This window comes from Chlorocebus sabaeus, chromosome 20 (assembly GCF_047675955.1).
Source record: "Chlorocebus sabaeus isolate Y175 chromosome 20, mChlSab1.0.hap1, whole genome shotgun sequence".
Lineage (NCBI taxonomy): Eukaryota > Metazoa > Chordata > Mammalia > Primates > Cercopithecidae > Chlorocebus > Chlorocebus sabaeus.
In genome coordinates, this window is record NC_132923.1 from 19,911,013 (window position 1) to 20,124,663 (window position 213,651).

General features: G+C 44.4%; 3 protein-coding genes, 1 long non-coding RNA gene and 1 pseudogene across 8 annotated transcripts; 4 read left to right on the forward strand and 1 right to left on the reverse strand.

Moving 5' to 3' along the window:
• Positions 1–5,758: 5,758 nt before the first annotated feature.
• Positions 5,759–19,840, reverse strand: LINC02868 (long intergenic non-protein coding RNA 2868). Its single transcript, XR_005240240.1, has 4 exons — positions 19,755–19,840; positions 19,103–19,199; positions 6,364–6,418; positions 5,759–5,905 (listed from the first exon to the last, which is right to left on the reverse strand). It is a non-coding gene; the product is annotated as a long intergenic non-protein coding RNA 2868 (long non-coding RNA).
• Positions 19,841–47,302: 27,462 nt separating this feature from the next.
• On the forward strand, positions 47,303–141,536 carry IGSF3 (immunoglobulin superfamily member 3). Of its 3 annotated transcripts, none has more exons than XM_037998045.2 (12): positions 47,303–47,535; positions 48,205–48,872; positions 99,016–99,393; positions 101,264–101,674; positions 107,465–107,854; positions 109,242–109,301; positions 111,767–112,168; positions 115,378–115,782; positions 126,773–127,183; positions 130,815–131,222; positions 135,932–136,420; positions 138,410–141,536. In XM_037998045.2, the coding sequence occupies exons 2-12, from the start codon at positions 48,830–48,832 to the stop codon at positions 138,658–138,660; spliced, it is 3,648 nt and encodes a 1,215-aa protein (XP_037853973.2). In that variant the 5' UTR covers positions 47,303–47,535; positions 48,205–48,829; the 3' UTR covers positions 138,661–141,536. The 3 variants fall into 3 exon arrangements, with proteins under 3 accessions (XP_037853973.2, XP_007975620.2, XP_037853974.2); XM_037998046.2 differs by lacking the exon at positions 47,303–47,535 and adding an exon at positions 47,662–47,800; XM_007977429.3 differs by lacking the exon at positions 109,242–109,301 and having other exon boundaries at positions 47,307–47,535.
• A 3,585-nt stretch (positions 141,537–145,121) lies between these two features.
• CD58 (CD58 molecule) lies at positions 145,122–201,392 on the forward strand. Of its 3 annotated transcripts, none has more exons than XM_007977434.3 (6): positions 145,122–145,266; positions 170,521–170,814; positions 178,999–179,262; positions 193,257–193,334; positions 196,001–196,052; positions 201,081–201,392. In XM_007977434.3, exons 1-6 carry the CDS (start codon positions 145,197–145,199, stop codon positions 201,088–201,090), a joined length of 768 nt encoding a protein of 255 aa, XP_007975625.1. In that variant the 5' UTR covers positions 145,122–145,196; the 3' UTR covers positions 201,091–201,392. The 3 variants fall into 3 exon arrangements, with proteins under 3 accessions (XP_007975625.1, XP_007975628.1, XP_007975627.1); XM_007977436.2 differs by lacking the exon at positions 196,001–196,052 and adding an exon at positions 196,300–196,336 and having other exon boundaries at positions 145,124–145,266; XM_007977437.3 differs by lacking the exon at positions 196,001–196,052 and having other exon boundaries at positions 145,123–145,266.
• On the forward strand, positions 180,579–182,157 carry LOC103224140 (nucleosome assembly protein 1-like 4 pseudogene; annotated as a pseudogene).
• Positions 183,968–184,304, forward strand: LOC119624310 (large ribosomal subunit protein eL39). Its single transcript, XM_037998047.2, has one exon. It carries the CDS (start codon positions 184,053–184,055, stop codon positions 184,206–184,208), a length of 156 nt encoding a protein of 51 aa, XP_037853975.1. The 5' UTR covers positions 183,968–184,052; the 3' UTR covers positions 184,209–184,304.
• Positions 201,393–213,651: the final 12,259 nt, after the last annotated feature.

Sequence of the window (213,651 nt, forward strand, 5' to 3'; positions counted from 1 at the left end):
CCAGTGCTATGGCACCAGTTTTGCTCACTACAGTCCCACAAAGATCATTGATAGAACTAAGCAACACATTTGCAAGATCTCTTAGCACCCAAGGGTAAAATGTTTTCGGGCCAAGAAACTTGACACCACCTCCAATTGCATGAAGCTCTTTTACATTCCTTTAACTACTTTTTTATCCTGGACCCTATCATTGTCATTAAGAACCATATGAGTAGAATCTGGAAGAAACTGCCATTCAAACCAGCATTAATTTTTGTTCAGAAAGAAGATGGTCAATTACTCAGGGTTCTCCAGAGGGACAGAACCAATAGGATACATATATATAGGATACATATACATATGTGTGTATGTACACATGCATCCTATACATATATATAGGATTGTATACGTTGTGTATATACACACATATATACATGTATCCTATTAGTTCTGTCCCTCTGGAGAACCTTGAGTAATTGTATACATGTGTGTGTATATATATATGAGTTTATTAGGGAGAATTGGCTCACGCAATTACTAAGGCAAAGTCCCACAATAGGGCTTGCAAGCTGGGGAATGAGAAAAACCGGTAGTGTGTCTCAGTCCAAGCCCTAAGCCTCAAAACCGGGAAAGCTGACAGTGCAGCTCCCAGTCTGAGACTGAAGGGCTGAGAGCACCCCAGAGGCCACTGGTACAAGTCCCAGAGTGCAAAAGCTGAATAACCTGGAGTCAGATGCCCAAAGGCAGAAGGAGAAAAGACGGCCTGCTCTGGAAGAGAGAGAGAAAGAGAAAGCCCCAGCAAGCTGCGTGCCCCTTCTGCCTGCTTTCTTCTGCCTGCTTTGTTCTGCCGTGCTGGCAGCCGACCAGACAGTGCCCATCCACAGTAAAGGCGGGTCTTCCTCTCCCAGTCCACTGACTCATATGTCAGTCTTCTCTAGAAACACCCTCACAGACACACCCAGAAAAAGTGCTTCACCAGCCATCTAGGCATCCCTCAATCCCATCAAATCGACACCTAATATTAACCATCACAGAATTCATCTGGACAGTCAGCCCTTGGGTCACACTTCATGGGTCTTTTTGTTACATACGTATGCCTGGAACAAGTGCCCAGTGTGCTCTTTGGAACAATTATAAAGTCATCATTATTCTGGATGATGATTTTAGGTTTGGATGATAAACGTTTTGTTTTGGTCGTGTATGTTTTTGAATATGGTCAAGCCTGAGCTAAGTCTCTATAATTTTCTTGCTTTCCAGGAAGGAGTGAAATATTTCTTAACTCGGTAGGAATGTAGTGAATTACAGTGTTTGCTTATCCTTGCAGAGTGGAGAATGTTTTTTGCCAGAGCAATTGTTTGCAAGAGCGGCCAGCCCAGAGGACTACAGAAGGACATTCAGGCAGAATATTCACCTCTCCCTAGAAGACAGTCTATGAAAGAGAACTAAGTGTGTTCAATGGACAGTTTCTGCTCTTCAAGTGGCATTATTGAAGTATAATGACCCCAAAGCCCTTGAGACTATTGTGTTCTGATGGGACTGTTGTACTGGGTGCCACAGGATGAGATCATAGGCCTGGAGTGAGGGCCGGGTTTCCTGGGGGAATAGATGTCCCATCATTGGTCACCAGGGAGGAGCAGGTGTTGGGTAGGAAATAAGTGCAGGGAGGCAGCCTGAGAATCCCTTCCCCTTTCTGGGTCTTGGGAGGGGTGGGGCTGGGATTCCAGGCAGAGTAGACCTGATTTGAGGGCACTTAGACTGCGTGCAGTTGTGCTGGCTCATGCCACATGACAGGATAGGAGCCCTGTAGGAAGACAGTGCAGCTTTGTCCAACAGACTGCGGCCAAACTGTGCACCCTGCTGGGGGCTGCCCTTGCTGGGAGAAAGGCATGTCTTTTTTTCAACACAAAGGTACCACCTACTAACCAAACCCTTACCTGAGAAGGACCTGCCCACCAACTGGGATCTCTGTCTTCTAAGGTATCTGCCTGCCTTGCGGGTGGGGAGAGGGGACACATTTTTCTATTTTTTTCAGCCCAGAGAAGCTTTTTCTGCCCACAAAGACATCTTCTGCATGCCAAGCCATCAGACTGCTTAAGGTGGGTACCTTTTCGTCACTGGGCATTTCCAAATCTGAGTCTGAGGATCCTGAAATTCACAACATCTTTTAAGTGTTGTTAGTTATTCTCTGCCTTGTTCTTTCTTTCACTTTTTAAAAAGTAAAATAGAGATAGCATCTCGCTATGTTGCCCAGGCTGGTCTCGAACTCCCAGGTTCGAGCAATCCTCTCCCCTTGTTTTCCCAAAGTGTTGGGATTACAGGCATGAACCACCTTGCCCAGCCCTTTCTTTCACTTTTGATTGTTTATTAAACACTTGTTAGAAGTCAGAGATTTACTGAGCTCCTACTGTCTACCAAAAACTGTTCTAGACCTTGGGGTTACATAGGTGGAGGTGTGGGTGGGATGCAAAAATTCCTGCACTTGTGCAGCTGGTATATTAGAAAGAGGATTGTGCTCTGGGGACTCAGGGGATGCTGTGTCCTGTGCTTAGGATGGAAGGCAAAGGGAAACCCAGCATCCCTCATCCCAGGTGGTGGCAGCAGCAGAGCTGGCTAGCTATGCCCTGCAAAGGGTCCGTCTCCTGAGTGTCATTAGCATCAGGGGATGATTTGGGGTGGTGAACAAGCATTCACAGCCTGTCACCCTGGGGGAATCTCAGAAATATCTGAGGAACCCTTTGCAAGGGCTAAATTCTGTGGGGGGTATTTAATGGGTGTGTGAAGTCTGCTCAGAGCAATTCTATATGGCTTTGGTTCCCTCTAACCAGCACTAATTCTGCCCTTTCCAGTCTGAAGATGGGTCTTCCTGACTGAGAATTGGGAAGTAAAGTACAATTTGAGGAGTTCTGCCTGTTTTGTTTTGAGACAGAGTCTCGCTCTGTTGCCCAGGCTGGAGTGCAGTGGCGTGATCTCGGCTCACTGCAACCTCCGTCTCCCAGATTCAAGCAATTCTCCTGCCTCAGCCTCCTGAGTAGCTGGGACTACAGGCGTACATCACCACACCCAGCTAATTTTTTTGTATTTTTAGTAGAGAAAGGATTTTGCTGTGTTGGCCAGGCTGGTCTTGAACTCCTGACCTAAGGTGATCCACCTGCCTCAACCTCCCAAAATGCTGGGATTACAGCAGTGAGCCACCACACACAGCCCGAGTTCTGCCTTCTTGCTATCATCTGTTAACAAAATACAGTTAGCCCCAGTTAGCCTCCCTTTCCTCTTGAGCTGTCTTCTCATTGAGAGTCTCTTTTCCGAACACGTCTGAACCCTGCTTTCAGAATGGGTTCTGCCTGAGCCCCGGATGCCACCAACTTTGCAAAAGATGGCTCCTCTCAGGGTCCCTGTCACTTCCACTTCTGCAGCGCATGACCCCTGTGCTTAGGTGCAGGGTAGCAGTCCCTCTCATTTCTTTCTTTAAACTATGAAAGACGAAATTGTCAACATGAGGAGAATTTATAAGACACCCAGGGTCTAGGAGAAGGAAATTTCCAGCTATCCCCACTCAATCTTGCCTCTGTGCCAGCGTTGTCAAATGTGTCATCAGAAGGCCTGCTCATGCCTTTGAGCCCCGAGGGCAGAGTCACCCGCTTGTGGACAAGCAGGAAGAAAAGCCACAGCTCCACAGCTCAGCAGACAGCCATCTGGTGAAATTCTATGCGCATCTTTGTGTCGGTTGGCTCCTGCCCCTTGTCCATCCACCACAGCAGACCCCTTCTGGTTTCTAGCCTCTGTTCCTAGGTCCTCCCTCTACCTGTGTCTGCCCACTTTTACAACTCTCTTTCTAGATTTGACTCACTTGTGTCACCTGGTTTCTGCTCTTTGATTGACCTTGAACCCATATTTGTCTACTCCTGAGTCAATCAATTTTGCTTCCAATCCCTGTGCCCAGACATGCCCACTCCTGGAACTGCCTACCAGGGTCAGCCAGTTGCTGCTGCCTGGCTCTTGGCTTTCTATGCCTCCAGCCCCTGATTCTGCCTGCCAGTGAGCTGCACGTGGCTCTCTGCCCCAACCCAGCATGTGCACTGTGATTCTCAGGAGCGTGGCTTCCAGGCCTTACATCTGGCTGCACAACCTCGTGTGCAGGCCACAGTCCCCCTTCCCTCTCTCTCCTTATCTTCTCCATTACTCTCTCTACTCATGGTTTGTGGATTTTCATGCAGGAGCTCTCACCTTCCATGGTCTCCTCCACTCCACTACCTCCCAGGTCTGTCTTTTGAGAAAGGAATGCTGTTCCATTGCTGCCATCCCACCTCCCTGGGCTCAGAGAACCAGCACAGTCACATGGGCTTTCCTGAGCTGTGATCTCAAGGTCACTTGTTTCAGTACCACCTCTGTAGACACCCAAGACTGCAAAGTTTTATTCTCCCTGGTTATTTTATTTCCTGTGAATTACTGGAGATTTCCTCCATTCTTCTTGTGGTTTCTATTTCTTTTCTTTTATCAGGCTCTAAAATTTTGCTGCCGTAGCCAGTGCATTGTTTTGTACATTCTTGGTTTTAAAAAAATGACAGAAATTCAATTCTAATAAGCACCAATGATAGAGAGGATTTGTGGGCTCCTGTAACCAAAACAAGAAGGGCAGAAACAGGGTTGGACATCAGTGGCCACTAGAGCCAGAAGCTGGAGGCTCTCGGGACACTCTCTCCTCACCCTTTTTTCCTGCTTGCTGCAGGCAGCTCTATGCTCTCCGGCTGGCTTTCCTCTCAGTGCTGGAGGCAGGGATGCCAGCAGTTCCCATCTCACATGTTCCCAGCTTTGCATCCAACAGGGCAGGGTTTGCTTCTTGGTTCAAAACACCTTTGAAAGCACCCGGTTAGGCCAAGCGCAGTGGCTCACTCCTGTAATCCCAGCACTTTGGGAGGCAGAGGTGGGCGGGTCACCTGAGGTGGAGACTTCGAGACCAGCTTGACCAACATGGAGAAATCCCGTCTCTACTAAAAATACAAAATTAGCCAGGCGTAGTGGTGCATGCCTGTGATCCCAGCTACTCGGGAGATTAAGACAGGAGAATCGCTTGAACCCAGGAGGCAGAGGTTGCAGTGAGTTGAGGTTGCACCATTGCACTCCAGCCTGGGCAACAAGAGCAAAACTCCATCTGAAGAAAAAAAAAGAAAAGAAAAGAAAAGAAAAGAAAAGAAAAAGGAAGGAAGGAAGGAAGGAAGGAGAAAGCAAGCAAGCAAGCACCTGGTTAATATCTTGGAGTATTAGGTCATCTCACAGTCCAAGGGAAAATGAGAGAAGCCCTTATAGAGCCTCATCATTGGGGGGATGTTCCTAAGTGAAAGGATATCCGTGCCAGAAAGAACGGGTCTTGGCAGATAATAAACGTCCACTGCAGACCAAGATGAAATACATCCTAGCTCTGACCATCCCTCATCTCTTCCCCTCTAAGCACTCTTCCCCAAGTTAGGAGACGTCTTCTATTCCAGAAGTCTTTCTGTTTGGCAACTTGGTTATGGAGAATGTGACCCCAGTATACTAAGTTTTCTTGGGTAAAATGTGGAAGGAATATATATTGACAACAATGGTGGTGAAAAGAAAGAGGGAGAGGAGGATCAGATTACACTGTAGTTTTCACACGCAGCTCAGCAGATCTACACCAAGTCTCTAGCAATATTTTCATTGACATAAGCTAACTCAAGCACATCTTTGGGCTTTCATTGTAACTTTGAGTGGATACGTGTTATAGAGACAGGTGGTTAGTGCTAGAGCACTAGTTTCAGATGCAGCAGAACACCCTTCATTTATCACAAAGAAAATAGTATGAACTTTAATATGTAGAACAGATCAGACCATATGTGCTGTAATTGAAGTTTCCCTTCTGCTACCCTCCACAGGAATCTGAGCTCCACAGAACTCAATGAAAAAGCAACTGTAACAGAAGAGATACATAAGTTATATTCTCTGTTTACTTTGTTTATGTTTATGTCTGAATTTACTTTGAAACACTTCAGCATTGGCAGTGTGATTTGCTTGTATATGTTATTTAGATGTAATCTGCACCCAAGGGATGATCACTTGCTGTAATTGGGACTGCGTACTCCAGGGATGGTTAGTTAATATTTACCAAAGTAGCAGACAACACAGAAAATGAGAGCCAAGTGAAAGGGGAAACCCCTTATAAAATCATCAGATCTTGTGAGACGTATTTACTACCACGAGAACAGTATGGGGGAACCGCCCCATGATTCAATTATCTCCCACCAGGTCCCTCCCACAATATGTAGGAATTATGGGAGCTGCAATTCAAGATGAGGTTTGGGTGGGGACACAGCCAAACCATATCACCCGATAACAAGGTTAAGAAGGGGGAAGAGCCAATATCCTCACCTACTCAAGGTTGGATCCAAATTTGTGGGGCCTGAGACTTACATACCTTCAGGGTCTTCTCTGAAAAAGATGTATTAAAAATTATAAATACAAAATTAGCGATGAAAATGAATACAGAATGAGAAAAAATTGACTTCAATTTTTTTTTTTTTTTTTTTTTTTTTTTGAGATGGAGTCTCACTTTGTCTCCCAGGCTGGAGTGCAGTGGCGCGATCTCAGCTCACTGCAACCTCTGCCTCCAGGGTTCAAGCGATTCGCCTGCCTTAGCCTCCCGAGTAGCTGGAATTACAGGCATGCACCACCATGCCTGGATAATTTTTGTATTTTTAGTAGAGACGGGGTTTCACCATGTTGGTGGCTGATCTTGAACTCCTGACCTCAGGTGATTCACCTGCTGTGCCCTCCCAAAGTGCTGGGATTACAGGCATGAGCCACCATGCCCGGCCAATGACTTCAAATCTTGAAAAGTTTACAAATACCACAAAAATCCCCCAAATAACATAATATTTCTATTAATTAATGGTTGATATGGCTGTGTAATGTATTTTCTTACTTTTTTGCTGCATCCTCCTTGCTGGCCTCTTCACGTCACCACCATGTTGTAATAGTTTCTACAGAGAGAATAAAATAATTCAGTGCTTCCTCTAACTTGGTTGATCAAAATTTTTTCCATGTTAATTTTTAAGATTCATAAAACATGCAACTTCAATAGACAAGTTCACTCTTTGTAGTTCTTCCACAAGGTTGTGCACTATAAACAGAAAAATTCTGATGAATTTAGTTTTGCATAATATCTTCACAAAAGAAAACATCATGGAATGTTTATAATTGTATACACTGCATATAAAGCACACTCCTGACAGAATGTCCTTTACTAGAAATGGATGAGAACAGAATCCTCCACTTAGAATTGTTTATGTCTTGATGGAAAGACACTTCCAGAGATTAGTTTCTGGCTTCGCACAATTAAAACCTTGTTTCTTCCCCTCTCCCTGTAAGGATCCAGTGCTGGGTACCATAGCATAGGTTCATGTTCATAGGTGCTCTGGTTCCGTATCTTCCTGTTATATCACTCGGTAAATTTGCCCCGTGGGTGGTAATAATATTCCTGCACAGGACAGCTAGGAATAAGTTAACTATACATGGAAATGTCTGCAAACCACATAAATACCTCCCACTAAACCGCAGCTAAATGTATCACCAACTCAACTTTCCTTAACTAGATCCCCAAAATGCTTATGGTCACTCCCCACCACCTGAAAGGGGAGACTGGCTGAAACAAATTCATAATGGAAAGAGAGAGTGCCTTATTCCATTGTGGTTCAAATCTGTCCTTGGCAAAATTTATAAAACCATCTACCATGTAAACAGATGGCTGGGGACCCTCCCAGGGCCTTGGAAGTGGTCCATCACATGAGAGCTCTGATATTTAGCTTCGTTTGTTTCGTAATACAATGCCTCTCCACCAAACTATAGAGGGTCACCAATATTTACCTTGGGAACAGCCAGTTGAATTAGGTGGGTTTGCAACAAAGGGAATAAATGAAAGACAGGTTTTTTCTATTTATAAGCTTCTGCTTATAATCATCAGCAAAACAGTCACACATAAAATAACTGCCAAAAACTTAACAAAACTACATGGTCAAAAGTGCAATTTAATGTAGTAGAAACGAAGTACAAATTACAACAAAGGGCAGGTGAATAAAGAGGGTGAATGGATTAATCATAGGAGGTTTTCTGGAAAAGGTGAGTTTGAAATAGCTTTTGTATGGAGTGAGGCATAGAAAGAAAGGGGAAAATGCATTTGAGGAAGGCCTGAAAGGTCTAAATACACTGAAGAACATCAAATTGTATACAGGGATCAGCTGAAAATTGACTGGAAACGAGTGTTCATGAAAAACAGCATAAAATTAAATTTTAATAAGACTGTTTATGGTCAGAACGAAGTAACTAGTGCACATCTAGTCCACCAAGTGTCAGCAACTAGAAAATTAAACAAAAATATTAATATCTGAAATAGTTATTTTCGGTTATTGAACAACAGGCATTTCAGGCATGAGATCTCAGGGAGAAGAGAAACAAGTGAGGTGAGCCCTACCATAGCCCTAGCCTTTTATTTCAATGCATTTTCTGGACCAGTTGCAGGAAAGGGGAATTCAGAGTATGGCAGTCTCATTGACTCAAAAAGTCAGAGACTGGAGTTCAGGAAGGCTGAGGCATCTGGATGGAACTTGTGAGACACAGTAGCAGAATGAAAGAGCAACACAGAGTAAGTTCCAGAAATCTGCAGAGGATCCTCTTGAATCTTTGGCTAAATAATAAAATGCACATGTTTAAGGTGAAACTCCATAAACCCTGGGAAATAATAATGATAAGGAAAGATAAATTACGGGGAACTATAAACTGAGCAACTACCAGAGCTTGCACAGGGCTGGGAGATATTTGAGTTCAGCTCAGCCAGAATGGAAAGACCTCATTGAGTACTTGCTGCATTCAGGTGAAATCCTGGAAAGAGTATGTCTTACTAGTAGGGCTAAACTAGTCCTAGAGCAAAAGATACTCTAGACTCTTTCTAAAAAAGCCTCAAAGGGATAAAGCTGATCTGAAATTAATTTAATCTATTGCAAGAGCAAAAATCAATAATTTGTAAAGAAACACAAGAAAGTTTAGGCTAACAATGGAATGTTCGCAATAGCCAGAATCCAGTCAAAATTATTAGACATGCCATAAACAAGAAATGTAACCCATAATGAAAGGGAAAATCAGACAATAGAAGCAGATCTAGAAATGAAAAAGATGGAATTAGCAAACAAGGGCGTTAAAACAACGATTATAGATTTATTCAAGCAATTAAGGGAAAACACGAACATAATAAATAAGTAAATGGAAATCATTAAAAGAAACAGGCCAGGCACAGTGGCTCATGCCTGTAATCCCAGAACTTTGGGAGGCTGAGGCAGGTGGATCACCTGAGAGGTCAGGCGTTCAAGACCAGCCTGGCCAATATAGTAAAACCCCGTCTCTACTAAAAATAGAAAAAAATAGCCAGGCGTGGTGGCGGGCACCTATAATCCCAACTACTTGGGAGACTGAGGCAGAAGAATCGCTTGAACCTGGGAGGCAGAGGTTGCAGTGAGCCAAGATCACACCATTGCACTCCGGCCTGGGCAACAAGAGTGAAACTCCATCTCAAAAAACAAAAACAAAAACAAAAACAAAAAACAGAAAAAGAAACAAATCAGCCATCTAAAGCTAAAAAACACCCCAATATCTAAAACAAAAAGCCCATTAGGCAGATTTAAAGGCAGATTCTACATTATAGAAGAAAACAATTAATAAAAGATGTATTATATCAACCCTAGAACAAACTATTAAAAAAGTTATAGCTAATAAGACAATAGTGAAAATAAAATGAAATAATAAATTTTTTAATTCAAAAGAAGGGAGAGAGAAAGGAAAACAAAACCAAAGAAAAAATGAAACCAATAAGTCAATAGTTAACTGATTTAACACAGCCACATTAAGAATTGTATTACGTAAAAATGGACCAAAATCATCTATTAAGAGATACCGTTATACTTGGTAGAAAAGTATAATAGGACCAAAATCATCTATTAAAAGATACTATTATACCTGGTAGAAAAGCAACATCCAACTATTTGTTTTTTACAAGGCTTAGTTTTTTAATACAAAGATACATATAGGTAAAAGTTAAAGAACAGAAGAAGATATACCAGGCAAATATTAATTATAAAGCTAGAGTGGCTACTTTGATATCAGACAAAGTAGACTTCATGATAAGAAATATTTCCAGATTAAGGGCCGGGCGCGGTGGCTCAAGCCTGTAATCCCAGCACTTTGGGAGGCCGAGGCGGGTGGATCACGAGGTCAGGAGATCGAGACCATCCTGGCTAACATGGTGAAACCCCGTCTCTACTAAAAATACAAAAAACTAGCCGGGCGTGGTGGCGGGCGCCTGTAGTCCCAGCTACTCGGAGGCTGAGGCAGGAGAATGGCGTAAACCCGGGAGGCGGAGCTTGTAGTGAGCCGAGATAGTGCCACTGCACTCCAGCCTGGGTGACACAGCGAGACTCCGTCTCAAAAAAAAAAAAAAAAAAAAAAAGAAATATTTCCAGATTAAAGGGAAATATTTCATCATAAAAAAGGGTCAATTGATCAAGAATATTTACAATAGTCAATGTATGTGCACCTAATAACAAAGTTTGAAAATACACAAAGAAAAAACTGACAGAACTGAAAGAAAAACCACACAAATACAAAAGTATAGTCTGAGATTTTTAATACCCCTCTCTCAGTAGTTGATAGAACAAAAGGGCACAAAAGTTAGAAAGTATATGGAGGTCTTGAACAACACCATCAATCAATCAAACTTAATTGATATTTATGGAATACTCCACACAGCCAACTATGAAACACACACTCCTTGTAAGTGAAAATAGAACATTTATCTTAGAGGACACAGAGGGCACATAATTGGCCATAAAATACGTTTCAATAAATTTAAAGATATTCAAACCCTATACAGAGTATGTTCTCTGACCAGACCACAATGGAACTACATTAAAAAACAAGAAGAAAAAAATCTACAAAATTCACAAATATTTGAAAATTAAACAATGAACTTTAAAATAACCTATGGATAAGGCCAGAAAATATTTTGGGAAATTAGAAAATGCATTGAACTAAATAGATTGGATAGAGATAGATAGATAGATAGATAGATAGATAGATAGATAGATAGATAGAAAGAAATATGTGGATACAGTTAAAGAGGTACCTAGACAGAAATTAACAACTTTAATGCTTACATTAGAAGAAAAAAAGTTTAAAAATCAATGCTCTAAGCTTCTACCTTATGAAACTAGAAAAAACCAGCAAAATAAACTTCAAATAAATAGAAGAAAGGAAATAATAAACATAAAAAAGGAAATCAGTACAACAGAAAATATGCAAATAGCAAAGAAAACTGATAAATCCAAACGTTCATTCTTTGAAAAAAAATTCATTGAAGAAAATAAACTTTTAGTGGGCAAAGGATATGAACAGACACTTCTTAAAAGAAGACATTTATGTGGCAAAAAAAAAAAAATATTAAAAAAAGCTCAACATCACTGATCATTAGAGAAATGCAAATCAAAACCACAATGTGATACCATCTCATGCCAGTCAGAATGGTGATTATTAAAAAGTCAAGAAACAATAGATGCTGGTGAGGCTGTGGAGAAATAGGAGTGCTTTTACACTGTTGGGAATGCAAATTACTTAAAACATTGTGGAAGACAGTGTGACAATTCCTGAAGGATCTAGAACCATTTGACCCAGCAATCCCATTACTGGGTATATACCCAAAGGAATACAAATCATTCTACTATAAAGACACATGTACACATGTTTATTGCAGCACTATTTACAACAGCAAAGATATGGAACCAACCAACCCAAATGCCCATCAGTGATAGACTGGATAAAGAAAATGTGGTACATATACACTATGGAATACTATGCAGCGATAAAAAGGAATGAGATTAATGTCCTTTGCAGGGACATGGATGAAACTGGAAGCCATCATCCTCAGTAAAACTAACACAGGAACAGAAAAGCAAACACCACACGTTCTCACTCATAAGTGGGAGTTGAACAATGAGAACACATGGACACAGGAAGGAGAACAACACTCACCAGGGCCAGTCAGGGGGATGGGGGGCAAGGGGAGGGAGAGCATTAGGACAAATAGCTTATGCATAAGGGGCTTAAAACCTAGATGACGGGTTGATAGGTGAAGCAAACCACCCTGGTACACATATACCTATGTAGCAAACCTACACGTTCTGCATTTGTATCCCAGAACTTAAAGTAAAATTTAGAAAATTTAAAAAAAGAAAGTAAAAACTATCTTCTGCTTTTTGTAGTCCCTCCCCCACCACACTCCCAACACTATGACAGTCAATTCCAAGCTAATGTTTGATGAACGAAAAAAATCCTCAAAATAAGCTTTGTTTTCCATTAAAGAGAAAACAAATCCCTAAAAATAAAAAATAAACTTCTACCAGCAAGACAGATAAAGAATAAAAAAGGAAAAACACAAAAATAAATATTAATAATAATAGAAGGGACAGCATTATAAGTCTTATATACATTAAAAAATAAAAAGGGGATATTATGAACCACTTACGCCAACCAATTAAAAAGTTTAGTTGAAATGGATAATTCCTTTGAAAACATGAATAACTCAAATTGACACAAGAAGAAATAGAAAATCTCATCAATTCTATGTTAAGCCTAAATAAATTGGATTTATAACTTAAACTCTTCTGACAAAGTGGACTCTGGGCCTAGATAGATTAAATAATGAATTCTATCAAACATCTAAAAAGGAAATAATATCAGTTTTAAGCAAAATCTTTCAGAAAATAGAGGGGGAAGAAATACTTTCCAACTCATTATATGAGGTCGCCATTATTCTAACAACAAAACCAGACAAAGACATTAAAAGAAAATTATAGTCTAATTCCTTATGAACATAGCATAGATAAAAAATTCTTAACAAACTATTAGCAACTAGAATCCAGAAATATAATTAAAATGATAATACATCATGACTGAATGGAGTTTATTCCAGGCATGCAAGGTTATTTAACATTTGAAAATCAATCATTGTCATTCATCACATTAACAGAATAAAAAAGAAAAATCCTATGATAATTTACAACAATGCAGAAAAATCATCTGATGAAATTCAGTGCCTTGTTACGATTTTTAAAACTCAGTAAACTAGGAATAAAAGACAACTATCTTAACCTAATAAAGGAATCAGTGAAAAACCTGAGCAAATACTGTAAATCAATATTGAAAGACTCAACATTTTCCCATTAATATTGAGATCCAGGCAAGAATGTTTGTTTTTTCTCTTCTATTCAACATTATATTGGTGTCCCACCAGTAAAATAAGACCTAAAAAATAAAATAAAATCTTATAGATTGGAAAAACAGAAGTTAAACTTTTTTTATTCACATAGTACACAATTTTCTTTTATTTTCTTTTCTTCTTTTAGTTAATAGACATGGGGTCTTGCTGTGTTGCCCAAGTTGGTCTCAAACTCGTGGCCTCAAGCAATCCTCCCACCTCAGCCTCCCAAAGTGCTAAGATTACAGGCATGAGCCACCATGCTCAGTCATGTACATAATTTTCTATCTAGAAAATACTAACAAGTCTACCCTGAATGGCTACTACGTTAATAAGTGAATCTAGTTAGGTTGTAGAAGACAAAGTTAACAGAAAAAATCAATTGTATTTCTGTATTCAAGCAACAAATAAGTGAGACATTAAAATATAAAACATCATTTACAATAGCATCAGAAATAGATAATATTTTGGAATTAATTTAACCAAGCATGTATAGAACCTATGCTAAAAACTACAAAAAAACTACTGAAAGAAATTAAAGACCTTTGGAAAATAGAGAGACATACCAGTTTGTGAATTGGAAAACTCAATAGTGTTATGCTGTCAATTCTCCTCACATTGATCTACAGATTACATGCAACCCCAATCAAAATCCCAGCAGGCATTTTTTCTTTAAGCAATTTTTATACTGAACCTAAAATTTGTAAAAAATGAAAATAACGTATGTTAGCCAAAACAATTTTGAAAAAGAAGTTCAAAACTGAAGGACTTTATTTGATATCAAGACTTACTTTAAAGCTACAGTAATCAATGTGCAATGTATTGCCTCTGGCTGCTTCCTCATTATGATGGTAGAGTTGAGTAGTTATAACAGGGACCATATGGCCCAGAAGGCCTAAAATCCTATCTGGCCTTTTACAGAAAGAGTTTGCTGACCTCTATCATAGATGATACTCATATGTAAGACACTGCTATCTATAATTCCTGGCCTACCAGGTATTATTCCACCACTTTCTCTGTTATTCATTATAGCATATTAAAGTGCAGATAAGGGAAAAGAATTTTAGAAATAATCTTTAATCCCTTCGAATTTATTTAAAATCAAAATTGTTCATAGATTTTGGCACTTTATAGTTAATAATACGTTATTTGCAACATCCCTTACAACTGTGTACAAAGCCATAGTGGAAAACCAGTCCTACCAGGATGAAGATAATTACACATTAAATTTGTATTGTGTGTAAATATGCATAGGAGGCATTGTAAGCATTATTTGACCCATTTTTTAAATGAGGAGGCTGACTGGCAAATGCATCTATTAGAGCCTGCAGAAAGTGAGGAAGGCATGGTTAGGAAAAACAGACCTACTGGACAGTGGAATTAATAGGTTGAAATTGGTAACAGATTGGACATAGGTAATGAAGACAAGAAAGTATTGGAAAAGTAATTTTGAGAGTTGTTGTGAATCTGGGTTTCTAGACAGGGTTGCCATTGACCTGGTAGGAAAATTGTGAAAAAACATTTATTCCGCCACTGAGAGCAGATTGATTATGAGTTCCCTTTCTAATTGCTTAAAGTGGTGCTTTCCAAATTAATGGACTTACTAAGTACCTGGTCATCTTGTTAGAATGCAGATTCTGATTCAGCAGTTTTGGGATAAGGCCCAAGATTCTGCGTTTCCAATCAGCTTCCAGGTAATTCTCATGTGACTGGTTCAGGAACCACACTTTTTTAGAAAGGCATTAAATGTGACTAAAGGAAATCCAAGTGTAGATTTCTTCTGGAAGGTAAGAGGAGGGTGCTGACGGGGAATACTGTTTATGCAGTTGGAAAGAAGCTATCTATTTGTCTTCTCTAGAGGCAAGATACAAAACTAAGGGCCTGTAATCTTGAGGAGATTCTCAGTGCAGAGAAGAGAAGGCTCTAGAACAATCAAGGAGACAGAATAAAAGCCATCAGAAAAATAGAAAAACCAGGAGCATTTAGTGTCATTAGGGAATCCTATGGAATACTGAATGTCAAGGAGTCAGTCAATGAATTCCAACATGAAACTCAGTCATCACAGCATCTTTTCTGGCCCCCTTTCTTTGCCTTCTTTGGTCTTTTTTCCAGCTCTCTCTAGAATGTAGTAGATGCTTACTGGATTGTCTGTCCAAAGCTTCCCCACTCCATTTTTTTTTTTTTTTTTTTTTTTTTTTTGGGAAAGCCACCCATCATCAACATGACTACTGTAAGAGCTGCCATGTTTTTATATGACTCTCTGTCCTCTTCCTACAGTTGATTGGTCCAGGCATGGACACCTGATCCCAGCTCAACCAATCATAAATTTCTTCTCTGGGATTATTCAAAATAGGATTCTACAGAGACAAAAGTTGTCAGGTGCAAAACAGTCTTTATAATAGGAAAAGTCGTTAGGCACAAAATCTACTAGTCCTAATATGCAGCCATGTTAGGAGCCAGCACAGAGAAAAAGTAAAGACAGGTGATGGAAGACAGTCCTAGTAGCATTCCAGTTTTTGTTCCAACTGTTCCCGAGCCCAACTACTTTCGTTCCTTTCCCATGATTTGGTTATTCAATGTTCCCTTCAGTGACCCAGAAAATTCCCCCTATTGCCTAAGTGAGTTTGAGTCACTTCCAACAGAATCCTGACTAATACATGGCAAACATTATCCCCACTCATTTTGTCTTATACAGCATCTTCCTTTGGGTCCCTGCACGCTGTTGACTGCAGCTTTCCCAGGTTTTTCCTTAGAATGACACCAGGCCAAAACCAGCTGCTGGGCAAGGACCATAAACCCCAGTGCTGGTCTTGGTGGATGTTAATGGGTCACTGAACACCAATGTACCAAGTTGATGTGTTCATGGCAACAGCCAAAAAGAGCCCACAAAAGTCTAATCTTTGGCACACTGGGGGCTTCACTGGCAGATTGTTAAGACCCTGGGGGCAAAACTTAATTTGCATAAGTATTTGCAATGCACAATTACCTTTTTATTCATTTAGACTAAATTAAATTCATTTTGGAATCTCCAAAGTTATTGCTGTTGACTTCTCTCCCCTTACTTCACGTTCTAGGTATATTTCCCCAAAACCGAAAGCCATTTTCATCTCTAGTTTTCTGGATGCCTCAGATCCCAGGTGAGGTTTTATCCCGCCACAGTTCTTTAAGATTAGCAAAATAAATTAACTCCTTAACTGCTGGGAAATTTAAACAACAAAAAAACTGCTGTTTTGCAAAAATGCGAATATTATTAGTATTCCCTACTCTCTTCCTTACTCCCAACACACACACACACACACACACACAGAGGCACGCACACAGGCCTGGCTGCACTCGAGAAGCCCATTCCCACCACCCCTTCTGCAGACAGAAATGCTGGCATTCGTAAGCTGTCACACTGAGGAAGACAGCAGCTGTGTTATTCCATGATTTATAGAACAGATTTGCATTTCCTTGCCTTTGAAGCTTGCCTATAATCTGCCACATAAATATTTGAAAGACAGGATGGTGGAAACAGACCTAAGCAGCTTAATCGAACACTTGGCAGGTAGAGGACTCGGGCTGGTGTACATTTCAAACACCCCCATTGCCCCGAGGCCTCTTGGTGTGTGTATGCAAAATTGAAATTCAATGTTTAAACCCAAACCTACAGTCACAATTCCACTTGAAGAAAAAGTCAGAAGAATGCCCCTCTGAAAGGAGGTTTTGTTTCGTCTGGTCTCCTGAGGCAAAAGCCCAGTAGTCTTCCTTAAATTCTGCTCCAGGAAGCAGGAAGCAGGGAGCATAAGTGTCTCAGCCACTCCAGAAGCCCCAGGTGTGCTCATGCAGGGACAGGAGCTCTGCCTTGCCTCACAGAGGCCCTGAGGCCACAGAGAGGCACTTTCATCAGGGAGCAGGCACATTCCTGTCCTGGAGACCAGTCATAGCTCTGGCTGCTCCACAGAACCAGGATTCCCTGGTAGAGGATCAGGCAAACCTTCAATTTTCCATGCATCCACCTTTGTGCAGCTTTTCACAAAATATGGTATGGAGAACACTTTCTGGAGTTCGTGTTAAATGGCCACAGTCACAGTGCTTTTCTTTTTTTTTTTTTTTTTTTTTTTTTTTTTTTTGAGACAGAGTCTCGCTCTGTCGCCCAGGCTGCGCTTTGTTGCCCAGGCTGGAGTGCAGTGGCACGATCTTGGTTCAATGCAAGCTCCGCCTCCCGGCTTCAAGCCGTTCTCCTGCCTCAGCCTCCTGAGTAGCTGGGACTACAGGCACCCACCACCACTCCCGGCTAATTTTTTTTTTTTTTTTTTTTTTAGTAGAGATGGGGTTTCACCATGTTAGGCAGGATGGTCTTGATCTCCTGACCTCATGATCTGCCCGCCTCGGCCTCCCAAAGTGCTGGGATTACAGGCGTGAGCCACCATGCCTGGCCAACAGTCACAGTGCTTTTTAGCCCATTATAAGCTATAAGTCCTGCAGGAAAAATAACAATCTAAGTTGATTTATCCTAATTATTTAAGTGGAAAATATGCACTTTTATTTTTGCAGTAGTTCTATTAATATACTACTGGAGAATTAAAAAACCGAAAATTGGCTAGGTGCAGTGACTCACGCCTGTAATCCCAGCACTTTGGGAGGCTGAGGCGGGCAGATCACCTGAGGTCAGAAGTTCGAGACCAGCCTGACCAACACGGAGAAACCCCGTCTCCACTAAAAATAGAAAATTAACTGGGCATGGTGGCAGGCACCTGTAATCCCAGCTACTTGGGAGGCTGAGGCAGTAGAATTGCTTGAATCCAGGAGGCAGAGGTTGCGGTGAGCTGAGATTGTGCCATCGCACTGCAGCCTGGGCAACAGGAGTGAAACTCTGTCTCAAAAAAAAAAAGGAAAATTATGTCCTAATCTGATTCAATAAATATGTGTCGATGCCCCATATGTGATCAAGGAGGCTAGCCACAACGGTGTCTTCACACTCAAGACAGCCCAAGAATGCCACTCATGGCCTAGGCATCTTATCAGAAGTTCTATGAGGTAGAGGGTGGGCAGGGGAACAGAAAGAAGAGGTTTTTGAATGTAAAGGACCTTTTATAAAATTCAAAAGCAACAAGGGCAGAAGGCACAGTGAATGGAGACCATGTTCCTCATGCCATGAGGTCCATGTTCTTAGTCCAACCACTTCACCTCTCTGGGCCTCTGTTTTCTCATCTGCAAAATGAAGCAGTTGACCTAATAACGTCCAAAGTTTCTTTCATACTGATATTCTGTAGCAGGCTGGGGCTAAATTTAGATTTAGGTTTGTCCAAATGATGGAATGACCTCTTTTCCCACCCTTCCCAGATTCTACCTGGATTCTGGAGCTCCAGGGAAAGAACCCCGCTGTGTCCACAACTGGGGTCCCTGGTGCCTGCAGAACTTAGGACAGGGAGTGGGGGAGGTGGGGTGGTTAGGGACAACACCCAAACACGGACTCCTTAAGAGAAAGTTCAACCTTAAGAAGAAAGGAATCCATCCCAGGCAGCAGCACAGTTGCAAGTCAGAGGAAGCTGTGGTTCCGGGTCTTGGGTGGTGGTCTCTACTCTTATCAGCCACCCTGAAGTCAAGCAGACATCTGGGGTGTCTCACCAATCTCCCAGCCCCTAGAATGCCAAACAAGCATGCTCGGAGGCCCTATAATATTATCACATGGGGGTCAGGGAGCTACTCTCCTTCAATACTTCCAAGCAAACTGCCTAGAGCCAAAAGTCCAGGAAGACTAAACACTCTGCAGATTTGAGTGAGAAATCCCCAGGGACTTCCATAGACACTGAGAGTCTCAGAAACACCTACCAGGTTGGTTTCCCGAGGCAGTGAGCCAGGGAAGGAGCACTGATGGTGATGTTACCTCACTTGGATGCTCCATGAGTCTACACGAGTTTCACAAAAGCTTCAAAGGAAAACAAGATATCAAATGAATCCATTAACAACATTGGGGGGAAAAGGCTACCTGGAAGAGGGACAAAAAGGGACCAGTTTCTAGAGGAAGCCTAGGGAAGATGCCTGATGTCACTGCTGACAGAGGAAGCAGGAGGACTCAGTGCTCTCTGGACTGACCAGGCTGTGATGGGTGTGGCAGGCCAGAACTGGGCAGGATCATTAAAACCCTTGGAGAGGTTTTCACTGCAGGAAAGAAGAGCTACCAGGCCTGGAGGAGAGTAAGACTGGGAACCCAGGCTGCCAGTGAACTTATGCCCACCCAAAAACTCAGTGGCAGAAAAGTGGTAGGGATGAGGACACCAAACTGAGAATTACAGTCTCTGCCTCCTCAGCCCTGGCAGAGCTGCCATACATGGCAGCAGGACCGTCCTGCCTCCAGGTGAAATAGGAGCCACTGGGATCACCCGCCACGCTGCAGGAGCTCTGAGATGTACAGAACCGTGGGGAAGGGATATCAACACACATAAAGTAGTTCCATCCTTGTCTTATATCTGTCTTTTTATACCTCCGCAGATGTGGGCAAGAAAATTGCTACATAAATTGGACACTGCCCAAAGAAGCCTTTAACGCCATTCCTGGGTTCTTTGTCAAAACCATGGTGGCTTTTCCTGTCTTCACAGAGCTGAGCCCATTGTTCTGTGGTCCCTGCAGCGGTGCCTCTGACCTGGGTGGAGCTGCAAGTCTGGGCAGGAGAGGCTTGGGAAGCTAGAGTTGTTGCTGATGATCTGTTTTCAGCTTGGGGCAGGAGCCAGGCTGGGTGCCAGAAGCAACGTTTGATCAGTCATTAGGCACAGACTTTGCTCCAGCCACATAGCCACCTCATTGCTGCCTTGGGGCCTTGGCGCTTGCTGTTGGCTCTGCTTGGAGTCTTCTCTCTTGATCTGCCCCGGACTTGTTGCTCCCTACTTCATCAGATGTTACCTTCTCAGAAGGACCTTCCACGTCCACCTCCAGTGCAGGCCCTGTTCACAGTCTGTCCACTGCTCTGCTGATTTCTTTATGACAGTTACGGCACTCTACAAGGATCTTGTTAATTTGTTTACATGGCCACCGTCTCTTTCCTTACTGGAACATCTAGAACATTAGCTCCACCAGGGTCACCCGAAGGCTCCCAGGGTGACCCACACAGACCAGACCCCAGCCTGCACCCCAGGAGGCTCCTGTTCCCCACATACACAGAGCTCACCTCGGCCTTACCTCGTAGATGAGGAAGACTTTGGCGCCCACATAAATGCCCATGTGTGTCACGACCCAGACAGCGGTGTTCATGCCTGCGAGAGGTCAGGGCAAGCCTGTCAGTCCCATGCTGAGATGCGAGGCCCTGGAGGCCTCCTCACCTCAGAGGGTGAAGCGGGGAGGCCTGAACACCCTCTCCATCTCAAAGCGCAGGGGGTGAGGGGAAGGCCTGGCAGGGGAGGGATCTTGTCTCTCTTGTTCTCTACTGTCCACAACCTACAGCACAATGCTGGGTATATAATAGATAATATCTGTTGAATGAATAAATGCACACAGCAGCAAGCTGTGTGGCTGCTTATCCAACATAACTGTATCCCCGCGCTTCTCCCTTTCTAACATAACTCCAGTCTGCTTGGCAACATGTCCTATTCATGACCACGTGTTTGCCCTAAGCTGTTCATAGCATTCTCTTTCCCTGTGCTAATAACTGGTTTTTCTAAAGGACCCATGACTTAGTTCTGACCAAAACCATGAGCAGAAATCTACCAGGTAGGGCCGGGGGTTCTAAAAGAGGTTTTCCCCTTTATAAAAAAAAAAGCAGCCACTGTCATATTATCTGGATTGGATCTGCTTAGTACAGCTGTGCCTTACTTCTTGCTCTGAGGAGAGTTACCGTGAAGAAAAATGCAACCTGATGAAGATAGCTAAGGTGGGAGTTGGAAGAAACTGGGTCTTCTATGACATTACTGAAGAAATAAATTAACCATCTCTGGAGCTTGCATATCTCTGGATCTCTTGCTATGGGGCATAATAAATTTTCTTATTATTAAGCCATTGCGAATTGCATCTTTTGTTACTTACAGCCAAAGGCATTTGAATGATAGAGACTATGGTATACACTGTCCCTTAGTCCTGGTGGCTGCCACTGCCCTGTAGAATAGAGCCATGACTTTTATCCACCAGGTATACTGTAGGTAAACATGAGTTAATGAATTAGTTTTTTCTTTACTTCATTCATATACCCAACAAACTTCATTGAAAACTTATGTGTACAGGCACTACACTAGGAAGAGTGATCAGAAAGGCAAGCTGCCAACCCCGAGGAAGCTCAGAGCTCAGTGGGAGGAAGACTTTTCAACAGAGAGTGACAATCTAGCATGGACACACTACAGCAGAGGCATGCAGAGGTGCCACAGCAGCGGCGGAGAGCAGCAGGCACATGGCGTGAAAGAGGACAGGCAGGAGGGTAGCTAAGTTGCTTTCACAAGAGGTTGTGTCTGATCTAGTCTTGAATGAAAAGCAGGAGATGCCCAGGAGGACCAGCTGGCTAAGAGTCTCTCAGGAAGAGGGAACAAAAATATCCCACATCGGAGAGTAGGCAAGACCACTTTTCACGATGGGCCAGGCACGGTGCTAAGAGATTACATAGATATTGCGCCCTCAGATCCTTAACAATATGCACTCAAGGTAAATACAGTTATCCCGTGTTATAATATGGAAACCGAGGCTTCAAAGGGTCAAGGAACTTGTCCAAGGTCACACAACCAGGAAGTGGCAGAGCCAGGCTTTGAACCTAGATATTCCAGAGCCCACATTCTGTTTACCACCCTAGCACTCCTCCTACACTAGTGGACCCTGTTAGGGAAGCATCATCTGTAGGGCAACCTAGTGTCCTGCCTGTAAAAGAGAGCACACCTCCATGGGCAGGCGAGAGAAGAGACTGAGCACACGGGCAGGAAAAGGTGTACTCTGAGAGGGGTAGTGGTTAGGTGGGTGGGCAATAGAGAGAGCAGGCAGAAAAGAGAGAATGTGGGTGGCCTGAAAACACCCGTTTCTCTTCTAGTCTGTTTATTTTAACTTGAATGGCTTTACTCAGGGTCGCCATCTTCTAACCTTTCCCCTTCAAATCACTCTTACAGTTAAATTATCCTGAAAATTTACCAGCCCACAAATTTTTGTTAACCAGCCTGCCACAAATATTATACAGATGGCAGAATAAATAAAATTCATTGGTAGTTACAGCTAGCCTCCCTGAAATGGTAACTGGCCCCGGGCCCACAGGGACTCAGCTTTGAGAAGACTGCCTTAAATAATGAACAGGCAGATGAAACAAACAGTCAGTCTCTGGGCACTGCACGGCACTGCAAGTTGGCACCCCAGGTCCTGCAGACACCCTCGGTTTGCAGGCTGTCTTTTTCATGAAACAAGGGGGGTATGGCAGACACCCATCATCATCATAAAATAATGGCACCAGCTAATTTCCTGAGGCTTCAAGCTCAGCAGGGAAGGATATAATATTGCAAGCCAGCAGAAGCCAAGCAAGTGGTGATACAGTAGTTCTGTTTTACATTACATTAAATGTTACTATTTCTGAAGGGAATATCTGCAGAGCACTGGTGTAACCCATAGCAACCAGCTAATAAATTGTAACTTACACTGGCTCAGCTTATTGTAGGGGTGGAGAACAGCAAGAAAGAAAGACAAAAAAAAAAAAAAAAAAAAAAGGCAAATGCTGGCAAAAATGCCACATTTTTTCCCTCTTACTACGTCCTCTACACACACACACACACACACACGCATAAACACATGCGCGCGCGCACACACACACACAGCACAAATACAGGCTGCATCAGCATTCTCTAGCAAAATTACTTAAGGTGAAGTGGGACAATTAGCTGCCAGGATTTTAGAATTCCTGACCTTCCTGTTGATCTATATATACAATGTCTCTTTTAAAGCTCAGAAGTCGTACTTTAAATGTTTCCAACACTGGGCCCTGCCCTCTATGAGGGTGACCCTTGGCATCATTTTGCAGCCTGTATTGAGGATGACAGTCGCCTGCATCCAACCTGCACGTGGTACTAAGCCTAAGCCATTTAGTTCACCGTTTTTCCTTCTGTCTACAAATAGCTCATGCCTAATTGCCCCCATACTTCAAATTCACAGCAGGCTGGTGAGCCTGGCTCTCTGCTACACTGAGCCTACTCTTTGACCTCAACCACATAGATTCCTTCCATCCATTAATTCCTGTTCCCTGAGCCCTTCAGTCTTTTACACATTCAATCAGTCTCTGTGAAGTGTGGGCATTGGTTGTGTATTTACAGGGAATTATTCATGGGGCACTTTGTGGCCTTCAGACAGTATGTTCGTCTATTTGGGTTGACTGAACGTGCACACCCACTGTCTGTCCATGTGAATAGTGCTCAACTTAATAAAAGTGCTCTGTATCCTGAAATGCCCACCACTTAACCAACAAGGGGGAAGTGACCAGCACTCAGAGCACCTGAGTAAGTGTTACTGGGCATCTTCCTTCTGTCTAGCCATCTCTGAACTGTGTACAGAAGAGAAGAGCCAGGGAGTTCATCAAGACTCAGACAACAGGGGATCTTCCCGTCTCTTCCCCTAGGACACAAGTGAGGGACTTAGAATCAATCACCCATGATCAAGAACCATTTCGGGCATTTGCTAGCTGAGTGTCATTTGGCAAAATCATTTTACTTCTGGGGACTTCATTTCCTCACCTGCAATGCGAGAACATTGAGAGTATCAGGACGCATTTGGCTGCAGGAAACAGAAAACCCAACTCACAGTGCTTTAAAAGGGAGAGAAATAGAGTTTCTCATGTGATAGTGGATAGGGCAGGGTGGAGCCTCAGTTTCTACTTCTCTATGCTTCTCTTTTCAGCTGGTTCCTTTCAACCCCATGTTCTCTACCCCAGAGCTTGTCTTACCGCTGCAGTGACACTGTTTGGGAAAAGATTGCCTGTTGGTCTCCCCACCTAGATCTGATCCCTTCATTCATTTATGAAAGCCCTGGCTTCTGGACCAGTGGCTGGCATGTGGTCTGGATGAATGGATGGGTGAATGAGCGAGTGAATGATTCTAAGCAATCTTACTTCTTGGACAATGAAAAGGGAATTTGGGGCAAATCAAAAGCTGCAACATGTGCAAAAATGCTCTATAAACTGTAAAATGCTACAAGACATTAGGAAATGTTATGGTTATTAACGATTACAATCATGAATCTTCATGCTATAAGAGCAGCCTCCTGGAGGCTGGTGTCAGCCATAACCACACCATAGTGGGGTTTTTGATGAGACAATGGAAGAAAGATGGTTTTTGCAGGAAAAGTAGATGACTTTTGCCCCCTAAAAACAGTTTTAACATCCACAGTGTGACTATTAATGAAAAAAGTCAAAAGGTGTCTTTACAATGGAGAGATGTGATGGATATCTCCTTAACCAAATAACTGAGCATCATAAACATGAAGGACCTCCTGATATGTGCAGCAGGAAGCACACAGTGTCACCTGCAGAGTGTTCTTGCCTCAAACATTTAGCCTAAATATCATCATGAGGAAACCATCAGCAAAATCTAGATTGTGGGATGTTCAACAAGACAAGTGAACTCTAATAATGCCAAAGTTGGTCGGGCATGGTGGCTCATGCCTGTAATCCTAGCACTTTGGGAGGCTGAGGCAGGAGTATGGCTTGAGCTCAGGAGTTCAAGACCAGCCTGGGCAACATAATGAGACCCTGTCTCTAGAGAAAACAAAGAAATTAGCTGGGCATGGTGGTGTGGGCCTGCGGTCCCAGCTATTCGGGAGGCTGAGGTGGGAGAACGGCTTGAGTTCAGGAGGTCAAGGCTGCAGCACACTCCGGCCTTAACAACAGGGTGATACCCTGTCTCAAAATTAAATTAAATTAAATTAAATTAAAATACATGCCAGTATCCTTAACACAAAATAAGTAGTAAATAGAGGCAGGAAGCTTCTTTTAGATTAAGGGAAACTAAGAAGATATAAAAATCAGTTTTCAATGAGTAAAGTTGAATGGATCCTGGATTATTAAAATACTATAAAATAGATATTTTTAGATAGCTGGACTATATATCAAAGAATGCTATTGTGTCAATGTTAAATTATTTTAGTGTGATCATATTTTAGGAGTATGTTATTTTTATTTATTTATTTATTTATTTTGAGACAGAGTCTCACTCTGTCGCCCAGAGTGCAGTGGTGTGATCTCAGCTCACTTCAACCTCCGCCTCCCAGGCTGAAGTGATTCTCCTGCCTTAGACTCCTGAGTAGCTGGGATTACAGGCATGCACCACGATACCTGGCTAATTTTTGTATTTTTAGTAGAGATGGGGTTTCACCATGTTGCCCAGGCTGGTCTCGAACTCTTGACCTCAAATGATCCACCTACCTCAGCCTCTCAAAGTACTGGGATTACAGGCGTGAGCCACCGGGCCTGACCTTGTTTTGCTTTTTGAGACAGTCTTGCTCTGTCTCCCAGGCTGGAGTGCAGTGGTGTGATCTTGGCTCACTGCAACTTCCACCTCCTGGGTTCAAGCGATTCTCCTGCCTCAGCCTCCTGAGTAGCTGGGATTACAGGTGCCCAATACAATGACCAGCTAGTAATTTCTGTATTTTTAGTAGAGACGGGGTTCTACCATGTTGGCCAGGCTGGTCTTGAACGCCTGACCTCAAGTGTTCCATCTTCTGCCTCAGCCTCCCAAAGTCCTGGGATTACAGGTGTGAGCCACCGTGCCCAGCCTGCATTTGTTTTTCGACTTCTACCTAGGCCAAATTGGGGAGCCTAGGATAACATATCAGAGTACACATATTTGTCAGGATTGCAAGTTTCTTTCAAAAACATTAACTGGTCCCCTGCTGTGTGTTCCTACTGTGTCTCCTCCATCTCCCCCTTTCCTTCTCTCTCCCAGTCTTCTTTTCTCTCTTCACTGTCTTCCCACCAGTTATCTCAAACGCCCCTGCATTTAAATGACCGTTGTCCCTGCCTCCAGCCCTGCATATCCTAGATAAGACGTCCTTTGAGCAGAAGGAAGGAGAAGAAATGCTGGTTAATTCTTCCCCATCATGTGAACATCACACACACACACACACACACACACACACACACACACACACACCTGAGGCTTGGACTAAAAAGGACAGATTAAAGTTAAGCTTTAGTGGATCAAGTCCACATCAGAGGCAGTCTTTGGGACAGGGTCCCAAGTGGCTCTGAATTATGAAAGGCTGGTTCTGGCCCTGGCTGATAAAATGCAGAGCAGACCAAGCCTGGGATGCTAGGCCATCTGGCAGAGTTTCCAGACAGGGCAGGTCCTTGCTGCTTCCTGTCCCTGGGGCTGGATGTGGCTAGCAGGACCTACCAGCCATTGATAAGTGGCCCTTCGCCCCTTGGAGTGTCCAGTCCTGATTGTGCTCATCTCCAGATGCACACACGTTTGCGGTATTTGGCCATCTTGTGAATTTATTCCTCAAGTATTTACTCCTCTAATACAATCCTTGCTCCCCAGGCAGGGGCAGACTTTTCCATAGGCAGAATGGGGAGGGGAGCATGGTGATAAGGAAGACTTTGGGACCCCATCCTACTGCACGCTGCCTGAAGTTTAGAACGGGCATGTCTTAGGCACACAACACTTTTAGGGGTCTAGAAAAAGGTTTTACTTTGTTTTAATGTCAGAATAAAAATAATAAACTTTTGGAGGTCAAAGATGATAGTCTTCCTTATACCAAAGTAGTCATAAAATGTAATCTTTAGAATTTTTTATGGTGAAAGTTCTGCTCACTCCTCCTACTTCCCCGGACACAGTGCCTAGGGCCGAAGAAGATCATGTGGCCCTGGGGACAGGTTGTTGGCTCTACTTCCCCAAACCCAGGGTGGCTAGAACCTCAGCCCCAGGAAAAAAATGAAGACCAGATGCCTCAGGACCTTTGTCCACGTCCCTTTACTCTGCTTGTGGCACCTTCTCCAGCTTCTCTCCCATGAAACAAGACAAATAAGGACAATGTGATGAGTTCTTCACAAAGCCAAATTCATACCAATTCAAGAACGCTTCATTTTTGCCTGTTATTATGTCCATTTTATTTCTTCTTCTTTTTTTTTTTTTGTATGAAAATGTCCTTTCTTCTATAAAAGTATAATAGCGGATGATATTCTCAATAAACATTATTTCACAAATGTAAAAGTTGATAACCTTTTCCTGGTCCTGACAACCGCTACCCCTAATTCCACAGACAATTTGCTGCTCTATGAAACCCCACAGTCTGAGAAGCACTGGTTTAGATACTTTGAGTTTATCTTCAAGGCTTACCTCTCACAGGTGTGTAAAGCTAGCAGGTTGGGAGGCCGACCCAGGAGGTCACTTGAGCCCAGGAGTTTTGAGGTTACAGTGAGCTATGATCGCACTACTGCACTCTAACCTGAGTGACAGAGTGAGACACTGCCTCTCAGAATAAAAAAAAAAAAAAAACTTACCTCTTATGACATCCTTTCTGAAGCCCTCTCTAACCCCAGAGCTCTGGAGGACCCTGTATCACTTCCACCTTAATACTCACTTTCTGTTTGCTCGTTAGCATTTCTCGGCTCTCTCCCCTCCTAGACATCTCTGGAAGACAGAACTGTACCTTACTTCTTCGTGTCTCCTCTCCTTAGCATGGTGCCTGCCACACAGTAGCTGCTCAATCAATCTTTGTTGAATGAATAAATATACTAATTCCCAGAAAAATTAAGTTAATGGATAGAGTATCTTCAGCTTTTAGTTTTCTCTCTCTACATTTTTATTAAATTGTTGGCACCTGTTATTCCTTGTCCACTGGCCAGTGCTAGCAGATGACAGAAAGAATTAGTAAGTAACAAATGAATATTAATGGACCCAGACATCGCCGACAGTGCTTAGTTTGACAGCTTTTTTCTATGGACAGGTGTTTGGGCTCATGGTTGTGGTTTTATATTATGTGATAGTATCTGTAAGTTTAAATAAATTTAACTTTTTTTTTTCCTCGAGACAGTCTTACTCTGTCACCCCGGCTGCAGTGCAGTGGCACAATCTCAGCTCACTGCAACCTCTGCCTCCCAGGTTCAAGCAATTCTCCTGCCTGAGCCTCCCAAGTGGCTGGGATTATAGGCACGTGCCATCACGCCCAGCTAATTTTTGTATTCTTAGTAGAGACAGGGTTTCACCACGTTGTCCAGGCTGGTCTCAAACTCTTGACCTCACAATCTGCTAGCCTCGGCCTCCCAGACTGCTGGGATTACAGGCGTGAGCCACCGCGCCTGGCCCAAATTTAACATTTTTAAGCAACTTAAGCAAAAAGTAGCTAAATATGTAATTTTGTGCTAATTCATAGGCAGTATTTTGAACTTACATATATCAGTATTTCATGGTGTTCTACAAAGGGTACCATCACTGATTGGAGGAGTCCCACTGTATGAAAATGTTGAAGGTCTGGGTGTGGTGGCTCAGGCCTGTAATCTCAGCACTTTGGGAGGCCAAGGTGGGAGGATTGCTGGAGCCCAGGAGTTCAAGACCAGCCTGGGTAATATGACAAGCCCTTGTCTTGACCAAAAAAATAAATTAAAAGAAAATTAGCCAAAAGAAAATTAGCCAAATGTGGTAGAATGCATCTGTAATCCCAGATACTCGGGAGGCTGAGGTGGGAGGATCGCCTGACCTGAGATCGAGGCTGCAGTGTGCTATGATTTGCACCACTGCACTCCAGCATGGGCGACAGAGCAAGACCGTGTCTCCAAGAAAAAAAAAAAAGTGTTGGAGACTAGAGAAATAGTACTGTCCTGGTGCAAATTTGAACTCTGGGGGAAGATTTTAATTGGAATGAGGGCTCTCTGAAGCTCCAGGGAGCCTAAATGAAGTGGGTGGGACACAGAGAAAAGGGCTGAAAAGGCTTGCCTGAGGCCAAGGCAGATTCTCTGTCTTGATGCTGCCTCTCATTGCTTGGGTCTGAGAATGTAATTCTCTCTTGTTTATTCTTGCCGAGGCTTTAGATGTGTTCATGTTAAACATCTGCATATACTGAGGGTGTGGCAAATGACTAAAAGAATTAGTTATTATTGGATAAAAAAGAAATGCCTTCAGTCCCCCTGCTAAAGATTACTCTTCCCAGATTCAGCTCTGACCATGTTACTTTCCTATTTAAAAAAAACAAAAGAAGTCTCTAGGGGCTGCCATTTCCAACCTAAGCAAACCCACATTTCTTGGCCTACCATTTAAGGCTTCTCAAATCCTGACCCAATGTAACTTTCCAACATTATTTTCATTACCCCCCTCCACACTCTGTAAGTCAGCCAAACCAATCTTACCACGGAGTTTTCCAGACCAGTCCACTTTCTTGCCTGTATGTTTATTATTACTGCTGTTCCCTCCTTCTTTTCTTTCTTCTCTTTTTTTTTGGAGACAGAGTCTCCGTCACCTAGGCTGGAGCGCAGTGGCACGATCTCAGCTCACTGCAACCTCCACCTCCCAGATTCAAGTGATTCTCGTGCCTCAGCCTCCTTAGTAGCTGGGATTACAGGTGCACCACCACACCTGGCTAATTTTTGTGGTTTTAGTAGAGACGGGGTTTCACCATGTTGGCCAAGCTGATCTTGAACTCCTGGCCTCAAGTGATTCACCCACGTCAGCCTCCCAAAATGCTGGGATTACAGGCATGAGCCACCGTGCCAGGCCTACTGTTCCCTATTTTCTAGTCCTTACTTCCTTGATTGACACTACCCCAGCTTCTCCAAATGGATGTTTTCACCATCTTCTTTGACTTCCTATATCTCTTTCAAGGCACTAAACATATTCTGCTTTCTAGAATAGTAATTTTAATATTCTTATTATCCCAGTTTACAATGCACACACATATATATTTGTCATAAGATATTCATGGTGAGGAAGTTTTATACTTCTGTGTCTAATACTGTGCCTGGTACATTGTTCTCATTGTATCTATATTGCACTGAATTGAATTTGTGTTCTCAATGGTCCCAAGCTGAATTCTGTATCTATTTTACTAATGATCTATGTATCACAATTCTTCCCACTGTAAATCACAGACGAACCAACAAGAAAAGGCATAGTCGACAAGGAAAATTATAACAATATTTCACATATTAAGAAGGCTGGGCTGGGCGCGGTGGCTCACGCCTGTAATCCCAGCACTTTAGGAGGCCGAGGCCGGCGGATCATGAGGTTGGGAGATCGAGACCATCCTGGCTAACACAGTGAAACTCCGTCTCTACTAAAAATACAAAAAATTAGCCGGGCGTGGTGGCGGGCGCCTGTAGTCCCAGCTACTCAAGAGGCTGAGGCAGGAGAATGGCATGAACCCAGGAGGCAAAGCTTGCAGTGAGCCAAGATAGTGCCACTGCACTCCAGCCTGGGCAATAGAGCAAGACTCTGTCTCAAAAAAAAAAAAAAAAAAGAAGTCTGGAGACAGGGAGGCTCCAGGATTGAATTCAGTGGTTCGGGGACTCATTACAGAACTGCCTTCTTCAGCCTGTGGGCCACCCTTCGTACTGGTAACATGTGACTGCTGCAGATCCAGTTTCAACACACAGAGCAAAGGAAAGAAACAGAAGAAACATTCCTTCCGTGATTCTCTTGTTATCAGAAAGGAAAATATTTTCTAAGAGACTACCAGCAGATGTCCTGTCACATATTGTTGGTCAGAATTGTAACACATGTTTGTACCTAAAAGAATTGCTGGCCAAGGAAATAAAACTATCTTGATTGGCCCACACTAACCAAGATGAACAGCCTTGGTCAGGGAAAAGACTCAGATTCCCTCAAGCACATGACCACCACATATCTGAACAAAAGAGAAAGTAAGAAATGACTTTGTTTAGGCATGATAGTGCCAGCCAAGATCTCTCTACATTACAGGCTATATCAAGCCTGGGCCGTCAGAACAGGGGTCTTGAGCTCCTGGATGTAATGAGTAAGTTGGGAGCCCTTGCCTCCTACAAGAAGATAATAACAACGGATACTGTTCATTTCTAGATGAGAATTTCTTACCTTCTTTCTCCTCAACGTTCCAACAACCCCAACAACCCTCCCCCATCCTCAAGCTCAGCCAATGACCTTGCTGAGAAAACATAAGCAAAGAAGTTTTATGTTCTTCTACCTACGTGTGACCACCAACTTATGTCAGTGCCCACATATTCTGCCTTTCCTCTCACATTATGTAAGATTCATCCTTGCTCCCAGTTAAAGCCAATGCCTTCAACGGGTCCCATTCCCACTCATCTACTCAAGGATATCATCCAGCAAATCTTTTTTTCTCTATTCTTCATCACTTGATTTTCCTCTCTCTACTAGATCTTTCATATCTATAAATAATATGCTCTCAATCTTAAAACCTGTCTCTTAACTGCAGATCCTTTTACCACTATGGACCCATTTCCCCATTTTTCTTTATATGAGAATTCCTTAAAAGGGTTATCTATAGCCTTGGCTTTAATTCTTCTCCTCTCATTCTTTAACTCCTCCTAAGCAGGCTTCCACACTTCGCACTCTAGTAAAATTGTTTCTCTCAATGTAACCAAAGACGTGCCTTGACTAAATTCAATGATTAATTCTCAGTCCTCATCTTAGTTGATTAGGTAGCAGTATCCAACACAATTGCTTCCTCATTTCTCCTAGAGACACATTCTGTACTTGGTTTTCAGGACACCAAACATGCCTGGTTTTCCTTCTGTTGCACTGACTGGTCCTTTATCACTTTTGGGGATTCCTCTTCCTTTCTAAACGTTATGGTTCCCCAAGGCTCAGTCCTTAAACTTCTCTACCTTTACTCACTTCCTTGCTGTTTTTATCAGTCTCATGACTTTATCATCTATATGCTCATTAATTCCTGAATTGTGTTTTCAGCCTGGACATGTTCCCTGGATTCTAGACTCAGGCATCCAACAGCCTACTTGAAATCCTAATTTGAATGTGCACAAGGCATCTCAAATTTAACATGATTGTACCAGTTATATATTGCTACATAATTAAACTCTGAAGTTTAGTGGCAATTTAGGCTGAGCTCAGCTAGGTGGTTCTTCTGTTCTTGCCTTGGGTCATTCACGTGACTGAAGTCTTTTGGAGATTTACTGGATGGTTTAAGATGTCCTTGCTTACGTGTCTGGATATTAGTTGAGCCTATTGACCAGGGCATTTTGGCTGTCCTCCATATGTTTCTTCAGTAGAATTCCTTTTAAGGCCAAGGCAGCATTCTAAGAGGGCAAGTCTCAGTATATAAGGCCCAGTACATGACTCACTGGGGGCTATTAAGGTAATAATCTCTCACAATGTCCAAAACATAATTCATAACATCTACCACCTGCTCCATCTCATCCACCCCCAGATTTGCTCCACTTACAATTTTCCTCATCTTAGCAAATAGCCATTGCATCCTTTCCATTGCTCAGGCCAAAAACCTCAGAGACATTTTTGAACTCCTCTCTTGTTTTCACAATTCCTGTTAAATCCATCATCAAAGTCTGACAGCTCTTCTTTAAAAATTATATCCTGAATCCAACCCCTTATCACCACCTCCTTCTCTACTACCTAGTCCAAGCCACCACCATCTTTCACCTGGCTTATTGCACTGACCTTTAATTGGTTTCCCTACTGACACTCTTGATCCCCCATAGCCTACTTGCAGCACAGCAGCCAGAGCAATCCTCTTAAAATGTGAATCAGATTCTATCATTCCTCTCCTTAAAACTCCCCAGAGTTTTCAATGGCTAACAAGTTCCTACATGATTGCACTCCCTGCTGCACCTCCCCTCCTGCGTGCATGCACCATTGCCTTTCCTGCCCCACTTCCTACTACTGTCCCTCCCCCACTGAGCTCCAGCCCACCAACCTCCTAGATATTTCTCAATCATGCTGGGTGTACTCCTGGCTCAGAACCTTGGAACTTGCAGTTCCCTCTGCCCAGAATGCTCTTCCCTTCAACATTTGCATGCTTGGCTCTTTCACCTCCTTTAGGTCTTTAATCAAAAAATCACATTTGCCGGGAGTCTGTGCTGCTCTATTTAAAACTGCAACCCCTCTTCTCCTAGCACTCCTTTATCCCCTTTCTGGCTTTATTTTTCTCCTTTCACTTTTGATCATCTGATGAGCTATATATTTTATTTATTTACTTGTTTATTGTCTGTCTCCCCCTGCTAGAATGTTAACTCCATGAGGGCAAGATTTTCTTCTTGTCTCTTTTGTTCACTCAGCACCTGGAATAGAGCCTGGCATGTAGTAGGTGTATAATTCACTGAGCATTTACTATGTGCTATGTATTTCACCTAGTGTGTTATTCCTGCATTCCTCACACTAACCCCAATATCTACAATATGGGGAAAAAGCACTATGATATCTCCTTATATAAAGCAGGTGCTATTATCTTCATTTTGCCAATGAGGAAACCAAGGCTGGCTATGTCACCCAGGCTGGAGTGCAGTGGCACCATCATAGCTCACTGAAGCCTTGACTTCCTGGCCTCAAGCCATCCAAGTAGCCAGGAGACAGGCACATGCCACCACGCAGGACTAATTTTAAATTTTTGGGGAGATGAGTTCTCACTATGTTGCTGAGGCTGGTCTTGAACTCTTGAGCTCAAGGGATTCTCTTGCCTCGGCCTCCCAAAGTGCTAGAATTACAGTCATGAGGCACCACACCCTGCCTGAACTCTAAACTAGTAAGCTGAACTATCATTTGCCTTTTTTGATGTTATCTTATGCCCCAGAGACAGGGCTGGTGGCTCTGTGGCCTTCTAATCGGCATCTTTGTGTGATGTGACTTCTGACTGCCTTTCTGTGACTCCATTGCTGACCCGAGTCAACAGTTATAAAAGAAAAGGAGGAGATGGAGGAGGAAAAGGAAGGGGAAGAGATAGAGAAGAAAGAACTAGAAGAGAAAGATGGAAGAGGTGGTGGGGTGATGGGGTCAGGAACCATCAGCTGCCTCTCAGTCTATGGTACAGTACTGGACTGCACAGCCAGTACTCAGGGAAGGGGGATTCTGTGTGCCCCACTCCATGTCCCCAGCTCACAGCACTCCTTTCAAATCCCACTATTATGTCTGTCCTTTTATTCTCTCATGCTAAAGACTGGATTCCCAGGCAGAAAACAAGCTTTTTAATAAGCAGCAGTTTCTGAACTTTCGGAAGAAATCTAACTCCATCCCAGCTCCACTTCCAGGTGGCTTTGCTCCTTCCCTTCCCCCACAGCTGGCCTCAGGCAAGATTAGGTCACACTCAGATCTGGGGTGGGGCTCAGAAAGGGCTGCAAACCCCCACCCCTACACAGGCTGAAATGGCTCTGTGGTGGGTGAGGATGAAAGGGAACCACTGAATGGCATCTGGTGGCCAGAAGCAGGCTGGGGGAACCACTGCTGAGTCTCACAAGTCGGCCATTGTTGCAATGGAGGCTACTTTGGTTCTGTGGCTGAAGCATACACACACACACATGTTTAAAGAAAAAAAAATTGTTTTTAAACAGTCTAGGACCAAGACAGATGGCTGTGGCTGATAGTTTCTGGAGAAAAATAGCAATTCCTGTGTTTGGGTTATCATATGGTAGGTCACAAAGAAAAGGGGCTTTGTTCTATGATTGGTTTCTCTAGTCAATTAAATGTTTAATATCGGCCACGAGGTTCCTGCTGTTTAAGTAGAGATACTTCAGATAAATTTCACAGATGTGTATGGATGCTTAATTTAAAGTTCTCTCTTTGTTCTTTCTTTCTCTCTTCTGTTCTTTCCTTCTTTCTACTCCCTTTATTTTCCTCTTTCTTCCCCTTATTCTCCTTTATTTTTTTTCTCTCTCTCTCTTTTCTCTCTCTCTCCCTTGTTCTCTCTTCTCTCCTCTTTCTCTCTTCCTTCTTTCTTTTTCCTTTCTTTCCCTTCTGGTCCTCCCTTTATTCCTTCCTTTTCCCAATTTTTCTTCTCTGGTTCATCGTCTCTCCTCCCAGCTGTCTCATTTTTATGTTCCTCTGTACTTCTTCTTCTATAAATAGCATATTACAAGTGAGGGGAAAAGGGAGAAGATGCGGGGGTCATGGACGATAGTAGAAATTACACGAGTATGAAAGATGAGTGTTAACATCCACATGTGATAATTTGTGCTGTGAACTTAAGGTACATCTGTAGGCTCCTAAATACAGTCAGCATCACCCAAACTGGGAGGAAATGCTGCTTTAGGGTAAGTCCCAAGGGCTGGGCATGGGATTTGTGGGTGGCACAAAAGAGGGTAATCAGTAACTAAGGCTCTTGGGTACAAGTAGCTACAAAACTTTTGAACTCTTACTTTTTATGTGAACCATCCATCTAAAGCAGCTAGGGAGAGAGGCACATGCCATGGCCAGTGTCACCCAAATGAAAGCTCATGAAATACCCCCAACGCTGGTTGCTACAGCTTTCCTCTAGGGGCTGGAGGTCTGCTCTGTGAGCTTGAGTGTATAGTCTGGTGTATTTATTCATTTAACGACTCCTTTATCCATTCCATAAAGATTTAGTTGAGACTAGGTGCAATGGCTTATGCTTATCATCCCAACTCTTTGGGAGGCCAAGGTGAGAGGATTGCTTGAGTCCAGGAGTTCAAGACCAGCCCTAACAACATAGTGAGACCCTATCTCTACAAAAATATTTAAAAATTAACTGGGTTTTGTGGTGCATACCTGTAGTCTCAGCTACTTGGGAGGCTGAGGTGGGAGGATCATTTGAGCCCAGGAGGTTGAGGCAGCAGTGAGCCGAGATCACACCCCATGTCCAATCCAATCCACTTCACTCCACTCCTGGGTAACAGAGCGAGACCCTGTCTCCAAAAACAAAAAAAAAAACTTTAGTTGAGTGCCTGCTATGTGCCAGGCATAGTATAGGGAGCAGAAGACATAGTCATATCAGGCAGCCTCTGACCTCAAGAAACTCAGTAGGTAAAACATACATGAAAAAAAAATCTAAGTAAAAAATAACCTAAGTGGAAAAGTGCTACCTTAGAGGAAGGTCTCTACTAAACACAGAGCTTTCATAGATGATTAACTCAATTCTGGACGGACAGGAGGAGGGATACTTCTCAGAGAAACTCATGCTTTGGTTGTTCCTACAAGAAGGGTGGGAGTTTGCCAAGTTGATGGGCAGCAAAAGGAGGAAGGGCATACTGGCAAACTACCTAGCACACGCAAAGGCATGTCCAGGAAGCCATAGATAACTGGTAAGAGCAGGATATAGTAGGATCAAAAGCGTAGGGAAAATGGAGAAAGATCAAGGGGGGTTGGAAGGCCCTTTAACCCATTCTAAGGAGTTTGTACCTTCTTTAAGCAATTGGCAGCCCCAGAAGTGTCACCTCTATACTTTAGAAAGATGCATACTTTAGAATGACAGATGGGCAGGGATTGAGATCATCACCTGGGAGATAGGTGGGAGACTATGGCAATAGTCTAGAGAGAGGTGATGAAGGCTTGATCTAGGGCAAAAGCCATGAAAATAGAAAGAAACAGACAGCTTCCAAAGAAGTTAAGGAGGTAGAATTGCTAGTCCCTGGTCACTAATTGAATATGGAAGTGAGAAGTCTAAAATTAATCCAAAGGCTCTGGCTTATGTGATTGAGTGAAAAGTGGTATCATCAACTAAGATGGGAAATTGAGGAAAAAAATAGTTTAGAGGGGCAAATAATGAGCTGAGTTTGGGGCATGTTCAGTAGAAGGTCTGGTGACATTGAGGTGGAACATTTCAAAAGGCAGTTGGCTCGATACGTGCAAAACACAGAAAAAACAACTGGGTTGAAAATGCCAATTAAAGAGCTGTCTACTGAGAGAGAGAAGGAAAAACCATGTGGGTTGGGGGAGAATGGTGTCATACAGAAAGCACATGGAGGTGAAGAGCTATGCCGAGCTTTTTCTCACACCCCATGTCTAGTTCAATTCACTGTATATTCTGAATTCGTTTCCCACCACCTCCATCATCACCACCTTACTCTAAGCCTCCATCATCTCTCACTTGGACCATTCAATAACCTATTAATGCCGGGCGCGGTGGCTCAAGCCTGTAATCCCAGCACTTTGGGAGGCCAAGACGGGCGGATCACGAGGTCAGGAGATCGAGACCATCCTGGCTAACACGGTGAAACCCCATCTCTACTAAAAAATACAAAAAACTAGCCGGGCGTGGTGGCGGCGCCTGTAGTCCCCGCTACTCGGGAGGCTGAGGCAGGAGAATGGCTTAAACCCGGGAGGCGGAGCTTGCAGTGAGCTGAGATCCGGCCTCTGCACTCCAGCCCGGGTGACAGAGCAAGACTCCGTCTCAAAAAAACAAACAAACAAACAAACAAACAAACAAAAAAACCTATTAATTGGTTTCCTTCCTTCTATTTTTGCTTCCTTACAGTCTATTTTCTATACAAAAGCCAAACTGACTTTTATAAAATTAAGTAAATTAAGTTATACCACTTCACGGCTCCAAGGCGTCAAATGGCTTCCTTTGACACAGAGACTAAAACCTAAAATCCCTTAAGACTCACATGATCTGACCTTCACCTTCACCTTCCTCTCTGACCTCACCTACCACCTCTTACTCTTGCTCCCTCTGCTCCTGCCAGAGAATTTCTATCTTTTTAGCATGCCAAGCTTATTCCTGCCCCAGGGCCTTTGTACTTGCTATCCTCTTGGCCTGGAATGTTCTTGCCTCAGATCTTAATACGATTTTGAATTTCTGCACAAATTTTCAAGTCTGAATTTTATTTCTTTGAAGAGGCAGCCTCTGAACTCAAGAAACAAGCAAGCCTAGTTGTTTTATTGGCTGCACTGGATAATTTCAGTATCTCAGGGTTTTGTGGGCCTTCCTGGTTATACCTGGCTACATGCTGGAAATTCCATTTTGGAATAATTTGAAGCTTAGAGTGATAGGGTTTTCCTCTTGATTCTGCCAGGTACCTGGCACTCCTCCTTGTCTGGAACCACTTTAACCCAAGTTCTAGGCTCAAGATCTCTTGTACTATCCAGGTGACTTGAAGTCAGGTTACAAGTCTGAGTAAGAGCTGGTTTATTTCTTCTTCACATTTACCCAGAAGATGCAGCTCCTAAGGGGCCCCAGCTTCAAGTACAGAGTCCCCATCTTCTTCCTAGGCTTTGAGGTTTGTTCCCCTTGCCTTATGAGGTCAAAAGACAGCTTTTGCAGATATTTATTCCAATTCATAGATGTCCTCATGGCAACAGTGGCTTTCAGTGATGGTCCTCCTCTTCTACTTTTTGCCTGGCAATTCCTCACCACTAATAACTATTTTTCACATTATTTAAATTTTGTCCAGTTTTTTTAGTTGATCTCAGTGGGAACATTGGTACAAATGTCCTAGTCTGATATTAAAAGCAGAAGTCAGCTGGGCGCAGTGGCTCATGCCTGTAATCCCAGCACTTTGGGAGGCTGAGGTGGGTGGATCACAAGGTCAGGCGTTTGAGACCAGCCTGGCCAACATAGTAAAACCCTGTCTCTACTAAAAATACAAAATATTAGCTGGGCGTGGTGGTGGGCACCTGTAATCCCAGCTACTGGGGAGGCTGAGGTGGGAGAATCACTTGAACCTGGGAGGCAGAGGTTGCAGTGAGCCGAGATCGCGCCACTGCACTCCAACCTGGGCGACCGTGTGAGACTCTGTCTCAAAAAAAAAAAAAAAAAAAGCAAGAGTCCTCCTTCTCTCAGATCTTCCATGATTCTTTCTTTCATTCAGATCTCTGTGTAAGTATTATTTCTTCAGAGATGCCATTCTGACCACCCCATCACAAACAGCCACCTCTAAAATTAGCCAGGTGTGGTGGTGAGAGCCTGTAGTCCCAGTTACTTGGGAAGCTAAGGCAGGAGGATCACTCGAGCCCAGGAGTTCCAGGCTGCAGTGAACTATGATTGCGCCACTGCATTCCAGCCTGGGTAGCAAAGTAAGACCCTAGCTTTAAAAAAACAAAAACAAAAAACACCCCAGCCACCTCCATTCCTATGATCTCTGTTTCATTTTGCTTCATAGCATTTATCACATCTGCAATTGATTGCATATTTGTTTGCTTACTTGTTTATTGTCTTTCCAACTAGAACTTATTCATTCAACAAATATTTGTTGATCACATCCTATGTACTAGGCATTATTCTAGGCATTGGACCTACACTACAGAACAAGGCAGACCAGATTCCAGCCCACAGGCAGCTTACATACCCAGGGGAAGAGGGACCACAAACGGAGAAACTAATAAAGAATGTAAACTCATGAGGATTGGAAACTTACCTGCTTTCTTTACCATCCTTGGGCATAGAACAGTGCTTTATGTTAACTGAATTTATTTTTTTAAAGTTTTTGTCCTGGTGTTATTTTTCAGTATTATTGAATCCCTGGTATTTCGACTGTACTATTGGTATACTGCTTTTCTCCCTCTGAAATATGTGGCATTTCAAGCATGTTAAGGGTTAAACACACTTGCATGTCAGCCTGGAAATATAATCACCATTTATTATATTACTGTTATGGGAAAATATGTTCTGAGTTCCAAATAATTAACTTCCAAGTGAACTTTTGGAAACTGACAGCCAAATTCATATATATTTGGGTGAGATTTGCCAATGTCTTTGCACTCTTTTACAGGGAGAGGCAACGTGCCAGCCAGATCAGGCCAGACAGGCCTGGCGACTAGTAGGGTAACAGATGTCTCAGAAAAAACACCCCATCTAGAAGGCTCCATTCTGCTACAATCTCATGGTTGTTTGGATTCTTAGAATCTCAGATCTATGGTGACACACTTTTCCCTGTGCAAGGACAGACGCTCTGTGATCAAACTAACATCTTTCCTTTGGAGAGGCCAAGCCAAATTCTTACGAGTCCTCCACCTGGACCACAGCATGGTTGAAAGTGGCAGCCAGCCCAGGCAGACAGCCCAGCTGCCCTGGGACGCTGAGAGAGAGAGATATTGGGGGTCAGCCAATCTAATTCAGAAAAGCTACTCCAACGCAACAAGCGTCATGGCTTTCAGCCTGCCCACAGGTTTGGGTTCTTTAAATTCTTTAGCAAAGGGAGGGAGCCCATACAGGGAAGAGCACTGGCCAAGAGCCAGAGCTAGATGTAAGGAGACATAGATCCAAGGCTATTGGATTAAGAAAAAAATCAGGATTTGGTGAGATTTTGGAAAAGACGAATGGAGAGTCATTAAATGCTCAAGCATTGGGACTGGGAAAGATCGGGAGCCTGTTGACCATGGTGAGGACTAAGTTCAGAATGGAATATTGGTAGAAGAGAGGAGCTCCTCTGATTCTTTTTATCTGGGGTCAAGTTATGTAGTTGAGGGAATTCTCAATCCCAATAAAAAATGAACTTGGACAGAGGGGATGGGATCATGAATCTGAAAATCTGTCACAAAATGTTGACCTGAAAGACCCCTTTTAAAAGTCTTCTTAGACTAGACTCAGAAATATGTTCAGAAATAAGATCTTCTAAGTGGGGCCTGGGAATCTGCACTTTAAATGCTTTGGGAGTAACTCATGCACAGCCAGTTTGGGACTTTCTCACTAGTGTAATCAACCTTTTTTTTTTTTTGAGACAGAGTTTCTCTCTTGTCACCCAGGCTGTAGTGCGATGGCGCAATCTCAGCTCACTGCAACCTCCACCTCCTGGGTTCAAGTGATTCTCCTGCCTCAACCTCCCAAGTAGCTGGGATTGCAGTTGCATGCCACCATGCTCAGCTAATGTTTTGTATTTTTAGTAGAGACAGGGTTTCACCATGTTGATCAGGCTGGTCTAGAACTTCTGACCTCAGGTGATCCGCCCGCCTCAGCCTTCCAAAGTGCTCGGATTACAGGCGTGAGCCACTGTGCCTGGTCATTATCCTCATTTTACAGCAGAAACTTGGGTCCAGAGAGGTCAAAACACAGCATAAGCAGCAGACCCTGAACTGGGAGCTAGAATTTCTGACTCCTGGTTTCCTGCTCCTTAGACCATGTAAAGTACATGATTCATGAAGAGAATAGCTAATGAACACTGAGAACTAAATACCAGGCATTTTGCTAAGTTCTGTCCATATATCAACTCATTTAATCGTGCCAGCCTCCCTTTGAGGGCAGGTGGTATTTGTTATTCCCTTTTACAAATGAGGAACCTAGAGTAAGAGAGGTTAAGTAACTTGACCGGAGTTAGGTGTCAATAAGTGCAGATCTGGGACACAAGCCCAGGCATTTGTCTTCAGATTCGCTCTTCACCGTCAGCCAAGAAAATAAGCTAACACAGCACAGGAGTTTTGTGAAGAAAGGAGAACGTCAGCTGAATACAATTGTGTTTCCCCCTCTGGGATATAGTAGTCTTCGAAGCTCCATGGGGGAGCAAATCCAGACCCTTCTCTAACACTAGATGGTGAATCTCAGGTTCTGAACACCCACCTGTGGGTAAAGCCTTTGGGGACTACCCACTTGCTACCCTGATCTCAAGATCCTATAGTCACTTCTCTCTCTCTCTTTTATTTTTAAAAGACAGATGGTGGGGGCTGGGCGCGGTGACTCACACCTGTTATCCCAGCACATTGGGAGGCTGAGGTGGGTGGATCACAAGGTCAGGAGTTCGAGACCAGCCCGACCAATACGGTGAAACCCCGTCTCTACTAAAAACACACAAAAAAATTAGCCAGGCATGGTGGTGCACACGTGTAACCCCAGCTATTCAGGAGGCTGAGACAGGAGAATCGCTTCAACCTGGAGACTGCAGTGAGCTGAGATCGTACCACTGGACTCTAGCCTGGGTGACGGAGTGAGACGCTGTCTCAAAAAAAAAAAGACAGATGGTGTCCTGTGTAAATGATTCCTAGTCTTCGGCTCTGGGGATCCTTGCCTGTGTAGGAGGGTAATCACCCAGAGGAAAGCTGGCTCTAGGAAGAATTGTTGAGTGGGACACTTTTAGCTCCAACTTGGCTATTCTGTGAGGTGGGGAGGTTTTGTTCTTTTCATGTGGCATTTTGAAGTACATTAAGAACAATTAACATCAGTTGCTTGTGAGTACACAGTATCAGGCTATCCTTAGACAAAATGCCTTGGCTTCAATCTTCTTTCAAGTGATGAAGGATAACTTGGCTAACACTCTTCATTTCTTTCCCCTTAAAACATGTAACTCTATGCCATTTGTGGTTTTATATTAGCCTTTTGGTTATAGCTATGGTAGGTCTAGAAACCTCAAACTGATATAACCACTTGGCCCTATCTTATCCACGAAAAAAATTTGTGTGCCCCCCCCACAGTGTTTAATTAGTTAATTAATTAGTTAATTTATTTGCCCTCTCAACCCAGCTTTTCCTCACTCTAGGAAGAACTAGAAAGAGAGGGATTAATTTATTTTTGAAACACTAGTTTCCAATGAGCAAAATTAAGAATAATTTTTTCTAAAAATGTGGATTTCCTGATTCTCTTAAAAAGCAGGAAAACCAGGTAACACCACACCTTCCTCACCAGCAGCAACACTTTGCCGAAGCTGTGCGTGCTCTTTCAGGCTGTGCTCTGGGGGCATAGGCCCCAGTACTCCCTGGCACTGTGCTTCAGCTTGGCTTCTGCAGGCTTCTGCATTTAACTCCCTGATGGACAAGATCAAGGAGTCTTCCAAAATGTCCAAAATAAACACCTGATTCCAGGCCAGTCCAGTAGAGGTTTCAAAATTCAAATGCAGAATGTTTTGAAGCAAGCTGGAATGTTCAGACTGGGCATCAGATATTGCTGACTGGGAACTTCTGTGCACTCCTCTCCTTTGACATCTCTCCTTCCCTTAGGACTCCTTCCAATTCATTTCTCTTTCTCTCTTTCTTTCTTTCTTTCTCTCTCTCTCTCCACTCCTCTCCTTTGACATCTCTCCTTCCCTTAGGACTCTTTCTAATTCACTTTTCTCTCTTTCTCTCCCTTCCTTCCTTCCTTCCTTCCTTCCTTCCTTCCTTCCTTCCTTCCTTCCTTTCTTCCTTCCTTCCTTCCTTTCTTTCTTTCTTTCTTTCTTTCTTTCTTTCTTTCTTTCTTTCTTTCTTTCTTTCTTTCCACTGCTCTCCTTTGACATCTCTCCTTCCCTTAGGACTCTTTCGAATTCATTTCTCTCTCTTTCTCTCTTTCTTTCTCTTTCTTTCTTTCTTTCTTTCTTTCTTTCTTTCTTTCTTTCTTTCTTTCTTTCTTTCCTTCCTTCCTTCCTTCTTTCTTTCTTATCTTTCTTTCTTTTTCTTTCTTTCCTTTTGTGCACTCCTCTCCTTTGACATCTCTCCTTCCCTTAGGACTCTTTCCAATTCATTTCCCTCCCTTCCTTCCTTCCTTCCTTCCTTCCTTCCTTCCTTCCTTCCTTCCTTCCTTCCTTCCTTCCTTCCTTCCTTCCTTCCTTTTTCTTTCTTTCTTTCTCTCTCTCTCTCTCTGTGCACTCCTCTCCTTTGACATCTCTCTTTCCCTTAGGACTCTTTCCAATTCATTTCTCTCTCTCTCTCTCTCTCTCCGCCCCTTCCCTTCCTTCTTTCTCTTTTCTTTCTTTTTTTTTCTTTTTTATGAGACAGAGTTTCTCTCTTGTTGTCCAGGCTGGAGTGCAATGGCACAATCTTGGCTCACTGCAACCTCTGCCTCCTGGGTTCAAGAGATTCTCCTGCCTCAGCCTCCTGAGTAGCTGGGATTACAGGCATGTACCACCATGGCTGGCTAAGTTTTTGTATTTTTAGTAGAGACAGGGTTTCTCCATGTTGGTCAGGCTGGTCTTTAACTCCCGACCTCAGGTGATCTGCCCGCCTCGGCCACCCAAAGTGCTGGGATTACAGGGGTGAGCCACCGTGCCCAGACTCCAATTCACTTCTCTGCCTGCTGATGAGTTCCTGAAGGGGCCACCATCACGTCACTATTCAGGACTTATTTCATTTAATCATTTGTATGTCTGGAGGGCAGAGGCATTCTTTTTTTTTTTTTTTTTTGGAGACGGAGTCTCGCTCTGTCACCCAGGCTGGAGTGCAGTGGCCGGATCTCAGCTCACTGCAAGCTCCGCCTCCCGGGTTTTCGCCATTCTCCTGCCTCAGCCTCCCGAGTAGCTGGGACTATAGGCGCCCGCCACCTCGCCCGGCTATTTTTTTTGTATTTTTTAGTAGAGACGGGGTTTCACTGTGTTAGCCAGGATGGTCTCGATCTCCTGACCTCGTGATCCACCCGTCTCGGCCTCCCAAAGTGCTGGGATTACAGGCTTGAGCCACCGCGCCCGGCCGGCATTCTTTTAAATTATACTTTTCTCTCCCCATCCAACACTTTGCACAGTTCTTTGCATATCCATAAATGTGGAAATTAGAAAAAATGCCATACTGGGAATCAGTCATAACACATCTGGTGGTGATGGAAGTCAAGGGTTGAAAGATTATCCAGAAGGATGCAAGGGGCCAAGGAGTATGAAAATGGGCAGATTGAGATTGAAAGAACGAGTAATAGAGAAGGGATAACTGAGTATAGGGGTTCAAGGATGAAGGCCTAGGCAGAGGCCTCAGAAAGTGCAGTCTTGGGAAGAGTTAGAGCACCTTGGTGGGGTCAGAGAGTTCCAAAGCAGGCTGAGATGGACCTTCTGAAAGATTCCTTGACTCTTCTCTTTTTCTCCCCCTCCATATTCAATTCTTTAGAGAATTTCATTGACTTTGCTTTCTAAATGCTTCCAGACTCCACCCACTTCCACGACCTGCATCAGCACCACCCTAGTTTAAGCCATGATCATCTCTCACCTGCGCAATGGAAAGAACCTCCCATTCAGTGTCCCTTGTCCACTCCTACCACCTGATGCTCTATTCTTACCCAGCAGCCAGAGTGACCCAAGCTCCTCAGGTTTGAAGGTCCTACTAGATTTGGCCTCTTTGACCTCTCTGATCACACTCCTCCTTCTCCTTCTCTTTTATGCCGTTTCAGACACACTAACGCACCTTTAATTTTCTGAGCATGTTACGGGGCTTTGCACTTGCTGTTCCCTGTGCTTGGAATGTTCTGCCTCCAGAAATCTCCAGCGCTCACACGCTCCCTGTACTCAGGTCTCTGCTCAAATGTCACTTCCTCTGAGAGGTCTTTTCCGACCACCTCACCTAGAAAAGAGTCCTTCTTCCCACTGTAACCCCCAAACATACACACTATTTCTTTTCTTTTCTGTTTTTTGTTTGTTTGTTTGTTTTGGAGATACTCTCGCTCTGTTGCCCAGGCTGGACCGCAGTGGTGTGATCTCAGCTCGCTGCAACCTCTGCCTCCCAGGTTCAAGCAATTCTCATGCCTCAGCCTCCCAAGTAGCTGGGACCACAGGTGTGGGCCACCACGGCTGGCTAATTTTGTATTTTTTGTAGAGACAGGGTTTTGCCATGTTGACCAGGCTGGTCTCGAACTCCTGACCTCAAGTCATCCATCTGCCTTGGCCTTGCAAGGTGCTGGGATTACAGGCATGAGCCACTGTGCCTGACCACACATTTCTTTACTCCACTTCTCTTCAGAACATGTTACATTGTATTATATACTTGTTTCATTGTCTGTGTTTCCCACTAGAATGTATGCTTCACCAGAGCAGAGACTTTTCTTGACACATAGTAGGTGCTCAATAAATAAATGAAGGAGTCTAGCAGATGGGAACTGAGAACTGCCAGAGTCATGGGTGTCTCTGGGAAAGAGGTAATAATTAACGCACAGGGAAAGATTCCTGGCAGGGCACAGTGGCTCATGCCTGTAATCTCAGAACTTTGGGAGGCTGAAGTGGGCAGATCACCAGGTCAGGAGTTCAAGACCAGGCTGGCCAACATGGTGAAACACCATCTCTACTAAAAGTACAAAAATTAGCCGGGTGTGGTGGTGCACGCCTGTAGTCCCAGTGACTTGGGAGGCTGAGGCGGGAGAATCACTTGATCCTGGGAGGCAGAGGGTGCAGTGAGCCAAGATTGCACCACTGCATTCCAGCCTGGGTGACAGAGTGAGAACCTGTCTCTTAAAATAAAATGAAAAATAAAACATATATCTGATAATCATAGTCCCTTACTCAACACCTTCAGTAACTTCCTTATGGTCCCAACCCCTTAATACACCATACAATGCCCTCTAGCTTCTGGCACCCGATTTCTTCTCAGCTCATTTCTTGTCACTTCTCCCCTACAGTCAAGTTTGGGTCCAGCAGAGCGTCCTGGTCCTCTAACCGGGCTCCTTTCTTGGCCCGCAGAGGTGCTGTTTCTTCAGTCTGCGATTCCTTACCTCCCCTCTGTCTCCTCTGCTGCTGCCTTCTGCTCCTTGGCATTCAACCGAGTTTTCCTTTCCTCTGAGAAGCCTGGGACCTACCCGGACCAAAGCTTCCTCCTCCTCGCCCCTCACCCAAAAACACAGGGTTGGGGTCTGCATTTTCTTCCTCAGCACTGTACTTTTCTTGTCATGTCTATTTTATGGTCTGTGTCCCCACTAGACTGCAAGTTCCATGAGGGCAGGGCGGTCTATTCTGCTTTGGTCGCCTCGTGACGGTGTCTACCCAGCAGGTTGTGCGTGTTGGGTAAGTAGTGAGGGAATGAAAAAGCACTTGCTTTACAGGGCGGTTGGTCATAAAATAATAATAGCTTATATTTACTGACCACTTATGATGTATCAGGCACCATTCTAAATGTTTTACAAGTATGTCACAGACTTCTCACATAACCTTCTTAAGTAGGGGTTATTTCTTCCACAGAACAGATGGGGAAATTGAGGCACAGAGAGGTTAAGTAACTTGGCCAAGGGCCACAGCTAGGAAGTGGAAGAACCGGCTTTAGAACCCAGGCTGTTTCTAGAGTCCAAATTCTATCCAAGAGTGAAGTGCAATATGGGGTTCCACTGCATGAATAGATTCAAGTCTCCAGCAAAGGGCTTTGTTTTTGTTTCCAGGAGAAAGGACGAGCTTCAGTGCCGCGGGTTTCCCAGGTTATGGGTCGCCGGCTGGGCTTTGGGAAGGGCCTGTACATCTCGTAGGCGGCCCCGGAGTCTGGGTGTGAAGCCCTGATTAACTTTGCGGGCTCCTCGGCCCACACGCCAGCGCTGCCCAGGTCCTCCGGTGGCCCCGGCCACTCGCGTGCCCCCTCCAGGCCCGGGGCCCGGACTCGCGTCTCCGGGGGCGGGGCCGGGGGCGGGACCGGGCCGCTCTCCGTGGCCGCCGCCCTGGCCCCGCGCTAGCCTAGCCGAGTGCAGCGGGCCGGGCTGGAGCTGGAGGGGCGGGGACTCGGGAGGGGCCGCAGCGCGGCTGCTGGTGCCGTTGCGGGAGAAGAGGAAGCGGCGCGTCCCCTGAGGCGTGCGCCCGGACGGACCAACGGACGGACGGACGCGCGCGGAGGGAGAGGGCCACGGGCGAGGTCAGGCTCGGCGGGGGCGCGGGCAGCGCCCGGAGAGGGCTGCAGCGAGGGGAGCCGGGGGGCCCCGGAGAGGGAGGTGGGGAGGGGGCAGTGGGGAGTGGGGAGCGGGCCCGCGCCGGCTCCGCTCGGGGTCGGGCCCGAGACCCCTCCCCTGGCTGGGCGGGCACGCGGCGAGCGCGCTCCGGCAGCGGAAAGCGGAGCCCCGGACTCCCTTCTTCCCCGGTCTCTTTTCTTTACAATCAGCGAGAAATAAACACCCTGGAAGGTAAAACAATAGCGGGGCCACCTGGGACGCGTCGCGCGCAGAGCTCCCACGGTTGGGGCGGGGGCCGGGAGTCGCGGCCCCACCGCGGAGCCCCTTCCCGATTTGCCCTGGCGGAGGGTGGGGCTACCTGCGGCGCCCGGACTCGGTAGGAGGTGACGGGAATTCCCAGGAGTGAAGCATTTGGTGAAAGTATTTCAGGAACAATCGGGCTTCCCACTGTTGCCCTGCTCTGGGCAGGGAAACTGAGGCGGAGGGAAAGATAGCGACTTGCCCAAGGTCAGAATGCAGAGGTTGACTGTCCTGGTCCAGGAACCGGACCCAGGTGTCCGGACCAGCTCAGCGCTCAGCCCCAGTGGGTTTTGCAGTCTTGCCTTTGATAAAAATCTCTGTTGTGTTTGTTTTAGAAATCTGCTGGCGCTGGGGGACCGCTTCAGGGCTGCCGAAAGCCAACTTGCTTCGTGTGCCCTAGGCAGGCGTGGGGCAGGTGGCGCCTCCGTGACCTACCACCATGGATGGAAATGGACTTTTTGGTGAAGAAACCCAAACGGTTGATGTCAGGCAGGGTGATTTGGCCGTCAAAGGTTTTGACGAAACCTGCCTTGTTCTCTTTGGGGAATCTGAATGAGGGAGATCACAGACACCTTCACTGGGAAGCCAAGGACATTTCTGTATAATCAGTGGATGAAAGGATTTTCTCAGACTCTTTTTTCCCTGATCCTGGAGGATTAATCCACTACAGTCTACAATTTCAGTGGAAACTGCAAGGCACACGATGCGGCAGGAGCCGGGAGCGCCTTCGGAATTGTTGTGGACCCTTCCTGTGGCATAGGGGAGTTTTCATACTTGCCTCCACTCCTCCCCTTCCCCCCAACTCCCTCCTTCTGATCTCTTTAATCTGTTCCCATTTTCCGAGTTAAGTTCTATTTCCAAAACTGTTCTCTGGAGCTATAAGTGGATTGCCAGAAATGAGAGATTAGGAGCTGGAAGAAGAGGAAGCGCCTTGTGTTGTGTCTCCTGGAGGCTGCCGACATGAAGCGCTTTTTCCTGGTGCTGAGCTGTCTGGCTGTGCTGGGTAAGTGGCTCTGCTTATCAATGCAATCGATGTGAAAGTTTAACCTGCTCTTGGTTCTTGTCATTTCTTGTGGTTCTTTTTCATCAACACTAGGCTTTGGGGGACACCGGGAGGTGGTCGGTGTGTGTCACAGGTTGGAGTAGAGTATGAAGAGGCCCGTTTCTGATCCAGGAGCAGCGGCGGAATATCATTTGTTGTCTTTAAGAAGGAACATTTGCTGTTCTTAAAGTGTCTGTCTTGGGCCCTGGGGTGAGGTCCTGCATCTGCACATCTGTGGTTCAGGGACTTCATATGGCTGCTGGGCTGCTGTCTGGTAGCATGACAAACATGGATGCTCTGGTGTTGTCACTTCTTTGTTGGGCTGCGTTGATTCCTAACTGGGAGTGGGAACATAATTCCCCTCTGTCTCGAAAGTTGGTTTGGGTGATAATGATGGTGCCTTTTTTGAGGTGGAAATGGGAGCGAATGGGATGGGAGTTGAAGGGATGCTTTGCCTACCTGAGTGGTCTGTAGGCTAAAAATGTGAGGGCACTAGTCCTGTGTCTCCTCACCAAGGAAGCTTAGATCATAGTTCCGGGAGAAAGAGAGCCTGAAGAAAAGGAAGCTGCCTGGTAGAGGAGGTTTTAGGATTGGCTTTTGTGCTCCCACAAATCAGAATGCTTGGAGTGGGAAGAAGAAACTATGGCCCTGGGTGAACCTTTGACACCTCTGTTAAGGATCCCCACCCCAGTGAGGAGGCCCCTCTGCTCATAAATTGCCTGTTCTTTTTATGCCAATGAGCACTGTCTTCAGCGTGTTATCTTAGAACACATCTCAGGTCTAGGATAAACTTCATCGCTGGGATTTGGTGCCATTCTCTTTCCCCATCTCAGACCTCATCCATAAGCACACCCCCTGCCCTCTGTAAGGCTCCGTCCTCTGCATTCAGAAGGGATTGTGATTGTTGCCTACAGGGTTCACATCTCCAAATCTAGGTGTCTTGCACGTAACTTACGGTGATCTGTTGGCAGTGGAGATTGCTTCCATACATTGTCTATACCCTTGAAGTAGTTAACAGGTGTGTGGGAAGAGAATGGACTTTAGAATTAGGGGACCTGAGTTCCTATCCCAGCTTCACCATGATTGACATCTGAATATCAATAAGACAGAAACAATAAACAAGGGAAGGTGTGACAATTCAAGGATATAAGGTGTCCTAAATGCCTTGACTGCCTTAAATAATGTCTGAAACTCGTAATAGATGTGTTCAATCAGTGGTTCTCAAACTCTCGTGTGCATGTTGGAATCACTGGGAGAGCTTTTAAAAATTCTGATTTCAGGCAGCAACCCCAGATCAGTGAAACCAAACTCGGTTGGTGGGGTGGGACCCAGGTCTCAGCCTTTGAGCTCTCTCAGGTAATTCCATGCATGGTTCACTTAGAGAACCAGTGGGTGAGTTCATTTGTGCCAGTGCCCTACCACATGCTGACACCCGACCGGCAGTGAGTTTAGTTAGTTTTCTGTTCAGCTGTGGGCTAGGATACAGGCAGTGTCTCCCTGTCACCTCTATGCTCAGGCAGAGTCAAGAGGCAGGGAGCCCTCCATTTGCCAGTCTCTTCATATTGGATCTGTATTTGTTGTACTGTATGTATCATTCGCTTAGTGTCTGGGTTTAAATCAGCAATTAGTGATTCATGTGGATTCAACAGGACACAAACAAGGAAAGCCCTTGGGGAGATTTGGATGTGGGATGGGATGTGTGGCTAAGGCGGGAAAGAGGGCTGAGTGGCAGGGTGGGGCCCAGGGCAGGAGAAGTAGCCATCAATGGGAAAACAAGGCAATGTGACATTTATGCCTTTTGTTTCTTCTGGCTGCTCAAGAAATGTAAGGCTGCATGCTGGTCCCCTGCTGTTCACTCTCTGGGCCACTCTGTGGAGTGGAGCTCGGGCCCTGGCACCTGGCAGATGCTGTCATTTTCCCTCCACCCTCACCTTCATGTGTAAACAGGTGCCATGGAGGAAAATGAGCATCAAGGTGGCTTTAAAGGGGCACAGTGGCAGATGCCTAGATGCAGGCTAACGTGGGAAGGTTTGGAACTGTAGGCATGCATGTGGATCTTTGCCTGATTTGGAGCCCCACTGGTGGAACGTCATCTTTCTCTTCACCTGATGGCTGTCAGTACAGTAGGAAGGAGGCCTGGCTACTACTTTCCTAATCTGGGAGAGGTAGAAGGCGTTTCGGGAGGGAACAAAACCCATGTTGGGGTCTTATTTCCTGCTTGCAGTCTGCTGTGGTCTGGTTCATGTGTCAGCATTCTTGCTGTGCAATGTGAATTAATGTGTAGTATGAATTTAAAACAGCAAAGAATTCTAAGGTTTTAAGCCCATGTAGGTCACATGCCTGGAATAAAATTTTGTTTATAAAAGTTGGATAAGGCTAAGTGCTCTGAAAGTGAGACTGATGCAGGTGCCAGCCTCTAGAAATGGCAATTTTGGTTAGAAAACCCCGGACAGTATGTGAGGGGGTACACAGGGTAAATCTCGGAGACACTTTCATCTCCCTCAATATCATAGACCTGTGCTTTTCTGCACCCGTCCTTTGCCAGTGTCTGGGATTGGAATCAGATTCCTCTTTTTCTGTCTCTTGGGACACTGATTCCTGCTTATGTCTTTGTCCAACCGTTTGTCTTTGTACCTACCCCCTTGACCTCTGTGTGTTGTTTCCTTCTGTCCTAACCCTAGGTGCCTCACCCAGCAAGGGTTGCGGTGGCAGTGCATGGCCCTGCCACCACAACCCTTGGTTCCAATTACAAAGCCACTTAAGCCTGGTCCCGGTTGAGTCATGAGGGTAGTAACGTCTCTACTTGAGGACAGATGTAGCCAGAGGGGCAGAAGATTAGAGAGAGAATGCAGGCTGATGCAGTGGTAGGAAGGGAAGGGTAACTGGAAATGTGCCTCTGTCTGGGAGCAGCCTGCATGAGTGACAATGACATGGGAAGATGACAGCAATGTGGGAAAGAGAGCATAGGATTTGTGTCTGCAAGAACAGGAAGAAAAATTCTCAGGAAAGATGAATATAAGCTTTAGACACATACAGCATGCTTTGATTTTGTGTAGCCATGAAGAGTTATACCTCCCAGACCAGTGCTGATGTTGCAAACAAGATTAAATAGCTTTAAAAGTGTTAGCAATGAAAAATGTAGGCGATTGGGACATCTGAGAACCTGTAGATGGCAAATGATCATTTGTGTTCTGCTCCAGAGGGAGAGAAGTTGATTTGTAGAGTTTGGGAAGTCTCTTCTTTGAATAAGGTAAGGCCGAGGAAGCCATGTCTTACTTCCCAGTTAGTTAGAAAAGGTTTCTTAAGGGAGAGGCCAGAGGGTGGTTCTGAAAGGGATTGAAAGAAACTTTGAAGTACTGATGGGTGTGACCTCAGAGACAGGGCTGGAGTGATCAAAGGCAGAAAAGAAAGAGGAGGCAAAGAAAAGTGAGATGGTTTGGAACAATCAGGAGAAGAGTTCTGAAAGAAGGAGATGAGGATTGTGATTTATGGATGAACAAACACCACTGTCCTAATAGTTGTCCCAGAGGTAGTACACTTCCGTTTCCTGGGGACCATTTGACAAGGGTGCAGGAGAAGGAAATTCTTGTCAGGAGGACTTTGCCTACTAGGATGCCTTTCAACTGTGAGAATCACTGAGCTACCTCCAAGTACCCAGGGCTGTGTTAAGATGTTGCCATCTTCTACAGTTTTCATGGCAGCAAGACTGCTGGTACTTCCATAATGGCAGTAATACCAGCTCTCCTAACTCTAACCCTTACTGTGACCCAAGCCCTATATCATCATTCAGTCTTCAAAACAACCCTGCAAGATAGATACCTTGCGTTATCACATTTTTTTTTTTTTTTTTTTTTTTTTGAGACGGAGTCTCGCTTTGTCGCCCAGGCTGGAGTGCAGTGGCGCGATCTTGGCTCACTGCAAGCTCCGTTTCCCGGATTCATGCCATTCTCCTGCCTCAGCCTCCCGAGTAGCTGGGACTGCAGGTGCCTGCCACCACACCTAGCTAATTTTTTGTGTATTTTTAGTAGAGACGGGGTTTCACCATGTTAGCCAGGATGGTCTTGATCTCCTTGACCTCGTGATCCGCCTGCCTCGGCCTCCAAAGTGCTGGGATTACAGGCGTGAGTCACCACACCTGGCTGCATTATCACATTTTTATAGATGGGGAGATTGAAACTTAGGGAGGTTAAGTAACTTGCCCAAGCTGGGCATGGTGGCTCATGCCTGTAACCCCAGCACTTTGGGAGGCTGTTGGATCACTTGAGGTCAGGAGTTTGAGACCAGCCTGGCCAACATGGTGAAACCCTGTCTTTACTAAAAATACAAAAATTGACGGGGCATGGTGACACATGCCTGTAATCCCAGCTACTTGGGAGGCTGAGGCAGGAGAATCACTTGAACCCAGAATGTGGAGGTTGCGGTGAGCCGAGATCACGCCATTGCACTCCAGCCTGGGCAATGAGAGCAAAACTCTGTCTCAAAAAAAAAAAAAAAAAAAAAAGTGACTTGCCTAAGATAGATTGCTGACAGTGGTAGGGCCCCGAGCTCCTGCTGTCTTTCTCCATGTACATGCTCTCTATTCCCAAGATGATTTCATGGTCTAGGATGACTTCTAGCCCCAGCCATCAGGAAGGAAGAAAAGGCTAGTGAAGGGTAGGACCTCTCAATGTAAAGATACTTCCTGGAAGTTATATACATCACTTCCACTAACATTCTCATTGGCTAGAACCTAGTCATGTGACCATACTTAGTTGCAAAGAAGGCAGAAAATATGCTTATCCTGAGGATCCATGTGTCCTAAGAAGAACTTGGGATTCTATGACTGTAGGGAAAGGAGAGAACAGATTCTGGGGGACAGCTGCCCGTCTCTGCCATAGTCACAAAGCTAAAAAGTGGCAGAGTAGGGTTTTGAAGCCAGAACCATTTGGTTCCAAATTCTGTGTTCTTTCATCTAATAAGCTATTCCCTTTGAGTCTGAAGCCGAGCCTCTGGCCTCTAAGAAGGCTTGTTAAGAAGGCATGAGTTTGATGAATCAACATTTGTTTCGTAGAAAGCAATCTAAATCAGCATATAATTAAACACTACATGTGGTGGTTTTATCAGTGAGTATTAAAATGTTTATAGAGTACTTATGTGCCACTGTGCTAAACACTTTACATAGCATGACCTTCTGTATAAAGTTCTTAAAGACCATCTCTGTCATGTTCATTACTGTAGCCCCAGAACTCAGCCTTGTGCCTTGCAAAGTAAGCAGGTGTTCAGTTATTTTCTTTTTTATTTTTTTGAGATGGAGTCTCACACTGTTGCCCAGGCTGGAGTGCAGTGGCACGATCTCAGCTCACTGTAACCTCCGCCTTCTGGGTTCATGCGATTCTCCTGCCTCAGCCTCCCGAGTAGCTGGGATTACAGGCACACACCATGACACTCGGCTAATTTTTTGTATTTTTAGTAGAGATGGGGCTTCACTATGTTGGCCAGACTGGTCTCGAACTCCTAACCTTGTGATCTGCCTGCCTTGGCCTCCCAAAATGCTGGGATTACAGGCATGAGCCACCACGCCTGGCCTGGTTAATTTTTTGATGAGTGAATGGTTTCACAAGGTAGGTGTTGTTTCTGTGTTGGCTTTCTTGATCAAGATAAGGAAATTCAAGACACTTTTCCCTTGAACACAATTATGTTCAAAGGAAAAGAGCTGGAATTTGGCAGAATCTGAATTTGAATTCACATTTGTCTGATTGTAGAGCTTAACCTTTTTTGTGTCATGGATCCATTTGGCAGTCTAGTGAAGCCTATAGACCCCTTCTGAGCATAACATTTTAAAATGCATATGTGGCCGGGTGTGGTGGCTCACGCCTGTAATCCCAGCACTTTGGGAGGCCAAGGTGGGCGGATCACCTGAGGTCAGGAGTTTGAGACCAGCCTGGCTAATTAGCTGGGCGTGGCGGCGCCCGCGTGTAATCCCAGCTACTCGGGAGGCTGAGGCAGGAGAATCCCTAGAATCTGGAGGTTGCCATGAGCTGAGATTGCGCCACTGCACTGCAGCCTGGGCCACAGAGCAAGACTCTGTCTCAAAAAAAAAAAAAAAAAAAGCTTACATAGGCCAGGTGTAGTGGCTCACTCCTGTAATCCTAGCACTTTGTGAGGCAGAAGCAGGGAGATCACTTGAGCTAAAGAGTTCAAAACCAGCCTAGGCAACATAGTGAGACCCCCATCTCTACAGTCTCCTACAGAGTTCAAAGTGAAGTTCAGTGTAGGTGGCTGTTGTTGGGGAAGACACTCAGGAAGAGGACATGGGCTGAGTGTTTGGAAATGGTCAGGATTTGGATGGGGAGGCCATTCTACTCCCAATGAAGTCCTGACTGATGCAAAGGCCTCAGCGGGCCTTTTACAGACTGGAGAAATGACTGTCAGTGGTTTTAAGGACCAGTTTAGGTGGGGTGATGCTGGACACAGAAAATTGGTTTAAATTATAATGAGTTTGGGATTAGGCTTAAAGTAAGTCCCAGAGCCCAGGCCACTGCTGCTTAGCCCAGGCCTGGGAAATGAAGGAAGCTGTCTCGGTTGCTGACCTCTCGTGGTCCCTGGCTTCGGGTGTGCAGTGCATCCTTAGTTATGACTCCTTGATTAATATTTTTAGCTTCTGGCCAGGCATGGTGGCTCATGCTGATAATCCTAGCACTTTGGGAGGCTGAGGCAGGAGGATCACTTGATCTCAGGAGTTTAAGACCAGCCTGGGCAATATAATAAGACCTCATCTTACTAAAAATCAAAAACATTAGCCGGGCATGGTGGTACAGACCTGTAGTCACAGCTGCTTTGGAAGTTGAGGTGGGAAGAATTAGTTGAGCCCAGAAGGTTGAGGCTGCAGTGAACTGTGATTGCATTACTGCACTCTAGCCTGGGTGGCCCCCATCTCGCGCACACAAAAAAGAGCGAGATCCCATCTCAGAAGAAAAAAAAAAAAATGGAGTTCCTCATTTGCCATGAGTGGACACCTGCTTCTTTACTGCTCGAAGTGAACACAGCTATTCCTTGTAAAGGGTTGGTTTTTACTTTAAGGAAATTTAGAACACCTGTGTGTGAATGCCCCCTGATTTTTAAAGAAATGAGTGGTTGCATCAAAATCAAGCTTGTATTTGTGGAAAATCACATGTTGCCAAATTCTCTCATCAAGAACCCTTTATTAACTGACTAATTGTGGGCCATGGTGGCAGGCACTTAACAAAGACCATGGCAGCAGACCTCCCTTAACTGGAACCCTCAGTTAAGTGGGATTTTGTTTTTATTTTTGAACTCCACCTTCAGAAGGGCAAAAATCACAAGATGTGGTAGCAAGGGTTTTTTCTTGAAATTAGCTTCCAAGCAGCCATCAGCTCAGTCTCTCTGTCTTCCGCAACTGTAATTATAGTAGCAGAAGAGAACGGTGAGCCTGGGGCACTGCAAGATCCTAAATCAAAGATTAAGTCATATTAACTCTACCCTGGCTGGAAAGTGGTCAGATGTATTTTAAAAAGCTTTATAATAGGCTTTATAATAACAAGAGTTGAAGCAAAGTTTCCACCTAACCCTGTAATTAAATTCACCAGAAGACCCCATTTCCCATTTTCCAGACAACCAAGGCTTTGCCAAACACCACCCGTCCCTGCCCTCTATGAGAAGTCATCCAAGGCCAGCAATGAAACAAACAGTCAATCAATTTGCAAATGGACAGGAAGACAGTGACAGGATGTGTTCACTGAGGCTAGGTGTCTACCGGAGGAGAGAGGCCAGGCAAGTCTGTTCTTGTTTTCAATTTAGCAGGAGGAGTGAAGGGGAGGCCAGAGTAACTCCTGAGTGGTCAATCTGGAAAGGCCTTTTGGAAGGGCTGGAATTTTAGGCATTTTTCTTAAGTAATAGGAGAGTGACGTCCTGTTGGAATTGTAGGGTAGAGGATATTCTGGGCATCTGTAAAGGGGTGGAGAAGCCTGAATGTCCTGCGATGGGAACCCTAAGGGTGTAGGTTTGTAAAAATTGATGCAGTCGGCCGGGCGCGGTGGCTAACGTCTGTAATCCCAGCACTTTGGGAGGCTGAGGCGGGTGGATCACAAGGTCAGGAGATCGAGACGATGGTGAAACCCCGTCTCTACTAAAAATACAAAAATTAGCCGGGCGTGGTGGCGGGTGCCTGTAGTCCCAGCTTCTCGGGAGGCTGAGGCAGGAGAATGGCGTGAATCTGGGAGGTGGAGCTTGCAGTGAGCCGAGTCCGCACCACTGCACTCCAGCCTGGGAGACACAGCGAGACTCCGTCTCAAAAAAAAAAAAAAAAAAAAAAAAAATTGGTGCTGTCAGTTGCCATGAGGACTGGGTATTTGGGCTAGAGACTGGTGGGCGACAAGTCAGAAAGCTGTGAGTAGATATCCTGGAAGACCACCGAGAGGAGGAGCCAGGGATGGCACTGGACATTTCTGAAGGTGGGGGGCCCACAGGTCGAAGTGAAGCGGGGCCTGTTTCTGTACTAAAGCAAGAGCTTCTGTATATACATCAAAACATAATCAGGCCAGGCGCGGTGGCTCACGCCTGTAATTCCAGCACTTTGGGAGGCCAAGATGGGTGGATCGCCTGAGGTCAAGAGTTCAAGACCAGCCTGACCAACATGGTGAAACCCCATCTCTACTAAAAACACAAAAAATTAGCCAGGCATGGTAGTGGGTGCATGTAATCCTAGCTACTTGGGAGGCTGAGGCAGGAGAATCTCTTGAACCTGGGAGGTGGAGTTTGCAGTGAGCTGAGATTGCACCATTGCACTCCAGCCAGGGCAACAAAAGCCAAAAAATTAAAAAAAAAAAACTCCATCTCAAAAAAAAAACCCATAATCAGAGCAAAACCATTCTAACAAAACTGTGAACTCAGAGAAATTAGTGATGCCTGCTTCCCGTCAACTTTCAGGTGTCGAGGCCTTCTCTCTATTAAAACAGAAAAAATCTGGTACCAGTTGTGTGTTCTTTCTTTGATGTGGTGCAGCTTACCCAGGCTTGCCTTAAGTTGGTGCTATTTTTGTGTATTTAATTCTGTTTTTGCATGTGACCCATTGTCTGATGCTTCAGAATGCAGTCTGCTGCCTCTTTTTGATAGCAACTCTGAGAACATTGTCTTTGCTCTCAGCAGAGCACTGGGTACACCTGTGTCATCGCGGGTGCCATGGCATGAGGCAGGCTTCCCACTTCACTTCTCAAGGACCCATTTTATTAACTCTCCTTCCCCCAGGAGCTCCGTATTTTGAAATCTTTTGTTTCGCAGACAATTAGGGAGTAATTAAACCTTTTTTCCCACATGATAACCAGTGGGATCATTCACACTTGATATAGTCCAGTTCTAAAGCAAAATTAGTCTGGTGGTCTGGGTTGTGGATGACCAAAGCACATATGTGTTTGACCCATTAGGTCCCTTAGCCCTGTGGTTAGGGAAAATGGGGTTATTGTTAGGTGATTTTGAAATCTCTAAGGTGATCAGTTTCCCAACCCCATGTGCTGCTTTGGGCCTCAGGAACCTTGGATAACCTGGATGGTGTTTGTCCACTACTTGTTTGCATTGGTGACCTTGACTGACCTTGCCAAGTAGCACTTTTCAGCAGGGAGAGGGAAGGAGATGCAGAGTTGAGCAGCCATCATTTGCTGCGGGTCAGATCACACCTACCCTATCCCAGCCAGGTACGATCTATTCCTTTTAAAAAAGACTTTCAGAGAATGAAATTTTACAGTCTTTTTTGTATAACGCCCCCAAAAGAAAATCTTGATTTTCACTTAAGATTTGATTTGAAGTAAGTCATGATTTAGAACAGCAGATAAAATGCATTAGGGTAAAGTATTATGTAAACGTAAGGTGAAGAGATACTGGTTTCTACTTCAGGAGGTAGCTTATATTTGTTTGCTTTAATTTTTTTTTTTTTTTTTTGAGATGGAGTCTCGCTCTGTTACCCAGGCTGGAGTGTAGTGGCACAATCTTGGCTCACTGCAACCTCCGCCTCCCGGGTTTAAGTGATTCTCCTGCCTTAGCCTCCCGAGTAGCTGGGATTACAGGCACCCGCCACCATGCCCAGCTAATTTTTGTATTTTTAGTAGAGATGGAGTTTCACCATGTTGGCCAATCAGGCTGCTCTCGAACTCCTGACCTCAGGTGATCTGCTGCCCCAGTCTCCCAAAGTGCTGGGATTACAGGCGTGAGCCACTGCGCCTGGCCTAATTTTTGAATTTTAATTTTTTGATGGAGGTAACAGTGACTATAATTCTAAGAATGTAGAAAGTGAAATGTGAACGTTCCCCTCCTTGTCCATGCCCCTTATTGACTTTGATGTAGATTCTTTATAGTTCGGTATATATTCTTCCAGACCCTTTTCTATGTATATACTCACAAAAATATATTTTTTCTGACATAAATGGAATCATGCAGAACATATTGTTCAACAACTTGATTTTAAAGGAATGATTTACTTCACTATTTTTTCAGGCTTAATTTTATGGCTATATCAGAACTGATTTGGTTTTTTTTTTTTTTTTTTTTGAGACAGAGTCTTGCTCTGTGCCCCAGGCTGGAGTGCAGTGGCGCAATCTCGGCTCACTGCAAGCTCCGCCCCCCCGGGTTCACGCCATTCTCCTGCCTCAGCCTCCCGAGTAACTGGGACTACAGGCGCCCGCCACCTCGCCCGGCTAATTTTCTTGTATTTTTTAGTAGAGACGAAACCACCGTGTTAGCCAGGATGGTCTCGATCTCCTGACCTCGTGATCCACCCGTCTCGGCCTCCCAAAGTGCTGGGATTACAGGCTTGAGCCACCGCGCCCGGCCTGATTTGGTTATTTTATAGCTGGTTGAAGCTGTAATTTGTGAAATCATTGGGAAGTAGTGAGCCTCCTTCAATAACTGTTTAACAATAACTTTGCTGTATCAGGAGAGCAAGTCATAATAAAAATATTACCCTTAAATTTTAATGTATTTAGTGAGAATAATTGACTTGTTTATTCTGCATATTGTCTTCAAAAACACATAAATTCAGCAAATTAAGCACTTTCATATTTTGACTATTTTCCTATAATTTTAAAATTATGTTAAATTAAAATGAAGCCTATTTGAAACCTGTTAAGATGACAACCATAAATACTTAGTTTGTGTCTGATTCATTTAAGCGTTCTTGTTTGTTCATGGACCAGAAAAAATGTTTTCCTGTGTTTTCAGTTCCCAAGTGGCTCCTCCAGCTAGAATGAACTGGACCCGAGTAGCCTTTAAGGTTGCTGGCTACGGGCTCAGCATTTAAGACTTTAACCCAAAGGAAGAGAATTTTTTTCTCAAGCCCTGCAGCAACAGTTATTGCTGTAAAACGATTATCATTTCAAAGTATTGGGTTACTTCTCATGTTCACGGGAATGACTTTCTTTAAAACCTCTGGGGGCAAGAGCAGTTTCTTGGATGGCTCACCTTTAGACCTGATTTTTAAAATAGTTGCTCTTTTGGAGAGATGGCTGTGGGATTCATGTGTCATATAATCATCCCTTCTTAAACATCAGCGTTTGACTTTCTACCCCTTGTCCTGAGACCTCTGGGGGTAGCCCCTGTTCTAGTAGAATCTACTTCTAATACTTTCCTATGAAGGCTTTCCCAAGAAGCTCGTTCAACAAATAACCGAGTGCCTGCTACAAGCACTCATTGTTCTGTTATCTCCAGTGCCACAGAATTCAAAGTTAACATCATGACTAACATTTTAAGTAGTCACCTGATATGTATTTTTAATCTTTAATAAATAGAAGGATTAATTAAATACACTGTGACTCTGGGGAACTCTTTTTTATTCCTAAGGTACATCTTTTTTCTTGCCACTACTTAACCTCTTTTCTTCCTGTTTTGTTCTCAGCTCTTCTTTACAGCCATGAGTTACCAATGCCCTGTGCCACCATGAAGAGGGGGTATCTGTAGGAGTAAGATCATGAATAGCAGTGATGAGGGGAGAGCGAGGAAAAGGTGGGGGGGGGGGGGTTTGAGGAGGCCAAAGGGCAAACTTCTTTTCTTGAAAATACACAAATATCCCAAGTCCTGGGTGTGTGGAATGTCTTTATTACTGCTGGGGATGTTGCCTGTCTGTGGGAATTGGGAATTTCACACCTAGCCTGAATTTCTAGGAAGCCCGAACAAAAGAGAAGTAGAAATAGAGAAATCACATACTTCCCACCAGAGAGGAGACACCATCCATACCGTGCTTTCTTCAGAGGAGCCTCGTATGGGGGGTGGTGAGGATAAGGCCGATCCATCTTGCCCACCTCATACTCTGCCTCCTGCAGTGTGGCCTCCCTGAGGGCGCCCTGGCAAGGGAGGATATGGGGACATAGCCCAGGGCCTCATCACTGTGGCTCTTACAAATTCCCAGACGCTGCTGTAGCAGCTCAATGAGGGGCAGGCTCTTCCAAGTCTGTTCCTTGCCAGATGCCCTCTCCCAACCTGGGGTTAACCCTAAACAGGCATTAATCTGTACTTTTCTGAGAGTCACTGGTGACCTCCCGGGTAGCCAAGAGCTTCCCCCTTCCCTGTGAGCCCTCTGAGACTGCAGGTCCCAGATGGTTGTAAATTCTGCCTAGTGGAAATCACCAGGGCTCCAAAGCAGGCGCCTGCTGCCCTCGGGAGCCTCTGTGCAGGGCCATTCTTCTCCCTACAAGCAGCACTTCTCGGAGACCTTTCCGGTTTTCCTCTTCAGGTTTGTTTGGCAGTGGTTTGGTGTTGGTTTGGAGATGGTGGTGTGTTGGGAATTCTGCTTCACAGATGGACACGTTTGTTAGGGTGAGGAACGATGGTGCAGATAGATTCATTCCGGGCTTACCCCAAGCTAGGTAACCCTTTATGACATTGTTTAGAGATGATTTGCTGAACGGTTTCATAATGCCTTCTGATGTTTCAGTACAAAAAAATAGCTTGCTGAACAACGTTGTAATTTGTCTTCTGATATTTCATTACAAAGAAGCAAGAGCACATTCTGAGCACCCTGCCCAGCGCGAAATGTCGGAGCAGGTGATTGGCTCCAGCTCTGCGTTTTGGCACCTCTCTTTCTAGGCGTCCCTCTGAACTGTGTACTTCTAGAAGGGAGCAACAAGATAGAGAACTAATATGCCTCTAGGCCTGAGTTCATTTTGGAAGAATCTTTGTAGATTTCATGCCCAATCCTCTTATTTTAAAGGTGAATTGTCCTGGAGGGAAAAAAAGACCATGGTGACAGAGGGTGGAAGGAGTACTGGAAAACGCCCCTAACAGGAGCCGATAAAGAGACTCTGGGGCACGTCATCTTTGTTTTAATTAAAACGTTATGCAATACAAACATTCGCCTTCCCACTCTTCCCCCTACCACAGAGGAGCTGTAATTTCCCATATTTGGAATCTGGGGATAGCTGGGCCTCATTTGAAGATAAGGCCAGATTCAGTTTCTGATTTGGGGGAAAGTAAGTAACTGAGAGAGCCTCGAGGACCGTGGTATTTATGGTGAATATATCAGAACTATATGTGCCTCCTTGTCATCATTTATTCAACACCCCTGATGTCCTAGAGCTGGTGCTATGCCCATCAGTAATCTGACTCTTGTTTTCTTCTGCATATTTTCCCTTTTGCAAATGTATAGGCATTCAGCTTTAATCAAGTAGGCTTTTTACTCTGTGATCTGTAACGGGGATGACTGAAGTCATGTGGAGGATTTTAAGAAACTAATCTCTTAAGACATTCAGAGCATAATCTTCCCTAGCCCGTGATCATCCTGCCTGCATCCGAGAGATTTGTGAGGCTCTGCAAAGGAGGCTGGATGGGAACTTTGGCATCCTTTGGAGAGACCGGGTGTCTTCCTTGCTGGTGACAGGTTTTTGTTTGCTTTTGGCATGGGGACAGGGCCTGCTGTTCATTTACCATGTCAAGAGAGTTCAAGATGCCCCATGAATGTGACCAGTGTGTTACTAAATCTCCATACGGGTACAGAGACCAATGGCAGGCCAAACATGAAGACACTGTCTAGGCTCATTGATGTTTATGCAGTTTGTGTCCAGGGCTGGTTCTCAGGGAGATACTGCAAAATAGATAAGAGAGGACTGCTGGTCAGTGGTATTCACTGACATTTTTCCTTGAATGATACCAGGTTAATCAAAAGATAAGGATCAAAAATTTTGTTGTGCTCTGCTTATAATTTGAATGTGACTTCATATATGTGTCATCTGTTGGACTAAATTGGATTGCAGTTGCTCTTCAAATTGTCATTCCTTTATTTTCTATTTCTCCCTACCTCCTGATGTTAGCTCAGGTTCCTGCTACCAAGGTGTCTTGCAAAAGTATTTAGTGACTATTACTCCAAGTGAAGCCTTTGATACTTTCTCTTAATATGATGGTTAAATCTCTAACAGTGTAGACTAATGAGGAAGATTAGTTTGAATTAGTAAAATGTCTGAATTACCAAATATTTTCAAGAACTTCACTGTTATTACTTTTAAGTAAATACTGTAACTCAAACTAGGCTAACAGAATGCCTAATAAAGATCCTTAGGGGATCCTGCTTTAGGAGAGAAATAAGAATGATTTGCAATTAGCGTACCAATTGTTCATGTGAATGGAATTTCTGAAATACTAGACTGAGCTTGAAAACCATTTGTTCTCTTAAGTATTTTAAATAGTCCCTATGAAACCCCTGTGCATGCTGGTAGTTGTTTATATGCTGTATAGAGACCTGTTTCGTGAAGACCTACCTCAACCTTATCATCAGTATCAGAAATTCCAAGTTAGTGACGTCCAGGATCCTTGCCTTCCAGGATTAGATTATATCCCTCTGCCAAATGCTTCCGTAGCACATGCAATTGTCTGCTGTAACACAATCAATACATTTAACAAGTATATGATGTATTCTGCTATATGCTTGGCCAGTGTGTGAAATGGAGGAGACAACCCTCATCTTTGTGTAATTTATAGGCTAGCAAAGAAGTCAGGCAGTAAACAAATAAATGCATTTATAATTAATTACAATCCTGAAGTTAGATTATACTTTTGTGAGTAATGGTTTAATAAACTAGATTTTAAGTTCCATTAGGACAGGGGTTACTGCTTTGTTGTTTGTCATGGTGTCCCAAATCCTTCCTTAGCCTACTGTCTGGCATAGAGTAAATATTAAGTTGAGCTTTATTGCCATTTTGATAGGTCAGAAACAGTCGAATGTCAATAATGTCACGTAGTTCAACCTAATAGTTGCTCAGTCAATATGTATTGAATGTTGAATGCATGTTGTAATCAATGATCCTACGGTAGGCTGCATTTAACACAGTTTTCTCCAGCCGAATAAATGCTAGCTATGGTATTTGAAAAGGAATTCTAAAACTTCAAACAGCTAAAACTGGTGATCTGTGATATAGACTGTGGGACTGGATATCTGTGAGACTGGAGTGCCTTTTGGCCGGTATATTTTTTATGCAGTTCTTGGTACATTTCCCAACCTCAGGTGGGAACACGTGTATTTGGGTCTGGAGTGCTTGTCAGTAGCCCAAAGAACCTGGGAAGAGTATGCTGGAAAGCTGAGATGGAAGGCAGGGATAGGCGCTGTTTGGTCTGAAGAAGAAAGAGAGAGGAAAGAGATATTGGCATAGCCGAAGAAGCCTTCCCTTTAAGCCCGAGTGTAGGGAGACTTGCTTTTCCAGACCAGAGCTCATGAGATCATGCACTCATTCCACAGATTTGTGTGAGCCCGTGATGGGTTCAGTTATGGCTAGGCGTGGGCGTTCCTTATTGTGAGCTTCCTTTTTGTGCCTGGAACTTCTGTCTGAAGGGTTGTGGGATGGACTGTAGACCACTGGTCCTCAGAGGCAAGGGTTGAACTGAGGAGAAGGCCCCAGCTGGATCCTGCTGGGAGAAGCCCAGCACTCTGGCCTGGGGCCTGCTCCCTATCTGTGGAACTGGGAGTTGGGCCCAGGCTAGGGCTTAGATCAGAGCTTCCCAAACCTTCTCTGTTAAGAACGTTTTTGCATCTGTTTGGATTTCATGGCTCTTTTTCCATTTTCTGTGCACACATGTCCAATTGTACCACCCTATTATAATGCACACTCTTTTCTCACACCCACAGGATAATTTGTAGTTCCACAGCTATTTGTTGAGCATCCTTATCTGCCAGCACAGGATGGGGGTGGCAAGTGAGGGGAAACACAGATATGTGGTATTAGTCCTTGCCTGTGGTAGACGGGATTGGTTACCTACAGCGGCTCTTCTTTTCTCTTCCTGCTGGCAGGACCCAGTTGGGTTGGATGCCACACCTCTCCCACATGCCACTCAAGGGAAGGTGACCCTGCCTCCAGCTCTAGGGTACATGCTGATTGAGCAGAACTCCTCCTGGAGACCCGTAGTTTAGACATGGGCATGTGACATGGTTTTGGCCACTGAGGTATGAGAAGTCTGCTGGGAGATTCTGGGAAAGATGTTTTTCATTGTAAAAGGAAATGCAGAAGGGACAGCTTCTTTCACTAGATTCTTGGACGTGAAGCAGCTGTCCTGTTGCAATGAGGAAAGCAGGTTTGTTGAGGGCAGCAGAGGGGAAGAGATGGGAAAAACCAGGATCCCTGAGGGGCCAAGCCCCTGAAGACCGAACAGTCCAACCTCCATACATTTTGTCCTCACTGTTTAAGCTAGTTGAGTTGGAATTTTCTACTACTTATAGTTGAAGGCAACCTATATTAGACACTCCCTCAAAGGAGCATGAAATAGGATTTCTTCTTGTACCATTCAGATTATCATCAAAAAGCACATTACTCAGCGACAGAGCTTAGCCTTGTGGTAACGCAGAAAGGAGAGAGGAAAGCATGTTGGTAGGAAAGAGTTGAGTGAGGAGATTGTATTTTAAGTGGATCCTGAGGTAGGATTAGGATTTGTGTGGGAGGAGCAGAAGGGCGTTCTGGGGAAAGGAATGGCGGCATGAGCAAACCTGTGAAGACAGGAATGGATGTGGCACTGCCAAAAAACAGGGAGATTATGTCCTGACTAATTCCACGGACAGATTCTAGAGCACCTCAAATTGCGAGGTGATTTATATGGTGACACGTGACATATGCAGCAGGAAAAGTATTACAGGCTCATGAACAGGGGAGAAAGGAATGAAATTGGGCCTTGGGAAGAAGGATAAGGATTAAGTAGCTGGGTACCAGGTTCATTGGAAGGGAAAGAAAGTAAAAGGCTAGTGACGAGTTCAGGCTACTGGAATAATTCACATTTGAGTTGATAGCAGTGCGGAGAGGGAGTGAAGCTGTCAAAGGAAGATTTTAAGTGAATAAATTAATTGGCGAAGAAGGATAAGAGGGATATCTAGGAGAGGAAGATGGAAGAGGAATATTTTAGGAAGATGCTGTTTGCTTTTTGCCACTGTGGCTTTGGGGTAATGAGGAAAGATCTAAGTAACAAGGCATTGAATTCATTTGAAAATAAGGCTAGACTTTGGGAATGAGAGGCCAAGGCTTAAGAGGATGTGGTGGAGGCAACTCACTAGATATGCACATACTCCAAATTTTCCAGCCTCCCTCACAGTTCAGTTGGGGCCATGTGACTAGTGTTAGCCAATGAAGTGGGAGAGGAAGGAACCAGGGAAGAGCCATGTATTCCTCCATTGATTCCTTCCATGCCACAGCAGCCTTGGGCCAGGGCCAAATGGTGTGGCTGCCAAGATGGGGAGGGCTGTCCTTCCAGGACCAGACTTTGATGGTTCCTGCTCAGCTGGGAAATCCTGGTAGAAGCAAGATCTGAAGCTTTGTAACAGGTGGCAATGCTGACAGCTATTTGTGTTGGGTCTGGGTGGTATGTGGTCTTCAGGGTACAGTTGTCCACCTTCTCCTGACTTGATTTGCTCAGGGGTCTGCAGTGAATGGGCTGGAGCTTGCTGGCTGACTCATTCTACCTCTAGGGCTCTCAGTGTTTCTAGGGGCAGGTTTACATTTTTGCTGTCCAGGGAAGGGGATCCTTGTTCATGAGCTGTGCTAGCGAGATGGCTGCTCTCTCCACAGGCACTAGAATGCCAGGTGCCTTGTGGAGGGGAATGTTTGGGTGGCTGGAGTCCAGTGGTGACCAGGTGGAGTGTCTCAATTATCTGGCTAAACATGGAGCTTCAGGAAGAAGTTCCAGATCTCCAGACCTGTATAGGAATAAGGTGCAAATCCCATCTTTCAAACCTTTCCCCCTCTCAGAAGAGTCAAAATGTGCCTTTTCTGCAAGGCTCAGCAGTCTGGAGCTAGGTAGGCACTTTGCACACGCTTTGTTACAGTGTTGTATCAAACTCGCCTGGCTGAATCATGGTGTTTTCCTAAGGGCAAAGGGCCCCATGAGTGCTGGGAGGCCTTTGGCATCTGGTTTTCGTCAGGCAGCAAGTAAAAGTGCAGATGGTGGGTCTGATCTCGCTTTAAACAAAGCAGAGTTAAGACACGTGGGAAAGGCATTTGAGAGGCACCTCCTGCTCTGTGTGTGATCTCCTGTGCATCCTGTTTCTCCTCTAGCTGAACACCTCAAGTCCTAATACCCAGAGGGAAACCCTTCAGACTTGGGAGACAGCGGGCATTGCTGGCACTGGCCTCTCTGGAGCTTTTCTTGATGAGTTTGAAAGTTTAAAGACAGCAGTGGCACTGTTTCTCTGTTGAATGGAGAGTTGACATTCTTATTTTTCCTTCCCCTTCTGCAAAACTGGGGTGTCATCAGTGCTTGTTGCTGTTGTTGTGTTCTTGGGCAGCTACTCTTTTTTTTTTTTTTGAGAGGGAGTCTTGCTGTGTTGCCCAGGCTGGAGTGCAGTGACCGGATCTCAGCTCATTGCAACCCTGCCTCCTGGGTTCAAGCTATTCTCCTGCCTCAGCCTCCTGAGTAACTGGGATTATAGGCATGTGCCACCATGCTCTGCTAATTTTTGTATTTTTAGTAGAGATGGGGTTTCACCATGTTGGCCAGGCTGGTTTTGAACTGCTGACCTCAGGTGATCTGCCTGCCTCGGCCTCCCAAAGTGCTGGGATTACAGGCGTGAGCCACCGTGCCCAGTCAGCCGCTCTTATTTTACACACTGCTTCTGGCTGATAGGCCTACAAGGTCTAAGCTTAATCGCAGGAAAAGTGCTACCCAAGTGGTCTGTCAGCCGGCCTTTAGTTTGTTTGTCTCGTTCCGGTCATCCTTGCCTCTGTCCACCCAGACAACATCCAATCAACATCTGTTATGGAGCCAGCAGTATGATTTTGCAGGTTACTTTTCTAAGCTCTCATTTCCTTATCTGTAAAATAATAGGAAATACTCATTAGGGTGATTCTAAGAGTTAAATGGAACCATCTGAGGAAAGCACTTAGCATCGGTCTGGCACATAGTAAGTGCCCAGTAAATGGTGGTTGTCATTGTTGAGCAGAGCCAGGGGTTGCCACCCTGGTCAGCTGATTGGCTGTAGACATGGGGTGACCATTTGGAGCTGGGATTCAGGCCACACTCAGCACACAGTTGTGAGCCATAAAGGCGCGACCTTTGGACCCTATTGTCACCTCCCTTGGAATATCTTGGTGTTCCTGTTTCAGTCTGATAAGGCCATTGTAGCTGGGTTCTAGGAATCTGAGCGCGGAGCACTCACGCCAGCCTCAGACATCGCTGTCAAGGGCATCGGCAGCTGTGAGGTGATTCCTCAGCCTGTCGTTTGGGCATTGCTGCCAGGGTCTCTCCTGAACTTCAGCCTCATCTTTTTTGTCACCTGCCGTACCTTTGCCTCTAAGTGTCCCCCAGCATTTAAACATTTTTATTGCTGCCCTCTCCATCCGTGCCAGTGCCTCTCTCTGCCAGTTCCACCGTTCTCTCGCCTGCTCTTTAGGATTTTCTTTGTTTCGCCTCCTTGCCTGGTGCTTTCAGAGAGCAGCGCTGACGTCATCCCAGGAACCGTGCTGCGTCTGAGGGAAGAACCTGCATTAGCCGCTTAAGTGTGAGGTGCTGGAAGAGTACCTCCCTGGAGGTGTCCTGGGGAAAGTGAGTGATTGCTCACCGGGTGGTGAGCCAGGGGCAGGGTTTGCGGAGACATCTGCATTAGCAAGTTAGCACCACTTGAAACACAGGCATCTAACAGGCAAGGACGTGCTCTTCAGCTACCAGGCTGTCCTGGCTGGAGCCGGTGGCCACAGACCTGAGGGACCCAGGCTTTGTTCCCTTAGCTGCCTTTGTTGTCTCAGTGTAGCTCTCTCTACCTTCCTCTGTATTTCACCGCTGACAGCTCACTCGATTCTCCCTCTGGCAATCTTAGTTACCTGTGAATACTCTTGAACGCCATCTTCTGCCTTCTCAATGAATTAAGGAGATTCTCTCCTTGACTATTTGTGAGCCAAAACCTAACCTTCTCTTGACTGATGAGTATTAATATATTGTGCTGAGAGGAACTTTTGGAGTAGAATTAGACATCAAAAAGAACGGGCACAATTAGTTTCCAAGCCTTTTAAGGTTCCTGGAAGTCTTCTGAATCCATCCTTTTTTTGTGGACCCACCCCAATTCTCCATCTTCCTCCTAAAAATAACGATAATGGCATTTCACCAGAAGCCGGACAAAAGAATGCTCTGTCTGTTTCGCCTGTGGGAAGTGACAGGGACTGCTGAAACTTGTGTTCTGTGTCACAGAGCCAAGGGTTCACACAGTGCAGAAACAAATCACAGTGTGTCGTGAAGGAGACTTTTTCTGTCTCTGGCCCCACTCTGTATTTGAGTCCAAATGTGGAGGGAGATGCTGCAGTTGTGGGAAGGCACTTCTATGACCCCTCATTAAGGTAGAGGAAATGAGAGGCCTGAGGCCACAGTCAGGCTGGCCTTTTGCAAAATGGTCAAGTCAGCAGCAATTTGCCCCTGGCTCCCACTTTGTGCCCCACCCGCCAACTCCTGCTACCTCCCATCCCCACTCCCAGCGCAGTCGCGTCCATGGCTTCCAGGGCCCCACCAGGCTGCCCTCCCTGTCTGACTGTGGTCAGCCACTGTCCTGGTTCTCCCCAGCATTTCAGTACTTTCCTGAGTCCTCCTGCTGGTCCTTGACTTGGCTGGTTGGAAGGTGTGTGGATCATTAGAGCCACTTACTCACACTGAGGAAAGAAAACAGAAGTGGATATTTGGGGAAGCCCCACATGTTGCTGGCTGTGTGTGTTCACTCACATTTTCTGATTTCATCCCTACAGTTCCCTGCCCGGGGAGTGTTATGCAGCCACCTGTACAAATGAAGCAGTGGAGACCCAGCAGGCTTATGTGATTTCTCCAAGTCATAGCCAGCATGGGCCACTACTTTGAGCTCTAGATAAGGAAAAGGAACCTAGTGTTTTAAAGATCTGCTTCATTGTGGTACAATTTGCTTGCATATAACGGAATTCACCAATTTAAAATATGTAGTTCTTTGCTGACAAACATGAGCAGCCACATAACCACTACCGCAATCAAATATGGACCACGCCTCTGTCCCCAAAAACTTCCCTCATGCCTCCTTGCTACCAGCCCCTCCCCCGCCTCCAGGCCCCAGCCTCAGGGGACCTGAATTCTGCCACTACAGTTTTGCACTGTCCAGAATGTGATGCACATGGCATCCTACAGTGTGTAGCCCTTTGGATCTGGCTTCTCTCGCTCAGCACAGTGCTTTTGAGATCCCTCCATGTTCTTGTGTGTATCTAGTTCATGCCTTTTTATTGCTGAGTAGTGTTCTGTTTTATGGATATACCACATTTTGTTCATCTCTTCACCAGCTGATGGGCATTTGGGTTGTTTCCAGTTTGGGGCTACTATGAATACAGCTATCAGGATGCGTACAAGTCTTTGTGTGGACACAGGTGTATTTCTCTTGGGTAAATACTTAGGAGTGGGATTGCTGGGTCATTTGGTAACTTTGAAAGAAACTACCAGACTGTTTTCCAAAGTGGCTGCACCATTCCGCCTCCCTACCAGCCCTGTATGAAGGGGACTGGGTACTTTTGATGCCTAATCTAGGTTCTTTTCCCTATACCTAGATGCGAATTGCTGACTGTCACATTCACATGCCTTGAGCCTGTCCTTTTCACAGAAATTTCTTGGGAAGTCTGACCATTTGGAGCCAGTTGCTGGTGGAGAGGTTTCCTGAGGAGGTCCTTTCATCACACAGGCCGCCTCCTCTGATGGCTGATCGCCACACACACCCTCCTTTGCTGTCCATCCTCTCTGCCGTCTCCTTGGTTCATAAGTAAGATTCACCTGTCGGTGACGTGGGACCCACTTGCAGCCCGTGGACACTGGAACAATCCATTCTGTGCAGTTCACTTCCTGGCTTTCACGGCACCTACTATGCTGGCTCCTGGCCAGAGATGAAGTTAGAGTTGTCCTGTCCCAAATGAACCTGCATGCAGAAGCCACTGGGGCAGTGGGGACACTGCCTCAGCATCATTGCGGCTGCCAGAGGCTGATGGCTGCTGCACAGGGCTGTGTGGAGCGGCTGCTGTTATATGGCGCATCTCCGGTCTGGAACTCACTGCTCAGGGCTCTCCTTAACAAGCGGCCAAAGGACTGCAGTTTTCTGCGTTGCTTTCTTGTCAGGTCCCTAATGTTTTGAAAGAGCCAAAACCAGACAGGGGTGCTATCAGGTTACAGTTCTGCTCTGCTGTGGTGTTTCTGTGAAATGGAGAGAAGGATTTTGAGGAATGTGTGGTTGGGTTTACTTTTGTCTTTATTTGTGGGCACATTTCCTGAGTGGGGACCATGGATAATTAGGTGTTCTTTGGTGTAGGGGCCCAGATGGACAACGTGGGACCCCTTTCTAAGGGATTGTTGTCACAGAGTGAGAGGGCTGAGCACAAGTTTTTCCTGCAGCATGTGTGCTGGGAGCAGCCCCTCCAAATTGGTGCATGTGTTTGGGGAGGGCAGAGACCTGGGCATAGTCTGGCTGGCAGACTCACCTGCTGGGCTGAAAAGAGTCCTGACCTTGCAACTAGAAGCTCTGCTTTCTTGTCCTTTCCCTGTTTCCTGCTAACTTTATGACCTTTCATCAGTCACCTGACCTTTCTGGACTTCAGCGTCCTCACTGTAGAATAGAAACAATGATCCCTGTTTCACAGGGATTGGAGGATCTGCCGCACGTCACAGCCCTTTACACACCTGTGACAACACAAGATGTGCCCGTAGACACCTTTCTGAGCATGGGTGTGGCAGGAGGCCAAGCTCACACCCAAGAAGCCACCTGCCCTTCTGCTCCTTATCCTTGTCAGTCGCTGTGCCTGCATCCCCAGGAGGACCTCATGGGGCTGGGAGGGACTGGGACAGGCTGGCCACAGGCTGGCCTCAGAGCACCAGGCATTGAGACCTCTTGCTAGCTTCAGGCTGACAGTAATAAATGTACAAAAGAGGACAGAGCTGCTGAGGAGCAGCTGGGAGTCCAGACACAAAGGACTGTCAGAGGAGTGAGTCAGGGCCTCTGAAGGTCATTTGAGAAGTGTCCGCCCTGAATTACTGACCTGCGGTGGCGTGAATGGAGAAGTAGCTGGGTTGCCAGCCCTTCTGCCCCAATGGGGCAGTTCCATTGGGTGGATCTTTAGAAGAGAGGTGGTGTGGGAGGAGTAAGAGCACTGATTTGGGAATCAGAGACCTGGGTTCTTCAAGCCACTTTGTCCAGGACTAGCTGCGTGTCCTTGGACAGGTTGACTGTGGTTTCCTTTTCTGTGAAATGATCGACTCCAGAACTGTTGATACCTGTCACATTGTGTTTGGGAAACGAGGCTCAACAGCCCAGCCTGCACCATGACCCTGGGGCCTCTCCCCCATCCCCCTGCGCCTTTCGGACTGAGAAGTGCAGGCGCAGATAGAGCTTTGCAGCCTCTGTTGTTCCTGGATGGTAGAGCCCTGTGGTTAATGAATAATTGCTTTAGCGGCAGAGGTGAGGGGAGTATTACAAGTGAAGATGGGTGGGACAGGGAGGCTCCAGGTGGTGAAATATTTTCAGGCCACAGTGTGCAGAGGAACCTGACCATGACTCAGCTAAGCAGTGGGCTCACTGGCCCCTGCTGACATCTGCTACTACTGTGTGCTCCCAAGGCCCAGCGAGCAGCAGCGGTGATTGATGATACCACAGCACATCGGAGGAGCTTGTATCCCAGGGCGGCGCTGCACCTACTGCCAGCCAAGCCCTTCGGTGTAGGACACCGGTCCACCAGCCTCGGCGTGCCCAGTTCCAACCATCAGTTTTAATTCTTGTGAGGCTTTTCTTTTTCACATTCAGTTATCCTGTTGGACCAATCTGCTGCTTCCCACCAGTATGACAGTTTTTAGCTCCTTTCCAGGCCAAATTTTGCTCTGACCCAAGTCCCACTGTTTGTTTCTTTCATGTGTATCTTTTACATTCTGGGAGCTCTGATCGACTCCCAGTGCCTGAGCCCCTTCCCCTAAGCATGGGGACTCCCGCCTTAGGCCCTCCCTGTTCCAGCTGCTGGGAGGCATCCAGAATTCTAATGTTATTCATCGTAATTGCAGTTTCACTACAAAGCATATGGTTTGACCTGTTATCCTTACTAAGTCATCTCAGACTTTAGGGAAAAAATACCCACTTAAGGATGATTTTTTTACCAAAATATTTTGTGTTTTTTTCCTAATAAGAGGTAATTCATGCACATTTTAAAAATAAAAAATCAGATGTGAGGTGTGTGAAAAAAAATGAAATGTTCTATATTTCAAAGTAAAACTTTGACAAAAACTTCAGTGATTTTTTTAATGGTGATTATAATATCAATAATACTTTTGAAATCTGATATTGGGCTGGGGCACAGTGGCTGATGCTTGTAATCCTAGCAATTTGAGAGGCTGAGGTGGGAGGATCACTGGAGCCCAGGAGTTCGAGACCCTGTCTCTCCAAAAAAAAAAAAAAAAAAAAAGCTCAGGAGTTTGAAACTGCAGTGAGCTACTGTTATACCCCTGCACTGCAGCCTGGGTTACAGAGTCAGATGCTGTCTCAAAAAAAAAAAAAAGAAAGAAATCTGATAACACTTTATTAGGTGCTGCAGGATTGTAAAGGATCATCAGACACACAAATTTGATGATTAAATAATGTTCCTAAGTCTTCTGACTGAAATAATAACACAATGCAAAATCTCTTTTCCTAGCTTCCCTTCCTGGTCTTCCTTTTGTCCTCTCTTCTTGCCAGCTCTGCTCTCTGCCAGTTCTGAACGGCTGTCTGCTGTAGTGATCAGTGCTCTTCTTTGGATGTTCTTTGCTACAGATGCTTTATGACATTTCCTTCTTTTATTTATTTATTTTTTTCTTTTCTTTTATTTCTTCTTCCTTTTTTTTTTTTTTTTTTGACAGAGTCTTGCTCTGTTGCCCAGGCTAGAATGCAGTGGCATGATCTTGGCTCACTGCAACCTCTGCCTCCTGGGTCCAAGCGATTCTCATGCCTCAGCCTCCTCAGTAGCTGGGATTACAGGTGCACACCACCATACCTGGCTACTTTTTTTGTTGTATTTTTAATAGAGATGGGGTTTCCCCATGTTGACAAGCTGGTCTTGAATTCCTGGCCTCAAGTGGTCCTCTGCCTCAGCCTTTCAAAGTGCTGGAATTACAGGCGTGAGCCACCATGTCCCATTCTTCTTTTAATTTTATATTGTGAAAAATTTCAAATACCTCCCAAAGTGGAGAGAGCAGGATAATTAACCCCCATACACTCACCACCTAGTTCCAACAGTTATCAGCTCACGTCCAATCTTATCTGTACCGTCACTCCCGTACCCTCCCTGTAGAATTTTCAAGAAAATTCAGGGAACACCTGGTGTATTCTCATGTGTTAATGAAAACTCTTGTTGATTAAGCTGCACTTATTAGTAATTTATTTAACCATTTAAAATTAATTTTCGGATTACCAAGAAGGCACCATTTCATCCTCATGAAATGAAAAGTGTAATAGTCAAATAGTACCAAGGTTGACAAAGACATCAAAGAATAGGAACACTTAAACACTGATCTTGGCAATGTAAATTGGTGCACTGATGTTGCAGAACAATTTGGGCAATGCCTAGTGTGGTTGAAGATACCCTTGGATGAATATTTACAAGAATATTTATTGCAATGAAAAGTTGAAAACCACTTAAGTTTATCAGTAGGAAAATGAATAAATTGTGCTATAGATAATGATTATTCAGACAGTGGACCATGGTATAAGGCAGTTGAAATGAATGCCCTAGAGTGACATATGTCAACAAGGATTACCCTCAAAAATGTTTTGTCAATAAAAAAAGATGCAAAAGGGTGTGTACAGTGTGTTGCCATTTTAAACAGTTTTAAAGCATGCAAAAACTCTTTATATTGTTTATGGCTACATACATAGGTAGTCAGAGCATAAAAATGTGCAAGAGTAATAAATAGCAAATTCAGGATGTTGTCATTTCTGGGATGGGTGGAATAGTGGGGCTTGAAAGGGGGTGAAATAGGGATTGAAGCACAGCCTGTAATGCTTTCTTTCTTGAAAGGAAAATAAAAAAAACTAAACCAGGTGTGGCAAAATGTTAGGATTTGACAAATCCTGGATGTGCACAGGCATTTGTTATACATGTGTCTGTGTGAGTGGTTCCTTATTCAGAAATGAAAAATCTGTATAATTGTCCATCTTCTGATAAACTTGCAATGGCTGCTGTTGTCACATGATGTCATTTTCTTGACTGGAGCTAAGAAACTTGGCATTTTTTGTTATTTAATCCTGAGAAAATGCATATTTTCTTTTTTCTTTCTCTTTTTCTTTTTTTTTTTTTGAGATGGAGTTGCGCTGTTACTCAGGGTGAAGTGCAGTGGTGCCATCTCGGCTCATTGCAACCTCTGTTCCTGTGTAAGGGTTCAAGCGATTCTCCTGCCTCAGCCTCCTGAGTAGCTGGGATTACAGGCGCCCGCCACCATGTTCAGCTAATTTTTGTGTTTTCAATAGAGACGGGGTTTCACCGTGTTGGCCAGGCTGGTCTTAAACTCCTGACCTCAAGTAATTCGCCCAACTCAGCCTCCCAAAGAAAATGCATATTTTCTTTGGCATCTTATGATGGTAGATCATGGAGCTCCTTAAACTTAATGGATTCCTAGAGGCCAGCAACTCCAGGTATTTTCCAGACACTTATATGAATAGCTAGAAAAAGCCAAGTAATGAAGCTCTGATTCTTTGACTTGCTTTGACTTAACAAGCTTAGGGAAGAAGCAGTGACACTGTATTTTCTTTCTTTTTGAGAGAAGGTAAGAACAGCTTGAAAGGAGAAGGCAGAGGAGGATCCCTTCTTGCCTCTGTGTAGACTGATCATAGATGCAGCTTCCTTCTGTCATCTGCAGGTGGTTGGGACCTGTCTCCACACCTGTGGTTTGCTCAGGAGTAGGGAGGACAGGCCTGAGAGGAAAAAAGACTTGAGCTGGGCTTTGCAAAGGCACAGTAGAATTTAGGTAGATAATGAGGACTGGTTGAATAGATGTGTCATGGAATTAAGGGTCTATCTTTAGCAAGACACAAACCCTTTAAGACCTGGTCTTGCCTGTCCCTGTTCACTTCTTAGTACCCATCTCTATCCACCCTCCCATTCCAGCCAGACCCTGTATTGGCCCTATCAGTGAGCTCACCTTTGCCCTCTGGCCTTGGCTTTGCGCGTGCCTTGACTTCTCACATGGAAGGGAATAAGTGCCTATGCCTCACCTGTCCCTGTGCTGCCTGCCAGGCTCCTGCATACTCCCAGACTCTGATTGTGGCAATCTCCTGAGGAATGCCCTCCTGATTTTCCAGGCTGACCACCCTTCCATAGCACCTCGTACAGTTAGCACCCTTCCATAGCACCTCGTACTGCTTTGTTCTTAATTCTATGCTTGTCTTCCTACCTGTGACTTTTTTACTGGGCAGTGGCGCAACTGGAATGGTTCAGCATGCATGCAGACTTTGCACATGACCCTGGACAGATACTTAACCTTTGGGTGCCACACTCATCTGCAGATGCGGATGGAATGGTACCCACCTCCTGTTGTAGTTGTGAGGGTTAAACATTGTAACACATATAAAGCAGTTAGGAGAGGGCCTGGCAAGACTCTGCTGTAGGAGTTAGCTGGTCCTTTTGTTGTCCCCATTTCTTCCCTTTCTCTTCTTTTTTCTTTTCCATCTTGTTTTTAGCTCACCAACACAAGAGATGGAAAACAATGTAAGCAAAACCTTTAGGTGTGAATGACTTGTGGTCGACTTGGGGAAAATGGCAAAATCCAGTAAGACGTACCGGGGATGTTTGGAGGGAATGGTGGGCATCAGATTGGGTAGGTGGGGTGGGGCCAGACTTTTGAAGCCTTGGATACCAAGATGCGGAGTTTGGACTTAATGTGATTGGCAAAGTGGAATCACTGGCCATTGTTTATCTGGTGAGAAACTGTTGTGGGAGACCTGTATGGCAGTAGTTTACTGAGTGGACTGGCAAGGGTAGGGAAAAGAGTGGCAGTAGGAAACTAACTTTAAAATATGCTGAAGACCTTTAATATTGAAGAGTAGCGTGGCTGGATTAGGCAGGTGACAAGTGGCAGTGACTCAGGAGAGATTCTAGAGAGAGAGGAGCAGGACAACACCTGGCTTGATGAAAGAACAAAAGAGAGGGAGCTACAATCTTTGGCTTTGAGATTTGTAGCTAGTTAGACTGCAGGAAACCACAAAAAGAGTGAGGGTAGCTGGAATAACACATTTTGTTTTATTTTTAAGATGTGTGGGATGGCATAGGATTTGGCATCAAAGTTGGTGTGTTTATTGAGTATAGTTACTGTGGATGCCAGCAAGAGGGAGAGCGAACCGATATACTTACAGGCAGGACAAGAGCAGTCCACGTCCGTACGCAGGAAAACAGTGTGGCTAAGCATTGTTTTCAAACTTCTTTGGCTGCATTAGCATGCTGGAGGGTTCTGTCCTTGACCTTTCTGCATTGACTGTTGAGTTTGGTGAAAGTAGAGGTCACAGTCATCTGAATCATCTAAAGTCATCTGTATGACTTTAAGGCAAGAACGAACAGCAAGTGTGTAGGTTGGCAAGTAAGATAAAAAACAGTCTGGATGAGATAGACTGATGGTCTGGCCCTGTTGATGAAACAAGGGTGAATGCAAGGTTTTGAATCCAGCTGCAAAGTGTAGGAGGGGGAGGCTGTGGGAAGGATGGAGGATTTTAGTTGGCAGGTGTCCACCGTGTGACGTGGCCTCTAAACAGCCATCTTGTCTGCACTGAAAGAAGGTGGTCTGCTTGCTTCATCCTTGTCCACAAGCTGGTCAGGCCACTCGTGGAGAATAGCATGCAGTTCTTGGCAATACACTCTGAAGGATAGAAACAAACTGGAACCTGTTTGTAAGACACAGGGAAAGGAAATGAACCCATAGAACATGAGCTCCTTCAGGGTAAAGATTGTTCCTCTGCATCTCTCTGAAGCTTTATTGCCTACCTACATCAGTGTCCAGGCCTAGTATGTGCTCACCTGTTGTCCACTGAATAGATAAGAGATTGGTGTTGTCCTGTATCCAGGACCCCTGAGCCCAATTTCAGTTCAAAGTGAAGAAGAACTTTTGAATAGCGCTTTCCCCTTGCTGCTGTTAGTGGGAATGTGCGTCTGCACGCAGGATGTCCACAGGCACAGGGGAGTCAAGCTCAGGTGGGTGTTTAGACCAGTGGGCCTCAAGATTCCATCACTCTCTGCATAAGCGGGACTTTTTAGTGGGAGAGAGTAAGGGAGCGTGAGTAAAAGTCTGTGATCAGTGAGGGTGGCTAGGAGCAAGTCGATTTGTAAATGAATATGCTGGCAAACTTCCTTACAAATGTACTCCCCCAACAATTTTTTATAATTTCTAGATAAAATGCCCTGATTTGAAAGAACGTCAAGTAGAATTTAAGTTAATAGTGTGAATTGCAGTCCCATCTGCTCAGCTCCATGGCCCGGTAGATCTGTGGAGCCGTTTGTCACAATTTGTTTTAAAGCCAGGAAGAAAAACACTCCTGGACCCTGCCCAACACTTCTCGCGGAGATGCTGTCTTTGGAGTATGGAAGGGGTGGGGTGGGTAGTGAGAAAGCCAGGTGGGACAGAAGGAGGGCCCTGTGCTTCGAGGCAAAAGATGGGGTTCTAGCCCCTCTTCACTGGCTTGCTCGTGACCTTGGGTGAGTCATGCAGCTTTTCAGGCCTTGCTCCTGGTGTAGAAGGGCTAGACAGATCACAGCTTCTCCAAGTCTGGGGCTGGGCCAGATGGCTGTTCGTTCTTTCCTCCATTCAACTAATATTTTTGAGCTCTGTTTAGGTGCCACAAACCATTCTAGGAGCTGGGGATCCAGCAGTGCCAATACTTTTTCTAGTTTTAAGACTGGATGCTGAGAACATCATTGTCCACTTCATGCTTTTGGGGAGCAGCAGTTCTTCCAGGCATAAGAACCTGGAGGAACCAGTTTGCATGAAAACTGTCCTGAGCTCAGGAAAGGTTGTCACCAGCCTTCCTCTTGACATGCTTGAGGCCGAAAAGGTAAGATAGGGCCAACTCAGAGTGCGTGAAACCAAGCCGTGAAGAGTGGATAGCTGAACAGATGCCTGTGAAAGCAACTTTGATCAGGGAAGGAACGGTAGACTCGGTATGGGGAATTCTTCTTGGGAAGGTGATTGTGGAACAGCTCTCAGGAGACAAGAGGCTTTGTTTGATGACTGGCAAAGGCCTTTCAAGAGGGTGTGGTTGGGGTGATGGCTGGCACCTGTGAGGAAGAGAGTCGTTCTGGCGAGTGGAGGTGTACTGGGAAAGGGTGTTCCAGTAGAATAACCAATTGATTCATCCCACAAGCATTTATTGGGCACCTACTGTCTGAAATGCAAAGGGACACACAAAGATGAGTTAAGGATATGACTTAAGGCACCCACACAACACAAGGCAGGAATGGTTGCCTGCATAAGGCACTGAGGAAGGTTCCCTAGCAGAGATGATGGATGAGCTGGGCCTTAAAGTATGAGTGGGCATTGGCTGGGCGTGGGGTGGAGAAAAGGCCTTTCCAGATGAAGGACTTTGAAATGCTTTATGAGTTTGCCTTGGTGGAGACCAGAGACCAAATAACCAGATGTTGTTCATTTGATTCTGGGAATCATGGGAATACTTCAGAGTCCCAAAAAGAAGATGCCATCACAGTGTTTGAAGATGATATTCTTTGTGCTTAAGTTGCCTTAAGCCTTTTCTTAAACAGCCTGGATGTGCAGCAAAAAATAGTCCTTTCTGCCCCATGTTGTAGGGCGTTGGAAAGGATGATGTACTGGGAGGTGACTGATGCAGCCTCCAGTGCAGAGGCATGGAAAAGTGGACGATCTGTGGCTGCAGGAGGGAGAGGTTAGGGTGGGCAAAGAAGTATTATGAATGAGCAGAATCTAGGGACAGCTCCATGGGTGAGGGTAATATTAAGAAATAAGAGAAGGGCACGGACTACTCTATGCCAGGAAGAGAACTGAGGAAGGCCAACTATAGCAGGGATTATTTTGGAGGAATAGACAGTGTGTACAGACACAGTGAATTTGTTTAAACAAATATCTGGAATTGGTCACTCAAGGGCTTGGTCCAGTTCAGTGGCAAAAAGTCAGTGAGAACAGGAACATGAAGTAAGTTAGAGATGGGGCCTAGACATTTGGGATTCTACTATTTAGAAGGAGGCGTTGCAGTTGTCCAGTGCTGCATAACACATCATCCCAAATCACAGTGGCTTAAAGCAAAAATTAGTTTATGCTCTTTCATGAAGTCTGTATGTCAGCTTCTGGAAGGACTGGGCCCGTGGTTCTGGCTCAGTCTTTCATGGGGGTTCAGTCAGTTGGTGGCTGGGGCTGGGACACTAGGGAGCTGGAGCAGTGGGGACTGGCATCTTGTTCTCTTCACCTCGTCTCTCCTGTGGGCTTGCTTGGGCTTCCTTATAGTGTGGCGGGCTCAGAGCCGGCAAATGGCTTACACGGCAGCTCGGGCTCCAAGCGTGTGTCCCAGGAGAGCCGGCAGAAGCTGCGTTCCCTTTCTGTGACCTATCCTTAAGGTCACAGAGTGTCACTTCTACCAGAGCTGTAGCCCACCTAGGTTCAGGGAGAGGAAACACAGGTTTTCCCCTCTCAGTGGAAGGAGTGTCAAAGTCATGGGGAAGCAGAGCAGGCATGGGAGATGGCATTGCAAGCCAACTTTGGGAAATACATTTTGTCTCGGGTGGGGAAATCGCATGAACAAATGAACTCCCTCATAGCGGGGAACGGAGAGTACCACCTAAGATTTGGTGGGCAAACTGAGAACTGGGAGAGAGGCAAGAGAGGAGGCAGCCAGTGACTGAGGAGATGTGGGCAGGGAGACAGGAGGAAAGCCAGGCGATGTTCTGGGCACGAAGCCAGGCTTGCTGTGGGTGCTCCAAGGCAGATGTGAACGAGTGAGGATGGGAAAGAGGTGGGGTTGGCCAGGACCATGGAACACGTGGCTTTTGTTTTTCAGTTGTTCTTTCCACTAGCTCAGCCTACCCTTTTTTCCTTTTAGATTTTTTAAACAGCGTTTTATTAGGAGAAGTTTAAAATTATCTTTTTCTTTTTTATGTTGTCTCCTCATTTTGCTTTGTCATGGCATGTGTTTTTACTCATTTATTTTTGAATAGGTAATGCATTCACATGTGTTCAATTAAAAAGGATGCTGAAGGAAGTACACAGTGCAAATTAAGTCTTCTTCTGACCTAATTCTTCCAGAGACCATCACCGTTACTGATTTCATGTGTATCTTTCAGAAAATATTCTCTACCATTGTTGCCTCTTTGATGCCGACTGTACACATTAGCAGGGCTGATATGCTCCTGCTTTGGTTTTAGCCTCGGTGGCATAGAGGCCCTTCCATAGCACGAACAGCCGTCTCCAGACCCATTTACTCACCTTCGTGAGAGGGCAGAGCCTGCAGACTCAGGGCTGAACTCAGCCCTGGATTCTGTTCCAGCTTTTTCTGAACCTGTAATTTTAAGTGCTGCTTCTAATTCAAGTCAGACTTTTTCTATGTTGGCTTTTCATTTTTGGTTTCTGTGGTTTCTCAGTGTCCTTTTACCCTTAAGATCATGATTGTGAATTTTTATTTTTTATTTTTATTTTTTGGTTCTAAGGAGCGGAGAGTTCAGTAGACAAGAAGGAAGGGAGAAGACAGGAGGAAGAAGCTGCCCCATACAGAGACAGAGGGAAGGGGGCTCCAAAGCTGAAAGAGGAGGTCCCCATGATTGTGAAATTTTTTGTTCTCTCACTTATATGTACCTTTCCCTGGCATAGGGGAATATATAGTTAGGGAAATGCAGGGGCTTTCAATACTGGTATCATAGAATTACACAGTCTTAGAGCTGAAAGGGGATTTTAAGGATTGTTTAGATGTTTTCTTTTTTAAAAAAAATTTAAATTTTTGCTTATAGGGAATTCAGCCTTAGAGAAAAAATTAAAAGATTATATAAGGTCTCTTCTTCCACCCAACTAAAAAAACACCCCCAAACCAAAACCAACTCTGCTGGACTTTCTGGAATGGATGATGACCTACTGAGATCTGACTTCCCAGAGCAGGAGGTGGGAAGAGCTTGATCCAGCAATGGGTGGGAATGCTTGAATGCAGGATATCCCAAATGGCTGGAATGTGGGACAGTGGTCCCATGCCCAGGCTGGGACCAACTTCTTAGCTGACCTTCAAAGGGACAAATGGCAGCTGAACTCTGTGAAATGCCCAAATACAGCTCACAGAACCCAAAGGCTGTGTCTCTGCAGTGTGCAGCATTGATCTATTTTTGAAGCTATTTTTTTCTCTGTAAGTGTCCACGAAATTCATCACTTTACAATGAGCCTGGCAGGATAGCTGCAGTGAAGACACTCTCCACACAGGTCCCAGTGTCTTTTTGGAATTTTGCCTGAGCAAGTAAATCAAATGCTTGGTAAACACACTGATGTCACTGTCCCTAGGCATGGGGCTTTAGAACTTTGTCAAAACCCCTTTCTCTCTGTGGCACCGCTTGTTTCTCGCTGCAGCCTTTTGTTTTTCTGGAGTTGGCTGTGGTTCTCCCTCCACGCTCCAGGCCAGGCTCTGTGGGCTGGACAGGTATGGCGAGTTAATCCTGCCAGACGAGGTCAGCCTCTCTTTCTCCCCTCCAGAGCATGGATTTCCTTTAATGTCTTTCTTAAGTTTGAGGAGACAAAAATGTATGCCTGAAAAAGGATTGCTGGGAAGAATTAAACACGAGTCCTTCAGCCTGCACGTGTCCATTTGTTGCCTTCCAGGTTTGCTTTCTTCTCTGCCTGCGAGGCTCCTCATTCAGTATGCTGTGTTGTGTGGTTAGCTGTTCTGCAGTTATATTGAAGGTGGCTTCTCAGATGCTGCTTGAGTCCTGGGGAATGTCACCATCTGATGACAGTCTAGCTGAGAAATGCTAGCACGCCCACCCCTTCTTCCCCCCACAGATCCATATCTCATCTAGCTGTACACAAAAGGCAACTGATAACTCCTGTTATCAGCACTAGGTGGGGTGGGAGGTTTTGGGGGATGTTAAGCATTTTCTGGTTTCAGTTGCCATGTAAGTAGTTTAAATGTGCAGCTCTAGGAAACTGATAACCTCCACAACTATATCATCAGAGCCCTCATTAATGGAATCATTTTCTAAATTGAACATCTTGTTTGTCCTTCCTCTCATTTCTTAGTGAACTTGTCAGTCTTCCCCGGCCCTTCACTGGTTGAGTTGTGGAAGTTTGGAGTCTTTTGCTTTTCAGGAATAGGCTCTGCTCTCAGTGACCTTTTCTGTGTCTTGACCTTTGTGGCGAGTGGAGCTTATTTGGGATTTATAGGGTCTGCAGTTGATGGAGACGCTGAGGAGGATTGAATGCCAGGTATTTTAAAGTGGCCTTGAATTAACTGTTTTCTGGCATCTTTCTCAAATCGATCCATGGGTTATCATGGCCTGTGGAGGCACCTCCCGTCTGAATGCTTGCCATCCATCAGCTGAGTAAGTGTTGACCTCTGCTCCCTATGTCCTCCTGTGGGCTGGCTGGAGAAGATCACTTCTTAGGGACACATAGCAGAGTGGTCTAGAGAGTTGGTTGGGCCCAGGGAATAGATTCTCTGTCCGGTGATGACCTCATCAACTTCTCCCCAGCCGTTGCCTAAGACCTGGAAATTGTGGACAGTTACCTAGACATGCCCACATTCTCTTGCCTGTTAACTGCATCTCTTTACTATCTCTCTGGCCAGACCACCCCATTTCACTCCCAGTGGAGGTCCAGTGATCTGATTTGTTTGGGGTCCTCAGCAGCTCTCACCTGGATCACTGCAGGACCATGAAGGAATCTTCTGCCAGGGCCCCTTTCCCATCACTCCTGGCAGAACAGTCTTCCTAAGGCAGGATTTGGAATATCTGTTTCCTTATTTACACCCCCAGTGGCACTCCACTGCTCCACTGCAAAGCCCATGCTCTTTAGTAGAGCACCCTATCCCTGCCCTGGCCTGGCCCCTGTCTGCCGCTTCCTCTTGGTCTTCCTCTACTTTCATGGACCCTACCACCCATCAATGTCAAACTGCTGCAGTACTCTGGACCTCCGGCTCCTCATGCAGCTCTGCATAGATTTGAGCTGCTCTCTGCTGAGGTCCTATGTCATGTCCTCCCCACCCCACCATGATCAAGCAGAAATACCTGCTCATCCTAATTAAAACTGGGCACAAGCAACCTCTCTTGTGTGAAGCCTTTCCTGATGCCCGTGGAACCCCTTGCTCTGTGTCCTCAGTGCATCTTTCACATTGCCACGCTTTGCCCCCTCCTTTTACTTATGTATCTCTGCCTCCTAGACTGTGAAGATTGGGTCTTGTAGCTCATCAGCCCAGCACAGTGTCCAGCAAAGAGGAGGCACCGTGTATATTTGTAAAATGAATGAAACAGAAGCTTAGTCAGAGATTGTGGGTTTGGATGCCAACTCTGTATCCCACTAACAATTTCTCTGAGCCTCAGTTTGCTCATCTCATCAGTAAAATGGGAAGAACATACACTTCCCTCACAGGGTGGCTGTGAGCTTAAAGTAAGAAGACACCTGTGGAAATGCTAGTTTGCTGCAGATTTGGCTAGTGCCTGGAATTGAGCAGGTACTCAGTCCTTATTTCTTGTTTCAGGTGATAACCAGAGAGAAAGCCTCTACTTCAGGAGACTACATCTCATTGTGCCTTTTGTCTTCTTCCGAAGAGGCTTCTCAGATGTTGCCCCTAATTAGGAGGGTGTGCCTGGAGAGCCCCTTAACAGCATCTGGGCAGGGCTTGCCACCAGGGGGCAGAGGCTTTTGAACCATCACTGCTTTGTCAGAGCCTGCAGCGAAATGTTGAAAGCCCAAATCTTGTTCCAAATCCCATTCCCTCCAGGACCCTTGCCCTCAGTAGGGATTTAGAAACAGCCCCATGCTGTATGTCACGTCCTTGGCTCTGTGTAAGTCAGTGACAGCCTGCATGTCAATGCCTAAACTTCTGCTTTCTCCAGATTCCTCAAACCATCTGTCATTCAGGTGCCTTCCTTGTACCCTGAAAGGATGATTTTCATCAGGGCTCACAGTATCTGTTAATGCCTCATGAAGGCATCCGATTGGAAGAAGCAAGAGAAGAGATGCGTTAGAGGGCTCGGAAGGGATCAACATGGAATGGAAAGTTTAATAACTCAGAAAATAGGAGTTTTTAGGAAAGCGGCTAAACAGATTTAAGAAAAAGTAAATGAGGTCAAACCTGCTCAACCAGGCCCTTGTGCAGTAAGTAGCTCAAATAGAGGGCAACTGATTAACCATTTGACACTTCACACACCTGCAAAGTTGACCTGACCAGGTTGGCTCCAGCCAATTTTGCAATCATTTTCTGTCTCCACCCATTCCCTATTTCACATCAGCCCCCCTCCCCCACTTCAGGCCCCTTGGCCACCCCCCTCCTCTCCACTTACGCAACCTGAATTCATCTGTACCAAAATATTCACCCCCCCACCCAACTTATTTTTTTCGGGTTTTATGAGGCAGGTGGTCTGAGAAATTGCTTATGACTGTTGGTCCTAATTCTGAAGCTAATTCATTCAGACTATAGAATACTTAGAAAACACAAAGTGCAAGGAAAAAACAATCTCTTATTACCCGACCTCCCTTTAGCGTTTTTTAAATATACTAGCCCAGTCCTTTTTCCACACATATATAGAGGTGTGTGGGTGTGTGTGGGTGTTTATCTTTACAAAAATACTTTCAAATCCTTTTATAGCTTTTCTCTCTCCCCTTTTACTTAGTAGTGTGCTTTCAGCATTTTTAGGTGTTCATAAATATTGTTCTCTGCAGTTTTTAAATGGTTGCATACTATTTCACCACCTAGGGAGAGTGCTGTAATTGACTGATGGATTCTTTGTTTGAGGACCTTTTCCTGCTTTTGTGACCCACCCCTCTATGGTATAGTGCTCATTCTTGTGCCTTCTTTGGAAGCCCCTGAACTCTCCAGCATGGTCTCATGCATCTGTGAGGGCCCTGTTTCCCAGTTCTCTTCTCTGGGCTGCTGAAGAATTAGTCTCTACCTCCACGGTTCTGTTTTTTGCATCTGTGATGCTGGCTTATCTGTGCCTCCCCAGCAAGAATGACCAGGGCCCACTGCCTACTGCCTGGTCATAGTTATGCTCAAGAGCATGGTCCTTGAATTGAATAGGGAAAATGTCCAATCCAGGGCTACCCACCGATGAGAGCCAAGCACAGGAGCCTGAGCCACCAGCAGTGAAAGTCAAAGCTGAGGGAGAAGGAGTGACCGTCCATTGTTATCATACGTAACAGGTGCTTGAGAAAACCCCCAGAAGCAGTATCAGTGCTCTATGAATTTGTAGTTGTGTGTAGATGTTCATGCTTTATGAGTGCGCTAGACATATTTCAGGGTACCTGCCACCCACACTCTTGATGGAGAACAGTCTGGGGGCCCTTCACAGTCCCTGTTGCCCAAAGTGGTTATATGCTGGGTAATGGAATACAGATGCCCACCTGGTCAAGTCCACCTGGATCTGAGTGTGTTGAGGAAATGCATACTGTCAATGACCTCAAAACCTACAACTTTGGGGGTCTGGTTAAAAAAAAAGTCTCCCAGCCACTCAGATTGCTTTCTGGGGAATTTGCACTGCAAACCACAGTGGTGAGTGCAGCAGCAACAGGCATGTGTAAGCTGAATATTTGGAGCACAGAAACCATGGCCGAGTAAAGGAACTTTGTCCCTGAAGAGTGGCAGGAGCTGTCCTGAGGAGGGTGGCCTAAGTCACAAAGGTTTTCCAGTTCTGGTCCTTGCAAGGCATAGCTGTGCTGTGATCCTCACTCGTGGGCTGCCCTGAAATCCCACGGTGTCGTTTTGTATCCTTTCTCCATCCTCCCCACTTCTCCCCACACACTGGAGCTAGTTGTTGGGGTTCTGCTTCTTGCGATTATCCAGCTGATATCCGAGAGGATGGCACATTGGCTAGTGCTTCCACTGCTTAGAGGGTCACAGCAGTGCCTTGGGCGGAGTCAGGAGAAGAGGAACATTCCTGTTTTGTACCGGACTGTTTTCCAGGATGAAGAGCTGGAGTTGCTGCTCTGCAGTAGGACACGGCTCTGAGGTTCCTTCTGGAGACCTTGATTCACAGCCTGGGCATTCCTAGCTAGGCAGCCCCATTTTCTAGTTTTGTGTCTCCATGGCCTGGTGTTGGGAGACAGAAGGTGGGGACACTGTGTTGAAAGACACAGCAGACTGATTTATCATGGACTTCCTGAAGCCAGGGCCACCCCTTTGTATCCAGGTCTAGTTCTGATGCCACTTGAAAAAGCCCCTCCAAGTGCTTTTGCTGCTGGCGCCCGGTATCCCTCTGCTGCCTGGTAGCTGACATCCTGACGCTGCCTTCAGATGCACTCCTGGCATGTTGTCAGCAAGGCCCTGGGCTTAGCAGTCCTCTTCCTGAAGCCGTGAGAGCACTGAGGGGTGCACAGCTGGGGCTCTGCCAGCTCCAGGAGGAGGTGCAGGCAGTGCTGAGTGTGGCAGGAGCTGTGGAAGAGTTATTTCAGTCCTCTGGGAGAGGGTGGGAGTGGTGGCCAGTAGAGGGACTGTTTGAAATCCAGCTGACACCTTTCTCCCAGACTGAAAAATCTGGGGAGCAGACTGAGAGTCCGAAGAAACTGGGGTATCTGGGGTCCAGAAATGAAGTGTAAAATAATAGCAACAGTAATTGCTGTGAAATGTATGCTGTGAGAAGGAATGAGGCACTTGCTGGTTCGAGTGATGGTCCTTTTACTGGAACTCACTTTAAGCTGCGGTTCACTAAGCCTCTGGACTTCTCAGAGGGAGTGTTGCCACAAAGCTGCCCGCTTTTAAAAAAAAAAAAAAAAAAAAGAAGAAAAAAAGCCCAACCCTCAGCCTATTTCCGTTATCTCCAAAACCGGACGGAAAGAAAGAGCAGTCAGAGTAATTATAGGGAGAACATTTACAGGCAAGTAATCTGATCTTGCCTTTTAATTTTTTTCCCCTCTAGAAAATAGAAGGCAAATAGTAGCACTTATATTTACTTATAAGCATTTCGATTAGATGCTGCCTTGAATCTAGGTGGGGCTGAGAAAAGTGTCTATTCCTGTGGCTGTGGGCATGGCTGGCCTAGGGCAGGCTGCAGGGCTCCCTCGCCGCCTTTCTGTTTGGATAATGCTTGTGTGCTGTCCTTCCATGAGAGTGAGGGGGAATGCAGGTGAGAGGGTGGCAGGACTCAGGCGCTATCCCTACCTTTTAAAACTGGGAAGAGTGGAGGGTGGAGGCAAGAAATGAGCGCTAGGAGAGGAGGAGCAGAATAGAAGGTCAGGAAGTGGGGTCTTTTGGGCTTTCCTGATTCCAAGCATGACATGGGGTGAAAGAGCCATGGACATCCCGGAAGTGACAAGGTCTTCCCTAGGGTTTCAATGGTCATGGATAAGAGAAGCTGGGGATGGTACAAATTCAGGTGGGGAGAGGATAAGCGGTAGAAGGCATGGGAAAAGGAAAGGGCTTGTTGGTTATAGAAAATATATATATAAATAACCTAAATATTCATTAATATTGGAATAAATAAAATGTGGTGTAATCCTATGATGGAATACTGTGCAGCTATATAAAGAGGAAAAATAGGAACTATATTTGATCTCAAAAACTTTGAGGAGGAAAACTGAGGCATATAACTCAATGTAAGGGATGATAATGTTTATGTAAAAAATGCTGTGTATTTTTCAGTAGTTACACATATCTGGATATAAAAGCATTTTTTTTTAAGTCTGGAGAGATCTATCCTTCAATCATAGTAGTGCCAGTCTCTGGAAAAATGAGGGGAAGCAGGGTTAGTGGTGGTAGTCAGAAAAGATAAAAGACTTAAAATACTGTAATTTTAAAAAATGAAGTAAATATCGTAATCGAAATAAATAGTAACATGTTTAAAATATTTTTGAGTTATGGTTTAGCAGTCCTCTAAGGAAGCAGCTTCAACATTTAGTGATGAGGGAATTAGGCAGCAGCTTAGAAGCAGCCATCTATCCCTGGGGCTCAGTAGCTAAATGTCTCAACCTAGGACAATCAGGCAGTCTGGTGACACAGCAGCGCAGACGTCAGAGAGATCACAGTCAGGTTGGGATGAAATGAATTACTGGGTTTGCAGTCCTTTTGGCTGGTTCTGTAGCTGGCAGTTACATCTTCTTAGAAGTGGTATTAATAATTTAACATTCATTAATCATCATCTTTAGACCAGCTCTATTTTAGGTACCACTGGGGATTCAGATAAGAGAAAGAATGAAAGAGGCAATGAATGATATTTTTGTCCTTGGATTTAAAACCAGGCCGGGCCCTCATCTCATCACATTTGACTGTGAATTTGGTCTGTCTGCTTCCAGTCCTGCCCTCTGCTCTGTCCTCCACCTGCCACCAGAGTGATGACTCGAAAGTGTAAATCTGAGCCGCCTTCTTACTTACCTCTGTTAGTCTCTTTCTCAACTTCCCCTGTCCCAGAGGAGGTGTTTGACTTTATTAATGTGCCTTTCGGTGCCCTTTTCCGCCTGGCACTGAGGTGCCCTCCAGTCATGTGACAAAACGACCTCGGCAAACTTCTTTTGCTAATCCTGGAACACACTGCAGTGTTTTCATGTGGCATATATTTCCCTTGCACTTTGGGACCCAATTCAGATGTCACTAGTTTTGTGAAAGCTTTTTGAATACTTTCACTTTCTGAGAGGACTTAACCTTGCACTTTGCACCTCACTGCTGTCGTATACCATTAAAATGATTAGTTATGTGTATTTATTTTAGGATTGTCAGCTTAGGACAGCTTGTCAACTATGTCTTATTAATCTCTCCCTCACAGTGTCTGTCCTAGTATCCATCCTATATAATAAGTACTGAAAAAAATGTTGATTGAAGCCATAGCATATGTCCTAGTTACCTTTCTATGTAACAAATGTTTCCAAACCTCAGTGGCTTAAAACAACCATTTTATTATGCTTACAGAATCTGTGGGTTGAGAATTTTGGGGGGTAGAGGCACATCAGACATGGCTGTAAGTTCCAAGGCTGGGGGGCAGCTCACAGTAGAGGCTTGTTCAGTCACATGGTTGCAGGTGGAGCTGGCTGGAGCCAGCTCTGGACTGGAGCATCTGCCCAGGGCCTCTCCATGTGCCTTGGGCCCCCTCACAGCATGGCCTCAGGACCGTAGGCTTTCTTACGTGGTGGCTCAGGGCTCCCTGAGTGAAATAGAAGCTGCATCACTTTTCATGACCTAGGATCGGAAGTCACAGTGACTTCCTGCCCAGATCCAAAGAGAAGGGAATTATTCTAAACTCCACCTCTTGATGGGAGTGTGTGGCATGGTCACATTGCAAAAGAGCATGTGGGAAGGAGATATTGTTACTGTTGTATCTGGAGAATACAACCTACCAAGGTGTGTGGGAGAAATTAGTTCCACAGCTAGAGTTAATATCACTACTATTGCTACTACTGCAACTGGTGACTGAACATTTATTAAGCACTTATTATGTGCCAGGAATTAAGTTTTAAATGTAGCAACTAATTTAATCCTTCCATAACACTGTGAAGATTATACCACTTTAGAGATGAGGAAACTGAGGTGCAGAGAGGTTAAGTAACCAGCCCAGGGTCTCACAGCTACTGCCCATGCTGTGGGAAGTCAGTGAAGGGGAAGACTTAGGAATTCACACCGATCTTTAGATTTGCTGCTGGATTGTGGCAGTGCATTTATTACGTGGGAGTTGATGGCTATTTCAAGAGCCTTTTTTTTTTTTTTTTTTTTTTTCTGAGACAGGATCTCGCTCTGTCACCCAGGCTGGAGTACAGTGGTGCAATCATTGTTCATGTTAGCTTCAACCTCCCGGACTCAAGGGATCAAGGGACTTTTTTTGTTGTTGTTGTTTTTTGTTTTTTGAGATAAGAGTCTCACTTTGTTGTCCAGGCTACTGTACAATGGCATGATCTCGGCTTACTGCAACCTCCGCCTGCTGGGTTCAAGCAATTCTCCTGCCTCAGCCTTCAGAGTAGCTGGGACTAGAGGTATGCACCACCTTGCCGGGCTAAATTTTTGTATTTTTAGTTTTTAGATTTTGTATTTTTTTAGTTTTGTAATTTTAGTAGGGACAGGGGTTCACCATATTGGCCAGGCTGGTCTCAAACTCCTGACCTCAGGTGATCCACCTGCCTTGCCCTCCCAAAGTGCTGGGATTATAGGCATGAGCCACTGTGCCTGGCCTCAAGGGACATTTTTGATGAAAGTATGGATTCAGATAAGGTCCTTGCACCTGTGGTGTTAGGAAACTGAACCTCGAGCTGTCCTGGTTTGATGGCTCCACTTCTGCCATCTGGACCTTGGTTAGATTGTCCCTTGATGGCAGTGACATTGACCTAGTGGGCTGGAATGCAGTGGTGTGATCTCAGCTTGCTGCAACCTCCATCTCCCAGGTTCAAGCGATTCTCCTGCCTCAGCCTCCTGAGTAGCTGGGGTTATAGGCGTGTGCCATCACACCTGGCTAATTTTTGTATTTTTAGTAGAGCTGGGGATTCACCATGTTGGCCAGGCTGGTCTCGAACTCCTGACCTTAAGTGATCCATCTGCCTTGGCCTCTCAAAGTGCTGGGATTACAGGCGTGAGCCACCGCGACACACCAGTGTGGGTGTCTTTAGTCAGCTTCATTTACTCCCTAACTCCTTGCCTCAGGTTCTGCATCTGCAAAGTGAGGTCACTAGGAGTATTTACCTCAGAGGGCTGTTGTGAAGGTTAAAGCTGGTTATACAAGCAGAGTACTTGGAACAGTTACCTGGCTGAGGCTCAATAAGTGCTGGCTGTCCTTATTGGAAAGGTTCAAGTCTTGTGGTTTTCCTGTCACCTGATCTGGAAAGATGTCAAACAAAGGATCTTTTAGCCCATGCCACTTCCTGTCCTTCCTTGGCAGAAGGCTGACAGGTGAGAATCCCCAGAAGTTGTCACTGATGTGGCTGTGGAAGTGGCTTTCCCGATTGCTGTCTCTCTGGAGCCTTTAAGTTCCATGAAGCACTAAGTTGACCTGGACTCCACCTATTCAGCATGCTCTGGCAGCTCAGTTCAGTTCCCATTTTTTAACTTGGGACTGCACAGATTCCCCATCATTTCTTTTAGGACCAGGTGGGCAAGAAGATCCAGTCAGTGCTTTATTACTTCTCACTGATATTCACAGAGCACATTCAGTGTGAGCCATGGAGTAAGAAAACTCTTAGTCACATTCTGTGTCATGAGAAGGTTACTTAACCTTGAAGTCCATTTCCTTGTTTGGTATATGTGGCTATAATGAAATCGACCCCATTCAGCTGTTGTGAGGATTAAATGAGATGATGTATGCAGGGCAACTAGGACAGTGCCTGGGAAAGTGCTACTCATCATGATCATTTATCTTCAGTTTAGAAACAATGTATACTTGCTTATTTAAAAAAGGAGATAATAGAGAAAAGGTATTGAGAAAAATAGGAGAGGAGAAAATCACTCATACTCTCACCATTCAGTGATTCAGACCAGTGTCATCAATGTTTTGTTTGGTTGCTTTTGTAGGTGTAGGATTTTTTTTTTTTTTAATCAGTAGTTTTACTGCATATGCAGTTTTGCACTTTTAACCCAAACTTAATGTTCTTTTTAATGCTTTTGTACAAAGATTGATCCTGTTTTTAGATTGATATCTCACATTGGTAGAAATGAGATGAAATTTTAAAATATTCATTTGGTGGCTTTCACAGTATGATTTGATCTCTAGGGTCTCCTGTGGGATTGCTACATGGTGCCTTGTATTTTTTTCATCTTATAGATGAAGAAAGATACTAGTGTGGCTGAGTCACATGCAGAATTTGGAGGAGCAGGGTGCTGAACGAGTTTGATGATTGTAGGGGCCACAACTGGAAAAGTGGATGTAAAATGGTGAGGTCGATCCCTTTGACACTTTCACATGCTCAGTCACACATCTTGAACATATAAGTTGGATCCTGTGCCTAGAGATAGGTTTGTGAGCCAAGTCATATTCCAAAAATTGCATGAGAAGCTGGCTTTCCCAGGCACAGTGACCCCTCCCTGCTCACTAACTCCTGAATCATACCTCCTGCTCCTAGCCAGGTTTGTCTAGGACTTGAGCACAAAGAAAAAGTGAGAGCATCTTTGAACAAGAAATACCTTGAAAAACTAGTTAAGTGGTATCATGTATTTGTGGGATGGGTGATTTCAAAACTCAGTCTAAAAGGACAGGACCTTGCTCATTGACACATTATTGTCTGATGCAATGTTTCTTAATCTTTTTGGGTCTTGAATTCCTTTGAGAATCTTTTGAAATTTATGGACTCTTTTCCCAGAAGAACACACTCATGTGTATGTAACACAATTTTGCATTCAATCTTAGGTACTGCAGGTGTCTACATTAGTTATATATTGGTGTAAAAAAAAAAAAAGCCCCAAACTTAAGGCTTAAAGGAACAATAGATGTTTATTATCTCACAGTTTCTGTGGTTCAGAAAGTCAATAACATCTTAAGTGGGTACTTCTGACTTGGAGTCTCCCAGGAGGTTGCAGTCAAGATGTTGTGGGGAGGAAAGGGGCAGGTTCAGTGGCTTGTGCCTGTAATCCCTGCACTCTGGGAAGCAAAGCCAGGAGGATTACTTGAGCCCAGGAAACATAGTGAGACCCTATGTATTAGTCAGTTCTCACATTGCTATAAAGAAATACATGAGACTGGAGAATTTATAAAGAAAAGAGGTTTAATTGTCTCACAGTTCCACAGGCTGTTCAGGAAGCATAATGCTGGCATCTGCTTGGCTTCTGGGGCGACCACAGGAAACTTTCAATCATGGTGGAAGGCGAAGGGGAAGCAGGCATGCCTTACATGGCCAAAGCAGGAGCAAGAGCGAGAGTGGGGGAGGTGCCACACACTTTTAAACAATTGGATCCTGTGAGAACTCTCACGAGAACAGCACCAAAGGGGTGGTGCTAAATCATTCATAAAAGATCCACTCCTGTGATCCAGTCACCTTCCACCAGGCCCCACCTCTAACACTGGGGATTATAATTGAACATGAGATTTGGGTGGGTACACAGACCCCAACCATATCCCATCTCTATAAGAAATAAAAAAGTTAGCCAGGCATGGTGGCGTGTGATGGTGGTCCCAGATACTCAGGAGGCTGATGTGGGAGGATCACTTGAGCCTCGGAGGTCAAGGCTGCAGTGAGCTCTGATTGCACCACTGCACTCCAGCCTGGGTGACAGAGTGAGACCCTGTCTCAACAACAACAGAAAGATGCCTGGGGTTGACATTATCTGAAGGCTTGATTGAGTTGACTGAAGCTGGAGAATCTACTTCCAAGGTGGAATCTACTTCCAGTCACATGCTAGCAAGTTAGTGCTGGCTCTTGGCGGGAGGCCTCATGTGGTCCTCCCCATATGGCTGCTTTGATGTCCTCATAACATCGTGCTTGTCTTTTTATGACTTAGCCCTGGAAGTCACATTCCATCTTTTGTGCATTTCCTACGGGTCACATAGGTCAGTCCTATTTAGTGCACAGGGCAAGGTCTGAGAGGGGAGTAGTGCTGACTACCCATGCCCTCTCCTGGTGCATGCTGCACCCAGCACCCAGAAGCTCTCCTAACTGCATTATTTAGGGTTTTCATATGGGGTTTCATTACATGGGTATGACTGATCAAATCACTGACCAGTGCTGATTGGATCAATCTGCAGTCCCCCTCTTGTCCTTGGAAGTCTAAGGGTGGGGCTGAAAACTCCAACTCTAAATGTGACCATCTGCTTCTTTGAAACTGCCTCCCTGCTCACCTTCAGTCACTTCATTAGCATAAACTCTGGGATGGCCAAAAGGGGCTTCTTATAAATAACAAAAGGTATTCCCGTTGCTTAGGAAGTTCCGATGGATTTAGGAGCTCTGTGCCAGGAACTGAGGACAAAGACCAAGTATATATATATACACACACATATGTGTGTATATCTGTATATAAAAGATACTACAGTAGTGAATACAGAAGAAATTTTATATAGCAAATATGCATTATTTCTATTTTTGGCTAAAATTTTTTTCTAGTTATTAAACTGGTACATACTCATTGCAGAGGACTGGGGGAGGGAGTAAAATATTAAGAAAAAAATAAAAATCACTTGCCATCCTGTCACCTAGTATTTTCTTTCTAGTTCTTTTCATGCAGTTACATATAACATTTTGATCTTTCTTTTTATATTACAGAAGTCATGTTTGCTTATTGCAGAGTAATCCAAAGAGTACAGAATGTCTAAAGTTAAAGAAGTTAATTAAAAAAAAAAAAATGATGCTTGCCTGGGAGGAACCTTCTATTGTAGGTTGAGAGGGGAGATAGAGGGGCTGTGGGTCAGAGGATGCCCTGATCAGGGTTGGGGGCCTGTGTCTCTTTGGAGGCAGCCGAGGTCTTCACAGCAGGGTATTACCATTAGAAAGAAATGGGGAGGGGGCGGGTATGTGGAAAGGGAATTAAACTGCCAAGAAGAAAACATTTATTTTTATTGTTATGTTGAGAAGCATTATTTTCAGGGGTCGGAAGCCCTTTGTGGGGCAGAGGGAAATTAAGGACATATTTAATGAACAGGTGCGGCTGAATGTGTGTGGTTGAAGTGCAGTCCAGTAGTTAGTTATTTGTCCGGGTTGTTATAACCTGCTTCCGGCCTAGGCAAGTTGATTTGACCCTGCTGTCCTGGCTCATTCAGGCCACTTAACACTGTTTACCTTTGGGTGGGGAGGACATTCAGGATCCGCTGGCCAAGTGCCTTTGTAAGGTCTGTAAATAGGATGCATTCTGGTTAAACTCATTATTGCATCACAGGAGCCAGTATCTGATGGGTCTCAGCTGTTTTCTTTTGCTCTGGGGAAGACTAGAGGAGAATGAAACTTTCTTGAACGAGGGATTGGGTCTCTACCAAAGAGAGGAGCTTAAAGCTGGTGAGAGTCTTAAGATACTTCATTTGAGCACTTCGCTGGCACCATGTAGGTAGAGACACTTTAAAGTAACAGTGCTTTGCTACACCTGATTTGAATCATCTGTGGAGCTTTAAAAACAATCCTAATTAGTCCTAAGACCAGTTATGTCAGGTGGGGTCCAGGCACTGTTATTTTTTAAAAGCTCCCCAGGTGATTCCAATGTAGGTCCAGGATTGAGAAGCAGTCCTTGAAGATGCTGGTGTACCCTGACCTGCCTCCAGCCTTCTTTGCAGGAGATGGATGGGGGTTGGTTGTAGTTGCTCTGTCATAGAACACTGCAATTCACAGGATACCTAATGTTATGAATGTAGTTAAATTGTTTGCAAAATGTTCTGTGTTTCAGGAATACTGCAAACATTTGATTCAAATGTCACCATATATGTGTGTGTGTATATATACAGTCATGGGTCACTTAATGATGGGGATATGTTTTGAGAAATGCATCATTAGGCAATTTTATCCTTGTGTGAACATCACAGGGTGTATTTTAACAAACCTAGATGGGATATATATTTTCATATGGAAAATCAAATGTCCCAGCACTGTTACTGAATATCAGTCATTTCCCCTACTTGATCTGCCGTGCCAATATTGAGTGCCATATACTAGATCTCTATATATGCTCCATTATAATCTTACAGAATAACTGTTGTACATGTGTTTCCTCATTGACTGAAATGTTATTCAGTGCATGACTACATATAGCAAAAATGTTATACAGCATATTTTAACATACTGATATTACTAAAGAGTTGTCCCCATGGTGACTTTAAATATCATAATTAATGCCATCAACCAGAATATATCAAATAAATTCACATACCACTTGTTCTGTTTCCTTCCCCTGCCAATTTTTTATTTTTCCTGATTCTGCTGAAGCCAGGATGGGTTCTGTGTAAGATTTTGTTTGTGAGGAAAGGTTCTGCGTGAATTAAAGTTTTGCAAGCCATGGGCGTTTCATTGTACGGGCTGTTTTGAGGTCTGTCATCTTGCAGATTAGATCAGCTTACACTGAGGCACAGTACCCTGCTGAGCTGGGCTGAGAGCTTCACTCCACTAGTATTCCAGCTGTCCCGGCTGTTCACCAGCTGGATCCACTTCAGATAGGCATAGCCAGGGCAGCCGCCATTCCCATTTGTGGGGGAAAAGGAAAGCTATCGCAAGAATGGGCTGCAGCTGTGGGAGGACGTAGGCGGCCCAGTGATAGTGTCATTGTCAAGAGGCCATTGAAATGTCCTTAAGCAGTCATTGGCCAAATCCTGTCCTCTATGGATCCAGAGCCACAGAATGTTCCAGCCAAAAGATGTCTTAGCCAGCAGCTCTTTATTGAGGACTGATTGTGGGCTAGGCTGTGTGCTAGGGGCTTTACAGATGTTATTAGATCTTCTCAATAACCCTGTGAGGCACACATTATTATCCCCATCTTACAGATGAGAAAACTGAGGCTTAGAGAGGTTAAGTAGTTTATCCAAGATCACAGTTAATAAATGACAAAGCCAGCATCGGAACCCATGCTAGTCCTCTCCAAAGCCGCCTTCTTAGAAATCATTTGATAGATGAGGAGATCAAGGTCTGGAGAAGAAAAGCAACTTGTTTGAGATGACACAACCAGCTCTAATTGGTGGCAAAGCTGTGCCTAGAACTCACCTGCGCTTTTCACAACCTGCCGTGCGTGACCACTGCCGAAAGGGAGAGGCAGGGGTGTGCCCCCTCCCACCTTCTGAGTGACCCAGGCACAATCAGTGTTGAGTTGGCATGAAATGAGAAATTCAACTCACCATGCCACTTTAAGAAGAACATGGAGAAGGCAGGCAGAGTGACCTTGGAGAACGCTATCTCAGCCAGAAGGCAGGAGGTCAGCGGGGGAATATGAGTGGGAAACTCAAGGGTAGCCTGACTGTCCTTGTCATAGGTTTAGCTGGGCACTGTCCCCTTTGTCAGTTTGTGGGAGTCTGGGCATCAGGGATCTGCTTTAGCCCTTCACATTAGTATTTGGGCGTGCGCAGCTTAAAACGATAGCAGTCTGCAGGAGCTCAGCTCTGCCTCCATTTATGGAGGGAAGAGAAACTAAGGAATGCTCCTTGGGAGTGGTGTAGGGGAGCAGCCACATGGGAAAACGAAGGGTGTGGCACCAGAAAAAAGGTGCTCCCAGGACTCCCTCCCAGCAGCGCTCGGACCAAGGAAGAAGCATTTAATTTCAGCCAGATTTCTAGATGGTTGCTTTTATTTGTTTTCATCTGAATTTGTGCCAAGGATTCAACTTTTCCTGCTCGTTTCATTAAAAACTTTATAAACAGCATTAATAAATAGATATAAAACTGCCACATAAATGACAAACAGAGGGACTAAATGAAATTCCCAAGGGTCAGCTGTTGAATAAGTAACAAAAGCACATCTTGGCATGATCAAATTCCCATATATGCAAATTAGGGACCGTGCTTTACCACAAAGTGTTTTAATTAATATTTATAAATCACAGAGAGCCTTTGAAAGGGCCAGTAAGCTATTTATATTATTATCATGTCACACAAATAACAAACCCTTTGGAGACTGCTGCCTACTTTGCATTTTGGTCTGAGAAGTGAGTGAGCATGTTGCCTGTGTTTTCTCTCCCTCGTAGGTGTGGTGTCAGCACAGCGGCAGGTCACCGTTCAGGAAGGACCCTTGTACCGCACGGAGGGCTCCCACATCACCATCTGGTGCAATGTGAGTGGCTACCAGGGACCTTCGGAGCAGAATTTCCAGTGGTCCATTTACCTGCCTTCATCTCCAGAGCGAGAGGTGCAGATCGTCAGCACCGTGGACTCTTCCTTCCCCTACGCCATCTACACCCAGCGCGTCCGCGGAGGGAAGATCTTCATAGAAAGAGTCCAGGGGAACTCAACCCTATTGCACATCACAGATCTTCAGGCCCGGGATGCCGGGGAGTATGAATGCCACACACCCAGCACTGATAAGCAATACTTTGGGAGTTACAGTGCAAAGATGAACCTAGTGGGTAAGGAGATGCTGTCTTCGCATGGCCCGCGTCTGGCCTGACTCAGTTCTTTAGTAGTGTAATTTTGCTTTATGCCATGCATTTGACTTTAAAAAAGTCCCCAGAATCCCCACATATTTTAGGGGTCAACAGATAGCACAAGTAAACTAAATTTCTTTAGTTTACTAATAGGTGGTTGAGGGTGAAACTTTAAAAAGGTCTAATGCAGATGTTAAGAATTTCATAAATTAACACTGTAACTGGTGAAAAGGGATATGAAAATATAAGGCAAGATGTTTGTGGTTGATGATCTGAATGACAAGGAAGATGAGACGTATGACATCAGTTGGAAGAGAGGAGAAACCTCTCAGAAGGATAGGCCTTTGGGCAGCTCTGAGACCCACGGGGCACTGCTGAAGCAGGAAGCACATGTGGCTGTGGGTCCTTGCTCAGACCTCGTTCATTGCAGGTCCTTTGGCTCCATGCGTAAGGAACTATGAACTGGCTGTCTCCCTTGTTGCTCCTTAATGCTGAAGGAAACATGAAGAAGAGGGATGCAGGAGCTTCCAATGTGGGCAGCCCTGGTCATAGTGTTTGTCAGTGTCAAAGGGTTAACCATATCAAGGCTGTTCTGTTTTTCTGCCTATCTTAATTTCTAGTTTTTATTATCACAGCTAAGCAGTGGGTTTTCCTTTTTCTTTCTCTAACAAGTCTGTGTCCCAGCAGGAGACCTTTTGTGTGTGTGTGTGTGTGTGTGTGTGTGTGTGTGTGTGTGTGTGAGATGGAGTTTTGCTCTTGTTGCCCAGGCTGGAGTGCAGTGGTGCGACCTTGGCTCACTGCAACCTCCACCTCCTGGGTTTAAGCAATTCTCCTGCTTCAGCCTCCCGAGTAGCTGGGATTACAGGCATGCACTACCACACTGAGCTAATTTTGTGTTTTTAGTAGAGACGGGGTTTCTCCATGTTGGTCAGGCTGGTCTTGAACTCCCGACCTCAGGTGATCCGCCTCCCTCAGCCTCCCAAAGTGTTGGGATTATAGGTGGCAGCCACCGCACTCGGCCGTTCCCAGCAGGAGACCTTTAAGACCCAATCCTTGGGTGAGAACAGGGAGAAAGCACATACTAGCTGTGACTAAGGTACTCTCATCAGACAAAGAGGTGGTGCTATTCAATCTCCAGAAAGATGCAAGCAAGGATCAGGGTATGATTCTGACCAAGAGATCACAGAGAAAATCTCTTCTCTTGCCGGAATCTCTCCAGACTGTGGCTTCCTTCCAGTGAGGACCCCTTGGTGGATGAATTATGTGAAAATTAAACATACTAAAAATAGGGTATGATGATGATTTTTTTCTGCCAAAAATGGTTTTTTAAAAAAAATTGTCTTCCTGGGGCTGTACTGCTGAAGTAAGTTACAGAATTGGGATGTGGGAAGGAGAGAAAGGGGGAAAATAAGGATGTTGTATAGAAATGTAAAACTAAAAGTTCCAGGAGGCATTTCCATTTGAGGATCAGTCAGAAGTGAAGTTAAAGTATCTCAAAGCAGTGCCAGAATGAACAACAAATGTTATTTGACCTGTGAGACAATTGTTTAAAGACAGTATTTTCAGGGAGTTCATTTATTATATAACATGAAATACACCCCATGTTTCATCCAAGTGTTCTTAAAATACCAAACAGGTAAGTGTAAGCACCAAAATAATGCATTTCCAAATTCAAACAGAAAACTTTCTGTTTACGTGCATTTGGGGCTGTCTGTGACCTTGAATGGATGGTTCAAGGATGACTGTTAGGGGTGCAGGGCAGTGACGCCTGCATGGAATGGGAGCTTAGGCCCTGGGAGTCTCAGATTCTGTGGCTTTGTGAATGCACTCTCGGGACATTTCTGTGTTGCAGTGATCCCAGACTCCCTGCAGACCACTGCCATGCCCCAGACTCTGCACAGAGTGGAGCAGGACCCGCTGGAGCTCACTTGTGAGGTGACCTCGGAGACCGTTCAGCACAGCCACCTGTCTGTGGCCTGGCTCCGGCAGAAAGGTGGCGAGAAGCCCGTGGAGGTCATCTCCCTGAGCCGAGATTTCATGCTTCACTCCAGCAGCGAATATGCCCAGAGGCAGAGCCTGGGGGAGGTGCGGCTGGACAAGCTGGGGAGGACCACCTTCCGCCTCACCATCTTCCACCTGCAGCCTTCCGACCAGGGCGAGTTCTACTGCGAGGCCGCTGAGTGGATCCAGGATCCGGATGGGTCATGGTATGCTATGACCCGAAAGCGTTCCGAGGGAGCCGTGGTCAACGTCCAGCCAACTGGTCAGTCTCTCTGAGCCTCTTGTCCTGTCCTTTACCTGGTGGTAAGGCTGTCAGATACTGGGAGGATGTGGAGACTCCTTCTTTGGGCGCCTCTACCAGGACAGCTGGATTTCATGTGAAGTTAAAACTGGTCTCCTGTGCAGCTGGAGGGAGCTGAGGGATGTGCAGGACAGGGATATCCTAAGACCTGAGTCACAGGCAGGTGCTGCACAGACTGAATCCTGCTTAGAGACATGCTTTCTTTGACCTACATGGTGTTTACACTTTTTTGAATTAGAAACTCATTTTAAAAATTGGGAGATTTCTGAGAAACTATTTGTATTTTAAAACTCTGGGCTTTCATTCCCATTAGCCACAGTTGCTGCCCCGTTTAATGGTGTTGCTTTCCTCAGGTGCCCATCTGGGTTCATTTGCAGAAGACATTTGAGATAATGAGACTTCCATCCAAGGTCTAACATTATGAACTAGAGAAGTTTTGTCTTAAATTATTATTTTTTATCTAGTAATAGTCTTTGGTGATATTTTGTAATTTCCAAAATGCTTTATCACATATTACTTCACCATCTCCCAGACGTTCTGTGAGGTGAGTAGGTGGTAGTATTTCTATTTTGCAGGTGAGGATGCTGAATGTAGTATTTCTATTTTGCAGGTGAGGATGCTGAATGCAGATTACTTTATGTGGGGGCTCAGGAGGAGTCATAGGGCATGTTGATAAGACCAGTCTGAGAGTGCCAGTTTCCACTCCAGATGTTTTCTTAAGGCCTTGAAGGGGTCCTGAGGAGGTTGCATGATGTCTTTAGAGCTAAGGCAAAATGATGGTGGCACAGCCAGCTGAAACCCTAGGGCCCTGGCTCCTCTTGGTGTCTCCTGTGGTCCCAGACTCTATTCCCGGGGCTCCTGAGCCCACCAAGCTCCAGGCCAAAGCTGATGGCTGTTGCTGGCTGCCTCTGCTGGGCTGAGGGCAGGTTCTCACATGGGCCCTCAGTTCCCCCAGCTTTGGTGGAGCGTGGCTGTTGTGCCATCACTAAGTTGCGATGAGTGGCTTGAAAGCCTTTCCTTGTGTGGATGCTCACTTCTGGTGAGGACTGTGGTGGTTCTGGTGAGTGAGTGGAGGTGTGGCTTTTGGGAAATGAGCTGGGGAGTCCCAGTACAGGTGGGGTCCCTCTTCAGGACCTGTCTCTTGGACTCCCTGTCCCATTTGCTGCAGTCAGTTGTCTGGGTCTTTGCATACTTTCTCTGCCATTCTACAGTAATGCTTCAGACTCAGCTAACAGTACACATTTTGGGGCTTCATCCCAGAAGTCTTCATTTGGAGGCTCCTGGGATGGGACCTGGGAAGCTGGTTTTCCGGCACGCTTCCCAGGTAATTCTGCTATCTACATTTTTTTCAAGCAAAGCTTCTAGGGCAGAAGCAATTCTCTGGACATCATTTTAATAAGTCATCTAATGTATGTGAGATCTTTTACCATAGGGGTTGGGTTCCCGGATGGGGAGCACTTTATCTGCTCTGTAGGACATTTAGCAGCTTGTGGATCTTTCAGTATTAAAAAATCTATCCAAGGGGCTTTATATTTATCCTTTTCCTTCCTGGATAGTTTTAAGATCAGCTTCAAAAGTTTGGGCCAAATTTTGAGTCTTAATGCTTTTAAATTAGGTTGCATCAATTAATCTTCTTTATTTTAATCTTACCAATTTGGAATTAGAACTTTTTGAATTTACCCTGAAAATGTATCTAGACTAAGCCAGCAAAGGGAAAACTAAGTGGAAAAAAAGTTGATGACTTCACTCTGCATTCCTGTGCTGCTTAGGTTCAGCAGTTGCATCTCCAACTCTACCCTTCTCTTAGTTTATTTCAGTAAACATGTAGTTAGTCTCCACAGCATTGAAGGTGTGGTGGTGATAGGCATTAGGGGCTTCCAAGATGACTAGCACTGGTCCTTGCACTTAGGCAGACCTGAGAACCAATGACCAAGTAGAGTGTGCTAAGTGCATTGATAGCATTTGTATAGGAAGTGTTCTTGCAACCTTAAGTTTTCTCTGAATGGGATGGTTGATAAGACAAATCCAGGAACACCAATAAGTTTCTTGACTTGAACTGAGTCTGGAAGCTGAAGGAGTCAGCAGGAGGAGAAGCATAAAAGTACAAAAGTGTTTGATATGTTTGGCAAGCAGAAAGAAGTCAAGCATGGCTAGTTCTGGATGTTGAGTTCTGGATGTGTGTGATGAGAAGAAAGGCAGCTGGAAGCCCCAGATGCTGTAGTGTAGAGCTGGGGCTTGACTCTGTGGGCCAAGAGTTTTCAAGCTGTTCTTGGAACCCTGGGAGCCCCTTAAAGGTGCCTAGGAGGTTAGACATGGGGGTGCGTGGGTGTTCATGTGCGTGTGTGCACGCCCAGGAGTTCAGGGAGAAGGCATGCGAGGGCCTGGGTGGTCCCCCACTTGCTTCAACTGAATGTTTTCTATGTTGGGTGGCAAAAGATTTTATATGACTAAAAAGTCCCCTTCCTTTGTCCTCTTCTTAATAGTTTGAAAACCTCTGCTACAGACGGTTGGAGAAGAGGTAGAGATTTTTAAGCAGGGAGTAACACAATCAGATCAGGGTTTCAGAAAGAAAAACCCATGGAGGCCACCTGGAGGTTGATTAAATCCATTTGGTCTGAAGTCAAGAGACCAGGTAGAAAAGAGCTAATAAGAGCTATGGCTAGGTCAGTGGGTGCCAGAGGCGAACGAATAAAGAGCACAGTGGAAGGAGGGGTCCAACTGTCTAGAAGCTCGGGGGCTGGGGCTGGGGCTGCGGGGGTTCCTTGAACTGTGGAAGGGAAGGAACAATAATGAGGACATGCAGGACCTTTGCATTTGTGGCAGCATTGGCTGTCTTTTGTGTTTGTAAATTCTAATGAAAGAGCCCATCCATCAGGTAGACTCTGATAGAGATGCTCAGTATGCGAAACACCCAGCGAGTCCTCAGACATAGGGGTCTGGGGCTCAGAGACTGAGCCTGAGAGTGGTCAGGGCCCCGGAAGAACCCATGGCGTAAAAATGGGACAGGGCCTGGGAGAACAGTAGCAGTAAGAAGTGACCAGAGGGCTGGGCGCGGTGGCTCAAGCCTGTAATCCCAGCACTTTGGGAGGCCAAGATAGGCGGATCACGAGGTCAGGAGATCGAGACCATCCTGGCGAACACAGTGAAACCCCGTCTCTACTAAAAAATACAAAAAACTAGCCAGGCGAGGTGGCGGGCGCCTGTAGTCCCAGCTACTCGGGAGGCTGAGGCAGGAGAATGGCGTAAACCCGGGAGGTGGAGCTTGTAGTGAGCCGAGATCCGGCTACTGCACTCCAGCCTGGGCGACAGAGCGAGACTCCGTCTCAAAAAAAAAAAAAAAAAAAAAAAAGAAGTGACCAGAGAAGCAGGTGAGAGACAGTGTGGAACAGAGTGGGCAGGCCAGCAAGAAGAGGAGCAGGAGGGAAGGTATCATAGAGCAGGCTCAGAGGCCTCAACCCACTTGAGGAAAGCCTTTGGTTGGGATGCGGGTAGGGGTAGGGTGGATCATTCGTGACATTTGCTAAGTCAGTGAAGCCTAATTTCAGTGAGTTGAAGTGGAAGGGGTATTGGAAAAAGCACAGGTCAGTTTCTAGAGATGTAATTGACTGGGCATAATCAAGGGCAGAAACGGGGGTGATGTGCTGTAAATCTTGTGTCTTCAACCTGGGAACATGAAGATGTCACCACAGCATGGGGGGATTCCCCTGAGATGAGAAGAGTCTTTGGCCGCCGAAAGAAGAAAGCCAGAGTTACAGCCAGGCTAACGTGGAGCAGTGGAAAGGTCTGAGGTCTAGGGTACCCCTTGCATAGCTCCAGTGGTGTTTATGTGGAACGAGTGCTTTTCTGTCATTGATGTCGGGTTATAAATAATTGGGTTGACCTGAGAGATAATATCCAGCAGATAACACGGGCACTGTCACATATGGGTGTGTTCATCTAGGCAGATGGTGGCAGAGAGAAATGTACTTCCTTCAATCCATGCCTCTTAAGACTTGTCTCTTGGGAGCTGGAAGCTGTAACAGCAGCTACTTCATTGGAGGGGAGGCCCTGGAGTTGATGAGGTGGTATTCCCTGTCAGGAAGTTTGGCTGCTAGAGGAAGTGGTTAGGTCACTGGAAAAAAGGGGTGTTTGCAGCAGGACACCAGCCTATGTAGGAGGGGAGGGGCTGGAGAGCCTGAGGAGTGGGAGGGGTAAAACTGAGCTGGGGCTGGAAAAGAGGAATGTGGATGCCGCTCATGTGTGATTCTTAAGTTTTCTTGGGAAACAGAATCCTCATCTGCTTGAAGAGCGCCTAGGACGAGATGAATGGGCAAGATCTTGAAGACAGTGGGAAAGGCTAGAAATACCAGTCTAGGGAAGGCAGGCAAGGTCGGAGCTAATGACTCCACATGGAATTCAAACATCTGTGCCATGGGATTTTGCCCCCTCAGTGTTCTTTTTAGAGGAACAGAGCTAGAACTGGGCGGTGGTCACAGTTCCAGTCTCTAACCCTTAACTCCGTTTTCTTCCCCCGACTTCTGCCCTGGGTGCCTATGAGATACGATAGCTATCTCATGAGATTAATAGCCACTGTACACTGGTACACAGGTTGTGGTGATGCTGTTAGTGTTGATGAGCCCCTCTTTGGTCACCCCCTCGTGCCTGGTTAAACACCCAGCTCAACAAAAATTAGCCGGATGTGGTGGCTACTCGGGAGGCTGAGGTGGGAGGATGGCTGGAGCCTGGGAAGTCGAGGCTGCAGTGAACCATGATCATGCCACTACACTCCAGCCTGGGCAACAGAGCGAGACCCTGTCACAATAAATAAGTAAATAAATAAACATTTAAAAATTAATAAATAAAAATGTAAAAAACACCTAGCTCTTTGGAGGTTTCTTGGGTTTAGTAATCATTTCACCGGCTGCCTGGCTTTCAGCGTAAGTAGGTACTTTCCCACTAAAGTACCTACTAAGTACTTACTAAGTGGGAAAGTACCTACTAAGGTTTAACGAGACGTGAGTACTTAGTAGGTACTTTCCCACTAAAGTAGGTACTTTCCTACTAAAGTAAAAGTACTTAGTAGGTACTTCGGTGGGAAAGTACCTACTACCACTGAACTCTGCCTAAAGATTTGGTCTGACAGGTGGTAAACTAGTGAACAGACATTTGTTTTCATTTTTTTCTGTGTAATTCTGTTAGGTTTTGTCATACTTACATCTTATTTCTAGTATTCACATGGCGGGGGCTAGAGAGGGAATTTTAATAGAGTCATTCTTGAGCATTTGTTAGGATTGGGCCAGCACCTGGGCCACTCTGTAGTTTTCTCCCACAGACCTCAATGGGGTAAGTCTTACGATATCTGCTGAAAATGTTTATAATGCTGTTGCTTACATAGAGTTCTGGGTGCATATATCAAGGCGATACCTTTGTAATCTACCATTCGAGTGATATTAGTAGCTTCTCACTGACCTGGGGGTCTCATCTAAGACATCTAAAGCTTCTGACCGAGCCCCATTGGTCTTAACTGGGGTAACAGTTTGCTTAGACCCTCTGGGCTGAACTAGTTTTGAAATCTCTGTGATATTCAGAGGTTTCTCTAGGCCTCAGAGAACCTGGGTCTGAGTTATTTTTCTCACAAGCTAAGCACTGTGGTCCTCCCCGCGGTTAGTATTGTAAAGAAGAGGAAGGGTAGTGGGAATGTGCTGATGTGGTTTACTTGGCTGGGGCCCTCATTCACCCAGGATATGTCTCTTTTCTTACTTGTTCTCTCAGACAAAGAATTCACTGTTCGGCTGGAAACAGAGAAGCGGCTGCACACAGTGGGAGAGCCAGTGGAGTTCAGATGCATCCTGGAGGCTCAGAATGTCCCTGACCGTTACTTTGCTGTCTCCTGGGCCTTTAACAGCTCACTCATCGCCACCATGGGCCCTAATGCTGTGCCTGTCCTCAACAGTGAATTTGCTCACCGGGAAGCCAGGGGACAGCTTAAAGTGGCCAAAGAGAGCGACAGTGTCTTTGTGCTGAAGATCTACCACCTCCGCCAGGAAGATAGCGGGAAATACAACTGCCGGGTGACTGAGCGAGAGAAAACCGTGACCGGGGAATTCATTGACAAGGAGAGCAAGCGTCCCAAGAACATCCCCATCATAGTCCTCCCCCTTAGTAAGTAGAGAGATGTGCTGCGTTCATCTCCTTTGGCTCAGCATGATTTAGGAGAGGTAGGGGAAAGAGAATAGCGTGGTGAGGGTGAGGTGAGGGCAGGTGGAAGGAACCCTTGAGGTAATGCAGAGCTGGGGGAAAACCGTTGGGCCTCTGTTCCCTGTGTAGCCCACCTGCCTACAGTTAGCAGGCTCCCCATAGCAGAGGATCAGGATCAGGGGTGTGTTGGCAGGCCAGGGCTGGGCATAGGCCTATCCGAGTGCTAGCAGCCCTGTGCATACACAAGCAGTGCCAGCTCAGCTTGGAGGGAAACCAGGAATCCCAGAAAACTGTTTGCTCCTGTGTGGGAATCAAGTCCCAGAAGAAGTAGGTAGATGCCTGCCTTGAAATCTCACTTAAGGAGAATTGATCTTTTATGGGAGGATTTTAAATCATAAAGTATATTATTAAGCATTTGCCATCTGGGTTTTTCAGGTATAAAGGCTGGCATTTCCCTAAATGGCTCTTCCCTGTTGAAATTGCATTTCTAAAAGTCAGTGGGTGGGACCTCTCACATCTTCCTGGAGCATAGCCTTTTAAGCTTAGCTGATTTCTGAGGCTGCCTCAGTGGGCTCCCAGCTTCCATGTAGACTGGCCTTGTGTGGGTGGGTAGTGGCCATTGCTAGGGATTCCAGAAACTACTCTTGTTTGCTTGTGTTGTATTTAAACATTCATATTATGAAGATATTCTTATTAATCTCATTCTCCCATAGTTCTGTTTTTAGTAAAAAGAATAAAAACTTATAATGCTCTGATTTTAAACAAATGGTAAAGTTTTAAGACTAACCTTTAACCTTTTCTCAGCTGCTCAAACTATTCTTTCTCTGAGCCTTGTAATAATTTCCTTTACATTTTTGTTTATATGTTTTAATATTGAAAATATTTCTCTTCAAGTGTAAAGTAAAAAGTAGCCACAGGGGTCATCTTGTCCTCTTGCCACTCTTTTCTTCTTTTCTCATCAACTGGATTGTTTTCTTTTATGCTTATTATTATTTTGTTAAAAACCATACACATACATGTCTAATTATCTTGAAATTCTTTTGTTTCTTAGCCTTTCCCCCCACCGCAATGCCTAGCATGGTGCTTTGCATAGAGTAGGTGCTTGCTGAATACTGTACAATTGAAATTATTGAATTGAATGCCCACTGTCTTTACTATTTTCCTGTCAGTCTGTGCTTGCCTTAACCACGGACTCTCTACTTTTAAATCTGCAACTAATTCCTCATTGTTCTAAGGATCAAGTGAAGGGCAGCCACACTGTTTACTTCCTATATTTTTTGTACTAAGATTTCCCCCAACCCCTTCTAAGAACTTGTTTGATGATCTGTGGCCTGCTATATTGCTTTTCCAGCAGATAACTGGGTAGTTAAAGTCCCCCAGCACCACCAGATCCTGTCCCAAGGCCACTTGGGTAAGTCTACCGAAGAACAACAACAATCACATCGGTAATGGTGATAATGCCTTGGATTTTAATGGCGCTTTTCCTCCAAAGAGACCAAAGTGCTTCTGCATATATCATCTCCTTCTCCGCTCCCACCTCTTAAATCCTTGTAGAGGCCAATATGATATCCACCTAATGAATGAAGAAATCAGAGCACCACACAGGAAGTGACAGAGCTGATTGTTCAATTAGTGGTTGAGCTTGCATTGCATTAGGAAATATTTGCTTCTAACTCCAAACCCACCGCCCTGCGCTTAGCCTGTGCTACACCATCAACCTCCTGATTTGAAATTTCATTTGTGAACGTGTACTCAGTTTTTCATTAGTTCTGTCCTAGTTTTCACTTAATCCAGAGAGTTTAAAATTGTCGGCTGCCTTGTCTCAGGCCTGGAAATCCTCGTAAATAGTGTTAGTGGGCAGTGAGGCACTAGGTCTGTAGTTGCCTTTGCCTCAGCTGCCATAATAAAATAGCATTTCTTCTTATAGCCCCACATGCTAACTATGTGGGTTTTCCAGGCTTACTCAAGCAACAGAGCACCACCAAACAGTAGCCCTTACAATAAATGAACCAGGACTTGCATAAGCATCCATTGGGATGACAGTAGCGGATGGGAGTGAGGTCCTGCAAGCCATTCTTCTGCTTAAGACAAGTGAAAGGATTTTCTTCCTTGATGCTGAAGTTGCCCTTTTAATCCTTTATTTTGAATTGATAACAGTGGGGATGAGTCTTTAATCTAAAGAGGAATATTGTTGTTATTGATGATGAGGAAAAATAATTACCTCATCTAATCCTCTCAATGTCATGCCCTAAGAAGTAGGCACTATTAGTATCTCCATTTTGCACATTGGAAATTAGAGCTTTGGTAGGTTAAGGAAGAACCACAGGATTACAGAGTTAGGAAGTTTCCAAATCCATCCTCTTAACCATTAGTGCTATACATGGTGACCGTTCAGGAGCCTGATCATCTCCGTGCCGTGAATCGTTCTGGTATGACTCCTGGGGGAGGTTGCCCTCCTGGGAAAATCGCTATTCCCTGCCCTATCCACACCTTTTATTTTTCACATAAAACAAGCAAATCCAGAATGGGTAGCAGGCATCCTTGATATAATAAGAGCTACATGCTGAGTCTCTGTGCTCGTCTTTGTTTCGGCCTGTTGGGGAAATAAAGGAGAGAAAAGCTTTGATTCAAATGCATTGTTATGTGTATGTGTGTGTTTTCTCTTGGTAATTGGGTGTGCCTCTTAAAATCTGGGATTTGATTTAATTAATTGGTTTAAAATTATTGCATGTATTTCATGTGGGTGGTACCCAAAATTGGAGCCAAATTAGTTACTTTGTGTTCTTTAATACTTACGGGCCTTCTGAACTCCATATAGATAATTATACAAAATACTATATGCATAATTAAAACAATTAGGCTCTCTGTGATGGTTATAAAAACAAAGAGTTATGTGGAATAGTAAAATTAATCATGATCATGATGACCAGTTTTTGAAAACCTACTGTGTGTTAGGTGAATCTACGTGTCATCTCATTTACTTTGTAATATTTAAAGAATTCCGCAATTAAAGGTAGCTCTCTGTCTTACAGAAGAAGAGGCTGAGGCATGTCGAGTGTAGATAATTCGATCGAGTGAATTCAGATAGTTAAGTGAGCAGCAGAGGCTAGATGAGACAGGGAAGGGAGTGGAATCCTTATCCCAAACTTTTGATTTGCAGAATGTTTCTAGACAGAGAGCAAAGGAGCCCCAGGGTTGACTAGACAGGCGGGAGAGTGGTGGATGACGAGCTGCTGGCTTTGTTTTATTCCTGTGTGTTAATGAAAGAATGAAAGCCCGCTCCTCACGCACTCTGCAAAACTCGACCATCTGTGCTCCCTTATTACCCACACTTAAGCCCACGTTATCGTCCAAATACTTCCTATCGGGTTTTTTTTTTCTATTTACTAAATCTTCCTGAAGGACTCAAATGGCACATTATGAATGTTCAGCTTTTATTTGACTGCTGGAGTACCGAATGGTAGGAAGAGTGAAGTGAAGTAGGATTTTGGAGTTACTCGTCTTGCTGAAAATTCAACTTGAAAAACCCGGAACTCCAGCTGAATAGATTACCCGATAAATTGTTTTATGCCCTAAACATCATGCCACTATGTTGTATTTCTTAGGTTCTTATTCAGTCTCAGGTCTTAGAACCCTGTTATCCCAGTCCTCTGCACACAGCAAAGAACATCCTAGATGATCAGATCTAAAATCCCAGGGAGTGACGCCCAGAGCCAGCCAGGGCTTGCAGCAGCTAGTGTCAGAGTGTTTTTGACCCTCTGAGGCTCACCGTACCTGAATATGATTCCATTTGCACCCCTCCTCCTGTTTCCTCTGTGGGGAGGGCGCCGTGGAGACCATAAAGCCTCCAGTGTGTTTCTCTCTCCCTCTTCCTAGAGAGCAGCATCTCCGTGGAGGTGGCCAGCAATGCCAGCGTCATCCTTGAGGGCGAGGACCTGCACTTCTCCTGCAGCGTCCGCACGGCAGGCAGGCCGCAGGGTCGCTTCTCTGTCATCTGGCAGCTTGTGGACAGGCAGAACCGCCGCAGCAATATCATGTGGCTAGACCGGGATGGCACCGTGCAGCCAGGCTCGTCCTACTGGGAGCGCAGCAGCTTTGGGGGCATCCAGATGGAGCAGGTGCAGCCCAACTCGTTCAGCCTGGGCATCTTCAACAGCAGGAAGGAGGACGAGGGCCAGTATGAATGCCACGTGACTGAATGGGTGCGGGCGGTGGATGGCGAGTGGCAGATTGTTGGGGAGCGCCGGGCCAGCACTCCCATCTCCATCACAGCTCTTGGTGAGTGAGCAGTGGGACTGGCGGTGGGTCTGGCATGGAGACTGCTTTAGTGTCAAACACCTTATCCTGACTTTTGTCAGAGTTCTAGCAGGAAACTGTGGCCAGTCTTTCACGTATAGAGTTTAAAGTACTTTCCTTTAGGTCTATTTTGTTTCTTATAAGAGTTTAATTAATTAAGGTGGTGCTAGCAGGGTCTAAGGGACCCACAGTGGATGATGGGCTCCTGAGGGATAGCAATAGCTGGAAGCCAGACTCCTAGTCTGGCTGGGAGGGAGTGATGTTATCAGAAGTCTATCCAGGTTAGGGAACCCACCCAATCAAAGTGGTGGCCCCGGATGGAGGAACGTGGCTACTGTCATCCTGGCCTTAAAGAGAGCAGAGTGACTGAACACTGTGTGGCCTGTCTTTCCTGCCCTGCTGCCCAGGGGCCAGCCTTCCTGAAAGTGAGCAGAGAAGGGTACAAAATCACCTGTTGGCATTTATTTAGCATTTACTATGTTCCTGGCTGATCCTTAACACTTAAACTTAGTTGTCCCATTGAATCCCCACCTAGCCAAGTGACAGACACTTTCATTTTATGGAGGAAACTGAGACCAAGACACCTTAAATACTTTGCCTAAGGCTACAAGTTTCTACCACTCAATGGGGTCCATACCTAACAAAGCTATTCCCTCATTAGCATGGAATGAAAAGATACCTTGAGATGTGCTAAAACCAAAGAAGATTAGATTTGCTTCTCATAGGGTAAAGAGGCTTCTATCAACATTTACCTGCCTGGATAGAATCAGTATATTGAATTTTAAATGACCAGTCTGTGACTTTGCTGGGAAAGAAACTTGTTATGTGACATCGGTTGTCCTCAGCAACTTTATGTCCCACTCCCTGGGACTGTGTCACCGCTTTCCTTGCAGGTAGGGATGGTGGTGCTTTTGGATACTCCCAGTAAAGATGGCAGCCCCAAGTGGTTTTTGTCCTTAACAGAGTCCTCCATTTTCTTACCTCTCTGAGATTAGAATTACATTTATTTTCTAAAGCTTAATCCTAAAGATTGACCTGCTTTTTGCAGTAATTATACAGCTCAGATTTCTGTCTTAGAAACTTCTTCCAGTGATTGCATTTCCGGATCAGCTCAGTTCCTGTGTCCATACTCAGCACTGTGTGGACCCAGTGAGGTGGAACTTGGGGGGCAACTTTTGGATGTCCAGTACTGGTAGTTTTTTTTTTTTCTTTTTAACCATCCTGGAAGGTTAGGAATGTCTGATGAGTGATTAGAGTTAGTGAGAATTGTCTCTCTAGAAGTAATTTGTGGTATCAGGTTATCCCCTGAGTGTTTTCTTACTCACCATATGTCTGGTGGTTCTTACAGCCAGGGGCACTGAGAGGCTCTGCCCTAGGATCTGGAGGCCAGCACTGTTCACCTGATCTCTACCACTGAGATACCTCTGGCTAGAGCCATAATCAGGTGGCCCAAAGGACTGAACAAGGAAGAATGGGAGGGCACTCTGGGCTAATTAAGGTTGTCTTTTCAGTCTAAAGTTAACAATGACACACATCAGTATAATTAGATGCGGGTCCCAAATGTACAATGGGCCATTATGACTGTTCAGTTAGAGCAGCTTGGGTGCTCTGTGGCCATGGCATGTGCCCGTGTCAGGACTAGACAGAGTCATTTACTTGGAGAAGCACTATCCCCTTCAGGTGTGAGGGCAGGAGCACCTGCTGTGGGTCCTGTCCCTGAGGTTCTGTCCTACACCACTCTCATGCAACACCTACTACACACAGGTGCACAGTGACCATCACAGGTGCTTCATGTTTAAGGATGGGCGTCTGTGTCGTAAAGTTTTTTAAAGAGTATATAGAGATAGCTTATGAAATCCAAATTGAAGGTCCAGAGTTTTCAGCAATTGTACCTATTTGCCAACTTAACCTCACCATAGAAAGCCAAAAGATTCATCCTGTGGCCAGTCTTTCACATACAGAGTTTAAAGTACTTTTTAAAAATTTCTGTTTTATTTTTTAACAATATACTTGACAAAATATATCTCATGTGCCAGGTACTATTTGAAATATTTTACAAACACTGATTTATTTAATCTTCACAGGGACTCATTTTACAGATTGGAAAACAGAGGCAGAGAGAAGTTACTTGTTTAATGGAAGTTATCAAAGTCTTGGCTGCTGGCTCCAGAGTCTAGGCCTTTAACCCCTGTGTTATGCTTTCCGTGGGTAGAGCAACCTGAAAAGGCCCCTGGAATCAGTTACACGTGGTTGGAGACTGACTATGTCGTTGACTTACTAAATGCTTGATATTGGGCAATTTAACCTCTCTCTGCATCAGTTTCTACATCTGCAGGAAGAGATGATGAGCCTGCCTGTTCCACAGGGTTGTTTTGGGGATTCAGTGAAGCATGATGAGAGCAAAGCAGCTGGCACCATGCTCGCACCTAGATAGTGCTCAATACATACTGGCTACTGTTAGCTTTATGATTGTGATCAATATATGAGTATTAAGCGGTATTTCCAGTCTGAAGGAACTCTGAGGTACTCATATTGAGGAGTCAGTGTTAGGGCTTAGCAGTGCTGCCCATTCAATAAGGAATATTGAGAGACTCACAGCGGCTGAGACTGCAGAACCCTGCATTTAGGACAATTGTCCCACCCCACTGGAGGTCCCCACCTGCTTTGTTCTTGGATTTCATGAGGGACGCGGGAGAGGGACTGGAGGCCAGTTCCATCTGCTTCCCTTCTCAGCACCAGTGCGCTCGGGGACCAGGAAAAGAGGTGTTGGGGCTGTGTGGTTGTGTTTACCTCCTATGCAATGGAGGAAATTGGCTTTGGGGTTTTCTTTTCCTGTCTTCTCATGGAATCTCAAGACTTCTGGGAGCGACCCTGCCTACATGCAGTCAGTCCCCGAGAGGACTGTGGTGTCTAATTCCAGGGGAGGAGCAAATGCACAAGGATCTCATTGGGAAGGGTTAGGCTAGTGCTGCTCAGGGGGAATTGTGGTGGGCCTCTCTGTGGAGTCTTGGAAACTCTTGGACTGGGCCTCAGCAGGATACTAAAAGCAACACTAGCCTGAGAGCTCAAAAGGGGCCCTGAGAGCCTCTGCTCCACTTTGCTTGCTTTGCCAGCTGCCCCATTGCTGATGTCACACTGCCCTGAGAAAGCCACGGACCTCCTCTGGTTGAATCTCTCTGCTCTCTCTCCAGAAATGGGCTTTGCAGTCACAGCCATCTCCCGGACACCGGGAGTGACGTACAGCGACTCCTTTGACTTGCAGTGTATCATCAAACCCCACTACCCTGCCCGGGTTCCCGTGTCGGTGACGTGGAGGTTCCAGCCGGTGGGCACGGTGGAGTTCCATGACTTGGTGACCTTCACCCGGGACGGAGGGGTCCAGTGGGGGGACAGGTCCTCCAGCTTCCGAACCCGAACTGCCATCGAGAAGGCTGAGTCCAGCAACAACGTCCGCCTAAGCATCAGCCGAGCCAGTGACACGGAAGCGGGCAAGTACCAGTGTGTGGCGGAGCTGTGGCGGAAGAACTACAACAACACCTGGACACGGCTGGCGGAGAGGACCTCCAACCTGCTGGAGATCAGGGTGCTGCAGCCAGGTGAGCGCTGCGGACCTGGGGGCTGTGTGCCCATGCTGCCCGAGCAGATGTGAGGGGAAAGGAAAGGTGTGCATGGAGCCCTTAGCATCACTTCCCCCTTTCCCAGCTCTTCATTGAGAGACACTGCAAATCAATAGGAAGTTTTAAGAATCATGCAGTGGACGCTTGTATTCCCTTTCCTTGATAGCCAGTTGTCTGACAGCGTTTGTTTTCTTCCTGTGTGTGTGTGTATGTTGTTGTTTTTGAGCCATTGGAGGGAAAGCTGTGCACATTGGGATACTTCCCCCGAGTACTTCAACATGTAACTCCTAAGAACCTACCCACCCACTGCACCATTATCACACGCTTGGGGTTTTACGTTAGTGTACTGCTATCACCTACATTTCCCCAGTTGTCCCAATCATGCCTTTTAGAGTTACTTTCCCTTTCAAATCAGGATCCAATCAGGGATCACACATCACATTTGTTATCCTGTCTCTTTAGACTCCTTTAATCTAGAATAGTTCCCAAACCTGTGTGTGTGTGTGTGTGTGTGAAGACATGCACATTTGTGAAATGCACAGGCCAATTGCTTTAAAGAAAGCCCTTTTCTTAACCTCATCTCCTGAAATCCTCATACAATGATGTGGAAGTGGTATCATTATCTCCTGTTCACAGGCAAGGAAATTCTGAGTAAAGAGGGAGGGTAATGGGCACCTGTTGAGCATCTGCTTTGCGCTAGGCACTGAAGGTCAATTACTTTATTAGAATTGCACAACCACCCCAGGAAAGATTTAAGTGACTAGCCTAAGGTCATGTACCCAGTGAATGGCGGAGCCAGGATTTAAACCCCGGTTGAGTTTCTCCCACAATGTTGCCTGCACCCAGGCTCCGTCCAGTTGTATGGGCCCTGAATTTGAGCTCCTTTCTCTAAGGAGGCTGAGTCTGTCTGAAAGCAGATCATAAGGATGCATCAATTTGGGGAGCATTAGTCAGTGGGGATTTCTGCAAACACTCTCACCTTCATCAGGCTCTTCTGCTGACATGTGGGAGGAGTTAAGTACATGTAGCTCTTATTTATGGTTTTCCTCTGTCTGTCCTTGTCTCCTGCCAGGTTAGAAGCTGGTGGAGGGTGGAGCCCGGGCGGTAGGCTCCTGTGTTCCTTCCCTTGCCCAGCCCATGCCTCGGCTAGAACAGGCACCTGTGCAGGCAAGGGTGAGGGTTTGACTTTGCAAAGATGGCTGGAACGCCTTGCCAAAAGGATTTTTCTGCCCACTGACAGCCACGGTTAGTGCCAGACCTGGTCTGCTAGACTACTTTAGGTAGCCAAGTGTTGTTTTCAGCAATGTGAGGTTAAATAATGGTAACCTTTGGGTTTCTCCTTCACCTCTTCTAACCCCATAGCAGAGTTCTGTTCTGTACCAGATTTTGGAATAAGTGAGTGGTATAAATGATGAGACTGTTCCCTTGGCCAGTGAGAGCCTAAACTTGGGGACGCTCGGGGAAGAGTCTGTTTTGCTTAAGTGGATTTTCAGGTTAATGGAAGGTTAAGCAGAGACGCCATTTTATGTGAACCCTTGTTGTGGAAAATGTCGAGGTACCCACTTGCCTGCATTATTGAGTGGTACATTAGGATTGTAATTGCACCTTTTTTTTGGTCTCCTCTGGCTCTTAAGGTCAGTTTTCTGAGCAGTAGTGCCTGTCACATGGTTCTGCAGCTGTAGAAGGTAGAGGAGATGCTGACCCCAAGACCTTGTCTGACATTGCCTTTTTGAATACATCCCTAGTATTTGCCTGTTTCTGGTACTACTTGGAATCTAAGACTGGAGTGCCTAAGGGAAGAATCCAGAATTAATTCATTGAAGGTTCTAATTATTTAATTTATGGTGTTACTAAAGGCACACAGGAAAAAATATGTATGAAGTACCTCTTGGATGCCAGGTTTGTGCCTAGTGCTTTACTCATGTTTTCTTTTTAAATTTATCCCACAACCTAATAACATAGGTGTTTGTATCTCTATTTTGCTAATGAGGAAACCAAGACTTAAAGTGGTTGAGAATCTTGATGGAGGCAAGCCAGCTGGTTAAGTGGCAAATCTGAGATTTGAACTGAGATTGGAGCCCAGGTCTCTCTGACTTCTGTAGAGCAAACGTTTTCCTTTATACCATAATTGCCTCCCAGGTAGATAAAGTAGCTGGAGGGTTGGGAGACCCCGGATCTGCTCTGAGGACGTCTTTTGGGTGTCTTGAGTTGGTTTCTGTTGAGTTTTCACTGTAAAGTGAGAATGAACAGTGGTTGGCAGAGGGGACTTACGGGTATCACTGTACTTGGGCTGTTATGAGGCCTCTACTTAAAGGTGCACAGTAATATACTTTTATGGCCCTTTGGAGGCTAGGAAGAGCAAAGGTGGGTGCTTGAGGCCATGCAGGACTCCCAGAGGGTGGCTGAGGCACCAGGAGAGTGCATCCCCTTAAGTATTACTGTCTCTCCTCTATTAAATATTTATGTGTTTAGCACTTAATATTTTCCAGAGAGCTTCATATGAGTTTTTACTCTTTTTCCTATATACTTGGGTGCTGGCGCATTCATTCTGGGGAAATAGAAGTGGAAAAATACATGAGAGCTGACTGTGTGCTGGGGACTATTGGACGCTTGGTGTATATTATCTCACTTAATCTTCACTGCAACCCTGGGAGGAACATATTGCTTTCCCATTTTACAAATGAAGTAACAGAGGCTCTGAGAGGTTCTCACTTGCTCAAATTAAACACCTAGTGAGTAGCGGTGAAGTTGGGATTTGAATCCAGGTGTGCCTTGTTAAAAAGTAATTGAGGTAGGGAGACTTTGACCTTTTTAAAGGCTGTGTAATCAGAGATTACTCTTTCTGCATTCAGTTAATGGTGTCCTTCTCAGAAGAATTTTCTCCTTGTAGATTGATGATGTGGAGGAGTTATGGCACTAGTGTTACTAGTAGTAACAACAGTAGCAGCTAATATTCACTGAGCATTTCTTGTAAACCACTGTGAATGCTTTACACATAATAACTTAGTTCCTCCTTCCTTAATCCATGCAGTGCTGTGAGGGGGACCGTTTTACCCAACTTCACGGATGAGGACACTGACACAGAAGTTACATAAATTGCCCAGTGTGCCATAGTAAGTGGCAGAGCCAGGATTCAAGTCCAGACAGGCAGTCTGGCTCCAGAGTCCAAGTTCCTAATTTTATGTTATAAAATATGTTCTAGACATGTGTTTTTCTTCTCAAGAATCCTCTTTGATACTGTATACTTGTATTTAATGTTTCCTCTCTCTGGTTAACCACCCCTGATTTCCTAATCCCCTTTAGCAAATCCTTAAATTTGTTTTTTTAGAAGTTGGGGTCATAAGACACTTGTGGAGGTTCCTCAAGACAGTTTGCTGATTGTGTAAAAGTTTACCTTGTGCCTCTTTTATCTCCTGATTCTTCCAGCTTCTGCCACAAGGTGGCTCTAAGACTTGGGGATACCAGAGCTCAGAACCAGCGCTGTCCTCCCTTCCTTTGCTCTCCCTGCATACCTTGCCCCTCAAAACTTAGATTCTTAGCCCTGCTCTGGTGTCTTCCATAGAAATGTCTCCTGCTACCCCTGTTTTAAAGAATATTGTGTTGAATATTCTTATTCCGTCGGAATGAAATAGGAATCCAGGGACTGTTGACTCACGCTGGTCCATTTACCATCAGCCTTCCACTGCTGTGAGATCATTTATCGCAGCAATCTACTTTGTGGTCTGTGCCCCAGACTCGTCCCTGCTGGAGCCACCTGCTAATCCTGCCCCCGTATCAGTATTCATCAGAATCTCTGGTTGGATGGCACAGTTGACTTGTTGTAGATGTGTTATTTGACCATTCCCTGTGCGTGCTTCCTGTTGCAAATGCACATCCCCAACAGAATCTTCAAGGAATGCCATCACTGTCACGTTGCCGTTGATCTAGCTTAGTCTGATCCCCATTGATCACGCAGTGTGACCCCTCCAGGGGCGCTTAGGCAAGACTTTCAGCCAGTTCACATATTTGATTGTTAGCTCTTAATCAGTTCTTTTCTCTTTTAATTGTGAAGCATAATTGCCTTGCTTCCTTCTGATTTTCTTTAGCTCAAAACACCCACCAATTACACATCCCTAAATACAGAAGCAGTAAGGGAAATGTCAGCACTCATTTTCCAAATGTTTACGACAATATCTTGGTTTGGCTATTAAATATTGTACATTAAAATTGACAAAGCCATAAACAAGCTTCCAGGAGGACAGCCTCCGGTAGTGGAAAGCCGACTTGTCAGAGGGTGTATTCTGCTGGGATTTTACTGATGGCCAGTCAGGATGAATATTTAATACCCTCTGGATGTTGCCAAATCGGTTTTCTTCTATTTCTTATTGCTGACCTGGCAGATTGGGATAGCAGAGGGCTTTTCTTTGACTTCCCTGAGTCCAGAGCATGTGAACACTGGCTCTCCTTGTCGCATTCTAGTGGGTGACTGGCTGTCCCATCCCTCAGAGGACTGGCCTCTACCTTCTTTCAGGGGAGTCTGGGGTTCTCCTTCTTCCATCCCAGGTGGCTTCTGCCTGTTGTCTGTGCCAAGATAGAGTGGGCGTGAGTGCAAGAGCCCCTAAGAGGAGTGCCCAGCCCCTCCCCAATGCCTCAGGCCTGTTGTCATGGTAACACCGGGACACTTGTTTTTGGCATCAACAAGCCAGGGTCACTGCCCTGCCTGCAGACAGGTAAGGCAGGGTAGGGCACATCTGGGTTACCTTCATTAGCTATTTCCACCTGCAGACTCTTGCCACTTTCCCCTTGCTCCTCCCTCCCTGTCTCTCTGCATGCATGTTTGAGCACCTACTAAGTGTCAGGTTGCCATGCTGGTGAGGCTGCAGAGATGGGTGTGTCATGTTCCTGTCTTGTGGGCTCTGTGGGAGGCAGCAGGCCTGGGGACAGAGGAGAGCAGAAAAGCATTACAGGTGTGGAGGCAGAGCCAGCACAGGGCAGGGGCAGGGGCCGGAGGTGTGAGGAGGGAGTGGGGTAGGGGTGAGGGCGGTAGGTTGGGAAGGAGGAGTGGAGCATTTCGGGCTCAGAGAAGAGTGTGAATAAAGACAGTCACAGAGGGTGGGAGCACATGCTTATCTTGAGATGACTAAAGCATGGGGTCTGGGAGGGGTTCACCCCTAGACAAGCTGGCAGGGATCAAGAAGTCCATTTTGTACACTGGAGCATGGGGTGAGGGTGGGCATATGTAATAGCTAAAAGCAAGGACAGACCAGATGGCCTGGGTTTGAATTCCAGCTTTACCACTGAGCCAGCTGTGTGACTTTGGGCAAGTGTCTTTATAAAATTGGGAATAATATTTATTTCATAGGATTGGTGAGGACCAAATAGTTAATATTTATAAAGTGCTTAGAATAGTGCTGAGCACATAGGACCAGATGAAAGTTTGCTAAATAAATAAGAATATCCTAAACTCAGAAATAGGACTTTAGCTCATACCCAGATCATGCACTCCATTTTTGTAATATATTCCCTTTACCCAGAAATGAAATTAATATACAATATAACGTTATTAATCATATCATCTTTAAAATTTGCTATACTCTCCTAGTTGTGGGATAAAGAAAGTTTTTTTAAAAAAGTAGTTCATAGTAAAATAATGTGTTTCAATGTGTAAATGCTCAGGACAGCTATGCTAGGGGGCACAGTCACAGTCAACGCTGCCTCTAAATGCACACTGACAGTCACTGTATCAGACTTGGCACCCTGAGCAGGACTGCCATCCCGACAGGGTTTCTGAAGTCCTGAGTAAGTCTTGCTACAATTCTGAACAAAACAAAGGAAAATCTTCTCTTGACTGACCTGGCACATATTTTTTTTTTTTTTTTTTTTGAGACAGAGTCTCGCTCTGTCGCCCAGGCTGGAGTGCAGTGGCCGGATCTCGGCTCACTGCAAGCTCCGCCTCCCAGGTTTACGCCATTCTCCTGCCTCAGCCTCCCGAGTAGCTGGGACTACAGGCGCCCGCCACCTCGCCCGGCTAGTTTTTTGTATTTTTTAGTAGAGACGGGGTTTCACCGTGTTAGCCACGATGGTCTCGATCTCCTGACCTCGTGATCCGCCCGTCTCGGCCTCCCAAAGTGCTGGGATTACAGGCTTGAGCCACCGCGCCCAGCCCCTGGCACATATTAAAACTATGCAAAATAAAAGTATTGTGATGATAGTAAAATGAAAGTAGGTTCTAGACTCAGAGGCATAAGTTTTGCCCATATGAATGTCATTCGAAAGTCACACAGGACACGAGGCAGAGTTTTGTTGCATGGAGTTGTCCCAGATAGTATTTTACATCTTCAATGGCTTTATTCCATTGAATATATACCCCTCCCCAAATCAATATGGCAACCAGAGACCTGCTTGCGATTAGCTGCTTTATTGAGAACTGCTGTCACGGGCTGTGGGGTGGGCAGCCGTGGGCAGTAGCATGCCCCGCTTGCCATTTAGGAAAATCTCCTGACTGTGGTTAGGCTGAGAGGGAGGGATGCAAGCCAATTATAAGAGTCTGAGAAAGAGATCACTGGGGCCCAAATAGGGAATGGTCATGTGGAAGGAGCAGAGAGCCAAGGGGTGTTAAGGACAGAGGGACTCAGGGGTAGTAACAATTTGACTGGCAGGCAGCTGTGCCACTGGCTTCCCAGGCAGCTTACCCTGCATTCTCTCCTTGTCTCTCGTCTGACTTGCTTCCCTCCACTTGAAACATCTCTCCTGCCACAGCCACTGGCCGCCTCTATCTCTGGCATTACTGTCTTCTTTCATAAAGAGCAGCGTCTTCCTCCACACCACTGCACAGAAACCGCTCTCTTCAGACTTACCGGCAGCCACCTCAGCAGCATGGCTGTGGCTTCTCAAACTTGAGTGTGCATCAGAATGGACTGGAGGGCTCATAAGACTGCAGGTTGCTGAGCCTCACCTGCAGTTTTTCTGACTTAGCAGGGGCTGGCAGATTCCCAGGTGATGCTGATCTGCAGATCCATGGCGTGCACCCTGAGGGCCACAGGTGGTCAGGATCAAGTACAAGCTCCAGGCCCCTTGCAGTGTGGCCGAAGCTTACCTTTCTAACCTCATCCACTGCACCTGAGCACGTGCTCCTCCCTGAATAGACTGCGCAGGGTAATTGTCCTCTTTCCTCACTTGTGCTCTCTCTCTGGTGTGCCCTTTCACTCTCCTTCTCTGCTTGTTTCACAGGGCCTAGCTCAGAGACCACATACCTTTCGAAATGTTCTCTCTTCTGTCAAAATCAGAATTGCCTCTCCTTTGAAAAAAGTAACCACATTTATTCAACCATTCATTGATTAGTTTAACAATGATTGGGTCAGAGTCCCTGCCCTGAATATGCTTAGAATTTTGTAAGAGAAGACTGTTGAAAAATTACCTTCGTTGTAAGGCAGCAGTAACAGAGCTATAGTGGAGCGTAAGGGAATCCTTTATTGAAGACATAAATGAGTTTTGAGTGAGAAGAACACGCACAGAGTGGAATCCGAAGGGAGGGTAGGCTGGCTGACAAAGCTGCTGGTCTCCGCTGCGGAGTTCTTCCCTCTTCCTGATGTCTCACCTTGAAACCACCCTATCCTGGCTTGTAACAAACACAACAGCCTCTCCTACGATACAAAACACAGATCTTTCAAGTTTTAATCAGAAGCCTGGGAAGGAAACTCTCCAGTTGCAGAAAGAAAGGGCCATTCCCTCAAGCAGGGCCCGGGCCTGGGGGCTGCTGTGAACACGGCTGCTGGCGTGAGCTGGAGCGGCTCTCACTCTTCCTGTCTCTTGCTGGATTCTTTCTTCCTCCTGCCAATTCGCTGTTGGGGGTTAACCAAGCCTTAGTCTTTTCTTTCACGTCTGCATTTATGGCCTCTCAAAGTCCGTTCACTCACACGGCCAAGTCCAGGGTTTCTCAGGTTTGAAGCTACGTGTGAATCACCTGGGGATCTTGTTAAAGTGCAGATTCTGATTTACTGGGTCTGGGGTGGGGCCTGAGAGTCTGCATTTCTAACAAGCTCCCAGTGCTGCTGATCCAAGAACAGCACTTTGAACAGGAAGATTGCCACTTATGCTTGACAACTCCCAATCTAAGTGTTGAACTTTGAACTTAGGACAAGGCACAGAAAACAAAAAGGAATGAGAATAGCTAAAATTCACTGGGTGTTTGTTGTATACCAGGTTCTGTGCTAAACTCTTTTTATAGCCAATTGCTTTTAGTCTGCACAAAACTCCTAATGGAGATAGAGACATATTGTTCTTATTTTGAAGATGAAAACACCTGTGGTCTCTGAGCAGGCAGGGCTCTCCTAGCCCTGTAGAGGAAGGTGGTGCACTCAAGCTGTACACCGCCCAGGGCAGGGCTGTGGCAGGACAGGGGAGGGCTCCTTAATTGTATGTGGAGATTCCAGTCTCCCCCATGCCTCAGGAAAGGTCCTACCTGCCCTGGAGATGTGGGAGGAAATCCAGAGCATAGAATAGGAGCTGACCCCTTGCCCACCTGTCAGACATGCACCAAATTTTAAAAATGCCTCTCTTTCAAGCTTCTCAACACTTCACAATATTTTGACATGGGAAGAAAAAAAAATGGAAATGCTTTGAAACATTTCTCTTCCTTGGATTCTTGTACTCAGACCATGTGACTGAATAGAAGTTTAGTCATAGGATTCCAGTTTAACATATGCAGTTACTATAGCAATTGAGGTTTCCTTAGTAACAGTTGCAAAAATAATCTGGCCCCAATTAATAATACATTTTAAAGCTCTTTCTACTCCGTTGCTGAACAACCCAGTTTTTTTGGCGAAGAACCAGATAATTCAGGTGGTGTCATTTGCACTGATATAGATATCATTTGCATGCGGTGAATTGGGTTGGAAAGGAATGAAAAGGGAGCCGGTTGTTTCAAGTATTATATGAATCCAATCTGAAAAGTCGACTGGCAAGCGAATGGGAATCTACATTCCAGAGCTTGGGAGCTTAATGGTAAACCCTGTCCTGGATTCCTCATGTGCCCTAGAGGACTTCCTGTGTTTGAAGAAGGAGAAGGCAGAAGATTGGACTTGCTAACAAAAAAGATGAACCCAGGAGGGTGGGGCTGTGGCACACAGGATTTCTCTCTAAATGGTGCCTGGTGTGTTCTTGATGGTGTGAGAAGGTCTGTGGGTTTGTGAATTCAACAGGTCTTCCTGGAGAGAATGTCTGATTCACTGCGGGGAGATGCTCCTCAGTGCTGCTCAGTCTCAGCATTGGGAATTGGACTCTGCCACACCTTGGCTTGCTAAATCCTTCCACCCATTCAGAACATTTGTCTGTGTGTTATAGGGAGACCAAGTGGCAGTCTGTGACTTTCACAAGTTTTGATTTCGTGATGCATGGGACTCAACCCTTGATGCTGCCAAACCAAGCTTAAGCAAGCTGGCAGGCCAGGGTCATGACCAGTGAGCTGGGTCCTGGGTCTAGATGCAGTTCCCTGGGTTGAGCTGGACTAAAGAAACAGAGTCTGACCAGCAAAGTGCTGGAGCCTGGCCAGGCATCCCTCCCCTGCCCCTGCCCTCCACACAAGTTCAGCTGGAGGAGGCCCAGGTTGCTGTACCTGAGTGGAATCTGCACCCTGCCCCTGCTTTCTTTCTCAGCTGGGAAGTGGTTTGGTCCCTGTGGCCAAAAAACTAAGTGTGAAGAGAGTGGTGGAGGTGGAACAATGCTTGTACTATTAGTTTCCTAAGAGGAACTTAGAATTTTTTTTTTTTTTTCATTTTTAGTAGCGGGAGAGGGTGGGTGGGTGGGGGAACGCAGAGCCGAATGGGGTGGGTAAGATCTCAAATCACCTTCCTAAGATGGATTTCATTACACCTTGGCTTCTTGCCACTAGCTGCTGGGGAGGCGCTCCACAGGCTGCCCTCTTGTCTGTTTTTGGAGTGAGACAGTGAGGAGGAGGGAGGACTACAGTTGGCTTTGCCTTGTCCCATGGTTTGCTGTCTTCTTGGCCTTCTCTCTCACTCCCACAGAGGAAGCCCCCTCCCCCCCAGCATCCTCTATTTACCTGTTGCTGTGTTTCTCCAATGCGCTCTCATTCGCTCACCCACTCGTTCACCTATTTCAGCAAGCACTGATTGAACGCTTTCCTGGACCAGGCGCTGTGCTAGGCTCTGCGGCTGCATCGATGAGAATGTCCACTAGGCAGTCCACCCCATGAGGGCTGGGTCTCCGGCTTACTCTTCAGGGCATCCCCAGCACTTAGCATCCTGTGGGAAACCGAGTGGGTCTCTGTAAATACTGGCTGATTGAGTGGAAAGAGCCTGATCCCTGCCCTGGGGGAGCTCACCATCTTAGAATATAGGAGAGAGATATGAGGACACACAGTCCAGAGATATATAGAGGGTGCTGAGGAAGGGTATCGAGCCCAGGGGGACGGGAGCGAGGGGTAAGTGGAGAGAAGGGTCAGGGTGGGAGGTGGCAGAAGGAGACAGGCAGAGAGGACAGCAAGGCAAAGGCCAACGCTCAGGGGAAACTGCACCAGGTGCGTGCGCCTGTGGAGGGTGCTTGAGGGTGAGTCGTGAGAGATGAGTCAGGACACTTGGGTGAAGGCCAGATCCTGAAGGGACTTTGTGCTGTGAAAAGGAATTGTTTCTCTCTAGCCCTTAGGTAGTTCGGAGCCATTAAACTTTTCAAGCAGAGACCTGATACAGCTAGATTTGTATTTCAGCGGGATCACCCCAGGAGGCCCTGTGATGGTGGGCTGTGCAGGCAGCGGAGAGGGGAGAGATGGTGAAGGCCTAAACCAGGGGTATGGCAAGGAGGAGACGGGGAAGGATGTTTAGGGGTGGCCTAGGCTCCGTGCTGCCTTCCTCACACTGAAGCCAGTCGGTGTTAAATCCCCCAGGAACTGTGCTGGAGGAAACCCGGCCTGGGGGTGGATGGGCCATGTTTCTGGGAGTGTGTGGCGATTCCTCTGTTCCCCTTTCCTTTGCAGTGACAAAGCTGCAGGTGAGCAAATCGAAGAGGACCCTCACCCTGGTGGAAAACAGGCCCATTCAGTTGAACTGCTCAGTCAAGTCTCAGACCAGCCAGAACTCCCACTTTGCGGTGCTCTGGTACGTCCACAAGCCCTCGGATGCGGACGGCAAGCTCATCCTGAAGACCACCCACAACTCCGCCTTCGAATACGGCACTTACGCCGAGGAGGAGGGCCTGAGAGCCAGGCTCCAGTTTGAGAGGCATGTGTCGGGGGGCCTGTTCAGCCTCACGGTCCAGAGAGCCGAGGTCAGCGACAGCGGCAGCTACTACTGCCACGTGGAGGAGTGGCTGCTGAGCCCCAACTACGCCTGGTACAAGCTGGCAGAGGAGGTTTCTGGGCGCACAGAAGTCACTGTGAAACAGCCAGGTAAGGCCGCATGGCACGGCTGTCCTGGGCCAGTGGGTTTAGTGCAGCGACTGCCTGGGGGTGGGTGGGGCTCTATGGGGCTGGTGTGGAGAGACTGTCTGCAAGGTGCATGCTGGGTGTGGGTGCAGGTACACAGACCATCGCCCTAGCACACTGCGACCCCATCCATTTTACCTGCAGTGGGTTCTGATGCTGACGGCAGACTCATGGAAACATCCTTGACTCTGCTTCTGTGAACACCATCTTCACCAAGGAGCAGGGCAGCTGTGGTTAGCAAAATGTGGCAAGGCAGGGTTCATGGCAGCTCCTGACTCTCCTTCTGGGTTTGCAGTTTGCACCCTGAATCTTGGGCTGGCACCAGCTCCACACCCAGAGTTCCTACCTAGAAGGCATTTTCTGGTTTTATGCATCTGTATCCCCCTTCTTCCTTAGCTCCCAGCCCAGCCCAGACAAGCCCTTCCTATCTCCAAACTGAATCATTCCTCCTCTGGCCCTTCTTTGACCCCATGGTGTAGCCCTTATTCCTCTGCCTCACAGGTGGCACTAAACCTCTGCCAGAATGCTTCCAGAGAGGGAGAGTTACTCACTCCGCAAGCCTCAGTTCCACTTTTGGGCAGCTCTGATTGTTAAAAAGTTCACCGTCCTGTAATTTCCCATTTTAGATCTGCCTCTGGAACAACCGAAGAGAGGTCTGGGTCATTTCCTTTCAAATACATGAAGTGTATGCCCCTCTCCGTCTCCCCTTCTCTGTTAAAGATCTTTAGTTCTTTCAACTTCTTCTCACATAGTGGATCCTTAAGGGCCTCTCCATCCCTCATTCTCACATCCCTACAATTTGTTGTTGTCGCTGCCTATCCTTCCTGATGGGCCATGGGAGGTGCTGTGTTACCACTCAGAGTCTCATCTCCATGCCTTTGCTTGTGCTGCCCTCATTGTCTGGAATGTGTTTCTCCTGCTGCTTCTCCCTTGTCTTCACCCCATCCCTAAGACTTCATCCAGCACCACCTCCAAGAAGCCTACCCTAATTTCTCCTATACCAATAGGGGTCCCTTCTAAAATACACAGTCTAATAATGGTTTGCATTTCTTCTATACTACACTGTAAGCATGTTGAGGACAGGGCTGTATCTTATATCTTCAGCCACTGGCATGGTACTTTTAGTAAATATTGGTTGAATAAGGAATAAATGGTTGCTTTCCTTGAACACCCTAAGGCCTTTGTACTTACTGTTCTCTTAGCCTGGAACATGTTGGCCATAGATATTCATTTGTCTTGCTCTTCCGTGAAGGGGGATTCGTAGCTCATTTTAACTTAAATGTAGCCCCCTTATCACTCTAGATTTCCTTTCCCCGGCCCTTTCACAACACATATCACCACCTGACATTCTGTTAATTTATTTATTCATATATAAGTAATTATGAAGTATTGACTTATAATTGATTTATCGGTTACTGTGTCTTATTATTTTTTTACTGGAATGTGTATATATACACATTTGTTTTCTATCTCTTCTACTAGAATTGAAGCCTCCTGAGTAAGCCTAGGGAATTGGTTTTCTTCACTATTACTTGTCTCCTAAGGAGGTCTGTTCAGTAAGCCAGTGGAACCCGATACCAGACTCCAGATGTGGCCTGTCCCCTGCTGAATGCAGTGGGTCTGTTCCCCTCCTTTGCCTGAGGATATGATATTTCCAGAGATTCTCACTGACCTCACAGTGGCATTTTCTGCTAACCTCTGCTGGTGCGTTAAACAGGAAGCTCTGGTCTGAAGTGATTCCCGTTGGCATTTTCGGTGACCTATGTCCTGACTTCAGGCCAGTCCCTGGGGCTTTTGAAAATGGAAGGTTGTCATTAGGCCCACCAGTGCTCTTTTGGTTCCTATTTTTCATCTGTTTTCAGTTCTGATTATTTTCTCTACTGAAAGAACATGAGCACCCCCACCACTCTGCATTTCCGCTCTAGTCATCATCATTTTTTCCTTTCCTCATTTGTACTGGAACCAAGAGATTCTTGGAGGATCCTAAATTTATTGAGGGGATTTTCCTCTCTGAGACTACAGTCAAGCTAAGTGGGATGGTGCGGAGGGACTAGAAGGATCCCCCTCAACACGTTTAGTGAAGTCTCTGTTACAGTGAACTTTAACACTGTAAACATGGAACTCAGAGGACACCGAGTAAAACAGCTTTCCCCGTTTCAGTTGACAGTTTTGATTTGTGTCGTTTTCTTTCTTTTTTCTCTGCTTCTGCTTTTTTTCTGTTCCCTGCTGAGAAAGCCTACACTTACAGAGCTTTTGGAAAACACATACACACACACACACACACAACTGCCCCAAACAAAACAAAACTCAACCAAAAAAATAACCTTTCAACCCTGAGACAACCAGAGGCAATATCTTCTTTTATTTTTTGGATGGTGAGGGAGAAAGGGAGACTGGTATTTTAAAATATATTTTGTTGTTTTATATTTTCTGACTTTTTAATTACAGAAGTAATCATGAATGTTGTAAAACATCCAGGCAGTATTGAAGTGTGTAGAAAGTAAGGAGTGAAAGTGCCCAACCTCCCCTCCTCTGATGTCACTCAGAAGTCTCATTCCTGAGGTGCTACTGTGCATTCATAGTGTCACAGCTTCTAGATATCTCTGGTCCTGATAGACTCATTTGGGCCCCTGTGAAATTACAAGCATGCCATCAGGGCATGCTGTCATTCAAGACATTTTTCTAATGGAGGAGACTCTGCTTGGCTGAGTTTTCAAAGCACCCAGTTCCATCAGTAACAATCTTTTCTTTTTCTTTTTTTTTTCATTTTTTTGAGACAGAGTCTCACTCTATTGCCCAGGTTGGAGTGCAGTGGCACGATCTTAGCTCACTGCAACCTTCACCTCCAGAGTGGCTGGGATTACAGGCATATACCACCACACCCGGCTAATTTTTGTATTTTTAGTAGAGATGGGGTTTCACCGTGTTGGCCAGACTGGTCTCAAACTCCTGGCCTCAAGTGATCCACCTCGGCCTCCCAAAATGCTGGGATTACAGGCGTGAGCCACCTTGCCCGGCAGTCTTTTCTTTACTGATGTCATACTAGTTCCATTCCCAACCTAAGAGGGAACCTGTGTGGGTTTTTGTAAGGAAATTGAGGACTATAATTCTTAGGGCTAACACATGAACAGATTAAACTGGGTTTCCCCTGAAGTTCTTTTGTGGTTGGCAGCTCATCATTTTCTAGCCATCATATGGTCAGTTTTAAAAGTTTACTCTTGCTTTTCAGAGGTTTCTCACCATCCCCTTCCCTGACCCTTCCCAGCCACCTGCCTCGGCCAGCCACATGCTTTGTGGTCCGTTGTCATTTGGATGTGCAGTCTCTACAGCTTGCACTAATCCTCCTGTGAGCATCAGAAGTGATGAGGGCTATGACTTTGGGATAGCCGAACTCCTTGAAACCCAGGCATTCTAACACATGATCAAGGAACTCAGAATGTTCAGGGAGCCACATATGAGAAACGTTTCTCCTAATGGAGTGTGTGCTGCCGTCCTTCTGTATTTGGAAGGCACCCATTCACCTACCCTGGGAAAGGGTGCATACGAATTGCTTGTTGTTCTCTTGTCACTGACGTCTCTTCCCTTACTGTTCCAGACAGCCGCCTGAGGCTCAGTCAAGCCCAGGGGAACCTGTCGGTTCTGGAGACCCGGCAGGTGCAGCTGGAGTGTGTGGTTCTCAACCGTACCAGCATAACCTCCCAGCTCGTGGTGGAATGGTTCGTATGGAAGCCCAACCACCCTGAGCGGGAAACTGTGGCCCGCTTGAGCCGTGACGCCACCTTCCACTACGGAGAGCAGGCAGCCAAGAACAATCTGAAGGGGCGGCTGCATTTGGAGAGTCCTTCCCCCGGCGTGTACCGGCTCTTTATCCAGAACGTGGCTGTGCAGGACAGCGGCACTTACAGCTGCCACGTGGAGGAGTGGCTGCCCAGCCCCAGTGGCATGTGGTATAAACGGGCAGAGGACACCGCTGGCCAGACAGCTCTGACAGTCATGCGACCAGGTAAGAGTCCATGTCCCCAAGCTTCCACTCCCTCTGGTGTTTCCCATTTAAGTAAACTATTTTATGCACTGGATAAAATTAGTTTATTAATAAATTATTTGCAGTTAAATATATGAGTGTCTACATGTGTATGCATTTATATTCAAAATTGCCTGAATTTTTTTTCTTGTGAATGGAAAATTGCACATCTGGCTTTGGCATAAGGTGATTTGATTTATTAATTAGAATAAAATCTGGCCATTCATTTTTCCAGGTCATAGAATACTTCCTTTTTCCAGACTTGAACAAATGGCGGATATGACAAAAATCTTGAAACAATAACCATGTTGTTAAGAAAACTTGGCTTGTGGATTTTCAGTGGAAAATAATCGATTTACATGCTTTAAATAGAAAATAATGAATTGTGTGCAGTCTTCACTCTTTGACTTCCAATAATTTTTTTTTTTTGAAATGGAGTCTCACTCTGTGGCCCAGGCTGGAGTGCAGAGTGCAGTGACGCTATCTCGGCTCACTGCAACCTCCGCCTCCCAGATTCAAGCGATTCTCCTGCCTCAGCCTCCCGAGTAGCTGGGCACATGCCTCCACACCCAGCTAATTTTTGTATTTTTAGTAGAGACGGGGTTTCACCATGTTGGCCAAGCTGGTCTTGATCTCCTGACCTTGTGACTGTCCTCCCACCGCCCCGGCCTCAGCTTTTGAAAGTGCTGGGATTACAGGTGTGAGCTACCGCGCCTGGTCCCAATAATTTTATTAGTACTAATAACTATTCTGTGTGGCCTTTTGTTTTTCTTGCCTTTATTGCTGTTTCTAAATATCTAAATGCATATAATTACTAGATATAATTGTTGTTGCACATTTAAACACATAATTAAAGCTACGGTATGTAGGATTCCCATGTCCTTTGCAACATCACAGCATCATCCATTCATATTAGAATGAAAAGTCGATGGTTCCTATAAGGACCTGGAGCAGAAGTGAATTTGTGACCCCATCAGTATCTTGTTTGTTTTCTGAGCATCCTGACATTCACATTTGTGGCCTGGGGCACTATTGGAAGTTTTCATTACATCTTTATATCTGAGTAGAGCAGCTCATTTTGTTGGTGGAACATTGGATCTCCAGGGTGGTGTCCCTTACGTCATGGAAGATGCTTCAGGGAAGCGCTGCAGCCTTGGTTACAGGAAATGGGCAGTATCTCACTCGCCTGTGTCTTGCCTAAGCTGCAGGGGAAATCACCTCCACTTTGAGTTAACTCCTATTTTTCCATGAGCTTTTATTTATTTATATATATGTTTTGCTTTTTACCTTGCCTAGAAATGGCTGCATGTCTTTTCCCAAAGGTGAAATTGAGAGAATGGCAGCTGAGTGCCCCCGCCTCAACTCCCACCCATTCTGCAAGTCACCACTGAGGCCCTCAGATGAAGTAGGAGGAGACAGATGTTTATTGAGTACAGCTACATCCCAGCCATAGTTAGGAGACTTATGTTCAGTCTTCACAATAACCCTGAGTGGTAAGGTTTACTCATGAGGAACCAAAGCTTGGAGCGAATCACCACCCAGCTAGCAGGTGAAGGCGGAGTGACCACCCAGGCTTCCCTCCTCTCACACTGTGTGCTTCCATCATGGACCTGAACTGTTAGCCTTGTGTCTGCCTCCTGTTCAACCGTGTGAGCAGGCCTGGATCAGCCTCTGCCTTCCCGTCCATTTGTCCGTCTGTCCCTGATTGCATAGGTTGACTGTACTAATTACAAAACAATGGAAAACAGAAAAGTATAATTTTGAAAAGAAAAATTAGCCATAATCTCACGGCCTACAAATATCTACTGTTAATAATTTGGTGTATATTTTTTGATCTTTGCCTCATGTCTTCATATTTCCTCTGTCTGTAAGCAAAGTCAGGATCTTACTGTTTTATGTGATCTTTTTTCCCACTCAACTTTCTTTTATGAGCATTTTTCCATGTCTATGAAAGCATTTCATAGCCACCATTTTTACTGGTTTCGTAACGTTCATTGTGCAGATGTACTGCAAAGATTTTTTTTGGAGGGATATGTTAAACACATGGAAGACTTGAAATAATGTAGCTCTAAAAGTATTGTTAGGAAAATAATCACCTTCGTCTGCTGAGGGTTGACATTCACTATAATCTGAAATACAAGGAAGGAAGGGCTCCCACCCTCACTAAGATTGCAGATGAGTCGATTAGTAGTTGTGTTTGGCTCACACAACTGGGGAAGGGAGAAAACCACAATCATCACACACAGGCCAGGAATCGGCGGTCACAGTGAGAGCCAGGGGAACTGTTAGCATCACACAGACAGCAGTGGCAGAGGTTGGCATCTTTCTGTGGCTTATACTTGGAAAAGAAGAGAGTATTAAAGTCCAAACAGGGAATAGGGTTGGCATATTCTAGAAGGGGGCAGATGCAGGGAACCAAATTGGTAGAGAAACACGTTAAGGGAAGAGAGATTGTGGGAAGGTGGAAATTAATTTCTTTCAAAAAACTTGTATTGAGTCATTTATGCAGGCAAGGCATTTGAAGGGGCCAAGGAAAATGTTAACTGGTTAAAAGAGAAGAAAGCAAAAGGAGAGTGAAGAGGGAGGAGGCGTTTCTGAGGAGCTAAATGCCTGATGGTCTCTAGCCATCTTGCCCCTGGCCATGATAAGTTCCATTGCACATTGCCCAGGGCCACCTCCTTTGATACCTTAGCCAGTCACCAGGAGCCTGAGGATACTATGTTTAGACTCTGGAGGAGAAAAGCATGGGATAGGGGGGCAGGGGCTCCCCTTGGTCTGTAGTAGGGCTCTCCAATGGCCTTGGAGTTAGAACTGAGGAGTTGAGTGAGTTTGAGTTACCTGTGAACTGATTGAATAGTCCCCACCCGGCCATTTTCTGTTCTCAAGCATGTTCTTGTCCCTGAGAGAGCTGGGCCTGCCACCTGTAGCTGGTTCCTGAGCCCTCCTGTGCCAGCAGTGCACACTGAGATTCCAGGTGGGTGCAGGAGGCGGGTGCAGAGGGGCTTGGCAGAGCCCCCACAAGAGTAATAGAAAGCCCAGCTTTGTGTTCACCTGTGAGCGACACTAAGCCTATTGGTTGAAAGCCCAGGACCATACTTGGAAAGTGCTCCTATTTGGTCTTCATCCAAGTAGGATCTGATTTGGTATCTCTACTTTGGTTTACATTACATTGGCACCTTTCATGAACATTTCATAAACAGAGCCAAAGGGAGGCCTTTTAGGAGTTAGGGAGTGAATTATTTGTTTAGAACATACCACAGTGAGCCAGAAAAAAAAAAGCAAACCAAATTCGAGTCTTTTGGCATCTGTGAGATGTGACTCACCTGCTTGGGGTCCCTCTCTGCATACTCTGTGTCTCCTGCCTAAGCGGGGAGGACACTTTGCGTACATCCTCCTGAGACATCTGTGCTCACGGGGAAGGGCCCTTTCAACCTTATCGTCTGTTATTTGGCTTTAATCCTTGGAGAGATATTGATCTCCTTGGGTTCACTGTGTTTTAGGCAATAAGCTACATGCACACAATTTAAATTTAAGTTACTGCATGGGTGTTTTAACTTCCCAGGGCTACCATAACAAATTAGTATAAACTTGATTGTTTAAAACAAATGTATTCTCTTGCAGTTCTGCAGGCCAGAAGTCCAAAATCAGGATGTCATCATAGCTATGCTCCCCGTGAAGACTAGGGAAGAATGCTTCCTGGCTTTTGCCAGTTCCTTATGGCCACAGGCATTCCCTGGTTCACTCCTATTTGGGCCTCCATCATTATATGGCCACTTTCTGTGTCCCCTCCTGTGCTCATAAGAACAGTAGTTATCTTCATCTGCTCAGCTACCATAACAAAATACTATAGACTGGGTAGCTTAAACAACAGAAATGTATTTTCTCACAGTCCTAGAGGCTGGAAGTCTGAGGTCAGGGCACCAGCATGGCTAAGTTCTGGTAAGAGCTCTTCTGACCTGCAGATGACGCCTTCTTGCTGTGTCCTTGAATAGTCTTTCCTCGGTGCATGCACCTGGAGAGACATCTTCTCTCTTCTTCTTATAAGCCACCAGTCTTACTGGATTAGGGTCTCAGTCAGCCTTATGACCTCATTTAACTTAAATTACCTCCTGAAAGTCCTACCTCCAAATGTAGTCACATCATGGGTTAAGAAGTCAGCATATTAATTTGGAGGAGGACCAGTTCAGTTCATAACACCAGCCACTGGATTTAGGGCCCACCCTAATCCAGTAAGACCTCCTCTTAGCTAATTACATCTGCAAAGATGCTATTTCCAAATAATCACATTCTGAGGTTCCAGGCGGACATGCATTTTGGAGGGACACTGTTCAGCCACTACAAGGGGTTACAGTGAAAGTAAACATCCCTTCCTCCCAGGATTCCCGCAAGGAACCACGTTACCAGCTTCTTATGGATTCTTCCTCGGATATTTTGTGCAGATATAAACAGATATATATGTCAAAATAAAATATGTTTTCTGCATACAGTGACATGGACAGTAACATTGTTCTGTACTCTATTTTTTTGGATCACCTTCCACCTGTAGCACTGCCTATACCTTTTCAATAGGTGCATAGTATCCTATAGTATGGATGTTACTATCATGTGTTTAATGATGGACATTTAGTTTATTTTGAGCAAATAAATTTAAACAACCCCTTCTCTCTTCTTTGTCCCTTGTCCTTCCCCAGATGCTTCCCTGCAGGTGGACACGGTGGTCCCCAATGCCACGGTCTCTGAGAAGGCAGCTTTCCAGCTGGACTGTAGCATTGTGTCCCGCTCCAGCCAGGACTCCCGCTTCGCTGTGGCCTGGTATTCCCTGAGGACTAAAGCTGGGGGGAAAAGGAGCAGCCCTGGCCTGGAAGAACAGGAAGAGGAAAGGGGGGAGGAGGAGGAGGAGGAGGAGGACGACGACGACCACGACCCGACAGAGCGGATGGCCCTGCTGAGTGTGGGCCCAGATGCTGTCTTTGGCCCAGAGGGCAGTCCCTGGGAGGGCAGGCTTCGCTTCCAGAGGCTCTCCCCAGTGCTCTACCGGCTCACAGTGCTGCAGGCAAGCCCTCGAGATACGGGCAACTACTCCTGCCGTGTGGAGGAGTGGCTGCCCAGCCCTCAGAAGGAATGGTACCGGTTGACAGAAGAGGAGTCGGCCCCCATCGGCATCCATGTTCTAGATACAAGTGAGTTTCTCAAGTACAGAAGAAGGATGTCACTGTTGGTTCCAGTTGTGTCTGGAAGATAAATGTGAGCTTGATTATGGGTTAATGAACAGGTTTTGTTTTTTTTTTTTTGAGATGGAGTCTCACTCTGTTGCCCAGGCTGGAGTGCAGTGGCACAATCTCAGCTCACCGCAAGCTTTCACACCATTCTCCTGCCTCAGCCTCCTGAGCAGCTGGGACTACAGGTGCCTGCCACCACACCCAGCTAATTTTATTAACAGTTTTCTTAACTGTCATGGGCATTTGTTAGTAGGATTTGAGATATGGTAGGATTGGATATACTAATTCATATAATTGACCCTTGATTACCCATGCAAAAACAGGGATAGAAATTAAAGTGATAATATACCATATAATCTTTATAATAAACTCCTACCAGATTCAATTTTAGTAAGACTTCATTATACTAGTATATTGTTAGGTGTTACTTTGTTATTTTTTAGAATATTGGAACTAGTCTTTAGCGAATTAGCAAGTGTTTCAGACTCACAAGGGAAAGGGAAAAAAATGAAGGCTGACTACCTCACAGTCATTATTTCTTTTTGTCCAGTTTCTGGGTCATTGTTATTTTGGAGGGTGCCTTGGAGGTTGAGGTGGATCTTGTATGGTTGGGAGGACCAGCCTGGAAGGGCTGTGATATTAGAGGAGAGCTGAGAGGGGATTTGCAGTCGCCCAGAATGCAGTTTCTGTGATCCTGAGGGACTTCCACTATGAACAGAGACCGAGGGAAGTAATGCTGGCCTGAATTATTTGTTGTAACAATGCACTCTTGGTTGGCTTGCCATCAAAACGTGGACTACATTAGACTAAAAGTGGTGTTATAGTAAAGTTAGCCTAGAATGCAGAAAGAAAAAACATTGCTGGAATTTTCAACTTCTTTTTAGTCAGAACACTTTGCCACATAATCTTGATGGGAGTTTTTTAAGTTTGGGTCACTATTTTTTGGCTTGATCACTCTGTGTTCACATTGCGTTAGACAGAACCATATGAAATTGGAGTTTTGCAGGTCAACAATGGTTGACTATCAGCGGTTTCATACACTTTGGAAATCGAATAAGAGGCAGATTAAATGTTCTTAATAATACTGATGAGCAGCAGCTATTCAGTGGACGGGAAAGCAAGCTGCATCATACATAGACCACCCTGTGGTCCCCTGAATAACCCACTGCCTCAAAGTGAAAACAAAGCAGTCTAGGCAACATTGTCCCTGTCCATTGTGGATGTCCATAATAATTAAGCTTCATCGAGCACAGAGGTCACCCAGCAGCCTTATTTTACAGAGAAAACAGGGACTCCCAGAGGCTAGGCTCCTGCCAAGGTCTAATGACTTATAGAGCAGCTCTCAACCTGTCTTGGGGCGCCTGGTTTATTCTCTTCCATATCCAGCTGTAAACTAATACTGTGTTCTTTGTGGCCACGGACACACTGTGGACGTTTGTAAGTGGTCCATAATGACATTTAATTGATAACATTAATCAGGTAAGTGTCATTTCTGGTAAAACTGCTCTCAGAAGCTGGCAGGAAGGGATTGTGTCATAATCCCAGAGAAGGAAGTTTGTAGCAGAACTAAGTGCAAAGGGGCATGTAAAATCCAACCATGCAGGAGGCTCCGACTAAACCAGAGTGGCTTCTTCACCATCCTAGATGCAGTTGAGTTCACAATCAATAAATTATGTTTCATTATGTGGCTTTCCAAGCAGCAATAATGGCTCTCAGTGGAAAATAGAAGCATTGCTTTGTTGGAACATACAGCCGTAAATTAGGAGAGGTGTCGTGAGGAAAAGACTATAAGGGTCATCTTCCACCATTAGTGGTAGCAGGGGAAAGACAAGGTGGTTTGGGAGTGTCACCGAGGAGCTGCCATTGGGTCAGGTGAGGTCTTCAAAAGGAAATATGAGCAGTCCAGGTTCTCAGCCCTCATTGTCTTGTCTCTCTCACAATCCTTTTCAGGTCCCACCCTCCAGTCCATCATCTGCTCCAATGATGCACTCTTCTACTTCGTCTTCTTCTACCCTTTCCCCATCTTTGGCATTCTTATCATCACCATCCTGCTGGTGCGTTTCAAGAGCCGGAACTCCAGCAAGAACTCCGAAGGGAAGAACGGGGTGCCTCTGCTGTGGATCAAAGAGCCACACCTCAACTACTCCCCCACTTGCCTGGAGCCCCCTGTTCTCAGTATCCACCCAGGGGCCATAGACTAAGCGGGTGATGCCCCAGCGGATGTTGGCCACGGAGGAGCTGAGGCTCTCCCTTGCTCTGTGATCAGACAGTTGACAGCACCCAAACTCTGGGGTGCGTGTGTGGAAAGTTGTCAGACTTGAAAAGTGTTCCAAGTTCCTAGTCAGTCACAGAGACAGACTGCCTCTCGGTGGCAGTCTTGGTTGGTTAGCTATTTGCGCGCAAATGTCGTGATCCTGCCGTTATAGATTTCTTGTTTCTGTTTTTAGTAATGTAGTGAGTAGCTCCAGGTGCCACATCTACTCACAGATTTATCTAGTATTCTCAGATAGATGTTACAGGGCTGCTTCTTCTTTGTAATGTACTCTTTTTAAATCCCTTTGGTTTACCCTTTTTGGATTCCTTAATGTGGACGAATTTCTCTTACGTACAACTGACAGCAAAAGGAAGGACGAACTTTCTAGTGACAAGGAATCTCTTCCAAGACTTTTTGTTTTTGCACATTTGAAAATGCCATCCATGGATCAAAATATACCCAAACATTTTTTACTTTCTTAACAAGACTTAAGAATTGTGTGTAGTGTGGGCAAAATTTGTATGTTGTCTTTTCCCTCAGCTGGAGTTACTGGAACCACTTTGTAGTCAAGACGGAAGCATTGAATTTTGCTTCAAAGAACTGTGTATGTACAAGAGACATCCTGCATAACCCCATTAGAAGTAGATGGTGCCTGGCCTATCTGTCAGGGAGACAAAAAAGGTTTCATCCCATCCTTGCCAAAAAATAAGAAAACTGTCTTGGAGAATGGGTCAGAAGCCCCAAACGGCACACACTTTCCAAATTAAAGTGGGCAGGGGCTGCTTTGAGCAGCTACTGACCTGCAGATTTGTCAAAGCCAGTGACTAGAGAAGGGAGAAAGGCTGGCTGTTGGCTTGCTCTGAGCTGCAAGGGTGGTCTCTGATAACTGTGAGCAGGTGGGCCTTTGTCTTCAGGTGCTTTGCCAAACTCTTAAAGTGTCCAGTGAACTTGGAAGGGGGCCCCTGAGCTGAGCACAGGGCCGAAGCAGCCACGGCAGACACCTGACAGAGGGCACGGGGCTGGCCGACACTAAGTTTGGTGGGACAGTGAGGGGTGGGAGGGGGGCTTCCAGGGCCTGGTGTTGGAGAGTGCAGAGAAATATCTACCTCCCTGGCGGTATGAAGACTAGGTTTTTCTTCTTCCTTCCAATCAGATTTTCCTTAATGATAGTGATGTCTTCCTTATTCATTTTTCTCTCCCTGCCTCTCACTGCCATAAGAATATCAGCCTGGGGGCAGTCCAGACGCAGCCCTTTGTCATCCTGTTTGCCTAGTCTCAGCAGACTGTGATCACAAGGCATTGTCGTTGGGGTTTTTCCTTTCCCTTTCTTGATCTCTCTTGTGGTTCTAGGTTGTTTGGTTCATTGTTATAGTGGCTTTTTATTTTAACGCCCTTTGAGCCCCATGATGGCTGGTGTCACCCTGTTCTTTTACACTGTTGGGCCAGATGCTTGTCCCTCTTGGGGCATCATCAGTTGCAAATATTTCCTTTTGCTCACTTTATGAAGATGTTCTTATACCCTTGCTTTCCCATATTTTTCTGGCCAAGCATGCCATCTCCCTTACTCTGGGAACTTGCATCCTGCGTCCCAAGAGGGGGTCACAATTTGGAAAAAGTCGTCAGGGATTCTGGAACTAAGTCTGATAAGAGATTCCAGTGAAGCCCTGTTCTGAGAACGAGCAGACTGCAGGGGAGGCCGTGGGATTCCCCAGGCCAATGTCTGTGCTGATCCTTCAAGGGTCTGCAGGTGTGCAGGTGGCCTAGGCTGCTCGGCAGATACTTTGCTGATTCCCAGCTGAGGGGAGCACGGCAGCGATTGCTCAGTCATTTTCTGACAGACACACAGACCTGCCTTTTCTGCCCCAAATACACCAGTACCCTCCCGTGAGACAGTGTGCAGGCACCACCACCTTAATCCTGCTGTTGCCTGACATGCTGATTCTCATTTATTATGCTGCATCAACACATTTGAGGTACAGGAGCGGCTCAGTCATGAAGAAAGAAGGTCTTTTGCCCCATTTCTTTATTTCAGGGATGTGGGCTTTCAGTGGGAATTTGCTGACTCCTACTTTACAGGCTGAGTCAATGAGGGAAGATGACTGGCGTTTCCTCTGTCTAAATGGGAGGATGCCAGAGGGCTGGCTGGGACTAGGATGTATAACTAAGATTTCAGTTTGAATCTGTTCACAGCGATAGCGAAGTAGGTGCTGCACGCAATTAAATGTGTAAAGCAATTGCAGGAAATTTGAAAGGAAAAGAAACCGAAGCCAGTATTTTAATAATTGCTTTTTCTGTGTATTTTGTATTGGGCTGGGGGATAGCATCAAAGGCTGAACTTTTCGAGCTTTCTATGAAAAACCCCAGGACCTTCTTTCTTTGGCCATTTCTGTGGAAATGCGATGTCGGATGGATGGTAATGGTGCCCTCCAGTGGCTGTGAGACCTCATTGCGCATTGTCTACTGGAGCTTTAGTCTTCTAAGACGGAGGAAAACTGCTGAATACTCTCGATTCATCTATGTCTACAATGTTGCATTTATGAAAAACTACACTGTGCTAGGCGCATTCTAGGACATGAATATGACAACACCCTCTTTCAACGGGTGTTTCTGTAGCAAGTTTTCATATTTTCAAACAATGGTTTCTCTGCGTTAATTATTGAAGAAAAAAAACGATGGGGTAAGAAAACTACCCATGCATGATGTAGAGAGCTGTTGATTTGTTTCTGTTTTTTAAAGGAAAACTATTTGTAAGATGTTGCACTAAAACATTTTATATACACTTCAGAGACCTGTAGTAAATTATGTTGAAAATATGGCTGTTTACATTTACTGTGGTCTTCTATCATTCTTTCCCCCTTACTAACCAGCCCCCTTCCTCCGTGGGACTGTGCTGTGGGAGGTCTACAGTTCTGCCCTTGGCATTGGCCTGCCAGGCTCAAGGTCTGTGAATTGCAGTTTTTATTTTTACACCCCAGAACCTTTAAATGATAAAAACACCTCTTCCTCAAGACACTTCACTGCCATCTGCTGCAACATACCATAGTCAATAGACACCTCCACCCTGATGATCAAGGCTATGCTACCGTTAGAGCTGTGCAACACACAACACACTTAGCCCCTGAAAGGCAGGTTCAGAATGTAGATCTTACAACCTGTCGCGTTTTTGTTGGGGGTTGGAGGGTAGAAACCGGATGAGAAGGAGAGCAGGAACACAGGATGGCCATCTCTAGGGCCTCTGCAGCAAGTCCACACCATCCTTTTCCAACTACGAAGTGCTGCCCTGGCCATGAAATGCAGCACGGATTTCCCAGAATGGTAAGAGCAGGAGCTGTGCCTTCTAGTTAAATGACACTGCACAGTGCACTGGTCTCTGTTTCCTCTTCCAGTGTTGGGAGGGGTTTACATCTGCAAATTGAGAAGAATGTTAGAATGATTAAAGCCATAGCAGTGATATGTGATTAGCCAGAACCCATCTGTAATTCTTTAAAATTCACAGAACATGCAAAAAGGAACTAGATAGTAAGAAGCAGAGGGAGACACCTCTTTTTTTTCTTTTTCTAAGTCCAAGACTTTCAAAAGCTTTCGTGTGTGCCTTCCTCTGCTCCCCAGAACCATCGGCTGCATCCTTATCAACTCCTTGCAGCTGCTGGCTTGGCCAGGAGTTAAAAATGTGACTGCCTCTCCCTTGGGTACCCATAATGGTTCCATGTTAAGTCTTATGTATAATTTTTCCTAATTTTTTTCAAATGTTCTTTTTCTGCCAGGGAATGTTTTAAAAAGGGAAATGGAGTATTATGGAATAAGATTACCCTTCTATGCCCTTTGTGCAAATCCACCCAGTATTTATATAAATGAAGTGAACATACATTCCCCCATGAGGCATGCAATGAAAATGACAATTTGCATTTATGCAGGATTGGGGCAGTGTTTTGCTCACTACGTTCTGGGATTCCTAAGCTTTGTGGGAGCGGTTCCAAGGGTTTGGCAAAAACGAGAGTCAAGACACCAGAGAGTGACATGCTAGGAAGAACAGCCCCAGCCTCTTAAGCAGCCTTCCTTTCTTACTTTCTCATCCATGATTACCTACAGTGACAAGAAGATAAAACTGGACCTTGCAATACTGGTCACAGCGTGAAAGATACATCCACCCCTCCTTTTGATAGCAGGTTCTCAGTATGTAAAGGGAACCTTTTTGGCTGCCTGCCTAACGCATTGCAGGTCTGGCATTCCTGAGCTGCTTTTGATTCATAAAATTAACCAGGCATTTGAGTGCTTCTAAAAGTGCTTGATGGACAGCATTTCTCTCAATGAAAGAGCAGGCACTGCTCCTTGGTCAAAGGAGAGTCCAACCAAGGAAGCCTAATGAGTTATTCCCCACCCAATACCTGGAGACCATGACCTGGGGGCGAGGGGCTTCCGCAACCCCTTGTGACTGGGCTGTTCTTTCCTCAGCCCTGCTCTTAAGGGGGTTAACAGCTCTTGCTGGCAGTCCAAAAGTCCCATTATCATATCACGCTCCTGTATGAAGGGGTAAGAGTAGAGGCACTGGACATGGCCTCAGGTGGACTCCAAGTTCTTCCCTTTACTGTGTGCCCTTAGTAACTTACCTTCTCCAGGCATCAGTTTCCTCATTTGCAAAAACAACAGCAGTAAGATTAAGTGAATCCCTTTGGGAGGCCGAGATGGGCGGATCACTAGGTCAAGAGATTGAGACCACCCTGGCTAACACGGTGAAACCCCGTCTCTACTAAAAAATACAAAAAACTAGCCGGGCGAGGTGGCGGGCGCCTGTGGTCCCAGCTACTCGGGAGGCTGAGGCAGGAGAATGGCGTGAACCCGGGAGGCGGAGCCTGCAGTGAGCTGAGATCCGGCCACTGCACTCCAGCCTGGGCGACAGAGCGAGACTCCGTCTCAAAAAAAAAAAAAAAAAAAAAAAAGATTAAGTGAATCCAAGTAATGCACTTCACACGGGGCCTGCTCAATAGATGTTTGCTGTCATATCACTTCCCAGCTCAAAAACTTTCTGTGGCTCCCCAGTGTCTGAAGGTCTGACCCCAATCCTGCCTTTCTAAGTTGGCCTGAGTTCCTACCAGCCCAGGGCAGAGAACACTTGATGTCCTCACATTTTATGTTACACACTGCATCTGCCTTGTGTTCCCAGTGTCTACAGATGGTAGGGAGTATCTCGAGATAGCAGGTTTGTGGTAGAGGGCTTTGGTCCCAGAAGTTTCACTGATAGAGATAACCTTTTAAGACTTTTGGCTAACTTAAGAAATAATTCATGTCTCTTTGCAATATGGTTCAAGTGTCTCCAGTGACTTTGAGTCCCCACCTGGGGATAATGGAGGGGAAGCAGCAAGAAAGCACATTCCCACTCAGTTTCACAGCCTGCACCATGTGTTGGTGGTTATTTGGGCACAGGGAGTCCTGTTCATGGAAATGAATTCCTGCTCACATCATAACTAAGGGTTCTGTGAACCCCTTCGGCTGGGCAGGGGCAACTCTGGTGCTTCTGTCTGCAAGAAAGGGGACAGACAGGGAGGCTGATGTGAGGAGTTGGTTCTGGGAATAGAGTCATTTGTTCTGGGATATAGGGATGTGAGGGGAGGGCCAGCTCAATCTAGACTGGTGAAAGGGGGAGAGTGATGAGTGCCTGCCGCAGCTTGGGCTGGATGGATGTGGGGAGGCTGGGCAGTGAGGAAGATGTGGATCTGACATCAGCCTGAGGGAAAGTCCACGGTTGAGATGGGGGAAGAGAGAGAGGAATCTGAGAAGGGAGAAACCAAAGGCTGGAAATCCCAGCTCCGGGGATACCGGAGTGTGGAGACGGAGGAGGCCTGCCCTAGGTAACCCTACGCCTACTAACAGTTGTCTAAAATGCCCCCTTTCCTTGTCATGTTTGAGGAAAAGTGGTTCACAAAGTGGTTCAAAGAGGCCGTCTGATGCGGGATCCCACAGCGCTGAAGCGATGAGGGGCCCCGGGTGCTCCTGCCCGTTCCCTTGCCTCCTCCGGTGGCTCTCCGGGAGCGACAGCCCCGTCCAGCCACCGAGCGGCCTTCAGCACGCCCCAAACGCTAAGGGGAAGCGCGGGAGGTGCGGGAGGAAGGCAGAGAAACCTGGTTTTTAAAACGGAAGCCACTTTCAAGGAAATAATTTCTTACTTAAAAATAGCGTATGGAATGGCGGTGGAATGCCGGGAGGGACCGAGCTGGGGGACTGGACGCCGCCCCGGGGACACAGGAAGGAGATGCGCAGAGCCGAGCCCACGAGCGCGCCTGGGGACTGGAAGCGGGAAGACAAATGCGGCGCCGCGGAGGGTGGGGGAGGAAGGGCCGGGGAGGGTCGGGGAGGAAGGGCCGGGGCGGGCCGCGGGCTGCCGGCCCCGGGCGGGGCGGAGCCCTACTTCTGGCCGCCCGCGTAGGCGGTGCTTGAACTTGGGGCTGCTTGTGGCTGGGTACTCGCGCAGAGGCGGGCCGGCCAGCCATGGTTGCTGGGAGCGACGCGGGGCGAGCCCTGGGGGTCCTCGGCGTGATCTGCCTGCTGCGCTGCTTCGGTGAGTGAAGCCTGCTCCAGGGGCCCCGCGCCGGCCGGCGGGTACTGGGCAGCGCCCAGGCTGGGTGGACGCGCCGGGCTCGAGGCGGGTGCCGATCAGTGACCGGGTGGGGACGGGTCGTTGTGGGCCGGGAACAACTCAGCCGTGGGAGCCTTTTCAGGAAAAGAAAGTTGTTATTTCATCGCCAGTGTGCCTCATGGAGTCAGCAAGGAACTGTGGCCTTAGGGAAGGACGGGCTCCGGCCCGCTCGCCTCTCCTGCGGGGCCCGCGCTCCCCCACTCCCGCCCTCCCCCTCCCGAGCTCCAGTGACCAAGTTCCTTTTCGGGCCTCCCCAGTAACGTCGCTGAGCGCTTCCGCGGACTGCAAAACTTCTTCCCAACCGTGAACGCGCCCGGGACGGGGTGCGGGCGCGGATGCCACCTTCTTGAGGGCGACGCCCGGTGCCCTCCGCGCGCGGTGCAGTCCCCGCCCACGCCGCGTCCGGCGTATCAGCAGAGAGGACTTTTCAGTCGCCCCACTGCGAGGAGCGGGGAAGCAACTAGGAAGCCCAGTCTCACTAGGGAAGCTGCAAATGCAGTGATTAACAGCATCAGCTGTAGGGTCAGATGCCTAGCTTTGGATCCTGGCCCCACTCCTCACCTGAGTCATGAACTTGTGTGAGTTCCCTAACTTCTGTTCACTTCAGTACCTTGACTTTTGAAGAGAGCACCACTCACATGAGGGAAAGGATAATAATAAACCCACTTCATAGAATTACTGGGAACATCAGTCATTCAATAAATATTTACTGAGTATCAATTGTATGTTAAGCACTGCATGATAGACGGGGGATACAGTAAGGTACGCACAGTTCCCTGCCTTTTTGAAGCTCACCTTATAGTGAGGGAGAGAGACAGTAAGTAAATGAGTAAAAACATGGATGCTGAATGGTGATAAAAGTAAACATTTGCTAGTATAGAGATGAGTAAAGCAAAGAAAGGGAAGATGGAAGTCGTTAATATTTCAATTTAGGGTTTTTAAAAATTTTGGAACAATTAAAATCTTAGGACAGTTGCAAAATTAGTACAGTGAATATCTGCATACTTTCTCCTTGAATCACCAGTTAACTGTCACATTAGTTGTTTTTGTACACACACATCTATTATTTTTGTCAAACCATTTGAGAGTTTCAGACCTCATGACACCTCACCTGTAATTCTTCAGCATATGTCTGGTAAGAACAATAGCATTCTCCAACAAGTCACAGAATCATCATGGTTTGGAAATGTGGCATTGATACAATACTGTTTCCTGGTAGAGAACCCAGAAGCCAGTCTTGCACCACATACTTCATTTGGTAATCATGCCTTTTGGACCCCCTTTAACCTAAAACTGTTGCCTTTTTTTTTTTTTTTGGTACTTTATGACATCATCATTTTTGAAGTGTCTGAGCTGGTTGCTTTACCGAATGTCCCTTGGATGTGGATTTCCTGCTTGTTTCCTCATGATCAGATTCTGGTTGTAACTCTTTGTTAGCAGGAATACTACATAGTTATGTTGGGTTCTTCTCAGTGTGTCACATCGGGACGCAGATGTGGTCTGTTCATCACATTGTTGGAGATGTTAACTTTGACTATTTGGTTGAAGTGAAGTTTACCAGATTTCTCCATTGTAGAGGCACCATTTTATCTTTGTAAGTAATAAGTGATGTGTTAAGTAATGTTTTGAGGTTGAGTGAATATCTGTTCTCCAGCCACTGTTCATTCAGTGGTTTTAGTATCCTGTGGTGATTCTTCTCAGAATCCATTATCACTAGAATATTTTATTTAATTTTTTGAGACAGGGTCTCACTGTGTCACCCAGGCTGGAGTGCAGGGGTACTATGACAGCTAACTCCAGCCTCAGCCTCTGAGGCTCAAACAATTCTCCCACCTCAGACTTCTGAGTAGCCAGGACTACAGGTACATGCCACCATGCTTGGCTAATTTTTTCTTATTTTTTGTAGAAACAGGGTTTCCCTATGTTGCCCAGACTGGTCTTAAACTCCTGGGCTCAAGTGATCCTCCCTCCTTGGCCTACCAAAGTGCTGAGATTACAGGCAGGAGCCACCACATCCAGCCACTAAAATATTTTCAAATGGTAATTTTCTTTCCTCCCTCCCTTTCTTCTTCCCTCTCTCCCTCCCTTCCATCCTTCCTCCCTTCCATCCTTCCTCCCTTCCATCCTTCCTCTCTTCCCTTCCCTTCTTTCCTTCTTTGTTTGATTTTCTTTTCTCTATTCTTTTGAGACACGGTCTCACTCTGTTGCCCAGGCTAGAGTACAGTGACACAATTATGGCTCACTGCAGCCTTGATCTCCCAGATTCAAGCGATCCTCCCACCTCAGTTTCCAAGTAGCTGGAACTACAGGGACATATCTTCACGTCCAGCTAATTTTTTTGTATTTTTCATAGAGACGGGGTTTCACCATGTTGCCCAGGCTGGTCTCGAACTCCTGGGCTCAAGCAATCCTCCCGAGCCAGTTTCCCAAAGTGTCGGTATTATAGGCATGAGCCACCCAGCAATTTTCTATTCTGTTTTTCTATGTATATTTATTGGTTTACATTATTCATAATGAATAGCTTTTGCACACACATCTTCCCTTTTTTTTCTTTTATTTTAGAAGGTTGTATGGACTCATGGATTCTTTTTTAAATATGACATTCCCGTCATCCATTTTGATGCTCAGCGACCCCACATTTGACAAGCAGGAACCCCTTCAAGCTTCAGAGTCCTTTTGCTGTGTTCCTGTTTGGTTTTAAACACTTCCTTACTTTCTGGCACAGAAAGATATTCTGGACTCATTTTGTAGTGTTCCTGCCTCAGCCTTCAAATCATTAGGTTCCCTGGGTTTCTTTTAGTGAGAGATGGTATTTAGAAATCAAGTTCTGGGTGCTAGGTGTGCCCACGGGTACTGACGTCATTGCTTCTCAACCTTGTCAGTTTTCAAAGTTAAGAAATGGAGTTTTTACAAAGTCAGGAGTTCACCCTGATACCTTTAACACTAATAATATTACTGCTCAGTTCTTCTCCCTCTTCTGCTTTTCCATGTTTGCATCTCCTTACTCCCACAGTGAGAACTCTGTTCTTAGTAGCATCAGTATATTTTCCTCATCTACGTTAAACCCCAAATCATTTTACAGTTGTTATACCAATCTACTACCAACTATGAACTTACTAAATACAGTTAAAGATTTCTTTACCGTTCCTTTCATTTTTCATTACAGTTTGTCTCCAGCTTAGCAATGGTTTGACTTAAGATTTTTCAACTCTACAGTGAGTTTTTCAAGATATAACTCCATAATAAGGAAAATCTGTATATTCCAGTGAAGATATATGCAATACCATATTCAAAAGTTACTTGAATTCTGGCCAGGTGCAATGACTCATGACTGTAATCCCAGCACTTTGGGAGGTTGAGGTGGGTGGATCATGAGGTCAGGAGATTGAGACCATACTGGCTAACACAGTGAAACCCTGTCTCTACTAAAAATAAAAAAATTAGCTAGGCGTGGTGGCACACGCCTGTAATTCCAGCTACCTAGGAGGCTGAGGCAGGAGAATGGCCTGAACCGGGAGGCAGAAACTGCAGTGAGCCAAGATCACCACACTGCACACCAGCCTGGGTGACAGAGTGAGACTCCATCTCAAAAAAAAAAAAAAATGTTATTTGGATTCTTTTTTTTTTCTAACTACCCTTCTTAAACAAGGTAACACTCTATGTATTTTTTTGTATCTCATTTTTTCACTTCACCATACATCTGGAAAATCGTTCCCCATCACTTGATAGAGATCATCCTCATTCTTTTTCACAGCTGTACAGTCCCCCATAGGGTGGCTATATGGTATTTAATTCAGCTACCCTCTGCTGGTTAGTATTACATAGTTTAGTTAGGGAGGGTCTCTTTAATAGGGTGACAGTTGATCATACACTTAAGGAAGTGAGAGATAGGCCACAAGGCTTTCTGGGGGAGTGACATTCCAGGTATACTACTCAGGACCCTGAGATAGGCTTCAAGTGTTTAAGAAACTTCAAGGATACCATTGTGGCACAGAGTGGTAGAAAATGAAGTTGTAAAAGTAGTCAGGGATGGATCCTGTAGATAAAGTTTTTAGGGCCTTTTAAAGATTTTGACCTTTTTGCTTTCAGTGACTGGAAAGTTTTGAAGGATTTTGAACAGGAGTGAAATTATGATGACTTGGGTGTTTAAAAGAATTATTCTGGCTGCTGGATGAATAGTCTGTAGAGGAGAGAAAAGGAAGAGCAGGGAGGTTGGTTAGGCTGCAGGGGCAATGCAGGAAAGGAATCACTGGGGGTAAGAGATATCTGGATGTGTTTTGAAGGTGGAACTGGCAGGATTTGGTGTGGGCTTGCATTAGTGGAATGACATGTGGATAGGGCCTGGGTAGTGCTGGGGAAGTAGCAAGAGTTTGGAAGTATGAACTGGGCTGAGCGTGGTGGCGCATGCCTGTAATCCTAGCACTGAGAGGCTGAGGCAGGCAGATCTCTTGAGCCCAGGAGTTCGAGACCGTCCTGAGCAACATGTTGAAACCCCATGATATGGTTTGGCTCTATGTTACCACCCAAATCTCACCTTGAATTGTAATAATCCCCATGTGTCAAGGTCAGGGCCAGGTGGAGATAATTGAACCATGAGGGCAGTTTCCCCCATACTGTTCTCAGATAGTGAATAAGACTCACAATATTTGATGGTTTTATAAATGAGGGTTCCCATGCACAAGCTGTCTCTTGCCTACTGCCATGTAAGATGTGCCTTGCTTCTCCTTTGCCTTCTGCCATGATTGTGGGGCCTCCATGGCCATGTGGAACTGTGAGTTCATTGAACCTCTTTCCTTTATAAATTACCCAGTCTTGGGTATGTCTTTATTAGCAGCATGGGAATGGACTAATACAGTCAATTGGTACTGGGTAGTGGGGCACTGCTGCAAAGATACCTGAAAATGTGGAAGCAACTTTGGAACTGGGTAACAGGCAGGGATTGGAAGAGTTTGGGGGACTCGGAAGAAGACAGGAAGATGTCGGAAAGTTTGGAACTTCCTAGAGACTTGTTGAATGGCTTTGACCAAATGCTGCTCATTCTAGATGGAGATGAGGAACTTGTTGGGAACTGGAATAAAGGTGACTCTTACTATGTTTTAGCAAAGAGACTGGCAGCATTTTTCCTGTGCCCTAAAGATGTGTGGAACTTTGAACTTGAGAGAAATGATTTAGGGCATCTAGTGGAAGAAATTTCTAAGTAGCAAAGCATTCAAGAGGTGACTTGGTTGCTGTTAAAAGCATTCAGTTTTATGTGTTCACAAAGATGTGGTTAGGAATTGGAATATGTTTAAAAGGGAAGCAAGACATAAAAGTTCAGAAAATTTGTAGCCTGATGATGCAATAGAAAAGAAAAACCCATTTTCTGAGTAGAAATTCAAGCTGGCTATAGAAATTTGCATAAGTAATGAGGAGCCAAATGTTAATCACCAAGACAATGGGGAAAATGTCTCCAGAGCATAACAGAAACCTTCATGGCAGCCCCTCCTATCACAGGCCTGGAGGTCTGGGAGGGAAAAATAGTTTCATGGGCTGGACCCAGGGCCCCCCTGCTCTATGCAGCCTCCAAACATGGTGCCCTGCATTCCAACTGTTTTAGCTCCAGCCATGGCTAAAAGGGGCCAACATACCACTCAGGCTGTTGCTTCAGAGGGTGCAAGCCTCAAGCCTTGGTGGCTTACACGTGGTGTTGGGCCTGTGGATGCACAGAAGTCAATAATTGAGGTTTGAGAACCTCTGCCTAGATTTCAGAGGATGTATGGAAATGCCTGGATGTCCAGGCAGAAGTTTGCTGCAGGAGTGGGCCCCTCATGGAGAAGCTCTGCTAGGGCAGTGTGGAAGAGAAATGTGGAGTTGGAACCCTGACACAGAGTCCCCACTGGGGCACCACCTAGTGGAGCTGTGAGAAGAGGGCCATCATCCACCAGACCCCAGAATGGTAGATCCACTGAGAGCTTGCACCGTGCACTTGGAAAAGCCACAGACACTAAATGCCAGCCCATGAAAGCAGCCAAGAGGATAGCTATACCCTGCAAAGCCACAGGGGCAGAGTTGCCCAGGGTTGTGAGAGCCCACCTCTTGCATCAGTTGGATGAGAAGGCATGGAGTCAAAGGAGATCATTTTGGAACTTTAAGATTTAATGACTGCCCTATTGGATTTAGGACTTGCATGGGGCCTGTAGCCCTTTTGTTTTGGACAATTTCTCCCATTTGGAATGGATATATTTACTCAGTACCTATACCCCATTGTATCTAGGAAGTAATTAACTTGCTTTTGATTTTACAGGCTCATAGGTGGAAGGAACTTGCCTTATCTCAGATGAGACTTTGGATTTAGACTTTTGGACTAATGCTGGAATAAGTTAAGATTTTGAGGGACTGTTGGAAGGGCATTATTATGTTTTGAAATGTGAGGACATGAGATTTGGGAGGGGCCGGGGTGGAATGATATGGTTTGGCTGTGTCCCCACCCAAATCTTACCTTGAATTGTAATAATCCCCATGTGTCAAGGGCAGGGCCAGGTAGAGATAATTGAATCAAGAGGGCAGTTTCTTCCATACTGTTCTTGTGATAGTGAACAAGTCTCACAAGATCTGATGGTTTTTATAAAGGGGAGTTCCCCTGCACACACTCTCGCCTGCCACATTTAAGACATGACTTTGCTTCTCCTTTGCCTTCTGCCATGATTGTGAGGCCTTCCTGGCCATGTGGAACTGTGAGTCCATTGAGCCTCTTTCCTTGATAAATTACCCAGTCTCAGGTGTGTCATTATTAGCAGCGTGAGAATGGACTAATACACCCCATCTCTACAAAAAGTTAGCCTGGTGTGGTGGTGCATGCCTGTAGTCCTAGCTACTCGGGAGGCTAAGGTGAGCCTGGCAATTGCTTGAGTCTGGGAATTTGAGGCTGCAGTGAGCCATGATGACACCACTGCACTCCAGCCTGGGTAACAGAGCAAAAAAATAAAAAGTAAAAAAGGTAGGAATTATTTTATTATTAACAGAGTCTGCCTTATTCTGCTGTTGTTGACATTTTACAGATCCTTTATTGCCAACTATCTGCATAACTAGATTTTAAGTTCCTTGTAAGCTGGAGTGAAGTCATGTATTATTTTTTAAAAATTTTCCTTACATTGATCTTTTTTTTTTTTTTAAATAGTACAGATTGTTAAATCTGGACATTAGATGACAATGTATTTGTCAAGCATTTCTCCATTTGTAATTATCTCACATTATTATGTGAGACTTGTTCATGTGCTTTGCTGGAATTGAGACTTAGACAGTCTGTGTTTTTTTATTTAGCAAAGATAATCCAAGTTAAAATAGTGTTGTGTGTTCCTATAGGAAAACTAGGCCCAGTGTTATAATAGAGTGTAAATAATAATAGCCACTAGGAGGTAAGCACCTGCTGTGTGCCAGGAGCTATGCTTCAGATTTGAGATGTTTTTATTTAATTGTCACATTAATTTTATTACATAGGGAACTTTTAATAGGAGAACAAAGCTTAGGTAGGCTCAGTAATGTGTCCAAGTCCACACAGCAAATAAGTGGCAGAGTGAACTTGAATTTTGATTCTGTCTGAATCAAAACCTATTCCCTTATATGCTCTGTTGTATCCCTAGCCTGAGATCCACTAAGCAACTTTTTGAAGATTTCTTATATGCGACATGTATACGTTGTCCAATGAAATTCTGCTAAACATGTGAAATTATATAGGTCAGCACAATTACCAGTCATGCAAAATTGCATTTAATATCATAATTTGTAATAGTGAGGGGTGCTTCTTTGGGACATAGAATTTGCAATGGGAATTTATTGACATATTTATTATTAACATATTACCATATTTACACTCTCTAGGTACCCACATTTCACTCCTAGACACTTTTGCATAATCCCAATAACATGATAACATCTATAAAAATTAACACTAATCCTGTAATATCACCTTTTACCTGTATTCAGATTTCCCCAATTGTCACAAGAATGTCTGTTGTTAAAAAACCCAGATCTAATCAAGTTTCACTCGTTGTATTTATTGCTATGTTTTTGGTTTAATTTTGATGGGCATCTTTCAGAAGTTTTAAAATAGTCTTAGAACCTCTTTTTAGGAACCAGATTTGAATAATTTATTTTATTGACCTCCGTGTTACTCTAACATTTCTTTAGTAAGTACAGGCTTTGAGGGTAGGCATTGGTTTCTCTGTTTAAAAGTAGAAACTTTGTCTGTGTAAATCAGCCCTTATATGTGTAAGTTTTCTGCCTTTTGGTTTCTTCTCATGGTGTTTCTGCACAAGTGCCTAAGCTTTTTTGAAGCTTTACTTGAGGGGTGACCAGAAGCTTTTACTTAAGGATACAGACCCTTAAATCCTGCAATGACAAATCTCACCTTCCATCTCAGGGTTGTAAGTGGAACCAGGATGCAGCCGTTTTGCTTTTCTCAGACAAGCTCAGGTTTGAATATAAAACGTGACTGTAAGATACAGAAACTGTCCCTAGAAAAGGAGGGGAAAACATTTTAGCAGTTCCTCTTTAAAGATAACTTTCAATGCCTGCCTGTTAGCCTCCAAGGAAAATGCTTTTTGGTTATTTTATAGGTTCTAGTGAACTTTGCTTACTTTACAATGTTCACCACAATGTTTGTTGAGATTAGTGCCTCAATTTCCATTGGGCTTACCAGTCTGTAGTTTCTTGAACATTTTCTTCATATGCCTGTTAAAAATTAGAAGAAAATTGAAGCTTAACATACACATTCAGCAAATAATACAAAATCAGATTAATAAGAAACTAATGAGGCTGTGCCATCATCAACTACTTGCAGTACAGTTTCCCAACGATGAACTGAGTATCTAGAAAATAACAAAGATTTTCAAGGAATTTTAGTGAAATGATCAATAGTGTATTGAAATACCTTCAATCAGACTTTGGAGAATAGATTTTAAAAGATTCACATTCTTAACCGATCTAGTAAGAACCTTATTCCCCAAAGTATGCTGTGGATCTCAGCTGTATCCTATCTAAGAAGAGAACAGTGAAAGGAAAATGTGGCCTTTGAGCATGGTGGGATATGAGTGTCTTGAAAGGACGGGCCAAAGAAGTGCTCTCAAATAGAAATATAATATGGAACATGTGAAGTTAATTTTAATATATTTTAGTTAACCTAATATATCCATAATATTTTCATTTCAACATGTTTTAGGTTGGTGCAAAAGTTATTGTGGTTTTTGCTATTTTTTTAATGGCAAAAACCACAAAAACTTTTGCACCAACCTAATAGTTACTACAAAAAAATATTAATGAGAGATTTTATGTTCCACTTTTTAATACCAGGTCTTCAGATTCTGGTGTGTATTTGATACTCAGAACACATCTCCGTTTGTACTAACCACATTTCAGGTTCTCATTAGCCACTTGTGACTGATAGCTACTGTGTTGGATTGCACAGGTCTAAAGGGAAACATCTTGAGAAAGAGGTTAAGTGCAAGAACAAGAATTAAAAAGGAAACTATTTGAGCATAATATTAGAAAGAAAGTGTAGAAATAAGTTGATTTAGAGAACCAACATCTTAATTCTTGATGAACTTATTGAAGAGGCAGATAGATAGCTGAGAGCAAGGTCCGGGAAGTTTCTGGTCTCGGAGACCAGGGAGCTTGTAACCGTTGGGAGACAGGTGGCTGTAGTTTCAGTATGAAGTAGATGGGGGGCAGGGAAACTGGTGGTGGTGTGATTGAAATCAGTAAATCTCTGCCTTAAGGAAATAGAGAAGTCACTAACTGGGACTGGCTAAGGGTAGAATCGACCAGGAAGAAAGAGGAATGGCCCCAACCAAGGCATCTGATGTTCTGACCAACAGTGCAGGCTCTGGGGCCGAATGCCTGTGTCTGGACACCAGCTCTGTCCCTTGCTAGCTGAGTGACTGCGATCAGCTGACCCTCTCAGTCCGTTTCCTCATCTGTAGCCTGGTGCTTCTGACTCTTTGATATTTTCTGTCAACCAAGTGTCCAGCGGAGTGAACCAAGTTATTCTGATAGACATGTTCTCAAAAAATAACTCATTTCTCACTCTCACCCCAGATATTCTTAGGATCACTCCCCTGCTTTTCTGGGCTCTGCTCAGATACCAACTTTTGACTGCCCTCCATGCCGTGCAACTTCTTTCCTTCCCAGTACTCCTCAGGCCCCATACTCTGCTTTGTTTTTCTCTACAACACTTAACATCATCCAACATAAAAGGTATTTACTTTTTCATTTATTATGTTCTTCCCTTCACTGAAAAATAGACCCTGAGAGAGCTGGGATTTTGTCTGTTTTGTTCAATGCTGTATCCTGCCTGCTTATTTCAGTGTCTGGCACTTAGGCAGGACTCCATGAACATTTGATGAACAAATAAATGAATGATAAGAACTACCTCAGATTTGAGTTGAGGATTAAATGAGTTAATACACAAACAGCTCTTTGGAACAAGTGCTTGTCACATAGTAAGCCTGCAGTGAATCTTCATGCTGCTGCTACTGTTAAATATTATTACTGAGGCTGAGCTGGCCTAGGGCTCCTTGGATTGGACTTACTAAGAGCTAGGCAGGAGACACAACTGTATGAAACTTGCTTGAGTTAAAACAAAACGAACAGTGCTATTCCTCTTTATTATTTCCATGCCTGGTAAGCACATTTCCTACCCACAAAATTGGGACTGACTAATATGAGAATATTATGCCCTTAATAGGACAGGTTATTTGATACAATACTAGCCCAGACATTTAGGAGATTGGCCACTCTTCAATACTATAAATGCGTATATGGATAGAAATGTTGCTTCCCAGATTGCCACACACCCTGAGACTGCAAGTAGGCATTCACTGAAAGTGTGCTGTGATGTGAAGATGAAACACAGAGAAGTGAGATGAACAAGGCTGTGCTCAGTGACCCATATCCAGATAAACCCATCTGCTCACTTGGGAACAAAAATGCCCCAAAGACCCTGCTATCTCTGGGCCTGCACAAGGCTTTAACTGAATCACCATTATGATGTCATATATTCAGAGGGAAATACCAATATTCATATATTCAGGTACTGAAACTTTTAAGGGAATTTTTCTTTCTTTTTTTTTGTTTTGTCAAATGAATTTTTACTTTAACTGCTAAAATCTGTAGGCAATGTGAGCCTTAAGATATTTTAGAGAGAGAGAAGTATCTTGAAATTACATTGTTTGTTTCTAAGAACAAACTCAAGAAAACCCTTTCCTCCAAATCCCAGAAGAGTGATTAGCTTGTCTCTAAGATATGGCATTGGCTGGTCACAGTGGCTCATGCCTGTAATCCCAGCACTTCAGGAGGCCCAGGCAGGAGGATCACTTGAGCCCATGAGTTTGAGATCAGCCTGGGCAACATAGTGAGACCTTGTTTCTACAGAACATATAAAAATTAGCTGGGCATGGTGGCATGCAACTGTAGTTTCAGCTACTTGGGAGGCTGAGGCAAGAGGATCATTTGAGCCCAGGAGGTTGAAGCTGCAGCGAGCCATGATTGCACCACTGCATACCAACCTGGGTGACAGAATGAGACCCTGTCTCCAAAAAGAAAAAGAAAGGAAGGAAGGATGGGGAGGGAAGGAGGGAGAGAGGGAAGGAAAGAAAGAGAAAAAGAAAAAGAAAGAAATGGTGTTGATGAACCTCCTCAAACCACAGAGAGGCTGTTTGACTGGGGCTGACATCCCTGAGTGGGTCCAAGTTTATCTGGTGTAGTGTCCTACATCCTATAACACTTAGTAGGTAAAATCTACTTAAACTTGAGAGGGAACATCTCAAAAGGAACAGCTGTGGAGTTGGGAAGGGGGAGCCCGCAGGTCCTCCTATCTTGCTTTGGTGATGAGGCAGAAAGTGGGGCTGAAAAACAGTCTGTTTTGGTTGTATATGAGGGCTCCCGAGCCATTTTATTTTTAAGCTCCAGTTAAACTTCTTTCTTCACCTCTCCTTACAAAGTCCTGCTTCTTCAGCCAGGTTCCACAGCAATTTGGGATTTCACAAAGCCCAGGGTTTGGGGTGACTGTCGAATTTTGCTCTTCTGTCAGGAAGCCTTATCTTTTGAACTACATTTAAGTTGTGTGTTAGTCATTTTAGTTAATTCATTCAACAAGTATTTATTGAATGTCCATATGCCAGACATATGGGGATACAACCAAAAACAGGAACAGCTTTGTCCTTGTCCTGATAGGTCTAGCCTGGCTGGGGGTTACCCCTAAGCTAAGATTTGAATTAGTTGCCAACTTTCAAGAACAGGAATTTTTACACAAAATGTGAATATCTGGATTTTCTTGAAAAATTAAGAGACCTGGCAATGGTGGGCCCGTTTCCACATGGCAGGAGCTGAGGGGCCCCTCCCTGTAGGCTCACTGGTGCTCAAGTCCTCACCAGCCCCTTCTGAGTCACACCTGGCCCGCTGGTATCTCCTTTGTGGGTAGAATTGCTGGTCTTCGTCTAATGCATCATTTGCCACTGTCACCAGTTCTATTTCTTTGTGACTCCTTTGTTTGCTCCTTGTTTTCTTTTTCTTGTTTCTGGTCTGGCTTTTTCTTCCAGGGCTGGACTCTTGCTCTCTGAGGCCCCCTTCAGCTCTAACATTCGATGATTTGGAAACCACAGAGCTTAGTGGCTCACCTGTAGGTTTGGAGGTGTGCTTGACTCAGTTTGACTTTCTCATTTGCAACATCTGCTGTTCCAATGCTGTCTATAGATTGTATCCTGAGAAACCCTGCATCATGTCACTGTCTTTAAGAGCCTTATGCCATGTAGCAAGCTAAATAAGAAACAATGGTTAAGAGCACTGATTCTGCAGTCAGATTGTCCAGGTTCAAATCTGGCTTCACTACTTAACTAGCAAGTCACTTAACATTTTTGTCCCTCAGTTTCCTCATCTGCAAAATAGGGTTAGAAATAAAACCTGCTTAATATGTTTTTAGGATTCAGTGAGTACCAATTTTTTTTTTTTTTTTTTTTTCTGAGATGGAGTCTTGCTGTGTCATTTAGGCTGGAGTGCAGTGGCACAGTCTTGGCTCACTGCAACCTTTACCTCCTGGGTTCAAGCGACTCCTGCCTCAGCCTCCTGTGTAACTGGGATTACAGGTGTGTGCCACCACACCCGGCTAATTTTGTATTTTTAGTGGAGACGGGGTTTTACCATATTGGCCAGGCTGGTCTCGAACTCCTGACCTCAAGTGATCCACCTGCCTCGGCCTGCCAAAGTGCTGGGATTACAGGCATGAGCCACTGCTCCTGGCGGTAAGTACCTATTTAGAGCTCTTGCAATAGTGCCTGGCACAGAGCCAGAGCCAGGGCCATACAAGTGTTAGATTAAGTAAAAAAATGTATATATCAGTCAATCTGAATCTCAGGACCTGAGTAAAAGTTTGCAGAGGAATTTGTGCTGGGGGTTGAGAGTTCCTTTTCATTAATCCATGGTTAACGGTGACCAAATTTTCTAAATAAGAAATCAGGACACTTCATCTGTAAAACTTAGGTTCTGGTTACAACTTCAGGCCATACAAAAAGAACTATTAAAATCGAGGTGTTGATGTTTTGTAGCAACACTGCAACAGAATATTTGAGATTAGACCTGTTTTTAGATATATGATCACTCTATACATGTAGTGCTGATTAGGTATTAGGTACCCTCATATCTTTATTTAAAAAAAATTCAAAATTCTTCAAAACAGTAAAACCTTCAAAAATTATCTGGCTAGCATAGAAAATCTTTTTAGGTGATCACTGATAAAATTTTTTCCCTCCCTCCATCTCTCTTTGCTTTTAAACAGCAAAAACTCAGCCCATGCCCAGTTCTCACCCAGTTAATTCAGACAATGTAAATACCTTGATGTTGACCTAACTCATTAAAAGAAAAAGAGAGAAAACCTTTGAAAGCCTATTCCATGTCAACCAGTATAAAAAGACTCTCAATTTTATCCAAACCTCAAACCTCAAAACAACCTTTTATGGTAGGCATTATGATTTCTACATTACAGCTGAGGAGACCTAGTGTGGGGAGGCCTTTGGGAGTTTACCCTGGGCCTTGCTGGCTTCAAAATCTGGGCACTCTCTGTTCTGCACCCTGGGATGGTTATTAGCATCCCTATAGTCCCTTTTCTGACCACTCAGTGGTATCAGCAAAGCAACAAACTCACTGTTGACTCCATTCCTTTGCTCCTATTTGTGTATTCATTCATTCATTCATTCATGGTTTGTGACCTGTGAGATAAAACTCATTCCCCTTTCTTCTATTGTTCTTTTTTTTTTTTTTTTTTTTTTTTGAGACGGAGTCTTGCTCTGTCGCCCAGGCTGGAGTGCAGTGGCCGGATCTCAGCTCACTGCAAGCTCCGCCTCCCGGGTTTTCGCCATTCTCCTGCCTCAGCCTCCCGAGTAGCTGGGACTACAGGCGCCCGCCACCTCGCCCGGCTATTTTTTTTTTTTTGTATTTTTTAGTAGAGACGGGGTTTCACTGTGTTAGCCAGGATGGTCTCGATCTCCTGACCTCGTGATCCGCCCGTCTTCATTAGAAATTATCTTAGCAACTTACTTTGGTGTTAGTCTTGGAAGTGCAACAGGAAAGACTTTCCTGTAGGAAGGAAATAATAGACATAAAGTAGAGGTAGATGTAGAGGTACCTCTACATGCACACAAAGTAGAGGTAGATGTTAGCTTTAGAGACAGTTCTTAACAATTCCTCCTCTTGGTTGAATAATTCTATTAAAAAATAATTTACATAGTTTTGATATTATAATAGTAATATGAGATTTGTCTTCAAAAGTAACATATTTTTCAATGTGACCTGTATTAAGTAATAAGTAAAGTAATAAATTGAAATCTTACCATCACTACAATCTCTAAAGTAACAGTGGTTACTTCAAAAGCAACCACTGTTAATCATTTAGGGTGTCTCTTTCCAGTCTAAAAAAAGGGCAAGTGAGAATGCATGTACATATGTATTCATGTCTTTTTATAGTTAAAAAAATATATTTTTTTTGGTAGAGATAGGGTCTCACTACGTTGCCCAGGCTGGTATCAAACTCCTGGGCTCAAGTGACCTTTCCACTTTGGCCTCCCAAAGTGCTAGGATTGTAGGCATGAACCACTACATCTGGCCTCTTTAATGTTTTTAAAACAGGAATATTCTGCATATATAGTTCTATAACTTTTAATTTTTAATATTAAGAAATTTTCCAAATTCCCAATAATAAAAGGAGAATAAATCTATTCTTTTTCCTTTTTTAAAATAGCCACATAGTAAGCCATGGTGTAATACTAAATTGTTTATTACACTAGATTATTTTTTACTAGTATAGATAACTTGAAAATGAATATTATTATGCATATCTCTTTATATAGGTTATACTATTATTTTATTTGTTACATACTGAATATATATCACCCAGATCCCAGTATTCAATGAAACCACAGGTTCTTTTAGAGCATAAGCAAAAATAAATTGTATGCATGTGCTTTTGTATGTGTGTTTAATTCTGCTTACATCTGAATTTTCTTCCATCTTTTTCCTACTATCTGAGTAATATCGCTAGTGCCTTTTATTCAGTCAAGTCTCCGCGTGTTGACTCTTGTCTTGGAGTTATGATGCCATCCCCTTCCTGGCCTTTCTTCTACTTCCAAGATCTCTCTCGATTTCCTTAGCCAGTATGTTCCTCTCCAGCCAAGCTTTAAAGCACAGGTCCAAGCTGCCTTTTCCCACTTCATACGCTCTCCCTAGGTGATGGTCCTAATGGCCTCCATTGGAGCCACTAGAAATGTGAAGATTCCCAAATCTGTATCTTTTCCTGTGAGTCCCAGACCCGTGTACTTAGCAGCTACTGGGCATCTTTGCTTGGATGTCTCGCAGACCCCTCACACTTAACAGTGTCAAACTGAAAGCATGATGTGCCAGGCCAGTCTTAGTCTTCCCGCTGTGTTTCCTTTCTTAGGGAAAGACACCACAACCCAACTAGGAGGAAGTAAGAGCTCTGATTCATCCTGGCACTCCTGGCACCTCCCCTCCTCCTCCTTTACCCCGTATGCTGTCAATCATCTAGTTTTCCCAGTTTTACCTCCCTAATGTCTCTTGAACCACTTTCCCTAGCACAATGCTGCTTCTTGACCTGTCTGAAATTGCTGTCTGATGGATCTCTTGCTGTCTAGTCTTACCCCTCCCATCAATCTTCCACACCACAGCCAGAAAAAGATAAACACTTTCATTATGTAAAAATTTAGAAACTTTGTATGGAAGATATTCATTTAGTAAATTCAATAGGCAAAGGCTGTGTTTGAAAAAAACTATAATACAGATAAAAATTTATCTATAACATATAAGGAGCTTTTAAACTTTGAGAAGAAAAAGACAGGCAATCTAATACAACAACAACAACAAAAGGATATGAAAAGACACTTCTCAGAAAAAGAAATCCAAATCAACAAACAGAAGAGATGCTGAAATTTTTAAAGGTCGGGAAAATGCAAATTCAAATATCAATGAAATGTCGCTGTTTGTCCAAAAGTTAAACATAAAAAAAAATTACCTAACGCTGGCAAGAGTCCAAGGAAAGGGCAACTCAGGCATTACTGATGGAGTTGTAAATTGCCAGTCTTTTCTGTAAACAATGCAGCAACTTCTATTAAAATAAAAAATTCTAGTTACCCTTTGATGTAGCAACTCCCAGCTCCACTCCACTCCCACATAAATATGAAACCATAAATACATCAGGACATATATACAGGATAGTTATTGCGGTGTAACTGCAATAGACAAAGCTAGGCACAAAAGGAGTGTTCATCAGTGGTGGCTGGCAGATTAATTATGGTTCCCTCATGCTCTGGAATATTATGTAGTTATTAAAAAGAATAAAGTATAGCTGTACCAGTTGATTTCAAGGGGCTTTTATGAGTTATTAACAAGAAAGCCAGCATGTAGAGAAGTGTGCATAAGACCATTTTTATTAAAGAATGGTAAATCCCTCAAGCACACCTCATTTTATTCGTTTCACTTTATTGCACTTCACAGATAATGTGCTTTTTACAGATTGAAAGTTTGTGACAACTCAGCTTTAAGCAAGTCTATCAGTGCCTAACTTTATGTTTTGTCTCTCTGTTACATTTTGGTAATTCCCATAATATTTAAAGCTTTTTCATTATATCTGTAATGGTGATCTCTAATCAGTGATCTTTGATGTTACTGTTGTCATTGTTTTGGGGTGCCATGAACCATGCCCATATAAGACGGTGAACTTAATTGATAAAGGCTATGTGTGTTCTGACTGCTCCACTGACTGGCTGTTCTCCTCATCTTTCTCCTTCTGCTCTCGCCTCCCTATCACCTTAGACAATGATACTGAAATTAGGCCAATTTAATAACCCTGCAATGGCTTCTAAGTGCTCAAGTGAAAGGAAGACTTGCATTGTCTCTCACTTTAAATTAAAAACTAGAAATGATTAAGCTTAGTGAGGAAGGCATGTGAAATACCACAACAGGTGGCTGGGCATGGTGGCTCACACCTGTAATCCCAGCACTTTGGGAGGCCAAGGTGGGTGGATCACCTGAGGTCAGAAGTTTGAGACCAACCTAGCCAACATGGCGAAACCCCGTCTCTACTAAAATTACAAAAATTAGCTCATCGTGGTGGTGGGCACCTGTAATCCAAGCTGGTTGGAAGGCTGAGGCCAGAGGATCGCTTGAACCTGAAAGGCAGATGTTGCAGTGAGCCAAGATGGCACTATTGCACTCCAGCCTGGGCTACAAGAGCAAAAGTCTGTCTCAAAAATAAAAAATAAATTTAAAAAAGCCACAATAGGCTGAAAACTAGGCCTTTTATGCCAAAGAGTTAGTGGAGTTGTACATTCAAAGGAAAAGTTCTTGAAGAAAATTAAAAGTGCTACTCCAGTGAACACAAAAATAAGAAAGTGAAACAGCATTATTGCAGACATGGAGAAGGTTCGAGTAGTCTGCATAGAAGATCAAACCAGCTACAACATTCCCTTAATCCAAAGCCTAATCCAGAGCAAGACCCTAACTCTCTTCAGTTCTGTGAAGGCTGAGAGAGGTGAGAAAGCTGCAGGAGAAAAGTTTGAAGCTATCAGAGGTTGGTTCATGAGATCTTAGGAAGAAAGCCATGTTGGCTTCCAGGATCTTGACCAATGCAGACACAATGATTTTTGCTTGTTGAGTAGCAAACCCATTGTCTTCCAGTAAGCACACTAAGGCTCCTTTTGGGCTCCAGCTGCAGGTATCCAGCAGACAGGCTTAGCTCTCTCCTGCAGTAAACGAGTGCAGGCGCTGAGCCGTGGCACCGGGGAAGGGTGCCGGGGCAGCGGTGATGCCCGGGCCGAGGCCCGGTGGGCACCTCCACGCGCCACTGTGCCCAGCTGGGTGTGCGGCATACCGGCGGCGCGAGCGCTCCCAGTCCCCGAGGTGCCGGCACAGGGCTGCGGCAGCCAAGCACGGGGAGGGCACTCAACAACAGATTTTCCATATAGACAAAACAACCTTCTGTTGGAAGAAGATGCCATCGAGGACTTCCATAGCTAGAGAGGAGAAGTCAACTTCAGGCTTGAAAGGACAGCTGACTCTTGGTGTGTGGGCTAATGCAGCTGATGGCTTTCAGTTGAAGCCAGTGCTCATTTACCACTCTGAAAATCCTAGGGCCCTTAAGAATTAGGCTAAATCTGTTCTGCCTGTGCTCTATAAAATGGAACAACAGAGGCTGGATGATGGCACATCTGTTTACAGCATGGTTTACTGAATATTGTAAGCTCACCGTTAATACCTACTGTTTAGAAAAAAAAGATTTATTTCAGTATATTATTGCTTATTGACAATGCACATAATCACCCAAGAGCTCTGATGGAGATATACAAGGAGATGAGTGTTGTTTTCATGCTTGCTAATACAACATCCATTCTGCAGCCCATGGATCAAGGAGTAATTTTGCCTTTCAAGTCTTATTGTGTAAGGCTATAGCTGCCATAAATAATTATTCTTCTGATGAATCTGGGCAAAGTAAATTGACAACCTTCTGAAAGGATTCACCATTCTAGCTATCATTAAGAACATTTGTGGTTCATGGGAGGAAGTCAAAATATCAACATTAACAGGAGTTTGGAAGAATTTGATTCCAATCCTCAGGTCAAAATATCAACATTAACAGGAGTTTGGAAGAATTTGATTCCGATCCTCATGGACGACTTTGAAGGGTGGAAATCGCAAGAAAAATATAAGTGGAGCCTGAATATGTGACTCAGTTGCTGCAATCTCATGCTGAAAATTGAACCAATGAGGAGTTGCTTCTTATGGATGAGCAAAGAAAGTGGTTTCTTCAGATGGCATCTATATTCCTGGTGAAGATGCTGTGAACATTGTTTAAATGACAACAAAGAATTAAGAGTATTACATAATTTAGTTGATACAGCAGCAGCAGGATTTAAGGAGATTTACTCTAATTTTGAAAGAAGTTTTACTGTGGGTAAAATGCTGTCAAACAGCATTGGATGCCTCTGAGAAATATTTTGTGAAAGGAAGGGTCCACTGATGCACAAACTTCATCATTGTCTTTTAAGAAATTGCCACAGCCATCGCAGCCTTTAGCAACCAACACCCTGATCAGTCAGCAGCCATCAACACTGAGGCAAGACCCTCCACCAACAAAAATATTGGGGCTTGCTGAAGACTCAAATGATTGTTAGCAAGGTCTTTTTTTTTTTTTTTTTTTTTAGCAATAAAATATTTTTTAGTTAAGATATGTACATTGTGTTTTTAGACATAATGCTATTGAACACTTTAATAGACTACAGTATAGTGTAAACATAACATTTATGTGCCCTGAGAAACCAGAAAATTTGTGTGACACACTTTACTCTGATATTTACATGATTGTGGCTGTCTGGAACCAAACCCACAGTATCTTCAAGCTATGCCTGTATGTATCCATTATATGTGATATATATTTGTCTCTACTTGACTATATGAGAGAAAAATATTGAAAGATGTATTCTGATTTGTTAATGTAGATTATAGAACTGGAGATTGTTATGGGGTTAAGAGAGTGGGTAAAAATACATGATCATTTTTCATTAGCGTAAAGTTGTATGTATGTGTCTATGTATAATTTATGTTTTAAAATACATTTTTTTTTAAGAAAGAGTTACTCTTATTTTGTCACCATCCTGTTTCAAACTCTTCTGTGACTTTCTTTACTTCAGTACCAGAATTGTGTTTGTCTGATGCCCTGCAAGGGCTGTCTGTGCTTGTGTATGCAGCCCGGCTCATGCCACGTTTCTCATGCCATTGCCCTTCCTGCTTCAAGGTCTTCATAACTGTTCTCTTAATGGGGGCCTGCCCTGCTCTCCTGGGCATAGTTAACTGCTGCTCGTGCCTCAGAACTTCTTTTAGCGAAGGGAACTGCCCTCCCTAACCCCTTGTTGGTTCCCTAAGTAAATGTTCTTATTGACACCTGATGCTTTTACTTAGTGGCAGTTATCATAGTTGCAGTTGGGCGTTGTCTAATTATTTGTGTAAATTCTGCCTCCCTTAATAGAATGTCATCTCTAAGAAGGAAGGGATGGTGTCTGTCTTGTTCTCAAGGATCTTGTATAGAATAGATGCCCAGTGAATACTTCCTGAGTAAATGAATAAACGAAACCCATCCTGTATGTGGGGCCATACTGTTCTGAAAGGGCACTGACCAAGGAGTCAGACAATGTGTGTTCTGGTCATTGTGCTGCCATAAACTTGCTGAGAGACCTGGAGCGAGGTGATATGCCTCTTGGAGCCTGCTTTCCTACCTGTAAAATGGGGTTAACAACACCATGTCCACTGCAGGTAGACATGGAGAGGGATAAAAAGGGATACAAGACGATGTGAATGTATAACCAGCAGAGAGTAAGCATTCAATAAAATTGCCTTTTATTTTTCTTGGTGTCTTGTCACTTCACCAGTGAAATGGGAATAATTTGACTAAATAATTTTTAGAGTTTCTTCCAGTTCAAAATTATAGTTGACCCTTGAACAACACGGCAGTTAGGAGCACCAACCCCTAGAGCAGTCAAAAATTTATGTATAACTCTTGACTCCCAAAAACTTAACTGCTAATAGCCTACCAGAAGCCTTACCAATAACATAAACAACACATATTTTCTGTTATATGCATTATATGTTGTATTCTTACACTAAAGTAAGCTAGAGAAAAGAACTTACTAAGAAAAGTATAAAGTGTAGAAGAATAAAACTGGATCCTCATCTTTCACCTTATACAAAAATCAACTTAAGGTGGATCAAAGACTTAAATCTAAGACCTGAAGCCATAAAAATTCTAGAAGATAACATCAGAAAAACTCTTCTAGACTTTGGCTTAGGCAAAAAGGTCATGACCAAGAACCCAAAAACAAATGCAACAAAAACAAAGATAAATAGATGGGGCTTCATTAAATTAAAAAGCTTCTGCACAGCAATAGAAACAATCAGCAGAGTAAACATACAACCCACAAAGTGGGAGAAAATATTAATAAACTACGTATCTGACAAAGGACTAATACCCAGAATCTATAAGGAAGTCAAACAAATCAGCAAGAAAAAAGCAAACAATCCCATCAAAAAGTGGGCCAAGGACATGAATGGACAATTCTCAAGGAGGATATACAAATGGCCAACAAACATATGAAAAAAATGCTCAACACTACTAATTATCAGGGAAATGCAAATCAAAACCACAGTGCAATACCATCTTACTCCTGCAAGAATGAACATAATTAAAAAATCAAAAAATAATAGATGTTGGCAAGGGTGTGGTGAAAAGGGAACGCTTTGACACTGCTGGTGGGAATGTAAACTGGTGCAACCACTATGGAGATTTCTTAAGTAACTAAAAGTAGAACTACCGTTTGATCCAGCAATCCCATTACTGGGTATCTACCCAGAAGAAAATAAGTCACTTTATGAAAAAGACAACACACAACATGTTGCACACAACATCTTTATAGTGGCACAACTCCCACTTGTAAAAATATGGAATCAGCATAAATGCCCATCAATCAATGAGTGGATAAAGAAAATGTGTATATATATGAATATGCCATAAAAAGGAACAAAGTAGGCTGGGCGCGGTGGCTCACGCTTGTAATGCCAGCACTTTGGGAGGCCGAGGCGGGCGGATCACGAGGTCAGGAGATCAAGACCATCCTGACTAACATGGTGAAACCCCATCTCTATTAAAAATACAAAAAAATTAGCCAGGCGTGGTGGCGGGCGCCTGTAGTCCCAGCTACTTGGGAGGCTGAGGCAGGAGAATGGCATGAACCTGGGAGGCGGAACTTGCATTGAGCCGAGATCACGCCACTGCACCCCAGCCTGGAAGACAGAGCAAGACTCTGTCAAAAAAAAAAAAAAAAAAGGAACAAAATAATGTCATTGACAGCAACCTGAATGGAACTGGAGACCATTATTCTAAGTGAAGTAACTCAGGAATGGAAAACCAAACATATGTTCTCACTTACAAGTGGGAGCTAAGCTATGAGGATGCAAAGACATAAGAAGGATACAATGAACTTTGGGGACTTGTAGAGAAGGGTGGGATGGGGATGAGGGATAAAAGACTACACATTGGGTACAGTGTACACTGCTTAGGTGATGGGTGCACCAAAATCTCAGAAATCACACCCAAAGAACTTATCCCAAAGAAAAAAAAAAAGAACTTCTCCATGTAACCAAACATCACCTGTTCCCCCAAAACTGAGATAATAGTAATAAAAAATTTTAAAAAAGAAAAGCATAAGGAAGAAAATATACTGACTAAGTGAAAGTGGATCATCAAAGGTCTTCATCCTCCTTTTCTTTACGTTAAAGCAGGCTAAGGGGGAGGAGGGGTTGGTCTTGCTATCTCAGGGATGGCAGAGGCGGAAGAAAATCCACATGTAAGTGGATCCACACAGCTCAAACCCATGTTTTTCAAGGGTCAGCTGTACTTTGATTTCTTCTGAGCTACAGTCTCCCCTTCCTCTACCCTCACTTCCCTCCACCACTAGCTCCATTCCTGACTACTTTCTTCTACTGTTCTCAAGCCCAGGATACATCAGCTCTCCCTGGGAAAGACAAAAGCCATCTTCATGCTGCCAGGGTACGGCAGTTGATCTCATACCTACTGTTTCACCACCACCCTACCCTCTATCACTCATTGTTTCATTTACATTTATAAGACATTTTTGGGTTTCCACTATTGTGTGTGGTAGACTCTCACCCCTCAAATTCTGTTCTTTTTCTTGTGCCTTCCCACATACTCTGTTGAGTGGGAGAAATAATGCGTAATCAGCAAAGCAATAGAAAGATGCTGGTGTGTTTTTGAGGGCAGTCCCCCTTAATTAAGGGAGATGGGTTCTAAAAAGTCCTTGTAGATAAACAAATGGGTGATATTTGCTTCTTATCTGAAATTACTAACACAATTGTCTACAACTGGTCATTCAGTGTTCTTGATTTCCCCTGTATTCTTTCAATTACCCTAATTGCTACTAGGTAAAAACTTCAGTCAAGTTTTAATTAATCTTTAATGTTAACTTAAAATAGCTGCAGTTTTTTGTTTGTTTGTTGAGACAGGTCTTGCTCTGTCACCCAGGCTGGAGTGCAGTGGAACAATCATGGCTCACTGCAATCTCTGCCTCATGGCTTCAAGTAATTCTCCTCAGCCTTCCAAGTAGCTGGTTCCACAGGTGTGTGCCATGCCCAGCTAATTTTTTGTTCTTTTCGTAAAGATGGGGTTTTGCCATTTTACCCAGGTTGGTCTTGAACTCCTGAACTCAAGCAATCTGACCATCTTGGCCTCCCAAAGTTCTGGAATTACAGGCATGAACCACAGTGCCCAGCTGCTACTGTTCTCTCTTAACAAGAATCAAGTCTTAGAGCAAGATGCATCTAAACCCACTTTGGGGTATCAAAAATATCCCAATCTTGTGGTTCTAATAAATGTTTAACAACTAGATTGGCGTGGAGGCGGAGTGGAGGTTCTGATGTGAACCATTAGTCAATCTTTGTGCTGTTACCAGATGTCCCCTAATAGGGCTGGGCAGAGATGCTAACAATTGGCTCATGAGGTCAGGTGGGCCTAGCTCCAACACACCACTGTACCCAGTGCCCGAGTTCTTAATCTTCATCACAACCTCCACTTGCTTCCCAGCCATTGTTTCTGATCTCAGTTAATGATGCCTCTCAGTCAGCCAAGAAGGAGACCTGACAGTTCCATCCACTTCCCCCACCCTCATCACTGGATCCTGTTGACTTCTCTCTCCAGCGTCTCCTGAGTCTGTCCCGTTGTCCGTCCCCACCACAAACACCCTGGTCTGGTCTGTCCTGCCCATGGCCTTCATTGCTACGGCATTGACTTTCATTACAATTTCCCTGCCTCCGTGCTGGCCCCTGTCAGCCGCTCTCTACTCTAAAGACAGTCAGCCTGCTGACACTTAAATTATGTTAGGCCAGTCTTGTTAAAAACGTTTCTGTGGCTTCCTCTCCGTTAGGATCAGTCCAAACCCTTAGCATTCCTTACTTTACCACACATAGGCTGTGGGCTGTTCTTTGTCTGCCTTGTTCTCCACCACCCACCTCTTGCCCTCCTCATTCTAGCTGTTAGGAATCACACGTGTATCCTCAAGCACACCAAGCTCTTTCTCTATTCAGGGCCTTCCTTTGGAGGAGCTGCTTCCTGTATCTGTATGATCATCTCTCCTTCCACTCCCCACCCACTCACCTACCCAGCCCTGTGGCCTAACTGCCTTTTATCCTTCAGTGATTGGAGCATTGTGTCAGTTCCAGCATGACTTCCTTGGGGAGGCCCTAGACCAGGCAGCTCCCCTCATGCAGCCCCTGATGTAGAGCCTGCTCCCTGTCTTCTCCACAGGTGAGGCTCCTGGAGGGCCTGGAACAACCCCATATTCCCAGCATAGCCCGTGGTACCTGGAACATGGTTGGTGTTCCATGAATGTTGAGTCCATTTCTTGGATTTATGCAGGTCCCAGTTTTCTATTAAAGAGTAAGCTCCACATGGTCAAACATGTTCTTACTTCCTGTACTTTATGTCAGCAGTTTGTCAGCTTAGCATAAAAAGTACCTGATGAATAATTTCTGCCACTAAAGTCGTGTTGTTTTTTCTAACCATTTTTTTTTCTCTCCTAGGTTTCATCAGCTGTATTTCCCAACAAACATATGGTGTTCTGCATAAGAATGTCACTTTCCATGTTCCAAGCAATATACCTTTAACAGAAATCCTATGGAAAAAACAAAAGGATAAAGTTGCAGAACGGGAAAATTCTGAATTCAGAGCTTTCTCATCTTTTAAAAATAGGGTTTATTTGGACACTGTGTCAGGTAGCCTCACTATCTACAACTTAACATTATCAGATGAAGATGAGTATGAAATGGAATCGCCAAATATTAGCAATACCATGAAGTTCTTTCTTTATGTGCTTGGTGAGTATTCCATAAGTTGATTTGTTTAAATTGGCAAATTTCAGTTTTTTTAGTCTGTTTTCAGAGACTAACACAAATTTATGGTCTATGAGAAAAGAATTAGATGTTACCTATTGTCAGGGTTTTCTCCTTTTCTGGTGATATACAGGAGCTAGCTACTTTCAATTCCTTTTTTTTTAGTCTGTTTTCAGAGACTAACACAAATTAATGGTCTATGAGAAAAGAATTAGATGTTACTTATTGTCAGGGTTTTCTCCTTTTCTGGTGGTATACAGGAGTTGGTACTTTCAATTCCTTTGTCATTCCTCTGGGTGAGGAGAGAATCTAAGCAAGGTGGGGAGAACAGTATTAATTGTCGTACTAGGAATGTTCTGGAAAGAGATGTAGTGACAGCAGTTAGCTTAGAACTCTTTGGCCTCCACTGATAGATGTTACTCTACAAAGTTCCTGCTTCCCCACACAGCGGGGAGACTGTTTTTCCTCCTGCACCATTTTACTTAATTAATTAATTTAATGTGAGGAATCTTGCTCTGTTACCAAGGCTGGAGTACAGTGGCACAATCTTGACTCACTGCAACCTCCACCTCCCAGGTTCAAGCGATTTTACTGTCTCAGCCTCCCAAGTAGCTGGGATTACAGGCGCACACCACCATGCCTGGCTAATTTTTGTATTTTAGTAGAGATGGGGTTTCACTGTGTTGGCCAGTCTGGTTTCAAACTCCTGAGCTCAGGTGATCCACCCACCTCAGCCTCCCAAAGTGCTGGGATTACAGTTGTGAGCCACCACACCGGCTCCTGCACCATTTTAAACTGAAACTAGATATAGGGGACACATTTCTCCCTGCTTCTCACTAACACTCCTCCCTGGTCCCTAAAGCCCCTTTTGTGTTGCAGTCTTGTATAGGCCCCTGCCTCACATGCCAGTGTTTCTTGGTCATTTTAAGGCCTGCCTCATTTTCATGGTTTCTAACATTCTTGGTGTTTTGGTGGTTGCAATATTTAAATTAAAATTCTTTCAGTATTGTCCTTGATCTCCTCTCCTGTAAGGATCTTGTCCTCTGCGTTACCCACTACCCATGCATGTAACCGAGAACTCATCATTACCTCAATGTCAGGTGTCACACTCTGCCATCATGCCCTGTCCTTGATGATGCTGATGATGACAGACCTTCACACACCTGATGTCCCTGCTGCCCTCCCTACGCAGCCTGAGTGCTGCTGTCACTTACTAGACTCAGTCTGTTGCAGACACACTTGGCTTCCTTGCTCCTTTGTTGGCTTGTTATACTCACATAGCCAGATTACAGCTAGGTTAAGTCCGGTGCTTTGCCTATTCTGTGCTCATACCCATGTGGTTGCAGAAAAATACACCACCCTGCAAAGTCCTGCACTTTTAATTTCTAATCACTTACCTCAGTTAAGTCTTGTATTTCCTAGCCTGTTCACTTAGCCACTCTCCTAGCAGTTACTTTTTCTCTCCTCAAATCTTGAATACCTCCTTCTCCAGACTCACTCTTGAGCTGAAGGCTTTGCTTCTTATTTCACTAAGGAGAATAAGCAGAGGGCAATTTCCACAAGCTCTCACCACCTGCCTACCTTCCTACCTGTACCTGAGCCTGTAGGCCCTGCTTTCTCTCCTGATATGAATGGACTTTCTGAGTTCTCACCTGAGGTTAAACTTTCCACGCGTGCCCTGGATCCCACCTCTTCTCACCATCCTCGGGAATATCACCCTAGTGCTTCTACCCACTGTCTCCTGATGAGAATTTCCCCCATAAGTTGATGGCTCATTTTAAGTGGCATACATATACACTGTCGTCAAAACTTTCTCATGATCCCCCTACCCCACCAGCAACCACCACCAACTCTTTGTCTTCACTTTATAGAAAATCTCCTTGAAGAAGGTGTCCATATTCACTTATTCTGATCCCTTATATTCACTTTTAACCCACTCCAAGTAGGCTTTCATCTGCACTGCTATGCCAAAGCTCCTCTAGACCTCCTTGTTAATAAATCCAGTGGTTCATTCTCAGTCCATGTCATTCTTGACTTCTCAGCAGCTTTTGACATAGCTGATCACTCCCTCCTCCAAGTACTGTCTTCACTTGATGTCCAGGATACCACCCTATTCACATTTCTTTCTTCCTTCCTTTTTTTTTTTTCTTGAGAGGGGGTTTCGCCCTTGTTGCCCAGGCTGGAGTGCAATGTCACAATCTTAGCTCACTGCAACCTATGCCTCCTGGGTTCAAGCGATTCTTCTGCCTCAGCCTCCCGAACAGTTGAGATTACAGGCATGCACTACCATGCCTGGCTAATTTTATATTTTTAATAGAGATGGGGTTTCACCATGTTGGTCAGGTTGGTCTCGAACTCCTGACTTCAGGTGATCTACCAGCCTCAGCCTCCCAAAGTGTTGGGATTACAGGCGTGAGCCACTGCGCCTGGCTTCACATTTCTTTCTGACACACTGACTATTCCTTTTCATCTTCTTGTGCTGGTTTCCTCATTTCCCCAACCTTTTAACACTGGAAACATCAAGGCTTAAGCCTTGGGTCTTGTTCCTTTTCTGCCTGCGTTCATAGCCAATGGGTGAGCTGATCCTATGTCAGGGCTTTAAATATCATCTCAGTGCTAATAATGCCCAGATCTAGAGCTCTAGCCCAGAGTACCCCGCCGAGCTCCTTATGTGTATACCTGACTGCCCACTGTACATCTCCACTCAGATATCTAATTGGCCTTTCAAATATCCCATGTCCAAAAGTAAGCTCATTATCTTCCCCTTAAAACCTGCTCCTTCCCACATCTTTTCCCTTTTGGTTAATGGCAGCTCATCCTTTCAGTTGGTCAGTCTGAAACCTTGATGTCATCCTTGATACCTCTGTTTTTCTTGAACACCACATTCACTCCACCAGGAAGTTGTATTGGTTCTACCAGAATGATCTTTTTAAAACAGAAGTCAGATCATGTCACTCATCTGTGTGGAACTTTCTAATGGCCCCATCTAACTCTGTTAAAGCTAGAATGTGTAAAGTGACCTGCAAAGCTGTGTGAGGTCTGACCCCTATGGACTCTATTTAGACAAATACAGCTTGCTAAGATGTCAAAGCATACTCTCAGAAGATTTCTTTGAAAAAGTAGAATCTTTGAAACATGGACATTAGGGATCTGGTAGTTTACAGACAGGGCCAACAAACAAGAAGATTGAGTCAGAATTTAGATCACACATTTTAAGAGCCCCTTTTATAGAGTTTGTAAAACTAAGTTCAAAACGTTTGAATAAGTTTCTCCTCTTAAACTTGATGAAATGTTTTAAAATAATTTAATTTAAAATATTCTAGGCCGGGCATTGTGGCTCAAGGCTAGAATCCCAGCACTTTGTGAGGCCAAGGAGGGAGGGTTGCTTAAGCCCAGTAGTTCAAGACCAGCCTAGGCAACATAGCAAGACTCCATCTCTACAAAAATAAAATAATTAACCAGGCATGGTGGTTCATGCGGGTAGTCCCTGCTACTCAAGGGGCTGAGGTGGGAGGATCCCTCAAGCCCAGGAGGCTGAGGCTGCAGTGAGCCGTGATTGCGCCTCTGCACTCCAGCCTGGGTGACAGACCAAGATCCTGCCTCAAAATAACTAACTAGCTGAATACATTAATTAAATAAAATATTCTATGGCAACTCAGCAAAGGTATGGTTTTGGTGGTCAGACCAACTGGATAGACCTTAGGAAGCCGGCAGAGGTGGAAAGTACAGGGGAGGTGAGTTTTGATCAGGAGGCAGTGATATTGATAGTATTGAGTGTGGGACTTAAAGTCCTGGTTTGAGAGTCTGGACATCAGCTTGTAGCAGTGGGGAGCCATTGTATCCTATACTGGAGCAAGGAGGTGACTTGATAAAATACATTTTTAGAAGATTAATGTGATGGTGAATACTTACGATGGATTAAAGAGAGGAGATGTCAAGTTAGAAGCTACTGTGATCATCCAGGTAGATAGAGGGTCTAAGAAAGAGTCTGCAAGATGTAGGTTTTGGTTGTAAAAAGACATAAGATGACTCTAGGTTTCATATCTGCATGGTAAAATGATTGGTCATACAATTTTTTTTTTTTTAAGAAATGAGGAAGTCATACTTCCTTGAGGTAATGTTAACACTTGTTTTAGTAACCTGGTAATCTTCTAGAGACACCAGACCTAATAGAAGACTTCCAGAGAGTATATTTTGGACAGGGGGATTTCCTGGCACTTCCTAAATTCAGGGCATCCACTTCCTTCTGTGTGTACATTGAGATCCGACTTTCCTCTATACCCAAAAGTCCCCTTAAAATTTCTACTTCTGATGTTTATTGTCCTTTCCCATCTTTTTATGGACCTTCATCACATCTCAGATGATGATTTTTATGTAAGTAGAATTAACTGCCCTGTCCTTGACTGGGCTGGATTGATACTTGACCTTTACTAAAATTCATGAAAATATACACATATTTCTATAAAATGTCATTAGATATGTGTAAGAAATTCTCATTTTTTACACAGCAGTGAACTCAATTCATTAATTATAAATTGACTAATTGTCTTAGGGAGGAAGTAGACACATTTCTTGCCAGTTTAATGCTGCTTAAACTAGAGGTATAACCAATATTTGTTAGATACAGCTGCGGTGAGTCCCACGGGCAGCAAGAAAATGTGAAAGATGTATAGAAGGAAAAGATCTGAGGTGTAGAAACTGTGATCTAGGTGCTGCAGAAAGGCTTGCACACTTTTAGATGAGTTGGATAGGCCCTTCTACATTTGCTATCTGGCAACTGTTGTGTAATGAGATAGCTAGAAAGAGCTTCTATATAGTCAAGGGAGTTCTAGCAACTTAGAAGATAATACTAACACTTCTCCATGTTTCCCCTCAAATTACTTTCATATTCTGTTTTTCTTTTCTTTTATTTTCTTTTTTACAAACCCTGCATGTGGCATTCAGCCATATTCTGTTTGACCTTTACAATGGCCTGATACAGCATTCCCTTTCACAGATGAAAATAAGACAGTTTAGGAGTCCGTTTCTCTGTTTGTAGAACAAGAGACCTGGATGGATGCTTTCTTAAAACTTCCAGCTCCTAAAAGGACTGTGGCCCCAGGTCACATAGCAGGCCAAGGCTAAGGCTTGATCAAGCATCCCAACTCCCAGTCAGTGACTCTTCTCATCGTATCACATATACCCTCTGGGGAGCCTTGGCTTCCTGGAGTTGGAAACTCACAGCCAATGGCCGTGTGCTCTATTACAGCTAGCATTTGTTAACTACTTACTCTGTGCAGGTACTACATGTTAATTCATATATTGATTATTATCTGTATTAACTCATTTAATCTCATTACAGTCTAATAGAGTAAGTACTATTTGTGTCCTTATTGTAGAAAGGAGGAAACTAGACACAGGTGATTTAAGTAACTTGCCCAATGTCAAATGGCTCTTAGCTATCATGAAGCTGGGATATGAATTCAGGCAGTTGGGCTTCTGAGTCCATGCTAAACACCATACTGTACCTCTTTGGTGGTAGCTGGTAGAAGAATTTACATTTTGTTTGAAGACTGTCTCTCTGAATCTATCCTTCTATCCATCTGTCTCCCCATCTGTCCAGTACTACTTGTGAGGAGCCATCTGCGTGCCTTGCGTTATGTCAAGTGCTGTGGTTGAAAGGTGAGGCATACCTAGTCTTTGTCCTCCAAAGAGGCACAGTCTCTGGGGCTGATGATGCACCTCTGTTCAGTTCAGAAGGTGCTGGATGAAAGACTAGACATTGGCAGAGCTAGATCAATACATTAGAATCTGTAACAGAACAAATAGGGCACACACATCAGAAGCACCTGGTATGGTGGGGCTTAGGAATCTGTATTTTTAACAAGCACCCTTGGTGATTCTTATGCACCTTAACATTTGAGAAATGCTTCAAAGGACCATTTCTAAGGAAGTAGAAAGCTTGGTTTTCTGCCCCTGAGAAATGCTCGGCCTAGTTACAGAGGCAGGCATAAGTATATGAAATACTGAGAACAGGCATTTTTGAACTATTCTGGGGATGCATGTTTCTTGGAAGTCCCCTGAGAGCTGCTATGGGGTGGGGTTGGCAAAAGGGACCACAGGAAGTTAGGGGAGCAGGGATCTAGGCTTTCAATTTTGAGTCAACTAGAGCAACTTCTTATCCATTGGACTGGATTGCACTGAAGATTTAATTCAGAGAAATTCCACTGCTTAAAAGATGATTAAAAGTCTTTTTAATTTAAGAAAATCTTAAGGAAGTATGTAGGGACTTATGTGAGCTAGATTAAACTTAAAAGCTAGGAAGCCCCAAGTAGAAAGGGAAGTCAGTGTGTGCCTCTGGTTTCTACCAAGGCAGCTGGGTACATTATTTAAATGAGCGAGAAGGAATTCAGGAGGAGGAGAAGATGGGGGAACCATTAAATACTTTTATTTTTCAGATTATAATTGGAGCATAAGCTATTAACTTGTTTTATATTATAAAACATCATTTTAAATGACAACATAATATTCCATTATCTTGGTGAACCTAAATTTACTTAGATGCTCTTCTAATAGATGTTTATAATGTATCAATACTTTATTATCCCAGTGCTACCATGACCATTGTTGTATATTACATATGTTTTTGCATGTTTCCTCAAGCCTCTTATGATTAATTGCTGGAGGGTAGCTGAAATGCAAGAAGGCATATGAATTAACAAGTAAAGGACCAGTAGGACAAAGTAAGTAGCCTTGAGGCTTTTAAAGGGCAACAATGGCAGAATGTGACATGTTAGTGTCTTAACTCATAGATCCACGCTGCCTTAGCCAATAGGAGGCGCTTCTTAGAGGAAGGGTGGGAGTGAGGCCTCTGGACTGGCAGGTCTGTGACACATGCTGCACCCGGCGCTGCCTATTAATAGGGCCAGCCCAACCAATAGGCAGGGCCCGACAAGGCTCTGTGTAGCTCCACCTTTCACAAAATGCTTTGAGTCAGATGTGTTATGGAATTAAAATTTCTTTTTTACATTTTGGAAAGGTAATACAAGGTATTTCCTCTGCATATTGAGCACCCCACTTAATTATGGGGAGCACCCTGTGGGTCAAGCATAGGAACAAGTATTTATTTCATTCCTATATATTTAGAGACAAGGTCTCAGTCTGATACAGTCATAGCCCAGTGTGTGCAGTGAGCTAGAGTGAATAAGCACAATCATAACTCACTGTAGCTTCAGACTCTTTGGTTCAAGTAGTCCCAAGTAGCTGAGACTACAGGCAGGAGCCATCATTGCTGGCTGATCTTTAAACTTTTTATAAAGATGGGGTCTTGCTATGTTGCCCAGGCTGGTCTTGAACTCTTGACCTCAAGCCATCCTGCTGCCTCAGCCTTCCAAAGTGCTGGGAGTATGTATAGCCATGAGCCACTGTGTCCTGCCAAGCACAGGAATATTTTTGTGGTGAAACGATAATGAATATTTGAAGTAAGTGAGAAAATAAAGACTATAAATCCTTGTGTTAATTCAGGTCAGGTCAGGATTTGCAGCTTAATGATTTTGCTACCAACTTGTGAAGACTCTTTTGGCTTCAGAGATTTTTTGATTTCGGAATTGAGGATAAGGGATTTGGGGCCTGTATTGGTCTGTTTTCACACTACTATAAAGATCTAGCTGAGACTGGGTAATTTATAAAGAAAAGAGGTTTAATGGACTCACAGTTCCATATGGCTGGGGAGGCCTCAGGAAACTTACAATCACGGCGGAAGGCGAAGGAGAAGCAAGCATTTTTTTCACAAGGCAGCAGGAGAGGGAGAGAACTGCCACACACTTTTAAACCAACAGATGTCATGAGAACTCACTCTCTATCATGAGAATAGCATGGGGAAACCACCTGCCATGGTACAATCACCTCCCACCAGGTCCTTCCCTTGACACATGGGGATTACAATTCAAGATGAGATTTGGGTGGGGACCCAGAGCGAAACCATATAAGGGTCTGAATTTATTCTGTTAAATTTGAACAGGTAGGTCTGACCTAGCAAAAGAAAGAATTCTCAGTCCTTGATGCTCAAGGAGTTTGTCTGCTCATCCTTTCAAGCTCATAAGGAAGTTGGGAGCTCTTCATAAATTTGCAGATGATGAGTCTAAATATTACTATTTTCTGTACTAAATATTACACTTTTTTTTTTTCCAGAGCCTCTTCCATCTCCTACACTAACTTGTGCATTGACTAATGGAAGCATTGAAGTCCAGTGCATGATACCGGAGCATTACAACACTCATCCACAACTTAACACGTACTCATGGGATTGTCCTTTGGAGCAATGTAAACATAACTCAACCCGTATATATTTTAAGATGGAAAATGATCTTCCACAAAAAGTACAGTGTACTGCTAGCAATCCATTATTTAAAAGAACATCATCCATCATTCCGGAAACCTGTATCCCGAGCAGTGGTGAGTAAATAACTAAATGTGTCATGGAGGCCATCAAACCACAGATGTGGTGACTAACATAAGGTTCACAATTTTGAAATGTAAAACAAGTTACAATTTTTAACAGAAACCCCATTATAGATATAAAGCTAACATTATTTAGCACTTTCTGTGTTGAGCACCATTCTAATACATATGTGAATTAATTCAATCTTCACTTATCCCTATTTCCTGGTGAGAAACCAACAGAGAGAGAGTTTAAGTTGTTTGCCCAAGGTAACAGCTAGTAAGTGGCAGAACCTGGCTTTGAGTAGAGGCTGTCTGGCTCTAGAGCCCATGGTTTTAACTATTCACAGTGCTGCTTTATAATATTGTTAATAATCATTATGTTCACAAAGGTTACATATCTACTACAGGAACATGCATTTGATCTGTTTCCTTAGGCCTAACACTAAGTTAATATCATGACAATCTGTCTTGGCTATGATTTTCTAATGTTGTTTTAGTATTATTTACATTTGCAATTTTTATTATGTTTTTTACATTATATCCCCCGTTTAACAAACAAAAAGGTCAGTGACCTGAAAGTGGTTTATTAAAATATAAAAGAAAAGATGAAAATAGTAAATATTATTATTCAGAATAATATAATTGTAAATAGCGAACAGGATTCCAGGGCAAATAAAGAATACGGGTCTCTAGGGCTGGGATAAGGTGAGTCTATGAATGAAATTTTTCTGAACAAGCAGCTGAAACAGATAAGGGAAATTAGCAAATACAAGAAATATAAGAAACTTGGACTTTAACTGGTGAGCCACTCTTGAGTCTCCCGTTTATTGTCTTTTCCGAACCCCTTTCAAAGAATAACTTAAAGCCATTAAAGTTATGTTATTTTCAGACAAAGCAGAGTAACTTTTGGGAAAGGCATTTTTCAAGAAGAAAAAGTGGACGTCCTCGTCAGGGCGGGCAGCGGCAGCCGCAACTGCGGGCCTGGGGCTTGGGGCCTGGAGCCTGGAGCGGGGGCGGGGGCGAGGGCGGGCGGTCCCTCCCAGCACCCGGCGCGGCCCGCCCTGCCGCCCACCGTCCTGAAGGTCAAGGCGCTTTGTTCTGCACTGCGGGCGGCTTCCTCCGCCCAGCGGAGGAGGCATAGACTGCGGTGAGCCCGCTAGCTTGGCCAGCCCCATGTACCCCGCGACTCTAGCGGCATGCCAGGAGGAGCGTTCAGGCTTCTCGTTTTTAAGGTGGAGACGTCCAGGACCTCTTTATTAGATGTTTAGGAATTTCAGTTTTTCCGTAGGGCAGTGGTCATCGTGAGCCTCTGTGGAGTCAGGCTGGGCTAACTGGGGTTTCGATTGTAAGTTTCGTGTGGCCAAGGGCATGTCTGACTGGGAAGAAAGTCCTTGGCATTACTTCTTAGCTGTTGGGAGCTGTGCGGTGCGAGCGAGATGGACGGCGTGCACTCCCCGAGGACAGGCCTGAGTGGCCTTAGCCTAGTTACTCACGGGACTTGGTTTACCAGACAAGGGGATAAAAACATTCAGATGGCAGATAACAGTTTTTCAGATTCCTTCAGATTCCGTGGATGCTGCTAAAAATGCAAGTAATACGCAAAAGCTCATGGATCAGGTGATGCAGAATCCTGGAGTTGTGGCAGCTTTACAGGAGCGACTTGACAATGCCCCTCATACCCCTTCCAGCTACATGGAAACTTTACCTAAAGCAGTAAAAACAAGAATTAATGCATTGAAACAAATTCAGGTGAGATGCGCTCATATAGAAGCCAAGTTCTATGAAGAAGTTCATGACTTGGGAAGAAAGTACACAGCATTATACCAGCCTCTCTTTGACAAAAGAATTTATCACCGGTGATGTTGAACCAACATCTGATATGGAATCAGAATGGCACAGTGAAAATGAAGAGGAGGAGAAATGGGCTGGAGATGTGAAAAATAAAGTAGTCATAACAGAAAAAGCAGCAGCAACAGCTGAAGAGCCAAATCTCAAAGGAATTCCAGAGTTCTGGTTTACCATCTTTAGAATTAGTCCAGGAGTATGATGAACCAATCTTGAAACACCTGCAGGATATTAAAGTGAAGTTTTCTGACCCTGGACAGCCTATGTCTTTTATATTAGAGTTCCACTTTGAACCCAACGACTATTTTACCAACTCAGTCCTGATGAAAACCTGCAAGATGAAATCAGAACCGGATAAGGCTGATCCCTTTTCATTTGCAGGTCCTGAGATCATGGACTGTGACGGGTGTGTACTATTGACTGGAAGAAAGGAAAGAAAGTTACTGTCAAAACCATCAAGAAAAAGCAGAAGCATAAGGGTCGAGGCACTGTTAGAACAATTACTAAACAAGTATCCAGTGAGTCATTTTTCAACTTATTCAATCCACTGAAAGCGTCTGGGGATAGAGAATCACTGGATAAAGATTCTGAATTCGTATTAGCCTCTGATTTGGAAATTGGACTCTTTTTCCGTGAGCGGATAGTCTAAATTGGACACTTTTTCCATGGGCTGTGCTATACTTCGCTGGGGAGGCCTTAGAGGACGATGACAATTTTGACGAAGGTGAAGAAGAAGAGGAGGAATTAGAAGGTGACGAGGAGGGAGAAGATGGGGATGATGCGGAAATTAACCCCAACAAGGAACCCAGCCAGCTGGCGGAATGCAAGCAGCAGTCTGAAGTGGAGGTGGGCGCCTGGCAGACCGGCTGTCTGGACTCCGGGCCTGTGGGGGAGGCCTCAGTCTTTGCAGCATGCGGCACAATCCCGTCGACAGTGCTTACTCCATCTAGTTCGTTTTCAAGTGCGTGATTTTCACTTTCGCTTTTCTTTTTTCCTTATCGTTTTGCTTAACTTGTACAGTGGCAACTGAAATGCATTTAAGAAATAGGAGGTTTCGCCCAGTACCCTCTGCAGCCTCGGTGCCTGTGGCTCTGGACTTGCCTGGGCCTTTCCCTGGGGGAGGGCTCCATAGACCACGTTGGGGTGGGGTGGGGTGGGGGTCACTTGGTAAAAAGGGCCGAGGTCTGGTGATGAGGTTCCAGGGATCTAGAACCTCTCCTACCGCTCCCGCAGTTGGACTGAATTCTTCCCTTTCATTTGAAGAAACCCGCTCGCTGTTTCCAGCCGCTTAATCTGCCGAGTGTGCAGCCTGCATCACCTGCTGTATGCTAATCATCTCAGAAGGGCTGTGTAGAGTAGGGCCCTGTTCTCCTTAGGATGTTGCTTCTTGATTTTCTTTTTTTAGGGTTGGGTCAGGGTTGTGGCACACCACCTCAGGCGAGAGCTGCCATAGGTCACTTCATATTTGTTTATCCCTTCTTGCCTGGGAGGACTGTGGCCTTTTGCTGTCGCTCGTCCTTGCCATTTCTGAACCACCCTGGTGACCTGAGCAGGAAGATGTGCCACTTCTTAGCAGGAGCAAGGGCTGTGCCGAAGCAACATTGCTTCCTGCCACCAGGGCTGAAGACATGAGCCTGTCCCCGTGACATAGGTACCGCCCTGCTGCCGGAGCCGGGATTCGGCGATCTTCTCCAGTGAGGGGCTGGGCTGGGAAGTCCTGCGTTTCATTTGAGCAAATGAGTGTCAAGTCCTGCTTTCTCAGTAGCCCCCTTGCTGGGCCCTACCATTCATCCTGTCTGGTTTGGTGTGACCGCTTGGTGACTGGCGAGTGGGGTTTCCAAGTGGGTGACAATGCTCTCTGGCAGCCTGGGATGGCCGTGTCCGCACTGACCAGGCCTGTAGAGAGTGCTCAGCCTAACCTTAGAACACATTTATAACTGAATACAGTGTTTTCAATTTGTACATAATAGTTAGAATATTCTATTAAAGTTATGAAACATGGAGGAAAAAAAGAAAAAGTGCAAATGAGTTCCAATTTATAACTGATAGATTTGATTCGTGAAGACAGAGAAAAGATCAAACCCACAGAAGTGTCACTCTGTTTGTACAAGTCACACAATTGCAAGAAGTTTTTAAAACAAGCTGCAAAGTTATAATAGTTAAGCTTGCAGCAAACACTCCTTTATTAATTCTACCTTTTGAGTGTTACATAATACCCAAGGCATACAATATGAAAATGCAATTTGTTGTAAAAGCAGATAGTTGCTTTATAATGGGAACAAAAAATAAAACCAGTATGCTTTTGCCTTTTGGTATATGTATGCTGCATCTAACTGACAAGGAGGAAGAAGATGACCACATATAGACAGAGCAAGCAAGTTGAAATCTTGAAAAGTTTTAAGTGTTCCAAGAGACAAAATACTTGAAGGAAATAATTTCTGAGTAAGATCCCTCTACAGAATTACATGGAATATTTTAGGGGATTTTTAAAGATTTTGCCCTGGTACTAGTTTTAACTCTATGTTTGCCATTAGAGTTGAAGACACAAAGTAAGATTACTCTTACTGAAAGTAAGATTACTTGCCTTGTAGATAGTCTAGTAAAAGATCATAAAAGGGAATAATATTCCTCTTATTGATTTGAAATAAGTACTATTAATTTGAAAAAATTATTTTAATTATTAAATAATGGTGATTCATCCATCCTTCTTTTACATTTTCTTCCAAACTGATAGTTCACATATATACAATAGATTTTGAAAGTTTGAGGAATGTTGCTTGATAGGTCTTAGGTTTAAATCCTGGAGTAGTGTTGACATCTGAGACATACATCTGGGCTTCTGACCCTGGTTTCTGTTAACCACATGTTGGAGGACCTTCTCCTTTTAAAATACAAACCAGGGCCCCCTCTTTTCCTTTCTGCGCCATCGTGGTGTATTCTTGCCTCCACTTCTCGCCATGTCTTCTCACAAGACTTTCAGGATTAAGCGATTCCTGGCCAAGAAACAAAAGCAAAATCGTCCCATTCCCCAGTGGATTCGGATGAAAACTGGAAATAAAATAAGGTACAACTCCAAAAGGAGACATTGGAGAAGAACCAAGCTGGGTCTATAAGGAATTGCACATGAGATGGCTCATATATTTGTGCTGTCTGAAGGTCACGATCACATTACCATATCACACTGAAAATGTCACCACTCTCTGGAGAGTTCGACGTATTTTCCTCTCTGAATCTATTATGAATGCGTTGGTTGGCTGGGTTCAGTAATAAATATGTGAGGCCTTTCATTTAAAAAAAAAAAAAATACAAACCAGGAACTGAACTTAATGATCTTAGTGGTTCTTTTGAACAATAACAGTCTAGGATCTTTTTTTTTTTTTTTTTTTTTCCCTGTGATGATTTTTGAATGCTTTCATGTGGAACCACATGCATCATAACAGATATAAATCCGTGAAAGTATAACAGTTAAATACTAGATCTTACTTTTTCAGGTTTTGATTTCTCATCTAAACTTTCCAATGCTTTGTCAGTGAAGCAAACTAACTCACATTGACTAGCCTGCTCTTCTTTAGCAAACCCTTCAAATAAATGCCTCATTTCCTCCTCACCACTGTCATTTTAGATTGGCCAGACGGTTGTTACTTACCTTTTAAGAAGGAGGAGACAGGTGGCGGGGTGTGGTGGTTCACATCTGTAATCCCAGCACTTTGGGGTGCCGAGGCAGGCAGATCACAAGGTCAGGAGATCGAGACCATCCTGGCTAACACGGTGAAACCCCATCTCTACTAAAAATACAAAAAAATTAGTCAGGCATGGTGGCAGGCACCTGTAGTCCCAGCTACTCAGGAGGCTGAGGCAGGAGAATGGTGTGAACCCGGGAGGTGGAGCTGGCAGTAAGCTGAGATGGCGCCACTGCACTCCAGCCTGGGTGATAGAGCAAGACTCTGTCTCAAAAAAAAAAAAAAAGAATGAGGAGACAGGTTGAACCAGGTGGGGTGACTTGCCCAAGGTCATTTAAGTATTGGAGATAGAATTAAAATTTAGGTCTTTGAATTCTAGAGTGTTTTTGTATGATACCATCCTGACTATACATCTCAAATCAAAGTTTAAAGTTTTCTTTGATTTATTCATAGGAGTGAGCTAGAGAAACCTATACCATGTAGATATACGTAGTAGATATTGGTCAAATGTTACTTGATTTTAAATCTCATTTTCTCATGTTTCTTGTAACATTTTGTCTAGTAGGACCTTTTCGTGGTTTGTGGTCATTTTAGCCATTACATCTACTGTCATACCATCACTGCAACCCAGAAATGGGGTGATGGGGTTATTAACTAGTTAAACACAATCTAAAGGAGAATTTTAGAGATAGTTAAGATTGACGACGGAGTTCTTGTCCACCTCCTATTGTATTGAGGGAATGAACTAATATTTACTGAAGGCCTCCTCCACAACAAACTTCTGTAAATGATTTACATAAATGTGTCACATTTAATCCACACAACAAACCAATGGTGTGGGTATTTATAAAGGAGGTATCTGAGGCACAGTGAGGCTAAATAACTTGACCAAATATACACGTTTATTAAGAGCAAAGCCAGGATTTGACATTCAACTCCATCTGAACTCAAAGCACTGTGTCTTCCTCACTGTATTGGTAAGCGAAAGTAAGAAGATAACTCAAAGATGTAGAATTATAATCTGGAATTGGAATTTACTTCCATTGATAAACCATTTGAAAATTGCAGCTCCAAGGCACTGGGAGATGGAAAGAAAGCTAGTGAGCAATTATTTATTGCCTTTGTGTCATGCTCCTACAGTTTGCTCCTCCTCATCTCCTTATCTGTGGTCAGAGTAGATAGCATGGAGGTTTTATGCCCATGCTACAGATTTTCAGAGACCTCAAGGTCAGAAAGCTGGTTTATGGCAGCATGTGAATATAGACGGACTTACACAGATTAGAAAATTGAGAAGTTGAGGGCAGGAGAAAATTCTGGATAGAAGAGAACGTGGGATTGGGAGTGAGAAAACCTGGGTCCTAGACCTGATTTCATTGCTTACTGGCAGTGTGAATATGGGGGATAATAACACTTACTTTACAAGGGCTGAGGAAATTAAATAAAATAGCATGTGGAAAATGGTATTGATGATGGTTAGTCACCATAAAACTGGTAGTTGTTATTCAGGATACAGGAAGAGTTTCAAGAGACAGGACATTTGGTATAACATTATATACAACCAATGGTTTAAGGAGGACAATGTAGAAGAGGTTGTGGATTTGCACTTCGGAGGTCATCGTTGACAGACCTTGTGAATAGATGAGGGTAGGAACCAGATTCCTGGGCTTTAAGTAAGAAGAGGGATAGTCCAATAGGCCAGTTATATATCTGACTGTGAAAGAGGAAAAGAAAATCTGAGTACCTTTGAGAGTCAAAGGTTATTTCCAGGTAAAGAAACCTAGTGGACTTCATCATTCTCTTAGATAACTGCTGGGAAGAAGTAGGGTGATTGTAACACCCTCCACATTGACAGAGAACTTGTAATCAGGAGCCCAGGGAAAGTGCATATTTTTTGAAGGAGTAGGCAAGAGGATATTCTGTAGAGTACCAGTTTCCAACTGTTGTCCACATTTATGGACCAAGAACATAAAAGAAACATTGCTCAGCTCCGACCTGAAGTTATATAGAACAAACATTGTTCTGAGTTCAACTAGATGATTTTTCTTTCATAGCTGGGGTGGACATTATGTTACCTGCAGGGAGTAAGTCACTGAAGGACCCTGAAGGTAGAGCCTCAAAAAAACACCCTTTGATCTTACTCCTAAAAAAAATGGGATAAATTGGAAAAATTCATCATAGAAACACAAAAATATGGAGAAGTAGGAAAAAAGAGAAGAAGGAAAGAAATGCAGCATAGGAAATAATATTATGTAGACTGAAATGAAGAATGTTAAGAGTATTTGAACAAAGTTTGAACCAGATGAAATGTAACAGGCAGAAACAGAAGTAGGAGAATTTTTGGACTGATTTAAGTTGGTCTCTTGTGACTTTTATGACTTTCCACCAGGAAGAATAGTGGTTAAGAATGTGCACTCTGCTTTTAAAAATTGAGAAAGAAGGCTGCATGCAGTGGCTTATGCCTATAGTCCCAACACTTTGTGAGGCCAAGACAGGAGGATTGCTTGAGGCTGAGAGTTTGAGACCAGCGTGGGCAACAGAGGGAGACCCTATCTCTACTAAAAATTAAAAGATTACTGAGGTGTTGTGGCATGTGTCTGTAGTCCTCGCTACTTGGGAGACTGAGGTGGGAGGATCACTTGAGCCTGGTATTTTAAAGAAATCAAATCAATAATTAATAATCTTCCAAAACAGAAAGCACCAGGTTCAGATGGGTTCACTGGTGAATTCTACCAGATATTTAAGGAAGAAATATCAATTCTCTATAATCTATTTTAGAAGATAGAAGAAGAGGGCATACTTTCCAACTCATTTTATGAGGCCAGCATTATTCTTGTGCTAAAACCAAATAACAATACAAGAAAAGAAAATTAAGACAAATATTTCTTATGAACATACATGTAGAAATCTTAAACAAAATATTAGCAAATTGGACCCAACAGCATATAGAAAGAATTATACATCATGACTAAGTGGTATTTATCTCAGGTATGCAAGTCAGGTTCAACATATGAAAATCAGTTAATCCATCACATTGACAGACTATGAAAGAAAAATCACATGATCATACCAATAGATACAGAAAAAGCATTTGACAAAATCCAACATCAATTTATGATAAAAACTCTCAGTAAACTAGGAGTAGAGGGGAAACTTTTTCAATTTGTTAACAAACGCCTACAAAAAACCCTGCAGCTAACATCATCTGTAATGGTGAGAAACTTGAAGCTTTCCCACTAAGACCAGGAACAAGGAAAGAATGTTCTTCTCACCACTCCTTTTCAATATTATATTATAAGCACTAACTAATGCCATAAGACAAGAAAAGGAAATAAAATTTATACAGATGAGAAGAAAGAAAGAAACTTGTTTTGGTTCTCAGATGACATGAATATCTATATATATAATCCAAATGAATTGACAAAAGAACCTCCTGGAACTAATAAAAAACTATAACAAGGTTGTAGGATACAAAGTTAATATACAAAAGTCAATCACTTTTCTGTATAACAGCAATGAACAAGTGGAATTTGAAGTTTAAAACAGAACACCATTTACCTTAGCATCCCAAAAATGCAATACTTAGGTACAAGTCTAACAAAATACATACCAGATTTATATGAGAAAATCAACAAAACTGATGAACAAAATCAAAGAACAAAATAAATGGAGAGATATTCTATGTTCATAGATAGGAAGACTTCTTATTGTGAAGATGTTGATTATTTCCAATTTGCTCTATAAATTCAGTGCAATCCCAAGCAAAATATCAGAAGTCATTTGTGAATATCAACAAACTGATTTTAAAGTTAAATGGGCAGGCAAAAGACCAGAATAGCCAGCAAAATATTGAAGGAGAACAAAATTGGAGGACTGATACTCCTCAACTTCAAGACTTACTATAAAGCTACACTAGTCAACATAGTGTGGTATTGGTGGAAAAATAAAAGACAAATAGATCAGTGAATCGGAATAGAGAGCCCAGAAATAGACCAACATAAATATGGTCAACTGATCTTTGACAGAGGAGCAAAGACAATACAACGGAGCAAAGATGATCTTTTCAACAAATAGTGCTGTAACAATTGGACATCCACATGCAAAAAAATTAATCTAAACACAGACCTTATGCCCTTCACAAAATTGTACTCAAAATGGACCATAGATCTAAATGTAAAATACAAAACCATAAGACTCCTAAAACATAAGAGAAAACCTAGATAACTTTGGATATGGTGATGATTTTTAGCTGCAACACCAAAGACATGATTCATGAAAGAAGTAATTGGTAAGCTGTACTTCATTAAAATTAAAAACATTGCTCTATGAAAGACAATTTTAAGAGAGTTAGAAGCCAAGCCACAGACTGGGAGAAAATATTTGCAAAAGACACATCTGATAAAAGACTATTATCCAAAATATACAAAAAAAAACTCTTAAAACTCAACAAGAAAAACAAACAACCCAATTAAAAAATGAGTGAAAGGCGTCATCAGACACCTCTCCAAAGAAGATATACAGAGAGCAAGTAGGGATATAAAAAGATATTCCTGGGCTGGGCGCAGTGGCTTACACCTGTAATCCCAGCACTTTGGGAGGCTGAGGCAGGTGAATCACCTGAGGTCAGGAGTTCAAGACTAGTCTGGCCAACATGGGGAAACCCCATTTCTACTAAAATTACAAAAATTAGCTGGGCATGTCCTATGTCAACAGGCATCAGGAAAATGGAAACTAAGACAACAATGAAATACCACTTCACGCCTATCACACTGACCAAAATCTGGATAGCACCAAATGCCGGTGAGAATGTGGAGCAACTCTTATTCATTGTAGGTGGGAATGCAAAATGGTACAGCCACTTTGGAAGACAGTTTGGCAGTTTCTTACAAAACTGTACATACTCTTACCATTCAGCACAACAGTCATGCTTCTTTCTATTTACCCAAAGGCATTTAAAAAAAAAACTTATGTTGACATAAAAACCCTCACATGGATGGTTATAGCATCTTTATTAATAATTGCCAAAACTTGGAAGCAAGCAAGATGTCCTTCAGTAAATGAATAGACAAATAAACTGTGGCACAAACAGACAGTAGAATATTATTCAACACTGAAAAGAACTATCAAGTCATTGAAAAGACATGAAGGAAACTTAAATTCATATTACTAAGTCAAAGAATCCAATCTGAACAGACTACATGCTATGTAATTTTACCTATATGACATTCTGGAAAAGGCAAAACTGTGGAGACTGTAAAAAGATTAGTGGTTGGCAGGGGATATGAATAGGTGGAACACAGAGGAGTTTGGGGGCAGTGAAAATACTCTATGATACTGTAACGATGTTATACATTTGTCCAAACCCACAGAATGTACAACTGAATGCTAATGTAAAGTATGGATTTTTTAGTGATAATGATGTATCAGAGTAGTTTCATTAATTCTAAAAAATGTACCACTCTGGTGAGGGATGTTGATAATGGGGAGGCTATGCATGTATAGGGGCAGGGTATATGTGCAAACTTTCTGTAACCTCTGTTCAGTTTTCTTGTGAACCTGAAACTCAAAAATATTTAAAGCCAAATGAAGCTAATGTACTAAGCCATGAATCAAGTTTTTGGAATAACCCCAAATAGAGGAACAATTCCAAGTGTTTTAAAAACATAGTAATTTGGGTGCATATTTCAAGGGGCTGCATTCTAAGGATAAAAGAACTACAAAGAAAAAAATTGTAATGTTTTAAGTAATTATATAGTTAGTGGTAATGCTGGTATTTGGTTACTGTTGAGTATGTACTGCAGGAAAGTGCAAGTGAATATTTATATTGTTGTTATTGAATATTGGGATGTTTGGCATGAAAGAAAGGAGATTCCACTGTAAATTGATTAGGTTAAGTAAAAACTATAGCCCTGGATTTATTTAAAGGTATTAATTTGAACCATATGAAATTGCTGTTTCTCTAGTCAAAAACCATTGAATCTTGGCAACTGAATAGGGTTCAACATAATGCCAGCATGACCCATCAATGTATTTTGTCTCTTAGAAAATCATGTATTTCCTGGTTCTGTCCTTTGAAATGTTCTAGAAACAAGAGCCAATCTCATAGCAATTTGCATGCTTCTTGATTCTTGGACCCAGATTTGAGTGACCAGTGTTACCTGGTGTGCCCAGACTTCCCAGTTTCAGCACCGAAATTTCACATCCCAGGAAACTCCTCAGTTTCAGGAAAACCAGGATGATTGGCCACCTTCACCCAGATTATGGTATCTAATTACCATTTCCCATGAAAATGAACCAGGGCCTTTGGGACAGTTGGCTGATTCCATATCTGGCACATGGAATGCATTAAAATAAGCCTTGAATATCTTGTTTTACCACATAACAAGAAAGCTATCAAAAAGACTTACTATGATGGTACCAACAGGACTCAGGAGCCACTCTGAAGAGGTTCCTCTGGCCAAAAATAAGACAATTGGAACATCAATAAGAATAACAACTTCAGTAGATTGAAACACATCAATTGTGCTCAGTTTATGAGTTCATAATGGTACTAAAAACAAATTTAAAAACTCATTGGTCATCTCTAGAGAATGCTTGGGAGCTAACTCATTATTTTGAAAAAACGGTAAAGAAAGAGAAGAATCAAACACTGCTTTTCCTTTATAAACTGAACCTCAGAGTAACCACGTTGTTGATGGGGGCAGTTTATCTTTATATGAAGATTGTAGTTAGTAAAGAAGGAATGATAGACTAAACCACTCTGCAAACCCTTGACGAAATTATGGCTCTAGACAATGATTTTCAATGGCATTGACATCATGAAAAGAAAAGCAACCAGGCATTGTATGCCACCTGAGGAAAGTATACAAACACTACTGGGGGAGTATTATTGCCAAAGAAAATCTGAATTCTGCTACTAAAGAAGGGAAAATGATGTTCAGGGGCACCTATCAGTTTCTTCTCAAATCTGACCAATAGGTGGCTGCCTATTTGTTCCAACACACCTGTGTTCTTAATAAAAGGAAAGTGTGATCTTATTCTTATTTATTCATTCATTTTCTCTCTCTCTTCCTCCTCTCCCTTCCTTTCCCCTCCTTTCCCATATCCATGTCACATTTGCTCTTAGTGACCCCTCCCCAATCCTTTAGCAGTGCACTGTGTACTCTGATTTTGGATTTTCAATAGCTGGATAGAGTTTACCTCGTGAACATACCACAGTTTTTTGTGAAAACAAGGGGCTGCTGTGAAAACAACTTAGGTTATTTTTGCCTTATGGTATACTAAGTAAGGCTGCAGTAAATATCTTTGTGCCTTTTTAGGGGGAGAAGAAGGGCACACCATTGGTAATTTCCCCAGGGTGACATCTTAGAAATGGAATTGCAGAGTCACAAAATATTAATAGAGATACCAGTAACATCTACTCAATAGGTTAATGACAATATATAACAGCTGTTCTTAAGTGCAGCTACCCTATGAGATAAGTATGTTTATTAGTCCCATGTATAGTTACCCTAGGAGAAAATGGAGGCACTGAGAGGTTAAGGCACTTGCCCAACATTGTAATGACTTAGTGAGACTATAGGCACATGACTTAGTACAATGCCTAGATGCTTCATGATAAATATTTTTAAGGCTTATTATATACAACTGCCAGAATTGCCCTACCAAACACAATGCCAAGTTCTGCTTCCACTGGCAATATTAAATGGTCAGAAACAAACCTTCTAGTGGAATATTTGCTTCTTTTATTAAATAACACAGGGTCTGGAATGTATCAAGCTTGTGCATATAAGTTTGTTTAGAAATAGTCGAATCTTGTTATTCATAGTAGTTCTACAGAGTCAAGTTAACACTGAAATAGCAAGTACTGAAGTAATGTTCCTGGGGGAAATACAGGGGTAGGTTCCTGTAAGCCTCTAGTCATAACATTTTTGTTAATGATCTGTTTATAACCTTGTTTTATGTGTGTTTTGTTTAAATAAACCTTAATATATAGTGTTGATTTATTAACATTAAACTCATAGCCAACAGCACTATAACTCATGCCTAAGTGAAGCTTATCTAATACACCTATTTTCTCTGCAAGGCACATCGCAGCCTTCTTGCACTTAAGAACTCTTGTCAGCATTTCAACACTATACTTTGGGACCATTTAAAATAGTGAAATCACCAACAAAAAAGCGTAAAAATGCAAAATCATGGCACTAAATAGACTGCTAATAGGACACTTGTTAACAGTGTAAGAACTGAAGCAAGAAGGCAGAGCTTCACTTTTTTCCACCTCTGCTGGGAATCTGCTTATTGGGTGACTCAAAAGTTTTCATCACTGTTCTTATGTCTGAGAGTGACTGCTATGGGTGTTGATTTGTGGACTACAAATAAATTTCAGCAGATAAGCAAATTGCAAGGTGGAATCTGCAAATAATGAGGATCCATTTTGATCAGTTCAACTAGTTGAATTTCTTTTCTTTTCTTTTTTTATAGGTCATTCAAGACAGAGATATGGACTTATACCTGTAGCATTAGCAGCAGTTGTAACATATGTTGTGCTGTGTGTGCGTGGTATGTATGTTTTTTAAAACAAAATAATTTTCAAACTTGCATTGGTTTTCCAAAGGCCAGAAAATAGTTTAAGGATGAAAATAAAGTTTGAAAGTTTAGATATTTGAAAAGAAACAAAAACTCTTTTGCTTTACTTATGTGGGACTGCTGAGCATGCTACGTTCCTCCAAAGGTCCTACATTATCTCAAGGTAGAATGAATCCTTGGGCCACAGAGAGCTTTACAGGCCTGGGAACATAGCCTGGACCTGTTGCATAGTCTCCTTTTACCTGTGATCTGCTTCAAAATATAGTTAAACTTCTGGTCTTTAAGTCGGAGTTTGCTAAAAACTTCTTTAGGCTGCCACCTTTGTAATTTTCATGTCATATACCACGAATGGGGCTCCCAGGTAGGAAAGGAGTTTTGGTTGAGTGAAGTGACTTGTGTAATACAAGTAATCGCGCTTGTATTACTTCCTGAGCCTTTCTCAGTCCCCCAGCGATCTTGGGCCAGTCACACAGCTTGGAGAACTGATGACTTGGAGAATTTGTTCCCAACCTGTTCATTCCTGGTAATGAGTAATCCCTCTCAAATCCCAAAGGACAGAGAGCAGGCTGTAAATCTGAAGAGTAGATATTCTTGATGCCACAGCAGTTTCCATATCAGCCTTCACCAAAAAGAAATAGACCAGCCAGAGAATGCCAAAAAGTAAACTTTCTACAAGTGATAGCATCTAGGACCCATTGTGTCTTGAATCAAGTTTATAAACTAGTTTCGGTTTCCCTAGACCTGCACTGTTCAGTATAGTAGCCAATTAGCCACGTGTGATTATTTAAATATAGAATTTAAAATGAAATACCATAAAATTTAAGATTCATGGCCGGGCGCGGTGGCTCAAGCCTGTAATCCCAGCACTTTGGGAGGCCGAGACGGGCGGATCACGAGGTCAGGAGATCGAGGCCATCCTGGTTCACACGGTGAAACCCCATCTCTACTAAAAAAATACAAAAAACTAGCCGGGCGAGGTGGCGGGCGCCTGTAGTCCCAGCTACTCGGGAGGCTGAGGCAGGAGAATGGCGTGAACCCGGGAGGCAGAGCTTGCAGTGAGCTGAGATCCGGCCACTGCACTCCAGCCTGGGCGACAGAGCCAGACTCCGTCTCAAAAAAAAAAAAAAAAAAAAAAAAAAAAAAGATTCATTCCTCAGTTGTACTAACCACCTTTCAAGTACTCAATACCTACATCTGGCTAGTGGCTACCATACTGGATAGCCCAGATAAGGAATAATCCTATCATTGCAGAAAGTTTTCTTGGTCATTGCAGACCTAGACTATTTTGGGATATCAGTACTAAATATAATTTCCTGAAAATAACATTTTCATATTATAAGTTGTAAATACCATGAAAATCCATCCCTAAGTAATAGATTATCAATCAGTTGACTCTCCACTAAACAGTATTATAACAATCAGCTGAAGAAAGTTTTCAGCTATTACCCGGTACATAAAATATTTTGGGAGCTCAAATTTTAAAAAAATCTATTTTAATCCCCAAATAGCAATATAATAGTTAATTATGTCCTGAACAGGTTGGTTCCTAGAATCCAAAATCATTTTCCACTCAGATCTAATTGTTGTTGTAGCTCTCAATTAAAGGACTAACCCAGGATGTCTGAACTAAAGAGAGGTGGCACTGAGTTTCCATAGAACTTCAAAACAATTGGATTTAACTTAAAAAAAAAAAAAAAGTCATTCAATATACAGAAAATTACTCCCATGGTCAGTACTGTTAGCCCCAGATAATCTGAAAAAATTTGTTCTTAAAAAAAAAAAAAAAAAAAAAAAAATTGGAGGCCAGGCATAGTGGCTCATGCCTGTAATCCCAGCACATTGAGAGGTTGAGGTGGGTGCATCACTTGAGCCCAGGAGTTTGAGACCAGCCTGGACAACATGGTGAAACACTATCTCTACAAAAAAAAATACAAAAATTAGCCAGGCATGGGGGTGCATGCCTGTAGTCCTAGCTATTCAGGAGACTGAGGCGGGAGGGAGGCAGAGGTTGCAGTGAGCTGAGATTGTGCCACTGCACTCCAGCCTGGGTGATGGAGGGAGACCCTGTCTCAAAAAACAAAAAAACTCAGCAAGCATCTCAACCTTTAAGCAACCTTAATGTCATTAATTGGGAAACAGTGAGATGTTTGGCATGGAACCTTCAGAAGAGGAAAGAGTTGAATGGAAACAGCTCCAGCTGCCTAGTTGTAGTTGACAGACAACTTTATAAGCTCTAGTCAACCCTATTGACTAGGCTTCTGGACCACTAGCATACTTCTAGGGTAGGGCGAATGCCTACTGTGGGCGGGAAAGCAATGCATGCATGTGTGGGAGCACTGTCTTGATGTCTGAAATAGTAGCCATGATCTACATGTGGCTATGGAGCACTTCAAATGGGGGAGTCCAAATTATCATGTGCTGTGAGTATAAAATAGTAAGTTTCTAAGACCGTGTGTGAAAGAATGTAAAATATCTCATTAGAAAATGTTTATATTGAGTACATGTGGAAATGATTTTATATTTGTGACAGATTGTGTTAAATAAAATATTAAAAATTACCTTTTTCTTCTTACTTTGTAATGTGGTTACCAAAAATTTTAAATTGCTTCTGTGGCTCGCATTATATTTCTGTTGGACAGCACTGGTCCAACCCATTCCAGCCTTCCCTGCATCTTCAGCCTCATGCATAAGGTAATGAGCTATTTTGCCAACAGTTTTTGCATTTGGTTTTCTATCATGTTCTGACCAATTTTGAACAACTCTTTGGACCAGCTCTGAAGCCAATTTGATTTAAGCATACAGGATAGCAGGAAATCCCAGGGTGATGGGGCTCTGGCTTAGTTTTCCATATTTAGGCCTCTAATAGGCAGTCAGTTACCCCACATTTCAGCTTTTCTTTTCAGTTCTTTAATTGAGAAGACAACTTATTCATTTTTAGGTACTCGGAAATGTGGCAGAAAACCAGACAGAAGCAAGTAAGTACCCTGCAGGCTATGCACTGTGTGCCGGAACAACAGCAGCCCTGCTGTAGATGCCCATTACTTGGGAAGCCAGATTCTACTCATCTGTTGGTTGCCTTGTACAGTAATAAGAAGTAACATCAGCAGATATATGAACCATAGTGTATTAAGTACCAACTGTGTACCATGCACTGCACTAGTCACTCTCTGCATGGCATCTCCCAGAACCCTCTCAATGAACCTTGCAGGAGTATCCTACCCCTTGCTTAGAGACAGTGCACATGAGATTTGTAGAAGTCAAGTGAGATATCAAGGTCACATTTCTAATAAGTGGTGGGCTGGGATTTAAATCTAAGTCTTTGGACTCCGAGAGTTATACTGTTAAGCACTACAATACACTCCCTCCACCTCCTATTCCAGGAAAAGTTGGATCAGGGATAGGGTTCACTTCAGGAGCCAGGGTCAGAGCTGAGCCTGTAGTCGCAAATAAAAGATAGGACACAAACACAATTAGCAGCAATGTTGGTTTAGTAAACTGCCATAGGATGCTCCAGGAGGCCCCCTCCTGGCAGATCCCACTGGTGGTCAGGAGGCAGAAGCACGAGCTGGGTGTTGAGGGATGAGGGGAAGAGTTAAGGCCCAGGGGGGTGTGAAGGGCAGAAGAAGAAGTAGCAAGCCATCCTCTTTGGATCAGCGAGTGTTGAGGCGTTAGAGAAAGATGGTGCTGGGCCGGCAGGTTGGGCCAGGCTGAGACTTTGAGAGAGGCTTTGGGTCATTCTTTGGGGAGAACCGCAGAGTTTTCTAGCAGAACTATGCTTTAGTAAGATCACTCTGCTGGCAAAGCATGGGACGAATTAATAGGAGATGAGATGAGGACACTGGTTAGTAGAGTAATGAAATAATCCAGCCAAGCAGAGATGAGGGGCTGAGTCGGGGTGATGGTGGCAGAACTGAATACGCAGAGCTAGGTTTGAGAGAAACAGCAGAGGTCCTGTTAGGAAAACTTTCATCTAGCAGTGTAGGCTCTGGTGCCAAACCCCCTGGTTCAGATGCCAGCTCCATTTCTCACAGGCCTTGGACAAGTCACTTAAATTCTCAGTGCTTTGGTTGTCTTCTGTGGAAAAGGGGCATAATGATAATATAGAAATGACAATGATAGCATAGATAATAACAGAAATAACTGTGTCAAAATATAGTAATATAAGTAAAATGCTTACGATAGTGGCTGGCTCATAATAGTGTTCAATAAATGTTAGCCATTATGATGACTGTTACTATTATTTTTCAAGAAAAATAAAAGCGACAGGAGCAAGTGTCCCAGAGGAGTCACACAGGAATCTTGCTTGGGAAGGAAAACTATGAATTTTTGCTTTGACAAGTTAATTTTGGGGTGCTGGTGTGTTACCTGGGTAGTGATGTCCATGTACAGAATTGGAGATGTGGGTTTCAGGATAGAGTTACAGATTGGGGCCCCTCTTCATCCGGACAGTAATTGATGCCATGAACACCTGAGGTCACTAAGAAAGAAAAACCAGATGCCCTAGGGTGATGGGAAAAAGCAGAGGAGGCAGGACTGGGGAAGCAAAGTCCAGGATCAGAGCCAGGGTACCCCCGCATTAGAGACTTGAGGGAGGAGGCTACATGTTAAAGTTGCAAAGACAAGGAGGTAGGCGAGGGGTTAAGACCTTTGGTTTTGTTGAGTCAGTTGCTGTGGTCAGTGCAGGGATGAAGGGAGGGTGGCTAAGCAGCAGCAAGGGCCTAGGTGAGGTGGGATCGATGGATGGGCCACAAGATGTCCTTTCTCCTCAGCTGCCAGGTGGAACAGTGCAGGAGAAACAAGCTGTGGCAGGAGGCCTGGAAGCAAGGGAGTCCAAGGGGCAGCTCAGTCAACCACAGACCCAATCTGGGAGGATCCAAGGCCATGAGGGGTTGATGGGCCGGGAGGCCAGGCAGAGAGGAACCCAGTAGCTGGAGATGAGGTGAGGTGGGAGAGGTAGAGACCTCCAGGCTTGTGGTCAGAGGAGGGCGTTTCAGATCTGAACAATATGCGTGAGCCCCAGTGAGAGTGCAAGAGCCAAGTCAGGTCTGTGCTGAGATCTAGGTGGTTACAGTGGAGGGGAACTCTGAGTGGTTGGGGGAGGCAAAGCCACCACCACCAATGATGGGGGTAGGGGGGCATCATCCAGGGCCATGGGGAAAGGCAATGGGCATTCCAGAACTCATTCCTTCATCTGTTCCTTTCATCACAACAAACATTTTGGAGATGAGGCGATACCAGGCACTGTGCGAGCTAATAGGGTGGGGTCAGAGTACCCAGCGAGGCTAGGCATTGTGTGGGATTCAGAGAAAGCATATAATAGGGTTCCTCCCACAAGAAGCTTGTGGCCACTCCAGGGAGAGAGAATGGATGCACGTGAGCATAAGAAACTCTTAGAAGGATGGCCGGGCGCGGTGGCTCAAGCCTGTAATCCTAGCACTTTGGGAGGCCGAGACGGGCGGATCACGAGGTCAGGAGATCGAGACCATCCTGGCTAACATGGTGAAACCTCGTCTCTACTAAAAAATACAAAAAACTAGCCGGGCGCGGTGGCGGGCGCCTGTAGTCCCAGCTACTCAGGAGGCTGAGGCAGGAGAATGGCGTAAACCAGGGAGGCGGAGCTTGCAGTGAGCTGAGATCGGCCACTGCACTCCAGCCTGGGCGACAGAGCGAGACTCCGTCTCAAAAAAAAAAAAAAAAAAAAAAAAAAAAAAAAAAGAAACTCTTAGAAGGACTTAGGCAGGAAGCACAGGTGATAGGCAGAATGTGTGATACGATGGTGAGGGCTAAGCAACCAACGCAGGGGAGTTGAAGAGGCCAGAATAATCAGAAAAGCTTTGGAGGGGGTAGGATGTGACCTACATTTTCAGAATGAGAGTGGAGTAGAAAAGCCTTTCCAGGTGGGATAAACAGCAGAGGCAAATACATGAGAGGGAATTAAATCTGTTGTGATTTATTTGATAGTAAGGTTGACCTGCCTGGCATCGAGTTGAAGTAGAGGCAAAAGACACTGAATATTTGCAAGGAGGTCCTTGGAATGGAGTGATATGGAAATAGGCAGCCATTGTAGGTTCTTGAGCAGGAACATTTTGCATGAAAAGCACTGCTTTGGAATGAGGAGTCTAGAAAGGTAACACTGACCTCCCTAAGGTGACATTCTAGGGAGAGACCTGAGTATTTGGGGTTGAGATTGAGAGAAGAGCTTACTTTTCTTGGTATGTTTTTATTTACTATTCAAATTCTGCATCATGTGTGTTTACTACCTATTTAATAATCAGTTTTAAACTTAAAGAACCCACTGTGGCAGCAGGGGGAATTCCCTAAGCTCAGTTACTAAAGGGTTATGAAGCTGGGTGTGGTAGCACACACCTGTAGTCTCAGCTACTTGGGAGGCTGAGGTGGGAGGATTACTTGAGCTTAGGAGTTAGTGGGAGGATTTCTTGAGCCTAGTAGTTAGAGACCAGCCTGGGCATCCAAAAAATTAAGTTAAATTAAAATGTTAAAAGGTTCTATATATGGTGGAGATGGAGGGGATCAGGGGAGGAGATGAGAAAGGGGCAAGCATAACCAGGAACAAATGTGGTATTTCCCCAGCTGCATGAGGGCAGGACCAGGAAGAACTAAACCCAATTAGGAACAACAGAGGACAGATGAGTAGATAAGCAGACATCTGACGGGAAATGACCACGCCACACTTCCCACCCCAGCAGTTCAACATAGGCAATTTCTGAGTGCCCTGGTATTTTTTGTGTAAGCGTCTAGAAAACAGATCACAAAGTCAGCCAAATTAAAAAGGAAACAGGGAGCCCTATTTCTCCGAGAAGAATTATTTACAGGTGGGATCTTAGGCAGGAGCCAAGCTGGAGAAGCAGGCTTGATTCCTTCTAGTGGGTGAGGAGACTGCTGGGAGAGGGCAGGGGAGCAGAGACCGGCAACAAGCTGTCCCAGCAAGAATCCTGTGCCAGCCAACCTGGTTTAAAACCATTTCCCACTGTCTTTATCCCCCTCAGAAAGTCACACCACCCATTTCATGTTCTGTGAGGCTCCCAAGGAGGGAAACTTGTAGTTTGCTCTCCTTTACCTCACCCCGCGACCCCAGCACTAATTTCTCATGAATTCTTGTTACTGATGAGATACAAATGTTTGGGGAGCTCTGGCCTGGTCTGATTTTGAGCTCCATGGAAATAACACAGACCATGGGGGAGGAGGCCAGGAAATGGACTCGGTTTGAGGGCTTGCTCAAGAATGTGGTTTTGTTTTTTGGTGGATTTACTCTGAGACAGCCAGAGATTGTTCTGTCATTGCCACAGAGGTGACTAAAGAGGAAGACAAGTTTGAGTTGGAAGAAAACCATCCCCAGGAGTCTCATGTAGCGAAGAAGGAAGTAGCTGTTAGAAATGGATGACAGTTTACATAGGGGTCTAACAGTCTCAGCTCTGTTTTTCAGTCTTTCAGTTATACTCAGAGAGTCGGTGGGAGGAGCCTTGGGGCTGCTATTGAGTGCAGCATCCTGAAGGCTGTTCTTCAGGTGGGACTCAGACTACCATCCCAAGAGCACTCAAGGCGGTTCTTCCTCCATCCCTGCTCCCTAGCTCCCTGGCTTTGATGAGTTTATTACAAAAGGGCTATTCACATTGGAATAGGAGGGTAATTAAGACTCCTGGTCTGCAGCCCAGATTTACTGCATTTTACAAGTTAATAATATGAATTTTTTTTTTGTAGCTCCAATTGATTGGTAACAGAAGATGAAGACAACAGCATAACAACTAAATTATTTTGAAAACTAAAAAGCCATCTGATTTCTCATTTGAAGAGAAATTTTTGAAAAATTTCAATTTTCGAAGAACTGTTAGAAATGTAACTTGAAGCAGCTATTTTTTTTTTAAGAAGAAATACTTACAAACAAAGAACATGCATTAGTTTCAAGTGTCATCAACCTATTATATGACGGGGTGCTTGCTTTTTTGTCAGTAAATTGTTTTTAGTGATAATAGAGAAACTTTTGTAAATAAATGTAAATATGTACATAAGTGACTAGGTGGTTTGTCTATTGTTTTCCTAAGATAGAAAAATAAGGGTCACGTACCCTTTTAAAATCTATACTCTTTCTCCTTTGCTTTAGGGGAAAAATAATTCATTATAGGGTCATTCATGGAGTGAGGGAGAAAAGTACTGTCCCTCATTGGGTTCCACTGCGGTAGGTAGGAGGCAAGTGAACACATGGGTCTTTACTTCTGCTGCTTTTGAAAAGACCAGATCACCACCATCCAGTGAAGTTGTATAACACAGGTGGGGCGTGGAGACTTCTCTTGCTGCCATTCATTAGCCTACTTAGTTTGTTGCATTGGTTAGCTGTCACACTGGGAGGTCAACGCAGACAATAGCTGGAAAACCGTAGTCATAACAAATACTGAGTGGCAACCACTCCTGAGGAGGTGGACGGCGCCAGTTGCCCCCAGCAGCCATGTAAACCCAAATCAATACACAGACGCTTCAGCTTGTGCCTGCACTGGAATTCCTATCACATGAGCGTCTCCAGCCTGAAGGAAGAAATCAATATTTCTTGACTCCAAGATGGGCCTGTCAAGGCAGGTGGACCACGAGGTCAGGAGATCGAGACCATTCTGGCTAACGTGGTGAAACCCCAACTCTACTAAAAATACAAAAAATTAGCCAGGCGTGGTGGCGGGCGCCTGTAGTCCCAGCTACTCAGGAGGCTGAGGCAGGAGAATGGCGTGAACCTGGGAGGCGGAGCTTGCAGTGAGCTGAGGTCGCACCACTGCACTCCAGCCTGGAGGACAGAATGAGACTCCATCTCAAAAAAAACAAAAACAAAAACAAAACAAAACAAAAAAGTCTTTGGGCTACATGTGTTCTCTCTAGAACAGCCTGCATCTGAACTTCCACAGGCCTCAGCAAGAGTGGGAAAGGAGCCCTGAGTGTTTCCAGGAAGACCCGCATCTCCCCAGCTCTCCCATCTCCAGGTGGCATGGCTTCCTATCCTGTCTCAGACTAATCTTGTCAAACCCTTTATCCCAGGCCCTGTAGGAAGCCTATGACTCCCCTGGAGACTTCTGTCCCATGTAGCTCTGTATGCCCCGCTTTCTGCCCCCATCCATCAGCAGCGACATCCCTGATGTCCTGTTCTGTGAATGTCTCCTTTGCCTCGCTGTTCTAATCGAAACCCAACTCTCCCCGGGGGTGCTGCCTCCCACAGCCTCTCAAGGAGTAGCTGTTTTCTTTCCTGCATCCCTTGTATTCAGGGATTGGGAGAAAGAAGATGTCCTCCTTGCTCTTCTCTGCCTGCAGACCAGTGCTCTTTCCTTGGCTTTGATGCTCATGCCAGCTAATCATCACCATCTGACATCCCTTGTTCCAGTTATCTTTGTTATTCCCCATCCCTTGGAGGTTTTAGCACTATGTCAAAGTCTTCTCTGTGACATCACTTCTTCCAGATTTCGAATGCTTTCAAAACCTACAAATCTAATAGCCTAGCATGGTCTTTTCTTCTTTTTTCAGCTAGCCACCCCATAGCCATACTCCTGTCCTATATCTGCAGCATGCCCACATAGTCTCTGTAACAAGCATCTGACTTCGCTAGTCCCTACTTCATATCTTCCACGTCACTCCCTTGAGGGCTCCAACTCCAAAAATTCTTCAACCCCACTAGAACCTACAAGCCAGTGACCTTGCTACCTGTTCCCTGGCCCTGAACCCCTTCGAGTTCTCACTCCTCCTCTTACCTGGCTTAGATTCCCATTGTTCATCATTACAATTACTCTTTTTCCTTTTCTTTTTCTTTTCTTTTCTATTCTATTCTTTTCTTTTTTTCTTTTTTGAGACGGACTTTTACTCTTGCTGCCCAGGCTGGAGTGCAGTGGCGCGATCTTGGCTCACTGCAACCTCCACCTCCTGGGTTCAGCCTTCCAAGTAGCTGGGATTACAGGTGTGCACCACCACGCCCAGCTAATTTATTTTTTTTTGTATTGTTAGTAGAGATGGGCTTTCACCATTTTGGCCGGACTAGTCTTGAACTCCTGACCTCAGGTGATTTGCCTGCCTTGGCCTCCCAAAGTGCTGGGATTACAGGCGTGAGCCACTGCGCCTGGCCTACAATTACTCCTTTACCATCACTCTTTTCCTCTCTGGCTTTGCCATTCTCATTTGGCCAAGTCCCAACCATGGTTATAGTTATCTCTACCAGTTTCCTCTCTGCGCCCAAACTGCTGGATGTGCCTGGAGAGAAATCGACCACCAAGCTGATTAGTTTATCTTTAATTACGTCAAACATTTGGCAGATTTGTAGTGTCTCTCAAATGTCTTCATTATATTGCTTTGTTGCCGCCTCCTCACTTCTCTTCCTAGATCTTCAATCCTGTGTCCTCACTCTCAACTGATCACTTTGCTTCTCAACTCTCTGGAAAAAAAATAGCATTTCAGAAGAGACCTCCCTCACACTTCCATCACATCGACACACCCAGCTCTCTCAGCACCACTGCACTTTGCCTCCCCTCCTGTTAATCCAGGATACACTCTCCTTGCTCCTCCTAAAACCAGTCTCTTCATTTGTATTAGTCTGTTTGGATGGTGCTGGCTGTCTTAAACAGATGTTTACTTCTCATAGTTCTAGAGGCTGGAAAGTCCAAGAACAAGATGCTGGCCAATTCAGTTCCTGGTGAGGGCTCTCTTCTTGGCTTCCAGACAGCCACCTTATCACCCTGTCCTCAGTTCTTTGTTTTGCAAATGAAGAAATGGACAGAGACTTGTCTCAGGTCAGTTATATGTGGCGGAGCCAGGATTCAACCCCAAACAGTGTGGCCCCAGAACTCTCTTAACCACTAAGCTATAATGTAAGAAGATAAATGTGTGCAGTCAATCTTCCACATACAGTAGGGAGCACTCCGAAAGTCTTCTCCAAGTTTTGTGTTTGCTCCAAGAAAGAGTCTATCTTTAATTTAGGTATTCTCTAAAGAGGTCATTGGCTTTTAACCACTTACGTTGAGCATGTAGCAAATACATCGAATACTAAGCTGAACTCTGCCTTCTAGACTCTGGAGGCTAGATAGGTCCTCAGAGACCTCATCAGACAGACAAGAGAACTTGGACTGCGATAGGGAAGGTAATTGGACCAAGGTCTTATACCTAGTTCATGGCAGGAACTCCAGTACCCTGGTCTCCACTCCAGTGCTTTTCCACAACACCAGGGTGCCTCCCCACAACCATTCCTGGTGTGGAGTGGCACCGGTTTGGGGAAGATGGCACTGGCTTCTGGGCTATGCAGCGTGAGCCCAGCTGCAGCCCAGCACCTGGTGAGGGCTTGTGGTGCTGGGCGTTTTGGGAGGCATCTCTGGGTCAGAGCGGGAGTGGTGGATAATGGCAGAAGTAAATTCAATGTGAACAAATGTGTGGACTGCCCAAGCCACCTGTGTTGACGTCTGATAATCTAGAAAATGAGGTTAAGTCCTTCCTCTCTCCCCAAGCCTTTCCTCTTCTTGATCTCAACAATTCTTTTTCTTTTTCAAGATCCTTCCATGCAAAGGAAAAACTAGTGCTCATTGGAGTAGGCCCACATGGCTTGATTTGGGGATGACTGAAAAGGACCCCCAAAGAGGCAGTCTCCCTCAGCAGGCTCCTGAAATCCCACACCTCTCACTGCTGTAGATGAAAGCAATTCAGGCTGTGAACATTACAACAGTCTGCTTGGGAAGGATGGCTCATGATACCACTTCATCAGCATGCATCTGCTGAGAACCATTGCCCTGGCAACCCACATGTAGCCTGGAGCAAAAGAAAAATGTGGGCCTCTGTGGTACAGGTCTTGATGTATTTCCCTTTTAAAAATTTTTTTCTTTCTTTTTTTTTTTTTACTTTTAAAAATTATAAAAACAGGTTCTTGTTATGTTGCCCAGGCTAGCCTTGAATTCTGGGATCAAGAGATACTCCTGCCTCAGCCTCCCAAAGTGCCTTGGATTACAGGTGTGAGCCATACACCTGGCCTTGATGTATTTTAATTGGTTATTTTTTTTTCAGAACATTGAGGTAGCATAAAAAAAATTTGGAAAATTGAAAAGTAGGTACATTAAAACTCTATAGTAAGTTTAAATATTTTACTTGTACCAAACAAACAAACAAAAACCCCAGAATTTATTAGAATGTTACTTTCCTGGCTTTGATGGAAGAACACTCATTAGTAAAAATTTCAAAATCTACTTCTTATTTTGTTTTCAATTGAGAACATTGCTGTGTTTGAGAATTTTTTCTGGAACAAGTGATGATTTTAAATAATTTTAAATTAACTTTAGCTCACTTGCAACTTCTTTTGGATGTGCCTTTATTTAAAAATTTGATAGTTTGTTCATCACAGATTTTTTGCACTTTGACTAAAAAAATATCACATTAAAATATTATGGATCTTGATTACTGAGGTTTTTGATGTTGCCCTTACAATTTCTGCCTAAGGTGAGTATCTCATTCCACGATGAAGTCATCCATCCATCCATCCACCCATTCATTCAACACATAGTTCTTGGCTGCCTACTTGGGGCTTGCATTCTACTGGATAGAGATAGACATTAACCAGGGTAAATAAACCACAGCACTAAGAACCATAGAGAAGAATAGAACAGGGAAGGGGTGGGGAGTATAGGAAGGGACAAGGAAAGACCTCACTGAGGGATCTTCCAGCAGAGCTGTCAGGGGGTCACAGATGGGATCCCAAGTTGGGAATTCCCAGCAGAGGCTCTGAAGTGAAAGCAGGCCCTGCACATTCACAGAGCAGTGAAGAGGCCCATGGCCCAGTGAACCCACAGGCATGTTTTATTTGGCCCTCACAGTATTAAACTTAAAAAAAAAATGGTATGCCTTTAGATGGGCATCTCTCCCCAGTTAACAAGCTCTACTCCTCCCTATTTTCTTGCGCTCATTTGTTTCCTGGCTCTGAACTCAAGCTATGGGGATAATTGTGTACTTTGAACATGTCCTGGGAGCAACAGAGACACAGGACAGGAAGACAGGGCAAAGCACATCTGGCCTTAAGCTATGTAGATTGAAGATCAAGGGCAAATCCCCACCCTGCTTCATAATGTGAAGTCATGGTCCACGGTGCCAGGGCAGCAGGCTCCCCAGGAAGGGGTGGGGTTTAAATTCTTCACCAACCAAGAGAAATGGGAAGTTGAGTCACCGAAACTAGAGGGCATATATTTTTTTTTCAGATCTTAGTTTGTGGACTGAGTCACACCTACAAGGATAAAATCTATTCAGCCTCTCCTGTGTTCCAGACACCTTTGGTCCCATAATCTCTATGTAATCCTCACCACAATAGCTCAAGCTAGATGGAATTTTCCTACTATTATTCCTGGGTGACACAACTGACATTCAGTGAGACTAAGTGACTTGACCAAGGATGTGCAATGGGCAGCGGGTGAAAGCAGTATCCAGATCTCCTGTGCCTGCCTCCAAAAAATAGACTCTTCCGCAGGAACCTTGCTGCTTGTCATAGAGATGAAGTCCCTCACTCCGTCCCATTGCTACAAGTGTACACAGGGTGTGTAGGTATGAAAGTAACTCTGATGGCCCTGTCATTGTGGCAAATACTTTTAAAAATGTTTATCTCATTTGAATCTCAAAACATCTTGGTGAATCAGATAGCATCACCTCATTTTGAAGACAACAGACGTACTGAGTTGAGACGACATGTCCACAGTCACCTAGCAGTGACTAGGAGATATGAATCTGGGTCATAGTCCTGTCCCAGCACTGCCTTGCTGCTCCCAAGACAGGATTGTAGTATGCTGTCTGCCCTACCCAAGTCATGCCACTCATCACAAACTTTGCCACATTAGCAAAATGCTACACAATTTGAAAAAGGAGGATGTAATCGTCCATGCCTCCCAGCCTATGCCCACACACGGCCCTAGATATTTTAATCATAGAATAACAGTAAAATCAGAGAGCTCGGTATATCCTGACAGGCTAGTTACCCACTCATCAACTCATGGCACATGAGGATTTTCAGTGCTGCTACTAGGAACTGACTCAGTTCCTGGGCTCACTGAATGCTCAGGCCAGAAGGATGCCCATGCCTTCCAGGATGCCACAGATAATGGTGGCTACCTGCTGACATGAATGTTGTCTACAACGAGATGTATTTGTTCCCAAGAATCTATTATATTAGCTATCCTTTAACATTGTCATGTAAGCTGGTGAAGTGTGAATGCAAAAGAGAAAGAGTTATTGTTTTTTTATAAGAAACAAGTTGACAGTTTTACAAAGACTTAATAAAGGAGAGATGCTAAAATTAGATTCGTGGATTGGGTACAAGCAAGACAGCTGAAAAGACAGTGGGAAAAGTACCACATCTATAAGGTTATAAGGTTGCTGTACTAAAATTGCTTTGCAAGTATCTTTAAGCTCTCACTCCACTCTGCAGAAACTGAAATTAGAAATTGTAGACAATGCATTAAGGACGTGATTTTTGTATGAAAGAATAAGGAAGAACTCTGAAAAATGTATGTAGTCTCAATGAAAAGACTGTGACTATGTCAAAATCTTAGTGAAGGAATGTATATTTCTATGTTTTAGGTTAACAAAAATATTTAAGATATATATATAATTTAAAATTTTTCTTCTTACATCTACTCACAATAAATATACTTTTACATTAATACATAACACCTAAATGTAAAAGTCTATGTATGAGTAGATGTAAGAAGAAAATACATATTAATTTATAATCACTATGTGTTTTTTTATATATAACATGTAATTACATAGTAATTACATGTTATATATATAGTTTTAATTTTGATGCCATCGTTTTCTTCTGCTTGGGTCCTCCCTCATTTTCTCCGACTCCCTGACACCCTAGTCTGCATCATATGACTGTCCATCCCCCAAAACCCATGAAGAAAGCTTGGTCTGGATCCTGCCATATTGATCAGGATCCAATGTGTTCTGGATCCTCTATGCTCACGTGTGTTGGCTCCTATACACACATGGGATGGGGAGAGTGGCATTACTTCTTTGTAAAATTAAGATAATTTTATGCCTAATTTTATTCACTCAGCTTCGTCTCATCAATGATTCACTCTAATCTCTATGAGTCGCCTGATGTAGCTCCAATTTATTTTATTTTATTTTTGAGACAGGGTCTCACTCTGTCACCCAGGCTGAAGTGATACTGGCTCACTGCAGCCTCCAACCCCAAGGCCCAAGTGATTCTCTCACCTCAGCCTCCTGAGTAGTTGGGACCACAGACATGCACAACCATGCCCTGATATATTTTTTTCTTTTTTGTATTTTTAGTAAAGATGGGGTCTTGCCATGTTCCCCAGGCTGTTTTTAAACTCCTGAGTTCAAATGATCCATCTGCCTCAGTCTCTCCAAAGTGCTGGAATTACAGGCATGTTCCACTGCATCCAGCCTCCAGTTTATTTTTTAATGGCTGCAGCATATTTCTTGGCAAGTCTAAATATATTCAACCATTCTTCTTTTGAAGAGCGTTTGCTTTGCTTCTAGGTTTTGTTTGTTTTCCACCATAAACAATAATTTATTATACATCCTCATTTATATAGACACACATTTAGGTATTCCTATGGGGTAGATTCCCATGAATAGAAATGCCAAGTCAAAAGGTATGTATTTTTAATTTAATTTTCTTTTCTTCAGAGGCAGGGTCTCACTATGTTGCCCATAAGCTGGAGTGTAGTGGCTACTCATAAATGCAATCATACCTCACTGGAGCCTTGAACTCCTGTGCTCAATGATCCCTTTGCCTCAGCCTCCCCAGTAGCTGGGACTAAAGGCACGTGCCACCGCTTCCGGAAACTTCAATTTTAATAGATTGTGTTAGACTGTTCTTGCTTTGTTATAAAGAAGTAACTGAGGCTGGGTAATTTATGAAGAAAAGAGATTTAATTGGCTCGTAGTTCTGCGGGCTGTACAAGCAAGGCACTGGCATCTGCTTTTCCTCAGGGAGCTTTTACTTTTGAGGAGGCCTCAGGGATTTTTACTCATGGCAGAAGGTGAACCAGTAGCAGACATGTCACCCAGCAAGAGCAGGAGCAAGTCGGGGGAGAGTGCCACACACTTTTAAATAACTAGATTTCAGGAGAACTCTCTCACTATTGTGAGGACAGCACCAAGGGGATGGTGCTAAACCATTTATGAGAAATCCACCCCCATGATCCAATCACCTTCCACCAGGCCCCACCTCTAATGCTGAGGATTACATTTCAACATGAGATTGAGAGAGGACACATATCCAAACTATATAATAGATATCACCAGATTGCTTTCCAAAAAGGCTATAATACCCTCTATGGTTTCAATGTGTGTCTCCTACGAAACTCATGTTGAAACTTAATCCCCATTGTAATAGTATTAAGAGGTGGAGCCTTTAAGAGGTGATTGAGTCATGACAGCTTTGCTCTCATAAATGGATTAATGGGTTAATGTGTTATCACAGGAGTGGGTTAGTTATTGCAGGAGTGGCTCTGTTATAAAGGCCTGTTTGGCTCTATCTTGGACCCCTTCACTGTGTGATGCTCTGTGCCACCTCAGGACTCTGCACAGAGTTCCCACCAGCAGGAAAGCCCTCACCAGAAGTGACCACTTGGGACCTCGGACTTCCCAGCCTCCAATATATGAGAAATTAAACTTTTTCTTTATAAATTACACAGTCTCAGGTATTTGGTTATAGCAACACAAAATGAACTAAGACAACATCCAAGAACAAATATTAAAGTAACCTTTTCCCTGTATTCCCACTAGCAATAGATATTCGTCTTTCTAAATCTTGATCATTCTGATAGAAATAAAGAAATATCTCACTGCTTCTTAAATTTAAACGTTACTGTGATTACTAGTCTAAAATCGTTTCATAGGTTTTTGATCATATGAACTTGTTCTATGAATTGCCTATTTGTACCTTTTGCCCATTTTTGTGTTTTAAAAAATAATTCATCACTTTAATTAATTTTTGCAGCTAGCCTGTCAGCTTCCATTCCCTGTCCTGTTGGGTAAGACAGAAAAATGTTACAAATATTGACATTTTGCTATCATAAATCACTTAACAGAGTAAATGAGAGCTTCAAAGGATGATTAAAAATGGTCCAGAAGCCAGGCACAGTGGCTCACGCCTGTAATCCCAGCACTTTGGGAGGCCAAGGAGGGCAGATCACGAGGTCAGGAGATTGAGACCATCCTGGCTAACACTGTGAAACCCCGCCTCTACTAAAAATACAAAAAATGAGCCAGGCATGGTGATAGGTGCCTGTAGTCTCAGCTACTCAGTAGGCTGAGGCAGGAGAATTGCTTGAACCCGGGAGGCAGAGGTTGCAGTGAGCCGAGATCACACCACTGCACTCCTGCCTGGGCAATAGAGCGAGACTCTGTCTCCAAAAAAAAAAAAAAAAAAAAAAAAAGTCCAGAAAAAAGAAGCTAAAAAGTCAAAAACAAAAGAAAGAATGAAAAGAAACCAGGATGCTTGAGAAGACAGAAATGATGTGAGCTGTGTGGTCTGTAATTGGTATATGATGGAAAAATACAGAAAAGAAAAGTCAAATGCTCAGGAGGAACACACAGACACACACACACACAATCATTCATTCATTGAGCAATTTCTTTTTTTTTTTTTTTATGACAGGGTCTTGCTGTGTTGCTCAGGCTGGTCTTGAGCTCCTGGACTCAAGCGATCTGACCACCTTGACCTCCCAAAGTGCTGGAATTACCATTAAGCATTTACTATGTTCTTCCAGGCCCTGTACTAAGCACATTCCCTGCTGCATCTCACCCTTCAGTAGGACTAAGTAAGTAGTATTAGTCCCACTGTATAGATGGAAAAACAGAAGCTCATGGAAGTGTAGTAGTAACATGGTTAAGGTTACATTGCTAGTCAGTGGTGGAACCAGGATTTCCATCCAGGTCTGCCTGACTCCAGGCACTGGGTTGGTAGATGGCTGGGCCTGAGAACTATCCAGGAGTAAACAGCATGGACAAAGCTGTCATGGAAAGAGCTCTGGCTGAGATACAAATTCTAAACCAGGTCTCAAAAAGGGTTAAAGGGAAGTAGGGTGACATCAGTAGAGCTGAAGCTGGGGTTGAGAGCTTCCTGAGGAACTGGTGTGGTCAGGGGAGCCTTTGAGAAAGTCCCAGCCCTGTTAGACTGTTAGGGCCCTGAGCTGGGACAGGGGAGGGTGGCGAATGCAACAGAACATCGCCCCGGATGTAACACCCAGCTAGATAAAGTGACTCATCACCCTGCTGTCTCCCCACAGCCTCAGCTGCTAATCATGGTGGAATAAATGTCACTGCAAGTTTAAGGAAGACTATGCACAAGGAACTGTCACTATTACTTGCTGAGAGAGAGAGAATGGGAGGCCTTGTTATCACTGAATTCCTAAGTGCTTTCTCACTGCCACCCCACTCCCCTGTTCTTCATCAGCCTTTGGGTGACAAAAACCCACCGAGAGGTCTGCTGGAGCCACAGTGTTGAGACCCAGTGACTGGTGAAGGGCATCTTCTGCAGTGGCAGGCGCCATGAGTGCAGGGTCCTGGGCTGCCCACACGGGCCCTGCTGTGGGGTCTCCATCAAGTGATGCAAGCTCCCTGAGCCTGCTCTGAGCCTGCTCCCAACCTCGACATGAGGAAAATAATGCTGTCTCCACTCACAGTGAGTGAAATCATTGTGAAACACTGCGGCACAAAATAAGCATGAACGCTTTGATGAATTGGAGTGGTCATGATATAAAAGACTTGTCAAACCACAGGAGGAAGTTGAGAGATCCCCTTGCACTGGGAGACAGTGATGCTGGTTGCATTTCAGCTAGAATGAAGGGTGAGAAGGTCCTGGCACCAGGGCTGCCTAAGAACATGGGTGTGGATCAAGTCTGATTGCATAAACCATTGGGGCTTTCTGGAGCAACTCCCAAGCAGGAGCCTCTCCCAGTGTATTCTCCGCCACCACGTCTGCCCCTGATGTGTAGCTTTGAGTCTGTGACAAGAGTATTTAGGAATGGATTCAGTAGACTGAGTTTCAAACCTCAGTTCTATTTATGAGCTGAAGACAACCCTGACCTTCAGTTTCTTCACTGGTACAACAGAATAGCAATAACTGGTCCATGTGATTGTCGTGAATATTATACATGAAAGAACTGGACAGATCACATTTGAGCATTTACTATATCCTTGAAGAATTTGAACTTGTTTAACTCTATTCTCCACTTTGGGTGCTTCCCTCCTCAGTAGGAGGAGAAGAGGTTTGAGGGGAGGAGGACAGATGACATTTGCAGGAATTTGGCCAGGCATTGTGCTTTGTGTTCTCTGTATAGAGACTCATCTGACCCTTCCACAGCTGCCCTGTGAGCCATGTACTCTTATCCTTACTCTACACATGGGCGCCTGGTGCTCAGAGAGGGGGAGCTATCTACCTCAGTGAACCTAGGCCTGACACCAAAAATCTATACCTTTTATAGACACCCACAATCGATTATAACACCCACAATCTATTCAAAACTACAGTTATTTTTTCTGACTGACAATGCAAGAAAATCTCAAGGTGGAAATTCATGCAGATGAGATAAGTTTCAAACACAATCTCCTATTATTCAATTACTCTGTTATCCCCCATTAAACCATCTCTTAGATGACCCCTGGTCACCACTGTCCTTCTTATCTCACTCTGGCTCCACACCCAGGCTTATGCTGGAGAAGCACAAAACTGCAAGATACCTTAGAGATCGTCTGATCCAGCTCCTGCTCTAAGAGCAAGGAAACCGAAGCCCAGAATGAGTGCCAAAGCCGCCCAGTAGAAGCCTGCTCCTGAGGGTTGTCCCCTGCCCCCTGCCCCTCTCTTGCCCTGGGGAACCCATGCTTCCTCCCCTCTTGCCCCTTTCTCAGAAGCAGGTGGCAGAGACACAACACAAAGGACGTAGAGCATCACTACATTTTCCTTTGAACTGTACAGCTGGTTCTCTTTACCCACCTTTTTCTTCCAGATCTAGGACATCTGATTTTGAAGAAATGAATGTTTTCATAGAAAGTAGAAATAATAACTCCTTTTGCTAAAAAGAACGTGGAGGGAGGGGATGACCCAAGAATTAACAGTGCATTGCATTTTGTGTAGCATTCTAAACAAGTAAGCCAGGTCCTTTCCTGCCTGGGTCTGAGCTTCTTCTGCACCCTCCTTAGTCAGCTGTGGTGCTGATCTGGCTACATCCCTTGCTTCCTATGGCCCCAGCCAGCCCTTCTTCCTTAGGTCCTGGGCCTTGCTCCCACAGCCAGCAACCTTCTACTG

Coding starts and splice junctions, on each gene's coding strand:
- CD58 (XM_007977434.3), top strand. CDS start 145,197: ATGGTTGCTGGGAGCGACGCGGGGCGAGCCCTGGGGGTCCTCGGCGTG. Junction 170,815..178,998: donor GTTCTTTCTTTATGTGCTTG/GTGAGTATTCCA, acceptor TTTTTTTTCCAG/AGCCTCTTCCATCTCCTACA. Junction 179,263..193,256: donor AACCTGTATCCCGAGCAGTG/GTGAGTAAATAA, acceptor CTTTTTTTATAG/GTCATTCAAGACAGAGATAT.
- LOC119624310 (XM_037998047.2), top strand. CDS start 184,053: ATGTCTTCTCACAAGACTTTCAGGATTAAGCGATTCCTGGCCAAGAAA.
- IGSF3 (XM_037998045.2), top strand. CDS start 48,830: ATGAAGCGCTTTTTCCTGGTGCTGAGCTGTCTGGCTGTGCTGG. Junction 107,855..109,241: donor CATCATAGTCCTCCCCCTTA/GTAAGTAGAGAG, acceptor TTGCTTTTCCAG/CAGATAACTGGGTAGTTAAA. Junction 127,184..130,814: donor AGTCACTGTGAAACAGCCAG/GTAAGGCCGCAT, acceptor TTACTGTTCCAG/ACAGCCGCCTGAGGCTCAGT.